This window comes from Acomys minous (assembly GCF_964271855.1).
Source record: "Acomys minous genome assembly, chromosome: 12".
In the NCBI taxonomy this organism is placed as follows: domain Eukaryota; kingdom Metazoa; phylum Chordata; class Mammalia; order Rodentia; family Muridae; genus Acomys; species Acomys minous.
In genome coordinates, this window is record NC_140493.1 from 40,000,847 (window position 1) to 40,289,204 (window position 288,358).

Genomic DNA, 288,358 nt, shown 5'->3' on the forward strand with positions numbered 1-288,358 from the left:
AATAGAGAAAGGTAGTCTCAGGTGTCCGCTGCAGCATTGCTTGCTTTCCGGTCCTCTCCCAATGAGTTGGGTGCAATGAGTCCAACTCGTGCTGCCTGTTGGAGCGCTGACTGATCTTGTTGGCTTTATCTTGTGCTGGTCTTGTGCAGGTCACCAAAACTTCAGCGAGTTCAAGGGTGCAATGGCCACATCATGAGCAGAGGACAGCGTTTCAAAGCACTCCTCCCCATAAACCTTTACAGCCAGCATTTCCTCCTTTCCATCCTCACCTGTCCTTGGTGGGATTTGGCCATCGAGACTTGCTGAGTGCACAGTCACCTATCTATACTTGCAAAACTATATGCACAAAACTCCACATCTTAAAAATGGATGTACTGATCTGACAGGAAGCTGCTTTTCCAGCTGAATCTCTCATTACTTCCTCTTCCTTGAGCCAAACACTACTCCCTCTGTCCCCGTGGTCCATCCCCATGGTCCTGTCACCACCTCCGTTTGTAGCATCATCGCTGTCAGCTTCTGTGCTTGTCTATTTTTTTCCTTTCTTCATTCTCAGGTGACCCTTGGAGATGCCTTCCAGGAGTGATGAATTCTTTCATGAAAACCTCCACCCTCTCTGTTGTACTCTAAACCCAGGCAGCCTGCCTTTACACAACCTGAGCGTCTCCTCCTTCAAGCTCATCTTTGCAGATAGCGTTGCATCCTGCGCACAGAATCCTCAATATGCTCACTGAATTTTTAAACTACGCAATCAATATTCAATCTTATGGCATGCTGGCATTTGAAAGGCAAAGAAGAGGAGTAATCTCGGGGAACTGTCATAATAGGACCTATCAGTGTTGTTGGGGGGGTCTAACAAGGTATGAAAATGGTTATTTGATTGCTCGAGAAAAAGCAACATAAAAATATCCAATGTCGTCTCCACGGTACGAATGATAGTTAAGAGCTCAGTGCGAGAGTCAGAGAATCCAGACTGAAATCTTGCCTGTGCCTCTCCAAAGATGCAATCTTTGGATCGATTAATGTCGTTGAGCCTCGATTTCATCCTTGGAAAAATTCAGAGAGTAATTGTAGCCATGTCCTAAAGCTGTTCATTTGCTTCAATAGATGGTGGGTGTAAAGAGTTTTGTGTAGTAGCTAGAACGCATTGTGAGAGCCAGGCTTCGGTTTTCCTGTCAGGGGGGAGAGATGTCGCGGGCTGTTTCCAAGAGTCAGAGGTAGTTCTTACACAACAGTCATGGCTGCTTAGGAAAAAGCAGATCGAGAGTATTAGGATTCGCTGTAGCTGTAGGCTCCCAAGTATACTATGGCTACATGAGACTGCGTTTACCTCAGACCTCGTCATTTCAGACCTAATAAAGGCCCTGCTTTTGGAACCTACTACCATGAAGATCTGCTCCCCATTTAGGAAGTCCCCAGGGGTTGGTAGGAACAAGGATGGAGCTCAGAAGAGGGAGGGCTCAGCTTTTTCTCTCTCACTTTTAGATGCTAGAATGAGTTGGGGGGTTAAATTTGTTGACCCATGTCAAAGTAACACTAGCTAGCCACTCCTTAGCATTTAGTGTGCTTGGCACTTTGCATGTTTAACCTCGCTTAATCTTCTTAGGGCTTGTAACGACTCCTTGTTATTTCTAGTTTATAGAGGAGGAGGAGGGGGGGGGATGGTGGTGATGGTGGTGGTGATGGCTGCTGACTGCTTTCGCAGACTTAGTGTTATCAGTTACTGTGCTAACCTTCATTGCTCCTCCACACCTCCAGTTATAACCCTATGGAGTAGGAACAATTTCAACCTTCATTTTCTGAATGAGGAGCTAGAAATACCAGTAGGTTGCGTGAACTCCCAAGGTCATTAGGCTAATAAATAATGGGGAGAACACAAACCTCCAGTTCCTATAGCTCCAGAGTTCAACTTTCTTCCCTGAAAAGCCCAGCCAAACTCAAGCGTGAACATCTTGACCTTCAAACTGAAAGACGCTGAGTTATTACAGCCTTGTCCTTGTGTGAGTTCCAAGGTCTCTTGAATTCAAAAGTCTATTTTTCCTCCTGATAACTCCAGCGGTGACATCCCTCTGTAAATTATCTGTCACCTGCCTAGCTTCTTGTTGTAATGCTTTATTAATCTCCAGTTTGAATTTTTCCCTTATCCTTATCCTATTTAACCATCTCAAATAATATCACCTATGAAATATTAGAAAAGATATCTTTGGGGAAATTTTTCAATGAGATAACACTAAATACAGAATTGATTAAGAGTAACCAAGCCGGCGTGTCCTCATCCGTCACCAAGCTATTGTTAGTTCTCCATTTTTCCTAATATGTTCTTAGGACCCTAGGTATGGACCAATTGTCTTATTGATCTTTCATTATTAAAAAAAAAAAGGCAACCAAAGCACGAAGGGCTGGTGGATTTCTGTCTTGTTTAGCTGCCATACTTGTTAGCAGTCCCTTGCCTGCCTAGCATGGTGCAGGCACCTTGGCCTCTGTTCTCCTCACTGGTCGTGTATTGACCCTCACTTCTGCTCCTTACATTCATGGTCATAATCATGGCAGCTCATCACAAGTGCGTTCGATGCCTTCAGTTTCTACTGTAGCCCTCCCTCCGCTATTTCAGACCACACATCCTCAGCCCTTGTCACCTATGATCCTTTCCTTGCCTCTGATATATTGATTCCACCACATTCCCATTGTCGATCAGACCTCTCGTGTTCTTCCTTCCCTTTGAACTCAGCTTGGGGTCCAAAGCCTTATAAGTTCCTCCCTTGACCCATCATTAGATCTTTTGCCCTCTTCTGACTCCATCCCACCCATTTGAAAGGGGACAGCTAGCTAAACTCAGATCTTACAAAACAGTACTGTTCTTAAGTACCAAAGCATGGCTGGAACCATCTCTGCCTACCATAACTTTCTGCAGCTCTTTAAGCCTTCATTAGAGACATTCTTTCAACCTTGTCTTTTCAACAAAATAAATCCTGGACTCTCTCTTGTTTCTCTAAGTACTTTAAGAGGGATAAAAGCATATTCCATCTTCAAAACAAGACAAACCTTCATATCCATAAGAGAAAAAGCCTCATTTTTTATGTTTTATTTCAGGACAGACTGTCTGGGAAAGAGGTGGTGACCCGCATTTCAACTTCTTTCTCTTCCGTTTATTCTTTAACTCACAGAGTAGGGCTTTCACCCCAACTACCTCACCAAACTGCAGTTATCAGACTATGAGCGAGGTCTCCATGGCCGTGTCAGCTTAATGGGGTTGAATTATATCGCTGACTTTCTGCTTCTCCAGTTCTCAGACACCACGGTTTTACACTTCATGGCCTCCACAATGGCATCACCAGTTCCCAATACACCCTTTCTTAAAGACTCGAAATGATTTTATTAGCAGTACTGGGGTGTTGGTTTGCACCTAGCGCCTCATCCATGGTAGATAGGTTTTTTTTATCACTGAGCTATGGTCCTAGCCCTTGTCCTTAAATATTGGCATATGTGCCATTGGTTCTGTTTCTCCAGAGAGTCCTAACTAATATACTTGCCAACACAATGTTTACTTTTATTTTATGATTTTTTTCCCATCAATAATGAACTACTCCCTCATTCTTCAAACTATTTTTTTTTCCTTCTGTGGAAACACTCTCCTGAGTTTCCTACTTTCTTATCTTATCGATCATTTCTTCTTCCAAGTCCTACATGAACAATCCCTGCTCACCCCCTGTATGTTCCCCATATACTTGTCGCTCTACTTCCTCTTTCACAATGAGTGACTTCTTAGTTGTAGCTGTTCCTGCCTGGCAGTGACCCCCCACATTCACTTCCAGAATCCTACCCAGGTTTGCGTCTTTAGCTGCTTGCTTCACTTCTAAACTTGGATATCCAGTAGCTGTGATAAAGCACCATGACCAAGGCAACCTATAAAAGAAAACATTCAATTAGGCTTGCACTTGCAGAGGCCTAGTCTATGGTGGTAGCACAAAGGCACAGTGACAATAAGAGCTTGGAAAGAGCTCACATCCCAAACAGTGAGTAGGAGGCAGAGAACACATTTGAGAACAGCATGATTCTTGAAACTTCAAAGCCTGACCCAAGTGGTATACTTCCTAAATCAAGGCCGTGAAGCCTAACCTTCTGCCAACTGGGGAACAAGTATTCAAATGCCTAAGACTTCTGTGAGGCACCTCATTCAAACCACCACATGGCATTAGTATCTACTCTAGTCCTTGGGTCAAGAGCAGGCAAATCTTATGAAGACTAAAAAGTAGATTTGTAATTGCCTAGGTGTGTTAGCTGAATGGTGGGGCCCTCTCTTCACAAAATATATAGCCATGATTTTTTTTAATTTATTCTTGTTACATCTCAATGGTTATCCCATCCCTTGTATCCTCCCATTCTTCCCTCCCTCTCATTTTCCCCTTATTCCCCTCCCCTATGACTGTTCCTGAGGGGGATTACCTCCCCCTGTATATGCTCATAGGGTATCAAGTCTCTTCTTGGTAGCCTGCTATCCTTCCTCTGAGTGCCACCAGGTCTCCCCCTCCAGGGGACATGGCCAAATATGAGGCACCAGAGTATGTGAGAAAGTCATATCCCACTCTCCACTCAACTGTGGAGAATGTTCTGCCCATTGGTTAGATCTGGGTAGGGGTTTAAAGTTTACCACCTGTACTGTCCTTGGCTGGTGCCTTAGCTTGAGCGGGACCCCTGGGTCCAAATCTGCCTATCAATAACGTTCTACTTGTAGGTTTCTAGGGCCCTCTGGATCCTTCTACTTTGCTATTCTCCCATGCTTCTCTCATCTAGAGTCTCAATAGGATATAGCTATGATTTTTTTAAAGTTTTATGTATTGTTTATACAGTATACTCTTCACATGTATGCCTGCATGCCAGAAGAGGGCACCAGATCTCATTATAGGTGGTTGTGAGCCACCATGTGATTGCTGGGAACTAAATTCAGGACCTTTGGCAAAACAGACAGTGCTCTTAACCTCTGAGCCATCTCTCCAGCCCCATGGCCATATATTAAGTTCCGGAGTCCACAAATGTTATCTTATTGGGGGAAGGGTCTTTAGGGCTGCAGTTGAAGCACTTCAACATTAGATCATCCCAGAGTATCCAGCTGGACTTTGAATTCACTGGCAAGTATCCTCACAAGGAGCACACAAGAGGGATGAACAGGGTGAGGGAGAGAGGACACAGAGAAGGACAGGTGGTAGAGCTAGACAACTACAACCCAGAATCTGAAAGAGGCAAAGAAGGCATCCCCCTGCAGCCTTCCCAAGAAAGCCCTGTTGACACTAGATGCCAGGCTCTGGTCTCCAAAACTGTGAAACAGCACATTTCTGTTGGTTTAAGCCACCAACAGTGTGGTCATTTCTCTTAGGAAAGCAAGAAGACGGGTTGGGGAGTGAGTGGGAAATGGAGAACGGTTGATAATAAGTAGGCTTTTCTTTTGAGTGATGTAATAGGCTAAAATTGTATCATGTAGATGGTTGCGCAACTTTGAAGGTATGCTAAACACACACACACACTGAATTAACACCAAATAAATGAGCTTTAAAGTATATAAATTATGTCAATAAAAAATGTTAATATATAACTCTAGGGGTTAACTTTTAACCTGTTAGAATGATTTTGAACTCTCCTCTGAGACATGCCTCATGTCTGACCCCCGTTCTCAGCTTCTATGGCCACTATCTTCACCACATCCATCGCTGTAGCCTATGCAATAAGAGCTGACCTATCCTGCCCCGATCCATTCAAACCTCCTTCAAATCCATATTCCTTTAAGAAAGCAAATGGCTTATTTTATTTTTTCTAAGTTGGAGTAAGTTTTAAGATAGGGATGTTCTATGTAGCTCCTACTGGCCTGGAAATCACTATGCAGCCCTGGAGTGCTGAGATTATGGTGCCTGGCAAAAATCATTATCTCAAAATAATCCTGAGTTCTACAGGTACTTGTGACCTTTGATGACCTCTGCTGGGATGCCCAGGCAGCTGTGACTTCCCTGGGAAGGAAGCATTTCCATACCATTTTAATTCTTCACAGCACACCTTTCTTATTCTTGTCTCTTGTGCTTTCAAAGTTCAGTTCTAGGAACAGAGGCGTGGCCCCTGGGAACAGAGGCGTGGCCTCTAAGAACAAGGGTGTGGCCTCTAGAAACAGAGGCGTGGACTCTAGGGACAGAGGCGTGGCCTCTGAGACTTGCAGAAATATCCCTTCTGTTTGGATCCAGTCCTCAGCACAAACTGGAACCAATAAGCGCTGTCCGCCGGGTCTCATCTCCCAGGGTTTGCATCTCTCCCTGAAGCTTTCACCTTGAAGCTCCGACTCTCTACCACAGTAGAATTCCAACTGCGCAGCACTAACCAGAACCGTGAAAGAATAGAAGAAAGCCAGAGACATGGTATAAGAAACAGCAACAACAGTTCAAATCCCAGCTACATCACTTACCCTTAGTGTGATTTCAAGCAGGTTGTTAAATGCTGAACCCTGTTTTCTAGGCTTCTCTTTTGCAGTCTTCAAAGGAATCTCTCCCACAGTTTAGTTGCACTGCCTTTTCTCTACTCTCCTAGGCTTAAGTATTTGCAAATTAAACTGACAAAGGCGTATTGACAAGGGAAAAGGAAAAAAAAATCCACGTAAGAAGAACATGGAGGGAGTGGTTCTCTCAAGAACAAAACAGGGTTTCCAGGACGAACAGACTGGTGTGGAGGGAATTCTGAAAGTGAGTTTCTAGGAGGTCAGAGGTGAGAGAAGGAAGGTGGTGGTCATGCTTAAGTGTGTGTGTGTGTGTGATTGTGTGTGTGTGTGTTGTATAAACCCCCTGGAGAGAGGATTTACAGCAACCACATTCTAGAATTTCTGCTTCTGGAGCGATAACAGAACCTGAGGGAGGTCTCTGTTTGCATTTGGCTGATTCTCAAACATCTTCAGTTAAAATAATCTTCATATCCGCTCCCGATGGCAAGCAGATGCCCTCGGTTGCAGGCAAAGGGTGCCCTTCCTTGGAGCGTGCTCTTTCTCACCTTCCCCTCCAGTGTTTTCTCACTGCTGCCCCAGTGCTTGAGCCAGGACCCAGGATTGTCTTTAAAACGTCTCCAGAAACTGGAGAAGCATGCTGCTGATTCCTCACAGCCAGGCCAGTCCCTACCCAGGTCCACTGCTGGCTGTCCTGCTGTCATTTCTCCAGTCCAAGGGGTCACCTCCCACTTGGACTGCAGCAGTACCTGGGGCTATTAATACTTTGCAGCGGTCAGAGTTTTCTGTAAAAGGCACTCTTTAAAATGCCAATCACTGCAAAAGATACATGACACACCTGAATAAAAACTTCGTTTTGAAGCTTACTTTGTACAATGAATATACTTTCTTTTTCTTTTTCTTTTTTTTTTTTTTAAGAATGTCATTCACTTCCTTCAAACTCCTTGGTGGCCTCTCCTACCCATATCCCGATGGGGCACTGTGGTGCCACACCTCACACAACCTTACACTGCTAGCTTCACTTGCCTCCCCTTGAGACCAGCTCCCGACACACTGGTATGCAGTCCTTCTGGAACCCTGTGGAAGCTTCCTCCTCCACTAGACACTGCCTCGAAGCCTCTCTTCTCTCTCCACACTCCTACTCCATCTACTGGGCTTGTTCCTACATGGTCTCAACCGACATATTTTTTTTTTTAATATTTTCCCTGACATTCTCCTTCCTCACACATGAGTAAAATTCCAATGATGTCATACATAGAAAGAAAGAGAGAGGGGGCAGGGCAAGGGGCTAGGGAGGGAGGGAGGGAGAGAACGTGCCCATCACTCTTTGAACCATGCGTTACTCTAGCTACAGCTGTACCTATGCTATATGAAGACTGAGTTTATCAAAAAACCATAAAAAGACTGTAACGATCACAGGTTTCTTGTTTTCCCCTCAGCTTTGTAATTAGAACAATCGAGTCTGTAAGAACCAATGTGGAGGCACAGCTATGACATTTCTGAGTTCCGTGTTATTTAATGCTGGTGTAAGTTGGATGTGACTTCTGAATTTCTTGTTTAATCCCACAGGTTTCTCATGAGCTCAGTGGAGAGGAGCATCATGGACACTACCTCAGCATCCTCGGGTCTTAGCAGTCACACTCCATGCTCACTGGGTTATTTTCCTAGTGAGTGAACGAGTCCACAGTCAGTGCAACAGTTAAAATGAAACACCCACCACCACCACCACCACCACCAGCAGCAGCAGCAGCAGCATCTGGACCATCCTAAACCTAGATCTGCAAATGCAAAACCTAGATTTGCAATATGCAAATCAGTAGAGGACATTTTAACGATAAGAAACACTGTAGGAATACCCAGAGAGGTACAAGGTAAATCTGTTTTTTTTCTTGTTAAAAAAGATTAGATTAAAAGCACCCAAAGGTCCCTTTCATTATAAATTCTGATTCTAGGATTCAATGCTAGGTGTTTGAAACAGCAGGTGTATAAATTTACAGAGAAGTAAACTGGGTACATATAAAAGAAGGATAATAACTTAACACTGACTTTCCCCAGGCCGCTAGCAAGGACTGCTCACTGTTTGTAGTGCCTCATGACTGCAATGGTCATCCTGATGGACCATCTTGTAGCCTAGAAACTGTTCTTTCAGACACTCAAGACAAGACTCAACATTCGTCTTCAGAAGCGGAAGCTTAAAACGGCAAGGCTAAGGCTAGAATAGAAAGAACCAGCTCTGGAGCCAGACCTGGGCTGAGTCCTGGCTCCCTGTGACCTCAGAGACATCGCTGACTTCCAAGGAGATTCAGTTCTGTCATATTTAGGTAAAATTTATAGGGTTGTTTTTAAGAGCCCTTAATTTCTAGTCCTGTAATCTAAGCTGCTGTACCTGGTTAAATACATATGAACCATGGCCCCATTGCTGCCAAATGCCTACTGCTCAGTGCAAAGAGCACTTAGAATAAAGCCCACTCTCCCTCCGATCATAATCTCTTACCTGACATCGCCCTGTCTGTTTGCTCCTCCCCCTAATCTCCACCCCAGCATCTACTTTCACCACGTGCCAGGTGTGGCAGTTTGAAAAAAAAGTGGCTCCCACAGGCCCAAAGGGAGTGACACTATTAAGAGGTGTGGCCTTTTGTAGTAGGTGTGGCTTTGTTGGAGCAGGTGTGTCACTAGGGGGTGGGCCTAGTGTTGCAATCTCTTCCTGCTGCCTGCTGATCCAGATAAAGAACTCTCAGCTGCCTCTCCAGCACCACGTCTGCCTGCATGCCGCCATGCTTCCTGACATGCTGGTAATGGACTAAACCTCTGAAGCCGTAAGCCAGCCCCAAATAAATACCTTCCTTTATAAGAGGTGCTGTGATCATGGTGTCTCTTCACAGCGATAAAACCCTGAGATACCAGGCATGTTACTGTACCCCATCCTGCTGCTGCTGCTGTTCCTTGCATCACTGTCTCCTTTTTATCATCCAGACTCCATGCAGATGTCACTTTGGGAGAGATATCTTTTCTGAATACTTACTCTGCAGTGCACATACATGTACACACACACACACACACACACACACACACACACACACACACCGTGCTATTCTCACTGTCATTTCACCTTTGTTTCATTTTCTCCACTGTATTTGTCAAGATCAAATGTTACCTTGTGCAATTATGTGATAACTTCTTATTTGAGAGACAGGTCGAGAATGCATGATGACCTGAGAGTGAGAACTCTGCCTAATCTGCCATTACACACCAGTACCTAGCCAGAACCAAAGCAGATTATAAACAAACAAACAAATAACTTACTTCTGACAAATTCAGAATCTCTCTCTGCATCTTTTTTTCTTCTTCACAATCAAGATAGTAATCTCCCAGACATGAAACCAATTTTGGAAAGATGAAAAAAGAAAAATACAAGCAGTCTGTTTAACTTTAAAGACAGTCATCTGAGTTGGGCTGAAGCTCAGGGGCACAGTGTGACGGCTTAGCACACACAAGCCTCTGGGTATAATTGCCAGCGCTGTAATAAAATAAACCCCAAAAGTAATGTTTTTAGGGAGCTAGAGATATGAATAGTGGTGGTAATGTGCTCCCCTCCCATACACAAGGCCATGAGTTCAAATCCTGGTACCGGAAAAGAAAAGCTAACAAAACAATACTCTCTAAAGCGAATGAACCGTGGCTTGCAATTGCATTTATCAAAAGAGATCCTATTCACCAAGTAGTCAAAACAACCTTTTCCAAGAAGCAGGCTGGGCTCCGCTGGCTGCACAGTTGAACTTATTTACATTCTAGTGCATTTTACTGCTATTTACTGGAGTTGGTTTTCTGGGTACGTCTCTGAATTTCATTTTATGGATTTAAATTTTTTCATCCCTTCAATTTACTAACTGCATAGAGAAAATTGTTCCCCCATCTACAAAATGAAGGCTAAGAAATCTACACCATAGGAGTGTCCTGAGAACTCAGCGACATCATTTATCAAAGAAGACACAGAGCACCTCTCCATAGTCGGCAGTCAAAAAGCATTCTCTATCTGCCTCCCCAAACCCTTATGAGTATGGCTCCTTAACGCATGCCAGCGTGCTAATAAGTGTATGACATAGTGACATTTTCCAGACCTAAGAAGAGTTGCTGACTCGTAATTATAACTACTTCTAAAAATACCTAAGACCCTTGCTTAATCTGACTTTGACCTTGACATACTTTAGCACTGACTATTTGGAAGCTTGCTTGCATTCTTGACTAACTGCTCTGGGTGAGCAGTTTACTCTGGCCACTTATAACATGGCACCTTTCCCTTTGAATAGCCTGTAGCACATGTGTTCTAATGTGATTTGTAATTGAGATCAACAGGAATAAAGACAAAAGGTGTCTCATTAGAAAGAAACCATGCACAATACCTCTTAATGATTAATAAAGCCATGCACTTAGTGAACTATATCCTACCAGAGTCTGAACTATCCCATGGTTAAGCAGAACAACCTTTGAAACCATCACCCTTTGGGTATCTTTTAGATACCAGAAAGTGGGACATAATGAGGAACCAGGTTATCCAGGCTCCAATGATCAGTGCATATAAATCAGTAAGTCCTTAAGTCCTACTTTATTATAAATTCTTTGAGAGCAAGCACCATGTATTGATTTTGTAAGTCACAATTATCTGAATATGTTAAAGTTTTTAATTTTATTAACCATGTGTGTGTGTGTGCTTGTGTGTGTGTCATCTGGCATGCTTGCTGGGAACTGACATCAGTTTCTCTATGAGAACAGTCTACTCTCTTAGCCACTGGGCCCTTTCTCCCACCCTATATCGGTATTAAATTAATGACTGTCTTCAAGGATTTTATGTTCATCAGCTTTCCGTTACTATAACAAATGCACGAGGTGATCATTTGTGACAAAAAGCTTCTTGTAACCCACAGTTTAAGTGACTCTAGTCCGTGATTGATTGGCCACCTTACTTTGGGCAACACAGCATATTATAGTAGGAGCATGGGAGGGAGCAAAACTCATTTCATGGCCAAGAGCAAAAGAGACAAAGGGGAAGGGGTTGGTGCCCCACAATCCCCTTCAAGGGCATGTCCCAATGACCAAAAGAATTACCACTGGGCTCCACTTTTTTTTTTTCAAGACAGGGTTTCTCTGTGTAGCCTTGGCAGTCCTGGACTTGCTTTGTAGACCAGGCTGGCTTCGATCTCACAAAGATCCCACTCTCTCTGCCTCTCCGAGTGCTGGGATGACAGGCATGTGCCACCATGCTCAACTCTAGGCTCCATCTCTAAAAGGCTGTACCTCTGATTGGCACCACCTTGGGGGCCATGCTTTTAACACAGGTGCCTTTAAGAGATGTTTAAGAACCAAACCAAAGTATTTGAATTAAAAATGAGATTTAGGAAAGCCCGAAACTACAAACTTTTTTTAATCAAAGATTTTCCATTTCTTAACATCTATTTCTATATAAAATATGTCTGTATCTATGTAGAAGTAATTGCATAAATAATTGAAGGATAACACATATTATATAAACTTGTAAGATATATTGAGTATATAATATATTATGTTTCTCAACTGGTCTACAAACTCTCATTGAGGCCTCAGTAAGTATAGTAGCCACCACTGAACAGATTACATATAAGGAAAGACTCCTCAGGATTGCCACAAAGCCCAATTTCCCTATGAAATGAACCTCTAACCCGAAACTACTAGTGAAACCCCCAAGCAAGGTGTAAGAGAATTAGCTTGCACTCATCTGGCTCCCAGAGAGCAATAGTGTTAAGCTTCTCCAAAGCTGGTATTTATGATTTCCAATGCATTTCCGTGACACTAGCATTTACAGGCCGAGATCTGTGATGTCTAGTGGATCCATGGAACGAGTTCTGCACAACTCCCTGAAAGCAGAGGCAACATCTAAGTGACATGTACATTTTCTATAGTAGGCCACTCCGAAAGGGCTCTGTGACCCAAGCAAGAGTTGAAGACAGTGACACTTACCTCTCCAATACACTTGGTAAGGGAAACAGTGCCGGTACCCTTAAAACCAGCTTCCTGCCCTGAGCTGGGTGCTGTATTGATCACCTTCTCCTGTTTAGTCTTTAATCCTGGTTCTTAACTCAGAGGTCCTAATGCCTGGAAATGTTCTAAGCAATAGCAGTGCCTTTTCTTCTACTGAGGTGACTCTCAGTGGGACACTGGGTAGGAAATAATCATGAGAAAGCCTTGGCCTTGATCAGAGGCTGGGACGTTCAGCTCCAACCTCAGGGAAGGGAGAAGGGCTGAGAGCTGAGTTCATTACAGATAATTCCTACAGGAGGAAGTTTCTGAATGGCTCTGGAGGATGGCATCCCTGAGGGCGTGGGAAGTCTGCACCCTTCCCCATATGCCTTGCCCTGTGCGAGGAGGGGACCATACTCACTCACATGCCTTCCATTAAAAGGGGGAAATGTGAGGAAATTGGTCTCCCCAAACTCTGTGAACTGTCCTAGAAAATCATGGACACTGATATGGAGCCCTGAGAATCCTACCTTGGAGTCACCTGGTGAGAACTACCATGGGCTGCAACTTGTGATTGCCATCTGAAGTGGGGGACCATGTTGTGGAAGCAAGCCTTCATCACACAGAATCACATAGGACAGAGAGATAGCGTAATAGCTGAGTTGGAGTGAACACCCTCTGGTTAGTGTCCACAGCACAGCCGCATGGTGATAAAGAGGCAGCCGCACGTCTTAGAAACCAGAAGTGTATAGAAGAGAAGTGTTTGCTCTTCTTATACAGAAAGAATGGATGAAACTCGAAGAGCTGGCAAGTCTACAAGTTCTATCCAAGGTACACAAGTGCTAGGATAAGGCACAGTCACTCTCTCAAGGAGCTCACACTTTTGCTGGGGTAGGGGTGTAGAAGTTGGGTTAAATGCATGAAATAAAGGGTAATGCTGTCTGCTGGAACTAGCCATCTCCTGAGTCCTTTCCCTAAGTGTCCACAGTGGGGACTCAATCAACATCTTCTTTAGACATTGTGTTGACGTTGGACGCCACGGGAATAAAAACAGAATTAATGGTCGATATGTGGCGGCATCCCCAGGCACGGTTAGAGAGAGGTTAGAATAATTAGGAAAGAAGCTTTGAAGGTGAGGTCGCACCAGAAACTGCAGGCAATGTGTTTTGTTGCAAAGCCAAGATGTTGCCAAGTGAAAGAGAACACTGAAAATAATGCCGATTGTTTTAGGGTTTCTATTGCTATGAAGAGACACCATGACCAGACCTTCCAGCTGCTGCACATGGTTGCGTGTCATTGCGGTCATCACAGCCCACCCCACCCCACCCCTGCTCCACCCCACCTCACCCCTGCTCCACCCCACCCCCACCCCTGCTCCACCCTCCCCCCCCATCCCCTTCTCCTGTCATCTCATAGGTCAGGGTCATGACCACTCTGAACTCTCCAAGATGTGTCTGCAACTCTTATAAAGGAAACCATCTGACTGGGACTGGCTTACAGTTTCAGAAGTTTTAGTCCACTGTCATCATGGCTGGGAGCATGGCAGCATCCAGGCAGCCATGGTACTGGAGGAGCTGAGAGGTCTATATTTGATCTGCAGGCAGCAGAGAAGGACTGTGTGCCACACTGGGCATAGCTTGAACAGAGGAGACCTCAAAGCCCCATCCCCACTGTCACCCCACTTCCTCCAACAAGGCCACACCTCCTAATAGTGCCACTTCCCAGGGACCAAGCATTGAAATTAATGAGTCTAGGGGGCCCATACCTATTCAAACCATCACACTGATCTTCTGATCTTAGTCACATTTATAGTGTGTGTGTGTGTGTGTGTGTGTGTGTGTGTGTGTGTGTGTGTGTATAAAAGGGGGAAAGAATGAGAGAGAGCCCTCTTTACATTCAAACTCCTTATGTAACAGGGAAAGCAATTTGCACAAAGTCACGTCCACATAGGAAGCGCTGCACCCAGGAATGCTCTCAGCTCTCTTGATCACACACTTAGGCTGCTATGCTGGAGAGGAGTGAGAAGAAAAGCCGGCCAAGCAAGATGGAGTCTGACTAGCAGGATGTTTGAGGGAAGGGGCTTGGGCATTAGAAAGCCAAAACACGGTAGTGCTGAGAATACAGCCCATAGTGTATAGGCTTGCCAGCAGGTACTTACAAGGCTTCAACTACAAGTTCAACTACAAGAAAAGTTAAGACAGTGCATGAATCAGGGGCCACCACAGAAAAGACATGAGACGGTGGTGGCTAGGTAATCAAGGGTTCACGTCACCAGGAAAGGACCATTCTACAGTCGATGAACTGCTAATGCTTCGGCAAGTGTGCACCATCAGAAGGCAGTGTAATCAATGAAGTTAACCTAGGCATGCGGCAACCTGGCCCAGAGCTTTGATGACAATGCAGCAGCCAACTCTCTGAGTTAAGTTTCAACCCCAGGACAGACCAGGGTACCTACTTAGCATATCAAAACAGGGCTGGCCTCCAGGTTTTCCCAGCATCCCTCAGTCCCTACCTGCTACAAAGTATGGCTGGCATACCCCTTCCCAGACCCTGAATCCTCTAGCTCAGGGGCTGGGTTGCACTTCCCTGAAATGGTCTTCTCTATATGATTCAGACATTTGTGTTACCCACCCCTTTTGCGCCTTCGGCCTCCTGGCCCTGTGTCAGTGTGGTCGTCACCCCCCACGTCCCCTCCTGCCCTGTCCTCTCACAGTTCAGGGTCGTGACCACTGTGGACTCTCCCAGATGTGTCTCCCTCAGACTGTGCTCTTCTTTTTATCCACCATAAACTCTCTCCTCCACTATACCTAGGAACAGCCATGTCCTTTCCTTTGTATCTCTTTTTTCCACTCAGTAGGTAGAGCAGGAAAGGGGCTGTGGTGATAACCTCGCATGCGTGGTGAGAACGGACTTTAGGGTTACGTGGGATGTTAGGATTAAAACAGTGAGGCTGGGATCCCTGGAGAGGAGGGATGGAGAAGCTTGGAGCTGGATATGGTATAATCAAGCTAAACAGATTCAAAAGGACACGGATCTGAGTTGACGACAGGAAGCTGGCAGGCTCTCCCCACCCCCACCAAGCTCCTGAAGAACATATCTTTTCATATATCTTTACATCTGTCTTTAGTGTGTATATGTGAGTGTATGCCACATATGTGCAGATCACCTTTTAACCACGTGAATGAATGTTCACCAAACTCCACAAGAAGTGTCCATGCGTGAAATACTAGTTTCATGTCATACACTTCCACGTGCTCCCCGCCAGATGCACTTGACAGAAAACATCTACTTCACTGATCATTTTTCAGCTCTTTGTTTTTAAGACAGGGTTTCTCTGTGTAGCCCTGGCTGCCCTGGAACTCGCTCTGCAGACCAGGCTGGCCTCGAACTAACAGAGCTCCATCTGCCTCTGCTTCCTAGGTGCTGGGATTCAAGGTGTGTGCCGTGACTACCCAGCTCATTTTCAACTCTTATGTATTTTTAAATGGCTGCATGCTTTTCCTTGGCAATAGTAATGGAGACTGGGCCATAGGCTCCTGTAGCGTATCCGAGGTAACCAAAGGGCAAGCATCAGTATCCATTGACAAGTACTAATATTTTGAAGGCAGAGCCATCTGGGCTCAGGGTGTTTTGTACACTGAGCAACAGATACTCTCACGGATTTAAAATAATAGGACTCCTCTGACATACCATTCAGCAGTTTCTTATAAAAGCAAGGCACATACATAGTGTAGGACGCCATAAAACCACTCTGAGCTACACACACTGAAGTTTGTAATATGTCGGTGTCAATTCAAGCAGGAATCTTGAAGGTTTGTCACAGTCTGAGTTTTTCACACTCCTGTCAAATCCAGGAGACTTCTGACACCCTGGGAAATTCCTCAGCACTCCTCCCAGTCACTACCTTAGTGCAGTGTTCTGGCTTCTAACCTCACCCAACAGTCTGTTCTAGAACTCCATGCAATTGGAACCTTGAATGTATGGTATTCTCTCACGTGGCTTTTTCGCTCCTTAAAATAGTCTCTGTTGTTTCCCCATGTCATTTGTCACTTACAGATATGTCATTGTGTGACTATACCTGCTCCTTCTGTTGAAGGACACTTAGATTGCTTCTGTGGACATGTCTCCTGAGCAAAGCATCAAAGTGGTCTTACAGCATCCTACACTATGCATCTGTCTTGCTTTATAAGAAACTGCCAAATGATGTGTTCGAGGCATCCTAGTATTCTAAATCTGTGCAGTGATATGAGCGTTCCCATCACTCCGTGTCCTTGCTCACATTTCCTAGTGTCAGTATTTTTTTTTAATTTTATCTATTCTAGTGACTGTGGGATCTTATGACTTCAATTTGTATTGCATGAAAAAAATTGAGTACATTTCCACACATCTTATCACTAATTTATACATCTTTCTGCAATATGACTATTTGGGTCTTTTAGTAAATTTTCGGTACCTCTGGTTGCTCATTTGTAGAGAACTTTATGTGATACAAGGGTCTTCTCTCAATCTGTGCTTTGTTTTGATTTTTTTTCATGGGGATTTAAATTTTCATGATGTTCAGTTGTTCTGGATTTTATGTTTGTTTGTTTTCTTTTATCACTAGTGCTTTTGTACTCTTCCTAAAATGTCTTTGTCCATACCAACTTACAAGGATCATTTTTTTAAGTTTCAGCTTTTATATTCAGACTGATGATTCATCTTGAATTATTTTCTCCCACATTATGTTAAATAGGGATCAAAGGTCTTGCTATCTATAAACACCAAACTGTTGAACTATTGAAAAGCCTTTTGCTCACTGAATTGCTGGTCTATTCATTAAATAATAATTAGCACTCGTAGATAGTATCACACACCTGTAACCCTAGCATTGTAAAGGTTTCCACAAGTTCAAGGTCAGCTTGAGCTAAATGGCAGGTTCTAGCTCTAGCTGTGTATGCACCTGTCCACCTCTGGACTCTTATCAAGTTTTCTATTCATTACCCGCTGGGCCCTCTTGGTCATCACAGCATCGTATCTTCTCAGTGCTCCTGAGCCTTACCTGGCCTTTGTGATGTTTTGCATCCTCTCATACTGTTCAGAACTAACTTCTCAATCACCAGCAATAGGCCCACCATGGGGGGGGGTTGACTGGGATTCACAAAATCCAAAGAAAAATTCAGAAGACACAGACACCTCCACAATATTTCACCTTCTAATTTATGGACACTCGCCCACTTACTTGGATCCTCACTAAGTTCTCGGCAATATTCTATGGCTTTTAGTGAGAAAGTCTTATCCAACACCCAAATAGATTTATCCCGAAATAGATTGAGTAGTTGAATTAATGTTTTAATCCAATTATAAATCATTTCAAAAATCAGATTCCAGTTATAAATTCTCTATACTTTCCCCTCTTTTAAAAATACTTGTGCTGGCTATTCCTTTAACACATGGAATGCCTCAGCCACTACATATGAAATTCCCAGCTCTAGAGCCCTCTTTAAATTTGAGACGTTTGTCTGTATTGCTTCATAAAGAGGGAGGTAGAAGGGAGGTGGCTCCCTGAACAGAGACACAGACTGGAACATTAACCCCAGGCCATGTTGTAGGTCAGCAGACGATCACATGCTTCCACATGGGAAGCCCTGGGCAATCCCCAGCGCTGAGAAAAGGGAACCACAATCTTTTATTAGACATAGATCCAGAAACTTTAAATATATGATTTAAAACAGGTTACACCTTAGTGTTTTGCCTGTTGCAATGATAAAAAAAAAATCAACTGAGAAGTTGAAGGGCTTGTTCCAGCTCACACCCCAGGGGTACAGTCATGGCGGGGAAGAGGAAACAGCAGATTGAGACAGATGGGGACAAAAAGAGGAGAAGGTTATGAATCAATGCATGTGTGTCAATGCATCAATGCTCAGCTGCCTTTCTCTGTTTTTATACAGTCATCCATTCTCTGCCTAGGGAATAGTGCTACCCACAGTGAGCAGGCCTTCCCACTCCAAATAAGGGCATCAAGATAATTCCCAAAGGCATGCCCAGAAGCCCATCTCCCAGGTGACGTCACTAGTCATGCCACCCAAAAAACACTAATTGTACATATAACGCAGTTCAGTATAGTACTTTAATACATGCATGTAGCATGACCGAGGACCTGGAATTGGGATTTTACTTACTCCATCACTTTAAAGTCTTCCTTGCTTCTCTGGTACTGTCATGTAAAAATGAAGGACATACCAGGTAGTTTCCATGTGGTTTTCTGGGCCTCCTTCCTGTAAGCTATTATGGCTCTTGGGGCTTCTTACTGATTCCAAGGACCAGAAAAGACCTTAATAATATTTTTTTAACTATCTGGGAAATACAAATAGAAACTACATTGAAATTCCTTCTCATCCCAGTCAGAATGGTTGTCATTAAGAAAACAAACAAACAAACAAAAAAACATCAAATGCTGGCAAGGATGAGGAGCACTGACACCCAGTGCTGGGTACATAAATTGGAGCAGCTGCTATGAAAATCAGTAAGAACTTCCATATAATCCCCAAAAGAAACAAAGCCTGTCTGCTGTACAGACAGCTATGCACCCAGCGTTGCCACAATCGCCAAGTGGGTCTCCAGCCTAGGAGCCCATCAATGAATGAGTGGATAAATAAAACGAGAGAGACACACAGACCGTCACATACACATTCCAAGCCAGATACAGAAGGTCAAGTTCCTCGTGTCTGCTCTTATTTGTGGAATGTAGGACATCCAGGAAGCACATGAAAAATATAAGAAGGACGATTGGGATGTAGAAAAGGAAAAGTAGTTTGGGGGAGGGAGAGAACAGTTATTAAAGGGGTGAATATTATCAAGGTGCCTTCTATGCATGTAGAAATGTCACAAGGAAACCCCAACATACATAATGATGTATTTTAACATTATATGCATGTGAGTTATTGTACTACCATATTTTGCATATTGTAAGCACACATAAAAAGAGATCTTTAAATAAAATGACTTCACATATTTGTTAAAGATCTGTTTCTAAGCAGCTGTTTACAAAGCTACAGCCACACAGCTTTGTAAATGCCTGCTTTTCTAATTCACTCTAGGAACAAACTTCTTCTTTAGGGAATCCTACCCCATTACCTTAGTGGGTCCTTGTTCGTGCCCTCCTGATACCATCAGTAATTATGGAATTACCCCCACTGAAGACAAGACACAGAATAATAATCAGTGGCACCCAGTGCAAAATAAAAATGCAGAGTCACTTAGTCAAAAATGATATTTTTTTTTCATGACAGCAACAGCAGAGAGCCAAACATAGCGCTGAGTGCATCTGAACCTGGGTCAGGCACAATTGCAGAGACTGCACAACCTTGAAGCCAGTGCTAACTCTGATGTTATCAACTAAAGCCACTGAGGACATAAGTTGCCCTGATGATCTATGTGCTCTCTAGATGCAGGTCAATGTCCCCCTGCACCCAGAATACAGAAGTGGCAAGTGAGTATGTGAACAGATGAAACATAAGAAACATCTCCCTAAGACCGGATGTCATTTCCTAAGATTGAAGCAACAATTTGCCACCAACTAAGTGCTTAAAGGAACAGAGTACATTTCCTCATAATCCCACAGGCATGAAGTCTAAAGTTAGCTTTAGCTTTTCTCAATGTCACGTTGCCATCTTCCCTCTTCAAGTATTTTTGTGGGTACAAGTCCACCAGCCATCAGATTTGTTTGTTTGTCTGTTTGTTTGTTTGAGACAGAGTTTCTCTGTGTAGCCTTGACTATCCTGGACTTGCTTTGTAGACCAGGCTGGCCTCAAACTCACAGCGATCCGCCTGCCGCTGCCTCCTGAGTGCTGGGATTAAAGGCGTGCGCCACCACTGCCTGGCGCCATCAGATTTAATAATCCATCTTAATCCAGTATAGCTTCATCCTGATTATCTCTGCAATGGCCAAATAAGGTCATGTGACTGTCTAGGCAGCCATGAGAGGGACCCCCTATTCATCCCAGTCCATCTGTTTGTATGGCATTCTTTAGAACGCGCCTGGAGTCATTTCTGCTTGTATATGCTTAACAAGTCATATGCATTGTACTGTGCTGTTATTGCCAACTAAACCCCAAAGGATACATAAACCCATACAAATTGTAGAAAGGCATGTATAATAAATGAAGTGTTACCTGGGGAACTAAAAATTCGGGGATGTGGTTCGGTAGCCAATATCAATCATGGCATCTTTGGAATGTGAAGAGCTCCAACCACAAAAGATTAATGGGAAAATGGGTGAAACTCAGAAACGAATATTTTACCCCTGAGCTGCGTGAATGGCTGTGAGCTGGTTGGTTACATATTCCCATTGGAGCACCAGCACCAATGGCTCGCTGCTCTCCGGTGCAGGCATGGAGCCTAGGTGGTTAGCATTTGCAGTAGTTGCCTGGTAAGGGTCAGAAGAGACTCCCTTTGTATATGGTTAGGAGCTTGGGATTCATGAAGTGTGTGTGTGTGTGTGTGTGTGTGTGTGTGTGTGTGTGTGTGTATTATGGTTTTGTTAAAGTATTCCCCCGTAGGATTGGAGAAGAGAGCTTAGGCAATCATGGATTTATATTTAACTCTCATTTGATAGTGAAACAAGAGGTCTGTGAAACTTTTACACTCTATAGGAGCAGAGCCAAGAGAGTCTCATAAACATACCTTGCTATCCTTTAACACAAGGAACAGACACGTAAAGACTGGCGTTAGGACATCTGATTGACCAAATGGAGTCCCTCTGCAAGCAGCCACCCCATCCTGGAGCAGCCTTCCACCTTGTCACCTCCCGCTGTTCTCGGCTGCTGCCCATGAAGACCAGTCCATTAAAATACCTGGATCCGCTCCTCCAAGTGCAAGTACAGGCACAGCTTCCTCCTATCCCCCTCCAAAACAATGTGCAGTGGGAACAAATGGCCCACTACTTTCCCCTCCAAGACCTGTTTCTCTGAAACAGTGACATGGGGCCACTCTGCTGCCCCCACACAGTTCATGCCCTTTGTTATGCTGAAGATAGAAACTCGGGCCCAGTTCTTGCCCAGCAGCCATGCTACTTGCTAGGCCAACTGCCCAGTTCCGTAAGCGCACTTTTACTTAGTTCTTGGTCATGATTTGGCCCATTTAGCTCACTTTCTACAACTGACTGATATGACCCAGGATTAGTTCATTTGGCATAAGTACAGTGAAATACCTGAGACAGGCTAACTCTATGAATAAAAGAGGCTTACTTGGAGTTTGGGAGGTTGAAAGTCTAAAGAGTGAGGACGCCCCTCAGTTGTATTATCTTATGGTGGCTAGAAATGGCAAAGATGTACAGAAACAAGACAAGAAGCCAGAGGAAGACAAAGATCTGAAAGTACTTTCCAAGGATGTCTTCACTTGACCTACGGACACTTCTCACCAGGGCCCCTCTCTTCAAAGTCCCACTTCCACACTGAAAACCAAGTCTCTGGCACATGAAACATTGAGGGAAAAAAAAGGCACACTGAAACCACAGCACCCTTTCTCCACAATCAAACCAATCCATTCACTGGTCCCAAACACCAATGCCTGATTTTAAATGTTTTCATTTTAAAACATCTGTTGTCCATCTTAGTTACTTTTCTATTGCCCTGTCAAAACACTATAGCCAAGGCAATTTATAAAAGAAAGTTTAATTGGAGGGCTCACCATTCCAGACCATCATGGTGGGGAGCACGGCAGCAGCCAGGCAGCCAGGCATGGTGTTGGAGCCATAGTGTAGAGCTTATGTGCGATACACAGGCATGAAGCAGAGGACACACACACACACACACACACACACACACACACACACACACAGGAGAGAGAGAGAGAGAGAGAGAGAGAGAGAGAGAGAGAGAGAGAGAGAGAGAGAGAGAGAGAGCTGGAAATGGCATGGGCTTCTGAAACCTCAAAGGCCTACCCCCAGCGACATACACTTCCTCCAACCAAGCCACATGGTAATCCTTCCCAACAGTTCATCAATTAGAGACTGAGCATTTAAATACATGAGCCTGTGGCGGCCATTCTTATTTGAACCACCACACTTTCGGAGCCTGCACTGGCTTCTTCTCTCCTATTATCAAGCTCTTCCCTTCCTCACATCCTTTGGTAACACAAGATATAATCTAGGTCACCTAAACTGTGCTTTAACAAATACAGTAGTATAGGCTTATATTTTTCACAAACCTACTTTATCTAGGACTCTTAAAGGCCTTTACTTCCCTTCCAACCTCCCAACCCCAGGTAGGAGAGAAAGAAAGTTAGAAAGAAAAAAAGGGGGATGTAGACCTCTTTACTTCTTCCATCTGGGTAGGGTCTTCAGTGTTTTTTTGGGGGGGGCAATACCAATCTCAGTCATCAGGATATCCAGCAGTCCAGGTGACCCGCAAAACAGCAAACACAGCAGGCCAACCTATCAGTTTCCTCGCACTGCCAAGTTTTCTCCTCTAGGCGGTTTTTTGGTTTTGTTTTGTTTTGTTTTTTTTAACCCCTCAGAGGCCTCAGAATTCAATTAACTCCAGCTGGCAAAGACCATGCCTCGCAGGAGGCAATTATCATCTACAGACAAACTAAAGCCCAAACCAAAACCCTACACTTGGAATTAAAACAAAAACATATTTACATAACATGACTGGGTTCACAAAAAAATCAAAACTTCCATTACACAGTAGACTGTTAGGTCCAAGCTGAAGAGATTTAGGTGCAATTTTGGTTAACTGTGGGTGATCTAAGAATATGCTTTGTAGATGTGCTCTCTCTGACCACTCTGATGGTGGAGATTGGGGGAGGGAAGGCTTCCAGAGAAGTTGCTTTGGTGACTGGAATTTCAAAAGCAGTTTGAAGCCACAGACACCCCTGGACTAGAAAGAGTACTTCAAACCTTTCATTTCTGCACTGTTAATTTCCTCATGCAGAACCTGGGACCTGAGACTCTAAGCTCAACATCACTAATTAGCTGATGCAGAAATTCATGCCCAAATAATTAAGAGATGTGCCCGGAGCTACAAAGTTATTAACTGGCAGGGCTGGCAACTACATCTTTCTCTGAGACCAGACTTGTCATAGATCCCATAATGACAAGCCCTATGGACCCTGCCCTGACTATATAATACCCAGCACAACTATATTAGGCTGGCATTATGCAAGATACCACTACATCTTTCTGGGCCTTGGTCTCATCAATAGACCAAGAATAAAACTCAACTCAGGGATGTCTTGCAAACTGTCTTAGCGTTTTATTGCTGTGAAGAGACACCATGACCAAGGCAATCTCATTATCATTCTGTCAAGAAACGTGGAAGCATGCAGGCAGACAATGCTGGAGGGACCGAGAGTTCTACGTCTTGATCTGCAGGATTGGATCTACAGGATCTACAGACTGGATTCCACACTGGGCGGAGCTTGAGCATAGAAGACCTCAAAGCCCATCCCCCACAGTGACGCACTTCCTCCAACAAGGCCACACCCCCTAATAGTGCCACTCCCTATCTCCTCCATGGACTCCGCCCTTCTGGTGCTCAGCACCACATAACATATTTATGGACTCATAAGGCATTTGGCCCTTGCACATTCCAATCAAAATGTCAAGTGAGTTTGCAGCTAGCTTGGGAATATTACTGAAAGTTGATCCTAAAGCAGAATAGCTACCAATAGCTTTAGCTACATGTGGGAGTGGTTGCAATCTCTTAAAGGCACCCCTGCTAACCCAAAACTAAATGTGCTCGTATTGTAACTTCACCTACAGCCAACAGCCTCTCCAGGGCTGCCTTACATAAATGGAAGTGGGCCAGAAAGGAATATGGACAGCCCACCATAGTGATCTTATCGGCTTTTGGTTAAGATATCTTATTTTGCAAAATTTATAGAGACATATGACCTTGTGAAGACACTGTGAATCACGCCCCACCCCCACCCCCCACCCCCCCACCCCCACCCACCCCCGCTGCCACTACACACACACAATTGGGAAGGGTCCATTCACATGAACTTCTCCAAAACGTAAATTTTAAGAAGGAGAAGAAGCAGGGCAGTGGTGGTTCACGCCTTTAGTCCCAGCACTTAGGAGGCAGAGGCAGGCAGATCTCTGTAAGTTCAAGACTAGCTTGGTCTATAGAGTGGTTCAAGGACAGCCAAGGCTACACTCGAGGAAGGGAGGAGGAGGAGGAAGAGGAGGAGGAGGAGGAAGAGCTCACTAGCAGATGCAGCCCCAAAGGTTTTTCTAAAGCAAACCCCATTGCATCTTAATTCGCCCAAGAAAGACCGTTAAAGTTCCGGAGAGCAAAACAGCCGGCTCTGAGAAGTCATTCATTGACAGTCACTGGCTCTAGCGATGCACTCCCTACTGCATGCACCATCTTAGCCAGGCACTATGTAGACCTTCAGAGGAGGAAGAAGCCGGGGCTCTTGTTCCTCATGAGGTCACTGTTCGGGAAGGATCTCTGACTCTGGCCCACGCTTGTGAAACACGAACAGAAAACTTGATAGAGTCTTAAGAAAGGTCCATGCGTTCCTGTAGATTTAACGGTGGAGGTAGATTTAACGGGGACAGAGAAAAGTGATAGAGAAAGTAAGGGCTATGCCTCAGGTAAGTTCAAAGATGAGGAGAGGTTAAGTGCAAGCAAAGATAGGCGTGCTCATCACCCTTCCGTCTCTTAGGACGCGATAGGCCATCCTCTTCAGCGATCCCCAAAGTTTCCATGTGAGGATTGGCTAGGTGCATAAATAGCATCTAGTAAGCAGAAGGAAGGTGGAGAGAATGTCCACAGAGCCCTGTGGCCAGAGATGAGGAAACTCTTTTGTAAGCATTTCTTTTGGGAAGGTCACCAGCCTTAGTGACACCTGCATGCCCCCCTAGTGGAACCTAGCTCTAAATAACAACATTAATCACCCAGAGAGATGTATTTTTTAAATGTATTCTTGGAAATAGCTACATTTACTCACCTGGGTAGTCTGTGCCGGTAAAATGCGTCTACTGGTGTCGAGTAAGGCCAGTGGAAAAGGTGTAATCCTTGTGGCGCCTTAGACATTTAAACCATCCAAGACTAGTCAGCTTTGATCTCTTCTGTGTTGGCCATTGCTGCCCTCTAGCGGCAATATTTTGAAAACACTCAGACTATGAAAGACTTTCCCTTCAGAACTTTCTTTTTTCCAGCCATTTGCTTATGTTTACATATGCATCCTTTTTTAAAAATAAATACTTTATGTCCAACTATGTGTGGTAGTGTTCATAAAATAATAGTGAAATAGAATAATAAGCAATCCAGCTCCATCCCCTAGCTCCTGGAAACAAACCAACCCACTTTAGGGAAAGTCATCCAGAATTAAATGAAAAGGCTTTCCACGGTGATATGGAATACGGGTTTGTCTTACTGGAGAGGGACAAGATAGGAGAAAGCAGTCCTGAGGAGGAACCCACTGCCTCAGGTCTGACAGATATGGTGGAATAACCGAGCAGAAATGCAGTTTTCTGAGCAGTAAGGCAAGCACAGAAGTGAGGTAGAAGGAAATGTGGTGTGTGTGTGTGTGTGTGTGTGTGTGTGTGTGTGTGTGTGTGTGTGTTGGAGACATGGGACAAAAGAAGGCCCCGTACTTGGGTCCATGCTAGGTCCCTAACCACTTCTGAATAGAGACTGTGGCGTGCTTAATAACTATAGAATAACCCAGGCCCCCTGCAGGGGTGTGGCCTACAGGGTAGCTCCAGCTTCATGTGGGTTCTGGGAGTGGGGGCCTCTCTGTCATAGACTCTGTTGCTGGATTTTCGATTACTTCCCCCTGGAGGGACTGCCTTGCCAGGCCACAGGGGAGGAGGGTGTGCTTGGTCCTGGTGTGATTTGATGAATTGGGGTGTGAGAGTGGGGGGGCTCTCCTCTTTTGAGGTGAGGGGGAGGAGAGTGGGAGAAAGGCAAGAAGGATGGGACTGGGAGGTGAGGAGGGATGGAGCTGCCACAGGGATGTGAAGTGAACAAAAACAAACAAAAACCATATACGCTTATTGCTGACCTTAAAAAAGTAAAAGGAATGACGCTTCAAAAACCTATAGAAAAAAAACCCTATAGAATATTTGTATTTAGGGGCCATGTGGAAATAAGCATTGTCAGAGATTGATCCCAGAGTCTGGTGCATACTAGACAGATACTCTACCACACCAGAATTGTTTTACCTGAGCATGAATTGAACTGATGCAGATAGAACATTCCACACAGCAAGAGCGGGAACAGACACTCCTGTCAAGTGCACATACAATGTTCTCCAGAACAGACCATAGTCTAACTATAAGAAAAGCCCCAATAAGACTAAAAGAGTCTATGCCATACAAAATATGTTCTCTGACCATGGTAGAGTAAAATTTTGAAATCAACAAAAATAAGAATTTTTTAAAACCCCAAGTATACGGAAATTAAGCCATGCAGTCTTAAGTAACCAGTGAGCCACAGAAGAGAAAGACACAGATCACCTGAGTTCTGGGCCATGAGCAGGGAAGCACTGCTCTCAAAGAGAGAGTTAGAAACAAGTTCCAGGTTGGAAAGAAAGAAACCAGTATTCAAACTAAAGTGTCAGGACAAGGCAAACTCTACCTCTTGATCAAGAGGGCGTGCTTAGAAGAGTGAACACATGAAGACAGGAGGTACATTTGGTTTTTATTCTAACTCAGGTGGTATCTGTGTCTGATCTCCAGTCTAGAGTCCAACCTCATAGTCTTAAGAGAACTAGCACATAGGAAGTAAAGAAAGCCAAAAGGAGTCAGTATTCCAAGAAGGAGTCACTGCTCCAGGATCTCACGTTCCTGGAACACAGTTGTGGACCTCTGTGTAAACAACAGTTTTACTGGGTGGGTGGAGAATTAAAAACATTTGCATAAAAGTCTAATAATTGAGGGAATAAAAAAGTTTGAATTTCTTGTCCTAAACACTTTTTCTAGTATTTGATAGAAAAGTCTCATATTCGATACTTCTTACTGAAGGAGCCAAATAAATGTGCTATGGTTATAGCCTTTGTGTATTAATTTTACTGTTACATTTACAGCATTGTAAATTGAGATGTCAGAAGGCAATCATGGCCTGGAAAGATGGTGCCATAGATAGAGGAGCTTGCAACCAAGTCTGACCACCTGGGTTTCTTCCTAAGCACACACACGGAAAGACACATACGGGGGGGGGGGGGGGAGAGAGGGAAGGAGGGGGAGGAGGAGGAAGAGGAGGAGGAGGAAGAGGAGGAGGAGGAAGAGGAGGAGGAGGAGGAGGAGGAGGAGGAGGAGGAGGAGGAGGAGGAGGAGGAGAGGGACTCGACAGTTCAGATAAGAGTGTATGGTGTTTTTGCAAAAGACCAGGATTTGCTTCTCTTCTTCTACCATGTAGGTCTGGGAATCCTGGGTCGTCCAGCTTGGTGGCAAACGCTCCCCTACCCTCTGAGCCATCTGCGATTAGACTTGCAATTCTCTCAAGGTGACTCAGGTAATCAATTTTTTTTTAGACAGAGATTGTCATTTTTGAGAGTTGGCAGGATTTACTCTACTTACATCCTTTATTTTCGAACATCTCCCCTTCCTTGAGTAACGAGGCAGCAGTGATGAAAATCTTTACAAGAAAGGGAATGAGGAAGCCATGTCAACAAAAAGGGTGGCTGTTGGTGTTAATTTATGAGAAGCACAAGATTATTGGCAGCCTTTCTGTAAATTGTCTTCCATTTCAAATTCACTTTTTAAAAAAATTTATGAGCAGCACTAAAGATAGTGTAGGGTATCTATTGTATTGTCTTGTATCATGGAGTATCGTATTGTATTGTGTATGTATTGTAGTGTAGTCTGGAGAGTATATCGACTCATTTCACGACTTCTGGTCATAGATATACTAATTCTCCTAAGTGGAAGCAAGTATTGGCCGACCATAACCACAACAAACATGGCGGCCGCGGCTTCACACAGAGATTCCGTTCGCTGAATGCAGCAACACATCTAGGCCCGCCTGTTTTGCGTCACTTCCGGCGCGCCACACCAATGTGTACATAGCTTTTCCGGTTGTAGCGGCGGACTTGGAAAGAGATACTAGGTTCAGAGCAGATTCTCGCCAACGGACACCGAAGCGATGCAGACGCTCGCAACATGGATAGAGAACGTGACAAGTCTGTCGTTGTCGCTGTTGTGACTGAGCTTCGGTTTACCCAAAGATACAGAGACTATCTCGAGAAGCAGAAACTCCTGGATAAACTGCACCGTGTGGAAAAGCTGCGGGAAGGCACGGTGGCGCTCCCGGTGCTGGCGGAATCCCTTTCTGAACAGCATCTGCAGGAGCTGAGGAATCGCGTGGCCCCAGGCAGCACCTGTGTGCTGACGCAGCTCCTGGATCCTCTTCCTTCCAAAAAGGCCCGGGTCTGTTCACCTGCTCAAAGACTGTGTCGTGAGGTGAGGCATTGGGTGGAGGACCGCGGAGTGACGTGGTCTGCTGAATTGGAGGCAGATTTGCCCCGATCTTGGCAACGGCATGGCGACCTAATGCTGCTTGGTGAGGACTGTTTCCAAGCCACGCAGTGGAAAAGTTTGCAACCAGGACTCTGGGAGACTGTTGCCTCCGCCTTTGGAGTTCAACGTTTGGCAAAACGAGGGCGGGTGTTACCCGATGGCATTCGAACTCCGTCAGTGACTCTGCTGCTGGGTGACCATGGCTGGGTAGAGCATGTGGATAATGGCATCCGGTATAAGTTTGATGTGACACAGTGTATGTTCTCCTTTGGAAACATCACTGAGAAACTTCGAGTGGCATCTCTATCCTGTGCTGGCGAAGTGCTGGTGGATCTCTATGCAGGGATTGGTTATTTTACGTTGCCCTTCCTAGTTCATGCTGGTGCTGCCTTCGTCCATGCCTGTGAATGGAATCCTCATGCTGTAGTTGCTCTGAGAAACAATTTGGAGATCAATGGAGTGGCAGACCGGTGCCAAATACACTTTGGAGACAACAGGAAACTGACGCTCTCAAACACTGCAGATAGGGTGAACCTGGGGCTGATTCCCAGCTCTGAAGAAGGCTGGCCCATTGCCTGTCAAGTGCTGCGCTGGGATGTCGGGGGTATTCTACATATCCACCAAAATGTGGAATCTCTCTCAGGGAAGAATCCCCAGCCACCTGGAAGTAGTAACATGGAAAAAGAGCACCTGCCTCATCCCCAGAGAAGTATCACTGATGCACAAGGAAGAGCAACTACTGGGGATTTCAGGGGGGAAATGCTGTCATCGGCCAGCAAACCGGAGTGGAAGAGATGGGCAGAATCTGCAGAAACTCGGATCGCCTCTCTTCTTCATCAAGTGCATGGGACACCGTGGAGGACACGAATCCTTCATATCCACGCAGTGAAATCTTATGCCCCCCACGTGGACCACATAGTCCTAGATCTGGAATGCCGCCCTGTTCTCTAGTTGCCCAGAAGGGGTTGAGTCAGTGACACAGTAGAGCCAACTGGCCTGTAGTGCTTCATCTGGGGCTGAGTTCTCACCCTTCTGTTTTCTGGAGATCTTTTTAACTGATTTGCGGTCTGAAAATGAACTCTAGACCAGTCCAAATAAAATTATCTTCTGTTGATCACATTGAGAATCTATTAATGTATCAGAAGAAAGTATCATGGCTCATTGAAATAGAAGCCAATTTGTGCAGTCGAATTCTGTATTTTTACCTTAGTTTTTGGTGGATTTATGGTTTTAATAGTCATTTTATCTTAGGTTTATTTTCACATAGATTTTCCCTTTAATTGCATCATGTGGCTTTTTCTAGTAAGTCATACACTGATTATTAGAGTGAAATACAGTACTGTTCCCCAGATCACTAGCTACATTGTGAGAAAGCCAAGATCAAACCAGGGAGACCAGTAAGGAAATTACCCATTTCTACAGAAGTTCTGTAGTTGTCCAGGCACAAAGTGGTGTGGTTTGCACCAACATATCAGCCATGGGGATTTGAAACAAAATAAGTTTGAAAAATAAATCAGAGCCAGGCATGGTGGCATATGCCTTTAATCCCAGCACTCAGGGATGCAGAGGCAGGCAGATCTTTGTGAGTTTGAGGCCAGCCTGGTCTACAAGAAAGGCAAAACACTGGTTTCCCCCAACATGTGGAGTCCAGCACAGCCAAGGCTACACAGAGAAACCCTGTCTCAAAAAAAAAAAAAAAATCAACAAAATCGGTGGGACCAAATAATGAACTCCAAATTGAAGCATTAATATAATGGTGCTTTGTTATAGAGATTAAATAACAGGAAGGGGCAATTAATGGCGCTACCTACAATCCTCTAGCATTCCTCAGTGAATGTCTGTGGGTGTGGCAGGGACTTACATAAGGTCTTTTTATTTTATGTTAAGGATGGTTAAGAAATACTTATCTGTCCCAGTGCCCGTAACCTCAGCACTTGGAAGGCGGAGGCAGGGTAATTGCTGTAAGTTCATGGTACAGAGTGAGACCTGTCTTAAAACCAAGGGTCACGTCTCTGAACTGTGGGGAATCTAAAGTTCTAGTCTTGGGCTTGTACAATAGCTGCCAGTTGATTAAAACTCTTACAATTTTTATAGACCCTAAACTTTATAGAGTTTGTCTTTTTTCCCTGGTCAAGAAGCTATAGGAAGAGCTGGAATGTAGTTCAGTGTAGACTACTTACTCATTCAATCCCCAGTGCCCTTCTCACACACACACAGATACACACATGCACATGCAAGCACACAGCATGAGAAGGTCTATAATCTATAGGTAGGAAACAGCCTGCAGTTTTCAAACCATCTGCTTATAAAATCAGAAGGCTTTCTGCTGTTCACTGCCATTTGCCACCGGGCTGCCTAAAAGTTGAGGATCACATAGAGAGCTCTGCTCTGGTGCACTTTGAAGCCCTGTGAGCTGGTCTGCTGGATGTAGGAGACAGACAAGTGTGTCTTTACTTCCTTACTTGTCTCGTTACATAACCCAGGCTTGCATGTGTTATATATGGCTGCTACTGTTTTCCCCCCTAGTAGCAATAAGGACTAGGTTGGTACCTTTTCCATTAAACACAAATATTAAGTATCTTCTATATGTAGGAGCCTCAGAAATATAAAGATCCATTAGGTTACCAAAAGGAAAAGAAAGAAAAACTCCTCTCACCAAGCTCACAACTTCCCAAGTCCTCAGTGGTGAAGTGCAGTAAATGCCACATGGAGTTCGCCACAGAGGCACAAAAGGGGGGGAAAAGTTCTACATAGAAGTAGTATTTGAATTGGCTCTTGAAAGGTGGGTCAAACTTTGGTGGGTGGGAGGAGGCAGAACTACGCCCAGAGTTTCAGTGCTCCAGAAGTAAGCCATTGCCATTAGCTTGTAGCAGGATATAGCGATGTGAATGTTGGAGACAGGCCTGTTGTGAGCAGTGTCTTGTACACAGTAAGCTCCTACAAAAGTGTTAACTATCCTGTGACCCCACTGCAGAAGCCTGCTTGTAACATGCTTTTCTTAGAGTGGCCTTCCTGTGTTTACTGAATTACTATAATTCCCCTTCTTTTGCTGGGCTCCTTTACACTCATGCACCAACAGCTTGTTGTGTTGGAACTAAAATGCCAAGGATGCCAACCTGAGGCTTGAGCGAGTACAAGGAAGATGAATCAAAGCAGCATTTGGGGACTGAGGAACTGCCTGTTGCTATATGCTGTGAACAGGCTGCTGGTGTCAGGTGTAGCTGGTGGAATTCAGTTCCCTGAGAGTTGTTCAATCCCTGAGTGTCATGCAGCCTGGGTTATATAACAAGATGGGGAAAGAAAGAAAGGCCTCTGGGAAGGCAAAGCACTGGCTTCCCACAGCATTCCTTACACCTGTAGTGGCCACGTCAAGCAGTGTTGGCACAGAGATGTAGCAGGCGTTCCAAAGAGGCTGGTGAGTTTCTACCCTGGAGATGTAGCGATGTAGCATCCAAGTATGGGATCACAGGGCTTTCCCAGCCCTGAAAAGTCCTTCTAATCTTTAATTTTGTCATTTATTAAGAAACAAAACAAAAACCCTGCAATCACCAACCCATTCTGTTTACTGTACAGTTGAGATTTGTTTTTCTTACAGGCAAGAAATGTTTCTTGTATTCTCGTGGGCTAAATATCAGTATGACATTTGACAGATAATAAATCAATAAGTAACAGCAGCATGCCAATACTCACACCTGAAATTGAGATCTCTGAAATCAAGCCTTTTGATTTGCTGTTAATGCTGCCACCTAATGGAGAAGTTATGGGAGTAAAAAAAAAAAAAAAATCCATCTTAAACTGTGTGCCTGGAAGACCTCTCACAAATCACTAAGAACCAGCAATGTACTGAACACTGGAACAAAGCAGAACCAACCCAGACTCCATGGCCTTATACACTAGTATAACGGTGATCAAATAATCACACAACACCCACATATAGCCTTTCATGTAATTCACATTCTAGCAAATCCTGGGAAGAAATGTTCTTGGGCAGCAGGAGCATATGATTAAAAGCACACACCTTTAATTCCAGCACTTGGGCAGTAGAGGCAGGTGGATCTCTGTGTGTTTGAGGCCAACCAAGATTATGTAGAAAGACCTTGATTTAAAAAACTATGTGATGATGGAGTTATAAGGAGTATAACTACAATTGAGAATAATGTACACAAGTGCACTGTGGAGGATTCTGAGGGTCTAAAACAAAGTCTGAGTGTATGGAGGGTGAAGAGTAAGGGGTGAAAGCTAGGTGATAATGTGGCAGAATGTGGCACGAGCCTACAATCTCAGTGCTTGGAAAGTGGAGGCAGGATGAGCAGGTGAAGGCAAGCCTTGATTACATGCACAGTGCTAAATAATTCCCTGTCTCCAGAACATCTAAATGGCAATGGGACGTTGTTGGTGAATCTTAAGGTGAAAATGTAACACACTTAATGTTCATTTTATAAATTCATTAAAACCTTAGTTTTCCTTTCCTTTTCTTTTTTCTTTTGTAGAATCTTTGTAATCTAGAGTGGTCTCAAATTTGTGATCCTCTAGCCTTCTGAGTTCTGGAATTATAAGTATGCACCACCTGGCTCCCTAGTGGTTTTAAATGTGCACACATCTGTAAACCCAGTGCTCCTGTGATGGATTGGGAGGTGAAAACAGAGGAATCCCAGGAAGATCAGCAACCAGCTACCCTGGCCTAGTAGGGACATTGAAAACCTGTCTCAAACAAGGTGGGAATCAAGGGTGACATCCTAACTTGTCCTCTGACCTTCACATAAGCTCTGTGGCACATGTGTGCCTTCACACACACACACACACACACACACACACACACACACACACACACACACACACACACACACACAGGACACACACCAGTACACTCACCCCCATGATTATGGTCCTTTCTCCATCTGGCCACATCTACCACAGTTGTCAGAAGGTGCTATACTATTAAAGTAGCCTTCACTAGCATATGATGGATTTTGTGCTAATTTATGCAAGTATGGATGATGAGGCCAACATTTGGGATGTATTTCTTCTTCCATTTTCTGGAAAAAGTTGAGTAAAATTGTTATTCTCCACACTGTAATGTTCTACCCTGTAAACTATAGTTGCTTTGGGATCCCAGCTGGTCAACCTGGATTCTCTAACTCCAGGCCACAGCTGGACATTTTCTCCAGGCAGTAGTAAACTGGAGTAGTTTTGACCTACCTGAATTGCTATCCATGTCTCACGGATTACTATTCTTCACGGTCTAGTACCAACATGTTAACGATTTGTGTCTGGTTTTTAAAACACTATTTAGATTATAGAAACTGTTTTGTAAATAAAAATTCCTAAGCTGGGTGTAGTGGTGCATGTCTGTAAACCCAGCACTCGGGAGGCAGAGGCAGGTGGATCTCTGTGAGTTCGAGGCCAGCCTGGTCTACAAAGTGAGTCCAGGACAGCCAAGGCTACACAGAGAAACTATGTCTCAGAAAACAAAACAATACCTTAATAATTAGTATTTAGGAAATTCACTCTAATAACACATACATATACTTTTGTTAAAACAAAAATCTGAACATAGAGCATGTAAGAATTTCGTACTTGACTCATTGAGTATGCTTATAAACGGAGCGGTATTTACAATGCATGGCATTTTTTCTGGTTAGATATAACCTGCAAGCTTACTTGATCATTGTTTACACACACTTTCAGTGACAAAACAGATGTCTCTGGGGTTTTTGCTGTTGTTCATTTTACACCCTGATTGTAGGCCCCTCCCTCGTCACCTCCCAGTCCCAGCCTCCCTCCCTCAATGTCCCTCCACCCTCCCCTAGTCCTCAGAAAGGGGGAGTCCTCCTCCCCTAACATCCGACCTCAGCCTATCATGTCTTATCTGGACTGTCTATGTCATCACCCACCTCTTACAGCCAGGGTGAAGTGATCAACGTGCGGGGACCAGAGTATGTGAGAAGTAGTCCCTACTCCCCATGTTACAGGACCTACAAGGAGACCGTGCTGCCTATCTACTACATCTGAGCAGAGAGAGGGTCTAGGTCCTCACCATGCATGGTCCTTGGTTGGTGCATCAGTCTCTGCAGCAATCCCTTTCTCCACCCGCATTTGTTGGCTCCATTGGTCTCCCTGTGGATCTCCTGTTCCCTCCAGGTCCCACTATTCCTCATCTCTTCCATAAGACTCCCTGTGCTCCACCCCAAGTTTGCCTGAGTCTTGGCATGTGCATCAATCCCTTGCTGGGTCTTTCAAAGGACCTCTACAGTAGCTCCCATCCTGTTCCTTCTCTTCAGCTGCTTCCAATGTCCATTCTACTTGCTCTTCTGAATGAGAATTAAGCATCCTCCCTAGTGTCATCCTTGTTATTTAGCTTCTTAGGTCTGTGTATTGTAGTGTGGTGACCCTGTATTATGTGGCTAGTATCCGCTTATGAGTGAGTACATACCATGCATGTCTTTCTGGGTCTGGGTTACCTCACTCAGGATGATCTCTTCTAGTTCCATCCACTTACCTGCAAATTTCAAGATTTCCTTGTTTTTAATAGCTGAATATTATTCCAATGTGTAAACGTACCACAGTTTCTTTATCCATTCTTCAGTTGAGAGACATCTAGGTTGTTTTCAGATTCTGGCTATTACGAATAAAGCTGCTATGAACATAGTTGAGCAAATATATGGTGGAGCAACTTTTGGGTATATGCCCAGGAGTGGTGTAGCTGGGTCTTCAGGTAGAACTATTCACAATTTTCTGAGAAAGTGCCACATTGATTTCCAAAGTGGTTACGCAAGTTTGCGCTACCACCAGCTCTCCACATCCTCTCCAGCATGTGCTGTCACTTGAGTTTTTTATCTTATCCATTCTGGTAGGTGCAAGATGGAATCTCAGAATTGTTTTGATTTGCATTTCCCTGATGACTAGGAATGTTAGGCATTTAAGTGTTTCTCAGCCATTCGATATTCCTTTGTTAGAATTCTGTACCCCATTTTTAATTGGATTATTTGCCTTGTTGGTACTTAATTTCTTGAGTTCTTTATATATTTTGGATATTAGCTTTCTGTTGGATATAGGATTGGTGAAGATCTTTCCCCAATCTGTAGCTGTTGTTTGTTCTGTTGACAGTGTCCTTTGCCTGAAAGAAGCTTTTCAGTTTCATGGGGTCTCATTTATTAATTGTTGATATTAGAGCCTGGGCTGTTGCTGTTCGTTCAGGAAGTTGTCTCCTGTGCCAATGAGCTCAAGGCTCTTCCCCTCTTTTTCTTCTAACAGATTTAGTGTGTCTGGTTTTATGTTGAGGTCTTTAATCCACATGGACTTTAGTTTTGTGGAGGGTGATAAATAAGGCTCTATTTTCATTTTTCTACATATAGACATCCAGTTAGACCAGCACCATTTGTTAAAGATGCTCTCTCTCTTTTCCATTGTATGGTTTTGGCTTCTTTGCCAAAAATCAAGTATCCATGAGTGTGTGGGTTTATTTCTGGGTCTTCAATTCCATTGATCCACCTGTCTGTTTCTATGCCAGTACCATACAGTTTTTATTACTGTTGCTCTACAGTACAGCTTGAGATCAGGGATGGAGATACTTCCAAAAGATCATTTATTGTATAGGATTGTCTTAGCTATTCGGGGGTTTTTAGTTTTTCCATATGAAGTTGAGAACTGTTCTTTCAAGGTCTGTAAAGAATTGTGTTAGCATTTTTATGGGAATTGCACTGAATCTGTAGATTGCTTTTGGTAAGATGGCCACTTTTACTGTTAATCCTACTAATCCATGACCATGGGAGATCTTTCCATTATCTTCTTTAAGTCTTTCACTTACTTGTTTAGAGTCACATCAAGATACTTTTATGGGTTTTGTGTGTGTGTGTGTGTGTGTGTGTGTGTGTGTGTGTGTGTGTGTGTGTGTCTATTATGAAGGATGTTGTTTCCCTAATTTCTTTCTCTGACGATCTGACTTTTGTATAAAGGACGTCGACTAATTTTTTTTAGTTGATTTTGTATTCAGCCACTTTGCTGAAAGTGTTTATCAGCTGTAGGAGTTCCTTGTAGAATTTTTGGTTTTCAGAGGTCAAAGCTTCCTTCGAGTCACAGGCAAACAGATAATAGTGAATGAACATGAGGCCAACAGTGAATTTCGCATGCCCACACATACCCTAGCATTAAGTAACCAAATAGAAACAGATTGGTAGAAGGCTGCCCTAATTTCTCTTTTATTAAAAGATCGAGGCTCACATAATTTAAAAACTAAAGTAGAGGTAACCAAGCCAATTATGAAAAGGAAAGATCGCAGCAGCCACACACTATGATGAAGTAGCCTCACAACTGCTTCTCAACAATTTCAAACGAGCCTGTAAGCCAAAGGAGACTAGAATGCCTAGCCTATATACACCAGCAGAAGCCACGAGGGCATGTGTGCAGCTAAGTCTTGAAGCTGCTGGACCAACGTTTGATTTTGTGCTGGAGACATCAGTGCACATGGCTAGTCTTGCCATAAAGTTATCTTAACTTCCCCACCCTCTAACCAATAAAGTCTGAAGATCTAGAGTGTGCCACAGATGGTATTGTGTTTACTGGGTCAGATAAATGAGAAACAGCAAATTTGTGTGTCAGAGAAAGGAGCTAATCCCAATAAGACCAGCAGTCTGCTGCATCAGTGAAAGATTTTTGGCCCCAGAAATTTGACTGATACTGTATCTTCTTCAGAATAAAAACCAACTGTTATATATTATCCACTCATTTCACCCCAAATTATTCTACCACCAAAGAGTATACTGAGCTCTGTATGTCTCTGTGGCAAGTGGAAACGTGGAAATCTTGGTTCTAATTCACAATGTGGATGACAAGGAGACTGACAGTTCTCAGTGGATTCCAGGGAACGTGAGGGTCTCTGGCATGTCCGATGCTGCAGTGTGGTTTAGCCCTGTTGTCTGGGGCATTGAATCCAGAAGACTCTGTGGCAAACACTATTTGTGATAAGGGTTCATGGAAGTTCATGGCAAACTCTAAAGGGAGAATCATAAGCGAATCACTATTGTTCCCACAGCAAGGTCAGACCATCTCTACAAGAGACAGACACACAGGCAAGAAAGCCAAGTTCTATGCATGGCAGTTGGGTGCATTTTGTGGACTTTCAGGACTATACAGGCAGCTTCCCATAATGAGCTGGGTTTTGTCAAACCTAAGTCAACTTGTCTCATCTGGAACTGATGACAGTGATCATCCAGGGTAGTTTCCATGGCTTCAAGAAACAAGAGGCATAGGAAGATGTTCAAACTCCAGTGTCCTATCTGTAAATCTTCCCAGTGTCCTTCCCTCAGTTCACAGTTACAGCCATTTGGGAGGGGCTGTATCCACTCCAAACACCATTATGTGGTACTGCGTTTCATGTAAATAGACTACTGTACTTTTAGGGATGGCAAGTAGATACAGAATTCCCACAATGATAGATGGAATAATAGCTTGGAGTAAGTTCATATCCTAATATCTGGAACCTATAATGTTATGATAAAGCAATGGTGTCAATATAGGGTAATTATCCTTGACGATCACTATACTTATTAAGAAAAGCAATGTGGTAGTGTGAGTGAGAGTGGCCTCCATTGGCTCATGTTTGGCTGAACTATTAGGAATTGTGGCCTTGTTTAAGGAGGCATATACGGAAATTTCAAAAGACCATGTCATTTCCAGTTAGCTCTCTCTCTGCCTCATGCTTGTAGCTAGATGTAAGCTCTCAGCTGCTGCTCCATCACCATGCCTGCCATGATGGTCATTATCTGGAAATGTGAGTCTAATAAACGTTTTCTTTTATAAGATGCCTTGGTCATGTTGTCTCTTTACAGCAATAAAACGTGATTAAGACACCCAGCCTTCGGGGTATGAAACAGCAGCAATGGGAAGCTAGCACATCCATCCCATCTCTCCTAGTAAGTCATGAGGAGAGCTGGCAATTCTCCTTCTAACCTTGTGGATCTAGAGGTCTTGATTCCTAACATAGAAACTAGTTCATCAAAATACGTAAAACAACAACAACAACAACAACAACAACAACAACAACAACAACAACAACCCTGTAAAGCTGCTGGGTTTCTTGGAGGCACTTCAGGTCTCTTGTGCCAAAAGACCCACAGGCAAAGAGAAGTCACATTCTAGTTGTGGTAACTACTTTAATTAGGAGGAAGCAGGGCTACTTCCATGCTGCAAGGGTATGCTGTATACCTACCACGTGCGTTAGCAGTCTCATGAGCCTTCCCTACCCAATGCCAGGAGTAAAACAGGCAGCTTCCAGAATGGCAGAAATATCTTCTCCATAAAAACTCATGAAAATGCTGTCCAAGACTGTCAAGGTGAGATTTTTATGAACTCTGGAGGTTACTGAAGACTTGCAGTAATCTGATGAAGCATTTATTCAAGAAATCAGTTCCATTATACTCCCTTGACCTCTAACACACTGTTAAAAAGTAGTGGGCAGCCTCAGCATATCCCTAAGAAGTTGCCCGTAGAGCTAATATTAATATATATATATATATGTTCTCTGTGTAGCCTTGGCTATCCTGGACTCACTTTGTAGACCAGGCTGGCCTCGAACTCACAGAGATCCACCTGCCTCTGCCTCCCTGAGTGCTAGATGAGCAAAGCTTCTAAAACTTTCCTTTGTCATCCCCATTCTGCTCAGGACAATTTATGCAAAGTCAGTTATATAGCAATGCAGTAGAGATATAGAAGTCAGACTTTAACAAATCATGGATTTCATTTCTTTAAGTTTCATATTAATTTATCCTATTTTCTTTATAACTTTAAGCACCTAAAGATTTATTATCATAGGCCTCAAGAAATGGGTGGAAGTTACAGAAGTTCTATACCCCCCACACACAACTAAAAAGTTGCATATTTTGGTGTTCCTAGAACTTAAAAAAAATTCTTAAGTAACATAAGTTTACCATTTATTAAAGAGATAATCAAGTTTTGTATACTAGTGAGATGTGTTTATTTTTACACAAAGAATTAAATTTTGATGGGCCAGTGAGATGTCTCAGTGGGCAAAGGCACTTGCCATCATGCCTGAGGGTACTGCAGGTCAAAACCTATCTTCAATATTTTTCTTAGACTGACACTCTGATTTTATAATTGTTAATACTGAGAATTCAGCTTTACACAAATACAGCATAAAACAGCAGAAGTGTGTCTAGAAGCATTTGAGAAATTGTTGAAATTCTGTCCTAATATTAAACCAAAATTTAGTGACTTTTTATGAGATACAAGTTAGCAACTCAAATTTTAAAACCAATCACTCCAACACAATCTAATCCAAAGACAAGTTCCAATTTGATGATACATGCTGAGGAATGACAGTAGGAAAAATGCTACTTGGGTTTTTTTTAAAATCTATTGTATTTAAGATAAAAGCTTTGCATGTCCAATAAAAAAGTAACATTCATATTCTCAAATCAGTCTCAGATATGAGTCCAGGTGTTTCAGGCAGTGTTTGAGGGTGCTGCACGGCATGTGCCACACAAAATGCACAGGTGTGTGCAGAACCAAGGTTGCAGTTAAGTCAGGTGACACACAAATGAGCCCTTCCAGAAACACCTGGGTTATACATTTGACTTTGAATTAATTTTTAGCCATTCCATGTCCAGAAATCTCTGACTGTTGCCAAAAAATTTCACAATCCCCTACCCTAGTTATGTAATTCCATGTGGGGTGGTGACCTACAGTTCAACAAGATTAACTCTAGAGTGTTTCACCATTAAATGGCACACTGTACTTCATTAGGCAAGATCCACTGTCCTATTATTAAATGACACACTGGACTTCATTAGGCGAGATCCACTGTCCTATTATTAAATGGCACACTGGACTTCATTAGGCGAGATCCACTGTCCTATTATTAAATGACACACTGGACTTCATTAGGCGAGATCCACTGTCCTATTATTCACTTGAGGTTAAAAAAAAATCCTTCCCTCATGAGTTGGATAACTGTATGTGGGGCTTTCCCTATATTTTTTGTTTGTAGTTTTTATGAGAAAGAGTTTCTCTGTGTAGCCATGGCTGTCCTGGAACTCACTCTGTAGACCAGGCTGGCTTCAAACTCAAGAGATCCACCTGCCTCTGCCTCCCAAGTGCTGGGATTAAAAGTGTGTACCACCACTGCCCGGCTTCCCTACATTTTTATTCTGTTCCATGGGTTAGTTTCCCTAGCCACACACCATACCATGTGTCTCCATTATTATAGCTTTACACTATGCCTTGACAACTTATGATAAAAAAAAAAAGTGCTTTCAACTTTATTCTTTAAAGTCTTAGCTATTGTTGACACTTTCCATTTTCTTATGAATTTTAAAGTTAGGTTGCCCACTTAAAAATAAATGAACTTACTCAGATTTATTTTTCTAAATTGAGAGTATTTTGAATCTAAAAGTTTGAAGTCTTTACAACATTGAAGTGTCTACTTCAAAATTTTTAGTCTACTTTGGGCAGCTGTGAAATGAGAAGTTGTAGTGGATCTAAACATGTTTTTCTTTTGATCCCAAGTGTGGGATAAGGAATAGACTTGTGAGAGATCAGGGGATATTTATCCACTAGAAGGCAACCACCTCATACAGGGGCTTGGTTTTTGCCAGTTGAAACACATCTTGGTACAAACTCTGAGAGGAGATATATATGTACATGTGTATATATGTATATACATACGTGTGTGTGTGTATACATATACATGCTCAGAACAGGAGGGGAGGCTTTTTGGGTCTTGGTGTTGTTTGGTTGTTCATTGCTCCACTTTGAGACATTCCTTGAGACACGCTCCAGAGAACATTTCAGGGTTCAGGGTTCCGGGTTCCAGGTTCTGGCTGCTGTTCCAGGTTCCAGAAGCAACTGCGGCTGAATTGCTGGTCTGCTGAAATCCTGCTGACTATGCCAGGGAATCGCTCCCAGGAACTGAGTCCAAAAAGGTCTACTTCTCCTGTTCCCATTAGCCTCTTTTCTCTCCTATCTCAAAGTAGGTTTGGAAAAGGTCAAAGCCTACAAGAGGTGATTATCAGAAGCTTGCCCTCTGTGATCCTGTTTATGGTGAAGGGTCCTATACGTCCTGCCTGTGGGTACTAGAAATATGTCAATAACAATGGACAACGTACATAAGCTTATACCACCTAGCAACAATACAGCTACCTTAGTTTATGCTGTGTTTGCACAACCATGACATTCCCTAGCAACATTTCTTATAATGTATGCTAGCATTATGGGATGCATGATGATTTAGTCATCTACTGTGAGCCTTGACACAATTTTAAAGCAACTTGCTGGGCGTAGTGGCGCACGCCTTTAATCCCAGCACTCGGGAGGCAGAGGCAGGTGGATCACTGTGAGTTTGAGGCCAGTCTGGTCTACAAAGCGAGTCCAGGACAGTCAAGGCTACACAGAGAAACCCTGTCTCAGAAAAAAAAAAAAGAATTTTAAAGCAACTTGTGCCTGTATTCTCCTCCTCAGAAGTATCTCAGCCCTCATTATGGTTGACCATGACCCTAGATTAGCATATTTTAATACATTGAATTCTACTTGATAGTTAGCATATATAACAAACTGAGACTCTTTACCATCCTCTTAAGCCATAAATGTAATATTGGAGTGTTAAAAGAGCATAGTAGCTCCAATGAATATTTTTTCCTGAAATGTATCCATGATATACCCTACCAAGTACTTATAGCATTTTCTCTTGTTTTATTCTCAATATTTTTGTGATGGTGGTGGTGGTCATTCCTGGCACATGCTATGGAAGTACTCTAACACACACACATACATACACACCCCCTATAAATTACCTTAAATTCAGTTTGTTTGTTGACAAAGGGTCTCACTATGTAGCTCCAACTGGCCTCAAACTCACAAAGATCTGCTTGCCTCGTAAGTGCTGGGATTAAAGGTTTGTGCCACCCCACACTGCTTTTTAAAATTGTAAAAATAAAACATAAAGCACACACCTTTAATCCCAGCACTGAGAGGCAGAGGCAGGTGAATATTTGAGTTTGAGGCCACGTTGCTGTTCAGAGTGAGTTCCTGGACAGCCAGGGCTGTACAGAGAAACCCTGTCTTACAAAGCAAAACAAAACAAAACAAAAAACAAAAAACAACCCCCTCAAAAACCCATAAAATTACTTACAGGAGATCACTCTTATGCTTTGGAAAAAGAAAAATATAAGCCACAAACTTGGTTCTGTCACTATTGGTATCCTGTGTCCTTCGACAAGTCAGCAAAGAACTGACCTAGATGGCGTGTGTAACAGTGTCACGTCTCATTCTCGTGGTCTTTTCTCTTCCCGGTGAGCGTGCTGAGAACTAGATGGGTAAAGCGCCCCCACAGGAGAGGGCTGGCCAGCTATGAAACCACACAGAGTGCTTGGCTAAGGCACCGAGGGAACAACCACATGGCAGGAAGCAGAGACTCAGCCTTCCCGCCAAACACCACTATAACTCCTGCTGTTGCTAACTACAAAAGGTCTGTGAGGATTTACAAAGCCAGGCAGTGTGAATACTTGCATTTTGATAGGCATATCTGAATTCTACTTTAAAGAGAAAAAAAATTAGGGTTAGAGAGTATTATTTTACAGCAACTCCCAAGGCCATAGAAGTTATAGTACACATCTTAACCCTCAATTCCCACTGCTCACACTAGCATTAGCATGTTCCATTTGAGGGAAATACATATGCCTTATTGCAAGGGGTAAGTTGGGGAGGATGCACAAATACTTGTTTCTTATTGTTCCCTCCTCTTAAGGAAACCAGGGTACACTAGTACATTTCCTTTTGACAGCCAAGACTCTCGAGTTTTTTCTTCATTTGGTAAGACTTGACTGATGAATATCCAGAGACAACAAGTTGGTGTAAGTTTTGCACATACTATTTTTAAAGTACCATTAATTCCAGAACTTGGGAGGCAGACACAAGCAGAACTTTACATAGAAAGAGTGTGAGGTGAGCCTGGCCTACATAGCCAGTTCTAGGCTAGCCTGAGCTTCTCAATGGGGTCCTGACCCCACCCCCACCCCACCCCTACCCCCAGCAAGCTATTAAGAGGCATTTGAATCATTAATGACAGATACAAGGCTTCTGAATCATTTATGGCACTGCTATCCTTGAACATTATTCTGTGTATACTGCTTGTGTGTCAGTGTGAATACTGGCATCACTGTTCCTGTCAAGATACATGTGTACTGGAGTTTGTACTTCACGATTATATTTTAATTCTCTATTTCTCTATGATAGCTTTCCTATCACATTTTTACTTTAGTGATTCTGGACCCTTTTCTCCATAATAGCATCACTCTGTTGACTTTAATTACACTTAGGGCATAATAAGAGAGGGCTGATTAGCTAATTTAATCCCTGAAGTTCAATACGTAATATTGTGTCATTCTTTCACTAAGTTTGCTTTCCTTTGGGAATGTTGTCATAACAAGGTTATTCCCCAACTATGCAGCTTGGGAAAATGACCCAGCGTCGCTACAGAGAAAAGATCTGGAAAGGCGGCAACCATATGATGGTATTACAATAAACCAGAGAAACAAGGGGGTCTTGAGTTAAGCTGGTGACAGTGGCGGTAGGAAGGAGATTGGGGTAAAACATTGTAAAGGCAAGATTCATATGATCCACTTATAGTATTGACCGTGGGTGCAAAGAAGAAACAGAACAACGTTTTGAGCTATAGGTGGCAGTGGGTTCAAACGCTGGGTTCGATTCTTACTAGCCTGGGACATACAGACCACATCTTAGTCCCTTTGGTCTTGCAATTCGTTTTATCTAAACCTCAATTTTATCCTCTGTAAAACAGGTAGATTAATATTCGTCATAATGGATGATGTAGAGGCTTCGGTAAAAGAACTGTGTAATTGATGGGCAGTTTGGTCTTCATGTGGGTCCCCTAGCAAGCCGAGCACGGGCTGTCTTGGCCACGGATGGACTCTGATACCTGCTTTTAGATCACTTCCGCCTAGCTGGGCTGCCTTGTTTGGCCTCTGTGGAAGATGACGCGCTCAGTCCTGATGTGACTGGATGTGTCTGGGTTGGGATGGAGGTGGAGGGCTCCCCTTTTCTGAGAAGGGGAAGGGAGGTTGGGAGGGTGGGGCCCGTCGAGAAGGATGGAGGGTGCTGCATTCGGGATGTAAAGTGAATAAATTAATTTCAAAAGAAAAAGCTGTGCGCCCCCTTCCCCAGTGCCTCGTATACAGATGGAAGTGGGGAAGGTGACCAAACCACAAGACTGCAAAAGGACAGGGTGGGGATGCAATCTTTCTTCTAAAAGCACCTTCACCCAAAGGGGTTCTGCTCAGTCTGATAACTTTACTTATAGACCTCCTCCCTGTGTGGGGGTGGGGAGGGCGGCCCTCCGTCTGGAGCCCTGCTGTAAACTAGCACCATGCACTTTTGAGCTAGGAGCCCAAGTCAACCAGGCTGCTTGTTTGCTACTTTACGTTCCTTATAAACTAAAACAGCTAGGTCTACAGATCAGTCTCTGACCTTACATTCTTCAGAGTAACGACAGCCAGGCCACACCAGTTCCACTGATAGGCAATAAAGTGCAGGAAAAGACTGGGCTCATCTGCTCAGATCAAGGATTATCCACATGCGCTTACCTCAAGGACGAGGATATAACCCCAAAACTCAGAGACGCCTGGGTTCTTGCTTTAAGTCAGGCTCCCGAGGCATTAACAAGATGTGCTCACGACTGTCCTCAGTTCTGTTCACAGGGACAGGAAGGGAGAAGTGTAAACAGATAGGAGTGTGCTCTCTTGGCAGTGCCCAGGACCTCAAGGCCAGTGCCAAGTCTGGCTATGATCGCCCTGTGCAACCTCGCAGGTTATTTGCCCTGCCATCCCTCAGATCTGGCCTCTGGGTGGGGGTTGGCAGGGAGGCAGGCAGGCAGGGAGGCGTCCTCCGCCTTCTCATCTCTCAAGCGGTAGGAAGCAAGTTCGCGGGGATACTCACTGGGCTCTAAGACACAGCTAATACTATCAGTCCACTGGACCCCAGCATCCCCAAGCCCAGTCCCCGCCACCGCCGTGGGGCAACCACTGAAGACGCGCGAGGGCGCGGCAGCCCAGCCCAAGCGGGCGGGAACCATGGCAACGCCCGAGGCTCGCCCCCGCCGCGCGTGCTGACGCTACGCGGCCGCGCCGGATTGTGACGCAGGCCGCCGCGCGGAGGGGGGGCCCGCGTTCTCGAGTGACCGCGGGCGCAGCCTCGGGGCCCTCGCAACGGCAGCAACGGCTGAGGCAGGCGGGGTCAAGATGGTGGCTCCGCTGGCGGGGGAGGCGCTGGAGGGAGGAGGAGCCAGACCCTAGCCGGCCGGAAACACCGACGCCCCGAGGCCTCCCGGGAGCCGCGGCCGCCGCCCCCTGCTCCACCGAGGGACGCGAGCGGGCGGCGGGGCGGGCCGGGACACAGGACAGGAGGCGGGCGGGGGAGGGGGGGAGGGGGCGGAGCCACTCTCCACAGCGCCCGCCCCCCGGCCGCGGCCCCGGGCCTCCCCCGAGCCGCCCTGCCCTGCCCGGCCCGCCCAGCCCCGGTGTGGCAGCGGCTCATGGCGGCGGTGGGGCCCCCGCAGCAGCAGGTGCGGATGGCCCAGCAGCAGGTCTGGGCGGCGCTGGAAGTGGCGCTCCGGGTGCCCTGCCTCTACATCATCGACGCCATCTTCAACTCGTACTACGATTCCAGCCAAAGCCGGTTCTGCATCGGGCTTCAGATCCTTCTCCGACTCCTCGGTAAGGACAGCGGGCTAGCCTGCTGTCCCTGGCGGACAGCAGCGGCTGGGCACCGGTGGCCCGCGGCTTGGGAACCGCGGTTTGCTTCTCCCCCAAAGAGCCTTCTTGGCGGGGTGCGGGGAACCTACGGTACCCGTGCCAGCGTTGACAGCGGAGTGGCTCTGGCGGGTCTGTGTGCTGTTCAGTTGGCACTTGGATGAGGAGAGGAGCAAGCACGGCTGTGTGAGCATGCGGCTCTCTGCCTGCTGTTTCTCTAGGGGGATGGCTGCTGGCTTACCGCGTCCTATGCGACAGCCCTGGAAAAAACATCTGCCCCTGTCTTGCCGTGTGTGACCTTGGATTTGAGCCAAAGCTTGAGCCCCTCCCTGTCTTCCCCTTTTTACCAGGCAGAGTCTGTTGTCACTTCTGTGTCTTGGAGTTCACAGGACCGTGAAGTGTTTGCGCTAAATGGGCATACAAGCCATGAGACAGAGCTTTGAATGTCAGACCTTGAAACCGTTTCCAAAGTCACCTCGAGGAAGGTTATATTTATAACGAACCCTAAAATCTTTCTGTGTTGAATGTGACTTATGAAAACTTGCCCTCAGGGTGATGAGACGTTTGCAAGAAACTTAGGAAAATCAGTCTTCATAAGAATTGAGTACTAAGAGCGTTTTATATTTCACTTTCTATTTCTCTCTACATCATCAGAGTGAGAAACATATAGTAAGAGGGTTTTTTTTTTCCCCAATGACAGTTTGACAGACTTTAGTTGATGAGGTAATTGTTTTACGCGGATTCTTGCTGTTGAGGTTTGGAGGGGAGTGGGGTAAGGCTGCTCGTGAAGTCCTTACCAGGACCGTCCGAAGTGCCAGCATCTGTTGCCTTATTCTCACAGAACAGGACTGTCAGTGAAGACGGAATTTTGTTCTTAGCAGTAACAATATTTTCCAGTTGTCTGCCATAAAGCATTTTCACAGGTATTACCTAATCTGTCAGTCACCCCTCAAAGGTCGGAAGTGTGTGTGTTTTGTTTTTCTTTTTTTCTTTTTTTTAACAAGTGAAGAAATGAGGTTGTAGACGTTTTAGGTGTTTGGAATTTGGTGCACAGCTGGTGAGTGTTTGCCAAAGTCTTAAAAGCCTTTCTGACATCAAGTTACTTTCTTCTTCCTCAGTGTTGAAATTCGGTACAGTGTTGGGGGTTGGTCTGGTGCTGTGTATTCAAATGCTAAGTACTGCCCCTAAGTGATGTTGTGTAAACCTTGCTCCCTAACTTTAAGTTGGTTGGTTAATAAAAATTAACTAGAAGCCTGGAACTGGGCAGATTAAAAAAAAAAAAAAAGTAGGCAGAGCTAGGTAAGATGGGGACCCTGCCTTGAACGAGAGAGAAGGAGGAGAGGAAGCCAGAGAGGAGGAAGTTGCCTTGGGGCAGTATGGACGCTGAGCAGGTGGCCATGAGGGCAGGCCTGATGGGACAGAAGCAGCCCAGGCAGGAGCAATTATGGCAACTTGCAGTGTGTAGCTAGGACATAGCAAAATAGCTTAGAGGGTTGGTATTTGCTCAGTTATGGTGCTTGAGGGCTTATTTAAATCTGAAAGGTCTCTGTCTCAATTATTTGGGAAGTAGCTGGGTAGAAAAGCCCTCTAAGTCTAATATCCATTCATAACAATGCAGAGCAGTGTATCAACCATCCCCGCCCATCTGAAAGTTTAAAAAAGGGGCTGGGGAGGAGTGATGTTCTGTGAGCACAGGACTTAGGAGTGATCTGCTGGGTACATGAGTTCAGCCATTCTACTGCCTCTAAAAGTTACCTCCACCATTCTCTGTGGTAAAAGTAGTGCTGGACATGAGAGGAGTCTGCACATTGATTTCAGAGATAATATGGCACTGCCTTGAGTGTCTTCATGACATAGTAACTAACTGCAGATTCCGGAAACCCTTTAGGGACTTGGTGTTTGAATGCAGTGCCTTGTTGGAGTACCCAGCAGGAAAGGATTTTTCTTAGTTAAGTCACTTATAGTAAGACTATTTAAGAAAGCATTTGTTTCCCCTGCCCATTCTTGATACTTTTTTTCTTCTTCACAGAAGCTTTGTTATTTGAGAACTTCAGTAAGAACTTCTGGTGATTTATTTAATGGTTCTGTGGTTTTGTGTTGTTTATAAAGATAGACAATAGTGGGATTGTCAACACAGAAACACAACTCTCACTTCAAATGGGATTAAGAGATACTTTATTCTGGAACCAACTATGAGTGACTATTGCCCACAAATACTGATTGCAGTTACCCCAAATCCATGTTCCAGTATGTTAACAGTTTGATGAAGGTGTTATAACACATGCAGTTTCATAAATCAGGGCACTTAAAAAAATCAATGGAAACATTAAAGGGGGGGGTTCAGAGCAAAGCTGAGATTCCTACTGTAGCCCCAGGATGCTATCTGATGGCATGCTGAGCCTTTGTTGTTGGGACCTAAGTAAGGCTTAAAGTTACTATATTCCAGACAGCAGATGAGTTACTCACTGGATGTTGGGTCTCACTCTCTGACTTAAGCAAGGAGTGACTATTTAAAGGCTAAAGATAGTTCAAGATGAATTGTAATTAGGCTCTGGACTTGCAACATTCCAACCTCTGCACAGTCATTAAAGTTCTAATAACTCAGCCTTGTAGAGGGTTCATTTGGAAAGTGCAGCTTCTTTTTGGGTGCTTCTGATCACAGCATCTTTATCATTGGAGTTTAGCACAGTTAATGAACTAGGATAATAAGCCTGTAAGACACTATTTGGCTGTTGATATACTAGCTGTTCATATGCTCACTTCTCACATATCTTAATATTTCCAAGGCTATACTTTGTTACAGATATTTCATCTTTTTGAAATCAGATAGTTATTTGAAAAATTTATCCCAGAATGTTGAGCCAGGTTTTATAAGAAATTAAAAATTGACCTCCAAATTTATCATCTAACAATTCCCTAAATTGTAGCAGAATAGTTGTGCAAGTTTTTTGTTTGTAAGAATAAAAAATGAAAAATCTTTCTGATTTAAAAAAACATCATCTTAAGAAAAAAAATCACCTTAAATGAAAGTAGTGACATGTGTGTATGAAAAGATCTGAGTGGAGACTCTTTGGGACTTATTATTGCAGCCTGTCCCTCAGTACTTGCCCAGCACACCCTTCTTAAACATTACTAATCTTATGTTAGTGTCCACAGCATCCACTTCCTCTAGCTACAGAGTGGCTTAGCAACTGCATTTTCATTTGATTTCAAAAGGTCAGAAAGCGAAGCTTTGCCTTTTAGAGGTATAAAGAAAACCATAACAATATGTACAATGTTTAGGAATACAAAACTATTCCTTTCTTCTTTTTTCTTTTTTTTTCCAAGACAGGGTTTTTCTATGTAGCCCTGGCTGTCCTGGAACTCACTCTGTAGATCAGGCTGCCTGAACTCACTTAGATCTGCCTGCCTCTGCCTCCCTAGTGCTGGGATTAAGGGTGTGCACCACCACTGCCTGACTATGTCTTAAGAAGTATTAAGATAGTAAATGAAACATCCCACAGCAGCATAATGCTGAATTAGCAAATTTAAATACAAAAGAGAAGATGCAAGCATAGGATCTTGTTTTAATAGCGTTACTCACACAGTGGTAATTCATTGAAGTGGCAAAGGGTTTTCTAAATATAAAAGAAAACTCAGAAATTACAACAGACAATAAGATAAGCTTGAGTATTTAAAAATTAAAAATTTATTTATTGTAAATCTTTTCTTTTTTAAATATATTTTATTAATTTATCCATATTACATCTCAATGGTTATCCCATCCCTTGTATCCTCCCATTCCTCCCTCCCTCCCATTTTCCCCTTACTCCCCTCCCCTATGACTGTGACTGAGGGGGACCTCCTCCCCCTGTAATGCTCTTAGGGTATCAAGTCTCTTCTTGGTAGCCTGCTATCCTTCCTCTGAGTGCTACCAGGCCTCCTCATCCAGGGGACGTGGTCAATTTTGGGGCACAGAGTTCGTGTGAAAATCTTTTCAAAATGACAAACTGAGAGGAAAATCTTTAAAAAGAAAGCTTATGCTGCCGTAGTAAAGTGGGCACTTTACAATAAACACATTCCAGGTGGCAGGAAAGAAATAGTTTCTAGTCTCATAATGAAATAAGTAGAGTTTATCTGTTAGGTTGGTGAAGAGTTGAAAGTATGATTTAAAAGTTATTTGACAAAGGTGTGCACCTATTTGAACAGGTAAATTTATATAGTTTGGAAAGCCATCATGATTGATTGATTGAGGCAGGGTCTCAGGTAGCCTAGGCTGCCTCCAAATTGAAGATGACTTTGAGCTTTTGATTCTCTTGCCTCTACCTCAGTACTGATGGGATTACAAGGTTGTACCACTGTAGCTGGTTTTATAAGATGCCACCGACTGAGCCCAGGCTGTCAAGTGTGCTGGGTGGGAAAGTATTCTTGCCACCTGAGCTATATCTCTAGCCTTCAAGTGACATATACTAAATACCTTTTGACTCCCAATTCTAGTTCTAAGGACTTAAGAGATTATAGTTAATCTATGAGCAGGGATATTCATTACAGCACTATTGAAAATAACAAAACAGCAAACTTAAGGCTTACTCTCAGTGTGTTCGTTGGCAGTCTGTTCTTTGTAAAGGAACGAGAATTTTCTTTGGTACTGAATGGGATCATAAGTTCAGCAGAAAAACCTCCACTGTGAGAAAGCAGAGTGAAGCAGAAGTAATTATGTCTGACAGAGGAATAGACCAAGGCTTCTCAGCAGTAGCTCTAGCGACATTTTTGGACAGCATAAACCTGGGGATGGGGCACTCTTCTCTATGAAGTACCTTTTTTTTTTTTTTTTTAGCATTCTTTGTTTTCTACTTACCTTCTGTCAGTAACACCCCATCCATGTAACACACACCTCAGTTGTCACAGCCAAATCTGTCCCTAGATTTTGCCAAATGTCCCCAAGGAGGGAGGAGTCTAATCCTGTGGAGATGGACAAATAGACTAGGAATATAAACTACAAAGCTCAGAAACAGACACCAGTACAAAAGAAACTTGATAGCTTTCAGAGGTAGAATTGAATCGAGGTCCATGGAAGTAAATAGCAAGTATGTAGTGATAAGTTACTTAGTATGGAAACATTATTGGCTCCCTTTTTCTTATCTGTATGAATAGTCATTTTGTAGAAAGGTTATAAATTGAGTTTTTAAGATTAAAAACTTTATAATAAAGCTTCATCTAAAAAAAAAAAAGACTGCATGTAACCCTGGACATTACTTATGACCATCAAGTAATTTATGCTCAGTATTTTTAATTGCACACAAGTAGGAAAAACTTCCCATTACTGTATTGTACTAGTCACTTGGCTGTGGCAGAACAACTGAGGTGAACTTGTAGGTAGAAAGACTTATTTTGACTCCTAGGTTCAGAGGGTTCAGTCTGTGACGCTTGGTTAACTGACTTGGGGCCTGTGGTGAAGCCAAACATCATGCCAAAGGTCAAGGTAGAGAAAGTTGCTTGTCTCATGGTAGACAGGAAGCACAAACAGGAAGGAGCCAAGGACAAGCTATACCTTTAAAGGCATGCCTTTCAGAATCCCTCCACTCCCACCCGCCAGCCCTGCAGTCCCACCTCCTCCACCCATCTGTGAATTCATGGTTTAACCATTTTTCTCACCATCTGCCAGGGACTAAATCTTCAATATAGCCTTTTGGGAAGACACTTGTCCAAACTGTAATAAATGGACAAAAGATAAAGTGGTATTCACAGAAGGACCCTGAATAGTCAGTAAAAAAAAGGATTTAAAAAAAAAAAAGGGAAGGATTCTTTAATCAGTCAGGAAAAAAAAAAGGTATAAGCTACAATTTGAGGGGATAATTACCCTCATTACACACTGTTCATAGGAACCCTTATAAGTACTAATATATGTCAATAATAATAATAATAAATCATGCTGGACTCTTACCTTATATTCACGAAACCAGTTTTAAATAAACCAATATTGAATGTAGAACTAGAGGAAATTTCCTCAGAAATATATAAAAGAAACTATAAAATATTGACATTAAATATTAAAAATTTCAAACCTCAAAGGGCACTGTCTACATGTCTCTATATGAGTGTGTGTTTAATCACTTGTCAGGATTTATGAGAAAGTAGGGTGATTCTACCTCTTTGGTACCAGGAAAACTGATGATAAAGAAAAATGGTATTTTTCTTTCTTTCTCCACATTTAGTCCAGAATGTTTCACCTCTAGTCAGCAGAATGTATGTATGGTTTCTCCCTACCAACAGCAAGTTCTGTGGCAGATTCTTCATGGTACCACTGCTTGTCCTTTAGTATAGTTCAGTGCTGGTAGCCAATTTTCTAGGATGAGAGGTCAGTCCCACAAGACGGCCCTCACTTGAGAAGCCAGTCCCAGGTTGTGTGGCCTGTGTTTCTAACATGTGCTATCATTCGGGCGTTCCCTGACGTACTCTTTGTGTTCTCTTAATAGCTAGAATGCAGACAGAATCTGGGGAAATGCTCCTATTTGTCCATTTATTACAAAGGTCATAGATGGAAGAGGTAGCTGTACAGGGACCGTGAGGACTGAGGAGTGTCTGTGCCCTGTCAGGTTTCCGGCCTCAGGAACTATAAATTGAGCTATCTGGAGCCACCAGAATTCAAGCATGCTGCGTTTTTGTAGCTTTGTTATGTGGGCACTGCTGGTTAAATTGTCAACCACTGACAGAGCTACTAAGCCTTTATCCTTTTCTTTCCTCAGAATAAGGAAGGGAGCAAAAGGGGTAGGAGTGGGCCCCAAACTTTGAGGCTCTGGTCCTGGTGGTGGTGGTTTCTATGACGATCTGTCTCCACCCTGAGGACACCCAGAAGCTCTAGGCTGTCATTCACTGCATTTCTCAACAAGATGTCTTGTCACTGTGCTTTTCAAAGCTGTAAATTTGGAATCTGGATGAGGACCACACAGATATTTCATATATAGATGGTAAAGACAGAGACCAGATGAACACCTCACCTCCTCAGAGCTGGGTACGGGCACATGTCTTTAGTCCCAACACTCTCAAAGCAGAGGTAGGCACATCTCTGTGAGTTCAAGGACAGCTATGGATCTGTAGAGGGACCTGTCCCCAAAAACCAAAACCACTACCTTTTTAGGGTTTGGCTTTTAAAATCCATGTTCACATATGTTAATGAGATCATACTTGTTAAAATTTAATTTCATGAATAAAACAACCCTTAGGATACCATTTTTGCTGTTTCATTTTACCTAAAATGAAAGTTTGATAAGTGTGTTGTCTTAAGATAGGGCCTCACACAACTTAGCTGGTCCTTACACCTCAGTTTTCTTCTGGGCTTGGATTATGGCGAAGTGCCGCAATACCAAGCTTAGAAAATGGTTCCCTGTGTGTAATTTATATGTCAAGTATACTAATAGATTAACATCATTTCACAATACTTTGTTTTTTCCTGAATTTAATTACTTAGGACTTCGTTTGAAATAAGGGAGGTTTTTTTGTTTGTTCTTCTTTTAACTGTGCTGCTTTGCCTATAGACTGCTTTCAAAGCTTTAAAGAGATCTGGGCATATGTAAATGTTACTTTATTTCCTTCTGAGTTTTAGTCCTAAGTTTACAGAAGAGTCAAGAAGGAATGGACTTTATGGGTTTGCACTTTGGTAGAGCACACCATTCATTTTAGTACTCTGGAGATGGAGGTCGGAGGGCACAGTTGAAGGCTTGTTTGGACTAGATACATAGCAAGTCCCTGTCTCAAAAACAAACAAGAGTTCATATAGTTCTGTGTAAAATACATGGGTTTACTCCCTCCTTTCTTGTTTTTACTTTTCTGGTTTTGGAAATCTAATTGAAAAAGCCCTCAACTCTGGTGAATTAAATTCAAATATGAATTCAAAGTGCCTGAGTGATTTTGATACTTGGCTCGTTTTCTGCCTTGAGAATTTTAAATACACTAATTACTGGAGTCTAGGACTGAAATTCCCAAGTTGTGGCTTAATTTGATTCTTTCTGTGTCCCAAGGTGGTGTTTTAAAAGAAAGCAAGTCCCTTGTAGGCGCTAATGAAAGCCACCCCTGGGTTTCCTTGAACCTTTAAGATGGATCCTAAGGAAAAACCTCATGTTTGGGCTGTAGGATGCAAAGAAACCTTGACAGTGCTTCCCAGAGATCACTAGAGAGGACATTTCCTTTGGAGACTTATTACCTGGGAAGTTGGGTTGTTTGTTTGTTTGTTTGTTTGGGTTTTTGTTGTTTTCTGTAAAGTGAGTGTTGATTCTCCCCTTATTCCATAAGAACATGGTTATAAAAGATCTGTCTATAGCCTTTGGGTAGGAATTACAAGTGTATATAACTTTTGGAGTGTTTACTAAGTATACACTGAGATGTAATTTTACTCAGGTTAGAGTAGTGTGAAGCTAGGGGTGGTGGTCTGTGGCAGAAATCCAGCATTTAGGAGGCCGAGGCAGGTACAGGCTTGGGGCAAGCGTGAGTGTATAGTGAGGTCCTGATTGTGGAGGGAGGGGAGGATCAGATTGCTTGTTAGGTCCAGACTAAGAGGTATGGCCTCTCTCCTGCTATTTCCCAGTTCATTCATTTGTTTGGTACATAGAGTGGATGGGACTCATTTCTGTACAACATTCCTAATAGCCAAGCCATCCCTCTACTTGTTGTATAAATAGGATGCGGAGAAAAGGTTATTAGGATAAAAAGAGACTGTAAAAGCCCAGCTGAGGTCATGAATAGTTCCTGGTGGGGATATACTGATATCCTACTCTGAATAGCAAGGTGACAGTCAGCATTTTAGTATCTGTCTTACTTTCTCTTTTTAAGTGGCATAAAACAGAACTCAACTTAGATTAGTTAGGTTTGGGATTTTCCATGTAGAGAAAGCAAGGTAGCATCTGGCCTCTTGCAGGCTGATGCAGTTCTTTTCTAGAAAAAGCTACTAAGGCTCCAAGCAGCCCCATCTTCTAAGGAAGCAGGCAGATCTTGCTGAGATTTCCAAATTTTCATTTGTCCTTTTTTTCTTTCCACAAAGGATTTGACATTTAGGCCCAGGATAACCCCTTAAAGGAACTAGCCATCATTCCAACCCTTTTAAAGTATGTCCAGGCTGTGAAGTATAGCATTCCTCTTGATGGCACACTGAAGGGAAAGCTCCTCAAGTCCTCATGGCTTCTTAGCTCTGTCTCTCCCTTTCCTAGGTTTCTGTTTTCAGGCTGTATTTTGTGATCATCTTTACAAGCATAATTAATGCATGTGGTACTGAAATATTGCCCTAATAAGTAAACCTTTCCTTCTGTAAAGCATTGTGGGATCTACTGACGTATAAGGCAAGGAAATACTGTGTAATAGGCTGATGCCTACATGGATAATTATAAATTTCAGTATCAGGTAGTATGTGCACTAGGTATGTCAAAATATTCTGTGGGTATGTTGAATGAACAGGCATTATCAAAAGGACCTCTAGGACAGATAGGATTTGAAAAGTCAAGGATGGAGAAGTGTGGGCTACCATTCTAAGGAATATAACTACAGACGTAATTATGGTAGAGAAAGGAGCATTTGGTATTAGTGGGAAGCAAAATTTGAGGGTGTGGAGCCCAGAGCATCATTAGAATAATGGTACCTTTATTGAAATTAGAAATCACAAGGAAATGCTGGTTCTGGAAAAGGCAGATGAGGTTTGCAATCACAGTTTAGGAGAACTAGGTGAGCAGTTTTATTTCACTCCTGTACTTTGAACCTAATGCAGTGCTGGGAGTTATGGTGATTTCACTTAAAAATATATCTGGAGAGATGGCTCAGAGGTTAAGAACACTGGCTGCTCTTCCAAAGGTCCTGAGTTCAATTCCCAGCAACCGCATGGTGGCTCACAACCATCTGTAATGAGATCTGGTGCCCTCTGTACATGCAGAAAACACTGTACACATAATAAATAAATAAATATTTTTGAAAAAAAATATATATCTATTTAGACCGAGTACCACAATGGCACTTGATAGGGACCACCAGACCATTTATAGTACTTAAACATGGAATAACGAGAGTGATGTTTATAACCATATTTTAAAATAGTGTGGTTTTTCTGAGTGTTCCTTTTGTTGTCTGAAGAAGTGATTCAGTAATATGTAGGAAAAGGGAACTTGGAGAGCAATTCAGAAACGTGAAGTAATGTACTGGGGCCCCGGGCGTGGGCACTTAGAGAACATGCATTTGTAAAGCAAAAGAGCCCGCTGAGCTCAGGTGGAAAGGGAGGAGGCACTAGGGGGGAGTGTGAGACTTCATCTTGGCCTACAACACTCAAGGAAAGGATTCCGAAACCAAGTAGGAACAAGCCTTTTATTGTAGTAATTTTCATTCTGAATGGTCTTATTTTAGTGGTATTACATTGATCTTTTTAATGACTATGAAATTATACAGGAAGTATTCTTTTGAGTTTAAAAACTTAACAAAAGGTACGTGCATATCATTATGAATTTATTCTAAAGATAATTTAGTAGTCGCATGCCCATGTGTGAAACACACACACACACACACACACACACGCATGCACGCACGCACAACATGACAAACAGAATTACTTTGGAAACCAGAAAATAGGGACTGGGTTTTAAAAATAATGTTTAGTTGGTCTGGCCTTTCGGGCTTCTCAAATCTTTATGACCCTTTAAGCTTAAGTTGTCTTGAGGTTTTACAACTACGAAAGTATCATAATGAAGGAAGTTGTAACTGCTAGTATGAAAATGTGCTTTTAAAAGGTTTCATTTGAATAATCTTTCCTCTTTTCCTTAGGTATAGTTGTGTCCAGTGTTGTTCTGATCTTGTCACAGCGATCACTTTTCAAGTTTTACATGTACAGCTCAGCCTTTCTATTAGCTGCGACTTCAGTGTTGCTGAATTACTATGCTGCTTTGCACATTGACTTCTATGGTGCCTACAACACGTCAGCTTTTGGACTTGAGCTGCTTCCTCGGAAAGGGCCCTCCCTGTGGATGACACTCCTCGTTCTGCAGCTCACCTTTGGAATTGGATATGCCACACTACTCCAGATTCAGTCCATCTACTCACAGTTAATTATTTTGAATATCTTGGTTCCTGTAATCGGCTTAATCACAGAGCTACCATTACACGTCAGAGAGACTTTAGTTTTCACATCTTCCTTGATTCTCATCCTAAATACAGTGCTTGTCTTGGCAGTAAAACTTAAGTGGTTTTATTATTCCACTCGGTATGTTTACTTGTTAGTGAGGCATATGTACCGAATTTATGGATTACAGTTACTGATGGAGGACACATGGAAGAGGATTCGCTTCCCAGATATACTTCGGGTCTTCTGGCTAACAAGAATTACAGCTCAGGCTACAGTGTTAATGTACATTTTAAGGATGGCAAATGAAACTGAGTCCTTCTTTATTTCTTGGGATGATTTCTGGGACCTCATCTGCAATCTAATAATTAGTGGGTGCGATTCTACACTAACTGTATTAGGCATGAGTGCTGTAATTTCTTCAATAGCCCATTATTTGGGCCTTGGAATATTGGCCTTTATTGGATCAACTGAAGAAGATGACAGGCGGCTTGGCTTTGTAGCCCCTGTCTTATTTTTCATTTTGGCTCTTCAGACTGGTTTAAGTGGGCTGAGACCTGAAGAGAGACTCATTCGCTTAAGTAGAAACATGTGCCTTTTACTAACTGCAGTCCTGCATTTCATCCATGGAATGACAGACCCCGTATTAATGTCTCTTAGTGCCTCCCATGTGTCATCTTTCCATAGACATTTTCCTGTACTGTTTGTCTCTGCTTGCCTGTTTATTCTTCCTGTTTTACTCAGTTATGTTCTTTGGCATCACTATGCACTAAACACGTGGTTGTTTGCAGTTACAGCCTTCTGTGTGGAACTCTGCTTGAAAGTAATAGTTTCTCTCACTGTTTATACGCTATTCATGATTGATGGCTACTATAATGTCCTCTGGGAAAAGCTTGATGATTATGTCTACTTTGTTCGCTCAACAGGCAATATTATCGAATTTATATTTGGAGTAGTAATGTTTGGGAATGGGGCCTATACCATGATGTTTGAGTCAGGAAGTAAAATCCGGGCTTGTATGATGTGCCTACATGCGTATTTTAACATCTACTTACAAGTAAAAAATGGCTGGAAGACATTCATGAACCGTAGAACTGCTGTTAAGAAAATCAATTCACTTCCTGAAATAAAAGGGAGCCACTTGCAAGAAATAGATGATGTATGTGCAATCTGCTATCATGAGTTTACAACATCTGCTCGTATTACACCTTGTAACCATTATTTCCATGCACTCTGCCTTCGGAAATGGCTGTACATTCAAGATACTTGTCCAATGTGCCATCAGAAAGTGTACATTGAAGATGATATCAAGGATAATTCAAATGTATCTAACAACAATGGATTTATTGCACCCAATGAAAATCAAAATCCAGAGGAAGCGTTAAGAGAAGAGGCTGCTGGATCTGACCGGGAATTGAATGAGGATGACAGTACAGACTGCGATGATGATGTTCAAAGAGAGAGAAACGAGGGGATTCAGCACACAGGCGCAGCAGCAGCAGCAGCAGCATTTAATGACGACACTGATTAAAGTAGCATTTACTAATCATTGAGGTATTTGTTTAAAATTCAGTTCATCCAAAACAGAGTACTATGCTTCACGTCAGTGTGTAGCCAAGCACAAAAACAGTATCGATGTTGCAACTGTGAATGATTTTCCGTTTACTGTGATGTGCTACTGTAAATATACCTCTTTAATTACTTCTGGTCTCTTTGGTGACCTATTTAAATTTGTGTACATTATTGTACATAGAATAAAGTGTTTTCACGTTTTTATGACAAAATTTGAACAAATAACTTTTTAATAGAGATAGTGATCATACGGTGCGTCCGTTGTGCCAAAGATTCCTCCATGAAATTAGAATATATCTAATGCTGGACTCTAGTTTTTTGTTAAAATGAGCTGGAAAATGAAAATGCAAAATAAAGGAACTTTGGTATAAAATTAAAGACAAGGAGATAAAATAATTTTAAAAAGAAAGAGTAAAATGTTTTCTAAAACTAAGGAAAGATAACTTGCTAGAAGCAACTGAAAAACTTGAAATCTGAGCTGCAACTTAGAACTGGGTTCAAAAGTCACAAGTCAGAGACTGTGAATTGAGAAATAGGCCTCTTGTCAACTAAACTTTGATATAAACCAAGATGTGCTAAGTTTTAGGTAGAAACCTCACTGTGCTTGCAGTGATGTCATAAAACTGTCCTTTCAGACTTGCAATGAGATCACACAATGAAAAGGTTGTCGTTGTTAACTAAGGCATTAAACAGCCTACTCAGTGCTGGTCTGCGAACTGCAATGTGCAGGGTTACCTCCTTTTAAAATAGCTGCAAAGACTTCCTTAATGAAGCTCACAATCTTACTGTGAAATTCCACATCATAAATAGAAAACACAAATCAAGTATCAGGAAAAAAATATTTTAATGGTGTTGTTATATAGCGTGTTGGCTAATTCCAGTGGATCTTCTTCTCTTACTGCTGACATTATCTCCAATATTTGACTAAAACAAAGCACAAAGGGATCAGTTTACTAAAACTATATTGTTTTAAAGTATATAATCACCTTTTCCTATGTAGGAGGCGATCTTATACTAGTAGCTCTTCTAAGGGAGTTTGTTATTCAAGTTGTCAGTAGTGTCAGCAGGAAAACATCACCAATTACTGGCAATTAGAAAGTTCTGGAACTAATTTAAATATAAAGAAAACAAAAAACCACGGTTATGTAATAGCACCACTAATGGAATTGTCCCAGTGGATATGAGTCCTTTAAAATGCTAGGTCATTGCACATTTGTACTGGATCATGAGCATCTTAAAAATGAAATGTATACTGCACATAATACAGGTTAAATAAGTACCTTTCTACTTTAGATTTATCTATATTTACTTGTTTTACTATTTACCATATAACTATAAATATATTCTATATATTGAAGTAAAAATCAATATGTATATACATACATATTGATTTGTATATGCATATACTTATTAATAAAATGGTATTAGGGAAATTAGGACCAAAACATCTGAAAGGCACTGCTTACTGAACTAGTCTTTAACAGACAGCCAGGAACAGTGTGTGCACACTAATACATGATGACAAGGGCAGAAGGTGTAGCTCTGGGAGGGGCTCTGGCTTTTTCCTCAGAGTAGAGAAAAGAGCCCAGAGGCCCCTCTTTGTTTCTTTGCCCAAACAACAGTAGTGGTTTTCTAGCAATATTATCTGTAGGTAGTTTTTATACATGGACAAAAAAGTTGTAGTTCAAATTAAATCTTTAAATATTCCTTGTCTTTTTGCTCCCTTTATGAATATCCTAACAAGACCAAAAATAAATAGGGATGGGGATTTACAATTAGCTGGAATTTTTAAAATTCTCAGTATGACACAAAAGCTTTGCTTGATACAGATACCAACAAAAGAAAACCTGTCAACACTGAAACATTGAAATGCAGTTTTGTGCTGTGAACTCAGACTGCACTCCTAAGGAGTACTGTTGTTGACAGAAAAGTGGCCAAGGGCACAGCTGCTCTGCTTAAGACTGGGCAGCAGAGCCATTTACTATTCAGATGAGTTAAAATCAATGATTCTTAATACAGCACTCTGTTTTAGCAAGCCAGTAATTCAGCAACCTGAGCAGCCCTTTTGTGTCCAGTGTGTTTTTCTGTAGCTCCAGGGACATAAACCTGCAGTTAGTTACTTTTAAGTATAGCATTCTAGGGGATTTAAATGCTTTTGCTTATTGTGGCACTTATAATTTTCTTCAGTTACTTTGTGTGTGTGTGTGTCTGTCTGTCTGTCTGTCTGTCTATGTGTACGAGTGCAGGGACCAGATTCCCCTGGAACTGGAGTTATAGGTGGTTGTGAGCCCCGCCCAGTATGTGGTGCTGGGAACACAGCTCCGGTTCTCTCCAAGTGCCCTGAGTCTCTGAGCCATCTCCCAGCGCCTATTGTGACACTGTTACACTAGGCACAGGCATTCAAGCCTTGTGGTATTGAAATGATGAGCAGTTACGTCTGAAAAAAATTGGACGTAGACATGTTGATTCAAGATTAACCCCAACACCTGGGAGATGGAACTAGGGGGATTAGGGATTCCATGGTCACCTGCTGCTGTATAGCAACCTCTAAGCTACTTGGGCTACATCAGACCCTGACTCCAACAAAAATCACTGTTCTTTTGCTTTAGTCTCTTTGGGTCATGATACAGTCTGCTCTATTAAAGCTAGCAAGGCCCCAAGGATCTGGTCTCACTTTGATGTCCCAGATTTCTCTTCCACTCACCTCATCATCCTACTTTCAGTACACTGAGTACATTGTTTCCCTGGCGCTGCCAGGCTTGTCTACAGGCTGCCTTTGCCCGAGGTGGCTGTCTTTACCTGACCTGACTCCAGGCATGTTTAATGAACAGCTGAACTTCCCTGTTAGTAAAGCGTGCTCCTTCAGGCAGACAGTTGCTAACTCGCAAGTCAGTCAGAGTGACACCTCTGAAACAGCTTACTGTCTTGGACTTGTCTTGTCTGCTCTGGGGAGCAGATGTCCCTTATCCAAAACTCATGCTGCAGTGATGCTATTAATCCCATGGGTGTGTGATCATAAGAACTGCTGCTTCTAGCTAGCCTCAGTAACTTGTACCTTTCCTGACATAGCAGGAGCCCTAAAATGTACTTCAAGAAATTTATAGCCTAAAGGAAAGAAAACCTATATACACATAGCTAAGATGGATAGCTCAGTGCTGTAGAAGTTGACAAGAATTGTCAGAGCAGATCTCTGTGAAATGTTGACACTTTGAGCTTGCAAATGCTGATTTTCCCAAGCTCTGTCACTTAGCTAACTGCAGGGCAGGCTGACACACAATTTCAGTTCTTAAGTCTGCAGTAACAACTCCTTGAAACTTTGTCTTGCAGATTTGCAGCTAAAGCCAACAGCTGCGAGTTTACAAAGCATCAAGGCAGTACATAAAACATACATTGGCACTACATCCTCCAAGTAGTGAGTGTATTTGCCAGGTGGCTAGCAGAACAACAGCTTCTTATCTTTATTGTCTCAGGCTCTCTAGTGTCTCCTTAGATTGTCAAAGAATTATGAGAAATAATGTCTTCTAAAAGAATCTCCAAATTCCTCCATTAAAAAAAAAAATCAAAAGTGGTATTTTAGCAAACAATATAAAAGTCCTTGCTTCAAGTTTTAAAGGATCAGTTCAAAACTCTTTGCTAAACCCAACATGTTAAAGAAAAGTCCATACATACATACGCGTGCATGTGTGTGTGTATATATATGTATATATGTGTGTGCTTTAATTGACTTCTCTGCATGCTGAATTTTAGATGTCATATTTATTACAAATTCCTTTCTTAAAGGCACATTTCAAGACATTAGTCTAACAAAAACAATCTGATACTAATCTTTATAATGTTAGAGGCAAGCCAACAGTGGGAAACTGCACTAAACCAATATAATCTAGATTGACTTTGGATAAGTGCCCATACAAGGATATAACCAACTTCCCCTGTTTGCTCTGAGATTCTCCTCAGCTGTCTACATACATCCTGTTCTGGATTACTATATTGGGGAGGGTGCAGGGGTCGTTGAGGAAGGGACATCCTACCACTTGCCATTTCACTGTGAGGCTTAATGACCCGTTGTTGCCTCCCTGCTTGCTGCTGTTGTCCGTATTTAACATGCAGATACCCCTTAACTGGAGGTCAGCCAACTGGTTATGAACAGTAGCAGAGAGTGTGCATTAGACAATTCTGTGGCAAGCTTACAGTGCTTTTCTTTCTCCTACAAAGTGACAAAGGACTAGCGTCACAGATTTCTCCCTGAGGAAGTAAAATCATTTGGATTTAAAGGATGGGAACCTAGGAGATGACAGGGCAGTGGAGGCACATGTCTTTCCAAACTACTATTCAAATGGTCTCTGACTTTGGGTCCAGTGCCAGTGGCTTCTCACTAACCGAAGTGCTAACTCACCTGAACCTGAGCCTGACTAGGATGTCGGGGCTCCCACTCTGCACCCCCTGCCCCACTACATGGCAGTTGTGGTTATCTCTAACAGCTGAAAAGTCCATTCAAGCAAAGCAACTTACATTATATGGCAGGGTTCATTTCTGTCTTTTAAGCAGTACCCATTTTCCCATTTCTTTTTGGTAGGAAATGAAGTTTTTATGTATTTTGACCCAGCATGTGTACTTTTAACTCCACACCAAGGCGCATCTAGAGTTGAGGGAAGGATAGAGAAAAGTGTTAAGGAATTTGCTTTTCTAAATCTTTTTCATGAACATCACACTAGTATATAGCCTGAAATCACAAGCCATTATCTAACTTCCAAAATGGCAAAAATTAATGCAACAGAAAAAAGTTCTAAGAAAAGCATAAAGTCCTAAGCTGCACTTTAAAGACTGATTTTTATATACTTTATTTCTTTACTAATATGGCTAGTGTATGATATGCTTTGGGAAGAAAAAACCTAAATGTACAAGAAGTATCACTGAGATGCTTTAATAGTTAGACTGTTCTGTGTACTCCTCCTGCATGTGAAAGTGTGGTTGTGAATACCTGTTTGTCTCCCAGTACTGGGATGCCAGGCAGAACGTTCTGACATTGAGTTGTTTCCCTGATATTTCTTTACGAGCAGCTTGCACATTATACAGACATTGTACTTTCAATAAAAATCATTTTTGTGACTGCCTAAGGAAATAAAATCAATTTCCCAAGAGTGGCTCAGTCTACAGAATTGAATAAAACAGCAATTTTTTGAGTTACAGGGGATAGGTTGAAGTCTGAGCTTTTAAACTTACTTTAAGAGCTAACATTCTCAAATCCTTATACTAAAGCATCTGATTTCAGTGGCTGCTGTTTGTTTTAGAAGGCTATAAACCTCTATGAAAGAGGTAAAAGAGTATCTGAAAACTTACATAAACTGCTTAGAGGATTCATTAAATATTCATAAACACAGACTCTAGTAATCACAAATTCTGTCATCTTTTATAAGTTTTGAGGCTTACCTAAACTGAGAATAAAAATAATCTGTGTAACTACTTTCCCATCAATAATAACCTCCAGAAATCTGTGGGGAAAAACATATATTGGGATTGAAACTAGTTGTCATATGTCCCCTAGTTTTTGTGAGGGGGGGGGGACACAGTATAATATGAAACTTGAAATTAGGGGAACATCTGCTTACCTGTCTCAATCATTAGTTTTTCACTAGGTATTGATTTCAGAACCTCCAAGTTAGCTTCAGTTTTCAGTGAGCTTGAAAACAGTATTTTAAAATGATATTTAGTGAATAATTTTTAAATATAAGACATCCTTAAAAGTTACAAAATCACAAAGGATTTTGTTCTTAATATACTTTAGAAAGTATACATTCTTAACCTTCACAGAACCCATATTGCAATCAACTTCAAATCAGCCTCTACTTTGTCTCTTTTGTAACATATAAAAATATTTTTAAATTATTTTTGCTTATGTGTGTACAGGCATGCATGCACGTTGTGTGTGGGTACCTGCAGAAGCCAGCGGAGTCAGGTCCTTTGGAAGGGCAGCAGGTGCTCTTAACCTCTGACCCACCCTGTCCAGCTTCTGATACTTCTTTAACGTGAAGGTTTGAGGTAGCAATCAAGTTAGAATGGGACATACTGATATTTATGCCTTTATGGGGATATCATTTTTCATACTTATCAGTTGAACATTTAATAAACTTTATATATTACCCTAAGTAAATTTTTTAAAAGTATCTGTGTAATTTAGAATGATCACAAGGCTGTAAACTTTACTTTTTAAACTTAATTTCAGTCACTGAAACAGACTATTCCTGTTTCCCTGTCCTCACTATAATAACAGACTTACATATTTGCACCCAGATTGCATGTGGCTAAACTCTACTCCTTGACTGTGGCCTTGGCCTCAAGACTTGCTTTGGGATAATGGGATGGCATGGCCATAAGTAGTGAACCTCCTGCGGTTAGCATGCAGTGTCTATGCAGTAGCACTGATGGTTACCTTTTCAGCTATGCCTATGGCATGGAGGTCCACCCTGTCCGCCAGCTCACCCAACACCCATGAGTGGGAATGTAAATGCCTTTAGCTCGTTTTGGAATGAATCAGCATTCAATGTGATGAGACATACTGTCCTTATATTTAAAAATACATACATAATCACAAATTCACTGGGAAGACATTTTACAACAATTTTAGGTTCATAGCTGAACTAAACAGGAAGCAGAAATCTCATAGACACCCCCTCACATCAGCACAGCCTCCTACCCACTAAGTCCCAGCACAGTGGTTACATGTGTTAGAACCAATAACCCCACCTGGCACTTGGCCGCATGCTGTAATGGCAGTCCCCTGCCTCACTCTCTGGGAATAGCATGTCTCTGACAAAGTAGTTCCACTGCCTACCAGTCGGACCTGCTTTGGCTGTTCATCCCCATTTTCTTGATCCTGTAACTGATCTTCTTACTGTCCCTTGATAATCGCCTCAACCAACATTTTTTGGTGAAATTAGTGGATGCCTGTTACCCCAACTCATTGTAGGAAAGCAAACATGAGTGCCAAGTGACCTAAATATTATAGGCCCAAAGAAAGAGACCCAAGAAACATTCCAGAACTAGGTACTCAGACTGCTGAGCTAGGGCAGGGGAGGGAACAGTAATGGTTTGAAAGGTCTGGGCAGAGAACTGCTAAGGTACACAGGTGACCTGTGACTCAGGATAGGTGAAGAAAACAACACAGCAGAGCAGGAACAGCACTGAAGAACACCCGCCCCTGTTATCTCACTCTGCTCCAGAACGCTTGCCATGTACGTTTACAAATTCCTACCCTACTTTTTTACCAAAGATCATGGGACACCCTTTAGAGAAAAAATCCAGAAAAACGTCTCTACAAAAGCACATGTGAGAATCAACTGTCCAGCTGTTACCTGAATGTGCCAGTTGATTGGCTCACCTGGCGCTTCCAAAAAGTTGTTTATTTGTGATAAGATTTCATGTAGCCCAGGCTGGCCTCAAACTTGCCTTGTAACTGCTGAGGCTAGTCTTTTAAGTGCTTACTTCAGCTTCTGGGTAGGCATGTGCCACTATGTCCAACTTTTTTTTTTTCCTTCCCTAAACATCAAAGGACTGCCTGACATTTGAAGAAAGTCCCCATCATAAGAGGCCAACCCCATGAGGGAAACAGAAGCAAGATAACAGCAACAGAACAGTTAGAAAATGACTTCCAACACTCCGTCTATCAAAACTATGGTATGTGAGAGAACCTTAGGGCTAGAAGTGAAAACAAGTATACTTCATTTTAAAATGTTGAAAATAAACCAAATTTTGGAAATTGATAAAGTAGAAATGGAAATTATAGGAACGATAATACCAGTTACCATTTCTGAGCTGTCTTCCTCACCCTCAAAAGAAAGAAAAAGGATATTCCTAGGAGTGCTTAAAAAAAAAATGTTGCCAGGCAAGGTGTTGCTGCAGCTGCACACCTATAATTCCAGCAGTTGGGGAAGCAGAGGCAGGTGGATCTCTGAGTTCAAGGCCAGCCTGGTCTACAGATCGAGGCCAGGACAGCCAAGGCTACACAGAGAAACCCTGTCTGTAAAGAGCCACTACCAGAGTAGCAGGATGAATGACCAAAATAATAAAGTCTCCAAATAGCAAAACACATTTTTGTGAGATCTCATATAAACTAGCCTAAATCGTATACAGGAAAGGCACCATAGGTCACAGGGAAAGGACTGGGGTGCTGAGTAGCAATCAGATGCCACCAGCACTGGACACTACCTCTGGAGAAACAAAAGTGGGTTCCCCCTTCCTTTCATTAACTGTCCAAGTATACTTTTAGGAATAAATAAATCCATTTCCAAACATGCAAAATTCTAAAAAGAATAAGTTACTTTTCATGCAAATTTTCTCGAAGCAGAGAATGTTTACCAAACCAGACATGACAGTGTGGTAGCTGACGTCTGTACTCCCAGCACTGGAAGGCTGAGGCAGGAGAGGTAGTGAGGCTCCTCCTCATCTATACGGTTCCCAGCCAGCCTGCTCTAAAGAGAGGCTGTCTCAGAACAACACTAAAGGAACAAACCCACAGCAGAATGCACAACTTGAGAAGTAAAAATACGGGCTTCTATCACAGACGAGAGAGGGGTTTGAGCAAATAGCAGGGCCTGGAACTAACTGAGTAGGCTTCCTGTGGAGAAAGCCAGATAAGGCATTTGTGTGGAGCTACAGGAAGTGCCAGGGAGCCTCAACTAGTGTTTTGAAACAGTGACTCACTATGTAGCCCAGGCCAGCTTCCAACTCAGGATCCCCCTGCTTCAGCCTCCTGGGTTAGGAGAGTACAGGCTTGTGACACTGCTGTGCTGGGCCAGTTACTCCAGGAAAACAGAGTGGCCCATGAAAAGTGAGCATCGTTCACCACGTGGGCAGCAGTGAATCCAGACACAGTGAAGCACATAAAACCCAGAGGCCTGAAACAATAATGGAAGGAAGAAGTGGGGGGTGTGTCTTAAGGACATGGACAACGGCAGGCACCTGAGCTGGTAATATATACATATTGCACAGCTGTACGGCAGTAAAGACCCAAGCACTTGCCTCTGCAACATTGCTGGAATGGAGGCTAACTGCTCCTGCATCTTTTAGTATGCTGGACTTAATCACTGTGTGTATGCTTGGCTGGCTCTCAGTTTATAAGCTTAACCAGTCCTTAGGGAAGAATCCGCTGAGATGAGTCTATAGGAACAAGCCATGCCACCATTCTGTTTCCCTAGGAGTTTATACCTAGTGCCACCAGCACTCACTGGAAGGGCCACACTGACGAGGGAAAAGAAGTCATATTTTATTCTGGACTGTATCTTCACTGACTAAGAAAACAACTGTAGAAAATGCTGACATAGCTGACAGCAAACAAGGCCAGGACCTTGCTGTACTGGCTGACTTGTGAGGTTGAAGTTTAGTGTGGAGTTACAGAGGAAAGGTCATCAAGCAGTGAGCCAGAGGACAGGTTCTCACACTTGGGGTAACTTTACACCTGTTTCCTAACTTCTGTGGCCTAAGAAATAAACAAATGACTGTCACAGAATACTCTTTCCCCATGGCCAGCATGTGTGCCTTACATAAAGCACTGTGAGCATGAATGTGCTACAACCATGAACTAACCTAAGAGCAATCTGGATAAAAAAAGTCAGTTGCTGACCTCAGCGCGGCTTGTTTCCATTATTAGAACGCAGCGTAATAGCATTAACAACCATAACAACAACCTACTATTTAAATTCTTACATAAGTAGTTACTAAAATTCTCAAAGATCAATACAAAACATACAAACGCTAATAAGCTCTAACAAGACAATTTAAGAAATCTGCTAATATAAAAATTAAGAAAATCTGAGAACGTACCAACCATTAAATCCTATATAAAGGTCCAAGTCAATCAAAGCAGCTGCTGCTTCCTTTGTACCATCAAATGAGTGTACCTAGGGATATATACATATAATTTTATTCTAATAATCTTAAAATCCACAATAGCATTGATATACTTCCTAAGCAAAACATATGTGTGTGTGTGAGAGAGAGAGAGAGAGAGGGAGGGAGGGAGAGGAGGGGGTGGGGGGGGAGATGTTCTGATTCACAGGGCTTTTAGTGTGGTAGCACTTAATATGTTTTTCTTTCAAACCAGACTTCATAATCCCAACCTGCCATTGTTTTTGGTGACACAAAGCAAGAAGTTAGTTGTTTAAGGTTTCTCTGTGGCTGCCTGAGGACATGTCTCTATGTCACCCTCCCTTGCAGACTCTCTCAGAAGGACACAGTAAAGGGCACCATATTCTTTTTTCTTTCTTTTTTTTTTTTTTTTAAAGTTTTTAAGTTTTAATTTATTCACTTTACATCCCAGTTGTAGTCCCTTCCCTCATCTCCTCCCAGTCGCGCCCTCCGTGGGAGCTATATACTTAACAGGAGGAGGAAAGGCCTGCACATCTTAACAGTTAAAATATTTTGAAAATTCCACCGCACTTCTCTATTTTAGAGGATCCTTCTGTTTTAGAAGAGAGATGGTTGATCATTAAGAGGTAAGTTCTAAGAAGCTCTATACAATGGTGAGAACATTGCTTTTAAAATGTCAGTTGTGAGCCTGGAAGGACGGTCAACAGTTAGGAGTGCTTGCTGCACACAACTCAAGTCACCTGAAACTCCAGCAGGGGATTTGATGCCCTCTTCTGGTCTCAATGAGTGAGTGAATGAGTGTGTGTGTGTGTGTGCAAGTGTGTGTGTGTGTGTGTGCAAGTGTGTGTGTGTGTGTGTGTGTGTAACAAAATAAAAGTGAAAAAAGGACAATTGTTAGGTTGTCCACATCAGTTAAACAGGAAAAAGGACTGCTGTCTTATTTTTTTAGGTGTATGTATATAATCAAAAGCAATAATAATAGTAACACTTCTTTACACATGAGGTCACATCACCACTGTCCAGGGATAACATGTTCTCAGCTATGTTATACAGCTGTCTGCAAGAGCTGCAACCCCAAGCAGAGGAAAGCCTTGAAAATATTCTAGGGTTAGCAAGGTGATTCACTGGGTGAAGGTGCTAAGCCCTCAGCACTTCCAGCGAACTGGAAAAAAAAAAACCAATATAAAGATGATTTAAATGTGATTTCCTATAAGCCAGTTTAGAGAACTAGTTATTAATGTTTTGTTTGGCAATTTCTTTTATTAAAGCCAAACATTTTGTTCGCCTTTGCTGTTCCTGGTATTAACTTTTTGAAATTACAGACTAATCCAAGTAAAGTCTTACTTAGAAATAAAGGAAATGAATGAGACATGGAGTCTAGAAATTACAATAAATGCCATCCATCAGTAATGCCCCAGGATATTAATTAAAACCTTTCTCAGCCCGGCGTGGTGCGCACACACCTTTAATCCCAGCACTCAGGAGGCAGAGACAGGCAGAGGCCAGCCTGGTCTACAGAGTGAGTCCAGGACAGCCAGGGCTACACAGAGAAACCCTGTCTCAAACAACAAAAGCAGAACAAACCTTTCTCAGTTCCTAAGTATATCTCCTAAAGTGAAAATTATAGAGCACAGTCAGTAAACCAGAGAAGACATGAAAGTAACACTAACGTGACAGCAATAGAAAACACACACCTATCACTAGTGCGGTGCAACACTAAGCAGAGGAAAGCCTTGAAAAATTCATGAGGGTCAGCAAGATGACTCAGTGGGTGAAGGTGCTAAGCTTTCGATTCCTGAGACCCACATGGTGGAAGGAGAAAGCCAACTTGTGCAAGTTGTCCTCTGACCTCCACACAAACACCATGGCACATATGTATACTTACACACACATATTAAATATGCTCAAAAGTACAAGTGCATTCCTTAAATTTTCAAAAAATAAAATATGTAGAAGTGTCCAAGCAAAGCAACATAAGTATTATAGTAAATGCTCAGAGTTAGGTCCTTTACCTTGACTGGAACAGTGGAACTATGATTTAAATACATAAATAAAAATGTAAATACCTAAATGACCCCAAAAGATGGTCACTGAACCTCTCTTGAAATTATATTTGAAATTTTGTATATATGAGCAACATTTTAAGGCAGATTATCTACTCAAGCCTATGGTCCAAACCAACTTGAAATCACTACCACAGATATCACAGCCAAGTGATAGTAGAGAATATTTATAGGAAATGTCTCGAGTAATGACTGAAATAAGCACACAAGAAACATTTAGGAGCAGAATACACATCATGGAGGATGAGCCTATCCATGAGAGTAAAAAGAGTGACTACCAGCTAGCAAGTTAGAAAAGAAAACTTGAAGGAAACAATGAAATATTTCAAGACATTATAAAAATTGGTTTATGTTTCCCTTAAACAGAACAGTAAAGGATGGCTCTCAGGAAAGGGATGCGGTAACAGAAGACAGAATACATTTGGCCCAGTTGGTGGTGGTGCTCACCTTTAATCCCAGCACGTGGAAGGCAGAGGCAGGTGGAGCTCTGTGAGTTTGAGGCCAGCCTGGTGTACAGAGTGAGTTGCAGAACAGCCAAGGCTACACAGAGAAAACAAACAACAAAAACTCCAAAAACAAAACAAACAAACAAAAAACTCCCAGAAATTCACATTTGCTTCTTGTAAGTAGAGTTTGGTACTCATTCTTATATGAGCAAAAGAAGTGTAACTAAAAGTGTTTTTGTTTGTACACCATTTGGCTCATAAATCTAACAGTAAATTTACGTGTCTTTCAACTAAAAGACTCAATAACTTTACTTTTGGTAACTGAATTAGCTGAAGCCAACCTTAGTAACAAAGACAGTTTTCTATATCCCATATTTAAACAATTATTTTATACTTACCACTCCACCCACACACCGATCTCTATTTCTTCTCATAATATCTGTAAATTAAAAAAAGAAAAAGGTCAGGCAAGTAGCCTAATTACTTCACAGTTTTAAGTTTATAATGATATTTCTATTTTTTACTCACCCAAGAACTCAGCATGTGAATTTCGGCAATGAAGAAACATGGGTAATTGTGTTTGTTCTGACAGTTCAAATTGTTTTTCAAAATATCTGCACAATACAAAATAATTTCCACACTAAAATTCTTATTTTAGCATGAGACACATCAAATAATTCTTAGCCAAAGGAATTTTGTTATCTGGAAATGGCACTATAATAGTGAATTGAGATATTAAAAACAGCAGGTTCTTTGTTGCCGGTTACCTTCTGGAGAGGGGTGCCTCATTGACAGGATCACAAACTTATTTTCATAGTGTGCACTGTCTTTCCATCTAAAATTGGTGCTCTGTGCCTTAAGTAAATCACCTTTTCAGAGTCTGCAAAAGTAATCTTGCTTCAGTTAAAGTGAGGACATTTTGAGGCTTGGAAGGAAAGATTAAGAATTACTAGTAGTGGAGGGTAAGCAGGCCACCCGGATGAGACCTGATGGGCTTGACCATGTGGTTGGGGAGGAGGCCCCCTTCTGTCACAGGCCTAGCGGAGGGGAAAAGGATGAAAGAGGGAGGGGGAGGGGAATGGGAGGAGACAAGTGAGGGGGAAACAATCGAAATGTAATCTGGATAAATTATTTACATTTTTTAAAAAAATATTAAAAAATAGAGCCGGGCGGTGGTGGCGCACGCCTTTAATCCCAGCACTTGGGAGGTAGAGGCAGGAGGATCGCTGTGAGTTCGAGGCCAGCCTGGTCTACAAAGTGAGTCCAGGACAGCCAAGGCTACACAGAGAAACCCTGTCTCGAAAAAAAAAAAAAACCAAAAAAAAAAAATATTAAAAAATAATTACTAGTCATGGGATGGGGACAGTGCCAAATGGGCAGAGTCCTTGGCCAGCATTCACAAAGCCTGAGGTTGAATCCCAAGCATCCATGAAAACAAGTATGGTAAATCGGGGACTAAAATTTGACCACCTGGGAGGTGGAGACAGATGATCAGAAATTTAAGGTGATCTTCAACTACCCAATTAATTTGAGGCTAGCTTGGGCCACAGGAAACCTGTTTCCAAAACAACCCCCAAGAATTATTACTAGCCACTAAAGTAGTAGTATATGTGCTAACATCTAGTGTGCTCTGTCACCATGTAAATGTGACCAAGCAGGTAGCTCCAGCTACACACCACAGACATTGGTGTCCATGTGCTCACCATGCACAACTCCATGGCCTAGCACTTGACCAAGTCACTATGGCATAGCGCCAAACAGTTCTATAAGAAAGGAGCTTTCTATCACAGAATAGGCAAAGGTATAATTCATTAAGAATAAGAAACACATATAATGTGCCCTGAGAGTTTTATAGTGTGTGTGTGTGTGTGTGTGTGTGTGTGTGTGTGTTGGGGAGGATCTAGAGAGGTGGCTCAGTGGTTAAAAGCACTGGCTACCTTTCCAGAGGACACAGGTTCACTTCCCAGCACTGACATGATGCCTCACAACCATCTGTAACTCCTGTTCCAGGGAATATGATGCCCTCATCTGGTCTTTGCTGGTGTTGCACACGTGTGTAGACAGATGCAGGGAAAACATTCATACACAGAAAAATAAATGTTTAAGAAGTCATGTGGGGCTGGGGAGCTGGCTCAGCAGGTAAGGCACTTGCTGCATGGGGATGAAAGGCTGACCCCTGAGTTAATTCCCAGAGCTCACACCAAAGTAGAGCTCAAGAACTAAGTCCACAAAGCTGCGGTCTGACCTCCACATGCAGGACTTGGCATACATGCTCCCTCACACAAATAATCTTGAGAAAGAAAATTTCCATGTGGCAAATCAAAACACTCTAACAGTACAAGCAGGATGACAAATATATATAATATCAAATAACTAGTGTCTTTAAAGGGAAAACAAATAAACCAACCACTGAATAACACGCTTCAGAGCAGGAACTGACAACTATCAAAGCCTTCTCTGTTTAGTTTACTTACAATTTTTTTCTGGTTCATAAATGAAAATCTTTATTGATTAACATCTGACCAATTTATCAAAGCTTTGATTTACTCTGGTTTAATCACTGCTTCTTACAGCTTGGGTCAACAGACAGAGCTTGAAAAGGTCATCGTCAGCAGCAGCTGTTACCAATAGGACTAAGGCGCTCCAAAACCCAGTGAGTGACCTCTCCCAGCTGGTGGACAGCCTGGATGGCCTCAACCCTTTTCCAGGGTCCCTTAAGTATCCTAAGGATCATTCTGCTTTAAAAAAAAAAAAAAAACCTACATAATATTAACATTTTAGAGTTCCAAGAAAAATGCCCAGAGCCTGCCTTGTCTGGCCTCAGCAGGAGAGGCAGCACTTAGTCCTGCTGCAACTTGATGTGCTAGGGTGGGTTGGTACCCATGGGGGGCCGCCCTTCTACTGGGGCATGGGGGTGGGTCTGGGAAGAGAGGAGGGAGGGGGCTGTGAACAGGCTGTAAAGTGGTTAAATAAATTAATGGAAAAAATAAGCAAACAGGTGGGTGGGGAAGGGGGAGAGAGAGACTGCCCAGAGCAAATTCCTCCTACACAAGAAGACAGAGCTCTAATAAGCAAAAGGAAGAAAGCGTCCAAGTTAGAAATACTGCTATGACTCAAGAGATAAATTCTCCATAACCCAGTCAGGCCTTTCCCTTGATTTTATTCTTTGCTCTGTCTTCTTGTTCTTTAACAAAGCACTTCTCGGGGCCGGAGAGATGGCTCGGAGGTTAAGAACACTGGCTGCTCTTGAGGAAGAGCAGTGTTTATTCAGTCTCCAGCACACACATGGTGGCTCACAACCATCTGTAACTGCGGCTACAGGGGATCTGGCACCCTCTTGTAACTTCCTTTTGCATATGCAAAGACATAATTTTTAAAGCATTTTTCAAAAACCCTCAGCAAAAGCCACAGCTGTATTTTTCATTAGAAGCCATAATTATTGAGTACTGAATCTGTCCAGGCATGGCACTATGGCTTTACCTGTCATCTACTGAAGAAAGATGGGCATTGGCAACCTCATGCTAACAGTGAGGACACTGAGATGTACAAAGACTAACAGCCCAGGCCAGGCCTGCTCACTGTGGACAGTACTCAGTAACCCATTACAAGTGCACCTACTCACTATTTCTCATACATGATACCTAGTATACATTTAAAACGAAAAAATGTTTTTATAAAACTACCAGATCATATAGTAGGTTAATGTTTCACAGGCTACAAAATTTACATCAAAGCCAGGGATGGTAGTACATGCCTTTAACTCCAGAACTCAGGAGGCAGAGGCAGGAGGATTTTGTTGAGTTTACATAGTGAGTTCCAGGTCAACCAGGGCAATAGGAAGACCTTGTCTCAAAAAAAAAAAAGAAAGAAAGAAAAAAGAAAGAAAGAAAAAAGAGAGGAAAAAAGAATGAAGGGACTGGAGAGGGCTTGGGAGGTGAAGTGCCATGCACCCGAGTTTGATATCCAGGAACATGAATGTAAAAGAGCCCCAGGTCCTAGTGAGGGACCCTGTCTCAAAATAAGATGGACAGCTCCCGAGGAGTGATATCCAGGATTGACATATGGTCTTCATATGCACACACACATGCATGTACACTTAGTAAGTATACTGAAACTGATGGACACACAACAGGTTAGCTGGTGCCAGGGGACAGCAAGGAGGTACATGGGTTCCCAGCTGTCTCCTTGACAATAATCCAAATGAGACTATTACTACTTTAGACATTTTCAAACCTCATTAAGAACTGTCAACTGATCTATCGTATCAGCGTTTTCACCTTAGTTTGTTCTTCGCTTATGCTGCCATCTTAGAAGACTTCCCAGATTCCACCTAAATGGCTGTCCTGCCCTCTCCTACCCATACACTTTTCATTTTTAGTGGTAGTGGTAGGAATTGAACACAAGTCCTCAAGTGCATGCACCTTCTTGACATTGCTTACTGGCCTACTACAATTATTTATGGACCCTCTTATCTATAAAGGCCAAAGAACCAAGCCTTACTCTTATCACATTCAAGAGGCACTCAGAGATCATTTACAGAATAGACCTAGGCCAGCTCTGCTATGGCCCTCGGACTTCTGATGTGTGCTACAGTATAATCTACACCCTGCTATACATGGCGATGGAAGTCATCTTCAGAGAAGTAAACAGAACTTACACTATCAACACTTTCATGGAACAAAATCTGAGTATTTAGGTTGCTTTTGAGAATCACTTTTAACTCTAGAAGAAAAGCCGCACAGGGAGGTCATCCTGGCCCAGGAGGACACTGCAGTGGGGGAATGGCCCGAGAAGCTGCTAAGAACAATGCGCATCTGTCCCAGGTGAATCTGTGAACTTTCCAGGTTCCGTGAACTGATTACCTGGTGTTCAAGAGACAGAGCTCGTAATGCCTCGAACTTTCCTGGCTGGTATAATGTGGAAAGTCCCTCAGGTGGCATCAGGTGGCATGGATGCACACTCCCCAATCAAATGACAAAATTTATTAATAGGTGATTTGATCCAGATTATCCTTCATGCATAAGAAACGACAATGACCCAAGGGTGGATGGTTTGTGCATAAACATACCTATTGCTGCCACCACCAAAAAGTCTGTATAGTATGTGTCCCTTTTATTTTACCATTTAAATAGAATCCAGTGGTTAATCAGTTGTAGATTCTTAAGTACATGCAAATATGTATGGACTTTGTTTCATTTTTGATAAATGCCAGGGATAACAAACAGACCTTGATATCTAACATTGTTCAATCAATGTTACTTTGGAAAAATAAAAATCATTCTTAGGAGTTTACAACCATTTTTAAAGTCAACAAATTTCCTTACTTGAGCTGAGTATCTCTGGGACAAAACTGAAGTCGGTCAAAATCTTTAAAAGATAAAGAATAATAATAATTCAGGATTTGAACATACCAAATAGTTGTTTTCAAAATAGTGTTAAGTGGCAAGGCCGGCACTCACCAAGCCCACACTGCCCTATGTTAGGAGGTGAGGCTGGCACTCACCAAGCCCACACTGCCCTATGTTAGGAGGCGAGGCTGGCACTCACCAAGCCCACACTGCCCTATGTTAGGAGGCGAGGCCGGCACTCACCAAGCCCACACTGCCCTATGTTAGGAGGCGAGGCTGGCACTCACCAAGCCCACACTGCTCTATGTTAGGAGGCGAGGCCGGCACTCACCAAGCCCACACTGCCCTATGTTAGGAGGCGAGGCCGGCACTCACCAAGCCCACACTGCCCTATGTTAGGAGGCGAGGCCGGCACTCACCAAGCCCACACTGCCCTATGTTAGGAGGCGAGGCAGGTACTTACCAAGCCCACACTCCCCTATGGCTACCACCTTGCCCTTGTTGTTCTCAGCGAGGCTCAGCAGTCCTGCTAGGTAATGATCGGGGCCGTTCTTTTCAAACTCATCGCACCTTGTGGGATGACACCCAACTGTACTGAAAAACATATCTAACAGAAAATTGCATTTTAATGTTAGTTTCAGTAACAGAAAATTGCATTTTAATGTTAGTTTCTGAATATTTTTCATGTTAATACTTAATATAGCAAAGTAATTTCAACTGATTTTTGGTGCTATAAACAATTCAAATGTCCTGAATATGTACATTAATCAAGCAACATTTTAAAAAATATGTTAAAAGTGGGATATGCATGTAAAAACTACCTTCATGTATTAATAAAATAGTTAACTCTTTCCAAAGATAGTCATTTATCAAGCATGTTAGGATGGAAGTAAAATGATTTTAAAATACCTGCTTTTATCTTTCATATTTACTGTTTCCATGACCATCACAATTCCTGTATTTAATACAACCACCACAGTGTAGCTGCCGTGAAGAGGTCAGCAGTGGGGAGTGGAGACAGTTAAACGTGTGCACTGCTTGTGCAGAGGACTAGAGTTTGGTTCCTGTGTCAGACAGCTCACAACTGCCTGTACTGCACTCCACAGAGATCTGACATCTTTCTCTCAGGTGTACAACTCTCTCTCTCTCTCTCTCTCTCTCTCTCTCTCACACACACACACACACACACACACACACACACACGGGATGGGGAGAGGCATACCATAAAAACAATTTAAAAATTTTTTAAAGGTTAATAGTAGGAGTGACTTAAAAAGTGGGAAAGGGGGATTTCTTTTCTAATAAAGAATGAAGCTTGAGCCAGGCGCCTTTAATCCCAGCACTCAGGAGGCAGAGACAGGCTGATCTCTGTGAGTTCGAGGCCAGCCTGGTCTACAAAGGGAGCCCAGGACAGTCAAGACTACACAGAGAAACACTGTCTCAAAAAACAAAAACAAAACAAAACAAAAAGATTTTAAATAAGTATGCTCATGTATGAGCATGAAGTGAGCACCTGAAGCACAGCATATTTTAATTTTGTTAGTGTATATGCTGGAGAGTATCCAAAAACGATGCGACATTCCCTGAGCTGTCCCTTGTGGGTGCTAGGAACTGAACTGGAGTCCTCTGCTAGAGTGTGCTGAGCTATCGCTCTAGCCTTATGATTGGCATATTATATTATTATTTAAATTCCTGGGGCCTTACACAAAGCCTGATTCAGAAAATAAATGTTCAGTAACAAGTTAAAAGATTTTAAATAAAAAATCATATCGAATGTTAAAATATGGACATAAAAGTTTTACATCAGAGTTACTTGACGATAACAATTACTTTATTCTTATTTACTGAAATGACACTCTTTGTTAAGTACTACAAGATTATACTAAACGTCTGATATACCAAAGAGTACTCTAAACTTGTCATCTTAAGCATGTTCCACTGAAATCAATCTATTTTCCTGCCATTTCTATAGTCAGGAGTCACTGTATTTGTACCTTAAACAGTTCTCAGAAAGCCTCCTTCATAATTAATTCACATTTGGTTTTGGTAAAAGTAATAAGAGGGTACCATTTGTTTGTGCCAACTGCAGTGCATCTTTACTGTCTTGTAGACTTCCACCTGTGATCATAAACTGAAATGGCAAGAAGGAAAGAAGCTGAACCCCACGAGACCGTCAGCAGCTGCTCCCCAAACACTTCCCATAGGGAAGAGCACCTCTATGGAGTGCTCCCTGACTCCTCTCCAAACACACCCTCCCACAGGAGTCTTGTGCTGAACAGTAACATGCATTCATGTTTGTCTCCATTAGAAACCTACTCCAAGTCTCTTGAGGACACAATTTATATGTCACAGAAGACAGACTAAAGACTGGCCAGGTCAGAATTCTGTTCACTGAAATCAATGCTCATGTAAATTAATAACTGAAAAGTTGATTAATTTAACAGGTCTCCAGGGATGGGCTGGGAACTCCAGGAGGTGAAAACGACTTCTGAGAGAATACCAATAGGCTTTTCATCTTTTTCAGTTTCATTCAGTCTCTAGTGTCCAGGGAGGTCAGCCAGATGCTACTTGGGGCACAGTATCCCAGCAGACATGCAAAGGCACCAGTCTTCCCGGGCAGTCAGACACTTGACAGAGTGCAGCATAATCCCTGGCTGCTAAGGTTTGTTTGGGAAGTGGGTGTCTTTCATTAAAATATACTGTTTATGTTAGAGTTTATCATGTTCTAAAATGACTTGCTATGTAAAATATTTCTGCTCTAATTCCTAAAATAACATATATAATGCATACAACCCACATAAAAGCTTTTTAGAGGGCAATACTAAAGAAAGCAGAGGGGTTCTAAATAAAAAACGGATACATTCATGTAGTGACAATGCTCTGTAAGAAATTCATCATGGCTCTTGGGCAATCAGCATAATTCAGAAATCCATTACAGTCACTTGATGGTCAGAATGCCATCTTTGCTAATCCGTCAGAACCCAGTGTCAAAGCCAAGGCAGCTCCATTTAAGGTGCTCCGTTTTCTAAAGGGTGATTTAAGGACACTGATTAGTTTTTTTTTTTAAACATGCTTTGAGGTCTCTCTACGCTAAAGTGAAGAGTTCATTGTAGGCACACACGAAGAGAATGCACACAAAACACAGGTGGAATTGCATGTGAGAAATAGGCACTGCCATACAGCGACATAACCTCTAGGTTGACCAGCCACCAAGCGTCTATGCAGGGAATATACAGGCACAGTTAAGAACTAGGGCTTAAGAAAAATTTATCAGGAGAACCATTCTCTACTAATCTTACCCAATTCTTGAAAACTAGACCAGCTGCTCACATACAGAACGTCAGTGCTGTTGTTCAATAGTTTCTAACCAAATGTATTTATGTCCTACACCTTCTCCAGATAGTCTAAGAAAGGAAGGGCAAGACCAGGCCGCGGGCTCCTCTCCCAGGGTACAATCTCCAGGCCCAGCAGTGGTGATGCCATCACATACATCATGAGGGCTTGGTCATACTCAGTATTTTCTTTTAACACTCACAACAATGCTCTTAAATACTTTTAAAACATTCATTTTTATGGATGAGAAAACTGAAATCTAGAATAGCTCAAGTTTCAAAGCTATGAAGGAGGAAGCTAGGGCTGGAAGCCACGTCTGTGATGGCAAAACCATTCTTCTAATTACCAGGGCATAACTGCTGGTGACAAACTCAGTAAGTTCAGGTGAAATCTGCCACTGTCCTACTGTCTCTGTCTCTCATTTACACATGTGTGTGCTCAGTTAGAAATGAGTAAACTCCGCTTGCTGACACAGGTAATTCAGGAGGCCGATACTTCAGCGCTTGCAGAAAACATCAAATACAAGTGACGACATGATAGAGTGAACATACGGTGCAAACTAAGTTCACAGAACTTTGGTCCTTTCTCATTACTTTTGAATAATCAATATAATCTTAGGGCTGGAAACTGCAGAATTTATTTAACTCGTATGTCACATTTTAGAACAGTGTGTTTAACTTAGAAGCAACAGTTACAAAGTGAACTGAAACTATGCTATGGAATATAACTATTTTTTGTATGTGCAGGCTTGTCTGCCATTTGTATAACTAATTTAGAGAAATACTTACTTGAAGAATATGACTTAGGCTAGTCAATGTTCAATTTCTTACTAGAACTCTAAAAACTTGTAAGAATTTTATTACTGTTAAAACTAAAGGGATTTTAGCTAGACATAATGGTGCCCACCTGTAATCCCAGCACCCGGGGGGGCAGAGGCAGGCTTGAGACCAGAGGCCAGCCTGGTCTACAAGCGACTTCAGGATAGCCAAGGCTACACAGAGAATCTCTGTCTTGAAACAAACAAACAAACAAAAAACAAAAAGCCTGAAGCATTTTCTCAGTTGTCTCATGGTACACCTACAGCTATGTGTGGTAGCACATGCGTGCTTTTGATGACTGTTTCCAACACATGCCAAGTGAAATTGTGACATTTATTGAAGGTTGTCTTTAAGACTAGCACTTGTTATGGGTTTATTTTTTTCTATCACATTTTGTGATGTGATGATATCCCTGAGGATTGTGCATCATAAATAGCAGTGAACAAAATAACTATTTCTATTAACTTGCTTATTTTACACATTGAAATAGACACTAAGGATGTGCTGTTGGCTCTTTCTCTTTGACTTTGCAGCATTTTAACTAAAATTTACAAACAAAGAATTCAACAATAACAAAATTCAGGTGTTACCTTTTTAACACCAATCTGGATAGCTCTCTCTATTACATCTTGTAGGTCATCTGTGTAAGAAAAATCACATATTAAGAAAACTTGGTAAGTGTATATATATGTGTGTGTGTTTGTGTATATGTATATATGTAAATATAGATATTATCTATAATTACACATCTATATTTTTATCTCTCCATAATCCAAAAATGCACAAAACAGTCATCTACTAAAACAGGCAAATCAGCGATTTACTTGTAACAGTAAAACTAGAGCTGCAAAACTTTGAAAAAATATATATAACAAGAAACTGAATAATTAATAGTTTTGTATTTTTGTTGATCAAAAAAAGAGAAAATAGTAGGAGTCAAGAGGTCCAAATTAAAGATGAACTAAATAAATAAATATGAACTCAATGACTACAAATCAAGTGATGTGCCTTGTATCGAAACTTGTATTGGTATGCGTATGTGTGTATCAGAAACTTGTATTCATTTGTGTGTGTGTGTGTGTGTGTGTGTGTGTGTGTGTGTGTGTGTGTGTGTATGCAGGTTATAATTGAGACTCTTACTGAACATAGAGCTCACTATTTCAGATAAAGACCCCAGGATCCACCTGTCTCTCTGACACACATGGCTGGGCACATGCTACTACTCTTAGCTTTAGCATGGGGGCTGAGGATCCAAACTCAGGATTTCATGCTTTTATACACTGAGCCATCTGCCCAACCCAGTGTTAGGGCCAGAAACAAATGGGCAGCAAAATAAAATACAAAAACCTGATTATTAATTTCACACTTATGTATCAGAATAAATATAAATAGAATTCAATTGAGAAAAAAAATCACCTTAGTTAATTTATACTGAATATAGACTATAAGCTGCAGAAGTAGTGAGAATTGACTACTGAATAATTCATATCATAAACACAAACATTTAGACATGCAACAGCAAAGCATGAAGTCTGAGCACTACAAAGGCAAGGAAAGCAGGATGTAATTTACTCAATAGCTAACTTTATTATATAAGCAACATAAAAATAGCATCCAAACGTCTAAATGAAGTAGAAGAGGTAAGTTTTAAAGTGAGACCTGGGAAATCATTTGGTTTTCTTCTTTCAAGCGACAGGAACATTGCCTGTGCTCAGGAATGCCACCCATCACCACCTAGAGAAGCTCGGTAAGGTCAGTTTGTGACATAGGTGACTAAGGTATGGAACTCTTTCATCCTCAAGCACAAAGGCAGCATTCCTGTTTGCACATACATAGAACACAGGCACTCTTCTTAGGCAGTGTGCACAGACACATCTATTGCAGACATTCTGCTTTTAAAATTTGGTGTCCACACCATTTCCTGCTTAGTCAGCTCTCATCTAACAAACAGGCTTATACATGACCTTGTGTGGGGGAGAGACAGCCAGTGATGCAGCACTTGTCTAAGCTCGTATCAGTGCCCGAGTGTATTTTAGGACTGGAGAGGAAATGAACTTACACGATAATACACCCCACTTGCTTCTGTGAAGCCTACATTTAATCATTACGATACAATTCTCTGTGCCACCTACACACTAGGTCTCTAAGTGGACACAGGTGGAAAAGGGAGAAGGGAAGGTGGGCAAAGACAGCAACACACCTTTCTTCTATTACACTATACTTTGTCGTTGGCTGAAAATGTTTCCTTTCCAAAAGATTTAATTTTTAATTGTGTGTGTGTGTGTGTGTGTGTGTGTGTGTGTATATGTGGGTATGTGCACATGAACGCACATGTCAGAAACCAGAAGAGGGTGTCAGTGGCTCTGGAGTTGGGTTATAGGCAGCTGCACAATGAAGGTATGGATGCTGGGACCTGAACTCAGGACCTTTGCAAGAGCAGTTAAAGTGCTCTTAACTACTGAGCTGTCTATAGCCCCTGGAAATGTTTCTTAAGAACTTGATAAACTGATGCTCACAGTAACTGTTGGGTTGCATGCCCTGTTGTTCAAAACAAATGGCTTGCCAATAGGGCTTGGCTGACTTAGGTTATTGTTCTATCTGACATGTAATGATGAGGGCTTTGCTTTGTTTTTGTTTTTGTTTTGTTTTGTTCTTGAAACAAGTTCTCGCTGTGTAGCTCAGGCTAGCCTCAAACTTGCTATTCTCCTTCCTCAACTTCTGAGTGCTGGGCTTTTAGACTTGCATCCAGCTACACAGAGTTCTTCAACATTTCAGTGTGAAGAGTGGATTATGCTTTTCAGCACCTCTTTGAGGCAGAACATTTGTCTTCATAGAAGCTACGTTAGTAAAAGAGACATTCACCTTGATGCTTCTGCACTCCCCTGTAAATTCCTCTGAACATAGGATCTGTTAGGTTGATACCAATATCTGTGGAAAACAAAAACAAAACAAATAATCATTAAACACTTTTTACTGAAACATCTCTAATAAAGCCTTTCATTCACAAATCCATTCATCCAAACAGAATCAACAGGCCACCCACAGGTCAGCAGCTACTATGATAGACCTGTGGGACACAGCGATGACTGCGATTTCTGCTTTTTTCTTTTTGTTTTTTTGTTTTTTTGGTTTTTTTGTTTTTGTTTTTTTGAGACAGGGTTTCTCTGTGTAGCCTTAGCTGTCCTAGACTCACTTTGTAGACCAGGCTGGCCCCAAACTCACAGCAATCCACCTGCCTCTGCCTGCTGGGATTAAAGGCTTGCGCTACCACACCCAGCTTGTGATTTCTGCTTTCTAAAGACTCATGGCAGAAGTAAATTTTTAGACATTCAGAAGTGAGTGGGGCAGACCCATTCACAGGCAGTTATGGAGACACTGTAGGGGATAGGAAAGTTCATTAAGGAACACCATATACACATACAAAATTTTCAATAAATATCTCGAGGTACTAAAAACATAAAATTAAAACCTCTGTTACTATGGGACATAGACCAGGAATTTCCACAGAGTTTGGTAGCTGGCTCAGACGAGGGTCCCAGAAAGAAATGTTGCAGAACGAGTTACAGCTGCCCAGTGTGGGGGTCTGAATGACGACGGTCCCAAGGTTCAGTTGGTGCATTTGTTTGGGAAGGATTAGGAGCTGTGTGCTTGTAGGAGAAGCACCTCTCACCAGTGGCAGCACTTAGGAAAGTGGGCCCTGCAGCACAGCGGAGCTGGCCCTGGTTGAGGGCCGTGTGGGTGAGCTGGCCACAAAGGTGTGAGTGTACGAGAGCTGACCCCACCACTTGTCTGCAGTACACACACCCTGTCCCTTCACCACCTCTGGCAGTCAGGCAAGCTGCCCACATGGCCATGAAAGTGGGAAAGCTACCCTTGGCTCCTTACTAGCTGCAGCACTTGGGAAAGTAGGCCCTACACCTCATCTGAGCAGCACATTAGGGCTGGCAGAGGTCGAGAGGGAATGGGTGAGCCAGCGCCTAGGGTAAGAGCAAAGGAGAGCGGGCTCCACCACTCACCTGCTGTAGGGTGGCATGGGTCCAGGGGTGATGTTCTCCCCACCTGACACCTGTGGTAGTCATGGGAGCTGGCACTGGGGTCTTGAAAACAGCTGACGTGGCCTTGCCCCTCACTGGCTACAGCACTCAGGAGAGCGGGCCCTGCACCTTGCCTGGACAACACAGTAGAGTTGGCCCTGATGGTGAAGGCTGGGTGAGGTAGGCCCAAGGTGAAAGTAGGAGAGCTGACCCTGCCAAGGGTGGTACTGGGTGGCCTAGCCAGAGCAGTGCTGGAGAGCTTGCCCAGTGGTACAGCTAGGGAGAGCTCAGCTACAACCCACGCCTAGATCCAGGGCTGAGGTGGCCAGTCCTAAAATCTGTATCAACTGTGAATGGTTGGGATGTGTGAAAGGGCCACAGGGAGAAGTCCAATACTGATGGTGTCACCGAGCCAGAGACCTCGACCTTGAACCAGATCAATGACTCACAAATGTGCATTTGTAAGTAAAGATGTGTGGACAAAGGGGTATACTGTGGGACACATTGACAAATACAGCCTCCACGATGAGATGTTTTCCATGCTCTGTGTGTGTGTGTGTGTGTGTGTGTGTGTGTGTGTGTGTATGTGTGTGTGTGTGTGTGTGTGTGTTTGTGGAGGAGGTTGCAGGAGCAAAGGGCTGATATGAGGGGATGGGGAGTTGAGTGGGACTGAGGTGCATGATGTGAAACTCACAAAGAATCAATAAAAAGGTTTTAAATTTATTTATTCACTTTATATCTCAATCGTAGCCCCCTCCTCTCTTCCTGGTTCCACTCTCCTACCCTCTTCCCCCATCTCTCCTAATAAAAAGTTTAAAAAAAATAACCCATACTACAGATACGGGGTAGGGTGGGGTGGGGTGGGGGTGAAGCCCATGCTAGCCTACTGCTCCAAAGCCATGCCTGCCTGTCTGCTGCCATGCTCCCCACCATGATTGGCCATGGACTCACTCTCTGGAACTGTGACGTTAATACGCTCTATCTTTTATAAGCTGCCGCAGTCATGGTGCCTTTCCACAGTGTCAGGAAAGCAATTAGACACCAAGCCTTCAGGGTATGAAACAGTTCTATAGAAAGGTAAAAGTTTTCCAGTTGCTGAAGATCACAGGAAAGGATTTAGCCAGAAAAGACAGATCAATTATAGCACACATTTAGATTAAAAATACTGAATTCAGCTGGGCACTGTGGCTGTAATCCCATCACTTGGGGAGGCAGAGGTAGGTGGATCTCTGTGAGTTTGAGGCCAGGCCAGTCTACAAAGTGAGTCTAGGACAGCCAAGGCTACACAGAGAAACCTTGTCTCAAAAAACCAAATCAAATAAAACCCTGAATTCAATGTGATATCTGATGATTTTTATCAAAGGGGCAGGCTTTGCATTGAAGACATTTCATTCAGGCATACTGAAAGCTGAGATCTGAAAGGGAGTGTCTCATTAGAACTGGCCAAGCTCATGGGCAGTGAAGACAGTCTGAAACGTGATTAAGGTGGAGATGGGGAGGGGAATAAGCTACTTCCTTTACTCACCAACTACTACACAGGAGGGCTAGCCTTGCCAAATGCTATTTGAGGAGTCAGGAAACACATATTACTTGTTCCGTACCCTAAGGGAATGCACAGTGTTCATGGAAACTACAAATATGATGTATTGCACATCAGCATACCAACAGAGATGGATGAGGTGATGAATTTGTAAGCTGGGAGGGCTACTATGGTACAAAGACCATCTAACACATAAATCTACATCACAAATACAACAGGCTGATGTGATGCTGGAGCTCACAAGAAATCACCTTCTAGTTCTTCAAATACGGAAAGAAAAGTAGATAAAGGAGACAAACTGAGAAAGAAGCAGGAGCAGAGTCCATTCTGCCTAAATAATTCTGCCCAAGGGTTTGGTCTATGGTTACTAGTCACCACCCAACACGGACAATTACAAAACAGCCTTTATCTCTTTTAGATGCTTCTAGCTCATTTCACTTTTTAACAGTGTTTTTAAAATCCGTTAAGGCATTTATTTGCGACAGCAAGGGAGCCTTTATTTCAGAGAGGTTATTGCCATGAGAGCTTTGTACTTAGGTTTGATTTTTAAGATTAGACTCAGTACTCTGACCAGGCTAACCTCAAACTTGTAAGGATCCTCCTGCCTGCCTGTGTGTACCATAACTGGGGTAGGAGGCATGGCCACCATACCTGGCTGTAATGAGGGTTCTTCAGAAGAGCAGAGAGATCAGGCTCAAGCTCCAAACAAGGCTAAATAAAGATTTAGAGCTAAGAGACAGTAGGTAAGTTTGTAAGAGGCTTAGCAGGTCTAAGGAAGAATCCTAACTAAACCTAACTTGACCCATCCTTCCTGAGCGGGGAGCCCAGTGACAGGAATACTGAGGGTAAGGAATGAGGAATCGAAGGTGATTTATACTGGGGCAGGGGAGGATTCTCACTAAGCCAACCCAGTAAACTGGAACTCTGAGCCAAGAACGCAATGCCAAGTCAAGAGGCTAATTCAAGGGCAGTCAGGCTCCGGTTTCTTCAACCAAGTCTTTGTCATCAGGAAAGTGATCAGAACTCTCCCAAACATAATGAAATCAAAAGCAAGTGAAACACATAAATAGTCCAACTCTAACTGAAAATAGAACTGAAGATTAACTGGAGGCTCAGCTCTTTACTCTTGTCCCAACCATAGACAGAGCAGATCGGATATTCTGCAATGCTTACCTACCCTGAGGCAGAGGGCAGAGGGCAGAGGGCTGACTTCAGGTGACTTACTTCCTCTCAGAGTTGTTCTCTGGGATCAGTCTGCTGGCTCTAGACCTGGTGTAGTTCAGGCTGTGGATCCAGTCCTGGCTCGGGCAAACCTTGAGTGCTAGTGCTCAGCCACCCACTTCTTCCCTTTTCCACAGGAATTGCCATGACTCACGGCCCACAGCCCTTAGCTTTCTGCTGTTATTAAAAGCAGCTCTTTTCTTGAGAAACAGGCTAAGGACAGCCTCTTCATGTCCTCACATCACCAAGTTTAATGGCAAAGGACTTGTGCCTCCCCACTCTCCGTGATCACATCAGGGTCCTCTACGACCTTCTCCAGCCTCCCACAGAGAACGCTCTCAGACAGAAGACACTTCCTCACCCGCCCACCAGAAACATCTGTGGGAAGACTACAATAATTCAGCACTCCAATACAGAGGAGGCAAAGAAAAGTTCAAATAAATTGATTAGAAAGTGTTTGATCCATGAACAAGTTCCAAGAAGTACAACAAAATGAAATGACTGGAACCACGCAATTATGGAACAAAAGTGAGCTTTGGAGTCAGAATCCTTGCCACTGTCAGTTACTAGCTGAGTGATCTTGGTTCCTAATGAGCCTCCATCATCATCTTGATGGATGAGAATTTTCCTCCTGGCAACAGAATATGACTCAAACCGAAGAATGAAGATGAAAACATTTTGCACATCAAAAGCCCTATAATAGGTAATTATTCCTATTACCACGCATAGTACAAACCATGACATGCCATCACCATATGGAGTCTGAGCTGTTAGCTGTATTGTCCTAGCGTCTTTAGTACTCAGTGCTCCCAATACAAAACTATGTTATCAAAGAGCCAACTTAGTCAAGTGGTTTGTCTCTTTTCCCCTCATGTGTATATATGTGCAGTGTGCATGGATGTGTGTATTTGTGTTCACATGCATGCTTGCAGGTAGATGAGCATGTATGTGTAGGCCTGACATTGATATTAAGAGTCTTTCTCTATTACTTTTCACTTCATTCATTGAGGCAAGGTCTCTCAATCGAACCCCAAATTTGCCCGTACAGCTAGTATCCGGCTAGCCTAGAAATCTTCTGTCTCTGCCTTCCAAGCTCCAAAATTATAGATGGGCCGCCATGCCCACCTAACATTTGGGTGAGTTTAGTGGACCTGAATTTTGGTTCCTCTTTAACCATTGAGCTATCTCTCCAGACTCCCCATCTATTGGGACCTCAAAAACAAAGGCAGTTAAAATCTTATTTATTTTGTTTGTTCCAAATGTGCTGTCCTATGATAAGGGAGCATTCTTATCAGAATTAAAAGCATTCTTATCAGTAAGTATGTGTATTGTCAAGTAAACTCAAAAGTAAACAAATAGTATATAAAAACCAACTTTTAGCCAGTTGAGGCAAAGATGTAAGTAGTTGAAGCCTGGGAAACCAAGTGAGAAGGGAAGAAGGACAAACACATGGCACCAGCAATTGCTATTTCCTTCTGACTTAAGAATTCAGATACTGGCGTGCCCTGCTGCCCAGGACAGTAATATCTCCATTTCGTTAGCTTTTAAAGATAGGGAAGGATTGATGAGTTTACATCTCAAAAACCAATCCACATGGGATGCTAGAGCAGAGGACCTAGAACTCCTCCCTAAAGCCACCGTCCTCTTGCTGATGGTGTTACTGTGAGACAGGACCTCACTGCATTACAGGCCTCTGCCTCTGCCCCAAAGGGTTAAAGTTGCAGGTGTGCATACGTAGCTTTGTTGCCTATTTTGTTTGTCCCAATACTAACAATAGTTGTACATTTTAAATTGTTTTTTTTAATCAACAGAATATTTTGCTACCTGTTGAAAATTATTAAAAAGAACAAGATTCAGGCACTGGAGTCACTGCCCTTCCGGAGTGCTCAGGTTGGCTTCCTACCATTCACACCCAATGGCTCACAACTGCCAGTGACTCTAGCTGTAGGGATCTGGCCCCCTCTTCTGGCCTTTCCAGGCACCTGCACACATGAACCCACTCTCATGTGGGTAAAATAAATCAATGAAGGATTTTTAAGTTCAAGATTCATTGTCCATACAATTTTATTGATGCATGGGCACACTGACTTATTTACATACCAAGACTTATTTTACATACTTTTAAATAACAAGGTGTAAAACAAGAAAAACATAAACTGCTTTCTATGCTATACTCTCACATCTACAACATTAAATATAATTTAAACTTTATTATAAAAATCATTGCAAATAAGAAAATTTCACACTTTTTAATATATATTATCATTTCACAAAATAAAGTTTCCTTGCCTCTTTTGTAAATCTGTATGAGCCCTTCTTTTTAGTTCTTTGGATATGAGATTAAGAACCTGGAAATACTTAGCCTAGACTCCAACAAACAGTAACAGCTACAGAGACAGTATGAAGTGGGGTCCTGTGCTTCTCCAGGACACACCGCTTCCAGCACCTCAGGACAAGCAACCCGGAACACCTAACCTCACCTCAGGTTTTCTCACGAGTTCAAAACAAAACAAAACAAAAAAACCTATTCACATTTTCTCTCACATTTGCTTTGTCTGGTAAAAGGGCTTGCCTCTCTAGTATGAAAATTAACTCACTACTACATTTTTCACAGTTGCACAGTCTTGGAAAATGCACAACCCTTAATACAATGTCTTGTGGGGAAATGTATTGCAAAAACTATCTCCCTGACCTTAGTGTATAACCTTAACCACTCTCCTGATCACATTTCTAAGTGCCTGGATCACGTCTCCTCCAGGATGTCTTTTAACTCTCAAATGGACCTAATCCAATAGACTTGAGTGGTCCACCCACCCACCTCCGCCACGCCAGCCAGTCACGCTTCCGTTTCAAATCTAGGTATTTCTCAACCTGTCATCTTTGGGTGTTCATTCTCCACAAGCCGACACAAACACTCAGTGCTAAATGCTGTGCACAGCTGTTCCGCTTCTCTCTTCCATCTTCTCTTTTCCTTGATTCAAACTATGAAATACTTCCACGCCTCTCCTTACTTGCTACAAAATCTGCATACTGATTATTGTCACCTCCCACCCTTAAGTAGCTGGAAATTCCAAAGACAAAGTCCCTGAGACTACACACGACATCCGGGAGGGCAAGATTCTTTTCATATAACTGGCACTCAAAGATTTACCGAAAAGCCTCCACGGCAACTCCACTCCGTACAGAGTGAAACTTAAGTACTAGAAACGTTTGGGTTCCAAGTTATCCTTCCAACCCTACCTCATACAATGTCCCCCTAGTCTTCCTAAGTACCATTTTGAATCCCTTCCGCACTCTCCGGCGGTTGAATGGATCGTGGTACCTGCCAGGTAAACCATCACTAGATAGCGATGCCAGCGAAGCTGAGAACAGGACTTTGCCACGTTCCTAGGATTCAATGCAAAGCCCACCAAAGTTATCTATGATATGAACGGATGCCTGAGTGCGCCAGCACCTTGAAGGCACTGTCCAGAGTGCCATGAAGAGGAGCGAGGGTTTGTCAACGACAAGAGAATAATATTGTGATTAGCTTGGGGCTCACGCTTTTTTTTGGGGGGGGGGTAGTGGGAGGACTCCGGGAGTAACCCATGCTAGGCAAGCTGTCTACCACTGACTCACACTCCATCATTTTCAGATGAATAAGACACAAATCACAATTATGCACAGCTCGTGAATTCTCACAAATGAACATGCACTCGGGAAGCTATCCCCGAGCAAGAACCAGATCACTCATTGCCGGTACTCCAGGCCTCCCAGCATCCTTTGTACCCTCGAAAGGCTAAGCCGCGAAGAGGGGTTTCCGGGACCCCCAGCAAGGCCCATGGCCAAGGAAAACTCGCCCTTACCCACGAACTTGAAGCGACTCATGACAGCGTAGCTGGCTCCTCCCAGGCAGAAGCGGAAGTGGCCTAGAGCACGTACCTCCTTCCGGCTCCGCCTCGCGACCGCCCGCTTCCGGGTTCCCGGCAGCCCCCGCGGCGGCCGCCGAAGGTGAGCTGGACGCTATGGCGTTCTGCCCTCCTCCGGCCTACCTGACCCACCAGCAGAAGGTTCTGCGGCTATATAAGCGCGCGCTGCGCCACCTCGAATCATGGTGTATCCACAGGTAGGGAGAGGGGACCCGAGGGCTCGGGGACGAAGGCCAAAAGGTCCTGTCAGCGGAGCCGCTCAAGGACTTGGGGACGCAGGGAAGGGAGCCCGCCCTTGAACCTGTGTCCTGGTGTAGTTAGTACTCGCTGCTGCTTCATCTGGTAGAGACGTTTGTGTAGGGCCGGACCAGGACCCAGCACCGAGGGTTGCATGAAGAAAAGAAATTTAAAAAATACCTAGAGCTGGCATTGTCACGGGTCCAACGCGAACGTTTTCATGGCTTTGTCGTCCCTGCGATTAACAGTAGTACACGATTTTTAATTTGCAGAGTAACTCTGAGATTAGTGATTATTTTAACCTTATTTTATAGGTGAGCAGGCTCAAAGTTGGCTCGTCCAAGACTGTTCTGCTTCTACGTGGCCAAGTTAGGATTAAAATTTAGGTTTTTGGTTTTTGACGCAAAAACATGAGTCTCCACGCTTCCCATCAGCCCTTCTCTACTTACCTTTATCCGCTGTACCCTTCTCATTACGTTTCACCTCCGACATAATTTTATGCCTTTAACCACTGTCATTAGTGTTAGTGTTAACAAAAACTTCCTTTGGTGGCATATGTTCGGGGAGACAGAGACACCCTCAGTTACATAATGAGTCTGAGACCAGCCTGGGCTGCTTAAGATCCTTTCTGCAAATAAACAACAAGGTAGTGTTAAAATGTGTAGACTTTCATGGCCTAAAAGAAATGCAAGGTGGGGAAACAACCCAAGTTGTGTAAATGCCAGACCTCCACAGTCTTATTCTAAAACCTAATTACTCGCACATGAAGGACTTGCAAAAAAAATGATGGGAAAACCAAGTAGCCCCGGAAGACCTTCAGACGGTTCCCTGAATCCAAGACTGCAAGTTTGTAGTTCTGCCCTTTTGTTAATGCAAGCAGGTGCGGTGTACAGTGTTGTACAGTTGTTAGCTTCTTTCCTAAGTTCTCCTCATTTGTTTGAGAGAATTTGCAATTCAGCTTCTTCTATTCTGGATGGCAAATAAATAACAGTTAGTCCTCTTTTGAGCTGCAGTCCCCATGGATCAGTGGTGTAAGTGACAGGTATACGCATAGATAACAATAATCAGTCTTAGAAAAAGAAGGTAAGCCTTCAAGAATTCGGGTCATACCATAATACGGCTGGGAGTATTAGGGTTCATGATCTTGGAGGGAATGTCATAGCTACCGTGACAGCACTGGCCCAACATATTTAAAATCTGACCTGCTTTCTCAGCCCTCCCCTGCATCCTTCCCTCTTAAAATAAAATGTAAAAAATGAATGTGGATATCACATGTGTGAAAGCCAGAGCACAACCTCAAGTGTCAGTCTTTGCCTTCCTCCTTGTTTGGGACAGGGCCTCTTGTATTTCACCACTGGCTGCGCCAGGCTGTCCGTCACTTTCTCTCATCTTGAGGAGGAGCCCCAGGACCTCTGGTGTGTGTGTGTTCCCACTGTCCAACTTGACTTAGGTTTGGGGACTCCAAATTCAGGGTACTAATGCTTGCACGGCACTTCACCTGCTGAGCCCCATCTCCCCAGCCCTCATTTGTCTTCTAGGCTGTTCTCAGGCTCCATCCGAAGGCTCTGCCGTGCTGTGTGTCCCGTGGATGTCCTCACTGTGGGCGTTTGAGTTAGCTGTTTTTCCAGTTGTTTGTGAGGTCATCTACTGCTCGTTAAGAGTTCATCCAAATTCTTTTAAACAGAGTTGTTGTTTTCACTTCCTTGTGCTGGTTTTATTCTCAAATCCCATCCTAGCCTAGCGATTCAGTAGCCTTAGACTTGTCCTTAAGGATTCCCTGGTTACCCCCTGCCTGTAACTCACATCCTGGTGCATCATACCTTATCACCGCTGCTTTTTGTAAGTTCCTTTCCAGTGTAATGCCTGTTATATATCATTGATACATATCAATATTGACATATTGAGCCAACCCCTTTGTGAAGTGTGCTTCTAGCTCATGGAATGTGTACGTCAGCCTTTACATTAAGTAACTTAGTTGTTTCATCAGTAGTTTAGAGAGGTTCACTCTCACGACTTGGGTGGTCTTGCTGGGTATTTTGTTTTGTTTTCCTGTGCTTTGTCTGTTATCGCAGCTCCCTGTTTTAGCCTCCTGCCATCTGTGACCTGAACTGTTGTCAAAGCCTCCTCGTGTCTGCTCACAGCTTATTCAGTGCCAGCCTGTTACTAACCCAAGGTTTGTGAGCAGGTGTGAAAACCAGCATTTACGGTCCACCTACATAATTTGAGCAGAATTCTTTAACTGGGTCACACCTCCCTTCTTAGTCATCTGTGCATCTCCAGGATTTGGCACAGCGTCTAGCACAAGGTGGGCACGCCTGTGGTAGTTATCAATGAACGCATATTGAATGAGCCTGCAAAAGCCGTCACCTTTCTTTCCCTTTCCTATTGCAAACCTCATCTCTTGGAGGAGAGAGGAAGAAGCCTAGGCTGTAGTTAATGCCTTGCGTCTGTTGCAGAGGAGAGGAAGGTGGCTAGGCTGTGCTAGCGCAGGGTCTTGTTGCTGCTGGAGGGCGACACAGGAAGCAGTCACAGTGACTTGGAGGTTGGTGCCAGAAAGCTGCTCACCTGCGATGTGTTGGTAGGATTGCTGCCCACTCGAGTGGATAGCCCTTCTGAGGTCCACAACTGTTCCGATTTAAGGGACAAGTACCGATACTTCGCTTGTCTGATGAGAGCCCGGTTTGAAGAACATAAGAATGAGAAGGACATGATAAAGGCTACCCAGCTGCTGAAGGAGGCGGAAGAAGAATTCTGGCAAAACCAGCATCCTCAGCCATATATCTTCCCGGACTCTCCCGGAGGCACCTCCTATGAGAGATATGAGTGCTACAAGGTAGGTGAGGGTACGTGGCAGCTGCTTTTCAGGAAGCCACTTTGTCCACACCCCTACCTCCACCTTACACGTGCCATTTGAGTAGTGGCTACATTTTCCCTGACAGCTGAACTGTTTTTTCTCTCTTTTCATAAATGCAGCTGTAAGGTTTGGCAGCATACTTTTGGCCAAGCACAGGAGTGTTCGGTACATCGCTCATTTGGGGAGCTTAAGGTTAGCCAGTTTGGATTCGTGCTGAGCATTGCTGAGATACTGGAGTAACGTTTCCATAACTCTTGGTGTTTAGGAAATGCAAGCCAGAGGAGTGATGCCAGCTCTCTTGGACTAGTATTTCAGCCATGTGCCCCTTTAAGGCATTCTCTCTTACCTCCCATCACTGCGTGCCCTCTGCTATTCATTGCTTGGAGTCAGAAACAGTCTGATGATAAGTTTTACACACAACACAGACACACACACGCGCATGCACTATATGTATGTGTTGATGTTGGTGGGTGTACTTGTAGAGGCCAGGGATCAATTTTAGGTGTGTCCTCAGTTGCTCATCACTGTATTTTTTGAGACAGGGTCTCTCACTGGACCCAGAGCCCATGGTTTTGGCTAGGGAGCCCCATCCCTGGGATTGCAGGTGCTCATCACCACGCCTGCATCCCCATGGCACCTGCGTCTCCATGGCACCTTTGTCCCCATGGCACTGGTACTGAACTCAGGTTCTCATGGTTGAGTGGTAAGCTCTTTACCAACTGAGCCGGCTCTCCAGCTGATAGCTGATGGTAAAAGCCCCTTGAGTTTTGTCTTCTGTTTCCTGAGTAGGCCATGGTATTTGTAAAGGTAGCCTGTGGAGTAATACACGGTTTTCTCTCTTGGCAGGTTCCAGAATGGTGCTTGGATTATTGGCATCCTTCTGAGAAAGCAATGTATCCTGATTACTTTTCCAAGAGAGAGCAGTGGAAGAAGCTGAGGATGGAGAGCTGGGATCGGGAGGTGCGTCTTGACAGTGCACCAGGGCATTTGGCTTGGTCAGCATGTGCATGGAGTTTCTCTCTGTGTGCTGAGGTCCACACTCCACCCATGACAGTTACTGTAGCCTCTTAGCTAGACTTTCGGTTTCTTGCTGTGTCACTTTCACATTGGCCATCTTCCAGATAAGTTGTCTCAGTGTTTTGAGCCTCTCTGGTCTCTAATTTTCTTTTCCCTCCAACCCCCTTCACTTACCTTTACTGTGCTATAAAACTCTTTATCTCTACCCTAGAGCCCTAGGCTTTCTCATTCAACTCAGGATGTTCAGAGTTTAGGTTTTAGCAGCTCTTGCTAGTGTGGATGATATGTTGGAGAAGACAGGAAGCTGGAGTCCCGCTTAGGGTTAGTGGAGTGGTTTTAGTGAACAGACAGCAGCTGTGTGGGCGGGAGTGGACATTCAGGATGTCCTCTGGAGGGCGCCCATTGGTTGTGGGGGATGGGTGAGGGACAAGCAGAAGTCAGTGGTTTCCATGTTCTAAGTTTTACTGTCTGGAGTTCAGTGCTGGTGTTGAGGTAGGGAAGACCCGTGTAAGGTGGAGGGACGTTCCCTGTGTCGGGGAGAGCCACTCAGAAGGTGAAGTTGAGAATCAGAAATCTGTGAAGTATAGATTCCACTTGGCAACATCAGGTGTAGGAATCTGGTCTAGAAATAGAAATTTATGAGTTTGTATTTAAAATTACACCAACAAATGAGATCCTTGAGAGGAAAATAGAAAAGATCCTCCCTCCATTATTTTGTGGATACATGTGTGTAAACGCATGCAAGCTAAAAGGTTTGAAGATGAGACTTGTGTAATAGCGTCTGCCTTTTCCGTATCCTGAGGGAAGTGGGTATGGAGGCTGTGGAGCATTTGGGTGAGCTTGCAGGAAAGTAGGCACGCTAAGTGATGGTGGTGGCCGCTCGACTCCGGGTGATTGGTTGTTAAGACATCGGTTGTTCTACTGTTTCCTTCTTAGCTCTACTGGACTCTTGGGTCCAGTTTGCCCATTGACCATTTCCCCAGCCAAGTAAGAGAAGGGGCCAGGCGGTGGTGGCACAGTCTTTAATCCCAGCACTCAGGAGGCAGAGGCAGGCGGATCTCTGAGTTTCAGGCCAGCCTGGTCTACAGAGTGAGTTCCAGGACAGCAAAGGCTACGCAGAGAAACCCTGCCTCAAAAAACAAAACAAAAAGAGAATTACAGGACACTTAAAGTAGCTCAAAAGGGAAGGAGCGTCACGACAGGTCTAAGCTGGATTTTAAAAAGGAAGTTGAGACAGAGGCTGAAGTGGAGAACTCCAAGTGCGGGAGGGTGTTTAGGTCAGTTTCTTCAGTCTCAGGGCATTTACGCAGATGGGCAGAGTGAGTACCTAAATATGGGTATCTCAGTTCCCCATGTGGAAGATGTACTGGTACTGGGAGATAAAGTCCAGGATGCTGGTATTAGCAGTCCTTGGCCAAGGTAGAGTAGATGGTCTCTGTGGCCAAGGGGCACCATGTTTTGTAAGAAGTATTCCAATGTATGAAGCTTAAAATGTTTTCATGGGGAGCAGCAGGCTTGTTCTGTCAGTGACCACTGAGGGCCTCTCCCGAGTTCCTCCCTTCTCTACTTGCTCCCATTTCCTGGATGTTAGCCAGTGCTGTGTATGGAGGAGCTCCTATACTTGTAGGTCCTTTCCCATATGACAGTGAGCTCGAGAATCCTAGGACAGAAATTGTTGGGCAGCGTCAGGCAGGATGGAGCCTACTTTTCGTGTGACTTCAACCTGGATGGTTGTCCTGGCGGCTCCCTAGAACTTGGTAATTTGCATCCCTAACACACCTGAGCTGGGCTTCGTGGTGCTTCTGCAGAACACTAAGACAGCAGCGGTTTCCGGGGACCAATCGGAGAGCATGACAAGTGGAATTAGGAAGACAGAGAGAAGGCAAATGCTCAGCTTTGTGGCACTGGACGTGAGACCACTGTGATTACAGGCCCAGCCAGGTCAAAACTGAGGAGCTGGAGGCCAGCCAGGTCTGGTTCCAGGCTAGTACACTCAGCCACCCAAAAACACTTGACTTCAAAACGCAGACCCTTGAAAGAGTTTTTCTGATTTGTAAAATCAGGTGTGGAAATAGTGCAGGCTTATGTGAAATAAACATTCTGATGCCGAGACTCTGGGTGGAAGGGACACATCACAGGCAGATGGGTCCTCATGGTTAGATTCTTGGGTAATCAATCATTCCCTCTTTGTTCCTTCTAGGTTAAGCAGCTGCAGGATGAAACACCACCTGATGGTGTTTTGACTGAAGCTTTGCCTCCTGCCAGAAAGGAAGGTGACTTGCCCCCACTGTGGTGGCATATTGTGACTAGACCTCGGGACCGGCCAGTGTAGACATGTACCTCACTGTCCTGCTTGCAAGTGAGAGAAGTTACAGAACACATTCACACTTGCCCTAATAAAAATAACTGAACATGGTCGGCTGAGACTGAAGTGTTCTTCCAGACCACTGTGGCGCCAACTGTTTGCCTGTAGTGTGTGTGTGTGTGTGTGTTTTTTTTTAATTACATGTAGAATCATATTGCTAGCACATGTGCTCAGTACGGAATAGGTGTGAGACTGTCAGGGCCAGGTTGGTTATCTGTGTGCATTGGGGCACACATGTGCAGGGCTAAGAACCATTCACGTGGTGCCATTGCTCACCTTCCATCTTTTATGCACTACTGTATCCAGTGCCATCTCCCTAGCCCAAGACTGAGATGAGGCTTAAGACGAAGGCTTAAACTAGTAAAAGGATGGAATAAACAGAAGAGAAAGAATGAGGATGTTAAAAGAAAGCCAAGAGATTTAAATGGTTTCTAAGTGACCTTCACATTTGCTGGGATTACAGGCATGTACTACCACCCCCAGCTCTCTTCCTCATTTTCTAAAGGTTTTACTGATGGGATTTTCATCTTTATGAAAAAAGCAACCGTCCTTAAGCAGCACAGAGGAAAGAGGCATGGAGCATTCTGAAGGGGGAACGCAGTTTGATGCTTGAGGGTCTAATACTGCCTGCAAAATTTGTGACACTTGGGATGCAGCTGTGCTTCCTCTGCAGAGCGGACTGTTTGCCATCAAAGGTAAGGCAGAGGAGGCTAGCAGTCAGCTGACTATCCTCAGGACCCACAGGTGTGAAGGGGAGAAAGGCCGCCCACACACTGTCCAGTGGCCTCCATTGTAAATACCTAGGCACACTCATACCAGCGGTTTAAAAGTGCACACCTGTTACCTCACCACTCGGGGAAATACAGCAGGTGGATCTCAAGGCTACCCAATCTGCAAAGAGTTTCAGTTCAGCCAGGGCTGCATAACTGAAAATCTGTCTTTAAAAGAAAAGAAACTATTAAACTATTAGCAAAAACTAGTTGCTTTAGGTTTTCTTAGTTTAGGCAACTGTAGCCCTTACATCTAACTGCCACAGCCTTACCTTCTTGAATGTTCTCTAAGCTCAGCTTGAGGCTCTGTCCACTTTCTAAAATTTTACTAAGACTTGAAGCAATCTGAATGAGACCTGAGGCCTTTGTTTCTTAGTGGCTCTTTATTTATAAGGTAGGCAGAAGCAACTGTTACAATGTAGAAGGGAGACACATTACACGCTGTTATCTATACAAGTTTAGAACAAAAACTGCACAGGGAGAGGTCAACTCTCAATACAAACTAGCAACTAAACCACAATAATTTACCTTTAGAAAGGGTTCGTTTTCAGCTGTGACACCGCTTTTACAGTATGCAAAAACACAAACAGAACTACTCAAGGTGTTTGTCACATTCTTTCTACATTGAATTTGGCAACAGTTTATATTAACTTTATTCGGATTATACTAACGTTTAAAAACTAAACAAGTGAAAAGCTGTACCAACGTACAGTTACATCCATTCCTTTCAAAGGTTTAAAATACCACTTGTATCTATTAGAATGACCTTGCAGCGATTTCTGCATTTGCAAAAACCATCTCAAGCATCATATGCACAATGCATCAGCTACTTTGAGTCATCAAGGTTGGTGGGCTAAACCACAGGCACTACTGTTTGCTTATAGTCTGTAAAAGGAGCTTGTTTTTCAAAGAAAAGAGCTTAATCATTTCTAATAATCATGCCTTTGCTTTAAAGCCATAACATAAAATGTCCTTTAAACAATCACAGCAGTGTTAAGTGTTAATATATAGAACAATGACTAGAGGAACGTTACTCTCACATCCAATGTGGTTATGTATTAAAGTGTAAGATTATGTCATCGGAGGCTGGAGCCACAGAGAGGCACACAGCACATAGGACGCACCAAGCTTCTTGTCCTACAAAGTCAACTGTGCACTTCCAGCGACTGTGCTGCTAAGGGCCTTGCCTTTCTAACAGCATCTTCCAATGTGATCTCTTGAAATCTAAAAATTTCTCTGTTGACTTTACAGATAGGCATTGTAACAAATTTAACTTCCACTAAAAAAGAAAAAAAGAAAGAAAAAGAAAAACCCATTAAAAAAAAAAAGACATTGCCTGAATAGAAGTCAGACTCCTCTTTGCTCCTGTGTTTAGAAGCCAGTCAAATGCCCTTATTTAAGGAAGAAAAGAAAAACAAGCCCCCAGATTGGTAAGCACATTGGCAAAATTGCTAGACTCCAAGCTGGTTACCCTTGATAAATCTGTTTGAGGTTTTTTTTTTTTTCTTCAAAATATCTGGGCTTTTAAATGTACCCAGCCTGCTGGGCACAGTTAAGTAAAAGGCATTTTCTATATCTAAGAATTCCCTGCTATCATTTTTTTAATGTTCCACGTTTCTGAATTGCCTTACCCCTTTGGATATATTTGGATTCAGTGGAAATGAGTATACGAGACGAGAAAGTAAATAGGGGACTATGTCTACCCGTGGCAGCAGCATGCGCAGGGTCGGATGTGAGTGCTGTGCGGGGTCAAGAGGAATGCCGGGAGAAAGGAAGTCCTTAAAAACCCTACAGAAACAAACACTGCAACCTAGTATGGCTTATTCAGATGCATTAACCATGAAGCTACTGGAAATTCAACCTACGTGGCTACTCTTAAATGTAACAGGATTGGCTATGTTGACAGTGTGCCCCTCCCCCAGCCCTCCCCCCAGTCCCAACACGGTCCACCGTGGCCAGGTGTACTTCTCTGCATATTGCTCAACTGCTACTCCTGCGTCTCTCATCCAGAACACGCTATATGTGAATGAGGGTTTTACCCCTTATCCCATATTTAATGTTTGCCCATTAAAAGAACTTGAATTTGCTTCTAAACCAGACGACTACACTGCAGCTACAAAAGCGTGAGGGAAGAAAAAAAGAACAACTAAGTATGTAATCCTTTTGTGAAATTATTCTGAGGTTCCCGGTCCCAACCCACCCACCCCCGTCCCCTTTTATGCATTTAAAATTTTACAAAGACTTGTAAAAAAGTTAAATGGAATTTGGCACCTTCAGAAAAATCAAAAGGGAAACTAAGATTAAAATATGCAGAAAGAAACTGTCAAATATTTACAAATTAAAAGATCAAGATTATGTCAATTACATGTTGCTTTTAATTCTTATCTAAAGGCGTTGAATACTTTGAAAAGAGCAGAATTCCGAATTGCCTACAAAATCTTTTGCTTGATTATAGACTGGAATGGATCAAGACAAATTAGGTTTTTATCAATTAAAGAGTTCATTCCCCACTGGCAGCATTTCCTGGGATCTATTGAGAACCTAAGAGAAGCGAGGTGCTGAGCGATCGTTGGTGGTGGTCTTCTTCAGCTTGACGCCCCTCCGGATGGCGTTCAGCATGTCTTCCCCCTGGGGAGTTTCTCTCGGGCTCAGGTCTGCGGGGTCATTCTCTGGAATCGGGCCTGGGGACACAGTGGCACTTGGGGGATCCCTCTCCTGGTCTTCAGCCTCGCTCTCTGGAATCGCCTGTCTGTGCTCCTCAAGTATACTGGGCTTTGGGCCTGGAAGTGGAGGGTTGACAGACGCTTGGCCACTCCACAAGGAAGAGGGTATATTGGTGACACCCTGGGGTCCCTCCCCCATAGATGGAGACTCGGGGCTGTGCTCACCCCGCTCCTCTGGCCCGTCTGGAGGGGATGGCAAGACCCCGGGGAGGTCTGGGACAGTTGGTGTCTTCACAGGAATCACTGGTGTCTTGATAGGAATAGGACCAGCTCCGATGGTCCCCCGGCGGACAGAGGGCTTGGTGGAAGGGGTCCGTCGGATGGTCGCAACCCCTGGTGTGACCATAGCAGGTCCTAGGGTGGTGGGAAGGCCAGCAGTTGAGGCTGGACGCTTAGCTTGGAACATCCGCCTGTAAGACTGGCTGATGTCACTGTTCCTTGGAATAGTGGAGGACTTGTCAAACTCCTGCTGCTCTGCTTCCTGGTCACCGCTCACAGAGAAATAATCGTAATCTGAAACTGAGGATAGGATTGGATTAGGTGGGTCTGAGTCCAGGGTGTGGCTCTTCCTTTCCCATGCATGGGACGTATACTAGGCAGAGCACACAGGGGCTCACCCACCCCCGCCCAGATGACGAACCGCTGCCTCAGTACCAATTCCCTACAAGATAGAGCCCTTTCTCTGTCCACTGATGTACCCTGGGTGCCCTCAACAGATAGGGAAGAGCCCCAGACCACTGAGCTGTAACAAAGCTGCCACCAACCACCTCTGGGAGAAATACAGCTGATGAAAGGAGATAAATTTTGTCCAATCCTCCGGTCCAGAACTAGACATGAGAAGACTCACACAGACCAGTGTTGGCTTTACCATCTCTCTGATAACTAACTGCTCAACTGAGGGCTAGATCTGAAAACAAAGTGCAGTGGCTCACGTGCTCACACCTGCTTTAAAATGGCAGCATGCATATCTCAGAGCAACAGGGGAGGGGAGGCTTACAGTAAGCACGGCACAGCTGTGTTTCTGAAGGCTGGAGGCTAAATAATTCTTTGATGCGGTGAGGGCTGGAGGGTGGCCACTTTAGAGGGGGTTAGTGTAAGTCCCAGCGTCTTACACTAAGTCCCTCCAGCCACCAGCAGTTCTGTAGTTCTGACTACTGAGATTATGTCCATGCTTTGCTGCATGTACCCGAGGCAGGGACGTTCCAGGTCCCAGGGTGATTCTAGCTGTCAGAGGTCTGCTTGGCCTGCCTTGTACACATGATGCTGAGGGAGAGAGGCACTGGCTACAGGAGATGGACTATGAAGAAAACTCTTAGAAGTGTCAGGCATTACCCGCTATCCATGGCATTTGCTCCACCATCTTCTGACTACAAACTCCAGACTGGAGAAGAGAGTATGTGACCCTGACCCAGGGGGCTGAGCCAATCTGTCTTTTCCTTGGATTGTTACGCATCTATTTTTATAGTGCTGGGGATCAGATGCAGGGCTTCACTCATGCCAGGCAGCTGTCTACTGTTATGTTAGCTACTTGACACAAGCCAGAGGGGATTTTCTTTTGTCTTGGTTTGGTTTGGTTTTATTTCATTTGGTTTGGTTTTCTCTACATAGCCTTGGCTGTCCTGGACTTGCTTTGTAGACGAGGTTGACCTGCAACTCACAGGATCTGCCTGCCTCTGCCTTCTGCGTGTTAGGATTAAAGCCACTATGCCTGGCTGCCAGAGTCATTTTTGATGAGGTAGCAAATGTCTCCACTAGATAGGCCTGTGGGGGCATTTTCTTGATTGATGATTGCTGTAGGAGTGCCTAGCTCACTGTGGGTGCTGTCACCCCTGTGAACCTGGGTGCTGTAAGAAAGCAGGCTTGGGCAGGAGTGGCTGGAGAGGTATCCCAACAGTTGGGGACTTTTGCTGTTCTTACAGAGCATCAGGGTTCAGTTCCCAGAAAAAAAAGAAAAAAAATAATAATTTAGGGACTGGACTCCATTCCTTACACAGGAGTTGTATGGATTCAATCAGGTTACTGAGCCTCAGTGTCCAAATTTGTAAAATGAGGATAAAATATGCTACCTGTGTATGATTGTGAAGATTAAGTGGAAAAAGACATGCTACGCACGAAGTGCCAAGCTAGCCTGAAGCTCTTATTAATGGCACGTGCCTCATTTCAGGCTGGGCAGCATCAGACACTGATGGTGTTCAGGTCACTTCCTACGCAGCAGCTAGTTACCAGTAAGCTACAGATCACCAGCCCCAAAGCACCCTCAGATGACAGAGTCACTCCAAAGCCCATCCGTAGCCAGGAGATACGCTGTGGTAGAACAGCCGCTGGCTCGCTGCCTCCTCACCTGGAGCCGCCCGGAAAGCCGGGCAGCAAGCTGGGCGCCTCGTACCTTGGGAGGGGATGGTATCCTCAGAGCAGCACGGGGTGGCGGTCTGAGTGCTGTAGCCACTGGAGCACTGCAGTGAGTCTCGGCTGCTGCTCTGTGTGTCCAGCTGGAGGCCCCGGGACAGGGCGAGTGCCAGCTCCTCACAGGCCTCCATCTCCTCACCAGGCTGCATGACACACAAGCCACCAGGGACATGAAAACTCAAGAGACCAGAGCCACCGCACACTTACCGCTCTCAGTGGGGGCCCAGATCACTCCTGTGAGCACACTGGTAGACTTTGGTGGCTACTTAGACCTGCACAGTTCTCATTGGGGAACTAGGGAGTTCTGCGTGTCTTACTCTCCTAGGGTCTTTTACACAATGGAGCTGGGGCTATCTGGACCCCCAAATGCTGGCCATGGTCCTGGTCCCCATCTTGGTCCAATTATGTGACAGCACCCCGCCTCCCCACCCCTCCACCAACCAGAAACAGAACAGGTATATCACCCTGGTGGCAGCTGACACAGTCATGCTCCTCGGCCTCTGCACCTCTTCAGGAGCTGTAGGTGGACCTCCTGTGGCGGTGGGCCCTCCCCCGTTGGAGTCCGGCTCACGTTTCTCTTTGCGGCGCTGGAGGGTGTTCACCAGCGGCTGGTCATAGGGTCCTGGCTTTGCCCAGTCCTGAGTAGAACAACGTGCTCAGGAGCCATGGCCCCCAACCCGGACGGAAGGCTGAAGCCACCACACCAGGCAGCTAGCTCTAGCAGAGGCTACCCCTGAGCCCTTCTGCCTGCCCACACTCACTGACGACCCCGCCGCGCCCTCCCCTACCACCACCACCCCGGCCCAGTACCACTCTTCTCCTCATCCCTGCCCAAAGATTAAACACTCTCAACAACCAGGCAGGTAGAAGCCACCTGATAGGTGAGCATTATATACTACAGCATCAGCCAGGAGAGAGAGAGAGAGAGAGAGAGCCATCTCAGGTAGCCAGGCCTGCCTGCCCAAAGAACCACTCTCGTAGAGCAACTGACTGACTTGGCCAAGTGGCCACCAGGGGGCACTAGAGCACCACCAGCCATCCCACAGCTGCCCAGTCCACTTCTGGGACAAGAAGGGCTCTAGGGATCTGCAGCAGGTATGGAGGATGCTGCTCAAACTGCCGGCAGTCCATGGGCTGACTGACCATCCTGGAGCCTCAATCGCCCTGGTGGAAAGCACTGAAAAGTCTGGGTTTTATATTGAAGCAAACACGTGTTTCAATATAAAACAATCAAAAGCAAAGTTCATATACTACTGAGCTACGGCAGAGTGATCGGACGCATGCTCCAGGCTGCAGTTCTGTTATGCCGCGGGACTGTCCTAAGGGGACAGGTTGGGCACATGGCCAAGGAGGATACTGCAGGTGGCCCGGGAGGGAATGAAGGCAGCAGGTGCCACACTCCCTGCAGTGTCCTTGATCTCCACTCTCCAGTGCTAAGGTTCCCTAAAGGAAGACTCGGGTTTCTGTTCCACGTGGGAAATTATCTCCAGTTGTTATTTTGGTGCCCCCACCCTGGGCGGGGGGGTGGGGGTAGGGGTAGGGGCGCCTCCTGAGGAAGAAGGTTGTGGGGAAGGCGGCAGAGTGTGAAAGTAAGGGTAGGGCTGAGGAGAGGACGGCAGAACAGAGGAGGGGTGAGCACAGAAGCGATGAAGGGAGGACTAGAGGGGGAGGAGGGAGGAGGGAGGAGGGGGAGAGACACAAACCTTCCAGCTAGGGATCTGAGATGACGGGAACATGCCGGGCCCAATGGTGTAATAATGAGCGTAGTCGGGAAGATGGAGAGAGGTGACCCGAGGGAGCAGGCGGGAGGCGGGCAGGCAGTGAGGGAATGGGCCTGCTCCCGCGGGCCCTGCATGGGACTCACTTGGTAAACTATAGTGAGAAAACCCATTAGACAACTGGAAATAAAAACAAACAAAAAAAGGGGGGAGGAGAAAAGGAAAAAAATTAATATAACAGGATGAGTATAGAGATACGAGATGGCACTGACACTGAGGGCAAGGGGGGAAACCTGAATATTTACAAATAAAGCCAACACTGGTTGGCTCTTCTGCCTGCGGATGACGGTCGGTGCAGGAGGAGAGCCAAGGGCGCAGAGAACGCATGGACTTGGCACCCAGTCGGTACCCAGTTTTGAGAATAGTTCAGAAACTGACCACTGCCCTTCATTGGCAATGCTCTCTTGGTGATTTTCAAAATTTTTTTAAACTAGTGAAGCATAATTTCATTGTGCGAGGGGTTGAGTCATCTTGTTATAAGATAGGGTATTTAGAGGTGTTTTCCAGCGGGTCTGTCCATTCTAGGTTTCCGAGTCATCACCCTGCTCAGGAGCAGATTCCGCATCAAGCTTAGGGGTAGGGGGTGTGGGGGGGGGGCGGGGTGCAAACTGAAAGACAAGAAAGCACATGGCCTCCAATACAGTGAGATGTCACATCCAACAGTCTGGTGGGATGTTGGGGGAAGAAAGACAGGAAGGATGAGCAGAGACACCTGTTCTGGGAAGGAAGCTTTCACATCTCCAAATTCCCCAAAGCCTTTCTTTCCTCTCCCTGGCTGAGCACACCGTTAGGCAGCCAGGCAGCCTTCCACCCTGTTCAGGCCCTGTCCCCAAAGAGGGCCCAGCTTTTGGAGCAGATCCTGAGTTTCCAGGTTCCTAGGCTCTGATGGCTGTGTGTGCAGCAGGTGGGGGGGGGGGGGTGCGGGGGGCGGTCAGGGGGAAAGGGCGGTCAGGAAAGGACAGCCCACCATGGCTGCTGCTGCTGCCACCACCCTGGTCATTCACCTTCTCTGTGGACACCCAGGCGCCCATGGTGGAGCCTGAGCTGACTGAGGTGGGGGAGCTGCACTCGCTCACTGACTGGCAGGTTTCCGATGCTTCTGAGGAGGCCGAGCTCGATGAGTTCTGAAGTAGGGAGGAGCCACACGAGGGGACCAACAGACCAGACCAGACCAAACCAAACCAAAGCGCGGGCCACCGGAAATCAGAATTAAAATAAAGGGAGAAGGACAAGGTGGGAAGGGCACAGACAGAGAGGGAGGACATACACACAGACGAGGGAGGGTGAGAGAAGCAGAGGGTAAGTTAAGGCTGAGTGTTCGTTCACACACACAGGTTTTAAGAAAGCTCTTGCAAAGCAATTATGAGACCTGGCCAAGCTCTGGCCCTGCTGACTATGGGGCCTGCAGACGTCAAGTGGCACCGTTGCCCAGCAGAGGAATACAGGCTCAACACACTGGGCCTCCCAGCAAGGCTCTGCTCTCTTGGGCATATGATAATATATGCAAGCTTGGGTCCCCAGGGAGGACCTCGTAGGCTCACAGGTACTGTACACTTCACAAAACTGTCCCTAGGCAGGGGGTGGCCGAATGATGACACCAACAGCTCTAATTCCTAGCTTCTTATTGGGTCCAGCAGTTTCTGTTCCGTATGGTGGGCCCCCCAAGTCTTGAAGACGCATTTGAGGCTCTCTGTATGGACTCTGAAGAGGGAAACCCTGTGACCGGTATGCATTTCCAGTGGCCAGTGCACTGCAGGAAGCTTCCAGAGAGGACCAGGTTGGGGGGACGTGTCCTAGTGCTGACGGTACTAAGTCCACATGTCTGTCAGTCTCCTGGCCCTAGTCTGGCTTTCTGACACTGCTGTACCGGGGACTCTGCCTTTCTATTCTTTGTTGGGCCTCGACTCTGTAGCCTGATGTGGTGGTTCCAACGAGAACGGGTCCCTTCGGCTTGGATGTTTGAATACTTGGTCTCCAGTTGGCGGGACTGTTTGGGAAGGATTGGGAAGTGTGCCCTTGCTGCAGGAGCTGTGTCACAGGGAACAGGCTTTGAGACTTCATGCCATTTGCCATTAGCCCTCTCTGCCTCAAGCCACCAACCTCCCAAGTTGCTCACTGCTACGTGCAACCCCTACCTCAGCCCCACTTTCACTAAATAAACTGGCCCTTTGGCACTATCGTTCGCTTCCAGAGGTGTGCCTGGGCCAACTGTCAAGGAGGCCAGATTCATGTTTCTACCCTCTTTGGCGGAAGCTTAGCTTCCCATCCTGCAAGGGCAAAGGACCAAATGCGTTATCAGTAGCTTGAACCCATAATGAGAAATTTAAAGCTTCGGATGGATGCTTTGCCTCTACCACTCCCCAGCTGTGGCCTGCGGATGTCAAACTCTTAGTCCAAGGTTCTTCTCCTTGAAAATGGGATGAACAGTTTCTAATGACACCAAGGCAGAGGTTGGAACCCTCCGGCTGGTGTGAGTCTTACAAGTTTCCCGTTACAGTAAGCAGTGGTGTTGGCTGAAAAAGAATCATTCTCCTTTAAGTTCTGCAGCCTCCTGTGGCTTGTTTTAACTACTGAGGCTTGGGAAGTAAGACAATGGTTGGTCATTCGCCTAGGAGAGACCCTGGGTTCCACACCCAGCACCAACAAAACATACAGAAAGGTGTGTGTGTGTGTGTGTGTGTGTGTGTGTGTGTGTGTGTGTGATTGGTTCATTGGTGTTCATTGAGGTTCATTGGTGTTCATGTCTTCCTCTACTGCCGTCCACCTTGTTTTTTCAAGGCAAGGTCTCTCACCAAGCCCAGCCACATTAACTTGCCAGCCCCGGAGATCCACCTGTCTCTCTAAGCTGACAGGCAGGTGCCACTTTACCTGATGGGTGCTGAAGATCGAGACTTGAGTCTTTGGTACTCTCAAGTACAGGTACCCTACTGACTGAGCTAGCTCCCTAGCCCCAGAAACTCGACTCTTGGGTACTAGCCAGACAGATACAGGCTTTCCGGATTTTAGAAACCCCCAATCTGCCACTTTTTGCTTCCAAGGGTATTACTGGGGGGTTGGGGGGTGAGGGGAGGGCAGAAAACATGCTTGGGCTATCAAGAGAAATATGAAAAGAGTGAAAGGCTTTGCTTTTGCAGGAAGTTACAGTATGTTAATTTTCAATCCATTAGAAACACACAGCTATAGACATTAGAATAGCCTTTAAGGAAGCAAAGAGTCTCACCTCCTGCCCACGTCAGCTTGGGAGCACAGCAGGCATGGTTTTAGTGGAGCACATAATAGGGACAGAGGCTCTGAGGGCCAAGCCAAAGCACCCCAGGCGAGAGAAGCATACTTCCGATGGCTAAAGAATGCTGAAGAAAGAGTTCTGAATCATGTGTGAGGTTCTGGACTTGCTAACCTTGGCTGAGGAACAGGGTCCTCTGGCCCAGCCTCCTCTCTCCCAGCAGGTGGCGCTGTGGGGCCCAATGGGTGGTGGCACCAACCATGTCCTGGCATTGGGTACACTGTGCTAATTAAGGAGTGTTGAGCCAGAGGTGACAAACCTGCCCTAGGTAACAGGGACCCTGAGGGACACATACACCAACACACATGAGACAGGCCCAATGCTTGGTGTGGTTCCCCGCCTGCTTTGGCAGCAGGAACACTGGGCTTGGCGGGTGCCACCCAAACTACAGGAGATGTAGAGACCACACATCTACCAGGATCAAAGAGCCAACAGAATCACCCACCGGGGCTACAGCGGCCGTTCTCACTGGCAGCATAACTGATGGTGAGGAACTGAGAGACCAGGGAATCACTATTGGGCGATAGGGTCTCCACCCCTGAGGAGAACCTGGGACGGTGTGACGAGGGTGTCCCCATAGTGGATCGCAGCATCACACCAGGGATCCCATGCCTGCCCCACTATGGGAGGTAGTTTAGAGGATTGGCATCTGCCTTGCCCCAGGTTAATTAAGGCTATTTCAAAACATATCAAGTGTCTGTGTCTTAACTGACTGCTAGCTGGGCCTACAGATAATACAGGCAATACAGATAATTTAAAAACCAACACTGGGTACCTGCGGGGATGCAGGAGAGAGGGCCCAGTCTCTCTGAGGCTACCTACCTACTTACATGTGATAGCTTGCCAAACCAACATGGTATTTTAACTAGCGCTGGACATTAAGGCAGGCTTCCAGCCCAACTTACAGGCGTCTCTCCCTTTGGGGGACTACCTTAAAAGATGAGGATTCGATGACCCATCAACGGTGGTCAGGGCACCCTGTGTGTGCCTGTTGCTCTCTGGGTCGAGGGCGGCATCCTTACCTGGTTGGCAGCCTCAGGTGGCATGGGAGAGGGTGACTTGGACTGGAAGGCGTCCTGGGATATGAACCCTGAGTCGTGGGAGGACACGCTGGACAGCCTCACCGGGGCCTGCTGCGCCAGGTTGGAGCTGCGGTAGCGGTAATGCGAGCTGGGAGAGTGCGAGTGGGAACCGCTGGACCGGGAGTCGCTGCTGTTGACACTGTTCAGGCTGCTGCAGGGGACAAGTGGAGGGGGAGGGGGAGGGGAGGGGAGGGGAGGGGAGGGGAGGGGAGGGGAGGGGAGGGGAGGGGAGGGGCCGACAGCAAGGGGCAGAGTGGGGAAACGCAAAAGAGAACGGAGTCAGCTCCTGGCCTGGAGAAGCAATACAAACCCAAGACATGTTCAAGGATTTGGAAGGACAGCCAGAGAGCTGGGTCCCAGGCATCTGAGGTACAATGTGACAGTCTTGGTATGCAAACCTTAAAAAGCCAACGAGGTCCAAATCTACTGTGCCATCTACCAGCAAACCTGGGGACAAACACTTGTGATGTAAGGAAAGAAGTGGGGGTGACCTCATCTGCCTGCAGTAGCCATGATCCTGGGGCATGTGGCATGCTCTCACATCCTAAACAGCACTGGCAGACACTCTGCGCTGGTTCCCTCCCAAGGTAGACCCCATCCACCTCAGCACACTGGGAAATCGACTTGGTGTGACTGAGTGCAAGCACTCTTCCTTCCTTCCTTTTTAAATTTTTATAAGGGGTGTGTGTGTGTGTGGGTGTGTGGGTGTGTGGGTGTGTATGAGTGTATGTATGAGTGTGCTCTATCTGCAACTACACCTGCAGGCCAGAAGAGGGCACCAGATCTCATTATAGATGGTTGTGAACCACCATGTGGTCACTGGGAATTGAACTCAGGACGTATGGAAGAGCAGCCAGTGCTCTTAACCGCTGAGCCACCTCTCCAGCCCTACCATCTATCTGATTAACAGAGCTGGTGAGTTGACTATTGGCTTTACTTCTTCGTGGATTTCCCTGTTTAACTGTCCGTGGGCCCGGGTGTGACGGCACAGGCAGCTTTCAATGAGGAGAATGACCGATGCTGAGCGGCTCCCTTCTAAGGTGAGCCAGTGAGTAGGAAGTAGACGGATGGCTCCCACCCTGGAGCCGCTCTGCATGCTCCTATGGAAACCAGAAAGCTGAGTAAAGTCCCTAGTCCAGGCAAGCAGAGCTAAAACATTTCGGGCGGTTACAGAAACACGTGGGGGGCTAGAGAGATGGCTCAGACCCCACCATGGGGTCGGGGGTGGGGAAGGGATAACACTGCTACAATTTCAGCCAAAAGATGGCATCTGGGGACTGAGAAGAAAGCTCATGGCAACTGCACTCGAGCCAGCTCCCATCAGTGCAACTGAACAAGGCGCTGTGTGGCTTGCTTTGCAGTAATGAGACCTGCTGAGCTACTGAAACAAAGAAAAGATTTTCCTCTGTCTCACAAAGCCACGCAGCCCATGAAAGGTGGCAAGACACCAAGCAGCATCTTGCGGGGAGACGTCAGGACGCAGTCTGTTGACTGGAACTGCCTGCCACAGACACACCAGACCATGGAGAGATGAAAGCCTAGCAGGATGCGAAGCGACCTCTCCCTACCATTCTGAGCTGACTGACCCCTGCTCCTTCCGCTCCAGGCTACCTCACAGCCATTTGGCTTTGCAGAGTCAAGGCAAACGACTGGCAGCAGACATTACTGTACCAAGGCAGGAAGTGACGTCTGATGATGCTTCCAACCTTTCAAGAACAGAGTAAACTCTTCCCTCTCAGCGGGCCAAGAAAGGCTGCCTTGTGAAACTACGTAGATCCCAGGACCCTTCCAAACGGTTCTGTATTTCCCCACGTGTGTTGGGGGTGGGGGGAGAGGAGTAGAGGAGACGATGGACACGGGATGTAAATACCAAACAAAACCTGCATGGGCTTTTTTGAAGCCTTGTGGCTTCTGTTACAGAGACTATGGATCAACTTTTTTTGGTTGTTGCTGTTGTTGTTGGTTTTGTTTATTGTCGAGACAGGGTTTCTCTGTGCAGCCTTGGCTGTCCTGGATTCCCTCTGTAGACCAGGCTGGCCTCGAACTCACAGAGATCTGCCTGGCCTTTGGTCGTATTCACACAAAGGCATCTTGGAAAGCACTATGAGATCTGAGGCTTCACTTACCTGCAGACACTTGACTTCCTGGACATGGTGGTGCTGGGAGAAGAGGGTGGCGTCTGATACGACCAGCTGTAGTCAGACCCTTTCAAGTCCAAGATCACCTGAAGGGACAGAGCATCTGGGTAAGGGACGGACGGAGGAGAAGGGCTTCACACACACACACACACACACACACACACACACACACACAGTGAAATCACAATGCTACCCTCACAGGTGTAGAATTAGAAGAGAAAAGGCATGTTTCAGCTGACGAGCCCCACTACTTGTCCCTCCATGTCACGGAGCTGAGACAAACAAAAGAACTAGAGTTAACGGAGGGGGGAGGGGGAGGGGGAAGAAGAAGTAGGTGGGGGAGGGGAGGGGGAGGTGGTGAGGGGAGCTAAAACAGGACTAGCATGAGATACCAGGAGGAAGAGATAATTACAACGGTGGATTAGCAGCTCCTCAAAGCTATTTTTACCATAGGCTAAAATCAGCAGGATTTTCAGCCTGCAGCTCCAGAAAGACAATAATGGTTTTGGGGCCCGCTGACCGCACTTTAACTACCTGATGTTCAGCAGTCACCTGTGCCCTGTTTGGCCAGGGCTAGAAGCACGAGGACCTCACAGAATCAAAAGTAACCCAATCGTATCACAATTATTTCTGTGTGTCTCCCTTGTGACAAAGAGCCATTGAGAATAAGGTCCACCTCTTGCTCATTTTAAGAGGCACTCCACGAACGTCTACTTATTGAGTCAACGCGTACTCGAGTCTAACAGAAAAATTTCATAGACAGAAAACCACAAAGCTTCCAAATGGATCTTTCTGAGCTGGCTGTCCATGCAGACAGTAAGAACGGCACGCAAAGGGCTGAGATCAGCATATGATTCATCAATTGTTCCCCCAACCATGCTCTGTCCACTTGACACAGTATTAATGTCACACACACTAAGTGAGTAAAGCACTGTAAAATATGTCATCTCGGCCCAGATGGGAAAGGCTCTCATAAACGACCCCATCAGCTCCACAGAGGATTGCAAATCGTGACAACAGACTAACATGATGCCAGCTTCCTTTGATAGCTCATGCCTGCAGAGTGGGTGAGCATAGGACCAGGTCGGTCATGGACCGCCTGACTCAAATCCTTGGCTCGTCACTTACTAAGAGTGGTGGCCTTGGCTAAGTGCCTTCGTCTCTCAGCGCCTCACCATCATTCCATACAAAACAGGCCTAATAGTAAAGGTGAACTAAGGTGGTTCATGTCGGGCTTTAGACTCAGGACAAGCGGCTGGGGTGCCTATTTAACAGAATCAAAGCAGACCTGGCCTCTGGATTCTCCCAGCATCCCTCAGTCCCTACCTGTCAGCCATACCCCTGCCCTCTGCCCGGAACTTTTCAGCCCAGGGGCTGGGCTTCCCCCTCCCCCAGAGGCTCTTCCCTACAGAATACAGACATTTTGGGGGTCTCTCTTTCTCTCCCTTCACCCAATAATATACCCTCTTTTCTTTCTTTCTCCCCCCTACCCCCAGCCCCCATCTCCCTGTCTGCATGGCGACTTCCCTGGCCTCATTCCCTGGGACCAGTGAACCCGCCTGAGAGCTTTCATACTCTTAATCCGGCTTGAATTGGCTGATTTCATGGGCAGAGAAGACCAGAAAGGATGTTAACAGAGCACAACCCAGCGGCTCGCCAGTGACTGGCACATGTGAGAATGCAAGAACGTGGTGACAGACGGGTAGAGTCTCAGATAGGGAGGATGCCACAAGGAGGACCAGAGCCCTGAACTCAGTATCTCTGACTTGTCCCTGACCATCTGGTCCACACTTCCTACCTGTTCACTTGAGGAGGGCAGCTTGTGAGGGTCCATGGTCAAGCTCTTCAGGTCTTCCGAGATGGTCTGAAGGTGGGTAATCTCCCCTAACATGGAAATCTCTTCCTCCTGGAGGGAAGCAATTTGTGCGCGTCACCGTGTGGAGTCCCTCCCTCTCTTGTTCCAACTACTTGTGTGTGGGTCGCTGCATGCATGACCTTTCAACCTTTCGCGAAAGGCGTCTGTGACAGGGATCTAAGCTGCAGGTGACACGTGCACTTTCTTTTTGCAAAGAGAAGGGGGAAAAGGTAGTAATGAAGTGACCTGTGTGCTGGGGACAGTGGAGGGACACAGAGCATCCTCAGAGTGCCTGGGCACTTCCAGGCCTACAGAGTTCCTGGTCTGCCCATAGCGGTTTCAGGGATCCTTCCATGGGCTCAGGTAGCCCTTGATGACTGATGACTTAGGGTTACTTGGGTGCAGATCTTCTTGACCAGTCCAAGTATGTTCAATAGAGTTAACTATCGCCCTTTCTTGCCCCCTGCCCCATCTTAGTAACTGGCAAGTGGGATGGCAGCAAGGACTACAAACTTTTCAGTCACCCTCCCAAGTGTCAGCAGGGACTGCAGGCCCCGGTACAGACCGAGGGAACAACTCAAATCTGAGAGTTCCGCTGGGGTGGAGCCTTCCGGCAGCCTCCACCAGGTATGGCTACTGCAAACCCAGTCGCAGCATGCACATGATTTACTTAGACATTAGGAGGGGGTTTATCCACTGAGGTGCTTCCTGGGGGCTTAGGACACAGATGCATGGGGTGCCGGGCTTAGAGTTTTAGATACTGTCTACTCTACAGTGCACCTCAGAATGTTCGTATCCAGTCGACTGGCGCTGCCGACCTGCAACTCCACTTTAAAAGCCTTTAAAAATATGTTTTTGTGTATTTGTTTGCTTGTTTTTTTTTTTCTGAGAGGTGGGAGTGTTGAGAACACATCTCACTCTGTAGCTGTAGGTAGCCTAGAACATACAATACAAGCCCGGCTTGCCTAAAATTCACAGCATTCCCCTTGTGTCATCTCCCCCAAAGCGCTGGGATTACGGGCTTGTGCTGCCGTGCCCAGGGACACTAAAGCTCCTTCAATCAGTGGGAAGAAACAGTAGGAGATGTGCTGCTAAGAACTGTGAGGCACGTTGCGTGGATGTGAGCAACTCAACTCCCCAAGGAGCATCTGGTGTGTGGACGCCATGGTGATTCCTGACAGCAGTAGGAGGCCCGGGGTGGGGGTGGGGGGGATGGGGGGGCTCCATGCTACATGGTCCAAACCTTCTAGAAGCTTCCATCAACTTACAATCACTGGCCGCAGCATAGAGACAAAGGTGCAGAACCGACCACGTTCTTCAATCAGCGCTCTGCGCACGGCCTGCTTTTCTGTCTCTTCCAACAGGAGATACTTATCACTGACGTCCTGGAGGGCGCTGTCCAACTGAGGCTGAATGTCACCTCTCCCTGTGAGCAGAGCAGAGGTCACAAGGTCAGCTGCTAGAACAATACTCCCTTTCTCTGAGGCCCTTACTAGAGGCGAAGACATCCCTTTTCCGGGACTTAAAAACACCGCTAAGTCATGGCTCTCAAAAGACTGAAAGCGGCTGCTGCTCTAGGAGCATCTATTTCCAATTTCTAACGTCTGAAGGGCTTATGTGTATGGCAGATTAGTGACCAAGGAGCATCCCTTGGGATGACTTCCTGGCTTGCATCCTTGCCTCATGCGACCCTGCAGAGGCCCTGTGCCAGCACACCCTCGGGACACACAGCAACAGCGTTCTTTTCTTTAGAGTCTGGAAGAGGCTTGGGATGAGGACCAAGGTGAGAGGCTAGGGATGTTTCCAAAAATGGATGCAGGCTGGCTTTGTCAGGTCCACCTCAATCAAAGAGCCTCTGTTCAGAGCAGAGGTTTCAGTCCCTGAAGACAAAGGTGGGTTATATTCAGCTCCTGGACCCGGGACCTGACAATCCTTGGCAGTGTGTCTAACTCCCTAGTGGAGGACTCTAATGCACTTCCTGTAGGAGGAGCATGGTAACCCGAGGTCTGTCCTCAGGTCTTTGCTGGTGACAAAATGAAGGACAAAGCTATACTCAGCAGACCCCTATTATTTACTTATTTGGCTACACCACCAGATCCTACTTAAACAGACAACATTTTACCATTTCAGACAAGGCAGTAAGAAATTAAACAACTGTGGGACGGGAATAGCTGTCTGTGTAAATAAAGCTTTATTAGAACACAGTCATCTCCACTCATTTACCTGCCAGCTGCATCTTCTCCAGCTGCCTATGTGGCCGGGAGACCAAGAATATTTGGCCTTCTGCTGCACTAGGAGATAAATGTGACAGGCAGGTACCAAGTGCAGAGGAGCAGATGGTGTGGTCCGACCCGTTGATGGGGACACCAGCTCTTAAGCCTCCATGCTGGGCTTTCGGCAAATAGGCTTTTGTACACCCAAGCCAGAGAAATGTCTAAGCTCCTTCAGGGCAACGGTTTGGCTTTTCCCTGACAGCCCTCAGGGTATCTATGTGTGCATACAGCAAGTGCTCCCTAAGTACTCGCTTCGTAATGGAAGTGGAAGAGGCTTTAGCGTTTATCCCAGCTGTTCATATTGATGAGGAGGTCAAAGCTTAAGAGAAGTTAAAGGTTTCATCCATGGTAGAGATCGGGGATACGGACCACACAGCCCAACTCCCTTAGCGCTCAGCCTAGCCTCTCCGTCCGTGCTCTCAGGCTGTTGTGAGGAGTTCAACTGCCGTGTAGGAAACTGTTGAACCAATTGTCATAGCTGCCTCCTTATGAACAACACGTAAAACAGCAGATGTACCGCATCACTTCGTGCAGAGGATGACAAGGTCGGGCAAGCCTGCCTCGGCTGTAAGACTATTGTCCTATACTTTCTCTCATAAGCCGATGAGGAAGCTGAATCTGGACCAATAAGCTTAACAGAACGTCATAAAACTCTAGAGTTAATAAAAGTCTTAGAGAAAAGCAGCCACATTTTAGTAAGGAAGAGCCATCTGTACAAGGAAGTCCTAAATTAGTGCATTATGGGAAAATCAGATACAGTCAAAGCCCACCCCTGAAAATGCTTTGGATCAACAGCTAGCTCAATACACAATTCTGTATATAAATAACCCTCACTAGCTCAAGAAAGTATGCAACACAAGGTATATATAATGTATATAACGTATAGGAGCTAAGAACGTATGTGGCCGCCACCCAACAGTCACCTTATGTATCAAACCTGCTTCGTGAGAAACTTCTAACAGTCTTGGGGTGACCCACTCACCCAGTCTTCCACTTAGTCACTCCCTATCCTTCCAGAATCTCCCACATCTTTAATTTCTTCATTCAGCATGAAAGGCACGAGCCACACACACAACCTCCTGAACTACTGGTCTTAACGGTGAAATGCCGAGCTGGGTGAACAGACCCATGCATGCTGAGTATGGCCATCACACAGCCCACTGCCAGCCAGGCTCTGGGGCTCGTGAACACTGGCTCTTCCGCTCTAGGCTGTAGGATGATGCAGCCCAGGGCAGGGATGCAGCGGCCCATCCCTAGTCTCTCAGTCTCCTCTATGCTGTCTTAATAACAAAACACATCAGAGCAGAATGTTCATACCTTGGGAGTGGGGGATGGGGGGGTGGGAGGAGCCGGAGCATGCTGGAAGAGAGTGCAGATCTGTATGTGGTTTTTGACCAAACACACTTGGGAATGTTCTGATTACAGGGGAAAAAATCTATTTTTAATATTTTAAAGATTCACTTATTTTAGTTGTATGTGTATGAGGATTTTGCCATACATGTGCAGTACCCATTTCTGCCAGAAGAGGGCTTCAGAACCCCTGGGAGCAGAGGTACTGTTACCGGTGACTGATGTGAGCTGCCTTGTGGGTGCTGGAAACAGAGCCCATGGCCTCTGCTGACCCATCTCTCCAGCTTCTAGAGAAGAAAACCTTTAAATAACAGACTAGGGATGGGGAGATGGTGCCGGGATTAAAGTGCTTGTCGCACAAGCCAGAAGATCAGTGTTCAAATCCCCAGTAGGCCACACCAATGGGGAGTGTGTTTACCAATCCACTTCTAGTCCCATCCTGAGAAAGTGGAGACAGGATCCCGGGCAAGCGGTCTAGTGGGACAAACCGAATGGACTAGAATGTTCTAGCTCTGCGATTGACCGAGGGCCCCTGCTTCAAAAGAGTAAGAGCAATTTTCAGAAAGAGTCCCGAAGTCAACCTCTAGTCTCTTCATACACATGTACCTGTATATATATGAAAATAAGAAAAAAGCCTATAATCCTAACATAAAACTGCCTCTTTACTTCCTGTCACAAGTTGTAATGCATGTGTCTACTTGTAATTACCAACAGCCTTTTGTTCCAGGTGTGTTGGTGTGGGCCTGAAATCCTAGCACTCATCAAGAGTCGAAGGCCAAAAGATGGTGAGTTTAAGTCAACCCGAGTTACATATTGAGACCTTATCTCAAAAGAAAAAAAAAAAAAAAAGAAGAAGAAAAAATATGCTTTAAAAATAATGTGTATATCTAAGAAAGCAAAGTGAGTATATGATCGAGTTGGTAAATATATATACATATATATTACTCTATGATTACAGTGAACCTATTTTAAATATGTATTATGTTATAATTAGAGGACTTTAAAATTATAGCATTCTAAAATAAGTATATAAGTATAAGCTGTGAAGATTGCTCTAATTATGGCTACAGCAGGAACATTTCTATTTAGGATGCATCATACCAAAACACAATGATTATTTCTTTAAATTCTCTAACACACCATATAATTATATTTATTTTATACACAATATATATTAAATATTTATATACATGTGTATACATACATATATATTATAAATTGTTTCAAGTCCCAGTTGGATATACTGATTTTAGAATACATCTTTGAGCTCCACAAATCCTGGACTTCACCACACCTGTCTCTTGGTATCCCCAGAACACTGGCTGTAGCACCACCACCACCTGTATATGCCTAAGTCCCTATGTCTGCAGTGATTAGACAGCCATTGTCCCACATACTTTATGTCACCTCTGGATCACATGTCATACCTGATACACAGTGCGTGTTGTAGCAATAGCTAGTACGTGTAGTGCTCTGAACAGGTATGGCCCCCATAGACTCCTGTGCTTGAATGGGCAGTGGCATTATTAGGAGGTGTGGCCTTGCTGGAGGAAGTGTGCCACTGTGGGGGCGGGGCTTTGAGGTCTCCTATGCTCAAGCTCCACCTAGCGTGGCAGAGTCTCCTGCAGCCTGCAGACCAAGGCAGACATTAGTAGGTTTTCCACAGGCAAACTGGAACGCTGTGGCCTGCAGGGAACCGCAGCCACCACTGCTGGGTTACTAGCTGGGCTCTACCTCCTCTGTCAGAAACCCACACCCACTGTGCCCTCCCAACCACAGCGCCTGATGACGTCAGGAACTCAACACTCTGGGCCAAAGCAGCCAGCCCACAAAGCCAGGCGGTCTGGTGTTACCTGGGACTGCCCATCCCCCACGCTGCAGCCCACAATGGACATAGGAAGCTCAGAGTAGCAAGGGGCCTTGAAGAAGAATAACCCAGGCCAGAGCAGCTGCTAGGTGCTAGCAAAAATGGCCAAGGGCCTTTTCTTTTTCCTGAGACAGATACTGAAGAAGCCACTAGAATCAATCCTACAGACTTGCCATCCGCCCTGACACATAAACGGTGAACTTTATCCTGACACTTACTCCTGACGCCTACGCTCTCAAAAAGAGAGCCACCCTTACCATCCTGTACAAGTCATCACCCGCTCCCCGTGCACTTTGACGGTAACAAGACGATGCGCCTAGAAATGAGAAGGAATGCTTACACGGGAGAGCCCACTTACAGCGTCTGTGATGGAAAACACCGAAATACTTTTAGATTAATAATCACCAAGCTCATATAAAAAGAAAGCTGAATTTTTTTAATGTGGTAAACGATTCGGTTTGCAGAGTAAGAAGTGGGAGACCCAAGCTGTTTACAAGCCACATCCTGTACGAAGTGTCTACCTCTGCCAAAGACGAGGCTACTGCCAGGCTCATCTGCCTGAAGGCACAGCCTTTGGATGGAACATGAGAAATACCAGATCACAGATCGGTTTCTGGGAAACATGTAATGGAAAGCTGAAAAACAGAACCCCAAACAACTCTTAAGATCCCCCCCATCCTCAAACGATGGCTTTCCCATCCTGTTCTCCAGTCAGACACCTCCTAGGAGAGCACCCCAAAATCCCAACAGGATGGTGACCCTAGGGCCTTCTGGAAGGCTGTACCACCCCCAAACATACAACTGGAAGTCTAAAAAAGATACTTAGGTATCTTAAGGGCAGGATGATAAATAAATCAAGCGGTGTTGATTGTCCTTGAAGTAACTAGAAAGTCACTCAGAACGCTGCAAGTAGCTGGCCCCACTGGTTCTGAGGGCACCAGCTCAGGATCGGGAAAAGGGGACGAGGTTAGGACTTCAAAGGCAGACCTTAGAACCCACTGATCACAACCTCCACTCTCTCAGCCTCAGGCCCAAACGCCCCAAGAAAGCTCACCATCCGCTGCCAATTATTCCCAAGGCCCGAGGCCAGGCGCAGATCATATTTGGTGCAGCCCAGCATCCTGAGTCCCCCCCCCCCGCCCCCCGAAACATCCTCTGTAGCCTCGATGTGTAGCTCATTAGTGCCCAGGCAACCTGCACCAGCACCAGGCAGATCTAATTGCTACAGCTTCCTCTAATGGTGTACTGTGACCGAGCCATCAGGCTGTACCCAGAAGTCCAAATTCTGCTAATTGGACAACGCCAGGGACTTTGAGTGACAGGCAAAACCCTCTCAGCTCCATGCAGGGCTTAGATAAAATGGATTGTCTCTACATCCGGGAACTTGAGGCCTCTGACAAGAGACTTGTAAAGAGCTGAGGGGAAACAGCAACTTCTTCCTTTATCCTTCTCAACAGGTTCCCCAAACCTTCTCTAAGCCTAAGCACTGAACCTCGACCACCTCTTCACGCCCATTTTCACTCTGACTTCAGAGCTGCCAGCCAGAAGGGCAGTCTGTTCTTCTAGGAGCCTCAGAGGGATGGAATGTGGTAGTAGCTTCATCCATGTTTCCCTGTAGACTCGTGAAACTGATGCAGGCTACAAGCCCTATTGATTGTCAAATGCCAGCTCCCAGGTGCCCACCCGAGAGGGAATGTGAAGTTGAGATACACAAGCCCTGCAACACACATCCCAGGCAAACTACAGCAGCGAAAAAGGACAGAAAATCTGAGTGTCTCTGAAACTGCACTGCACTCTTCTTGAAATGGGCGTAGGGTATTTGTGAGAACTGAAGGGAAAGAGAAAAAAAAAAAAAGAGCAAAAGCTTATAAAGCTCTAACAATCACCACCTACCCCTGGCCTCCACCAAGCTCACCTCTTGGAATGTTTTCATTCCAAATCACTGCTTGTTGAGCAAAGAGCAAATTGGGGACTGGGGTTCTCGCCCTACAAAGGTTGCCTTGAACAAAGCGTAAGCTCACTATCTCTGTCAGAAGAGCCCCATTTCACCAGCTGAGATACAGCAACATCATCAATAACAAAGGGGTAACAAGAACTGCTGCTTTCGCCTACTCGAGAGAAATTTTCCGTATTTTCAGACTCCGGGCAATGCCACGCATGCTTTCGATGTAGACGCGGCTAGCCCTTTTCTCTTCCCAGCCAATCTGGAGAGGTAAAGACGGCTTCTGAATGTGGCACGGGCACCGGTTTGCCGTGGCGAACTGGAGACAGGTAGGGAAGAGACAGCGGATGTGGGCCTGGCTTCCCTTGTGGTGAATGCTTACACTTCACCCTTATGAATGCACTTTAATTACCAAGAAGAGACTTGGTACCCTATGAGCATATACAGGGGGAGGGAATCCCCCTCAGGAACAGTCATAGGGGAGGGGAATAAGGGGGAAATGGGAGGGAGGGAAGAATGGGAGGATACAAGGGATGGGATAACCATTGAGATGTAACAAGAATAAATTAAGAAAAAGAAAAAAGAAAAAAATGAATGCACTTAAAAAAAAATCCCATACACAGCAAATGCAAAGCCTCTAGGCTCCCACTGCATTCAGAAGACTCAGTAGAAGATGCCAGAGTTGTAGGCTGTGAAAGATGGAGGAAGAGGACATTGTTTCTGCAATAATGACTAGAGAGCATTTGCATAAAAGCTCCTCTGCTCTATCTCAGGGCTCCCAAGAACTTTTATTATTATCACAAAGCACAGTAGGTGAAAAACTGCCTGATTTTAAAGACAGAGGTAGGGGAAACACACAGACTACCTACCTGGCAGGGGCTTAGCACTCATCCATGTCCTGCACTTTTAAGAGCTTTAGTGCAGGGACTGAAAGATGGCTCAGCAGTTAAGAGCACTGCCTGCTCTTCCAGAGGACCTGGGTTCGATTCCCAGCACTGACATGGCAGCTCACACCTGTCTGTAAACTACAGTTCCAGGGGATCTAATGCCCCCTTCTGGTCTCCATGGGTACCATACCCACACGTGGTGCACAGACGTACATGAAGGCAAAACACCAATGCACATAAAATAATAAAGTAATTGGAAAAAAAAAAACAACTTTAATTCAGGTGGGCGGGGCTGGCTCCATCCTTCTTCAGGCCCACACTATCTAAGCAGGCCTATGTATCATACAGCTTCCGGTTCAGGCTCACACATGCGCACACGTTCGCCAACGCTCGAAGCTACAGCATCACCGCAGACTTTTCAGTTACCTTTTTTTGCCTTCTTCTGCAGCTTCAATGTGTCGGAGGACTTCTTTTTTATCTCTTGGCGAGCTTTCTTATATTCTAAGAGAAAGCAGAATATTGAATCATTTTACCACTCTGCTCAATCCATATCCTAGAAAGCACAATCTCAGACACACCGCGAACAGCTATCTCCAAACGCACAGCGATAAAAGTCACAGTGACATTTCACAACAAAAAGGAGCTGTTTACGTGACAAGCAAGGAAACACACTGCAGCCTTTCCCTGTCCTGCCTACACCAAGAAAAGATGCCAGTGGGGACTGTTTCAGTTAATACACTCGAGCATGCGGGGACACACACACACACACACAGTGTATGTACTCCTGCAAATACTCTTGGTGGAGCAGGGAGCCTGTACAGGGAGTGCTGAGGTGTGGATCTACTCTTGGCGGCTTTCCGTTCTTGTCGGAATTTCCTCCCCCCTTCGAGGCCTCTCTGAAGGGCTCCCTCACTATCTAGCTCACCACTGCCCCGCATTCACTGCCCAGTGACAGGATGCCCTTCAAAGGGGACTCTGCTTTCTAATTCCTCAACCTATTGTGCTGACTACAGCACCATGGAACTTGCTCCCTCCCCCTCCCCCCAGCCTAACCCTCCCTGCGATGTCCACGCCCCCTAGGACAGTAATGGGCCTGGTCTCTTCCACACCCTGAGATGAGGGGTCGTGTAGCACATGAGGCCACTGACTGTAAAGTGGAGGAAGTACTGTCTCATTGTGCCTGGGGGGTTGGTACTCTGAGCCCCTGTGGCCTGTCAGGACAGAGGCCACCTCACAGACACTCGGAGACTGACAAAGGGTCTAAATTTGTCCTTGAGCCCAAGCTGTCTGTTTCATTGGGAATGGTGTTAAGGAAAAAGGGTGTTTGTCTGCATGTACTTGGGATGGGCAGGAAGGGAAATACTGGGTGTCAATCACGGGACTTTGCCTTACTGTAACAGGTCAAGCAGAACTCTGGCTACTCTCTCCCTATGATGGGGCTCAGAAAAACCGCCTGTAGACAAGCCTTACACATCAGTTTTCATGTCTTTTTCACAGTTAGCGCTGCCATGCCCCTAGTGAACAAATCAGACGTAAACTACCAATTCCCGTTCCACATGAAAGAAACAGCCAGACATTTCTACTTTCTTTCACCAGCTGAAACTGTGGCCGGACAGGTGAGAGCTCCGGAGGTGACAACCAAGGACCTGCTGAACACGCTGTGGTAAAATAAGTCCTCCTGCTTTGCCCACGTCCTTGATGGCGCGTGAGAAGCCGAACACTTAAGTACTGTTTCAAACACAGGAGCAAGACCACAGACTGCAAACGTGGTTCAGCAAATAAAACCATTTAGCTGCTCTTCCAGGGACCCAGGGTGAATTCCCAGCACCTACACGGCGGCTCGCAACGTTAACTCCTCCGTGCACACAGCCTTCATTATTTGACGTCATCATTGCTTCCAAATGCTCCACTCAAGCTCGCGGATGTCCTTCAGTAATATGGCTCAGGAAAAAAAAAAAAAAGAGTGCACATGCCCCCTAGAGCCTATTGCCAGCTGCAGAGGACAAGTACCTAAAGTCATTGAGATGCATCTCCATGTGTTCCGTGGCACCCATGAGCACACAGACACGGAACACAGGGGGGACCCAATGACTCTGGGTGCCTGAGCGAGAAGGATAAGTAATCTGGATGGATGCAAGTTCCCCGTGGCTATAGGCAGCACCCGGGCGTGTGGACTAATCTTCACTGTTGAGCCTAAAGTAAGCAAAAGCAGCTAACCCCTGGCACCAGAGAGCAGCCCTGCCTTGCCTCGGGAGCCGCTTTACACGGTGCGCCCACACTCCCCAAACACAGGCTGTCTCTTGTCGTGGGACCCCGTTAGTTCCTGTGTCAGTAGATAAGACACCCAGTAAGCAGAGAACCTCAGAATTAGCCTTCTGCTGTGGCACAACTTTGGAAGGCCGAGGCAGGAGAATCATTTGAGCTCAGGAGCTGCCTAGGCAATGCAGTGAGACCGCATCTCAAAACCAATCCACCAAAGAACCAGACTGATCTAACGCAGGCACGAGGTCTTACTATGCCACCATCCTATAGGCCTGTGTGACAGGAACACAACACGCCGTCACTGGGCAGTTATCTGCGCTCTTTCCTCCGCGGATAACATGCAGCTCCATCTCATGCCACGGAAAACAGTCCACGAAGACTTGCGTCCAACACAATACGTAAAGAGAACGGCCAGTAAAGGCAGGTGACCCGATGTCTGTCCATGTCGTGACGGTCCAGGCCTTCGGAATGTTCTGAAATGGTCTAAGTATGCGTGCTTGGCACTGAACCCACCACTGCAGTTCAAGTTAAATTTGGTGACCACAGAAATCACAGAGCACCTAGACAGTGCTCATGCCAGACAAACAGCCCCAGTCTTGCAGTGAGAACACTTGGGACCCCACATCCCCTGAAGCTGAAAAGCCTACAAGACAAAGGAAAGACAGAAAGGGCTCTGAGCTAGGTTGGTGACTCAGAAAAGCCAGTGGCACCAGGCCTGTGGCACCTGCCACAGCAACGGCCACGGCTGCCATGCTCTGGGCCTCTTGCTGTACCTTTTGCGTGGTCCTTGTCCAGCTGGTTGGCTACTTTCTTCCACTCCTCCATCTGTTCTTGCAGTGGGTTTATCAGGCAATCAATCAAAGCACTTTGGCCAAAAGATAAAGGAAAGGAAAGATTAAACAGCTACTTCCTGCTCTCAAGATGCATGTTGGGCACGGTGGGTGTGGTAGCACTCCCTGTAACCAATTCTAGGACCTCAGGGATGAAACTCAAGGATCCGCAGTTTGAGGGCAGCCTAAATTACATGGCAAGATGCTACAATGCTACAGTGGATTTACACTTAGTGGTCGAATCATTTCCTTGAACCAAGTAAGGGCAGCATAATGAACCACCACTGCCTCAGAAGTTGCAGCTTCAGAAAGGCCTTGGTCTCAAGATGACTTCTGACGACTATTAAGGAGTTATAAGTATAAGCTGGGGTGATGGCACTTGCCTTGACACCATTGGTCCCAGCAACTGAGATGCAGAGGCAGGTGGATCTCTGTGAGTTCCCAGGCCAACCTGGTCCACACAGTGAGTTCCAGGCCAGCCAGAGATATCTAGTGAGACCCTGTCTCAAAAAAGCAAGTTAAAATAAAATATAAAACCCACCACCATTGGTTTTACAATTAAGCTTAGTCGTTTAGGGGTTAAGATGTTTTGTAGGTCTAGAGAGATGTTTTAAGTTGATAGAGATGAGATATTACAGATATTGATTTATATTCAGAATTTTAGACTCACCAAGATAGGAAAGATGTTGTCTTCAAGGTTGCCAAATACAAATAGCCAAAACTCTACGAATGTAACAGTCATATAATTCCTGATTGTTTCATGGCTCTTCTTGCTATAGGTAATTTATTGTATATATGTGTAATAATATGTATATGTAAAAAAACTGTGATAGTCTATGATGGGACACTATCTAAGGATTATGACAATAAGATTCTCAGTCTCTCTGTGGACTGTGGTTATGGATTAAAGTCATTTTTATGTAAAAATTAGTTAATTACTTAATTAATAAAACATAGCAAAACAAAAGTAAAAAAAGAAAAGAGAAAAAAGAATCATAAATGATCTTACAGACAAAAAGAAGATTGTAACAAACACTGAATAGTCAGGTATTTGAAGCATAATGGAATTTATATGATAAATTTGGATTATATTGGGTTTAAATTAGATGGTTTAAACCATATTTTAAATCAAAATATAGCATTAAACAAGTTATAGGGAACATATCGCACATGACATGTTTTGAAAAGACCAGGGGGAAAAAAACCACCCACCACCAAAAAGGACAAGACATGCCTAGCTGGAGTAACACCCCCTCCCATCTGCTGTGCTGTCTTCCAGCCACATTAAAAGCCAGGCTGCAGAAACCTAGGGTCATCCCTCTGGACATACAGTAGGAACCAGCAAGAGGCAGAGCCACCACAGCTTAGCTTTGAGCCTTCTAAACTCAGGGGATGGGAAAAGCGTTACTATCTTTTTAACCCCAAGGTGCCGGCTGGCACTCGGGACCTGAAGCCATAAAGACAGTAACCGCACAACCCGGACACGGAAAAAGATGGAAGCGAGCCGGAACATTCTCAAGCTGCAAGTGCCAGTTTGTAATCGATGGTGGGAAAGAAAAGCCAGGTTGCACCCTAGTACTCTGTGCAGCGCCTCCAAGAGAATGGCAGGGCGATTATGATGATCTGCTCAGGACATAAGGGCCATCTGTATTTGACTGGTGACTCCAAGTCCCCGAGCCAGCCACTGCCATTTCACCCTACGCTGCATGTCTGATAACAGACACTGCTCCCTTTTGGTGGTTCTGCAGTCAGCACGTGGGCAGTGGGGCAGGCATATCTGACTCCTTCCAGGACGTTCCTGTGGGGAGGGGACCTCAGCAGTGTGTACCATCTCCACAACTGGTGGTCGATAAGACCAGTGTGTGAGGGTGGGGGTGGGGGGGAGACACATGAGTGCTCGGAAGGCAAGTGCAGGCCCCTGAGGGCAGGGCTGGCTCTTCACTGCGACCCCAGCACTAGCCCCATCCCTAGCACACAGCAGATACCCAGCTTATTCAGTGAATGAGCAGTAGGGGAAAGAGCAGGTTGACAGGTTATAGGGACCGAAGTAGTACTGGCAGACGGGTGCCAGAAAGCGAGGAATGCCACGCTACTGCGCCCCTGGCCTCGCCCTCTGGAATAGGGGCGGAGGATGCTCCTCACCTGGAGAACTGCCTCAGCTTGGCCTCGATGCTTCTGTGCCGCATGCACATTCTGGTGAGTGCTGAGCCGATCTCCCGGGTACCACCTGGGAAAGCAAAGCGGGACCAGTTGAGGGACGGTGGACGAGCAGGAATCCAAGACCAAACACAGGCCAGGTGTCATGGCAGCCAAGTCACTGCCTTCAGAACTTCTCATTGCGCGTGCATGTGTATACAAATGCACAGACATAAATCTACATGATGTGGCATGTTTGCATATCACCAGAATTAAGGTTACTCTTACTGTAATCCTATGTAGCCAGGTGGTGGTGCAAGCCTTGAATTCCAGCACTCGGGAGGCAGAGATAGGCAGATCGCTGTGAGTTCAAGGCCAGCCTGGTCTACAAAGTTAGTCCAGGGCAGTCAAGGCTACACAGAGAAACCCTGTCTCAAACAAAACAAAACAAAAACAACAAAAATCCTATGTAACTGTTTCTAAGCTAAGCTTCCCTGTTCATTTTGTACTGTTGGTTGTGAGACAGAGATCAAGGCTGGTGACCTGAATTCAACACATGGTAGAAGGAGGGAAAGGACTCTTGGAAATTGCCCCCCCCCCTCTCTCTCACACACACACACACACACACACACACAAATATACTTCTCATAAAAGATAACCAACGTAGTATCTGACCAGGAAAGATTGAAGAGCCCCATCCAGCCCAGACAATCCCCAGGCTTGTCTTGGGATAGTTAAGGGCCACGCCAGCCCATTGTTTCAGGGTACGAGTAATTATTCAGTAAAACTACAGCGAAGTGAAGTCACGGAATATTTTTAATTGGACACTGGTGACCGAGGTCTCAGAGTTCAGCAAATGAGGAGGAGGCTAAGGCCTGGTTTGATTTTCCCCGAGATGCTTGCCGTCGCGTCCCTTCAGGCGCACCCTTCCTAAGTAAGATCAGTTCTGAAGCTCCGTTCCTCCCCGCTGCTGGAAAGTTTCTCGAGTCAGTATTTACTGGGATGTGTGGAGAACAAATTGCAGCCTCAGATCAGAACTGCATACGGACCCCGGAAGGCACAGTCAAAACCGTTAGGAAAGCACAAACGTGTAGCTTGTGAAACTGGGGAAAGTATCAAATAAAACAGTGTTTCCTAACCAACAAAACCCTCCAGAGAAAGCCACAGGAATTTATGGCAGGTTTAACCAAGGCACCAGGCTTATGAAAACACACGGCATTGTATGTGTTACATGTTCTTTTGTCCTCTCTGTGTTACATATTTTTTTGTTCTCTCTGCAGAATGTTTGTCTGCTGGTTCAGTTCCCCTTGTTTTCCATTTTATTTTCCAAACTAAGAGCTCTCTATAAGCAGGTAACAATAAAACAGTGGCTACCAAAGAGTAATGGTGCAGCTGGGCATGGTGGCACAAGCCGTTTGCTCTCAAGGAGGATAAGGCAAGTGGTCTATTGTGAGTTCATAGACAGCTGACACTACCCCTACATGAACAAACGAAGGAACGAACGAACGAACGAGCGAGCGAGCCAATGAATGAACAATAAGTAGCATTCCTACCTGGGAAGCGGAAGCCAGCAGATCCTGTGAGCTATGGGCCAGCCTGTCTTAAAAAAAATTAGTATTTCTATATACCTTTTTGTCCCCAAAAGGCTACTTTTTCAGGGGCCTCACCCAGTCTTCTTAGTTGGAGCCTCTGGTAATAATACTATGGACACTTGTTGTGGGGCTGTCCTGTGTACTGTCAGCTAGCAAGCCCTTGGTCTGGACACACTCAGAGCCAGACTTAGTACTGAAAATACGGTCAGGTTTTCCCTGAAGAATAAAACTCACACTTTTCTGCTAACCAGCACTGTAAAAGCTCCGGCAGGAAGCAAATGTAATCTCGAGGCTGGCCTGGCATCTAACGGGTGCCTCTGGGGACTGAGGATGTAGGTCAGTTAAACAAGTACTTGCCTAGAATATTATGAAGACTTTGGGCTCCATGAAACTGCCATAGTGGCACACACCTATGTAGCCCTAGCACTCCAGGGATGGAGGCTGGAGAATCAAAAATTCGAAGTCATTTTCAACTATATACCAAGTTCAAGGCCAGCGTGGGATACAGGAGACGCTGCATCATCTTCGCCACTGCCCACCCCCATCAACCGCCCCTAAAAAAAACCCATTCTACAAAGTGGTTTGCATTTCCAGGAACCACCACTAGACGGCGCTATTCTCACAGGCTCCACCTGTCTTCCCATCTGCTGGTTTTTCAGAATTTTTACTGCTCGTGAACAAAGGTGCAGAATGAGGAACGTTTTATCCCCAGAAAAAAGATCCTTTCCCTGAGCCTTCATTTGATTAAAGTTAATAACGTGGCCACACAAGGATATTGGCTCACTAACTCACCACTCTAAGGAAGGCTTTCCTGGGGGAAACCAGCCCTAAAAATAACATACTCTTGGACCCAGCAACCCTAATACTAAGAATTTAACCCAAGGAAATAATTAAGAAAAATGGCGAATCCTTACCTATGAGGACAATGATTGAAATGTTTACAACATCAAAAAATCCCATTATAAAAAAAAAAATCCCATTAAAAAAAAATCCCACTATAATGATCCAGTTAAATGAACCATAGGGCACAGACACAACGGAATACAACACAGCTATTTAAAAATAGAATTATGTGTCACTTGGGTGCTGCTTAGAATTTCTAAGTGCTGGCCTAAGTACTTTCCACATATTAAATCATCCGATCCTCACGATATTCTCAAGTGTGTTGATAACGTTGCCATGCCTGTTTCACAGACAGAAAGAAGTACTTTAAGCAGGATGTTCAAGATTACAGGCCGAGTCTTCAAGGTTGGTGCACTCAGGCACTGTCAGCTACGTGACAACATCATGCGGATAGAGACATGGAAAGGAACAGAGCCTGGGGAACCCAAAGTCTTTGGCTACCGACTAGCATTGGTGGTGAGGGTTTGTTCCACCAGCTCTCAGAGTTGGTTTCTTGACTCTAGGATTGTAATTGGTGCCTGGATGACTAGACTCTGACATTCAGGGCTAACCTACACTCCATTTCCTTGAGGTAAAATTAGGTGCTGGAAGTCCCCCCCCCCACACACACACACACTCCGCTCCATTTTTCTGCCCTGTTAGTTCAGTGCCTTCCTGATGCTTTGCATACATTTATTTCACCCCCAGGGCCTTCCGGAAGCAGCAGCTTCTGAACATAATGCCTGTGCCCACCACTGTGCCTCAGCACAGGAAGCCCCAGAGAGGCAGGAAATGAAGAAACATAAGAAACCATCCTACTGGCAGCACATCTCCCTCTCCCCGCCCCCTCCTCTGTAACTGGCACAGGGGCGGGAGGCAGATGACATTCCTTGTGAACCCCAGAACCCACTGTTGCCGATCCCGGCATTATGGGTCACCCTAAAAATAGATCTATCTGTGTAAGTGCTTAGCAACAACTGATGCTTTCCTGGCTTTTGCTGAGACCAAAAAAAAAAAAAAAAAAAAAAAAAAAACTCAGCAGGTTTGAATTGGAGGAAACTGGCTGGAGCTACAGAGACAGAGGCGACATCTGGAAGGGGGCCAGGCTGACAATGGAGTATTTATGGAATCACAAGTGGCTACTTTAGGCACCTGGCCACCTTCAAGGGTGGACAAGACATTACTCTTTGAACAAGGGATTATTTATCATTGGAGACTAGACCAACAATTGATTTGGTTTTTTTTATTCCCTAAGAAAGTGTGTGTGTGTGTGTGTGTGTGTGTGTGTGTGTGTGTGTGTGTGTGTGTACACACAATCCAGGAGTTCACAAGTTAGGCTAGAAAGCTGGCTGGCCGGTGAGGCGCAGGGATCCTCCCATCTTCCTGTCCTCGGCACTGGGATGCAGGTACATGCCATCATACCCAGCATTTCTCCATGGGTTCTGGGGCCTGAACTCTGGGGTCCACACTTGCCTGGCAAGCACTTCACTGGCTTCATGAATATGTTTATTACAAAATGTTGAAATTAGACATGAGATGAATAATCTTAGAAAAGGCCTAGATGACTCTGGTGTCAATCTGGAACATACTAGTTTGCCATAAAGTAACAAATTCGGTGTCTTCCAACAAAGACTGTCATCCTATGGTTCTGGGGGTTAGGCGACCACAATGGCCATCACTGGGCTAGCCTCGGGCGCTAGCAGAGTTGTGTTTGCTCTGGAGACCCATTTCCTGCCCTTACCGCCTTCTCAAGGTTGCCTGTGTTCTTTGCCCCAAGGAGTCACTTTCCCCTTTTAGAGCCAGAGGTGAGGGAGACACGGTCACCTGTGCCTCGCCTCTCTCTTTCCCCTCCTTTCTTACAGGAAGCCTTGTCATTATCTTGGGCCCAATTATAGGACAATCTTCCTGTCACGAAATCCTTAATGGAATCAGACCTGCATATTTTCCAATATTCACAGGTGCTGGGGATTCGGGCACAAACATTGTTAGAATGCATTACTACATCTATCAAAGACAGGTAAGCGTTGTGAAGGGTACATCTTGGGGTCCCCAGAGTGGACTCTCCTGTCCACGCTTAAAGTGTCTAGTCTAAGTCCTTTCTTCTCAGCAATGGCTGATTCAAGGATGAGAAAGAAATGCAGAAAGAAAGGCTGTAGAGATCTAAAGGAAACCTGTAAGAGCCAAACAAGGACACAGAGCATGCAGCCACTGCAGTCAATGCACCATGGCTCTCTGGGGCTGCTCCTCTTGGCGTGCGGTTCCTCTGCCTACAGCAGTGATTACACAGCTCAGCCTTGGCTACTCTTCTCCAGCCAGCTACGTGCTAAGCCTGCCTTCCCTCTGAACCTGCGCTCCATTTTTTTACTAGGGCATACGTACATACCTTTATTTGTAAAGCCACTTTGATTTGGCTCTATGTCTTAGAAATGAGGGAATGAAACAGAGTCCTGAAAAATTCTATATGGCCCAAACCTCAGCTCTTCCTATGTGGCACATTGGGGCCTTCTCCCGTAACAGGCAAATATGTACCGAAACGTCACAAAATAAGCCTATGATGATGGACAGTGGGGGGAGGGGGGGGATGAAGAACCTGTGGACTATGGAAGAATTAATGTTTTACACATGAAGGCTCATAGACTCCACAAGTGCTTGCTGAGTATGGTATTAGCTTCCTCTGGCTGCATAACAAAAAGGCACCAAGACTGCTGGCTTCCAACAACCAGAATACAATCCTCACAGTGCTGGAGGTAACATTTGAGCTCAAGGTATTAGCAGGGCCAAGCGCTCTCTGCAGCCCAGCAACCCACAAGGGAAACCTCTTCTCTGGCTCTTTCTTGTCCTGGTGGCTCTGGCCACCCCTGGATGACTGACAGTAAGTAGCATAACTCCAAGTCTCTGCCTCCGGGGACAGCCAGCCCTGCTGCTCCTCAGGCACCCCGTGAGACATATGTACAGCATTGCACCCCTCCTCTGTACAATTGTGAACTTCTCTCTCCTTTTAACGATGCCCGTGTTCTTGGATGAGGGCTCACCCCGACGGTCCACTGCTGTAGTGACTCAAATGTCTAAAGAGCCCTCATTCATGTGCAGTAATGACCAGGAACCTTGCCACATTTTGAGGGGCAGGGGTCCCCAAAGCAGCCCTGAACAAGGATCTACCCTAGAGAGAAAGGATGAAGAGACGGATGCTGAGGGTAAGTGCTCACACTGGAGTTATGCATAAAGTGGTACAAAGTGGGAAAGGGGGTATGAAAGAAACGGCAGAGTCTTATTCAGGATGTGGAATGAAGACCAGGGACACAGGAGAAACAAAAACAAAAACAAATAATGCCAGGTATGAGCGATGTGCATCCAAGGCAAGTCCTGACGAAACCGGTCACTGTGCAGAGGAAAGGAAGTGAACTGAAACCTGGAATTGGGGCCTTGGCTCAGTCAGAAAGTGGGTGCTGTACAAGCAGGAGGACCCAAGTTTGATCCCCAGAATCTATGCCAGAAGTGACACGTGCCTGTAAGCGACACAGGGCTCGGGAGGCAGAGTCAGGGTTCTGAGGTCAGTGGCTAGCCAGTTTAGGCAACCAATGAACACTAAGCTCAGTAAAAGACCCTATCTCTGATTAATTAATTAACTAATTAATTAATTAATGGAAAAGAGAGAAGCCATTATTGATCTCTGGTCTCCACATAGTTTTACAAGCATGTTTACACATAGCACAGATGTATGTGTGTGCATGCACGCAAACACAGAGTAGCCCAGGGCACAAATACATACTCACACACAAATACACTCTCTCTTTCTCTCTCTCTCTCTCACATACACACACACACACAGGACCAGGGCACATTCGCAGCAACCCTAGGAGGAAGGCACTGTCCTTGCACCTCAGCAGCGCCTGCTAATAGGCCACCCAGCAGCTAAGCTATAGAATAGTCAAGGCCCAAACCCCGCTTTGTTTGACTGATCTCAGAAGGCTTCTTCCTGCTATGACAAGCTGCAGACATCCCCAACTGTGGACAAAGAGGAGCATTTAACATCACAGACAGAATACAAATTGTTTACAGCTACTTCTCAGAGGGTGGGAAGGAAACCGAGGACAAAGGCCACGGAGCCACTGTTCCTTCCTCCAAACAGTAGCCCATGTGGCTAAGGCCACTAGAAAGGTGGTGTCTATCAAGTGGCATTGTTGCATCCCTCCGAGCTGCCTTATTTGCAGGCGCCTCCATCTCCCAGCACAGCAGGAGCTGCACGGGCAGGAGGACTGGGCCTGCAGTGTGGGCAGGTGGCTGGCGAGGACTGAAACCCATTTTTGTCAGGCTGGATTCTGCAGTGGGGCAGGGAAAAGCTGAGGAGCAGAAAGAATTAGGAACTGCTCTGGCCAAAGCGTGAGGGCACAGTAAGTTACTGTGTGTTTTGCCTTTCCTGCCAGAGGCTCATGATATGGGAAGGCCAATTAGGAGCCTGCTAGACAGGAGACCAGTGTCTGGAACCTCCCAGGAGCAGAGCTGGGGATAGGGCAGTTCCTCAGAGCATAATCTCTCCCCTGTGGCCTGGATTATTATTTACCGTTCAGAACAGCCTCCCACTCCTTTTTGAAGACAGGATCTCCTTAGACTCAAACTTGCTAAGTTATCAAGGATGACCTTCAACTCCTAACCCTTTCACGTCCACTTCCTACACGCTGGGATTACAGGCATGTGTGAATACACTTCAGTGTGGGAACCACGCTCAGAGCCTTCATGCATACTAGGCCACCCCATACTATTTTTTTCCCCCAAGATTTATTTATTTATTTATTATTTGTATACTAGTCAGCCTGCATGTGAGCCAGCATACCAGAAGAGGGCACCAGATCTCATCATAGATGGTTGTGAGCTACCATGTGGTTCCTGGGAATTGAACTCAGGTCCTCTGGAGGAGCAGTCAGTGCTCTTAACCTTTGAGCCATCAATCCATGCCCCCAAATGGTCATTCTTATGCCCTAAGCACCAGGGGGTGTTCATAGCATCCTGGGCCTGTCCATGAGATGCCTGCAGCCCTTGCCCATCTCCTCCTTGAAAACCAGAAATGTCCCTCCCACCATCTCTCATCACCAGGCCACGAAAGCCAGTACCCCAGCAGTCTCACCAGCTACAAGAGCACACAAGTGACAGGTCACTTGCTTTCTGAAAAGAAGCAAACAACCCACTTGCCAATAAAGAAACATTAACTTAAAAACACATGGCTGGCATTCTCTACAAAATATCAGGAAAAGCCAAATAATTGTGAAAGAGTAACAGGAGTACATGGTGGGCAGGGTCTAAGTCAGCAGAGACCCACCCTCCCTCCATGAAGTTGGACAAGATCTATTTAGGGCCCAAAAACTTGGGAGTGGGCGGGGGATAAGAAAGAGGTTTTAGGTTGCAGGTGGGTGGTAGCGGCACATGCCTTTAACCCCAGCACTTGAAAGGCAGAGACAGGTGGGTCTCTGTGAGTTCAAGGCCAGCCTAGTCTACAGAGCAAGTTCCAGGACAGCCAGGGCTACACACAGAAACCCTGTCTCAAAAAAATAAATGAAAGGGGGAAAAGGGGCCATACGAGGGCTACCTTAGCAGACCTAACACAGCGGGGGCACTACATGGGGACCATCACTGCATACGGCACAGGGAACTCACCCGTCACCCAGGCAGGATCCTTCCTTGGCGACGTACTTCAAAAGATCTAAGTGAGGTAGGGTGCCTGGTACATGGCTATCGCACACGCCAAATACACCAGGCCGGAGTGCGAGGCCGCCTGTGGCATACCTCACCAGAAATCTTCCCCCAAATCTGTTTCACCCACACAGAAGTCCACTGACCTCCAGGAGCCTGGGGGTTTCTTCGAGGCTCCTCCATCCGGCCCTGTGGCCACGGGGTGTCCACAGAACTCTTCACAGTGCTAGATCCCCACTCTGGGCACTAATTGCCCCACATATCCTAGCTAAACTGGGAGAAAAACCAGAGAAGAAGGAAGCGCTTCAGAGCCCCTCCCTCCCATTAGGCGGGCATATGGCATTGGTAAGGGTCTGGCTTGTTTCAACTTAAATGCTGACAATTGTATTCTTTTAAAAATAAAGCAAAAAGCAGTATGCTGCCTACTGCTGTTTCAATGTTATTTTGACTCTCTCACATTCTAATATCAGCTATAATTTCTAATCTGTGTCTCTTGCAAAACATCTTGAATAGAGCCAGGCGGTGGTGGTTCACGTCTTTAATCCCAGCACTTGGGAGGCAGAGGCAGAGGCAGGTGGATCATTATGAGTTCGAGGTCAGCCTGGCCTATAAAGCGAGTCCAGGACAGCCAAGGCCACACAGAGAAACCCTGTCTCGAACTTCCCCCCCCCCAAAAAAATCTTGAATAACCTAAACTTCTACAACTTTCCTGTGTGTGTCTGTGTGTGTGTGTGTCTGTGTGTGTGTGCGCACGTGTGCGCGCGCGCGCGCGCAACTGAACCCTGGGCCCTCATGCATCGTTTTCAAGCCCTCTGCCACTGAGCTCCATCCTTAGCCCTAACTAACCCCCTTTAACCATTGCCTTGTCCATACTTTAATGACAATTGTTTCTGAAAGGAACTTGCTTTAAGCATATCTTTCTAAACGCTCCACTTATTTTGTAGAAGAAAGAAATCTTGATCTTTACACTGTATTCCCAAGCATTCCCAAGACTTCTGTACCTTCCATGTCAGTTACTGAGCAACTGGCAACGTTCAGGTTTGGGAGTTCGGGACTCTTTGTTACGCCTGTGGGAGAAGCTGAGGCACACTAGCCAAGTCCCCAAGCTTCGAGGGCAGAAAGGGCAGCGATGGTGTATTTTATAGAGAAAATAAGGTGAACTAGCTACACTGGGGGCCAATTATACAGGGCTCTGCTACAACAATAAACGCCAAGTCCTTGAAACGGGGAAGACCGGGCAATTGGCTCCAGTCAGGCTGCTGAGTGTCCACCACAAGGCAGTGGCCTACCTGTGAGTAACCTATCTCCTCTGGCATGTCATACAGGGCTTGAAGCTCCTTCTCTAAGGAACTGAGAAGCCCAGACAAGGAAAGGAGGTGGACATCACAGGGCTTGTTTCTGTGAAAGCCAGAATCATTCTTTCATGCCACACATCTGTGGTACCCCCTGGAAAAGATGCCCTGAGAGCCATGCATCCACAGAGATTGCCTGGCAGCATCCAGAGCTACCGTGGTCAATCTGCTTTAGCCTTCTAAACAGGCAGGTGGCTGCCCTCAGCTAGCCAGCTTTGCAAGAATCCCGGCCCTTTTATCTCCTTGGCTGTTCACATTTTTATATTGCAAAGCGCCAAACCATTACATCACCAGCTTCCCTCCAGCCAAGAAGGAAAAGGAAAAGCTCCTACTGAAATAAAATGCTGAGACTGCCGTGGGACACATGAGCCGTTCGGGCCCAGCAAACTGTAATATTTTGAAAATACACACACACACACACACACACACACACACACACACACACACACACACTCCCAGAGAGCACCAGAGATTCAAGATGTCAGGTGTCTCGTCACCTTGGCAGCAACTAAAGGCCAGTGCTACACCACAGAGGCTGTCTCAGCGTGCATCAGCTGCCACTCTGGCTGGGCAGGCAGGGCATGGCTGGGTGTACCATCTGCCACCCGAGGGGATGCCTGGAGGCCAGCTCTTGCCTCGGCTGAAACATGTCTGAGCGCGCACGCGTGCGCGCACACACACACACACACACACACACACACACACGTGTATACATAAACTCATTTGAAGAGCGAGCATCAGATTTGACCATGAAGTTGGGTGCTCTTCCCCTTCCCCCACTCCCATCCCCCCCCACCCCCCGTTTCCTGACCCCTTTCTGGTGTCTTTTGCCATACATCGAGTGAAAGGTTTTCATAGAGAGAGTTAAGGGTGCCACAGAATGGCATCTGTGAGCCTGAACTCGAGCAGCAAAAAGACTGAGTACAAGGGACAAAAATCTAAAGGTGGCAGAATGACTAGACACAGAAAAACGGCTTCCAAACAACAGTCTATAAGGGCGGCTGTGGTGCTCTACACAAGGAGCCCAGCCGGACCTCAGCTGGTGGTAGGCACACTTGCTGCCAGAGGCTGTATAAAGCACCAGTGATGTCCTCCAAACCAGGCTGGATAACCCCTCTCCCCGGCGGAAGCCAGAGCAACCGTGAGACGGCATTAGGAAATGTACCTTAATCCAAATTACTATGCTATGATGTGAATTCCCCGCTCAGACAACGAATATCTCATCCCCACAGGTTGACAGTGATGGATTTTCATGGTGACTCTGAAGCCAGAAGGTGCCATGCAGCAACAGACTGGCAGCTGCTTGCCACCTCAGCACCACACTCCTGCCCAAGGTTGTGTGGCAGCGCCCGGTCGTTCCAGAGAACCTCTTCCTTCCCTGCAGTTTCTCTTACGTGGGGAAACTGCTCCGTGCTCTCCAGAGGCCGTTCCCTGGTTTCCTATCAGGGGACCAGGGTTTTCACCATTAAAGGTCAGTGTGTGCACTCGTGACTTTAAGAGCAACTGAGTAATGAGCTATGTTTCTTTGGGATTCAGCTGCCACTATATTTTTTATCCCAGCGATGGATAGGTGCAAACCTGGGCAAAGATGGATCAGCCCTTGGTTCCGGGGAGGAGAAAGAAAGGAAGAGGCAGCTTCGAGTACAGATCTTGCGCCCTCTACCTTAGACTGCAGGCTCCTCACAGCAGCCACGCGTCAGTCTCTGCAGCGTACCCAGTGCCCAGATCAGCCCCCACGGTAGCTTTAAAGCCACTCAAGCTATGACTCCAGAACGTTCCTGCAACAGCCAGTGAGTCTGATGCTGAGGAAATGAGGACAGAAGACTCAGGAGTGTGTCTTTAACTTACAGAGAAAGGTTCCTTAGGTCAAAACTTTAAAAAAAGAGGAAAAAAAAAAAACTTAAAACAGGTTTTCAAAAATAAATCATTACAGCCCCTCACACAGGAACTGCCACTTCCTGTTGACCACAATGGGGCTCCTAAGGAACTGTTTCAGTTTTCAAGGAGAGACACATGTGGAATTTCCCGTTTTTTATTTAAAAAAAAAAAAAACCTGTTATTCAGCAACTGTACATAGCTGAGTGTGGATGAGGAAGCCAGCTGGTGACTAAGGGACAGCTAACACTGTGCAGCCAGCACATGCTAGGAAGGGGCAGCGCCTGTTTCTTGAAGGTACCATTGTGCCCCCACACAGGCTGGAAGATCCTACAAGCTGTTGTCAGATGACAATTTTTGAGCTGTCCCCCCCCCCACCCCCACCCCCGGCCCACTTCTGTGACTCCTACTTCACAACTTTTCAGAAAACAAAACCACACAGTCCCACCACCATCTGGTGCCTTCAGACCAACAAGCACGAGATTTTGGCATGTGTGGCACTGGCAGCCACAAAGACTGATATTCCGCTTTCTCTGTTGCTGTCTAAAAGCAAAGCGAGGATGGTTATTACGGAAATACGGAGCCATGGACAAGCTCACACCATGGGAAACCAGGACAGAAGCAAGCATGGCCATACAAGGGGCTGCGTCCTCAGCTGCAAATCCTGTGAGGAGGTCACCCAGCAAGTGCTGTAGGCTCCCTGACATCTGCTACCACGAACCCCTCAATGTCATGCATGGTCAGCCTCTGCCACATGGGCACAGAAAGGAGCTAGCTCCTCTTGGAGCCAGGCGAGGGAGACTTGAGGACGCCAGCTCAGCCAGCGCAGCAGATGTGGCCTGATGCAGGAACCACATGTCGTTTTCTTAGTTGCCAGAACGTTAACTGTCGGGGAGGCACACAGTAGCCAGCTCTGCGTTTCTCTCCCAAGTAGCCTTCACGGCACGTCAGAGCAGATAAGTCATTTAGAAGGTAGCCGGAAGATGTATGATCCAAAGGAGAATTTGGGATCAGCGAAGAGCTCACACGTTGACACCCTGTGACAACATGGGCCCCTGAAACCTCCAATGCCTAGGATCATGTCACATTCATGTGCTCCTGGCTAAAAGCAACCTTGCTTGTTTAAGGAGCCTCTGTTACATCCCTGACCTAGGCAGAGTATGTAAACCTTTGTCATCTCTCACCTAGCTTACTAGAATTACTGTCTATTGGGTGCTTGCGATGTGACAGTCTACTGTCAGTAGAGCAGATGGCTGGGTTGGTAGGAATGCATGTGCAAGCACAGAGGTCCTGAGTCTGACTCCCTGCTGCACACACTTTAAATAGCCAGGCACGATGGTGTATGTCTGTAGCCCCAGCATCGGAGCATACAAAGGAGTAGGTGCCCGGGACTCTCTGGCAAGTCAACCCAGCCAACGCAGCGAGCTTCAGGCTCAGTAAGAGACCTTGTCTCAAAAACCTCAGCAGAGAACAAGAGATGTAGGTACCCAGTGCCCCCCTCCAAGCGTACCAAAGTGACATGCACATACACACACATGAAATAATATTAATACAAATCTCACTGTACTCCTTTGTGGCCACCACCTGCTTTTACCAATGCTGACAGGCAGGTACAAAGACTGGCCCTCACCATACAGCACAGGAAGTATGCACGATGCACAGGCAAGTGAAAGCATTGTGCAGTGTCCTCAACAGCCCGCCCCCTCTGTCCTCCCTTCCAACACCAGGGCTTAAAACCGGTTTCAGTTTCCTGTTCCAACAAGAGTCTTAAGGTCAAAAGGGAATTTTAAAAAGAAAAAAAAAAAAAAGCTAGCCTGAGAAATTATTTTTAAAACCTCTTTGACACCCATGACCCATGCTAACCATCGCATTCCATCTTTTGCCTTTAGGATGGTATCAGACTTGGATGAGTGTGTGTGCGCGCATGCACACACACACACACACACACACACACACGTATCCATATATATATCCCATCTGAAGTTACTATATCAGAGAGTTTATTATTACTTAAAAACATAATCTGGAGCCTGCACTCAGGATGCAAAGGCAGATGAATTTCTGTGAATTCAAGGCTAGCCTGGGCTTGACAGTAAGTTTCAGACTAAGGAGGACTGCATACTGAGACTGTCTCTCGATGATGATGATGATGACGATGATGATGGTGGCGGTGGCAGCAACAGCAGTGGCAACAACGACGATGATGAAGATGACAACAGTGACAGCACTTAGGAGCTATCTAGACTGCTAGGCCCTAAGAGAACTACTGACCTTACGACCTGAGGTCAGTACCCAGCACCCATACCTAGTGGCTCACAACCGCCTGCCACTCTAGTTCCAGGGTCCTCTGGCCTCCACGGTGACCTGCACACATGTGCACAGACACAGGCACACGCATGCCCACACTTGTGAAGACATAAATAAGAGTAATAAAAATAAAAACCCTTTAAAATGTACTGGTTCGGTGAATAAGATCTTACAAAGTTTAAGGTGGGTCCGCCACACAAGTTAGAAAAACTCAGTCCTCAGTCCCTAAAGCGTCTCCCGACCGGATTGATTCCCGTGAACACTGAGCAGGTAGAGGCTGGTCCTTTCCAGGAGTCACACTGCCCTCCTCTTCCGCCTCTCCGTCTGCTTGCATCCTTCCCCCCACATCCACTCAGAGACCTGTTCTCCTAACAGGATGCAAACCAGGAGAACAGCTATCGGGGAATGATTTAAAGCCTGCTATTGCTCGGCCATCAATTAATTACAGGACAGGAAGCTGCCAGAAGCACTGAGATTGAGGGTAGACAGGCTGGCCTGGAGTTCTGAGAGGAAGCACACCAACCAGGCTAACAGTAAGGCCTGTGCTGCCTTGTCAAGGTCATGGCCTGACCCCCACCCCCGAGACCAGTTGGGTCTAATTTATGACCACTGTGTGGTGTGTGGTGGCTGCCAACAGCTGTACTGTCAGGGAGTCTTACTGCTTCCTGCCTCTGCCCTGGGGAAAGATCAGAGTCTTTGCAAAACAAAACAAAAGCCAAAAAACAAACAAATAAAAAAACCTCACCTACCTGGACTAATTATTTGTTAATTTATGTTAAACAGAGACGAAAGCTAGGATGACAAACCAGTTTCATGTTAATTATTATCAGGTAGAAATGGCTGCATCTGGAGGACCCAATGACAAACGGAGGTGTAGGTGGCTGGCGTAGGGTCTGCACAAATGCAGAAACAGCGCAAGGCTGCTTCCCCTGGGCTGACAGCCCTAGCCCCAAAGTCACAGAACAGTATTAAAGACTTCTACGTGCATAGAGACTGCCACTCCTCAGCAGTCAGGCTGGCGAGGGCATGAGGGTCAGTGTTCCTAACCAGCTCCCTTGTGACGGCGACCATAACCACACTGTGATGGGAAGGGGCTGAGCATTTCATCAGCCGATGTGCTCTGCCAATTCTGGGAACGCTGGATATGGGAAGACCAAGGGAGGCAGGATTTCGAGACCCTAAGGATATAAGCCCTGGCTCTGAGAGCAAAGGTCACTGAAAATGTGCACACCTAATAGCTAACCTCATTACAAATACTTGACACGGGCTACCCTGCCTGCCTTTTAATTAAAGGTAAGTATTTACACACCTACTAAGAGCAAAGTGTTACAAAAGAGTAACAGTTCTTCCTAAAAGAACATGCACAGCGAAAGAAGGAAAGAAGGAAAGAAAGAAAGAAAGAAAGAAAGAAAGAAAGAAAGAAAGAAAGAAAGAAAAAGAAAAATGAGGGCAACACAACACAGAGAATCTGATCTTTTAGAGACACGAGGCTGACAGACTTCTAAGTGACCCCCCAAAGGACACGGACTTCAAAGTCATCCCCCCACCCCCCAAAAAAGATAGAACCAGGGCCATTAAAATGTTTCCAATAAGTAACCAGACATTATTTTTTTTAGAAGATAATTAGCAACAACCTCAGGAAGAAGTGTCAAGCCCCCTTCTATGCTATTAGAAAGCCTGCTTGGGAGTAGATCTGTTACCATGACAACAAATGCTTGCCAGTGCATAAGGAGGGACCAGGAGGACCGACCAAATGCTATTTAACAGTGAGCCTGCCAGTTCCTGTAGCCACTTTGTAAAGAATCTTCCACATCTAGGGTTGGAGCAGCTAGAGGCTGGGTGAGGCTGCCTTAGAGTGACTTCAGAATTTCTTCTTCAGCATCCTTGACAGGTGTTCCAGGCTTGGTTGCTTGGGACAAAAGGGAGGTGACAAGATCCAGAAGGGTATGGGGAGCTCCAGAGCTCAGTGGCCAGCCTGAGTAGCCAAGACTGTAAGTTCCTGATTCAGAGGAAGACCCTACTCTCAAAAATACGGTGGAAAGCAATACAGGAAGACACTTGACATCAGCCTCTGGCCTCCACACATACATACATGCACAGGTAGGTGTACATGCATGTAGGTGCAAGAGCACACACGTGTGCACATGCAAACACAAGGAGAGATAGACACACAGACAGAGACAGAGCGGAAGGCCTAGTCTCCAGGTCTCAGATACACCACACCACTGGTTTCTAGCTATGCACGCCACTGAGAACTTCACAACTACTCTAAAGAGAAAGTGAACCAAACAGAAAGGTGCATGGGAAGACAATGCAATAATTGTGTCCTTTACATCTATATGCAGCAGAGCACATGTTATGTGCACACGGCTACAGAGACCCAGCAGCACAGAGCTTATAGCACGACCATCACCTTTGCAGAGTTCTCACAGTTGGCATTTGTGGTAGCCATTCGGCCTTAAAGAAGGAGGCCGAAGCTACTGAGAAGGCCGTCAAGAGAAGAACATTCTGTTGGGGAAACAGGCTGTTCACTAAGAGGTAAATTCTATTCTGTGTGTTCTGGGCATCATGATCCAAGCGGTCAGATCCACAGACTCAGGAAGGAGCCTAATGGACACCAGGGCCTGGGGCGCCAGGACAGGGGAGCAGAGTTTTGGTTCTGCGAGATGAAATGGTCTGGCGATGTGAGGCTCACCACCACGCATACAGCTTGTACTGGGGGCTGAGGAATGGCTGATACGTAAGTTTAACCAGATGTGCATCTGCAGTTAAAAATTAAATGTTAAAGCCTTCAAGAATCCCAGTGAAGTCAACACAGCTTTGGTCTCTACTCTTGCGACGGCTATGAAAGACAAGCAGAGGGACGAGGAACATTCTCCCTCCCTCCCCAGCCTGGTCAGCCCTGGAACCTGATATCCAGAGTCCCAGGAGGGTCTAGTGACACTGGTCCTTCTCCGGTGTTCCTGATGCTCGGGCAGGCTGGGCCCAGGGCCCCAACACTAGGCCCCTTCTACCCTCCCTGGACTCCCACCCCCCTTTGCCACTAGCAAAACTGATAGCATCAAGGTCCTATGTCCCCTCAGCCCCACACTGTACAGCTGATCTGCTGACTTCCACCATGAAACTGTGGCAGAGTCTGTGATGGTGTGCACTGCTCGGCTGTGAGTGCTGGAGGGGACAGTGACTCAGTGCTGGAGGGGACAGTGGCCCAGTGCTGGAGGGGGGACAGTGGCCCAGTGCTGGAGGGGGGACAGTGGCCCAGTGCTGGAGGGGGGACAGTGGCCCAGTGCTGGAGGGGGGACAGTGGCCCAGTGCTGGAGGGGGGCACTGGCACAGTGCTGGAGGGGGGACAGTGGCCCAGTGCTGGAGGGGGGCACTGGCCCAGTGCTGGAGGGGGGACAGTGGCCCAGTGCTGGAGGGGGGACAGTGGCCCAGTGCTGGAGGGGACAGTGGCCCAGTGCTGGAGGAGGGCACTGGCCCAGTGCTGGAGGGGGGACAGTGGCCCAGTGCTGGAGGGGGGACAGTGGCCCAGTGCTGGAGGGGGGACAGTGGCCCAGTGCTGGAGGGGGGCACTGGCTCAGTGCTGGAGGGAGGGGGCACTGGCTCAGTGCTGGAGGGAGGGGGTGCTGGCTCAGTGCTGGAGAGGGACACAGGCTCAGTGCTGGAGGGGGGCGCTGGCTCAGTGCTGGAGGGAGGGGGGCGCTGGCTCAGTGCTGGAGGGGGACACCAGCTCAGTGCTGGAGGTGGACACGGGCTCAGTGCTGGAGGGGGACACTGGCTCAGTGATGGAGGGAGGGGGGCGCTGGCTCAGTGCTGGAGGGGGACACCAGCTCAGTGCTGGAGGTGGACACGGGCTCAGTGCTGGAGGTGGACACGGGCTCAGTGCTGGAGGGGGACACTGGCTCAGTGATGGAGGGGGGCTCTGGCTCAGTGCTGGAGGGGGACACTGGCTCAGTGATGGAGGGGGGCTCTGGCTCAGTGCTGGAGGGGGACACCGGCTCAGTGCTGAAGCGGCACTGGCTCAGTGCTGGAGGGGAACACCGGCTCAGTGTTGGAGGGGGACACGGGCTCAGTGCTGGAGCAGGCACTGGCTTGGGCTCGGCTCACTGTGCTCCTTGCTACCGGTGCTTCTGTGGCTTTTGTCAGTCTTCTGCTCCAGGTAGTAAAAACATCCCACCTGCTTTACTCTACGCCGCCGGAGCTCAGCCCACCAATATGTTCAGTGCATTCTGACGTCCTGCCCTTGGCTGGGTGCTGTGACTAGATCTCAGCATGCCAGTGCTGGCCATGGAAGGGACAGAAGCCAATGTGGCCACCCCTGACATCAGTCTACAGTCTAGGTGCAATGAAGCACCCTACAACCATGGTTCTCAACCTTCCTAATGCTGCAACCCCTCAACACAGCCTCCCATGTTGCGATGGGGCACGTGCGCACGTGCATACACACACACGCACACGTGTACACACACCACAAAATTTATTTCATTGCTACTTCATAACTGTAATTTTGCTACTGTTATGAATCATAATGTAAATATCTGATGTGCAGGACGTCTGTGTGAGGGTCCTTCGTCCTGTCCCCCTCAGAGGGGTCACCCTCCGCCACAGGTTAAGAGCCACTCTATAATGTCATGGGAATTAAGATGGAGGAGGGGATCACAGGCACACAGAGAGGAACAAGACGGTCTGAGCTCCCTGCCATCCTTCCACAGGGCCTTTCTGAGCACGGAGGGAGGGATTTCTGCCATTACAACTTAGCATCAGTGATAAGATCAGGGATAGAACTAAGCCCTTCTCAGTTCACTCCTTGAGCAAGGATGCACTTAGCTGCTGAAAAGGAAATCATGATTGCTTTGTCATTTCAAATTCTGCAATCCTTTATGAGAACAGGGATCGGTTAGCAAACAATCAGATTAACCAGCAGAAATCCACGCCTAAGGTCGAGCATTTCGGCTGACCTCTGGTCCAGAGCAAATCCTAACATTTCCCAATCGGGATTATGTAACCAAGCAGCTGAGCAACAGCTGGAAAGGCTGTCTGCTCAGAGTGAGGGCCGGCGGGGTGGTTGGCTCAGCCTCAAGGGACAGGTCGGGCTCCACAGGCACAGTGAGGCACTTTCCACAGTCATTACCAAAATACCAGGGGCAAGAGAGTTATCTTCAGGCAAGCTGGCAGCCAGTGAAGGAAGCCAAGAGCAGTTTCAAGCACACAGTCTGCCTCTTTTCTTCCACCCTACAAATCATGTCCCCACCAAAGAGCCAAAAGGTCCCAGAGATATGGCATTCCAAAGCCTTGGAAGTAAATAATCACTCGCTCGTTAAATTCATTAACCTTGATCACCCTGGCCAGCCAATTATGAAAGACCTACAACCCACTCTTAGGGTGGACCCATGGCAGCTCGGAAAGTTCTGGAAAAGTCATCTGCGTACTGCAGAAGGGACCTCACCTAAATCTTTAAGAGAGTAATGCTTTCAGCATGCTCTGGTCTGGGGCACTCCAAAGAGAGGGGAGAGGCGGGGCTCCGCAGGGCCTCTGATACCCAACCCTTAACCCCAAGCCACTCAAGATCCCAGGATGCAGCCATTTGGCAAGGAGGGAGTAAGGGACTTGGAATCAGATGTCTGACAAACAACCAGATAGGTGGAAAAGCCAAAGACAGGTAATACAGACTGCAAACCCGCCTGACCGGAGAAGAAGGTCCTCCCAGCTACGCTATGCTTACTGTCCCTGCTGCACCCTATGGGCAAGCAATCTAGAAGACACACTAGCTCGGTGTGTGTGGTAAGTCATACATGGGGCGAATGTTCCACTTTAGAAGGAAGACAACCAGGTAGAGACAGTACTGTGGGCCTGAATGGTCTCCCAGCCTATGTAAAGTACCCCTTCTACACAGACCAGACCTGAATCCTTCCTAGAATAGCATTCTTGACAGTTTTAAGCTGCCCTAGTCACACAGTTAACTTAGGAAAGAGGCAGGCTTTCAACAGGGTCCTGTGTTTCCAAAGTCCATGGGTCGGACCCCCTGCTGGCTAAGGTAAGTCAGTGAAGGTGCTGCTGGCCTCTCTGGAGGCAGTGCAGAACTGGCCTGTGTGTACCCTATCACCCTCCATGTACCCGCTTTCCAAACAGCAAAGTGCACCCAACACATTCGCCTTTCATGTTACTTCTGGTGTGCATTTATGCCATGAGTCAACACCGGCCACGTGCCTCTTAACATTATCACACGACTGGTTTCCACGGTGCGGTGTTTTCATGGCCTACAACTGACCAAAGTAAGATGTGGGCAGCTGGCAAAGGAGACGTGGCTGAGTTGCTACAAAGTCACACCGGCCTTTCCTGCACCGTGGGTGATGATTACGAGGACTAGGAATCCAAAGCTATTTTTTTTCCACCTAAAACTGATGCCAAGTCCAGGGCTCTTCACGTGTGCCTTGTCAACAGGGGCAGCTCTCTGTTAACAAAGCTGCCTGCTTGTGCGCAGTGAGGCAAACACAAGAGGAGCCCTCACAGCCACGAGACAAGAAAGGAGAAGACGAACAGGAAGACCATCTGTTAACAGGCTCACTGACATACGGTTCGGAAGGACAAAGGGGATAGATACCACGTCAGACAGCCTTGATGATGTCTGCACACCTTCCGTGGCACTCGGCAGTAATGGTACGTGGCAGCTTAGGGTATGACAGCTGGGAGACCTGAAAGACAATGAAGTGCCTTGCTACAAATGATGCCGACGGACGTTTGCAAAGTTTGCTGTTCTCGGTTTTTTCTTTGTACATGCTTAACAGGGGTAATAGTCGTGAGGGGTAGATTTCACCCCAATTTCATGGAGTTGGCATCTACTAAAGTTAGAAGGCAACAGCAACAGGGCAGAGCTGTAAAATGTTCTTCTAAACTGTCGCCTGTGTCTTTGCTGGAAACATAGTTGCCATGAACTGCCAACACGTGCTACAGGTGACAGCATCCTGTCAGTTTCCCAAATGCTGTGTCTCTTGCTTGCCATCACTGCCCCTTCCCCAGAAGAGGTTGGTCCTCTTTCCTAGCTTGCAAGCCCTTCCAGGGCCTTGTGGGGTGCCGCCCTGACTGAGCGGCACCCCTGAATTCTACAGAGGCCTGATTGTATCTCTGTGCCCCAAGACACCCAAGGGCTGTCCTACTGCCTCCATCTCTTTTCTCTGCTGCTAGGATGAAGCTCCATGCAGGCGGGGCTCCCCGTTCTTCGTACAGTGCCTGGCACGGAACAGCACTCAGAAAATATTTGCTGAGCACTGGGGAAAAAAGAAGGAACAAAATCACTAGGAGGGATGGGGGAAGGGTCCCTGAGGGCAAGGGCATGCCACAAGTTTACACGAAATAGACTCGGTTTGTCCTTTTAGGCTTGTTTGCCCTTTGGTAGCTTTTGAAATCGCTTGCTGACTGGATGATAGAATCACCCATTCCGACTCCCAGAACAGAGGGCCCCAGGTCACGCGGCTTCACAGCCACAACTCACAGGAACCATGTATCTGGTCCAGGATGAATCACACACATACTGACACTCTGTCATCTTGGAAGGCGCTTCCCCTTGAAGGGACATAAGCTTTGGGCTTGTTTTCCAGAAGGACTGCAGGACACAGATGACAGCAGCACTTTCATCACCCTGCCCCAGTGTCCCCCAGCCCTCACCTCCAACAGGTGCAGAGATGCTTAGGGTTGGTGGCTCCTAGCTCCAAGATGGTCTCTGTTGTCTTTGACAAACACAAAGTTGTGCCCCTCTGAAAAATCTGAGGTACTCAGAGAGGGTAATAAACTAAATTCCCAAGAAAGTTGAGAAAGGTCATTACACTCAATGGTGACTCATTCCCAGTCTTTGGCCCACATGAACCCCATAAAGGCACACACACACCCCAGCCTCAATTCCGCCCTCCTGAAACACAGGCCCAATGGTTCTGAGGGGAGTGCGGGCCGGTCACCTAAAAAGCTAACAGTCTCAATCTATGTGCTGCCCAGAGAAACTGAGCAAGATTCCTCAACTGAATCTGAGGAAGAGTTGGTGAGGATGGCTCCACTGTTAACAGCACTGTCAGACCGAGAGAAAAAGACACAGAATTTTACAAAGACTTTTGGTTCTTCCTGTGTGGAAAAATAAAAATTTAAAGCGGAGTATGTAAAGCCTTGAAGTTCAAACATAAATAAATGAAAGCAGGATACTGAAATTCCATCGCTCCCCTGAGCTCTGACAGATCAAGGAATTCTAGCCAGAACGGCCTAAGGCAGTTGGGTGGTTCAAGATCCATTGTAGACCTAGGTCCAGCCCTCCTAAGGTCTTTCTGGGGGAATCAAGACTCTGGAGGGCCTGGGGGCGGAAGGCAGGCTCCCTCTGCCGTGAAACCCCCCACCAGCCGGGTTTCTTCCACCAGCAAATCCTTTCCACTCCCACCCCCACCCAAACCCACAAAGCAAGGGAAACAATAAAGCCATAGCCATCCCTGGGACTCTGGCCTTTAAATGTTTAACCGGGGATCTACCTAAGTGCTGGATAAAAAAAAGGCAGGTGATTAGTTTCCACGTGAGTCACAATATCCCCTCAGTGAAACCGTTCAATTAAATATTTAATGCCTGAGGTCCCGCTGAGATGTCACACGGACACAGCATGATGAGCCCTGGCTGGGGCTTTGAGCAAAGTTATAAGACGACCTTCCCCCCATGTCTCAAAGACGAAGAACAGCTTTGGCAGGACAGGTCTTTATGAGCCCTCCCCCCAAAAGAAGCCAGGCCTGATGGGAATGGCAGCAACTGTCAACTTTGGGACTGTTCTGGTCCCTTTTCTATGAAAGGCCCTGACTGTCCCTGGAGGGGTCAGAAAGATTCTCAAGTACATTTGGACAGTGGGCATCGGGCCTGGACCAGTCTTGTTCTCTTGGGTAACATGCTACTAGGTACTAGCTCTCCGCTCAGCTAAGATGACCCTCCTTACCCAGCACGCACACGTAGCTATGGGGGATGCTGGACAGGTTAGTTGGCATAACTGTAAATAATCATCTCATTATATCTAGCAAAGCTTTCTGCTGTACACTTGGGGGGGGGGGTGTGGTCACACCTGTATCTGTTTGGCTGAGGCAGCCTCTCCCTGTAGCCAAGGCTAGTCTTGAACTTGCTGAAGTTCTTGATTCACCCTCCTCAGTGATGGGATTACTGAGCAAGGACTACCATGCCCAGATCACTTTAGTTATTTCTTTCTTTCAAAAACAACAGCCCTCAACTTGAGAAAAGAAAACAGAGGAGCCTGTGGCAAGGTCGGGGGACTGAGAACCTTCCTCTACTAAGGAGTGAGAACAATCCAACCTCCTTGGCCTTTACCAATCTTTCCAGGAGGCTCAGCACTTCGAGTGACAGCGAATCCCCAGAATTAGATTATTCAAAACCCCCTCGGAAGAGCTGCAATAACAACGTTGGAATCCCCACACTCCTTAACGGGGCTGCTTCAAAATATGCTCACCCTGATGCAAACACTGAACTCCAACTTTATTTGTTGTCATGGGAACTCCCACAACCGTTCATCTTCTTACAGAGATCCCATGTAATGCAACAGCGTGTGCTCACATTCGCGCACACACATTAAACCTGCCTTGCTTCCCAGATGGTTCCCATTAATGTACTGATCAATCACCTTTGCAAGCAGCCGCATGGAAAGGCTGATGTGATGGGAAAATGCTGCATTTTCTGCTTAGTAAACATAAATAAATCTGATTTCTTAAAATAGTTCCGTGCTGTGATTGTCTCCCTAAGACCTCTCGTCTGCAAACTGAACATTTGTTGAATCTACAGATGGGCACAAGTGATGAAAACACAAGAGACTCAACTACTCACATTCGGCTTCAAAACAAACAAAACAAAACTTAACAAATAGCATCTAATATTCAAAGCACCCCCAAAACAGGGGCATCGTGCACTTCGGGGTGAAAGTGGAAAGGGTTGCCAATAGTCTGTGTATTGAAGGTATTGGCCATTATTTCCTGTGGGGAGACGGAAATGAGCTGGTTATGCCAGCTGGAAACTAGTTTATCTGCCATGTATATTGATCCGTGCACATACTCAAGGAGGCCTGTCACTGTCGCATGCAGGATTTGTATAAGGCAAAAGAAAAGGACTGACCCTGCTCTGAAATTAAGAGGCAACAGGCCTCTCTCTCTATTTTCTCTACTCAAGGGCTGTTGTTTTTGAAAGAAAGAAACAACTAAAGTGGGCATGATAGTCCTTGCTCAATAATCCCACTCACCAGAGCAAAGTAGGTGAAGAGGAGGCATATACACACTATTCATCTTGTACCGTGAAAGTGCTCTACACCAAACAGAGTTCAGAAGGCAGCAGGATGCAGTGTGTTTGAGCAGGGCATGGGAGGCCCCAAAAACTCACAGCGCAGGCTGGGAAAGGAAAAACAGGGGAAGGCGTGGATTGGGTAGAAAAAGAGCAGGTGACTAGAAAGGGTCTGGATGCAGGTAAAATAGCAGAGACAAAGAAAAGGAAAGGTGAGGTGGGACCTTGGGAATGTAACTTAGGCAGTGCAGTAGCTGCAGAGTGATGAAACAGAGGGAGCAAGGGAGAGAGAGGCAAACCTGCACCGGGACCTCCATCAGGGAGTGCCCCGCCCCCCAAACAGATGCAAAAATCTGGAGGCGGCAGCTGGAGCTGGCTGCATCTCAGAGGCCATTAGGACAGCCAAGTATCCCCCAAATGGTGCCAGCCACATGGACGGCACTGACATAAATGCCTGTTCAGATGAATGGGGAGCAGCAGAAAGCGTTGGAAATAGGTGCCTTAGGAGGGGGACTTGCCCAGAGCAGGGAGTACGGGCAGGAATGAATCAGGACTCTCTACAAGGCTGTTGCCACTTCCACATTCAAATAGCAGAAGTCTGGCAAGTCCCTGAGAAAGTCTCCCGACACTCACTGTAGCTATTTCACAGATAATGTTCCACTCCCCATGCCTCTGTTTTTTCCTAGCGACAGACAGTCTCTGGCAATTGAAACAACACACAGCCCTGAGTCTGTCGGGGTTTGAGTGCTTGGATCTCTGATCTAAAAAACGTCACTCTATCCTTTTCAGGGAAATGGCTCTCTAGGCAGGGCACTGGGCTCTGGAGCCTGGAAGGAGAGTGGAGGAGATGACGTCATTCGAAGAGCCCTCATCACTGTCCAGCAGCGCCACTCTTGCCCTGGGTCCACCTCTTGATAGCTGTACAACGCTGGCTTTTTCTGAGCCTCGGTGGGCTCATAGGTAAAGTGGAGCTCTCAGCCTACTGTGCATACTGTGAGGAAGACGCGCCTGAACTACTCCCCAGGGGCAAAAGCTGTCCATGAGGGAAGTGTCACAAGCTTGAAGCCTTCCCACCCATGCTTTGACAGGCTCACTGGATAGGCTCACTCTTGAAGGCAAAATGAGTGCACAGTTGAGAACGTAAGGATTATAAAACTTGAGACAAGACGAGCTTCCTGCGGACTGACTGACTTCCAGTCCTTTGACCAAGGGTGGCTTCTTTGGCAAAGTCCAAACGATGCATAGCGTCAGCTAACACGGTAACTCTACCTACCCGACCCCATTCCCAAAGAGTCTAGGACCTGACAGAAAAGGCCAACCAAGGCAACCCTGCACAAAACCTGCGGCCCTAAGGGCTGCTGTGAAAGAGACCCGATGCGCCTGCCCTGAGCACAGGTGCGCCTTCTTCACAGGCATCCAGTGACCTTCACGCCCTTGAAAACAGGATGCGAGGCACAGCTGCAGAGCCGTGGAGCGGCGCACCCACCTTTAGACTGGCATCCTCACCATTTACACAGCCATATTTTCACCCAGGAAATGGAGACATCAGAATTAGCATCCAGGCATCAGCGCCTTACCTCCTGTTGGGGGCGGGGGGTGTGAAGTCTTGCTCTGGTGAGACATGAACTGCCTGCCGTCTACCACCTTATAGAGCATCAGCAACAAAACAAGTTCAAGTCCAGTAAGGTCCAAAGTGGGGAGCCAGTGTTGTTTACTAGGCTTCCTTACAGAGCATAGATGAGAAGTTACTTACAGGAATGTAGGTCACCCCAAAACAGCTGCACTACCAGAAAGCGTTACCCCAGTTCCTCCCTACAGCTGTGCCCCGTCTCCATCACCCTTCCATGTATACTACACACGCCCCACGACTGCATAGCCACGTGTATCGAGTGCAGAATCACATCAGCTGGGTTGGGAGGCCCACTAGGGAGATGCTGGAATTTCAGATGGGGCTCCAATGACCCACACCAGCTCCTCCCTCTACGAGGGAAGGTCGGCAGTCAACAGCCCGGATCTCGGGAACGTCTTGCAAAGTCAACAGAGCTCCTCTCAAGATTGCTCTCTATACATGTCCTACCTCCCACATCCTGGTTGGCTCTAGGGGCAGCCAAGCAGCCAGCGACTTCATCTTAAGTGTGCTGAGCATCATCTACTGTAAGCAGGAGGAAGTCAGAGTCTGAGCGAAACAGCAGAAGGGAGGATGGAATTCAGAAAGGGAACAGGCCAGGGCCAGGTCACTTAACCAACACTCCATAGTGGAAGGGGTGATAGTAATAAAAATGAACGCATGAACAAGACAAAAAAAGACCACAGCAGATACAAAGAGCTGGGGGTCAGGCGTGGGAGTCTTTATTTTTACATGGTGGTGGGGTGGGGTGGCCACGGTGTAAATGCGGAGGTCAGAGAACAACTTAAAAGCGTAGGTTTTTTTCATACCGCACAGGTTTCAGGAATCGAACTCAGGTCATCAGGCTTGGCAGCACGCACTTCTAACTCCTGAGCCGTCTCACCAGCCCCGGGTACAGGGGTCACGACATTGAACATGCTAAGGTCTCATTAGCTCTTTTGGGAATGGTCTACCTGCGCGCACACTATAGGGCACTGGTTACGGTTCTGCCAGAATGTTGGGCTGAAGGAAGGAAGGATCCCACAGCCAAGGCTGCCCCGGTCCTAAGCACCCTGTGAAACACAAACAATCTCAACCACAGAGCAGCAGGTGGAAATGGGGGGGGGGGGGGTGAAGCAGCGCTCTGGTTTGGCAGGAGGCGGCCTGTGGGAGGAGACAGGGAAATCTCCTGCTGTCTGGGATGGCAAAGAGCAGAGGAGGAACCATCAGAGGCTTGTGCAAACTCTGTGCAAGGATCCCCTGGCTACAGACTTCACACTCTGTGTGTCACCCTAACCTCTGCAGCGGCAGAGAGGGCAAGGCAGAAGGACCACATCTCCATGGCGACAGCCCCAGGCGGAGGCATGCTGACCCAGCTCAAAGCAAGGTCTCCCTAGGCGGCGGGCAGGGCGCTGTGACTCCTGAGCCAGTATGTCTGACCCTGGCCAGCACAGCCTGCATACGAGGAGGGCTGGAGACATGGTGTGATACTGCTTCCCTGGGGGTAGGGGGGCACCCCGCAAAGGGGTGTCCTGCCCACACTGCCATCTATTAAGAAGCATCCGTGTGGCCCATGTCAAGGTGCATACGGAAACCTTTCCAGGACCTGCAGAGGCTCCCTCCAGTGATCAAAGGAGAAAGTGAAGCCATCTTGTTTTCCCCTATGACACTGAGCATGAGGCTCTGACACAGTTATCTCTGGAGCCCAATGCTGCCTGCAGACTGAGAAGCACAGCGCGTTAATCAAAACGGCTCATCTATGTAGCACTAAAAGGATGACGGTTGGCTGGGAGAACACGGGTTGGGCTGTGACATTAGCAAAGTCCGTTCTTAGGCACTGGTTTTCCAAGATACAGCGAAGTTTCTGCTGCACAAAGCAGGAGCAGAAGGCTTATGCAGGACAGGTCCTCAGTGCAAGGTCACAGAGGGGTCATGGGTTAGGGTCAGGGCTAAAAGCAGGAGCCACACAGAGCCACAGGTGAGGAGGAGGAAGAGTGATGGGGACCCAGGGCAAGTAGATGAGGACACCAGGATGTAGTCACTGAGAAGGGAAAGGGGGGGCTGAAGAAAAGAGGAGGGGGGTTGAGATCAGCAGCTCATTGGAGTCGGGGTTAGTCTTAGGATAACCGAGAGAGGTGACTCAAGAGCCCAAAGCTGGGGTGCCAGTGTGAGGTGTCTGAACCTCCACAGGCCGCTGGGAGGCCGGCAAGCCCTCGGGCTGGAAAAAGAGCTATGGCTGTTTACTAGGAGAAGCAGTGGCGGTGGTGGGGAGAAAGGAGGATGCCTAGACCAGGCATGGGATCCAAGGGGGGGGGGGTCAGGGGGGCTGCTTCCCATCCTCTGAGACATGCGAGTTCCGGGATAGCTACAACCCCTGGACTTCTCACTCCCCATCACAGTCCCCAGGACACAGCACAAATTATCTCTTCCAATTAAGCCACCGCCACAGGATGCTAAATCTGATGGCACACACCAGCAGCAGGCGGCTTCCTAACCCCAGTCGGCATTTGTGGCCTTATTAGTAGGAAGGCTCCTTTCGCGCTCCCCAGCGGCTCGCCTGCAGATGAGGGGCTGGGGGGCGGGAGTGGGGGCTCACAGGCCATTGTGGTAGCTATTCTGAGAACAGGCAGGAAGGTAACAACAACGAAGTGTATGGAGGCCAGGCTGTGGTATGCTCACCTTCAAGCCCACTGTCCTTAAGGAGAAGGCTTTGGGGGCGCCGAAGTCAGCCGTACCGCGGGTGACAGCAGTGGCCTAACATCAGGCGCGCAGTCGTTTTATCAGCTAAGTAAGGGCGGCTGCTAACCACCAAAGGCATGTGATGAGCCACACGGGGGGAGAGGTCACGCTGTAGACGGTAGATACAGAACTTCGAGCCCATGGGGTACTGGTGACTCTCTTGCTATTGACAGACACTTGTCTTACAGACTCCTAAATTATCTACAGCGGGCGGCAGCTCTACCACCAGACCCCAGCTCACTCCCACCCCTTACCCTACCCTCCCGTTGTGTGTGGTTTCAACTATGGAGGCCAACAGTGACCCCAAAGCATTGTTCTAGAACAGGGACAGAGGGAGCAAATGAAAGTTCATGTAATGTTTAATGCAGTGTATTAATACTACTTTATTAAGAGCAGCTGAACTCTTACTGTGCCTAACATGCAAATTAAACTTTATCATAGGTATGCATGTATGGGAAAGAATAGACAGTTCAGTGTTTCTCTGTGGTTTCTGTGTCTTGGCATGAATAGGGGGAAGGGTCACCAAGAGGGTCATGGGACAAGGAAGGAAATGAGCTAATAATGCGAGTTCATATAAACAATCCTGTGCCTCGTGGTGATTATTTTGGTCAATGACAGGCCAAAACTGTGATGATGGAGACACCATAACCATTTTAGTTTGTGTAAGTGCATGCTAATGTTTACACAGTGACCACCCAACTAACAACACGGTTCTATACACACCCTGAGGCAATGCTGGCCACTCAAAAGCCAGGCCCAGACTGAGGCATGGTATGCGTGGTCATTTGTTTTCATTCTTTTAACGACCCTGTGCGTGGGGAGTAGGTACCAGTGTGATAGCCCTCATATGTAAGTAGAAACCATGATTGGAGACCAAATCATTTAAAGCTCATAGCTGTGAACGTATAGGGCTGGGTATTGAGCTAAGGGCCCTGACCACTGGCTGGAGCTGGGTATAGCAGATGCCCTGCCTCCACCTCCACCAGATCCAAGATACCAGTTATGGAGGCAGTAGAGTGCCCCCAAGTGGCTTCCAGGCCTCTAGGAGACTGACTGACTGGGCAGATACTCAACACACAGTAGGCCATGGCCTGTCTTTACCTGACCAGAAAACAAGGTGTTGTTTTCTTGCCCCAGACGCCTCGAGCAAGGCCTCCCCCTGAGCTCTAGAGGAGCACGGCTCTTCCCTTATTAGTTAATACTCATTATTTTAATTGCAATCTTTTAAGTGCACCTTATGCACATTACGCAGTCCTGAACAGAGCCCACTGGCCCGGGGGCTGCGGCTGCTGACTCACTCACCCTTCAGAGTCGGGAGTCAGTGAGGACAGACGTGGGAAGGCCAAGCTACATGCACCAGGCCCCCGCTCACTCAGTTCTGCCCGAGGCTCCCTTAAGGGCTCCATCTGCGGCCTGGAATAAGAGTCCTCTTTTAAAATCGTTCCCTGTTCGTCTCACAAATAGTAACCAGGTGGAGGAAGGCACCCTGCACCTCCCGGGGAAGGCTACTGACAGGACCAACCTGGAGGAGGCCTTCTTCCAAAAGGGCTGTGGACCCCACCCCCCACCCCCGCAGATTCTGGTCTAACCGACCTGAGGCGGGGGAGTTGAGTGAAGGTCACTTGCCCTCTCAACAAGCCATCTGTCAGCAGAGTCATCAAGAGGTGACTCTGGGCCTGAGTTTATTCCTCCAGCTATCAACCATGTGAGGACAAAGCTCACACGGTGGGGCTGGTGCAGAAACAGGAAGAGAGTTCGAATTCTTACAGGAGAAGAGAGGGAGCAGAGGACGAGAGGCCACTGGTGTTTCCTCTTTATTCTTATCAATCTTCTTCTCACAGCAGCTCTGAGAGAGGATGTGGGACAATGGTGCCCTTGGCTTGGGAACCCAGAGAGATCCAGCCGGAAAAAGCAAACTATATATGAGGTGTAGCAAACCTCTGCATGTCAGGGAAATGGGGGTGAGGGTGGGATGGCGGGGGTGGCCTGCAAGCCAAGAAGGCCCCTCCAGACCTCTGCGTTCTAGAGTTATAACAAGACCCAGCGTGCTCACAAGCACCTGAAATGGAACTGGTGCCACAGCAAGAACACAGGCTTCGGAACACTGTGGTTCCAGACCCGGCAAGTACACAGCGTACTAGGCTATGTGACCCAGGTAGTTAGGTAGCCCTGACCTGTGTAGCTGCTGTTTACAAGGACGGAAGGCAACGCATACCCAGCTCGAAATCTGACAGGAAAGGGTAGAGCAGGAGGCGTGGCTGTCAGCACTCAGAGCCAGAGCCCAGACAGCCAATCCCCACCCCTCATTTCTTGCCTAATCATGGAAACCTTTGGCTTTGGTGTTCTAGAACTTGCTTGGTGTGTCGGAATGCTCAGCTGCCCACCAACGTGTTCCTGAGTCAAGCAGAACCGCCAAAGCAAAGCTCCTAACCCGTGCCTAGAGGCAAAAGTACACTTGAGCAAGAAGGGAAAAAAAAAAAAAAGACCGAGGGTGGTGTAAACATTTCATCAGCCCACACTCCAAGGTCTTACCCTTGCTTCTAAAGTACATGCGCACACACGTGGTGCGTCAAGAAGTGAGCTGTGGGGGGAGGGGTACCCTTGACCAGACTGTGTCTCCAGTGACACGAAATGTCCTTTACTCTCCACAGAGTCAGCAAACACAGCAAGCTGCTTTCATAACAGGGCTCTGCCAGACCTGAGGAGCACGCACCTAGCCAGGCATACGGAAGCCCCGGTACCTGTGCAGGGGCCACATGAGGTCCTGCTGGCACGCCAAGTCCTTCTACTGACCTTGCTGTTCCTCTAAGTTCCCAGATGTGGGTGACAGGCGCACTGCACACGTGACCTCACACCGTGGTCAGCTAGCTCTACCCTGCATCTCATCCCGAGGCTGAGTGTGCACTGGCTTCGCGCTTTACTCCAAAGCCACCATTGAGGTTCTTGTTGGGAAAGCCCTCAGCCTACCAGCTCCCGGCTATCCACAACCGGAGCCATTTTCAGCCCAAGGAGTCCCCTGTCAACTTCCCCCAAGGACTCTACTTCATCATGCCTTCGGGTGGCTCTCTCCTGGGCACAGAGTGAACGCCACAGCCCTCTCTCAAAGCAAGGGTGGCAAAACTACGGCTCCCTCCACTGCCCAGCCATGAGGCCAGATCTCAAGTTGCAGCTACGGGGACATCGGGACTGAGTCCTAGAATGTACTGTGGTTGTGGGGATTTTACTTTTAATGAAAAAAAAAAAACCAGAACAGGAAAAATGTAATGAGAAAATCTCCTGACATCCTTTAAAAAAAAAAAAATTTATGTAGTGTGTGTGTGTGCACGCGCGCGCGCTCACGCATGCACATATATTTATGTGTCCCATGTGTATGACTGGTATCCTCAAAAGACAGAGGGCAGTGGATCCCCTGGAACTGAAACTGAAGTTACATGTGCTAGACACAGAACCAGGATAAACTAACTGTTGAGCTGTCTCTCCAGCACGCTGAGCCTGCTTTTTAATGACACATACGCTAGCTACCATTCCCCTTACCAGCTTCATTTGAAAAAGGAGGACAGCTGAGTCCCGCCATCCTCACAGACCTAGCCACATCAGCCTGCGACTCCTGAGAGAGAAGAGGCACTCAGGGACACCCCCCCACTTGAGGATCTTGAGTCTGGCCCTTTAGACCACTTGGCCATCTTGAGGACCCTCAAACTCTAGATTTCTTCGACTAAATGGTTTCCTCTAGACTTGGTCATTGGTGTTGATGGTCAAAACCTTCTGAAAACTCCGGCTCATCTCCCATTTATTCTACCAAGCAAGGATGGAAAATACGAAGAGATAAGCTTCTTATGTTGCTGACCTGCTAGTCCCCCCCATCACTGGCACCTTAATGACAATGTTCGGGGTGCTCAGTTGATGGGGTGCTCAGTTGGTAGCGTGCTGGCCTAGTATACGTGAAGCTCTGTGCTTACTCTATAGCACCACACGGTCAGGCACGAAACCATGTGTAGAAGTGCATGCCTATAATCCCAGTGCTGGGAGATGCGAGTGGGAGGATCAGAAGTACGAAGTTAGCCTCCCCGACTAAACAGGGAGTTCAAGACCAGTCTGAGCTGGTCCTGCGCGCCCACTCCCCGCCTCTAGTAATAGTAGCATCCACACTTATCTTTTTAAGTAACGTAAGAATAGTGATCTCCACATCCTTGGACAGCATGGAATGGCTCTGTCACCCACACTGGTCAAGGACTTGGCTTTAATTCCTGATTCTAGAAGGGGAGATTCATGTCACATCAGTGGGCGAAAACTCATGTCACAACAAATGGTTTCAACGCCATTTAAATGTCTGGTGATGGCTCTAGAAGAAAGTACACAGCGGGTCTAGGGGTGGCCGCAGGAGTGGGTAGAGCCGGCTCTCCACAGGTAACTGATACAAACATTTCTTTCACGCTCCGAGCTGTGGTCCAGGCCGGAGTTTATCTGTGATGATGAAAATCCACCAGATGACAAATGAGCAAAGCAGGAAGCTTTCTTCAGGCCAGTAAGGAAGACAATCTACAGATCTGACCTTATTCAAAATGAGAGAAGTACCCACTCTCCCTGTTTCTCAATGCCTCCTTTCTTCGTCCTCGAAAATCACACCACACAAAGATTTACAGAGACGTTGAGAACGTCAATCTATTACCACAGACACCCATGTTATCTGCCATCCTAGCAGAGGCAAGGTAAGAGCCCCTGGGCTGATTTTTATGACTGGAGCAGCAAACCCTCAAAGTTCTTGACCTAAATCTTTTTTTTTAACCCTTCCTGTTGCTTTTTAAAAATAAAAACAAACAAACAACAACAACAAAAATACTTGGAAAAAAGCAAAAACTCTGTGGCCCTCAGAATTCATTAGATGGACAAAACACACCACTTGGGGTTCCACCCAAGGCTTTCTAGCTATCAACCTGACAGAATCCCCATCACATTAAAGGTGGAGAAATGGTTCAATCTTCTGACTTCAATAGAAAGGAGCTGATTTTAAAGATTCCTAGGGAACTTCTTGGTTTGTGCCCTCCGACCCTCTCTCCTCACCTCTTCCATAAGCTGAATGCCTCCCCCAAAGCCTGGCACAGGGAGGTGCTCACTTCCACTTATATGCCCTGTGAACGCCACTCTTTCCTCTCACTTTCTCCTGTAAGTAACCCTCACTTTGTGGCTAAAAAGGGGGAACATCACAAAGGAGAAGAACAGACAAATGAGGCAGAAACTGCAGACAACCTGGGAAAATAAACTCTTATAGTAAACAGTGCATGCACAGCCTGCTGGTGTGACCCACCTCTCAGGCAGCATGTCAACATTTGGTCATAGAGCCTTAGGCATGGTCACATGCATTTTACAGACTTGGGATTTCTTTGGCACCAAAGTTGGCTATACATTATATATAAATGGGGGGGGGGGGGTGGGTCTTGTCAGGCTTAAAGTAACCCAGCCACATGCCTACATGGGTCTGTTCCTGCAAGCCCTTAGCCCATCACCTAAAGCAATGAAAGTCTTGACATAAGTTACCTGTTCTAATTAGAGTGGCTCTCTCCCCAGGGTCACGCCAAGTGGCTGCAGGACAAGAAGAGTGGCTAGTGTCTTCTTCTCACTATCAGAGTGTCCTCTGTCAGTTATTACTGTCTCTGATGCAACTAACAGCTCGACTTCTCCATGGAGTTGTCCTATTTCATGGCTGCCTGGCTTCTCATTTCATCAGGCTGCGCTCCTGCTTTCTAGCTGGCCACTAAACAAAACAGTGAGAAAGGTTAACGTTCCCGGGAGTCTCGCCTGGGCCAAAGAAAATGCCCAGATGTGGACACGGAGCATCGGGGTGAGTCCAAGGATGGTCTCTACTACCCAGCTAACATTCCAAGATGCAAAGGCAACAAGAGCAGCTTACCACCCAACTCAGGCTGCTGGTAAAAGTCCAAGGGTGAGTCTGACAGTGTGTGAGCGTGTCTGTGTGTACACAAACAAGTGTGTATAGACCATGTGCATGCAGAATCTGAGGAGTTCAGAAGAGGGGGTTCAGATTCTATGAAACTATAGTTACAAGTGGTTATGAACTGCCACTGTGACTCTGGGGAAGTGGCCCCAGGTCCTCTGGAGATGCGGCATGTGCTCCAATCAATTGAGCACTATTTCTAGTCCCTTAGACATGCTGTGAGAATCCATACACTAGGAAGATGTGACAGTGACTAGTGGCAGGAGTTTAGCTACAAGTTTTCAAAACACGGGGAACACAACAGGGTCTTTCTGACAGCTGTGACAAACGAGGCTTTATTTGCCTACAAGCCTGGCTGTCCCTCAGTCATGGTCATTGTGGCCTCATGAGTCCACTGAGGACACAGAATCAGCTGCCTAGTCAGAGCCTCAGCAGACCTGACCTCAAAGTCACTATGTAAGGGAAGATGGCTTTGAACTCCTGATTTTCTTGCCTCCACTGACATAGTCTGAAAGTTACTTTGCAAACTTGAGAAAACACCCGAGGGCCCATTGTTGCTGGCTGGGGCTGGCTAGGGAGTTATTTTCCTCATCATGACCTTGCACAATGGCCTTAAATCCCTGTAAAGGAACAAAAGGTCAGCACTTGTCATAGGCAGAAGCCCACAGCAACTGCCTCTCTCTCTGGATGATACCGCCTCTGCCTTTCAGGATGATGTGATTTAGGATGCAGGAGTGTAAAGCGAACTAAGCGGGGACTGCCCCTGCATCAGTGAAACAGCAGAGGGAAGAATTAACTTTTAGCCTACTGCTGTCCTCCTCCCCTTCCATGTTCATGATTCATGTCCCAAGCACCTGGGGAGTTAGACCATCGGGAAATCTGGCCCTGTCTAGGGAGGAGGAGGAAGCGGTGGGCTGGGGCCAGCTGTGTTTGGCTCTCTTCCAAAGAGGCGTCCTTCTCCTCCAAAACTAAGGTTAGGCCATGACAGCATTATCTTTCAGTGAACTTGTGTGTCAATTTAACTCCATTCTATGAGCGGGAGATGGTAGGAATCAAGAAAGTCTTTGGCAGTGGCCTTGAAGGGAGAGAGCTGACTAGGGCGGGGGTGGGGATGACCCCCAAAAAGGCCCTTCCCCAGTAGGAAGGGGAAGGAAGCACAGCATGGGGGACCGGGAGGGCAGCTGGTGGTGGCCGTGGCATCTGTCACCAGAACTGTGAACCCTTGAAGAAATGCAGGAGGGCAGGAGTGTGGGTTGCTTGCAAAACCCTGGCCTTGGCTCAACTACCAAGGGAAACAGGTGGCCAGTCAATGTCCCTTCATGCCCTAGAAGAGATGAGATTTATGTCCCATTGAAGTCTTAGCCAGCACAGCATGCTTGGGGGGGTGGGTCTCTTAGGGAGTGAGCCACAGCCCAGGACTAGTGGGCTGCCTTGCAGAGGTACATTTGGGGTGAACACACACTTCCGTTCTTCCATTCTGTGCAGACTATAAACCCTGCTGACATGGGACTATGAGAATAACGGAGGCTGAGCCTACACCTACCCTAAGAACACACGGTCTTGTAGGTGCGCTCGCCAAGGGTAAATGGGGGAGGCAGGCACGTTCCTGCTGGGACTAGGAATGCTCCGTTAGACCGTGGAAGCATACAGGTAGGAGGAGTCTCTCCCTCTCCGTAAGGTTCTGCCAATCCCCAGGTCTTTTCAGGTCAGAAGAGCATGATTTTGCTGATGGGCTCTTTAAGCTGGCGAAAGGCGCCTCTTGCAGAAGTCTAGCAAATATGTTGGGCAGTTACTACGCCTTCACCTCACCATAGAGAATCAGGGGCACTTCAAGTTACTTGATGACAAAGGGCTTCGGGTTTTGACCTTGCTACTTGGATGTTTAGGAGCCCTCAGTGAAGGCAAATGCTAAGAAGGGCCACACAAATGCCACCAACACCCTACTTCTGAATTAATAATGCTGAGCGTGGCTTCAAAGGAACCCCTAATCATCAAAAAATAAGCTTGGAAGGAGAAAAGTCACATCTGATACAGGAAGAGGCATCTGTTTCCCAATCTCCCTCAGAGAGAGCCACACCCTCAGGTCCTCAGGCCAAGAGATGGGGAGATGGGGGGGGGGGGGAGAAGGTAGGGTGGGGAGGGAGGAAACGGGATCAGCAGACCTGCTTCCCCACAGCTCCTGACGCCCCTGTTCCCTGGAGCCCTTAAAGAACAGGCAGGGCCACAGAGCTCATTACTACCATCCAAGCGTGAAGCCAACGGAGCTCTTCCAGTAGCCCAGTTAATAACCTGAGGGTCCTCTGAGGACCGCCCATCCCTGTCAAGGGTCATGCCACAGGAGGGGGACAGAACCCAGAGGTCACAGGAACTACAAGCAGAGAAGGCAGGCGGCTTTTCCTTATCACGAATCATTATAACACTACAGGGCAAACAAATGACAAATGCATATTTTGGAAATGCACAAGATTCACTCCCCAAGTGGCAAAAGAAAATTTAATTAACCAAGAAAGCTAATTTGATTTGATAAAAAAGCTGAACTCTCAAGTATTTACTATACATTTTTAATCACACACACACACACACACACACACACACACACACACACACTGTGCTTTTTTTTTTTTTTAAATGCATAAGGAGCTAGGTTTAAAGGCAAGCAGGCAAGTCTTGGACCACCTGCTTTAATGAAGGTGTGGAATGGAGGAGTGTAAACAAAGCTCCTGGAAGGAACACAGGCTGTCAGATGCGCCAGTACCCATTTGCTTACATCCCTATTGTATATACTGTTACAAGTGTTACTGCCTGCTCGTGCACTCGGATCTTAGAAGTCTAACCTAAGGTATCTGTGTGTGCATGTGCACACATGTGATTGCATTCATACATAAGTGAAGGTCAGAAAACATCTGAACGACGTGTAGTCTGTCCTCCCCTATTGTGCAGGTCTTAACTCAGTCACCGTCTTGGTGGCTGGCGTCACATTGACCTGATTTGTTTACTTACTCACTCACTTACTTATTTTTGCTGTTTCTTGCCCCCCAAGTGAAAACACTCAGTGCTGTTAAAGATAAACACTATAATGACAGACCGATATAACAAGTCAGTGACAAGTGGCTGCCATTTACTGGGCATCTAACTACATAAAAAGGATGATTCCTGGGCTGGGACGGTAACTCTAAGTGTTTCTCATGCAAGCATGAGAACCCTAGTCTGATCCTCAACACCCACATTTTTTAAAACCCAGGCACGGTAGTTTTCATATGTATTATCAGTGCTGAGGGAGGGGTGACAGGAGGGTGACTGGGACTCCCTGACCAGCCAGCTTGGCTAACCTGGGCAACCTCATGACTCAGAGAAACATTGTCTCAAAAAAAAAAAAAAAGCAAGGTGCACAGGTCTTCAGGAACAACGCCTAAGACTGACTTCTGGCCTCTCACCTACACAAACACCTGAATGTGTGCCTACACACACAGGTAGGTGCACTGGCATACATGCAAATGTGATTTTTTTTAAATGTCTGGGATTTTTATTTAATGTGGATAGTAGCTTGGCATGCATGTCTGTACACTCCATGCGTGCGGTGCCTGCAGAGGCTGGCTGGAAGGGGGTGTTAGGTCCCCTGAGCCTGGATTACAGGTGGCTGTTAAGCCACTCTGTGAGTGCTGGAAATTAAACCAGGATCCTCTGCAAGAGCAGTCAGGGCTCTTAACAGCTGAACCATCTGAGCCCGAATCTGTTTTGGGGGGTTTGTTTTCTCAAGTCCATTCGTGCACACTGGTTTAGCGGCTGGAGCTGCGGTGCTGGCTGGGAGCATTCCACTCCCACGGAGCGCTGCAAATCCCTTGGGTCCCTCAGCTGAGAGGCAGTTCAAGTGCAGGCAGAGCCCAGCTCATTCTTGTCACCCCACCCCTCCGCCTACTTCCCACCGGACATCTGAGTTGAGGCTGGCTCACTCTAGCTCAACAGAAAACAGCCTGTCGGTTAGATGATGATTTTAAGCCCAAACCCGGAAGGACTCACAATAGTATCTCTGCACAGTAAACAATTTACTTGACCGTAAATCTTTTAACGATTTACCCTGACAGGGCCACTCATCCCTCAGCCATGGAATCGGAAGTGCAAGACCTTTCTTGTGAGGACGGGTCTTCTGACTAAGCTCTGTGATCTTTCCAAGTGAAACCGCACCCTACAAGGCCAATTTCCAGTTCCTTCTGGGAGAGTCTCTCCAGGTGGTCACCCTCGGCCTCCCCAGCTGTCTATACCAAGCCTCAGCCACACCTAAAAGCCAACTGGCTTTTTAGAATCTCTACAAACCACGTAGTTAAGCTTTCAGAAAACATCTCTTCACAGTCAATGTCTCATAGAACATAATTACCCAAGGAAGCTCATGGCCTAAACAAGCTGACAGGGACTACAGTAGGCACCGGAATTCATCTGCCGGAACAGATGTAGCAGGTTATGGGGACCGAGGCCGTTATTTTGGTCTTCCTCTTAGTACCACCGGTAAGCACTTCTGAGCAAACAGGAGGTTTGGGCGACATTAAAACAGGCAGGATTTAAGAAGCCCAAGAGTTAGATTAAAGTGTAGAGAAGGCGCATGGCCCAGGCCCCAATAAACAGCAAGCTTCAGCTGTGTGCATTGGGGTTACTTCTCCATTGGGACCCAGCAACATGCAGAAAGGATGGATGGATGGGTGGATGGGTGGATGGAGGATGGACGAATGGATGTTTTTTAATAGACAGAAAGAGTAATGGTGTAGCAGAAGTGAATCCTCAGTCAAGTAACTTACTCAAAGCCTGTTTCCTTATCTGTGAAATGGGAGCATAGGATCCAGTGTCAGACAGCTGTGAGGACGGCAGATATTTTACAGATTTATATAATCCTACATACGGTAAACTCTTCAGCCATAGTAGCTGCTCTTCCAAGGCTTCTGTACTGGGGTGTGGGGGGAGAGGCTTCTGTATTGGGGGGTGTGGGGTGGAGGGGAAGATCACATATCTTTCATTTATAAAAATGGCCGAAACAAAAAAAATTAACACCTAGTGTTAATGAGATACCTCTCCACTTGGTAGGAGGGTGGCTGGCCAGAACTTCTCTGGGAAAACTGGGCGTGTGAGAGCAACAGCCCTTAAAATGCTGTCTCCTACTTAAATGCCACCTGAGGAGCTTGTTCTGCCCAGAAACTAAGTGATGCAAACAGCTCACAGGAATGCTGCCCTCCTGATAAAACTGTGATACTGGAAACAAGAGCTAGCTAAGGTGGGGACAACAACTACGCAATGATCACATTCCTGTGAGTTAATGTATCTGTAGCCACAGAAAACTATTTGCATCATGATCAGGGTGTGGTGGCACACACCTTTAATCCCAGCACTTGGGAAGCAGAGGCAGGCAGATCGCTGAGTTCGAGGCTAGCCTGGTCTGTAAAGCTAGCCTAAGACTGCCAAGATAACACAGAGAAACCCTGTGTCAAAAATCTAAAAAATAAATAAATAAACAAACAAACAAACAACTCCAGCTCTCCAGAGGCTAAAGCAGGAAGATTGTGAGTTCAAGGCTAGCCAGGTAAACTTTCATGTTGTCCTATTTCAAAAACATAAAAGCTACAATTTTTACCCTAAATTACGAAGTTCAGGTGGTTACCAATATTCTTAAAATATTACACACTCACATGGTTAAATTGTATGTGTTTGTATATGAATAGAAAAATACAAGCCATGGTTGGTACTTCCAGACAGGGAAGCTACGGGTGAACGATGTTTTTTTAAATGACACAGGAGTAATCGTTTTGTGGTTTGCGAATTTGTAATGATGAATCTGTTTACTTTGAAATCAGAGAAAAGGTTATAATTGAAAAGTTGGCTAGACCCAGTGGCGCATGCTTATAATTCCAGCTACTGGAGAGGCTGAAGTAGAAGGAGAGCAAGCTCAAGACCAACCAGGGCTCTGTCAAGTTCAAGGTCAGGCTGGGCAACTTGTCAGGGTCGGATTTCAATAGGAGAAGAGGGAGTCTCTCAGGTGCAGCCCTGCAGCGCCTGTGAAGCCCTGGGCTCAGTCTTTAGTACCACAGAAAAAACATTTATGGGATGAACATGAAGTTGAAATGAAGACGACCAAGGAACAGCTCTACACAGATAGATGCTCGCAAGTCCACTTCTACAAAACCCACCTTCCCATCAGTGAACTCTGCCATACACAAAGGAAGGACAGACCAGAGTACCCTTAGGCCCACAGCTGGCATTACACTAAGCCCGCAGCAATTTCCTTAAGATGTGGCACAAGAGCACTGCTCATTTTCATGTCCCAACATTTGCATTAAAAAGGCTGCCCAAACCCCAAACCACATTTAAATGCGTGAACAGCATGGGATCCTGTAGCCCTTTCGTTTCCCTGGCAACCTTATCTCAGTCTCCTTTCATCTTGGCCTCAGATGAAAGAGTCTAGGTGCTCCAAAGTCCCTGAAATCAACTGGCAGCTGCAGAGGAGCAGCCCCTGCAGAAAACTAGCTAACTGAGAAACAAGTTCTAGTAAATTTGCTCACACCAACTTCATTCCACCTGAGAGTATAGAAGGCTGCATCCTAACACATTTGCCACTGGAGTTCTGAACCATCTGACTTTCATATTCCCAAGTCTTAATTTTAGCATCATATAAACATAGTTAATCTTTTTCATTGATAAAAGGAAATTACACAGAAGATTACTATTTTCCTAACTAGCATCAATGCCTAAATATTTACCTGCTCTTTTCCACCTCAGGTCCCTTGAACAGCAGGTGGGGATGGGGGCAGATGGGACCTTAATGTTAATGGGTGAACATCAAGCCACAAAAATGGCAACTTTGATGTCTGCGTGCTATGGACTGAATAGAAGCAAATCAGTAGACAGGGCCAGGGGCCATCAGGTGAAGGTGCTTGCTATGTGGTCCCGGTGACCCAAGTTTGAACCCCAGAACACACCTAAAGATAGGAGAAAACTTTACAAAGATTTTTGCCCACTGACCCACCCCCCATCCACACATTGTGGCACATGTGCCCATGCACATATATACACAAATAATACAAATACATTTAAAAAGAAATACATAGGACGGGCATAGTGGCAGACAGAACTATGTAAGTTTGACGCTAGCCTGGTCATAGAAAATTCCGGGCATCTTGGTGCTACATTGTGAGACCCTCTCTGAATCAGTAGTCCTTAGCAGACAATTTCCAAGGGATGCAGAGACTTAAGTCGCCCGTTCCTGATACACTCACACAAGGACTCAGAACTTTCTGCGGTGCTTATGCCGACCCCTTAAGTCAGTTGTCTAAGACAATGTCTGACTACAGAAGATGGATGGGGTTTGTCTGACATGCCGTGCATCTAAACATCATTGAGCCATAAACGTAACGGAAGCTTATCATATACATGTGGCAGGGGCAGGCCTAAAGAGCTCAAGGGGAAAAGGAACATTGGCCCAGGTGAATGGGTCCAAACCGCAGGTTTCAGTGTCTAGACCAAAACAGGGAATTCTGAGGCCTGCCTGAGCTGCAGAATTAGTTCAAAGTGCTCTGTTTATAGCTAGGGATATAAATACAGAGGCAGACACGCAGACACACAGACCACAGACAGACATATAGACGGGCCTCCATCTTTACCTAGCATGAACAAGGCCTTGAGTTTGACTCTCAAGATCAAGGAAGGAAAGAAGGAGGGAGGAAGAGGAGGGAAAAGAAGGGAAGGAAAGAAGGAAGTTAAGTTTTTCTTTGTATTTTGTCCTCTTTGTGGCAAGGGGCCAATACCTACCTAAGCCAGGCTCAGGGGTTTTCTTTAAACTAGGTGCCCTTTTGCCATCTCACTGTGAGTCAATGACCTATCCTAATACACTAGCCCTGGCAGCCGTATCTCTTCGCCTCCTCCCTGGTACCCACACCCCACCCCTCCTTCCCTGACATTTGCACACCAAAGCCATGCAGTGTTTTCCCTGCCTTCACATTACACTTCCCTGTGTCAAGGCAACTGGCTCTGAAAAGCAAATCTCGAGGGAGGCAGGGCAGGGTTTGGTGCCCTTTCCACGGTGAATGAAACTGAGGCTCAAAAAGGGGGCATGGCCCCGCAGCAGGAGTCAGCACGGACTTACGCACAGCCTCCTGGCTATCCCTAAGGGCCAGTGAGTAAGGACCCCACAGTTAGTACAGGTACACGTTAACACTGCATAAACCCAGATTCAAATTTCAACTCTTCAATCTAGGGATGGTTGACCCAGCACCTGGCTTTTTCTTTCTGCCCAAATCAGTCACCAATGAAACAGGAATCATCCTCCATTTCTTCCTCCTCCTCCTCGGACTGTCGTGAAGCTTAAATGAGGTAAATGATTTCAAGTGCTTACAACAGACCTGGGCACAAATTTGCTGTTTATTAAGTGTTGGGTTCTGCTATTTGTGAAGCAAATCTACCTGACTGACATACCTTCTCCTCCACACAGTCACCTCACAGTCACCTCATAAACATAGATTACAGCCATTTATAAAATTATGACCTAAGAAAGGCCAGCTCCTAGGATGTCAGCGTGGAGGCCTCAGCTAGCAACAGCCTTTTTCTAAAGGACATCTGGCTTCAGCTGATAATATGCCAGAGCAAACTGACGGTGGTGGCCAAGCGTGGAAGTCTAAAGGAGAGCTGGAGCACTGCATGCCCACTCGGAGAGGGGTTCTTGCTTATTCAGAGACAGGGCCAGCCTGTTCTCCCTTTGTCCAGCCACCAACTACAGTTCATGTGGCCACTTTTGGGCATAGATTTCTGGATCTGGGAATGTGTTATATTTAAAACATTTCCCCCCAGAGTCTTGTCATCTAAATAAAGGCAGTGGGCCGTTCTGGAATGCAGAGAGCCCTTCCCTCAAACCACAAACAGATAGATAAGGGCTCTGGGAGAAAAACAGCCATCTCAGCAACTGAGTTCCTGCTGGTCACACAGGCCCAACGGACAATCTGCAGAAAGCCCCGCCCCTTCCTTAAAAAAGATCCCTAAGGCAGGAAAGGAACCTAGTAGCTTGTATGACACAGATCTGCCACCGGGTCCCCATGAGACGGCCTTCCATACCTCTCCCACAGACTCCTAGACTCCATCAGAAATGGAGAAGCTAGCCAGGGGCCACGTACCCAACGCTGTCCTTTTCTTTGTCCTGCAAGGGTGTTTGTTCGCTCTCAGCTTGAAATCCCAGTCCACAGGCCACCTACCCCGGGTGCCACTTTCTGCCTAGATTCACCTGCTTCAAGCAACCCGGTTCAGCAACCTCCTCCTAGTCACCCATGTCACTAACTCTTTCACAGTTAGATGGGATACAGTGACCCATCCCCCCAGCTTCACAGCTCACACAGGAATGCCATCTATGCATGGACAATGTCTCAGAAAGACAATGTTGGTGTTGGCAAGCCACAGTGCAAATCATGCTAGTGTGCATTAAAAAAAAAAAAGTAAAAGTAATGTTAGGGCTGGGGGCAGAAGCAAGTGAATCTCCATGAGTTTGATGCTGTCCTGGTCTACATAGTAAGAGCCTACCTTTAAAAAAAAAAAAAAAAAAGTAGGAGAGGCTCTGGGAGGTGCAGGAAGAGGGTGAAATCATGATCAAAATATATTACATAAAAGCAATTTTTCAATAAAGAAAAAGACTGATCATCCTATTATATTAACTTATATTTTAAATAGGAAGTATTTCAGTAATATAATTCACCAATTCCAATATATCCACAGTATAATCATGTCAGTATAAAACCAGCATAAACTTTATTAATGACATGTCTTAATTCTGCCATTTATGTTGAGTCTGTGGAGTTCCCCTTCTTTTCCACTCGAAGACGGATTTTAATTAAAAGCAAACACGTTTTGAGCTGTAAAGAGCCATGGCTATAGAATTGGGCAAGGTCTTCTATGTCACGACTAGAAATGCCCACAAAACATTTGGTTTCTCCCTACAAAGCTGGCATCTTAGCGCGCGCACACAAAGATACCGCCTAGCAACAGATGGCCACTCTCTGTTGTCAGAGCTCGTTGGATAAGAACTATTGTGGACAGCAGCGGAGCTCTGCCTCACTCACGTTCATGTCTGAGATCTGGGGGAGTTTGGCATAGCCTCCCTGCTCAATGTAAAACGCCCCTTCCTGGCCCTACCCAAGTGAAGAGGGATAGCTGGAGAAAACAAACGGAAAGTGCTCACGGCATCTTCGTAGGAAACAAAGTAAAAATCAGCATTATTTCTCAACTTCAGAGGCCTTGAAGACACAATGACCTCCCCCCCCCCTTTATTCCTAGCAGACACTTAGAAGACCGTAAACGGAGCCTGTCTTCAAGCATGGCCACTAAAAACACTTCCAAAAAGGGGGGGCTACCACTGAGACAACCTCAACACACCTATCCGAAGCACGTCAAGTTCTTCTCCCTGGATACCTCACTCACACGTGGCTTCACGGTGGCTTCATCTGGACCACCTCAATTCTGAGTTATTCTCTGTAGAGAAGTAACTTGTAAAAAGACCTGACTGACTGACTGAAACCCAAGATGTATTTAACTGCCCCAGACACATAGGGCTGCCTGGATCTGCAATGCCCTGGAGAAGCCATACTGCTCTCTTCGTAGCTTTTGCTTAGCCTGAGAACGCCTGCCCAGCTTCATCACAGAGGTGCAGAGTATGCGGTCCTTTTTGTGAGGGCACTGGAGGAGGCCTACACTCACCAGCTGCAACACAGAACTCCTGCTCAAAGGGTGCTGCGGTCTCAGCTGACTAGCTGTCCCACCCTCCACCGCCGCCACGGCCACCAGGAGCAGCCAGGCATCCTTGGTGGCAGGAAAGGGCCTCTCCTACCACAGAACTGCAGCTTCTAGGGTTGCTTACACTCGGGGGCAGGTCCTGTCAGAGGATGCTTACAGAAACATCTTTCTACAGCCCCACGAGAGAGCAGCGGGCTGTGTCACCACCAACCTATCAGCTGCTAGCAAACTTCCTCAAGCCTCAACTCCAGAGCAGGGTGGACAGAAGTGTCCTGCGGACAGTCGTTGAGAAGATCCGGAAGTGAAAGTGTGTGTGTGTGTGTGTGTGTGTGTGTTTGTTTTACATACAAGCAAATGTGCAGTGGTCCACGTGTTGGATGCCCAGTCTTTTGCATGGCAACATGAAAGGTGTTAGGCGCTTTAAAGGTTAGACCCTGTAGGTGATGCTGTCCCTCAAAAGGATTGGGATGAAGGCAGCATTCACCTGGATCTCATGAGAACAAGCTCTTACAGGTGGCTGGGCCCACCCCAGGCTTCCTGTCTGGCACGTATAAATGCTCCTGTCACGGTATATCATCTGCCAAGATCTCACTAGAGCTGAACTGAACTTGACTTCCAGGGAGCTATGAACTAAATAAAGCTTATATTTTCTATCAAGTTACGGAGCCTTGACTGCTTCGTTACAGTACCGGAAGATAAGTCAACGTGGCAACGCTGCTGCGACAGCCGGCTGGACAAGGGGGACGGCACCTCTGGGTCCCTGAGCTTCAGACTTCCCTTAGCTGGCTTTGAACATCTGGCTAGTATCAGAGGTCTACACTTTGCTTTAAACTACCGCTGCCACGTCTGAAAATCGGGACAGCGAAAGGGCAGTCGCCACTGAACCTGGGTAACGATGATAGTCACTGAGCAATGGCAGATGACAGTCTCCTTCTGTGTGTGCTTAAAACTTTCCATAATCAAGTCTGAGGCACTGAAGCCACAAAAATGAGAACAAATATTTTTCCTTCTTCTCAGTACATGTGTTGTTAAAGGCAGCAGTGTCAGCACTACTTAGTCACAGCTGGACTTGGTGTGACAGAAATTGCTTTCTCCTGCACTCAGCAGCTATGGGGTACAACCCAAAGACCCAGTAGCCACATGGTGCTGAGGAGCAGCCTCAGGTTCCCTTACATACCCATCACAAGCAAGGGCAGGCGCACAAAGTGCTTTCCTGAATTCATACTGGCCTCTCTTCACAAGGCATGAGACTTCCAGCTTCCTTTTCTTTCTTTCTTTCTTTTTGGTTTGTCGAGACAAGGTCTCTCTGTGTAGCCCAGACTATCCTGGAACTCACTTTGTAGACCAGGCTGGCCTTGAACTTACAGAGATCTGCCTGCCTCTCCTTCCCAAGTGCTGGAACTAAAGGCACACACCACCAACAGCTGGTTCATTTTCTTTAAAAAAAAAAAAAAAAAAAATATATATATATATATATATATATATATATATATATATATATATATATATATATCTGATTTAGAGAATTCCATACACACTGGCAACATATCCCAATCACATTTACCATCACCCTCAATCTCCTTCAATCAGTCCTCCCAAATCCCCCACCTAAGCCCCACTCCTTCATGTCTTTTTTTTTTTTTTTAAATAACCCACAGAGTTCAATCAGTGCTGTCCATAGACTCACAGGTGGGTCCACTCATTATCATGTGGTCAAGTACCAGAAACCACACGCCTAGAGAAAACGATCACCATCAACTGTCAATAGCTCCTTGGCTAGGGGTAGTGGCTTGTGAGCCCCTCCTCGTCCATGCTGGAATGGCAACTGGCCTGTTCTTGTGCAGGCAACGGTCCTGTCAAAACACACACACACACACACACACACACACACCAGAAGATATTGTTTGCCCCTGTCCTCCCCAACCTCCGACTGTGACCATCTTTCCGCCTCTTCTTCCATGATGTTCCCTAAGCCTGGGGAAGGAGGATGTGTGTACTGTAGACGCCTCACAGCTGGGGACTCCACAGACAATGCTTCTCTTCCCTTCGACCCGTTTTGAGTCTCTACATTAATCACTAGCCACTGCACAAAAGAAGACTGTCTAATGAGGACTAACGGCAGCCCACCTTCTACCCAGCAGGTGACCCACTTCAGGGTATTGACAACAAGCTTTATGGATGGGTCCCTCTCCAGCTGTTGTGGTCTGGAGGTCTGTGTCTCTTTTAAACTCACATGCTGAAATTCTAACCTCCAATGTTATGGTCTTTGATCTCTGCCTGTGTAGGATCAGAGTCAGTATAAGAAAAGACACGAGAAAGACAACCTCTCCCCACCTTGTAAGGATACAGCAAAGCCAAGGTCTGCAAGCCAGGAAGTGGGGTCTCACCAGCTGCCTCCTGGTAGCATCTTCTTAGACTTACAGCTTCTCCAACTTTGAGAAATGATCTTTTTTTTTTTTAATTACTGCAACTTAAACCAGTACAGCATCTTTGCATTATTTCAAATGAACGTGAACAGACCCCTGCAACTTTGAACTTCATTAAGCATTACACTAACACCCTACCAAGGGGGTACCCTGATGAGCAAGTGCCCTTGGCAAGAATTTAACACTATTAAGATTCTGAGATACACCCAGATCGCACAGACCATCTGAGATGTAAGGGGCAGCTCCCAATTAAAATCAGCTTCCTGTTCCTTCCAACCTTAACAGCAGTTAAAATAATAATGGCTGAACAGTACGGACCATGCCGATAACGAAGAGCTCCAATTCTGCGAAGGTTCAGAGTCTGTGTGTGAACGCTTAAGATTTCCCCGTGAATTTCTCCTGATTGCCACAGTTTGTACCTTGTGAATGGTTTGTGTACGCGCGTGTACACGTGCCTTGCTCTACAGCATCTGGAAAGTCACCCTTTAAGCAAAATGAAGTACCTGCATTGCAACAGGCTTTTTCCAGAAAAGCTACCCGAAGTATGGGGAGGGTCTTGGCCCATTTCTGACGTGATTAAAGACAGGGCTACGATGGGGCTTATATAGGCAAGTAGCGCATCTATTGCAATTGCATCAGCTCCACTGGCTAAAATCCACAGGAATCCTGGGAGGAAAAGAGTCTAGGTTAGGTTGTTGTTGTGCCCACAGCCTCGCTTTCATCCCGGATTCCCTTTCTCTATCTGGGTAACATAAGACATTAATGAAATGGAATGGCTATCATTATGATGACCAACAAAGTCGCCTTCAGACCAGGAGAGCTGTCCTGAACATGCTAAAATAAAGAGGCCACACAGGAGTACAGACATGCATACCCAATGGTGAGCAAAATCCCTCTTCCTGTCCTCTACCTTACAGTGGCCTTGTGATGTTTTTTTCCATGGAATCTGAACCGCCTGACTATCAGAGCAGGCCTCTGTCTACACACACTCCAAGGCCCCACCCCCAAATCACGGCAGCTGGAGGGTGTCAAAGTCACACAGCTGTCCCCAAAACATCTTTAGGCTTCAAGACAATACACATATATACACAGAAGGCTTCTCTGGCTCTGAGCTCAGCTGTGGGGGACAGCACCCGGCAGCCCAGAGTTAGGTTTCAGCGCTACACAATCATCTGAGTGACTTGGCATCAGTTAGGCCACAGAAGCAGGAGTCCAGGAAAGGCAGCATTTGAACCCAAAAGAGAGGTGACAGGAAATCACTGACACGTGGCATAGTGTATATTTATTTGGGAATTGAGAAAGATATGTACATAGATACGCATGTGTACGTACGTGTTCACACACACACACACACACACACACACACACACACACACACACACACACCCTAGGACTGGGTGAAAACAAAATCAAAGCAGTATGTCAGCCAAAGCTTCCCACACAACACAGATCACTCACCCACTGCTCCAACTGAAAAGGAAGTTGTTGGGTTGTAGCTAACTCCTCCTCCCACTTGCCTCCCATCCTGTGCTAAATTTGAGTCTCTGACTTAGTGGAGGAATCTACACAGCCACAATAACTCTATGAAGCATGTTCAAAAAGCCTACGATATGGAGGTTCTAAAATTCTGAACGTGGGCTGGCTCTACACTCGCTTGGCGGAGAGCGCTCCCTCCCCCTTCCCATTCCTTACAAGTGTAGGGCTTTCTGCGGCTGTCTCCTCATTGAAGCAACAGCATTGGGGGTGGGGGGGGAGTGGTGGTGATGTAGGCTGCACACTGACTTCCCGAAGGCACAGTGTATACACACTCATACACACTGGATCACTAACTATAGGTATGTGCCACTGGTCCTAGCCTCCCTGAGCTCAACCCAGCAAATGCTACATTAGCTCCTCTGCGTATGTGGCTTCTCATCCTCCTACAAACAGAGGCTCTGGGAGTATTTCCTTTGGGTACTTTGCCCCTTTGTCATTTCAAAGCCCTCTTTAAATAAATGGCTGGGTACATGTGCAGCTCAACTGATATTGGGGAGGGTAAGATGCTGTCCTGTTTTTCAAGAAGGACAAAAACGCGCACAGAAAGTTAATTTGAAAAACACAGAGATGGAACCAGGGTACCATGGAAATAGGGGGATGAGGAGCCTGGGAGACCTTGTTATTATTGGTGGTGGTGGTTGTTTTTGTTGTTGTTTTTGGACACAAGGGTTTCTCTGTGTAGCCTTGGCTGTCCTGGAATTCGCTCTGTAGATCAGGCTGGCCTCGAACTCATAGAGGTCCACCTGCCTTTGCCTCCGAAGTGCTGGGATTAAAGGCATTTGTCATCACTACCCAGCTCTGAGAAGCCTTTTTGAGAGCTGGAACCCAGACTTAGTGTGTACAAAGCTAATGAAGACTGGACAACTTTGGATGCTAGCACAAAAAACAAGTCCCCACCGGTATCTACGTGCAGCTGAGAAGTACAGCCAAACAAGGCACAAAAGTAACCAGGAGCTGGAGTGACAAGGAGCTCACTGTGATGAGCAGGTGCAGTGCAGGTGGGGACCGCAGGTGGGGACCTCAGGAGAGGCCAACTGAACTGGAAAGCCTAAGACAGCCAGCACCTGTGGGGCCATGCCCTCTAGAGACCCTGGTGCCACCCAGCCTCGCTGGCCTTTTCCCAGGAATGGTTCTGTGACTTAAGCGCCACAGACATAGGCTCAACCAGTCATCACAGGGGCTGCCAAGTCGCTGGCCCTAATTAAGGTTGCCTGAGACACAGGCGTGTCCACCTCCTTCCAGCAAGACCTGCCTCTAGATAAAGGCCTCTCTCGACCACAAATGCCAGAGGCTGGGTTCTCCAAGTAGCTCTCCACTGCCCTTTAATTTGGAGGTACCCGGACAGTCTCATCTGAACCCAGCCATTTAAGATGGCCAAAGGTCTCTCTAATCGTTGGGAATACACAGATCGGGATTGAGGAACACACACAGGGTTAGAGGCGACACTACAACCAGCCCTTCATTTCCCCTCAGGTTTGGAAAAGGCATATAACCACTGGGTTGTGCTCTGACTGGAAGTGCACATACTCACAACCCCTAGGGCTCCATGGAATTACAGGCAGTCAGGACCTTGGCTTTTCAAGAGACCCACCTCCTCTGAAATCCATAAAATCTGCAGTGGGCACTCTTTCAAGTTTAAGGCCATTAGTCACTGAGCCCAGAGGCCTGCCTCCTTCCCTAAGTAATCACCATCACCCAAGGTACTGAGTGGCTGCCATGTAGCACATGTCTGGAGCTGCTCACCACCGCCCCGACAAACAGTTGTTCCCAAGAACCCTAACAAAGGCTTCAGCAATCCTAGAAATGAATCCAGACAACCTTCTCTCTCTCTCTCTCTCTCTCTCTCTCTCTCTCTCTCTCTCTCTCTCTCTCTCTCTCTCTCTCTCACACACACACACACACACACACACACACACACACCCTCTGAGACACACCATAATTTAGGTGACAGGATCTTTTTTTCCCTCAGTGCCACATAAAACAAAGGGGATTTGAGGAAACTAGTATTTTGACAGCCCCACCTCACAGGCAGGGACACTTAGCCTTCATGCCAATGGTGACACCAGGGGAATTGGCTCATGTGTCTAGGGTGGAGAAATGGCTTTCAACATCGTGAGCAAAAATTAGACCTGGAGTGTCTAAGGCATTTCTGTCTCTGGGGTTCTCCAAAGATGTCTCTGCTTGTTTCAATAACCTCTGCAGGGGCTAATTCTATGCCCACCACCATCCCATCCTACCCCACCCCACCATACCCCCATTTACTTAATTAATTAAACTTGCCTTCTCCCCTTTTTCCATCTCTACAGACACTAGTTCACGGTGTTATCCAAAACTCAGTCACACCACGGCGTCTTGGCCTGTTGCTTACTTTATCTCCATTCCCTTTGGGCAGCCTCCTCCAGGAAGCCGCCTGTGGCTGGCTAACGGCTACTGATGGTATGAAGTACGGTGGTGAAAATGCAGCCTGTGCCGACCCACCGCAGCGGGACAGTCTGTCCTACAAGCCAGCCTTGCGCTTCCATGATTCAACCTGCCAAATCACAGGACCTGCTTCCAGGAGCATTTGTGCACCTCTAGAGATGGCACACACAGAATGCTCATTGGCACCTAGCACCCAGTAAACGTTCAATAAACGTAAACTACTTTTATGTTCCCGCTGCATTTTAACAACGTGCTTATCTGTGTTCATCCTGCTCTCGGCCTGGGTACTGGATCATACTCCCTGGCATATCATCTGAGCCATCTCTCCAGCCTCCTCACCAGAGCGAAGATAACAAGAATGATGACTGCTGCCGCTGCCGATGATGATGATGATGGCGGTGGTGATGATGATGATGATGGCGGTGGTGATGATGATGGTGGCGGTGGTGGTGGTGATGGTGCTGGTGGTGTGGGATGAAGGGATAAAAGAATGTGTGGCTGTGTTCATCACACATGGAAGGAAGGCATCATTCTCCGGGACTCCATACAGCTCTATTTATAAATGCTAAATAGATGTTCTCATAACGTGCTGTACAAGTACAACCAGAGAGGGCACTGAAGAAAACTACAGATGGAAGGAGAGAGACAAAAGAACAAAGACAAGGAAACGGCACAAGCACAACCAGGTAGACTGAAGTACACAGCCATCCTAGGGATGGTTCCCCACAGGGTTAAGTGGTCTAGCAAGGGAAGAATGGTCCAGCATGGGAGAAACAGTGGAGGATGAATGGTCTGGAACAATCTAGAACAGAAAGAATGGTCTATGGTCTGGTCCTAGTTGGCAAGGGATGCTTGTAGAGGGGTGAGGTCCAGAGATGTGAGTTGATTCTGGTGTTCTCTGAGGACAAGGGTTGATGTCTCACGTATTTCTGTAAGAACACCAGGAATGAGAATAAAAGGAAAAATCCAGTAAGAGACTAAAACAGGAACAAAGACAGGAGGCAAACTAGGACCCAGTGAAGCTCGAATCAATAGTAAGAAACACTCAGGTGGAGTGACCAGTCAGATGCTGCTGCAGAGCACAGAAGAACGGCAGCATGAAGGGGTGAGCAAATCCCTCCATGAGGATTCAGCAACACACACACACACACACCTAGTTCACTCCTAACTCAACCTTAGCTAGACAGCAAGGGCAAGCCTGGGCTCATCTAGACCTGTAGATAGTAGCAATCAACACAACAGACTTAGAGGAGGGAGTCAGCAAGCCTGAGACAAGATGAGCACAGAAGCAAAAACCCCAGTTTAAATCCCAGCCCTTTGCAAGGCTAAAGACATGGAGACCCACTGATTTGTGGGTGCACAGCTTCCAATTTGGGAGATGAAAAGGTTCTGGCTGGTGGCGGTTGCGTAACAACGTGAGTTTATATGAACGCATCTGCGTGAGCAGGTGTGTGCTCATAGTGGGCAGATGACAGAGCCGGATCCCCTGGAGCTTTGTGAACCTCCCAAGTTGGTGCTGGGAATCAAACTCAGGTCCTCTGGAAGACCAGCAAACACTCAACCTCTGAGCTATCTCTACAGGCCCCCTGAATGAAGACAATGACATTCAGTAGTCCACTTAGAAAATGGTTTAAGCAGTGTATTTCATATGATATACAAATGAGGGAAAGAAGTTTAAGTGCCCATAATTAGCAAGGCTGTGAGCTTCAAAGCACCAAGCGAGGACCTGTCTGGGGGCGTTGGGAGGTGGGGACCACACAAAGACTCCAGGGCATTCACCTCCACTGCAAGATTCTAAATCCAAGATGGTAGTGAGACTGCAATATCTGAGGCGCCTCAGGAAAACAGCTACACGTGACCCCATCTGAGAAGGAAGGCAGCGCTTGTATCCGTCTTTGTTTTCTTATAGGCACACACACAGAAAAAAAAAACCCACATGCTCCAACTTGTCACACATGTTTTATCCTAGCTCACAACCAAGAAATGGCTTCCTGAAAGTTGAGCCTGGAGGCAGGGGTTGCTGCCAGATTAGCCTGGTCCACAGACGCAAAGCTGGCCCTCCACACTCAGCTCACGGGTACTGCAGGAGCCGGGCCCTTCATCTCCATTTTTAAGCTGCCCTTTCTCTTTCGTGCCCCTACAGTGGGTCTGCTGATGGGTTTTTCCCTCTCGTAGGACCGCAGCCAGCTAAAAACAAACAGACGAGGAGGCCATTTTGTTTCGAAATGGCAAACAGACCTATAAGGTTTTAGCGTCACGCACATCCTGACACTGTCTAATAGCATGCCAGGCTTGATGATAAGAGAATGGAAAAATCAATACCACTGGATGTGACCGGAAAACAAACGAAAAGGTATACACAGGAATGCTAAGATGGAGGCCTCAGTGTATCTGAGACCAACGCATATAGCTGTTCCAAAAAATAACCTTCTCCGTTCTTAGCAGGATCCCACCCAACCGTAAGCAAACTCCATAAAGCTTATCTATCAGGTCTGGCTTGCTTCGTCCCTGAGATGTGTAGGAGACCCTGTTTGTTTGCGACGCACGGGCCCTCTCCCAAACATCCACGTGCCTTCAGTGACAAACGAGCACTGAGCTCCTGATTTAGACAGATAATCTGACTGTGTCTGGCTTTGAAACCCTTCATTGCCTAGTCAGTTTCCCGCCGCTGGTTTTCCTTATGTCTGTTTGAAATGTTAGGTGGCGAGAGGGAGCCTCTCAGTAAACAACAGGAGGAAAACAAGGGTTGACACCCACAACACACTGAGAGTGCCGTCCTCGGCAGATCGTGATTGCACCACACAATTAGAAGGAGGTTTCGTCCCCACAGCTTTGGGTTCTACTTTCTCTATAAATACTTACTCATTTTCTAATTAAACAAACAATTAGTAGAAAGCACAGCCTGAGAAACTGCGTAGGCGGCAGCCTCTTGCTAAGGAAGGTATCATGGTAAGTGATGCCAAGCAAGGGGTGAATCAAATGCACCAGGATCCTAGCGCTTGTGCAAACTGAGATCCATACTGCCCAGCACATAGTATACCTCTGTCTCCAAACCTGAAATGCACACTCCTAAGAGCTGGCTCTGCAACGCAGTCAAGGTGGTTTGGTTTGGTTTGGTTTTTAATGTTATTTGTTTTATAAGGACTCAGAAACAACAAGCTACGTGTTCTAGTTGGTTTCCGGCGAGGCTCAGCGACCTTGTCAATGCACACTCAAAGGCTCAAGAGACACAAAGCAAGCGGTGACCTTCACAGATCATGAGCTAAAATCTCCTGACTCGATGTGACTAAACAAAGTTAGTGTTTACTCTTCAGGGCTTAGAAGTGGTGAAAGAAAAGAAATGGCTGTAACACGTAAGACTCCCTAGACTCGGTTAAAGGCAGCCGGTACCAGCATCTTGCTCCAAGTATTTGCAGAACACTATGTGCAGGGCACATGCAGTGTTTACATTCATTAGTTATGAAGGTTTAAATGAGAAGTGTCCTCCATAGGTCAGATATTTGAACACATGTCCGAGGATGCTATGGAACCTTTAGGAAGTAATCACCCTGATGGAGGAAGTACATCACTAGGGGCTGGGCTTTGAGAGTATATAGGCCCACCCCACTTCCAGTGGGCTCTCTGCTTTCTACGTTCCGTTGAGAACTGACCGCCCAGCTTCCTGCTGCCCTACTACTGATAATTCTGCTGTCACACCTCTCTACTATGATGTACCTTTTATTTTTGGTGTTTTGTGGTTTTTTTTGAGAAGGGGTTTCTCTGTGCAGCCTTGGCTGTCCTGGACTCACTTCATAGACCAGGCTGGCCTCGAACTCATAGAGATGCACCTGCCTCTGCCTCCCTGAGTCCTGGGCTTACTGGCGTGCGCCACCGCGCTGGCTTATGATGTACTCTTCTTGTTTGGAAATCTTAAGCCAAAATAAACATTTTTATCTATAAGTTGCTTTGGGCCACGGCATGTTATCACAGCAATAGAAAAATAACTGATAAACTAATTTAAAACTTGCGTCGATTTGCTCATTTGCTCGGTGATTATTTACTGAGCACCAGTTACTATGGAGATAAATAACAATGAGTGTAGTCTCCTGGAGCTTCTAAGCCACAGGGAGGTAAGTGGTGAGAATAAAGTACAAAAGATAGGTTAGAGACAGAGAAGGGAGCAACAGGGTTACAGAGGGACCACGGCAGGGATGCCCTGGCTGGGACTGCTGGAGAGAGGCTTTCCAAGCTGGAGCCGGAACCACCCGCAGGTCTGGAGAGCAACACCTCCAGCAGAGGGAAGAGCAAGCGCTCTCATTCTGGGATGGGCAGAGGTAAACACAGCGAACAGGAGGTGGCAACGGTGATGGGGGTGGGGACATGGGCAGCTCCCGGGAGCTTGTAGGGAGTGGTGAGAGTTCTACCTCTCTCCTACCTAAGATGGAGTTCCACAAGTCCACAAAGCAGCTAGTAGCTAAAACACAAATGACTGTATGAGCTCGGCAAGTTCGTATGCTTCAGAGAGCCCTTGAGAGGCCGGCACCGTGATCAACACCATGTGTAGGGTACCCAGACCGTACCAGGAGCTCTCACTGTGTCCTTTTAAGATATTTGCACAGGAAACAGCAAAGCCATAAGAACTCCTCTATCTTAATTACTAAGAAAGCAATTCTTCCAGTCTCTAAGGTTAAGGAGGAAAAGTCTAGAGTCTAGAAGTAACTTAGTGACCTTCTCTCTCTCTCTCTCTCTCTCTCTCTCTCTCTCTCTCTCTCTCTCTCTCTAGACTCCGAAGCAACACTTTAAAATGGCTTAGGACCTGGACACATGAGTGCCCGAAGGCCTGATCATCCAAGAAAAGCCAAGGTGCCTTACTATAAAGTATGAGACACGGGCCTCCCTAAGTCCTGCTGCCACTCTAGGGTGGCCTCTGTTCTAGTCCGCCATGCTTGGTGAGGTTCTTCCTAATTATTGCTCTCTACGTAACATTCCTGAGCTAGAAGCTCTCTCCAGAACCAAAGGTCCGCCTGACCTGACCATGGCGCCTGCAAGTGCACCCAGTCCCCTTCGCTCCTCTCTCCCTGGTCCTAGCCACCAGGTCTCACTTCACCAATGTCAAGCTGGCCACCCACTACACCTTGAAGACTTCCCACTGGGCTATCCTATGTCCTTCTACCCAAATCCACGTGGTGCTGGGTGCCAGAAACCACCTTGTTTCTTGCCCCCAAACCTCTGCTCACCAGGCGCAGATGTGCCCTCCCCCTATGCCCCCCAGCCCACCCCACCCCACGTCTCCATAGATGAAGGTCACTTTGCAGAAGAGGACCAAAGTGGAGACATTGTTCTGAGGTTGCTCATTCAAACTAGATTCACAGAGGTAGAAGAACAGCTGAAATGTCCTAAAGAAAAGTTTAAGAACAGGCCTAGCCGGGCGTGGTGGCGCATGCCTTTAATCCCAGCACTTGGGAGGCAGAGGCCGGTGGATCGCTGTGAGTTCGAGGCCAGCCTGGTCTACAAAGTGAGTCCAGGACAGCCAAGGCTACACAGAGAGACCCTGTCTCGAAAAACCAAAAATAAATAAATAAAAAATAAAAAAGAACAGGCCTAGTAGGGCAGTCAAATCATCTCTTACTACCCTGAGGTCCATTTCCCTTATGACCTATTACGTCAGGCAGCAGAAGGACAGACAAGTTCAGGTGTTCTGGCAATAGACAAGGAGAGGCCTAGCCAGTACAACAACACACTAAGGGCACACATTTCCAGGCCTAGGAGGCCAGAGCTCTGTCAAAGTTTGAAAAGAAATCACCGAGCTGCAATCTTTGGAGAGTCATCTGGGATACTCGCATTGTAATTCTCTCCAAGGACAGTAGTGAGTGTGGGGTGTCCCTTCTTGCACTAAGAGTGACGTGAACTAGGACAGTCCCAGTCACTGAGGAATACAATGGTGGTGGTAATAATAATAATAATAATAATAATAATAATAATAATAATAATAATAACAACAACAACAACAACAACAACAACAACAACAATACAGAGCAGGAAGAAGGGCACAATGGAAGATTGCTGCCTTCTGCTTATTGCCAGGAAAGACACCGGGCTGGCCTCTGCTTCCTTTTCTATTTAGCTAGACTCAGAGAACAGAACTGGAGCACTTGGCTCTGAGCCAAGCAAGCCAACATTTCCTCAGGGTTACCTTCAGCTCGGAAAGGAAGTTTCTGTGCATCGTATCCACTTGTCTGGCCTTGGTAAGGTGAATTATGTGTAAGTGGCACCGAAACACGTAATGACAGTGTGGAAGGGACAAAGGCGGGAAAGCCATGCGAATAGAAGGACAAGAGGAGACCACACAAAGCGTCTCCGAAGTGGCCCTCCATGAAAGCAATCGTTCTCAGAAGTGCTGTGCCTGAAGCAGAGCTGGGCACGCGCATGAACCAGATGTGGGCCCACCAGGGAAACCAGACACCCAGGCCTGGACTCCAAAATCCTATGTGAAAGTCCCCAAGGGGGTGAGGGAGAGAGGACTGATCTAGTCTCGGTGCTATTTTAAGCACTATGACTTCATCCTGTTTGCTGAGGCAGACAGATGGGCCCCATCAATTCATGTCACTACAGGGGAGGGAGACCCAGACTGGAAGCCGTGCCTTTTCTCCTGCCTCCTGTTAGGGCATCCTGAACCTGGGGCCCTGGCGTTGGGACAGGAAACACTGTTTCTTTTCTTTTTATTTCTTGTCCTCCCCGTACACCCTGACCCCAACACCTAAGGGTATTTGACAAGTATTGCATTTCATGGAAGCAACCACCGGGCCTAGCCAAACAATGGCCCCAGGGAAACTGCTGCCCAAAGCCAGGAAGCCTTTCTGCTGTGGTCAGCGCCACCCAACCATGACCTCCTCTCCCCTCTAAACACAGAGGCTCCTCTTCATAAAAGGGTAGAAGAGACCCCTGGGCCACATGTCACTCTGGGGCACAGGACTTGCTCCCACCCCCTTTTCAAGAACTCAACAGACCCCAACTGTGCATGACTGACACACGTGTGCACTAAGCCTCTGCCAGGCACTTCCCAGTCTTATTTTAAAACTCCCCACCACCCCACGACGTAAGAGCACTATCATTCTTGCTTCTAATCCCAACAGAGGGAAGCAAGTCAGGCAGGTGGGACAACAGCCAAGCTGAGAAAACACTGCTGGTAAGACTCACAGCCTGGAGCTGGGCGGTGGTGGCGCACGCCTTTAATTCCTGCACTCGGGAGGGAGAGGCAGGTGGATCGCTGTGAGTTCGAGGCCAGCCTGGTCTACAAAGTGAGTCTAGGACAGCAAAGCTATACCGAGAAACCCTGTTTCGAAAAACAAAAACAAACAAAAAAGACTTGAAGCAAGCGTGCCCTCAGGACCTCAGGATGGAGTCAAGTGCTTTGGCCTCCTCTGAAGGGAAGGTGTTGGGGGGAGGGAGGAACCAAGCCAAACTTCCACTTCTTCACAGCTTCACCTGTGATGGGACGAACTCCATTCCCCGTGATCCCTGCTCCAGTCCCTGGTGTGTATACAACTGTGTCTGGTGCTCCTTCCATTGCAAGGGTGGAGACCAGCTGTGTCGAAGACTGACAAGGCCAGAGTATAGCATGTGTGTGGGGTCACTTGGGCTGACTGCAAGTACACGGAATGGTTTAATAAGGTCAGTGCCACTTAGGACCTTCAGAGGACCTTGGTTCGGCCTCTAAGGAACTCCAAAACGTCTTCACTGACTCATTTTGCGGTTGAGTCTCCATTTTGCCCTCCCCCAGGCTCCAACAACCACTTCCTAGCTCTCTGTCTACCTATTTAGAATGTTCCACATAAGGTGACCTGCATGACGAGGGTGCCTGAGTTCAAGGGGCTTTTGAGATTCATCTAAGTTGTGACCTGCATAAGCACCTCATTCTTTTTAAGGCTGGACAATATTCTATAATCTAGACAGCACCGCCAGCTCCCGCACTCACCCAGTGACGGCAGGGTGGCTAGCTTCCATCTTTTGACTACTATGCACAGCACACTGTGAGCGCTCCCGTGGCAGGCTCTAACTTTCAAAGCACGTTTGCATTTGATTCTAACACTTATGTAAACGCTGGTGCTATGGATGGTATTTGAGGGCATGTTGCCTTCCTCATTAGCCTATTGGGTTTCAATATTGGGTTCCCTTTTAAAGGGAAAAATGGCAAAGAATTTCCACGGTAGAGTCAGACACAAAGGAATGAAAAGGTGACTGCCAATTATTAGACTTAAAAAAGAAAACTACTCACAGCTGAGAACGTATGGCAGAGCTTTTACAAAGCTGGACGTTATTCCAGATGTGCATGGCAAATGCAAAGGTGGTGCCATGAATGGTCAAATTAAAAAAAAATAATAAAGACACTGTAGGAATGTGGGGGGTGGGGTACAGGAGAGGGAGGACAAAGGTCTCATCCCTGGCACTTTCCTTCACTGCTGCTCGGTGACCTCAGGGTACCCTGGCTGCTCTTGCGCGGAAGCCAGCTTTCCAGCACCATCCAGGTGCTCAGCTGGCTCAAAACTCTCCGAGCAGACACCCGGCAAGCCTCTGCGACGATTGTAAACATCTTGGTAACCGTCTGAAGAATAACACACTCACTATCAAACCCCCACCAACGGAAAGGGCCAGTACTATCACCAACATCGTCAATGTCTGGCTTCTGAGACCACTCCTCACCACAACAAAGAGAACCAACCAATCCTCTCTACACAGGGAGAGCCTTAAGTCGTCAAGAAAAAAAGTCCCAGTTCCCTCAGCTCCTTTGCCTGTCTAAAGTCTGGGTTTCGGATTTGGCATGAAGTGAATTCAACCACAATGGGCGTGTCAAGGGGGCAAAACGGCAACCTCACTCTGGGAAACAAGCCTTTGGGGGATCCAGGCCCTGGGCGGCAGCCAGCACAGTGCCAAACGCACGCTGATTAAAGAACCAGGCCGCCACATGTCACTTCAAATATTCTTCACCGTACACATAGTAGAGTCGGGCAGATGAACATTCTCATACTGTGCTCCCTATGGGTGCAAAGGCAAAAAAGAAAAAAAAGAAAAGACTATTGACAATTGTAAAGGTACTAGGGGGTGTGAAGGGGGAAGGGAGAGAGAGATCACAGCAGACTAAGGAACAACGTGGAACTCTTCTCCTTAAGGGCAAGGTAAACATCTGGTGTTAATTTTGTTCCTTTGTTTCCTCCAATCAAGGCTCTCAACTTAAGAATAAACAAATTGGGAGAGGGCATACTACTTAAAAGACAGGTTCATTCCACCATTTCAATTTACTCAACACAGGGAAAGAAATGACTTATTTTCCATCTCTCCTTCCGCCTCCAAGTTACTCCACTTGAAATGAAATCAGGAGAATTTTCCCAGAAAAGGCCATTTTAGTCTCTGCCAGAACAACTCAGCTAGGTCAAGGTACAGTGGTGACCACAGATAAGCCCTGGGTGGACCAGTCGGGTGCATTCCCAGAAATGGGCACACAGTTCAACTTAAATCCCATGTCATTTTTGCCCGTCACAAAGTATCGCAGTTTTCGTACTCAAGGACCTGAAAATCTTTCTCAGCTTGTGGGCAAGCGGCAAGCTGGTTTTATGGGGTTCGCATGGCCCTGCTTTACATGGCTGGCGCTGATGTGTTTTAGGATACAGTTTATCTAGGGTTCTTCTTGTTTAGAGGGGAGGGATATTTAGAGGTCTGGGTAAACCAAAAGAGAACCAGGCGAGGGCAAACCGGTCACATCACAGCAGAGACAACACTGATCACATGCACAGGCTGGCTTAAAATTTAGTTACCTGTGCAATTTGGTCAGCAGGTACTCTCTAGCCGCTGCACCTGTTCCGTACTGGCCCTGAAATGTGAACAGCGTTTCAAGCCAAACCATGCTCCTCCACACATTCCTAAAGAAAAGAAACTGGGAAGAGACGTAAGCAGGGACAACTTGCTTTGCTACTGAAACATTGAGCCTTTCCCGCCCTGATGCAGGGATTATCTTTGACAGGCCTGGTGCTGCTCTTAAGGCTCTCAAGAAGTGGATGGAAAATGTGAACTGCCTGACTTCATGTTATTTCCATATGACTGGAGCCCAGTGTTTAGCATTAGGGCATTTTTCTTTTAAGTAAAAAGCAAAGTTTAACTGGGGTGGTGGTGGCGGCACCGGCAATAATTTGCAATAAATAAATTTGACAGTAAGCCAATAAAAAGCAAAGAGTGACGCTAAACCCTCATTCAAGGAATTACAAGCAGAAACAAAGCCTTCTGACAGTTTGCAGCATGCTACACTCGCAGACTGTGCATTCCTAAGATCCAGAAATCAAAAATCAAACACATAAAATGCCACAAAGTATGAAACCCTTTGATCTGTGGCCTGACATAAGTGAAAAACTCCACAGCATGGGCCTTCATCTCATGAACACAATCATAGACTCAACCTGTACATATACATATACATGTGTGTGTACACGCGCATGCACATCCACACACATACGAGCCCTTGGACTCTAAACTCTGTATGTAGAAAATCGTCAAAAGCTGGCTTCTGGCACCCTGGTAAGAAATACAACAATGTAGCTCCCTCGGCCGCCCACCAAAGCCCAGGTGGAGGCCACAAGCAGGACACCCTAGGACAACATGGCCTTCCATTACAAGAAAACCAACATGCTATATTAGTTGGCCTTTTCAATCAGCAAAGCCTGCAGGGAACAGGGGATTCGAAACACCACAAACTACCTTACAGACAGCCAGACAGTAGGCAAGTGCGCACATTGAGGGCCCAGACACTGGGTTAAAGGCCCAGTACATCAGCCCCTGGTGGTGTGGTGTGACTATGTTGTGTGACCACACATGAGAAGAGTCAAGCAGGTCGTGGAAGCTGTCATTACTCTCACGCCATCACCGAACAAACAGTAAGGCTCAAGGTTCTCCGAGAAGCCAAATCCGGGGCCTTGGGATTCTTGAATACTTGCCATCTAACTAGGTGCACCTGTGCAAGACACAGCTGGACACTGGTTTGCACCCCACCCAGAACTTGAAGACACAAATGTATCTCATGAATGGAAACAGAGGGGAAAAAAAAAGAAAAGGGTTTTTTTCCTCTACATAAACTATTTGCATTCTCTTTAGCATCTTTTTTTTTTTAAGTATGTGATGCCACTGCCATGAAAAATAATCTCTAAACCGTCTTTGTCGAGCATCAGAATGAGACAGCTGGTTGCTGGCAGGAGGAAATGTTCAATCTTGTCACTTCCAAAAGGAATTCATATTCATAATTAATGACGCTTTTGTCCGTGCCAGAAGGAAAACTTGAAGGCTCGACTATGCTTAAGTAAATTCTCCTCAAGCCAACTGCAATACCATTTTATAAATTATAGAGCAGAGGAAAAGAACAACATTGTGTCAGCTGTGAACAAGACAAAAAGAGACCAGAGAGAGAGAGAGAGAGAGAGAGAGAGAGAGAGAGAGATGAACAAAGCAAAGCAGCCATGAGTTAAGAACAAAACTGGGCTAGTAACATTAATCCCTGGAAAAATAAAATGCTGGACTTTCATTCTTCCCATGAAATAAGCATTAATTGAAAACTGCCATCCTATAGGGTATGTGTGCCCACCACTACAGTGCCTTAAAGAGTCTGTTCCTTATGCCTCAGTGTGCCAGAAAGAAGCAGAATGGTAATGATCTGCCCGACGAAAGAGATTGAAGAATGAACAGGCACATAAACTACAGAAGGAGATTCCAGGGGCTGGCGAGATTCCTGGGTGGCTAAGAGCCCTGACTGCTCTTCCAGAGGACCCTAGTTCAATTCCTACCAACCACGTGGAGGCTCACAGTCATCTGTAACTCCAATCCCAGAGGACCTGATGCTCTCTTCTGATCCCTACAGGCACCAGGTGACACGAGGTGGTGCACAGACACATGCAAACAAAATATCCACATGGAAAAATAATCAAGTTTTATTCTGTTTTAAATAAAAAACAAAGAACACCTTTAATCCCAGCACTCAGGAGGCAGAGGCAGGAGAATCGCTGTGAGTTCGAGGCCAGTCTGTTCTACAAAGCAAGTCCAAAACAGACAGGGTTACACAGAGAAATGTGTGGTTCAAGAGATGGCTTGGCAGTTAAGAGCACTGGGCACTGGCTGCTTCTTCCAAAGGACCCAGGTTCGATTCCCAGCACCCACATGGTGGCTCAGGCACCAGGCACACATGTAGAACACAAACATACATACAGGCAAAATATCCATGCACAATGAATCAAGTAACAATAATTTTTTAAAAAAATACTTAAGAGTCATTTTATGGAGCTTTGGAAACAGGATTAGTAAACTCTTAAATAAACTTGAGTGAAATGTTAGGAAGAAGTTTCCCTAATGATAATACCCCCAGTATACAGCCCTTAGATGGGCAAAAAGAGTGAACGTAAATGCAAAACCCACTTCATTTGCTCAGGAAAGTCTAAAACAAAGTACAGATGAAAATACCAAAAGGAAACCTGGTATTCCTTATGTTCATTAAGAAACACAAAACTGCCCTAGAAGCTGGGCAAATGGCAGGGAAAGAAATGACCACTTTATGGCATGAGCTTTCATCTGTGATAAGATACACGTGACAGCATTGATCTTTTAACATCCTGAAGGGTACCAGACTGTCGTATGATGTGCTCTCATGAGGTTGTGTAAACATTACCTTTACCCAGCCCCACGGTGTTTGCCATTTTGGTGAGTTCAGGGTTTCATTAGAGGTGATGAAATGCCTCATGACTGAGGGCAGGGTTACACCCACGGCACAGGTATTTCGGCTAAGTAATACTGAGCTGTTTACCTTAAAATGGTTAATTTTATATAATATTAGTTCACTTAAATTTAAAAGAGAAAAACAATTATGTCACTATTTTTTTTTTAAAGTGTACTACTGTTTTGCCTGCATGTGTGTCTGTGTGAGAGTGTCAGATCTTGGAGTTAGAGACAGTTGCGAGCTGCCATGTGGGTGCTGGGAATTGAACCCGGGTCCTCTATAACAGCAGTCAGTGCTCCTAACCACTGAGCCATCTCTCCAGCCCTATGTCACTATTCTTTAATAGATGAGTTCTCATCTTGAAGAGGCTCTAGGGCTACTTACAGTACCAATGACATCAGGACCCGTGATGTGACAGAGAAGCCTACATTCTGGTGGAGCTGGGGGGGGGGGGGAACCTCTTAGACCCTTTAGGGGGGAAGGGCTCCTAGAGGTGGGACAGCCTAAGGAAAACCCAGAGAGGAGGCTGAGAGTACAAAGGAGGAAAGCTGAGGCATATGTTGCCGCACAGAGGGAGACCAGAACACAGTCAGTACTTGAGGGAGCCAAACACAAACTCCAGATTCACATCACCGTGCAAGACCGACATCTGACCACAAATGCCATTAACTAGATAGCTATCACACTCACAATATGTAAATATTTATTTATGGTAACTATAATCTGTATATTACTAACTAGAATGATCATAAACATCTCAGTAATCTAGCCCACAGAATCCAGGGGTTGGGGGATGTAAAACAGGAACTGCCATGCACACACAAGGCAGAGAAGAGCCAGGGCAAGAGGGGTAGAGTGGGATCACACAGGCATCTCCAAGAGACCCAAAGAGCCTATGGTCTGACAGTGGGCAGTGATCCCAGAAGTCACGTGACATAAAGACACCAATCTCCAGTTAAGAGTCGTCCAAGCCTGACCAGTTACGAAACTTTCACATTCATGACCGTATTTGAGTTCCACCATCACCTTGATAAACAGGCATGGCCAACTTGCCGGTCATCTCATGGACAACAGAGCTTAGGCCTGTCGGAATGGACCAGCCACCCATGGCCACCTAGTGAGGAAGGAGAAAACGCCTGGAGCAGTGGCCACCAGGCTGTGTTAGGAAGGCGGCTCCACAGCCTGAGGATGCCAAGCACTCGGTCTTAAGTTACTTTTCAATTGCTGTGACAAGACACCATGGCCAAGGCAACTTATAAAACAGAGTGTTTAATTGAGCTTGTGGTTTCAAAGGGTTAGAGGCCATGATGAGGGAGCAAGGGTGTGGCAGCAGAGCCACTGAGGGCTCCCAGCTTGATCCACAACCACGAGGTACAGAGAAGGGGCACTAGGAATGGCCTTTTGAAACCTCAAAGCCACCCCCAGTGACACATAACCTACGGCAAGGCCACACCTCTTAGTCCTTCCCAAACAGTCCCATTAACAGGGAACCAAGTGTTCAAATGTACGGCCGGCTCTTGTCATTGGAACCACCACATACGTTCTTCATCCTCTGTCACTGCTATCACCTCCTTCATCTTTTTACATGTTAGAGCCAAGCGGGTGTTTTTAGTGTGATGTGGAATTTTCACTGTGCTGGGTTCTCAGATATAATATTGCCTGAGCTGTCAAATCTTTAAAATTGTAACTTAGCTGAGTACAAATGAAAACCCTGCCGTTAAGGCCAGCAAGATTGCTCAGCAGGTTGTCCCAAGCGGGACAACCTGAGTTTGCTCCCCCCCCCTGCCCCCCCCAGGCCCACATGATTGGAAGGAGAGACCCGATTCCCCTAAGTTGCCCTCTGACCTAAACACACACTCGGTGGCATGCTCCCCCTCAAAAAAAAATTAAACAAATAAAAATGTAAACAAGAAAAACCAAAAAACCAGACCTAGCACAATGACCCAAACTGTCTGCAAGTGGTTTGCAAAAGGCATAGACTCTCCTCCATTAAACAGCCCGGCAACAACACTTAAAAGGTCCTGTTTAGTGGTTTTCAACAAGCGGTGGTTTTCACTCCCAAGAGACACTTGACACTGTTACCTTTTCTTATTTATCAACCTGAAAGAAGGAAAAGGCAGAGGTGCCCCCGGAGCATCCTGTGACACACAGGGGAGCCCATCACAAGCAATGACCTCGCTACCTGCAGTCACCAGTGCTGAGGTTAAGACACTCTGGTCTAAATTCTAATTAAGTGGATCCGTATAACTACTCCTCGAAGGGTGAAAAGAACATAGGGCCAAAATACTCCCCCAGACCCAGACACTCCAGGCTGTGTAGCTTTACAACTATGTGGCCACATTGTCTGAACCACGACCAAGCCAGCCTCCTTATCTGCAAATTAGGTTCCTGCAGGCTGAGCTGGTAGGAATCTTCCAGGTTCAAGACCCAGCAGGCATCCATCCAAACTAGGATGGAGACAAAAATCGTTCTTCTTCAAAATCATTAGCAGGATTCAGTGGATGTGCAAAGGTATCTGGGGGCTCAGGGTCACTGTCATCTTCCACGCAGTCGTCCTCCCCCCACAAACGCACCTGGATCCAGGGTCCAGCAGAGCTCCCACCCCTGGGAGGTCAGGGGTTGTGTTTACACAGCCCATTATTCCCTCCAGTTCCAGTACGGAACAGCCTACACTTGGGTTTAAACTGTATCATCCAAATGAAGTACCGCTCTCGTAATTAGCATCCGCCTCTCCACAGCACAGATGGAGATCACGTGACAAAAAATCACAGATCAAAGGCTGGGATCCTGGTACAAGAAGAGCCTGGGCTCTGGGTATGGTTCTGAGCGGTTGGGGGTGGGGGTCAGGTGGCCACATCCTTTGTCTGCCACCAAGAAGCCCTTCTGGCACAGAGTGAGGCAGAAGCAGCTGGAGTGAGCAGGTCAGTGCCAGGGGTCAGAGCGCAGTACAGGGAGAGGGGACATTAGGGTCCCTTCCACAATCCTTTAAGATCAGGTATTCCTGACTATTTAGGAAACTGTCCCACTCCAATTCAAAGGATTGGGTTAACAGTGTGTGTGAGTGTGTGTGTGTGTGTGTGTGTGTGTGTGTGTGTGTGTGTGTGTGTGTTAAGAGTTTCTTCTAGCCTAAGCAGAACAGTGGGTTTGGTTTTTTGTTTGTTTTCCATCTATTTTGTAACCTCTACCTTCCCCCTTCCCTCTATTTTAAAGGGAGGAAGAAGCACCATTGTACTGAACTGTGAAATGCACTTCAATGGAGCTCTAAAGCGGAAGTACCATCCAGTGGCTGGATATTAGTTTCCATGGTAACCTAGGTCTCTAGGCCTTGGCACACACAGCAGGATATCTGCAGATTTCCAGAACCATGTCTTTTACTAGACTGAAGACTTCCACCATGAGTGTAAACATTTGGGAATCCTCTCTCTCTCTCTCTCTCTCTCTCTCTCTCTCTCTCTCTCTCTCTTTCTCCGTGTGTGTGTGTGTGTGTGTGTGTGTGTATTCTAAGGTAACACAAGCATACAAATGAAACTAATCTTACTGTTAATAAGCTTATGTCAACTATTAACAACTGAATAAAAAAATAAGCAAAAACTGTCTTCCTCTCCCGAAAAAAGCTAAAAGAAAACAAACATAGCTTCCATACAAACGGATCAGAATAGAAGCAGAAAACTGCTTTGTAACACCAGATGACAAAGAATTCCTTATAAACAGGGAGGGGGGCGGGGTCCTAAGTAACAATCCATGGAAAACACAGGACAGACTTCTTTCCACAGCCCTGGTCACTTCCTACTTGCACATCCTCACCGTGAAACCAACCAGGCAAAGCAAACAGCTCCTCAGTGATTGCAGCAGTGAGAAGATGAAGCCAAGAGCTGCCCACCATCTCCACTTCTGCCCTAGTGGGCCCAGGGCAAGTGACTTCACTGCTAAGACTTGGCTTCGCCTACAAAAGTATGCACTGGACACTACCTGGAGTACGAATATGAAGGCTTGAAGGGCTGTGGCTGTAGCTCAGGCGGGAGGGTGTTTGCCCGGCATGCAGTAAGCCCTGAGAGTGCATGAGTTAGAGACATCTCAGGAAGTAGAGGGCCAAACTTGGCTGCAAGGCAAGAAGATTGAGGCCAGCCTCGGACCTACATGAGACCTTATCTCTGGGGCTGGACAGATGGCTCAGTGGTTTAGAGCACCGCCTGCTCTTCCAAAGGTCCTGAGTTCAATTCCCAGCAACCACACGGTGGCTCACAACCATCTATAATGTGATCTGATGCCCTCTTCTGCAGATAAAGTGCTCATATACAATAAATAATAAATAAATGTTTTTTTAAAAAGAGACCCTATCTCTAGAGACGAGAAAGAGTTGGGGGAGGAAGAAGGGAAAGGGGGAAGGAGGAAGAGGAGGAGGAGGGGAGGAGGAATCAAGGAAGGACAGAGAGAGGTGGGAGAAGGGGGGATGGAAGAGCAGAGAAGCTTAAAACACGCAACCTCTCCAGCTAAGTTTTACTTCAAGCTATCCAAAATTAGAACATTACAATGAAAATTCTTCAAAGATCAGTAGAGTATATAATAAGGCCCTGGGTTCAATTTTAAAAAAAAAAAAATGGGAGGCTGGGTGGATGGCTCAGCGTTTAAAAGCATTTGTTGCTCTTGCAGAGGACGTGGGTTCGATTCCCAGCCCCCACCCAGTGGCTCACAGGCATCTGTAACTCCAGTTCCAAGGGACATGCCCTCTTCTGAGCCCCACAGGCACTGAGCATGCATATGGTGCACATAGTCTTAAAAATATTTTTAAAAAAAAATCATGGGCTGGTAAGATGGCTCAGGCGGTAAACAAGTTTGCTGCCAAGCCCGACCACCTGCAGTTTGCTCCCTGGGACCCACATGGTGTTAAGAAGAAAGCCACTGAACAGCCACAAGCTGTCCACTGAACTCCACTTGTGCACCGCGGCATGACCCTCCCGTACCATACACACATCCACAAACACAATGTATAACAGAAAACTTTAAGTTGCCAAATTTCCTTATACGCAGCCGAAGAATTTACTCCAGGTTCTTGGCGAGAAAGGAGCTTTTGAGTAGTCATTACCTATTTCATGCATTACTTCCAAAACCCCCTTTCTCCTACAGTAAAAGAACCTGCACATGTTAGGTGGATATGACACCGCAAGTGTTTTTCACATTTGCACCTTTCCTTGAGCGGGAACTTTAGAAAGTAAGGCAAGAAGGCAATGCACTGTGGCAGAACAGAGTCACACTAGAAAGATGCTGGTATGACGACAAGTTTACCTCCCAAATTGTTATTTTTACCTGAGATGGGCATGGGTAGATCAAGTCAAGCTCATCCCTCTGTGACTAATCACTTTTTAAAAAAATAAAAATAAAAAATCACTACCCCACAGAAAATGCCTTTAGTCGGTGTGAGCTACAGCGAGCAGTCTCTCATTAACCAGCATTTCAGCAACAGAGGTTACAAAGGTTTGTGAGTGTGGTGGTGGGTGGTTCAGAGGGAAAGCACGTTAGTGAGCTGAGATATAAAGGGTGGGATGGGGGCTGGAGAGATGGCTCAGTGGTTAAGAGTGCTGCCTGCTCTTCCAGAGGTCCTGGGTTCAATCCCAGCAACCACACGGTGGCTCACAACCATCTATAATGTGATCTAACACCCTCTTCTGCAGATAAAGCACTCATATGCAATAAATAAAATAAATAAATCTTAAGAAAGAAAGGAAGAAAGAAAGAAAAAAGAAAAGGGTGGGGTGGAAGGCAAGGCAGTGGTTTCTGTTTAAAGCCAAGCTCCTGGCATTGGGGGGGGGGGGGGGGGAGAGGGGGCTGGGAGCTCAAAGGGGTCGCCAGTTGAGTAAACTGTTTCATTATGTAAACTACCTAACACAGATAACCACAGCGCACAGACAGAATCAGCCGCCCAGAAAGACACACATCCTATCTAAGTTCAGGCTTTCCTTTCACCTGGATACACACACTCAGGGAGATGGGAAACAGCAGGAACCAGAACACAAGCCTGGCTGCCATCCATCACACGTGAGAGTGAGATTGCACGTGAGTTCCTTCCAGAATTACAGGCCGTTACTCTCCCTAGCGCGGTTTCAGGAAGACACGCTTCAAAGCCAAACACCAACCAGGCAGACGCTGGTTAACCACGACAGACGTTGTGTCTCTGTCAACTGTTACTTCCCAACCAAGGGGCCATAATAAAGACCACGTGTGAACAAGACCAGGTGCTGCTGTCAGCCACCCGTTTAGTGTCAGAGGAGGGTAAGAGGGATGTCACCTGACTGCCAGAAGTGTACTGTTCACTGCTTTCCAGAATACACACATTTACCCTTCAGAATAATCAAACACGTAATTAAACACCTCCGACCTCATTAGCCACAGATGGCTGAACAAAATTTAAGATTCATATATATAAAAGCATTAGAAAAGTAGTTTTGCTATTTCTAGCCTTTGCGTATATTGTGATTTCTAAGAAGAATGCCAAACACGTCATCTCCTACTGTCCAGACTCAATGCCAACTCTGAATTTCATAGACTGTAAACCAAAAAGAAGGAAAAAAAGGGGGGGCAGCTTTCTATTCACAGGCCATATCTTAAAGTTGTGTGTCCTAAGACAAAAGTACATGACTTAATATAGTGTGCTGACGAGTCAAAATGGCTCCAGGAATCGTGGAAAACATTAAATCCAGGAAGGCAACAGGACAGTGAACCTGTAGGGATGACACGAGCCTGGTACCATGGCAGACTGCAATCTCAGCTCGAAAACGTTTAGATACGAGGCTTACAAGCTGGGGGACTTATCTTGAATCTGCGTTTACTTATTAACAGCCATAGGTTTTAGTTGTTATTATAAACAGCAACAACCGGCACAAGATCTTTATACATTCTTTATAGAGAGGCATTCTTTACTCACACTTTATATAAAATTGAAACTATAGCAATACATACTATAGAAACATGTATGTGAACGTGTATAAATACGTGTGTGTGTGTGTGTGTGTGTGTGTGTGTGTGTGTGTGTGTGAACACACGCATAAAGTAAGGATGGCATGAGGGTGGTCAGACAAAGGTTCATGAAGCCACTGTAACTCTCTCCCAAGTCGGGACAGCACAAGCTGTGGGCACAGGGAAGACTGGCTGGAGACACAAGCTGGCTGACCCGGAAGAGGTTTGCGGTCAGCATTTTAGACAAGACTCTAAGTCCAAGTCCAAAGCTCCAGTTCTTTCACCTAACAACTGACAGGTCATATTAACAGGACTTCGCTATAAAGCCCAATCAATGACAACAGGCCGTTTGTTTGTTATGACCCAGGGCCAAAGTCACTCTTCCCGGTCCATGAAGCCACGGTAGCTACGAATAGCCAACATACACCGATGTGAAGGCATGCCTGCCTCCCATCCAGCTACCACTAGGAGAAGTGACCACGGGGCATTTCTACAGAGCTCAGTATCGTGGATGTACACTGTCAGCTTCCCTAGTCTAGACAAATCATCTCACTGAAACCAGCCTCCTCTGGGTCATGGAAATCCTCTTCCTGTCCCTAGAGGCTGGGCCTTCCTCGCTTACTGCATCTGCAAGCACTGAGGGCCACTTCTTTCTTCCATACCCTCTGCACTGTATGCCTGTGCCCAGTTTACAGTGACTGAATGGAATACTTGGAGCCAGAAGTATTTGCGGTTGCTCATTTTCCCCCCCAAGCTTAGGAGATGGGACCCCAAGTCTAAATACGATACTCGGTTGTTTCATATACACCCTATCTATACATGGTCTCAAAGCAATGTTATATCGTATTTTTAATAATCTTGAACATGACATAAATTTTTGTAGTGTGGAATTTCCCACTGTGGTATCATATTCACTCAAAAAGGTTTTAGGGCACTTTGGGTTTCAGATTCACAAAACAGCAATAGATGCTCAGCCTGTATTTTAAGGGAGTAAAACTATATCCCTCAACACATGAGTGGACACACTTTAAAAGGGGGGAAAGCCAACCCTGGGGGCACACATCTTTAATCCCAGCATTTGGGAGGCAGAGGCAGGCAGATCTGAGCTTGAGGCAGGCTGCCTGGTCTACAGAGTGAGTTTCAGGACAGCCAGAACTACACCGAGAAACCCTAGCTTGAAAAACAAAACAAAAAACAAACGAACAAAACTAGTCCTCAGACATGCTGTCAACATATTAAACGGTCTCTCTCTCTCTCTCTCTCTCTCTCTCTCTCTCTCTCTCTCTCTCTCTCTCTCTCTCTCTCACACACACACACACACACACACACAATCTCTACCATTGAAGACTAAGAAGCCAGCATCCTCACGTCAGCCACTATGGTGACATAGGTCCATCGCATCCTAAAACAGAGGACTGCGATTTAAAGCAAAGCTGCACAAACAAGCAAACAAAAAACAAGAGAGAAAAAATGCTTTGACTTTGCTCGGCCCATTTCCTCTTTCACTAGATACTACATGAAAATTCTTACTTTTTACAGCTTTGTTCTTCTACCTCACACCCACATACAGTATACAGCACTGAAACATTTCAAAGCAAAGCTACTGGAGAGCAAGGCACGCTCAAGATTTCCTGAGTATAGCTCATGAATCAAAACTGAGAGGTCACGTTTAAAACAGGAAAACCAAACTCAACAGTTTTTTCCATAGCATCTTCAATCTAATGGACACACACACATGCACACGCACGTGCACACTCCTCTTCCCTCCCATTAGAGACTGCAGCCACTAAGCTGACCATCCCTCTGTGAGCAAACTGTGAAGTGCATCATGTCAAAACTCTGAACATACCAACAACCAATCCCTAGATACCCATGATGCCCCACAGTCTAGGAAACAAAGCTCCAGAGCCTGAAACAAGACACTTAACGACTGCAAGGAAAACAGACCAGTTTCTCCTCAGCTTCTTAGGACATGTTTTACATTAAATTCCTTCCTGTATTTTCACGCTACATCTTAAGCCTTGGCTGGAATATGATCATCTGGAAAGAAAAAAACCAGTAAGCTAACCTTGAGTTTGTTGACAGGCTAAGTGAGGCTCCTAAGGAGAAGCTGGCATCAAACCTGCTTCTTAACTACTCTGGAATTCTTTCTTGTGCCTGAAAATAACCACAGATAAAGAAGTGGCCCAAAGGCTGGAGAAATGGCTCAGCACAGACTGCTCTTCCAGAGGACCCTGGTTCAAATCTCAGCACCCACATGGCAGCTCACAACTGTCTATAACTCCAGGATCTGACACTTTCACATAGGCAGGCAAAACATCAATGTACATAAAATAAAGGAAAATAAATTGAAGAGGAGGAGGAGGAGGAGAACAGAGCTAGCTTCCAGCAGTGTCCATGGGTTGAGCTACAGGTTGTTGGAAGGCAGTTTTAAACCTTTTGTATTTAACGAATGAATGTGATCCATCCCTTTAAGTTAGTATTTCAAGACTATTTTTTTTTTAATATGTAACTCTAGCCCTACAAGAAAGACTTTATAGTTTTTAATTTTTAAAAAAGGGTTTTTTTTCCCCCAGCTTGAGGCTGAAGTGCTTTGTAGGTAGCAATCATATGGCTCCATTTACATGAAAGAAAGTTCTAGAGTCAAATACTAAAGTCTTCAGAAGTTACAGGCTACTGACAGCCTCAAACAATATGGTTAAAGTAAAACTCTGGAGCAAACAAGAGCAGCCTGGCTGGAGTTTGGAAATTTCCCCAGCATCATCTGCCCAACAAGGGAAGAGTCCCTCCCCTCCCAGAACCAGCCAAATGCAGGTGGCCACCTTCCCACCCAACCCCTGTGCCATGACTGCCTCCCTGGGGGCAGGGGACTTCCTGCTATGGTTAAACATGAAGACACACTGGAACCCTCAAAGAGGGGTCACCAGAATTCAAATTCTGAACTCTCAAGTGCACTCTGTCCAGATGTGCCAGCTCCTGTGCCCCGAGGAATCCAGCCTCCTCAGCAGGATCCACCAAGGCCCGCGAGTGGGGGAGCTGTTGTGTGCAGTCGCTTGTTTGTTCAACTATGTTAGCAGCTCATAAGTGATCATCTGGGACTTGGGGCTCCCCAAGAATCAGGCTGGAGCTTTTCCAGCCTGTGGGAGCAGTGGTGACAGCAAGGCTCCAACACCAACATGTGCCCTTGAGGCCCTACGTGTTCCTGAAAGAGACAAAGGGTTCATAGGCAGTGGGACTCGAATGGCTCATGGGAGAGCCTCAACACATACAGAGGCCCAGGGGGAGCCTGGAAGATCGCGCATGTACAAGCACAGGCATTTAACAAAACACACACCATAAAACTGCGCACCGTCTAGGGGAGCAGCCTTGCTTTACTAACCCTAAGCCACAAACATTTTCCTCCCTGCCTTGAAGGCCCAGGCTCACCGATCTTGGCCCAGGCTCTGCCTGTCCCCACCACACACAACTCCAACTGCTAAGGGAGTCCCTCAACCCAAACCAACCCAAATGCCCATCTCTGGCACCCACTTTTCTTTTCTTGCCTTCACCCCACATTTTCTTCTGATTGATCTGGCTTCCTCTACACCTTTCGCCCCCGAGTCAAAGTAGAAGTTACAGAGATAAGTTAGAAGAGGAAATTGACACCATCCAACTTCATCCATACTTAACCAACTTAACAAGACTCACGCGGCATTTCACATCAGAGGAAGAAAAGGTTTGTTGGTCTCATCTTGGGACAGCCCCCCCCCGACCCCCAGCTCTTTTGAGAGTGAGGAAGTTAAAACTTGGGGTCACACAGTTAGAATAGCCAGCAGTCCATCCCAGATATCCTGGGCTCCCCACCAGGTGATGCTACTCTGCTTTTGCATGGGTTGGGGTTTTTAGTGCCTTTGAGATGAAGTCACTTTAAAACCAAACATAAGCACGTGCTAAGGCCAGAAGTTCCCTACATAAGAAATCCTAACGTACGGGTTAACGTCCAGGCCCTGGGAGGGCTCCAGCTCGCTGCACACATGACCTGCGCCAGTGTCCGTGCTCTGCCTGTGTTGACTCTATCCCATGGAGGTTTCATCTCAGGGTGTGGTGAGATCAAAAGGACTCTGGGTCCTCCTACTCAGTCTTACTTATTATCCAGTTGACCATGATCCAAAAACATTAAATGGAAAATTCTAGCAACAAACAATTCCTAAGTTTTAAACAGCTTTTTATTGGAGTATCCTTGTTGTAATTGTTCTCATTATTAGCTGTTGTGCTGGATTTACACAGTGAACATTATCACAATATATATGTATGCATACATGCATGATTGCATGTATTTATACATGTATATGAGAAAGCATACACACCAGGCAATCAATGTATGTATGATGTATGTGTGCATTATGTATGCATGCATGCATGCACGTATATATGTATATGAGAAAGCATACACACCAGACATTCAATGTATGTATGTATGATGTATGTGTGTAGTATGTATGTAGTATATATGTATTATGTATGTATGTATGCATGCATGCATATGAGAAAGCATACACACCAAGCATCCCATGTGGGTCTTGTAAAGGATCTCCAATAATAAAGAAGGGACAACGCCATCTGTAAACTACTCAGAACAGAGTCCAAACCACGGGACATAGTCAAAGGACGTTAGCAATCAGGACTTTCAATGTTAAGGCCATGCTCACTTTTAAACATGATCTAGTCTGCCTGGAGCCCACTTCTTTCCTTCTGAGAACCTTGAGCTCATTTGAATAGGCTTAGTACATCATCACCTGCACATCCCCAAGGTTGAGCAGGTTGGGTTTTCAAAAAATGTGGAAGTAATTACAGAGGCACAAAAACATGCAAAACTGAAAGCCATGCAGCACTGTGCTCTTCAAAGGCCCTTGCTGACCTAAGCAAACTGTGTTGTGGCCACAAAGGGCCAGCGCTGACGGAGAGGCTGCTCGCAGCAGGCACCGGACCAGACGTCCCTACAGGTGTACAGATCTCACCAGCTCATGGCCCTCCACTGCAGCACACTTAGAAGCCTGTTTATCTGCCCCTTTTCTTCAGTTTTTAAGTAACTAAGACAAATGCATACTCACCAACTCAAAGATTTCTCAACTCCAGAGACAGCCATAAAATCTGAGATGGTGTGCATAGCTATGCCTACAAACTAATTTTTGTGACCAGTGAATCCAAAGAGAGTATGTTTTTATATTTTACATAAATGAGATAATTGCAAAGTATAAGCTAAACATACAGAATTATGCCTAGCACTGAAAAACTCATTCCATATTTCATTATTAGAAATACAAGATCAAAATAGAGTTCAGTTTCAATATTCTACAAAAGTCTATTATGAATAGACTGATTTTATCCTCATAGTAAATACTTATAAAAAAAATTCTAAGTAAAATTTGCTAATAAATCTTGCTAAAGATTTCATGAAAATGACAAAAATCTTTCAGCGCTATTTCCTTTGGGAAATGACACAAAATTTCTGGACAATATTCTGGAACCAGAAACCTAGTTAAAATTATCTTGAAATTCTGGATGCTGGCCCAGTGGGGATGTGCTTTTACAGTTAACTTCTGCAAGTGGCCGCAGGTGTGTGGAAGCACAGAGGCGCTCCAGGGAAATACACGGCTGAAAATACAGAGGACAGGCCAATCGGCAGTGGCACAGGCCTGGGAAGCAGAGGCAGGTGGAACTCTGTGAGTACGAGGCCAGCCTGGTCTACAGAGTGAGTTCCGGGACAGCCAGGGCTACACAGAGAAACCTTATCTTGAAACAAACAAAAAACAAAGAAAAATAGAAAAGACAAAAATCAGGTGCTGATAGAGATGTGGGGAGACGGAGCTCTTCCTGTTATGCAGGGACATAAACTAGTACAGTCACTTGGAGGACCGCAGAGGTTCCTGAAAAATTAAAAATAGAGCTAGCACGTGATCCAGCAAAGCCTGAGTAATATTTAAAGGTAGGGAAATGGCATGTGGAAGACTACAGTAACACTGTTCTCAACAGCCAAGAAATGAAGACTGTCAACCAATGAATAAAGAAACCACGGAGCAGGTATCCAGCGGGACCCTAAAAGGAAAACTCTGACCAGATAGAAATGGAAATCGCCAGGAGCAGAAGCATCACGTGATCTTACTACCGTGGAATCCAAAAAGTTGGTCTTGGAGAAACTGCACCCGGAATGGTGGTTACTGGAGGCTGGGGGCGGGGAGCAAGGAAGGAAGATGTGGAAAGGGTAATGGTTCTAAGACAGACAGGAATACAGCTCTGTGGTACACCTGCATATGGTGGCAGGAGATGGCACAGACTCTGCTCCTCAAAACACTGAAGAAGGAAAGAGGGAGAAAGGATGAGAAGGAGAGAAGAAGGGAGGACAACGAGGAAACAGGAAGAGAGGGAAGCAGTAGTAATTCACTTTTCCCAGCTTCTAACTGGGGAGATTTTAAAATACATCTAAAGCCTGGGGGGGGGGGCAGCGCCATGGCGGAAGAGGGCGGGGAATGGACACAACGACACTAGACTAGGACACTTTTCCAGCACAGCAAATAGTACTGACCCCCCTGTGAGCAGCCTTCCACAGACCCAGCCTTCCCTTGGTGATGCACATAACAGACAGCTCAGCTGAGAGACAACACTGTGGCAGAAGCCCGAGGACGTGAGTTTGGATCCCAGCTACCACACACAAGCTGAGTGCAGCGGCAGGCTCCTGTGAGCAGCCTGGAGCTGGAGCACGGGCAGAGACAGGATCCCAGGAGCTCATGCTCCACAAAGCCTGGATGAGATCCAGGGTCAGTGAGGGGACCTCAAAAAGTAAGGTGGAGAGGGATGGAGGAAGACACCTGACATCGACCTCCAACCTTCACGCTGTACCCCTACACGCACAGCCATACACATGAGTATGTCCACGCATACTACACACCCACAAAAATAAGATGGGGAGCAGCAGAGAAATAGGTAACGGAGGAAGACAACCAGCATTTACCTCTGGCTACTGCGCTCACGTGTATGCATGCACTCACGTGTATGCATGCCCATGCGAGCGCACACACGCGCGCGCGCACGCACACACACACACACACACACACACGCATACACTACACACAAAAACCAGACATTAACTTCGGCACAGAGTGTAATAGCAAATGCCTGGGGGTAATACAAATACAGCCTCAGAATAATAATCTATCCTGGCACCAGAACTCTATTTGTCTACTAGAAAGAACAAGGTGGGTCCACGGGTGCTGGCAAGGAAAGGTAAGGGTGCCGCGGTGTGGAGTAGGAACATCGTATCACCAGATCAATGTTTCCCAGAAACGGTCATCCAAAAACACCCATGCAGAACTACGTACAAACTGAAATGAAGCTGGGGGGGTAAAAGAAGTGTTTACAAAGGACACTAAACCCAATCTCTAAGAGGAGAGAGGCTCATAGTGGTTTTCAGATTTTTTTTTTTCCCTATAAAGAGTACTTTTTTTGCCGGGCGTGGTGGCGCACGCCTTTAATCCCAGCACTCGGGAGGCAGAGGCAGGCGGATCGCTGTGAGTTCGAGGCCAGCCTGGTCTACAAAGTGAGTCCAGGATGGCCAAGGCTACACAGAGAAACCCTGTCTCGGAAGGAAAAAAAAAGTACTTTTTGTTTATTTTTTTAATATTTTTTCAGGATTTATTTATTATGTATATAATGCTTGCCTGCATGCCAGAAAAGGGCATTAGATCACATTGTAGATGGTTATGAGCCACCATGTGGTTGCTGGGAATTGAGCTCAGGACCTCTGGAGGAGGAGTCAGTGCTCTTAACCTCTGAGCCATCTCTCCAGCCCTTGTTTTGTTTTTTGAGACAAGGCTTCTCTGTGTAGCCTTGGCTGTCCTGGTCTCCCTTTATACACCAGGCTGGCCTCGAACTCACAAAAATCCGCCTGCTCTGCTTCCAGAGTACTGGGATTAAAGGTGTGCACCACCACACCTGGTAAGAGTACATTCTTTAAGTTTCCTTTTTTTTTAAACTAAAAATTACATTGTTGACATAAGAAGTACTTCCAAGTCTCTCTTATCATCACCATGGAAACAGCTCCTGTCAGCCATTTATTCTTTAAGGCATACAGGTTCCCACATCCAATGGAAGAAAGCAACCATGCACTTGCATTCTAAACAAACCATGCTGCCAAAACGACCTGAAACCACATGGCTTACAGATATGTCACCAGGAGTCTGTTCACAGTGACGGCCAGGCCTGCAGCCACAGACACCATCCCACCAAAGCCCGGCTCTACCCCATACCTCCACAAAGCACCTCTTCCTGTTTCTTTTCCAACAAACAATTGCTGGTTTTCCCTCGCCTGGAAGCTTGAGAATTTCCAGGCCCTTCAACTTCCCACCAAGATGCACCCTGCCAGCAGCCTCTTCAGAAACTCGAGTTCTTACCACAGGAAGTCACAGACAATCAGGGTCACCGTTCCAGTCACTTTTATGATCCACCCAGTAATTTAACAGTAAAATCTAAAAACATACTCTGACTCTAGGGCCTCAGGAACGCAATCCCACGCTGGGCACGAGGGCTCACACCTGTAACCCCAGCACCCAGAAAGGAGAAGCAGGAGGATCAGAAGTTCAAGGTCATCCTCAGCTACAAAATGGGCTTCCGGCAGCCTTGGCTACTTAAGACTGTGTCTCAAAAAGAGGGCTCAGTGGCTAATAACACCTGCAGCCCAAAATGAAGATTTGAGTTTGATCCCTGAACCCACATGCTAGAAATGAGAGAAGCAACTCCTGCAGGCTGTCTTCTGGCTTCCACCATGCACGTCATAGCACACACACACACACACACACACACACAGCAAACACTGTATGCATGACTGACAGTTACAGAAAGATATTACAATGGCTGACAATTCCAGACATGGCTGAGGGGAGAAGAAAATACACTGTGGATGGGCACCCATGTTTCACAGCAGCAAACACTGGTTTGCAATGTTTTGGGGTTTTTTGTTTTGTTGTTGTTGTTGTTGTTGTTGTTGGTTTTTTGGGGGGGGTTGAGGTTTTCTTGTTTTGGTTTGGTTTTTCGTTTTTCAAGACAGGGTTTCTCTGTGTAGCCCTGAATGTCTTGGACTCGCTTTTGTAGACCAGGCTGGCCTCGAACTCACAGCAACTCGCCTGCCTCTGCCTTCCAAGTGCTGGGATTAAAGGCAATGCTAAGGTCTACAGGCCAAAGTTGCCCAAGTTTCTACAACAGGTACATATAAGTTAGGTAAGAATTTCAAAGATGTTTAAAAATTATACAGGTTATGGCCCACACCACACAGACAAACTCGATGCTGATGTCACTGTCATATTTCCGTGGGAACTTTATGCAATACTGTTGGCATCTCAGAAAGGAGGAGAAATAACACCTCTCCTGGGAACGCATCCCTGAGTCCCTGTGCTGGGTTAATTGCTCATTTTCCTATACTCCCCTGGCACTCTACGCCTCAGCTTTTACCGTACCACACATATTATTTCTGCGCTGACATTCTTTATTTACACATCTCGGTGTCCCTACTCAAATCAAACTGTGTGCTCTTTGGGGACAAGGGGGAACCATATTGATATGCCTGTGGTCTCATGACAGTCCTGCAATAAAAGGTGTTGGGAGTTTTCAATCTACGTGTATATTTAATTAAGTGCCTACAGCTAATGGTTGTGGCCCACTGAAGGAACTGGGAACAACCGCCACATCGTCCTAAACACCCAGAGTTCCCATTGTCACCGAGACGGTGAGGGAGCCAGGTACACAGCTATGCATGCAACCCGGGAACCCAGAATGACCTGGCAAGGGAGAGACAGAAGAGGGTGGCTGCATGGGGATGAGAGGCCCTTGCATGAAGGTAGGCCTAAAAGTATCCACGTTCTCCTCCTGGTGCCTATCACACATTACGAATAACCCTGGTATTCTCTGAAACCATCACATCTTTTTCAAAAGGTTTCACCTTCTGATGACTGCATTTATAGACATATTCTAAACATGAACTAGGCTCTGACCGCTCTGTCTTGTGGGGTGCCGTCAGGACTCTATCAGTCACTTGTTCACGTGGTCAGAAGCAGAAGAGCAGGGACACGGGGACGGAGACAGCAAACGGGATGCCGTGCCTGTTATAAAAGGACTCCTTGTCTAAGGAGAACCCAGGACAGCAGCCGTGTAATCACCTCAGTACTTCCCCTTCCACAAGGAACGTGAGAGAGCACAGGGCCACCTGTGCTGGTGGGGACACAGCAGAGCCAGAGGTGCAGCTTGAGGCTCTATACTGAGTATGTCACTCGAGTAGCCCCGCCCACAGCAGGCCACCTCAGGAGGGAACAGCGGCTCCTCTCCTTTCTTGTCTAGTTGTCCCATGTGCTTTACTAATCTGTGAAACTAGTTACAACTTCTAATGTGTGCAGCCCCACGGAGTTATAAATACATGCAAACTGTGAGTCAGCCAGGCTCTGATAGCTCCAGCCGTATCTCCCCGAGAAGCCGCCCAGGGGGAGAGCCCACGCGCTGGAAGGCGGCCTCCCATCTGCTCACCACGTGTGTTGGTGGCCATGTCAGCCACTTTCTGAAAGGCGTCCAAGAAGGCAGCTGCTGCTACTACTGTCGTCCTAAAATGCAAACAGATAACAAAAGCATGAGGAGTGTCTCACTGGCAAATCCATCATGGCTCTTGAGCTAAAACCGCTGCTCCACAGGGAACAGGACCTTCCAGAGAAATAACCCAGCAGTTGATAGTGGTTTTCCCCCCCTAACACTCAATCCCAATAATGGCCGGACTGTGTAAACTGCCAAGCAAAATTCTGCAAGGAAATAAAAGGGAGATGCTTCTACCTCCGAAGAAGAAAGTATCATTTAAAGTATAGATAGCACAGGTGACATCTGCTTTAGAATTGGAAACTAATATATGTACACGTGAACTGGCAGGAAACTAAATCTTGGACAGCAGAAAAAGCAAAGCTGAGACCACAAGTCGAAAGAGATTTCAGAGACCACTAGTTCATACCAGCACTGTGACACCACAGCGATGTCCCAGCCCTGTGACTCAAGGCCCAGCTTAACCCCATGCAGCACTGGGTGCTGGCTAGGTACAGCTCTCCTCCTAAATCCCAACTATCATGAGCCTAAGATAGCGGGTTTTTGGTTCTGTTTATTTTTTTCATTTGCTTTGTTTTGTTCAGCCTCGGGATGCTCTTTCAACTGCATCTTCTGAAGTCCTAAAAGCAACAATGGGAAAAATTAGGGCTCATTTCATGCCTTAGGAATTTTCCTTAATTCTGACCCATGCCCTTAAGAGCTACCAGATGGATGCACTGGGCACTCCGTGGCCTACAACATCATCATCTGTGGAAACAACCAGCATCCTACTCTGTGACAAGCCAACAAAAGCCCCCTATCACGCAAGGACTTCAAACCAAACTCAAAGACTGATGCATTCTTCGAGTGTTTATTACATGACTCCAGTCTCTACTGAGCTTCCTGAGAAAGCAAAGTCACTACAGGAAGAGTAAGGACTGGGAACAGTTCAGAATGTAGAAACAGAAATGGTCTGTCTTGAACACAGCAACAGTGTCCACGGAACAAAAGGTTCTGAGTACTCGTGAGTCCCTCGGGGCAAAACTTGAAGAAAAAAAAAAAAAACAAGGCCTAAGAGTTACAAGTGGATCAAGAATACATTCTGCTCAACTTTGAAGACCAGTCTCAGCCAGGCGTGACACACGCCTTTAACCCCAGCACTCGGGAGGCAGAGGCAAGCAGATCACTGTGAGTTCGAGACCACCCTGGTCTACAAAGTGAGTCCAGGACAGCCAAGGCTACATAGAGAAGCCTTGTCTCAAAAAAAAAAAAGCAAAATAAAAATACAAATAAAAAATAAAGACCAGTCTCTCAGTGTCAGTCTGTCTCTTTCTTTTTTTCTTTTTCTTTCTCTCTATCTCTGTCTGTTTCTCTCTCTCTCTCTCTCTCTCTCTCTCTCTCTCTCTCACACACACACACACACACAGACAAACACACACACACACACACACACACACACACACACACCTATTTGAAACACATTTTTAAAGTGTTGACATCAAATGCAAACACTGGAAAAGTTATCTTTATCAAACATCCTGGGGCCTCTAAGTAGCTCATTCTGACTTACGATTAGTATCTGACAAGCCGGCTTGATGTATTTATTCTCATTCAACTCAATGCCAATCAACCCCATTTTAAGAGCCAGCTGCAGACAAGCCTTGTCCATTTCAGTCACTGGAGTGCTAACTGCAAATAAGGAGGCTGGTTAATTTTGAGGGATGGAGAGGCTTTAAGTGACGGTCGCACTGCGCTTTCTGACATCACGCAGGATGCCATGGCCCTTTCTTTGAGCACAGGGTATATAAGAAACCACCAAGGGCTAAAAGAATGGGTGCTTCAAGCTTAAATACTCCAAGACAGACGTGCTGCCTCTGCGGGGTGACTGCAGCCTTTCTCCAGGCACAAACTTAAGCTGATAAAGAAATGAACTCTGGCCTCAGAAGACCTAGAGGCCAAGGGGGGGGGGGGGGGGGGGGCGGCGGCTGAGGGGGAGGGGAAATGGGACAAGCGCTACGGAGTCTTCCTTGAGTTTCCGTGTTCAAGACAGGCAATGAGCTCATTACCTCAAGCTCCACCTTTCTCGGCAGCAAAAGAGAAAGGGGACAGGCATTCACCAGGCCCCTTCCTAAAGCCCATCAAACAGTCAGAGGCTGGGCAAGAAAAGGGAGGGGGAAATTTAAATGCTTTAGTTCAGGAGGAGACCTCCAACAAGAGAAATGCTAACCTGTGTAAAATAAGAGCAGCGGATGAGACAGGGCCAAGGCAGCTCCATGCCGGGAAGGCTGACGAAGCCTTCAGATGAAGACCCACATAATGGCCCGGTGAGCTCGGGAAGAGGGGAGATGGTCAGGGACCGACAATTGGAGAAGGTGCATACCCAAGGTCCAATGCCTCCTGGTGGGGGGAAGGGTCACATACAAGGCTGCAAATCTCCTCCACAACAAAAGCTGAAGGAAGCCCGTGTGCTCCTGCCGACGGCTCTTGAGCAGCAGCCTCTGGTACGCACTGGCAGAATGTCACGTCACCCTCCCTCACCTGTCTCTTTCCTAGAGCACTTGTATGTACTGCTCTATTGCGCCAGCCTCTCATCCATGCCCCATCCATCTCAAGCCAACCAGTCACCCCCCACCCCTCAACAGTCATGTTCCAGTGTCCCATGCTTCCTGGGGCTTCCGCTCATCGAAGCCCACACTGACTTCAAACGGATGGAGCCGCAACGTGTGGGCATTTCGTCTAAGGTAGCAAACGGTTAACGTCACGGGCACACTGGGAAACAGACGCCTGAGCGGCTTTCCGAGGCGGCGTTGCTTTCACAACCGTAAAATGTACTTCTAGAAGTGTAAGTGCCTTTCTCCTTTAGTAAAGGCAGAAGTGTGCAGCCATCGTCACAATCCAACTTCAGGGCATCCCCGCCACCTTAGAAAGCCCCCTCTCACCCATCTGTAGCCAGCTGCCTTTTAAAACCCCTGGCCCCGCCTATCACTGCTAAGACTGGCTCTTTCTAGACAATTCACGTAGCTGGAATTGCGTACCGGTCCAAGCTGAGAGTTAAACTCTGTATGTGGAGAGAACACACAGATGGATGAGGAAGAACCTGGACTCTGGAACCAGGCTGCTCTCTCTTGTTTACATCTCTTTTCTGTCACCTACTGACTGGCATCTCAATGACCACGCTGTCACCTGTGCCTCAGCTTCCTCATTAGGAAAAGCGGGCTGAAAACGGTTCCTAACCCTGTGGGGTTGAGATTCCTGACAAGTTCACATCTACCTGGCGCACAGTGGGCGCCACATAAATATTATCCGTTATTACTCAATATAATCAACTCTGAACATTCCTGTGGCAGGAGGCAGAGCAGAAGTGAGTCTGATTTCACACATTCGACTGGGGGTTTAAGGAGGGGGGAAGGGGGCAGGACACTATGAATTGCTAGTGCTCTGAGCAGAGCCTGGGGCATGCTTCTCTACCTGTGACGCTTCTAAATTTAACCGAGACGTGTGTGCTGATCCACCTCCCCCATGTCTCACCTTCCCCCTTAGGATCCGTGTGTCTACTTACCGAAGCTGGGATTGCAGCTTTCCGGCTTTGCTTATGAAATCTTCCCAAACTGGATAGCTCCCCTACAACAGAACAAAGCCAGTAATCAGTCACACTGTGATGAGCCAAACACCCAATTCCAACCATGCAAGGAACAGCCTGCAGATGTGACCTTCCTTTGTAGTGTCCTTTGATATGCACAACACAGACAGGGCGCTGGCTCTGGCTCTGGCTGAGGAAGCGTTTCAGATGTGTCTTGTCTGTATCATCTTGCAAATAACCACAGACACTGACCAGAACTAGTTTTTGCAGAATCTAACACCATACTGGGAGTCAGTATCATGTACACGGTCAGTCCAAATTTTAATAACACAGAACATGCCAGGTGGTGGTGGCTCACACACCTTTTGTCCCAGCACTTGGGAGGCAGAGGCAGGCGGGTCTCTGTCAGTTCGAGGCCATCCATCCTGGTCTACAGAGTGAGTTCCAGGACAGCCAGAGCCACATAGAGAAACCCTGCCTTGAAAAAACAAACCGACCAACCCCAAGGCACTCAAGGCTCTGCCCTGGGTCACCACCTGTGCACACGACATGGCTCTGTCTATTCTCCTCTGTGTCCCACACAGCACAAGGAGGGAGCCAGGTGACCGAAGCCTCTCCTTCAGACAGGTGGCTATCAGGAAGTAATATCAGCCTATCAGAAACCCAAGGCTGCAAAATATGCTAAATATAGCCACCCAGCTGATGTTTAGCCCCAGCATCTATGTACACTATGGCAACAGGTGGTTCCCAGGCAAACTTCAGCCAGCATGGGACTCGCCTCACTCCTGGCTGCCTATGGCCAGCCATCTGTCCTTACTGTTCACACGGCTCCAGTTCTAACCTCCCACAAGCCCCTTCCTTCCTCTGTACTGAACTCTGTTGAAGTCCAACCCCACTTCTCCAAGGGACCCCACAGCACAGCCCTCCAATGTCCTAAAGGCAGCACGAATCTCCTCCTGCTGTGTACAGTACTAAGTAGGTGCAGTTCTGACCAGGGCAAACCGGCATGCAGCCTGCCACCTCCCTCCCCACACACATTGCACACGCCTTTAACCCCAGCACTCGGGAGGCAGAGGCAGGCGGATTGCTGTGAGTTCGAGGTCAGCCTGGTCTACAAAGTGAGTCCTGGACAGCCAGGGATACACACAGAGAAACCCTGTCTCAAAAAAAAAAATTTAAAAAAACAAAACAAACAAAAACAAGGGCTCAGTGGTTAAGGGCAGAGACTGTTCTGACTGTTCTTTCAAGAGGACCGGAGTTCAAGTCCCAGCACCCACATGGCAGCTCACCACTGTCTGTAACTCCAAGATCTGACATTCTCACATAAACATAGATGTAGGCAAGACACCAAAGCACATAAAATAAAGGTAAATAAATTAAAAAACAAAACACACACATACTGAGATGAAGCAGCATCCAACCAAGAGGTGACTCCAAACAAACCCAGTAAAGGTAAACCATGGGTGAGGGTATGCGGTATGTCACTGAATCGTTCACCCGGGGAGAACAGTCACAGAACGGAATACAACCTGTAGGCATCTTCACAACGTAAAAATATTATTATGCCACCTCTAGCTTTTACTGCTAAGAGGAGAAAGGGAGAAAAAAAAAACAGAATTAAACTAATATTGCACCTTTCATTACAGACACCAAGCCATGACTGTCTAACACCGCAGCTGAGTGAGCTGATGCTGTAACCTTCCTCATGGCTGCCACGGGCCACTTCTCCTATCCGTGCTGCCGTCTCTCGGCCTTGGCATTCCCAGGACTCTGGGTGTGTGGATCTCTGTCTGTTGTAGCTCTGCCTTGAACATCACAGGTCAGCAAGCAGTATGTCTGGCCTCTGCCCACTACAGAGATCCCAGAAGCCTCCAACGCTTTGTTATGACAAATGAAATTATGCCCTGCAGAGGCAAAATCACCCCTGGTGAGGAACCAGTGCCTTAAGGAACAGGAGAAAACCTATTTCTTTAGGTAAAGAAACAGCTATTGGCAGTCTAGCCGTTTGTTCAGCTATTTCTTCAGGCACTTCCTTCCAATACTTAAAAGGAAAAAAATATTTTTTTTAATTTTGAAACTTACATGCATGAGTTAACACATTGCTAAAAAGTACCTATTTATATATTTCTCTAGCCATCAATTCTGCCTAAAAATGTGCATAGAGGTTACATGGAAAGCTATCTTATTAAAATGGGTTATTTCTGGGAGCTAAGATTTGGACCAATATATTGCTTCTTTTTCTTCTTTGTACTTTTCCTCTACGGTATGTTGTTTTGTTTTGTTTTTATAAGGGTCATGCATCACTTTAATGAAAACAATAAAGTCATTACATTAAAAATATTTAAGACCAAATTAGAGGTTCTGGCAACAATTACACCATGAATTTCCTACCAGCCCGCCCTAGTCCTGCAGTCTGTTTTGCATATGCTGCCAACTCACACCCAGCTGCTTGACAGTGGTACATCTGGGACCCGCATGGTCTCTTCTCTGTCATTTGCTCCCACAAAACGCTAAGCTGCGCCAGGGCTCCTGGTCAAGGCCCTTTGGCAGCTGCATCTGAGTCACACTGACCAACATCCAGACACAGTTCTTGATACGTGGCTGTTTATGCTATGCTTGAGCTCGTGAGGGTGTCTTCAACCCAACAACAGAACTGAGCACTAACAAACGAGCACGTCACGGCAGCACATGATTATAATCACAGCACTTTGGAGTTAAAGGCCAGCCTTGGATACTTAGCAAATTCAAGGCTAGCCTGAACAAAAGATGATGTCAGAGAAAGAGAGAGAGAGAGAGAGAGAGAGAGAGAGAGAGAGAGAGAGAGAGAGAGAGATATGGGGGGGGGGGCGCCAAGGGACTGGAAAGATAGCAAGCAAGCAGAACGACCCAAATTGGACTCCTCAGAACCCACATAAAAATTCAGGGCACGGTAGTACGTGCTTGGAATACCAGCACTGAAGAGGCAGAAACAGGCAGATCCCCAGGGCTTGTGGGCCAGCCAATCTAGCCTAATCAGTGAGTGCCCAAGCAATGAGAGACCCTGCCTCCAAATAAGGCAGATAGCATTCCTGGGGATGGCACCTTAGGATGTCCTGTGGTCCACCTACACACACACACACACACACACACACACACACACACACACACACGCACGCAGGCACAAATTCAAGCAAGCAAGCAAGAGACAGTGAGAGGGAGGGAGGGAGGGGTGGGGGAAAGATACACAGAAAGACAGAAACCAATCTACCTTGAGGGTGCTCAGGCCACCACTGCAGGCTCATCAAGATACCATAGAGATCTATTTCAAACCTCTGTATTCACTATTTCTCTATCAAGTCTGTAGAGAAATATTCTGCTCAGTAACTAAAGTTCAGGGCAACTCAGAGTCCTCTGGCAGGCCACCAGAGACCTGCCCAGACAGAGGTACCTTCTGAGAGTGCTGAGTAGAGAGCACTCTGTGCTGAGTGAGGCTCACTACTGTCAGTCTAGCCAGAGCCTCTCTCTCGTCCCCACAAGACCTGATAAGAAGCTTCTGGACAAACCTGAGGCCGTTTAGAGATGTGCCAGCCTGCTTCTAGCTGGAGGTACCACTGGCATCTATCCTATAAAGCAGGCAGTGAGAATAGGCATTTTCCCGCCCAAGCACCCAGTCGGTTAAGATATATCCAGTTGAATCAGGCTGGGTGTGGTTGTTTACACCTATAACCCCAACACCTGGAAAATAATAAGGAGTGTTGGGACATTAAAGCCAGCCTTAGGGCCGGGCATGGTGGCACACGCCTTTAATCCCAGCACTTGGGAGGCCGAGGCAGGCAGATCAATGTGAGTTCGAGGCCAGCCTGGTCTACAAATCGAGTCCAGGACAGCCAAGGCTACACAGAGAAACCCTGTCTTGAAAAATTAAAAAAAAAAAAAAAAAGCCAGCCTTGGCCACACTGTGACTTCGAGTTCACCCTGAGCCACCCTACTCAATGACAACATGCTGGGTTAGCCAGAGGCATGGGTCCATCACTTAAGCTCTAGGCACAGGCAGGACAGTCATTTACTAAGGGAGGTCACTGGACCCTTTAGGGCCCACTTCCCTATAATGACAATAATTAAAAACAATCCGGTCACATCGCTGCCTTTTGGTTAAGACCAGGTGCAGGACATATTTCACCGCCCTTAGGAGGAGCACCACTTACTAAGACTGTGGCAGAGGAATAGGGAAGAGAAACCTGGGGACCGCCTAGATGGAACCTTCCTACTTAATTCTCCCATTTGCTGCAGCGCTGTCTGCACGGAGCCACAGTTAACTCACAGGGTTGATTTTGGGGATAGATGAGACCACACGGATACTGAGGAGCCCTCTGCACTCCTGGGCTTACGGCAGCAGTGCTGTTCATGGTGGCTAACACACAGCAGCAGCAACACTGTCCATCAACTGATGGTGAGTCACACCGAGTATCTGCACCATGGGATACTGCTTGTCCTGTCACTGCGACAACCCAGATGAGACTACAGTATTATTAGATGAAATAAACCAGATACGGAATTACAAAACTCACTTGCTCTTCCTGATATGGGACCTAAAACATCTGTTCCAGTGGTGGGAGGAAGAGATGTGGGCGGGGTTGGTCAAGGATATTTACTTATAATTAGATAGGAGGGAAAGAGAGCTAGAAGGCAGTTATGGGGTTTCCAGGAGCTGCACTTGGGGAGAAACAGGGAATGAGGGCTGACAGGGAGTTTCTCTCTTGGGTGATGAGAGTGCTTAAAAAAAAAAGTGTGGTAAGAATTGTGCAACTCTAAGAACATGCTTCAAATCAAAGGCCTGTGGCCTTTCAACAGGCACACTGTATGAAACCTAAGCGGGATCTCGGAAAAGCTGTACCAATAAATAAAATAAGGTCACACTTAAAGAGAAGCAACGCAGTGACTGGCACACAGTACCTGTTTGAGGAGATGGATCCTGGCATTTGCAAGCACTGACATCTCCTGCAGGATGCTCACAGGGAGCCACATGGCAAGCCGGCTGTACAGGCTGGGATTCCCTCATTCCTAGTCCCAGCTGTAGAACCAGCCAAGGTAGGAGGCAAAAGGTGGCTCAAGATATACTAGCCTTCCTTGAGAAGAACAGACCAAGGCAGCTAGGTCTACAGTGTCATCCGTTTTGTCTGCTGATCCTGAACAGACAATGAGGTACTAACTAAGCCAAAACAGAGATCAGTGTGCCTGAGAACTGCAACAGCTCGAACCACTAACAAAAATCCCTTGGAGGGGCAGCGGAGGCAAGTACAGCTCGATGGTATAAAGTACACTTGACATGTGTGAGGCCCTGGGTTCCATTCCCAGGGCTTCCAGAAAAACAAAAAGAAAGAAAAAAAATGCCCCTACCTGGAATCTTACTGCAATTCTTCCCAAATTAGAAAAGAAAAGAAAGAAAGGGGGGAGAGGAGTGTCCCCCTTTCTCATCAAAGGATACAGCCCTCAAATTCCCACCCACCAACGCCCACCCAGCCACAAGAAGGCTGCCAAAGGCAGCATTCTCCTGTCTCCCATTTAAAGCTATTAGAGGATCTATCAGTGTCAAACCCACCCGTTTTAGGCAACCTGTAATTTAATGGAGTCTTTAAAAAAAAAAAATCCTTAGAACATAAAACAAAAACCTGATTGTTGAAAAATGAAAAAAAAAGTGTAAATGTTATTATAACTGGAAAAAGGGTGAAACCAGGTTGTACCATAATTTTTTTTTATGTTTCTTTCAAGGGAAAAAAAAAAGTTTCCACCCACCTGAAAAGGGACTTACTACAAAAGCCAAAGGCTTGGAGGAGGATGTGTGCAGGGAAGAAGTTAACAGTAGAAAGATGGAAAGACAATTTGTTAAAAAGCCCCAGGATGAGGCAGGGGCAGGGGCGGTGGAATGAAGGCGTGACAGGCTTGATGAAGATGGTGCTCCGGCTTCAGGAATCCCTGGATGCACCCAGACGCCTTCGGAAAGCGATGCCTGGCCAGGCCTGCATTCACTCTGCACCAACTAGGGGCAGGAAGATGATCCCCGGGGTTCATGTGTTTTCGCAGGTGTCCTGGGCACAGTGGAAAAAAATCCTGAGGAATGACTCCCAGGGTGGTGGGAAGGCCGCGCACGCACGCGCCCACAGGCTATGGCGATCTTCTGAGAACACCTCGGAGGTTTCAGAACTTTACAAACACACCACAATCGAAGAGAAACAAGACTCCACCCCACACCCGTTTCTGCTTCATCCAGAGTCACAGGCAAAAACAGACCCTCTCCTGCCAGGAGGCACTCGAGGCCTTGCAGAAGGGGACGGGGGGGGGGGGGGGGGGGGGGGGCACAGGGGAGAGGGGGTTAGAAGCCTAGACTGGTGAACTCAGATCACAGGGGAGTTAGAGAAGGAGGAAGCATGCTGCTTATGAAAAGAAGAGAAAACATGGTTCTTCATCAAAACACACGGGACAGGAGAGAGGGGTCTTCCCTGGTCACATGACTTCATACAATGACGACAAACACTAACCAATGGCTCTCCTCTTCAAAACTCCAGGGTGGAGGATATGGGGCTTGATAACTGTGCAAACTTCAGTCACTGACGAACACAAGTGTTGCTTCTTCCAGAACATTCTCTGCATCACCTCCTTATGCCCTCCACTTCTGAATTAGCTGTGCCCATTCCCTTGGCCTAGTACATCATGTGATTCATGTATGAGCCACAAGCCAGGGTGTCTCTCTTCTGAACCCTGAGACAAGGACTTTGCTGGTACAGTGACTGACGAGGAAGTGGTAGATACAACCGAGAGCCCAGAGGACACGGGGGTGCCACAACTGTTCTGAACAGGAGCAAAACTGGGCAGGGTGGACAAGGCTGTTGAGGCCAACCTTCAAGGGCAAAGTCCAGAGACCAACCACAAACGGGACAGCAGAGGGAGCCAGCCAGGGTGACCTTCATTCAAAGGACAGGTGACATTAATCCCAAGCTGGCCAGGTGATATGCAAATGTGGCTCATGGGTCATATACCTGACAGCAGCCTGCGCCCTTTAGGAAAGAAGAGAGAAGAAAGTTCTATTCTTTCTTTTTTAGGGAGAAGGCTTCCTAAATCTCTTTCCCCTTCAAGAACTTAAGCCACTAACTAAATCTGTAAACTGCCTTCTCCTCATCGACCCTCAAGGCCTCCCCTCGTCCCAAGACAGGAGCCGAGCATTCACCCAGGGACAGCAGCAAGCAAGGCACACACGTCAGGCAACAGACACTCCGGTTTGGCGTGGCCTCGCTTGAGTTTGTTCCATATTAATAAACAAGGGATGGCTTCCCACACTTGGTGCGGCACAAACTGCGGAACTCCTCAGGCTCCTCAGGCTGGTTACTGCTGCTCCATAAATAATGTAGCAACTGCTCCTCCTATACTGGCCCCCCTGTGACAGCCGAGATCAAGGGACAGCTGAGGGAATTCGATAGCACGTCACCATTCAAGGGACACGAAGGGCTTGAGGAAACTGTGGCTAGAAAACCCACAACATAAGAGGAGCCAGGGGAGCTAGGGAGGACTCCAGAGGAGAATTCAACTGTAAAGAAAATCAGAATTAGCAGGGACGGGCTGTAGGGAACTGCGTTCCGGCTCAGAGACCTTTGTCCTAGAAGGAGCCAGATAGAGGCTGTTTCACTAGAGGTTACAGCTAAGACAATTCAAGGCGGGTAGGACCCAATAGGTCTTACCTTTGGACCTTTGGAGAGGATCACTAGTGACAGCCAGCCATATCAGCACTTTCTAAACAGTTGCTAGGCACCAGGAATCTATCTGTATCCAAACCTCTCAAGCATTAACTGATGTACCTGACCCTGGAGATTTGGCAAAAATGCAGAGTTTGCTTTCCTTGCTCTGAGCCGGGGACCTGGGAGGTGGCATGTATAATCTGAGCGCTGCTGACTGCCACGTACACTCCCGGAGGAGTCTGTCCTAAATCCAGTCTCATTACACGTCCACAGCAAGGCCTGCGCTACCACTATTTTGTACATGAGGAAAGTGAGGCACAGAAAGGTTAAAAAAAAAAAAAAAAGATCTGATGCCAGATCTTTCTGAAAGCAGAAACGACCATTTCTGGGGAGTCTAAGCAGCCTGGGGAACAGATCCAGCCTCAGGCCCCAGTCCAGTGTGACAGAAGGGCATAGCCAGCCATTAGGTCCTGCTTTAGATGTGTGTGTGTCCTGCAGGAGCCAAGGCAGAACAGAGGCACAGCTCTGGAGACACCCCAACACCTGCACAGAATGCAGAGGCCTGGGGAGATCTGTGCATCACTCTAGAAATGCTCGGTTCAGCTGCGGAAAAGCCAGCAAACAAAAGGCAAGCCCTTTGTGTAGAGAAAAGCCGGAGTCAAATGGAAACACAGGGCTGCCGTCCACTGTATCAATGCTGAGCGATTTTATCTTGTCTTCGGATTTGCCATGGGCACTGGGATGGGTCTCTGCAGCATCTCTAGGCTGGCCATCACTCAGAGCATCAGGCTCATTTAAGTCTTCCTTGGGCGAGCTCAGCCTCCGAGGAGACACAAAGCAAAGAAGCACGGAGGGGGATCTGGCCCTTCTGACCCAAGCTTAGCATCTCTGGGTTCAGGAATGCATGCAGCTTCCAGAAGTGGGTGTACATAATTAGGGCCAGGGCCCAGGAATGCCTGCCAGAGCTCTGTCTTCCCAAACTAAACTTCCCCGCCCTGGCCTACAAGATGCCGGGTCTCCGCAGAGTCTCTCAGATGAAAGGCACTCGGTGAACCCATCCATCATAAATACCAGTCCTGGGCTTTTATTTTCTGATTGGGACTTGCCTAATCCACTAATTATCCCTGTCCATCAGGTGGATGACAGCCGGGGGATAATCAGTGGTTGTCTCCTTGCCCGCCCACCCTCGCACGCTTGCCCAAGTGCACCAGCAATGTGTAGGCCTGTGAAAAGGAAGGCACACCCACAAAAGGTGGCCCCCATCCAGCTGCCCCCTCACAGACTGCCTCCCTCTCTGACTAAATCAAGGGCGCTGAGCTTCCTCTTTTACCCACACTGCCAGGTCAGATGCCCAGGATGTTTTCTAACATATGTGTATGTCTCCACTTAACAATTAAAGCAACAAGCAAATGTGTCAGCTCTATCTTCAAATTTGCTTTGGTTTTAAGTTCTTTACCAGAAAGCAAGCTACCTAGCTATCTATCATGAGCTATCCAACGAGGTTAACACTAGGGACTGAGAGTTACTTAAATTTAAATAAAAAGGAAATAAAAGCTAACAATCAGTCCCCCGCTCCCACTTGCCATATTTCATTGTCAACAGTACTGGGGAGACCTAGAACAGCTTTCACTGGAAACTTCCATCAGGCAGCCTTGGCCAGACCAGGCCACGTATCTGTACTCTGCCTCACAACTGCAAAGAGCGCTCGGGATCTGATTTGGTTGTTTTCTTTTTGAGACAGGCTGGGCTAACCTGGAACTTGTTTTCAGGACTAGGCTAGTGAACCTGTGATGCTTCTGGCTTGACCTCTTGAGTGCTGGGATTACAGTGCATTGTGGGTCTTCTTTTTTCCACCCTTTGCAGCATGTGTGTTTCCATGTTCCAGATTTCTCTGTAAACAGAACTCCTCTTTCTCTCCTTTTCTATTCTCCAAACTTACCTGTGTGCATGAGCACGCGCGCACGCACAGACACACACACACACACACACCCCTAGGTTTTCACTTCCCTGGTATTTTTTCAATTATTATTTGAGATAGTCCCTCCCACCAGAGGAAAGGTAAGCAGGCAGGCAGTCACCTTATACTGCCTGAGAAAGTTTCAAAGGGGCCACTCACCTTGTCACCTAAGCGTCCAAATGGACCCAAGAGCAACATTACAGTAGTAACCCAGTATGTGTAGACATTACCAAAGGGAACCCAAAGGGCTTCATGGCAACCTAGGGTAGCATGTGCGTATGAACATATTTAACATGCCCTTTCCATAAAAATACGATACAGAAAGAGTAAATGACTTGTGCCAAGTCAGAGGGCCTGCCCTCGCTCCCACGTTATTGCATTAATAAGTGCTGCTAGGTCTCCTGGTTGGTTCTTCAGACAGTGAAATCGGTTCGTCAGCTCTCCTGGCTGACTGTCCACGTCAGGAAACATGAGAGCTCATTATCTACGCACCCAGCGCAGCCTTTCACTGCTCTTACCTACTACGGCTCCCATGAAATATTTGTGCACAGTTAGGCCTTCCCAGGAAAATGCCTGCCCCATGGAACCTTCACTGTGCAAAGTCCAGAGCCGTTGCTCTGTTCCTGTCTGTCAACATCCACGACACGACAAGCAAAAACACACCATAACCCTTGTGACCCATAAAGTTCAAAGTCTGGACCCCACCAACTTCACACCCACACATGCATGCTTAGCCACCTCTTTCCTGCACGCACCCTGACTATTTCACACCCACACGTGCATGCATACCCACCTCTCTCCTGCACGCACCCTCTCTGACTTGTCTCCACCAACTCCAAAATGACTTTGACCTTCGAGATGTTGCTTCCCTCACTAGCTCCCATTCATGTTCTCCCAACCCTCCCGGAGGTTGTGCACGGGCACAAACCCACCCCGGGGTCTAGCCCTGGCCACACTGCTGAATCAGCTTCCATTTGTGGCAAAGGCCACACCTCATTCATCACCCAACTCCTATTCCAAACTGCCGGGAGAGATGCCCTGGTGCACCACAGAAGACGCCGTGCTGATTTCTATAGTGAGCACACACGTGCATGTGTGCACATGCGCTTCCCCTGGCTATACATCATTCATAAAGGGGCAGAGTCTGAGCGTGACTAGAGTCCGGCTGGCCCAACTTCAGATCTGTTCACTGAGTGACCTTAGAGGCTAGTGACCTCATCACTTGGTGCCACTCTGTCTCCATCTGTAAATGATGCTAATGGCTAGTTCCTGTCCCCAGAGGACGGTTATGAGGCTGTGTGAACCAATACAAGCGCTCGAAGGGGTGAGCAGCACAAAGAGCTACGCTCTGCTTTAGTGAGTTGGCATATGATGGCAGCCTTCCTGAGGGCCTACCATGCAAGGGCACCAAGTGAGGGGCCAGCTGGGCAGAGACAAGAGGGCAACATGCTAAAAAGCTCAGTCTCGTCCGAAGGCTGGGGTGGAAACCATTGATTCCCAAGGCTGCTGAGGACAGCATTCTCCAAGCTGCAAAGACTGGAGGGCAACTGGTGGGAGCTTCCCAAACGGGGTAATGCTTCCCCTGGCTCTCAAAGAGGAAACATATTCTCCTGGCAAAGAGGGAAAGAAAGCAGAAAGACAAGTATTTTCCCAAAGACAGTTAGCATGACTCAATATGTTAACCTGCAATATATTCCAGACAAACCCACGGTGGAAGGAAACATGCAGAGAGAGACAGACAGGCAGGCAGGCAGAGACAGAGAAAGAGAGAGAGACAGAGACAGGCAGACAGACAGACAGACAGACAGACAGACAGACAGAGACAGACAGAGAGACAGAGACAGAGAGACAGACAGACAGAGACCAAGACTCCTGCTTCCTCTGGCGTTGAGTGCCCCTTCTGCTAACCCCTATTGCAATCCCTACAAGACCTTCCAGAGACTCAGCAAGGGTTTGCTAAGAGGGCAAATTCCTGAGCCTCACCCCAGATCAGCAAAGAATTTACGGGTGGGCCTAGGAATCTGCATGTGAAGACACTCTTGCTTTCTCAGAACTACCCAGACAGCAAGACCGGAGGACCACAGCAAGAGATAAGACAGCACGTCCTAAGCACGCCTAAGCCCTGAGGAACTGGGACCTCAGCAACCCTAATGTCCACGTCCAGCTTCTTTCTAAACAATCTGGAAGATGAGCGCCCACACACAGGAATGTAAGCAGAGACATGCTCTGACAGACGTTCTGCCCCAGGTTCCAGAAGCATCAAGAAGTGCATTCCTTCAGGCCGCAGATAACCCCTTCCAGGAAGACCACAAAGCTGCAAAAATGTACGCACTGCAGTGTTGCTTCCAACAGTGAAAAGCTGGCCTAACCCACACATAGGTCAGACACTAGCTCCCCACCTCAGGACCTTTGTACAAACCGAATCACTCTACCGTGGACCATCAGTTGTTATGCCAAGTCCCCTTCATGAGACTCCGCCTCACTACTCTTGAAGACATACTCTTCTGGTTGTGCCACTGAGTGGACTTCTTTTACCGTATTAGAGAACGGGGCTAGAGAAGACAGTTCGGTGGTTAAAAGCACTTGCTGCCCTTGCAGAAGGCCCAGGTTCAAACCCCAGCACCCACATAGGGGTTCACACCTGTTCGTTAACTCCAGTCCCGTGGGATCCAATGCCCTCTTCTGGCCTCCCAAGGCACCAGGCATACAAAATACCCATCCAGATAAGATAAATAATAATAAAAGATAAAAATAGAGGTTTAAAATTTTTCTTAAGGACTGATGCCACTTCTATATCCCGTATCTGCCACCCCACTCCATTAGACAGGAGGTCCCACAAAAGCAGGAAGTTATGTCTATTTTGTTCGCTGCTGCTCTATACCCCCAGCTTCAAGCTGGATCCGGCACATAGTAGGTCCTCAACTGTGTCCCCAGTCCAATTTACTTCAGACATAAAAACCAAAGACATGTGGCTGACATGGAAACCGGCATAGCTTATGCAACCCCTCACATGAGAAAGGGAAGACTGGAGGAAAAGGAAAAGGAAGACGGTCCCTTTAACTGTCTGGGCCCTTGTGAGCCTGAGTTCGTAACCCACTTTATAATCGGTGCTTATGGGTAAACACTTAATTGAAGTTTCTAGGTTTTCTTCCATCAGTTTTATATAACTCCTATAATCTTTTAGAAGTAATCCCTCATGAAATGTTCTCAAAACATTTGCTTTTTTTTTTTTTTAAGGAAAAAACCTGCCTCCTCAGTGACTTAATTAGGGTGTCTCCAATTAAGGCCAGCACCATCAAACAGGCCAAATTCCCCAGGAACCAGCTTCCACGGAACTGTGGGTCTCCTGGTTTCAGAATGACCTCAGTCCTCCCACCAACGGCTGTGGCTGAGGGGTGGGGGGTGGGGGAGGTCGGTTGGCCATGGGCTACTCCTGGCTAGGGCTCCTCACTACCTGCTTCCTATTGGGGTGTCTGATGCAATTATTCAGGCCCAAGATCACATCCTGCTGTGGCGTTGGCTTTGAAGGTTCAGTAAACAGTCACTTCAAAACAAAGGGCGACCATTAAACCCAACTCAAAGACTTCCTTAATGGCAGCATGCTCAGCTGTAAGGAGCCTGGCTTCAGAATGCAATCCCGGTCTCCCTGGAAACTAATCCGCCGCATTGCCAGCCCCTAACTGCAAGGGGCTCTCAGGTCCTGGATGGCTCCCAGTGTTCTGGAGCATGTGTCCTGAAGTGGCCACACTGGACTCCATAGCCTTCCTCCAACCTCTCTGCTGATAAGGTGGAGGCACCAACAGATGGGTCAATACTTTCAGGCCAACTATCCGATCCTGTCCCTCCTGAGACCCCTGGGGGCTTCTTGCGTGTGCAGGATGCTGTGCATATATGTATGTGGGGACACATGCCCATGAACATGAACAGGCCAGAGGAGAATTTGGGGTGCCCAACTCTCTCCCCCTCCAATAGTGCTGGGGTTATGAAATCACGCAGACATGCCCAGTATTATGATGTTAGGGATTTGAACTCTGGTCCTCATGTTTGCCCAGCAAGCAGTCTCACTTCATCCCACTATCCCCTCACCCCAGCCCAGAGGCAAATCTCGATTCTGTGTGTGATACATTCAGAATCCTGACAGCATAGATGAAACCATGGGATGGATGAGGTGCATCCACCGGAGAACATGGAAGGAAAAGTCCACACTGTGAGAGACGTGTGTGGCACACAGAGCACAGTCCTGGAGCTCTACTCTGTGTGTCACACGGCCTGGGCTTAACTTGGGGCTCCACCCCTCACCTGCTATACATATGGCTAGACCTCTCTGCACCTCTGCTCCCCATTCTGTGGCATGGTAGACACAGCAGTCTCAACCCAACTGGGTTTAAGTGTCAAACACTCAGTGCCTGGTAGTTCCAACCAAAGAAAACACTTATTGTACAAGTAAAATGAAACTCAGTTGTCAGTTAGGTGTCACCCAGACCAAAGGCCTTCTGTGAAATCTCCTCCCACCCCAAGTAGAAATCAGAGGTACTCCTCAACAGCCCCACAAACTCTTGTGTTGACTTCTGGCAGTGTAACGACAGTAAAGGCTCATGTCTTGCCTTCGACCCTTGTAAACAAGGTCAAGACAAGGCCGGTAGCAGGCTTGTCCGTGCGTCCATCTCTCCCACCCGGCCACGCCCAGCATTCCCCAAGCACATAGGCAGACTGCAGAATGTACCTCCTGAGTTCTTGAAAGTTCTCTGTATGTTGATAGTTGAAACACAAATACGGATTGTAATAGCAAACTCAAGAGAGATCTTGTGCTTTTCCAAACACGAGTGCTACTCCCAGCAAGGAACTTTTGATTGAAAAAAGTGTGTGTGTGTGTGTGTGTGTGTGTGTGTGTGTGTGTGTGTGTAGATACTTGAGACAAGGCTTGTTGCCGAATGCCAGAGTTTTAATTTAGATTTGCATAGGCTTCCCCTAATCCAAAAGCCTCAAGCCTAAAATGTGGAGAAATCTGCAATTCAGAGTGTCACCACACTGATGTCCAGTAAAGTTTCAGAATTTGAACTTGCAGACTGCAGATGCTTCAAACAGACTGAGGAAGCTTGGACAGACATGAAGAACATTCATCTGATACATTTACAGCTGCTTTCTCTTTCAGTCCTTGAGGTAAATATTGGTGCCTACCCCACCTCCCCCCATTATGTAGATTAAAAAAAAAAAATCAAGGCTCAGGAAAAGTAATTTGCCTGAAACAATGAGCCCAAGAAACAGGCAGAACCAGGCTTTAAAGTTCAAGGAAAAAACACTTTTTTGTTGTTTTTGGCTTTGTTGTTTTTCTGGATAGCGTTCCTTTGTGTGTTAGCTGCCCTGGAACTCGCTCTATAGACCAGGCTGGCCTCGAATTCACAAAGCTCCACCTGCATCTGCCTCCCAAGAGCTGGAATTACACACATGCACCATCACCACCGAGAAAGGCCACTTTTTGAACTAGTTAACTATTTGGTAGAATAGGAAGGATGCCCCCTCGGAGTGGCCTGAGGACCCCTCCCTGTGGCGCCTGGAAGAATGAAACGACTTCAACAGGCACAGGTGAGGCAGGAACATGAGGAGCCAAGGTGTGTCTAAGGAAGCCGGAGTCCAAGTGAGAAAAGCCCTGGGTCCACATGGGCCAATCAGCTGGGGCCAAGGGACAGGGGACCTGGTGGCCAGCCAAGCTCAGGCCAAAGAGCAGCTTTGGGCAGACAGGCAGGGAGAAGCTCAAATAGAGAGGTTTGGGGGGGGGGGCCCAGAGGCGCCACTGTATCCAACACTGGAAACAGGGCCAGAGGACACTGAGAGACAAGTGATGCTCACCCATAAAGCCAAGGATGCCACAGAACACGACAGCTTTACAACCCAACTCTTCCCTCCCCTCTCCTGTCTTTGGAATCTCTGAAAGGCTTTTTTTCCTCCCAGTCCACCCTCCTCATGAAGGCGGGGGCTTGCAAGGACAGAAAGAGAATGAGGCAGACCTGCTGGGCCAGAGCACTAAACTGAACTCCGGGCTACTTCACTTGACAAGAAAGAAAAACCAAAACCTTTTGTTTGGTTGCTTGCTTTGTTCTGTTTTCGAGACAGGATTTTCTCTGTGTTAGCCCTGGCTGTCCTGGAACTCAACTTTGTAGACCAGGCTGGCCTCGAACTCATAGAGATCTGCTTGCCTCTGCCTCCCGGGTGCTGGGATTACAGGCGTGTGCCACCGTGCCTGGCTTAAAACCAAAAACCTTTAGCTTCCCCATCTCCGTAAGTTCTGCTACGGCTCTAATACTGCTCAAAAAAAGGGGAGACAGTGTTTGCCTGAAGGAGCAGAGAGATATTTGTGACCTAGATCTTAATGCCCTTGGCAATCTATAGGGTACTGCAGCTAACAGCTGACGTGTGTGCGCCAGGCAGACGGGAACCTTCCTTCCGCAGGCACCAGCGCAGCTGAGAATCTTCATGAGCAAAGTAAACGACAGGTAGATCATCACCCCTACTTCACAGAAGCGCAAACTGGGACTCCTGAGACTGAGAAACTTGGCCCCAAGGTGTCCCTTGGCTCCCTGTGTTCTTGGTGAGCAGGGCTCCAAAGGTCATATCGTGACCGGTGAAAGGTAGGAAGAAAGGTGAGCAGGAAGCTGCGCTGTAAGGCAAGGAAAGGACGTGGTGTGTTTGAGATCTTTGCTGGTCAGTGCGACAGCCCCTAGCCACTCACGGCTACTTAAACTCAAACAACTGAAAGAATAAATTTGTTAAACGTTATGCACTTTTATGTGTGGGTTTCTTTTTTGGTTTTGTTTTGTTTTAAGATAGAGTCTCATACCATCTAGACAGACTACAAAGTTTCTATGTAGTTAAGAATGACCCTGAACGTCTTGTCCGCCTGCCTCCACCTCCCAAATACCAGGATTACAGTACTTGTAACTACCATGCTTGACTAAAGAGGCGCAGAATTTTAAAACCCAGTTCCTCGGCCACGCCAACAATGTGTGTCCAGTAGCTAATATACCTAAACCTAACAACCTCCATACTGCAGAAGAGCATGCGGGACAGGCATCTTACAGATCAGTAAAACACTGCAAAGGATCCTAGATACGCCTTTGTTGAGTTTTATTGGAATTATTTAGCATTCCACTCATTTTCCTTTTTAATGGTGGTGAGATACACACAGCAAAGCATACCATTTGACTATCTTGACGACTGAATTAGGTGATGTCAAGATGATTCACATCCTTGTGCAAGCACCTAAATGGGTTCTTCTTACACCTGGGCGAGATCACAAACTCACAGTGAGAGGGGAAGCCCAATGGCTCAGAGATGCTCGATCCTGGTGACGTGCCACCCAAAAACACTGACTCAAGAGACTCTGTGAGCAGGACCCAGGCTTCGTGTCTCCCAAGGGCACTCAATGGGCCTTTTCTGTAACCCTGCCCTGCCACCCAAAGGACACACATGCCCAGACCTCCTACTCTGGTCAGACCCACTACCCTGGCGCGCCCCCCCCCCAAAGAGCCCTATCATGTGGCATGTGGCAGGAAGAGAGCCCCAGACAGTATCTACTGCTCCCCTCCGTCTCTCTCAGGAGCTACTGGCATTGAACAAGCCAGTATATCTACTCCTGGCTACTCTTTGAGGCAAAGACATCAAATAAAAAGACACACAGCTCAAAAGGCACTCAACTGATTTTCCCCCAACTTAAGACAGGAAAAGAAAAGCCTCTTTAAGACTAAGACCAAGGCCGTGTATACCAGGAATTCGTGCAGGAAGGTGGTTTTCTAGGGAATCCATCTAAACACGTTCTCCGGGGCTCTACCAGCTCAGCCCAAACTGGAAGGACCCAGGGCATTAATTAAACACAGAAAGCTCTTTTACAGGCGTGTTCCAGGGCTGGACACAGAATGAGTTTGAGGTAAGGAGTTCGCTCTGAGCCGAGTCATGTGAACTTTGGGTGAACCTGGCTAATTCATATGATTATGAGAGTGTGCAGTGCGGCCTCAGACACCTCAACTGCAGATCCAAGCCTGGTCAGTGAGGAGATCCCATGAGCTCTGTGCCTGGACAAGGGCAAAAGCATTGAAGGTGGCCCGCAAGAAACTGGCCCCCAATGTTTTCCCCGGCCTGCACATACCCAGAGACCCAGGAGGAAAGGGACCTTGCCACTATACTCGATGAATAATGAGCCCCTTTTATGTGTCAGGTGGTGTGCCAGTGTACCTCATACAAGCAAGCCTCGTAACCGCACAGTGTGCGCAGCCACTTCTAACCACCATGGGCTGATGCGGAGAAGGATGGGTGACCCCCAAGGCCTTCCAAGGGGGCTTAGAGGTGGGAACAGATGTCATAGACATCAGGACAGACTCTGTACTGGGGCTGGCTTGGTGGTGCGGCGGCCGGGCTTGTTTTGTTTTCGTGGCACATACTCAGATGAAACCTGCAGCATTCTGCATCTAATTTAAGGGAGAGCCTCGGCAATCTAATACAATAGGCTTCCTGAATGCCCCGCCAATTAATTTACTGTTTGTCTCTCCATTTGCTATTTAATAAGGCAGTATCAGCAGTGCAAATCTGCAAATCTGAATTTAACTGCTTAAGGCATCGGCCAGTTCCCGTTAAGGGGCCCCAAATGTGTCCTCCCCGGTGTTCTGAAATGGCTAAATCCAAAAGCCTGACCTTTGGTTTCTGTTTGGTCTGAGGAAAGGCATTTCTTTATTTTTCACAGAGGTGTGGGTTTGGTGGGAAAGCGTCCTCAAGGCGATTCCAAGAAGTAATGGGGAACTCAAAATGATCTCATTTTTCCATTTCCCAATGGGAACCTCTACATGGTCTCATCACAGAAGGAAGCCTGCCAGCTCTCGCCCATCCTTGCAAAGATGGAAGCAGCTTACAAACAGATGACAAAGCATCTGACGGGTCAAGAGTCTCAACCTTTTTACTCTCCCGAGCATTTTACCAACCTTAAGTGAGCCGGCCAAACTGATTGTATCATTTTGGTTTTTTCCTTTTTCTCCTTACAGCCCAAGATGAGATAGAGGTCAAAGGGCAAGCAGGCAGCCAGCAGCTAGGAAGACAGGGTGTATGTACAACATGCCATGCCTATACTGAAAAGTGTTCGCTGTTTACATTTTGGTACAAATGGGTGCTGGAGAAGCTGTATTTCAACCGCTAACTGTTGTAGCAGGGTTTGGTGGTCCAACACAGCTGATAATAAAATACCACAGAGATGAACACACACTGTGCTAGAAAGGTGACACCTTCCATGCAAGGTGTGACCCGGGGACAGCTCCTGCCTCTTCCTGGGCCTTTATGGATTATAGGGTTCCAAAGCTTAAAGGTTCAGGACACCCAGCAACAAGTTCTAAACAATTTTATTTAACAGGATATAAGAGGGTTTTCCCACAGAAGTTAAGCCCACAAAGTGACATATATCCAAAGGAAGACAAGAATCACACCCCCAACCTCCCCCAAAAGAGTGGTCTCCGGAGAAGAGACCCCAAGGCTCCGAATGAGGCGCCCTCTCTGGGTAGCTCTTGCTGCCAATTTTATGACATCTTTACTTTGCCTTCTCCCACAGGCCCAAAGCGAGGAAGCTGTAAAACCCTGGCCAAACACAACCATTTGCCAAGAGAAAAGCCAACATGAGGCCCATCTGTCCTTTACAGGGCTCAGCTTGTCCTGCCTTTGTGTGGCCGTCAGCCTCTACTCAGGGCGGCCCATTTCTCTCCCAGTACCTGGTCGCTTGACTGCCTTTTCACTGCCTTAACTACAAAAACCTTTTTTTTTTTTTTTTAAATTTTTGAAGTGTTTTGAAAGGGAAGCCCAAGAAGACTGCCGCCCTGACCAAGCCACAGCCCCTTCCTTCATCACTTGCAGCCATATTGTACTGCACAAGGGGGCGAGGGCAGGGCCTAGCAAAAGGCCCTCTTCATAGGGGGCCCCAGTAAAGACCTGGGAAGTGAACCCTTCTTACTACAGGGCCCCCACAACAGCTAATGAGGTAGCCCCGACTGAGGTCACTGCACAGCATCAGACCGGCTACCCACACATTGTCACCTCACGATGAGTGACGGGAAATGTCTCCGGCGTGACTCTGAGGCACTGAAAGGTTCCTGTGGAATTCAAGATGTCCGTTTCAGCTGCTCTAATTTTAGAAAGGACTTCAGACAGGGGGTACCGGTGGCAAGCAGAGATGGGGGCCGTTGGTAGACCTGAACAAGGCCCCTATTCTGCTCCGCACAGGTGCCTGTAACAGGACACCCCTGTCTACGGTGACACACGGAATGGCTCATTCAGGTGCAGTTGGCTATTTTTTGGCTTAGCCATATTACATAAACCTGCACCCAGGGCAAAGTTCTACCTGCAGAGGGTCCAGCTCAGCTCCCGGTGTTTGAGCGACAAAGAACAAGGAAAAAACTGATTTTCGCATCCGACTTTTTTTTTTAATAAAAGTTAATTATTAAAAGAAGACTGCGCTGTCCCCAGGGTGAGATATTCTTCAAGTTTGGCTCATAAAGTCTCTGGAACTTAGGAAGCACGGAAACGTGGTCAAATTCTGGTTTAATGATTCAAAACAAACAACAGTAATCTGTTTATCTTACTATGAGCCAATTCTGCCCAGAACTTGGATAGGAATTAAAATACAAAACAAACAAACAAACAAACAAAAAAGAATAAAACAAAAAACCACTCTAAGACGTCCTTGATAGTCAACAGTCACCTCCAGACCAGGGTCCCCCCAGATCAACCAATCATACACCCTTCCTAGAAGCAACATGAAAGGCTCACGGTGCCCCCACCCTTTCCTTTTGGGACCAACTCACACCAGGCAGCTTTAAGGGTGCTTTACGCCCGATCCTAGGGCAAACAGCCAGTAAGTGATTTTGCACACCTGCCATTCATTAGTGACCACCTCCACAGCAGGGTGGCAGGAAGGGGAAAACAGAGGTTTCCTCTCATCAAGGAATCGATAAGTTTTCCAGCAGCTGCTGTTTCCTTCCCTTGGAGCTCGGTCCCAATGGAAGCAAAGTGGGGGATTCTTCCTCAGCCTACCCCCTGAAACGGAAAAGCACGCCCCTGACAACCCGGGGCTCAGTCCCACGGAGAGAGAGGGGGCTGGCTCTGCAGGAAGCACAAGCGGTTCTGTGTCTTCAGCTTCTTTGCTTTAGAAGATGGATGGCACTAAGGCATGGAAATTATTCCACAGTGTTATCTTTTTATTTTCTCCGAAGAGGAAATGGACTCCCTTCCTGCCTTGCTGTACATTATAAAGTCTCAAATGCTACTCAAAAAAAATAAAAAATGTTTAGCCTTTTTCTCACCAGTTCAACATAACTTAAAAAAAAAAAATCACCTAAAAACACTACCAAGATGGCAACCCAAATGGCTTCTCCCTCAAAACCAACAGAAAGGGGACTGAAAATATGATAAGCTGGTCATGAGTTTAAAGATGAGAAAGACAAGGTCATCAGAACGCCAGCTGGCATTAAAAGCTGACTTTCTTACTGATGACTCCGCATACCCATATATCATATGCTGCTTATCTCATGGAGCCCAGTTTAATCTTGTTACTTCTCTTTTGAAGTGTCATTGCTGTCCAATCCATAAAGAAGAAAACTCCATGGAAACACTTAGCAATCCCCTTACACGTAAGCAACCTTAGAATTCAGACAACCTGCCCTGTTCTCCCGCAAAGAGTCTAAAATTCTCCAGAATCCAAAGCACAGTGTAATCTTCCGCTGTACCTTGACTCTAAAACATTTTTAGTGTCATGTGAAAACAAAAACACAAAATCTACCAAACTCCAAGAGAAAGAAACTGGAGTCAACACTGAAGGAACAGTGTGTAAGAGGTCTTCCAACTCAAGTCTTGGGGAAGCCACCTTAAACAGTGACAAACGGCAGAGCTCACACCGGCCAGCCAGATGGCAGGTAGCAGGGCCAATCCTTGGGGAAGGATTCCCTTCTGAAGGGCTTTGGGTTCAAACCATCTTCTGGGAAGAACTGAGCTCTGGTTCTAGATTTAAAAAAAAAAAAGCCAAGGTAGAGAAAACTGCAGGTGTGAACACTCTTCGACCGAAGTCACTATCAGTTGGAAACATTATCTCCCCAAAAAACAAAAACAACACACACACACAGAGAGAGCTTTACCAAACCTCTAACACCCCCAGGGCACATCACAGCATACAGTATGTGCCTCAAACCAAATCTTGCTTTGACTATAATAAAAGTGGGTGAAATTGTAACAATAAACACCAGCCTCCAAGGAAGGGCATCAATCTTTGTTCAAAAGAACACCTCGCCAATTCAGTGTGGGCTGAGGGCGAAGGAATGAAAGGGGCCGTCTTTGACGAGACTAAATCCATCTAATTCCAAGGGGGCCTGGATTAGAGGCATTCCTGGGCGAGCAGGCTCTGGCTACAGATTAGGCTACAAGGATTTCTGACAAAAGGCACGAGCTAGGTAGGATTGCAAAAAGAGACTTTGCAGCAGGATCAGGCACCCTGGCAAAGTTCCCCCCTAGGCGAGGTGGCCGTTGGTTCTAAAAGGAAGAGGCAAGCGTGACAGTTCAACATTCTTCCCCCAAAGTCCACGTCGAAGGCCCAAGGCCTCTCCAAACGTTACACTTCATCAGACAAAAGCTTCCCCCAGGCGCCAGGCAGAGGCTGGAGAGGGGCTGTCCACACCCACTCTCCAGCGCAGCTTTCCAAACCTGCCCACTCTTTTGGAAGCCGAGCTTTTAATTAAACACCACCTCCCCGGATCTGTTGAGGCAGACTTGGGGCTGGCCTCGAGCCAAAGAGAAGCTCCCTAAATACACTTGGAAAATAAAAAATCCCCCCCCCACCGCCCCCAGTACCCACCTCCAGGCAGCTCCTCGAGCTGCTTCTATTTTATTAGGGTGAGTAACCTAAATCCCGGTGTACCTCAGTGCACCAGAAAACCCACATTCGAGGATCAGGTATCTCTAGTCCCACCCTTTGCAGGAAAAGGATAGGGTGTTGTTCCCCGCCCCCAACACACACACGCGCGCGCTTACACGCACACACACAATCCTTCCGAAAGAGAGTGGGGTGTGGGTGTGTGTTTGAGGGAGCCTGGTGCAGTTGTTTGGAAAACCTCAACCTTGCCTTCCCGCTGTGAGGCTCTCAGCCTCAGGGTCCCTGAAGGACTACCCTGGGAACTTCTGTGCGGTGCCCCAGGGGAGGGTGCGGGAAGGCAAGGCACACCCTCAGCAGCTCTGGAGCACGCTAATTAATAACTAATTTGTTCAGATTGCCCTACTCCAGGTAGAACTGAAAGCGAAGCTTGTAACAACCCTGCCACCCAATCTCCTAGGCCTGAGGACTCTTTCCTGCAGGCAGGCAGGACCCCCCACTCCCGCCCCACTACCCCACCCCAGACACAGGGAGTCAGGTGTCCGCCCGGGCGTCCAGCCTCAACGGGTGGCAGACACTCAGTCCAAGAACAGACAATGGAAAACTTGGAACTAGGGCCCTGGTCCCCAAAAGGAACAAGATGGTGTCGCCCCCTGGGATAATGAACGCAGGGGTTGGCAAGTGGCATCAGACTCTCCTCCACTACCCCCCGGGGAAGTCGCCTGCCCAGTGACCCAGCACAGCCGGAGCAGCGCGGCGGGTGAGCAGGTGACACCCGGGTCGCCTGAGCTCCCGCAGGTGGCCAGCGGCCACAGCGCAAGCAAGGGTCAGGCCGGCCGCGGTGGAGGGGAAGCCCCACAGCGAGGTCAGAACAGCCGCGCCCCCAGCGTCCTACCTTCATGTCGCTGATGATGGTCTGGAAGAGGCCTCCAAGCGCGCTGCATTCCTTCTCGATCACAGCCTCCATTTTCCCGGCGCGGCGGGGACAGGACAAGCTCTCGGGGCGGCTGCACTGCGCACGGGGCCGGGCTCGCTCAGCCCGGGAGCTGTTTCACCCTGAGAGCGACCAGCCTCCGGCTCGCTGCGGGTTTTGCAGAGAGCACGCGGTGCTCGTAATCCACCGCGCTCTGCGCCCCCAAGTCACAATCCGAAACGCCCAGCCGCTCCGGAGGGCGAGTCGCCTACGTGCGGCGCTCGGCTCCTGGCCTCAAAAATGCCCGGAGAAGACTGACAATCAAGCCACCACGGGTGCCCACGACGGAAACGGCAAAGCCCATCTTGGTGCAGAGAAAACCGCCCGCTGACTCGAGGCCAGCGCCATTTAAGAAAGAAAAAAAAAAGATATTTCGCCCCCAAATATAATTTTTTTCTGAAACTGAAAAATAAAAGAACGAAATTGGCAGCAGCAGACGAGGTCAGCTCGCAGCGCCGGGATCTGTTGCTCTCAGACGCGGCCGCCGCCTCCTTTTTACTCCTGCGCGCCCGGCCCCGCGCTCGCTCTGGCGGAGCTCCCGGGGACGTAGCAAGGAGCGCACGCGCGCTCGCGGCCGTGAGACGGGCGCGGGAGCGCGAGGAAGGCGCGCGCTCGCGGCGGTCCGTGCGTGCGCCGCCCGAGGGCGGGGCTGGGAGCGCGCGCGGGCGGAGAGGCGTGTTGGGGCGCCTGCTACAGGGAGGTGCTGGCTTTGGGGTAGGCGATCCCGGTGTGGGTCTCCCCGAGGTTCAGAGTTTCTCGTGCAGGGGGGTCTCAGGGTGGGGAGGGCGAGTCAGCACCCAGCCGCCCACAATGGCCGCTCACGTGTGGGGAGGCCGGGCTGCACCGCCGGCCCCGCCCCTCGAGAAACCTGCAAGGTCGGCGCGTTGAGCGCAGCGCCCCGCACCTGGTGAGCGCCCTGCGGGGCGGGAAAGCTGCTGCCGCCTCGACTGCAGCCTTAGGAGGAGACGCCTCTTCGATGATGTCAGGGCTGCAACGCCGAGTCACGGTTGCAGAGAGCCAGCTACAAGATTAAGGAGAGTTCGAGAAAAGAGTAGCCTGCAGTGGGATGCTGAGTTCGATTAAGTTTCAGGACGCTAGATTGATCTGCTGTGGCAGAGTAAACGCAAAGGGCATCAGGGTTCCTATTGCCTATTCATCTTGTCTGAAGAGACCCCCGGCTTCGTGTGGCTTGAATGCTGATGGTTTTCGAGCCAGTGTGGCCATAAGCACAGAAAGCCCCCTTGAGAGGTTTGACACAAGGCACCAGAGACTGTGGTGGGCTTAATGAGTGTATCCCTAGCTCCATTGCCTAACCCCACAGCCAGCAGCACTCAAACTGATCTCCCCAGTGTCTGGAGGGGGGATCAAATGGGCAACGTGTAAACGAACTTAAAGCATCTAACTGAACTTTGACCCTTCAGTGCTTGAAGAACGAGAGTAAATGGAGCCGTGTCGAGCTTGCCCAAAACAAACAAACAAACAAAAAGTGTGAGTCAAATGCTGTAGTCCCATTAGCTCATTCTTTAAACACTGCCTGATCAGAAGAATGTATGGAACTCTGCATAGAATGCTGATGTTTTCATTTTCCTTCGGGCCACTCTGCTCAGCCCAGCTGCCCTACGGTATCTCGCTGACATCAGGATAGGCCAAACCCTCTGTAAGCCACCGGGTCTCTTAGGCAACCCTGCTGCATCCGGTCCCCAGGGACATTGAGTTGCAAATACCTCCTCCTCGCCTTGTAGATGTTAGCGCTCAGCACGTGGCTTGCTCCCCGGAATTGTCATCCTTTTCATGCTAATGCCACTGGTGGTATGTAATGACCCAGGTGCTGACTGGAGAGCTAGACTGCCTGGGTCGAGCTCCAGTTTACAACTTAGGAACCCTGTGGCCTTGAATTAAGTCACCTAAGCCCTCGGGGCCTCGGTTTCCTCATCCTTAACCAGGACTGATGGCGTGGCACTTACCTGATCAGCTATTCTAAGCCTTGCATGAGCTAATAAATGAAAACACTTAAAAGTGGCGTTTGATATATGGGAAGTGAACACTCAGGAAATCCTTAATAAAAGTGGAAGGCCAGGCCAAGGCTCAAGTACAATCTGGCTGCAGAGCACCTATTGCAAGCCTCCAGTGTTGGCATGCTGTCCCCGTCTTGAGAGGGCCTACCCTGTGCGTTCTGCTCTTTACGCAATTCATCTAATGGAAGGCCCTTGTTATACTGTTGGAAGAAGTTGGACCTGGCTTTCTGCCAAACTCCAGCGATTAAAGGTCTCTGTCTTAACCCAAATACCCCTCAACTGCGCCCTGCCCCTTCTTGGTACAACCTTAGCAGTGTCTGTTATAAAGCACACACTCCTTAGCCCCTTCCCTAGGCTTCTACCAGGTGCAGTACTGACTTAGCTGTCTTCCCTTCAGACCAACACATCCAAAAGCTGCTGGGAAGCTTTCCCAGATGGGATTACAGATAGACACCTCCATCAGACTATTCAGATTTACAGGGTGCCCAAGGGGGGGGGGGGGAGGACCCAGGCTCTTGCTTCCTCTGTGCTAGGCAAACACCGTGCCAAATGAGAGTTTTACATACCCAGCCTCACATTTTGTGTTGTTTGGGTGGTTGGTTTTTGTTTTTGGGTTTTTGAGACAGGGTTTTACTCTGAAGCCACGTTAGCCTGGAACTGTTGCCAGATCATCTGCTTCTGGCTTCCAAGAGCTGGGGTTTGGCAGTTTTAGATAGTACTGTGGCTGCTCTGTAAAGGGGTGTTGGAGAAGGGGAAATGACAGTGGTCAGGGTAGCTTTTACTACACTAGATTCTTCTATCTGCGAGCATCTTTCTTTCTCCCTTCAGGCAATAAGTGTTTGCTTCTTGGTTGTTCTTTGGTGGTGGTGGTGATGGTGGTGGTGGTGGTGGTGGTGGTGATGATGGTGGTAATGGTGGTGGTGATGGTGGTGGTGATGGTGGTGGTGATGGTGGTGGTGGTGGTGGTGGTGATGGTGGTGGTAATGGTGGTGGTGGTGGTGGTGATGGTGGTGATGGTGGTGGTGGTGATGGTGGTGGTGGTGGTGGTGATGGTGGTGGTGGTGATGGTGGTGGTGGTGATGGTGGTGGTGGTGGTGGTGATGGTGGTGATGGTGGTGGTGGTGATGGTGGTGGTGGTGATGGTGGTGGTGGTGATGGTGGTGGTGGTGGTGGTGATGGTGGTGGTGATGGTGGTGATGGTGGTGGTGGTGGTGGTGGTGGTGATGGTGGTAATGGTGGTGGTGGTGGTGGTGGTGATGGTGGTGGTGATGGTGGTAATGGTGGTGATGGTGGTGGTGGTGGTGGTGATGGTGGTGGTGGTGGTGGTGGTGGTGGTAATGGTGGTGATGGTGGTGGTAGTGATGATGGTGGTGGTGGTGATGATGGTGGTGGATAGTGGTAGTGGTGGTGATGGTGGTGGTGGTGGTGATGGTGGTGATGGTGGTAATGGTGGTGGTGGTGGTGTGTATGCATGTGGATAGAAGAGGACAATCTCAGGTATCTTTCTTCAGGCTATATACTTTTTTTCTTTTCTTTCTTTCTTTTCTTTTTTTTTTTTTTTTTCTTTTTTTAGGCATGATCTCTCAGAGGCCTAGAACTATCCAAGTAAGCTAGGCTGACTGGCTAAGCCAGCGAACCCCAGAGATCTGCCTATCTCTGCTTCCTCAGTGCTGGGATTCCAAACATATAGACTAACAGCATTTTTCCATGTGTGCTCTAGGGATCTAACTCAGGTTCTCCTGCCTGCAAAGTAAGCACTTTTACTGACAGAACTGTCTTTCCAGCCCAGCTCTTTCTTGTTATCTTTTTCTAAAGCCATTGTATTTTTTCAGTGCTAGGAATTGAACCCAGACCCTTATACAGTATAACTGTTTGTAATGACCCCTAAGAAAAGGAAATCCAGCCAGGCCGAGGTGGCACAAGCCAGAGGCAGGTGGATCTCTGAGTTCTAGGCCAGCCTGGTCTACAGAGAAAGAGTTCTAGGACAGCCAAGGCTACACTGAGAGAAAGAGAGAGAGAGAGAGAGAGAGAGAGAGAGAGAGAGAATTCCCAGGAACCAACCTGAGGAATTTCAGCTCTGATCAAGAGCGCACATGGCTCAGAATGCACACTCTCTTTCTAATTCTTGACCTCTGACCTCTGGCCACTGGGCTATGTGATCTGTCGAAGCCAGCCTGTTTCCCCCAGAGCTCTCCACTCACTGGCTGTTCAGGAACTGGCCTGGGCATCCACACCTAATGCTTAATAGCCATATACATGTGGGTTTGCTTCCCAGCCTTGATCCTCAGCCCTGGCCCTCCACAAGGGTCTGCCCAGCTGATCTGCTGCCCAGCTGGTATATTGGAAGCTACTGAGAGAACTTTAAGCCACCCAAGATGGGACTCTCCTGCTAGGAATCTGATTTAAGTGGTCTGGACTGTGACTGATCCTTAGACCTTTTTAAAAGCTCCCCAGGGTATTCTAGTAGGTGGTGAAGTTAAGAAACCTGACCTAATGGGACATGTACCCATGCCTATGACTAAACTAAGTAGGAACTAGGCTCTGGATGTTTGTTTGTTTTGTTTTGTTTGTTTTGCTTTAAGACAGGGTTTCTCTATGTGTAGCCCTGACTGTCCTGGAACTCACTTTGTAGACCAGGCTAGCCTCAAACTCACAGAGAGATCTGCCAGCCTCTGTCTCCCAAGTGCTAGGATTAAAGGAATACACCATCACTACCCAGCTTTTTTTTTTCCATTTTGACATAATTTTAGATTTATAGAAATGCTGCAAAAATAGTGCTAAAAGCATTCCATTTACCCTCCATTAGCTTCTCCTGAGGCTGCTCTGCTGTGGTCCTTGCTTCATGTCTGGGGAGGCTTTAAAAGCCCTTCAGTGATGCTAAACTGCTGCAGGTTGCCCTCTTTGAGGCTCCCAGATTGCAGTGAGACTCAAGGCAGAGTGCAAGGCCCTGACTGGTGGGAAGGGTCTTTGCATTAGTGGCAGTTTGTGTAAGCCTGGTGTGGTGGCAAACTCCTTTAATCTCAGTTCTCAGGAGGCAGAGGCAGACAGATCTCCTAGTTCAAGGTCAGGCCTACACGAAGAAACCCTGTCTCCAAAATAACAACAACAACTCAAAGACAGTAGCCTGAAAATTACACAGTTGGATTAGATTTGGGCTGGCTCTTGAGCGCTCTCTCCTACCCCAGTGTGTGTTAGAGGCCTGCAGATAATGTCAGGTGTATTTCCTCAGGTGCCATCCATCTTGAGATGCTTTGTTTATTGAGGTTTGTTGTTGTCGTTGTTGTTGTTGTTTATGAGTGTCTGCATATACGTATATGTGACAAAACTTTTCCAGGAAGACACAATACACACATCTACTCTCCCTAAATAGGAAGCCCATGACAAACCAAAGTACAGATACCACCAAAGTCCAATTTGGTGAACAAATGACTTTTATGAGGGTTACTTATAGCCATGTGGGTAAGGAGTTATTTACAGAGCAGAAATAACTCAAAGGCAACTGTGTTACCAAAGCCCACCCCAGCATAGTGACTGACAGCCCACTGCATGCCTGCTGGGAGCTCAACAGGTTGGAATGGGGTCGAACTTTCCAGGTTCCTCAGTTGGTCTAAACCTCTTCCAGGCAGCCTGGCTGGTTTCTGCTTCTTCCAGGCTGTAGTAGGTCTTATGTCACAGTCTTGCAATTTAGCTCTTTTGGTGTGAGAGAGTATTTCAACTTTTTGTTCGGTTTGGTTTGGTTTGGTTTGGTTTTCGTGACAGGGTTTATTTGTATAGCACTGGCTCTCCTGGACTCTCTTTGTAGACCAGGGTGGCCTGAAACTCTCAACTTTTAATGCTTATTCCAGCAGAGAGCAGCCTGGTGAATCTAGTCAGTTTCAGGGACTTCCTGGAGCTATTTTTGAGTTGTTTACCTTCCTGTTTTAAGCAGCTTCTTTGTAGGATGGAATATTTCAAAAGCAAGGAAATTGTCACACAACACCACTGTGTGTGGGGTGTGTGTGTGTGTGTGCGTGTGTGTGTAGTGCTCCTGAAAGCCAGAAGAGGACACAAAATTGGAGTTACAGAAATTGCAAACTGCCATGTAGGTGTTGGTAACCAAACCTGGGTCCTCTGTAAGAGCAGCAAGAGCTCTTAACTGCTGAGCTAGCTCTCCATCCGTATACTTTTTTTTTTTTTTTGATGCTGGGCCTTTCATTGGCCTTTCTCTTACCAAATAAGCTCTTTTAGGCAGCCAGTAAGCCCCAGGAATCCACCTGTTGTGTCTTCCTAGCACCAGGGTTACAAGCATGTGTCACCTGGCATTTTTCACATGGGTTCTGACTATCAAACTTGAGTCCCTGTGCAAAGCACTTTACCTACTAAGCTAACTCCCCAGCCCTCAGTAACTCAGTGTCCACACCTTTAAAATCAAGATAATAGGGCAGACAGAGTGGTGTATGCCTTTAGTCCCAGCACTTGGGAGGCAAGGGTAGGCAGATCTCTATTAGTTGAAGGCCAGCCTGGCCTACAGACTGAGTTCTAGAGCAGCCATATCTATATAGTTAAGACCTTGTCTCAAAAAAAAAAAAAAATCAAAGCACAACAAACAACAAAATAGAATGGAATAAAATAAAGATAATAGACATGTTGGATGAGCACTGAATGGAATACCATAGACTTGGAACAATGTCTACTCATTAAAGACTGGCTGGCAAGATGGCTCAGTGGGTAAGGTCACTGGCTTCCAAGCCTTATGACCTGAGTTTGATCCCTGGGTCCAACATAGTCAAGGGAGAGAGGCAACTGCTGCACACACACACATACACACAAGGAATGAATAAAACAAAGATTATATGGTCACTGTTGCTCACTTAAAAGTTGGTTTAAGCTTACCATGAATGCCCTATAAGAAGAATTCTTTATGATCCAACAGCCACTGAATCACTTGGCTGGGGAGTTCCAAGTATATAAAAGGCTTGAGTTAGAAACAGACTTGTTTTGAAACAAAATTAGCAAAAACCAGTTCAAAATATCTCTCACAATGACTCACCCTAAGAGATGTTTTGCATGTGTTTTGCGGATGGTGGCCTAGGAACTGCCCCAATCTAACATGGGTGTTTAACCTGGATGTCCAGAATGTGTCAGTGAGGCAGAAAGCTAACTTGAAGAGGGTGACAGATTAGTGGCAGGCTGAAGTAACACCGCAACATCAACAGACCCACAAGGCCATGCTTGAGCATTGGGCGGAGGCCTACTTCTAGAGACAGCTGCCCCAGGGCCAAATATAGGCAGAAATGTGCTCATCAATGTCATATTACAGAAGCTAAAACTTAACACCTTGATGTAATATTTTTCCAATTTTTAAATATATATATATATATAAGCTTTCTCAACTCAAAAACATTCATCATAGGAGTAAAGTGTGCGGTGTTGGCTCACAGAGACCTATGGGGAGAATATACATTTTTCTGGGACTTTCAAAAAAAAGAGGCTGTATCTAAGGGTTCTAAGTCTCCAGGACATTTGTTTGTTAGCTGATGGGATGAGGAGAGTTCTATTCATACCCCTCACGTTTCTTAAGCACTTACTGTGTGCCAAGCCACATCTGCTCCTATGGTGCTTTGCTTTCAGGCTTGTGCAACTTTTTGACTTTGTAATATGATGTTGTCATATACAAAGTTCATGCAAAAGATCTTTACAATCCAGTTACAAAAAAACAGAACAAAACAAAATAACCTACACAAACAAGCAAACAAACCAGGTGTGGTGTAGTGCCCGCCTTTAATCCCAGCACTGGGGCAAGCAGATCTCTGAGTTTGAAGCCAGCCTATTCTACATAGTAAGTTCCAGGACAGCCAGGTCTGTTACACAGAGAGACCCTGTCTCAAAGAACAAACAAAAAAACTTGACTTTGATCCCAGCACTTAGGAGGCAGAGACAGGCAGATCTCTGTGAGTTCGAGGCCAGCCTTGTCTACAAAGTGAGTTCAAAAAGAAAGACAGAAAGACAGCTGATGCAGACAGACACCTGATGGTCTTGGCTGAGTTGAGACAAAAAGCATCACATGAGAATCTGCAACCAGAAGCCTCAAAACAGCTGTGTTTGCACTATAAATTCGCCTTCTCTTGCATGGACTCAAAATAACCAAGATTTAAATTAATGTGACAATTTGTTACTGGCCTAAAGTAAGCAAATGAGGAACAGTTCTGGGGCTTGGGGTAAAGCTCAGTGGGTGGAATGATTGCCTGGCATGCACTGAGCCCGAGGTTCAGCCCTCAAGAGCCAAAAGACTAGGCACAACGGTGAGGCGGGAAGATCAGAAGTCCAAGGTTATCCTTGACTATGTCATGGGATTGAGGCCAGCTGGAGAAACTGAAACTCTATCACACACACAGAAAGAAAGAAAGAAAGAAAGAAAGAAAGAAAGAAAGAAAGAAAGAAAGAAAGAAAGAAAAAGAAAAAACAAAATGGGGAGGGGCAGGAATCTTACCTAAAAGGTATTCACTCTCATTCAAGTTTTTTTTAAGACTTAATTATTTTTTTTAATTTAATTTTAAAAATTATTTATTTATTTATTTATTTATGTATACAATGTTCTGCCTGCATGTAACACCTACAGGCCAGAAAACAGCACCAGATCTCATTATAGATGGTTGTGAGCCATCATGTGGTTGCTGGGAATTGAACTCATGACCTTTGAAAGAGCAGACAGTGCTCTTAAGCATTGAGCCATCTCTCCAGCCCTCATTCAAGTTCTCTTAAGAGCACCACAGACAAACCCCCTGAAATGAGTTCACAACTAAAAATTATGAGACATAGAATCAAAGAGTAAACCCACAGGATCAGGAAATGGTGGAGCAACTTGATTGAAGGGGATTTAAAATAGTTCACCTGGGCTGGTGAGATGGCTCATTAGGTAAAGGCACTTGTCAGCAGGCCTGACAACATGAGTCCAGTCCCCGGGACCCACACAGGGGAGAATCAATTCCTAAAAGTGACCGGTACATACAATGAAATGTGCACTGCCTGCCCCATTACTCTAAATAAATAAGTGAAATTCATTAAAAATGATCAATGATTCACCTACCAAGGAAGATAAATGTTTAAGGTACTATGAAAAAGAGATGTGCATTATGAAAAAACAAATCAAAAAAATGAATGTTTTGAGATAAAGAATGGAGCCGCTGGCTCAGTTCTATAGGCGAGCCAGAGAGCTGATGAGACACAGCTACAGAACCAGGCGAGGTGGGGCACACCTGTAATCCCAGCAATTGGATCTCCGTGAGCTCATGGCCAGCCTGGCCTACAGAGCGAGGACAGCCAAGGCTACACAGAGAAACCCTGTCTCCAATACAGAACAAAACAAAACAAATAAGCAAACAAAAAAACCCCCACAGCAACAGAGAGATTTTTGACCAGAAAGAAACCAAACAGAAGTAAATAGAAAACAGGAGGGAGAAAGAAGGGGCGACAAGGGAAGACATTGTAGGGGTGACTATCTCAGTCGAGTCTGACCAAGAATTTCCCAGAAGGGACGAAGCACTCGGCCCTTCAGTTTCTGGAAGTACAACAGGTTCTGAACGAGAAAAGCCAAATGAATATGTCTCCCGATAGTGAAAGTTATAAATTGCACTAGAGGCACAAAGTAGGAACGGAATGAATGGTTGTGACGATAAGGTGGAAAGTGTGGGTGCTTGCTGCTGGGACACAAGTGTGGGTGCTTGCTGCTGGGACACAAGTGTGAGTGCTTGCTGCTGGGACACAGCAGTCCTGCTCTTGGCTTGAGATTGGGGCAAAGAATGCCTCCCCGAGACTTACTGGAATACTTCATTATCAGGATTTGATGTAACTGACACCCCTAAGGAGAGTTGGTGCAATGGCTTTTTGGATGTGATCTAGCTGTGTCACTGTGTGACTTCCTTTCAAAGTGTCTTCGGGCTGTTCGTTTGAAGTCTGGTATCAGGGTGGTACCACCAGGAAACAGATGGCTGACTCAAACTGGGTCATGGAGGAAGTTCAAGAAAGAAACTGCTTGTGAGAATATGAGCAGGTTTAAGGGACGCCACAGGACCATGCTTTCCCAGGGGCCATTGGTGGTTAGAAGGTACCACCATGCTTGGCCGACAAGGCAAGGAGACCGGGAGCTTGGACTCCCCAGAAGCAGCTACTGGGCCTGCAGCCCTCCACAGAACCATACCACTGGCCCCATGGAATTTGCCCAAGCGTTTCCCCTCTTCTCCTTCTCAAATGTATGGCAGTTTGGACGATAAATGGCTTAATCACTTGGGCATCTTTTGCTGTCATCCATATGGAAGAACTTCCTGAGAAATGAAGCTGTGCAAAGAAAACGCATTGTAAACTAGGGAGGCGGAGAATATTGTCTGGGTATCTCCAGCGGTAAGTTAGTTTTCTTTTCTTATGTAAGTTTTATAATTCTCATCCTATAAACTTCATCCCTTTCAATCCCACAATTCAACTATTTTTTTTTCATATTCGCAGCATTGTACAACCGCTGCCACAACCAAAATTAGAACAGTTTCGTCATTCCTCCTCCTGACCTTCTGCCTAGTAGCCCGCTCCCGTTTGTTCCAATTTCTCAGCCCCTAGGCCTAAGCAACCCGTTGATGTACTTTCAGTCTCTATGATTCCTATCCAGATGCTATATCGATGAATCATACACTGTGTGGCTGCTTTCTCTTACCATCGTGCTGTCCGAGTTCATCCACGTTGTAGCAAATGGCTGTACACTTCATTTATTCCTGGGTATTTGTACGTGTGCTTGCCTGCTCGTCTGTCTGTGCACTACATGCGTGCAAGTGCCCGCAGAGGCCGGAAGAGGGCGTTGGAACCCCTGGAACTGAAGCTATAAGATCACGCGGGTGCTGGTAACCTGAACCTGGGTCCTCGGACAGCCTGCTCGGGACTAAGGTTAAACGGACAGAGTCACTTAGATTTGTACGCGAGTGCTGCGGCGCCAGGCACTTTACCAACTGAGCTAGCACCTCAGCACCTGGATGCGCGGTTTCTACTTCTCCTGGACGTGTGTCCACGGTGGAGTTGTTGAGTCATAAGGAAAAACCCACGTGTAACCTTTTGGAGACTGGCCAGGCTGCTATTTAGTAATTTTTCTTACTCCACATAACTCACAAGCTTCTGCACCGTGAAATTACTGTTGAAACTATTGTCAAACAACTTGTAACAGTTGACACCAGCTTTATCAAAAGATCTCTCTCTGCTCTGCTAATCCCAGCTGGTCACTGGAGGCGCGTAGTCACCTCTCCATTAACTAACCTTCCACCCATTTCAAATTGTTAATTGATTCTTTCAGCAACGTAACTTTTTTTGTTGAGGTGGTTGGTCCTGGGGGAGAAACCAGAGGCCTCTCACATGCTGGGCTAGCACTCTGCCGTTGAACTAGATATATCCTAATTCTTCCTTTTAAATTTTGCTCTTTTGTTTTGTTTTGTTTTGTTTTTTGAGACCCCTCTGTAGCCCTGGCTGTCCTGGAACTCACTCTGTAGAGCTGACCTTGAACTCAGAGATCCACCTGCCCCTGCCTCCCAAATGCTGGGATTAAAGGCTTGGGTCATCACCTCCTGGCTTAAGTTTAAATTCTGCTTAATTTTTATTTTGCGACTCTCGCTAAGAGTCTCGCTAAGTTAACCAGTTTGGCCTTGGACACACACAGTAGCTGAAGCTGCCCTTGAACTCGCAGCCTTCCTTCCTCAGCTTCCCATGTAACTTAGATCACGGGTAGATGCCACCAGGCCCGGCCAAACACCGTCATTCATTTTAGAAGGTGTCACTGATAGCTGTTCAAGACTCCCAGATCAATAGGCTTCTCCAGGAGTCATCCGTGCTCTGACTATACACATACAAGTCTGACTGTGGTCATTTGTGTTCTGGTGACACAACATCACTCTCTGGCTATAAACAGTGCGGCTTGGGGTTTTTTTCTTGACCACTCCCCCAAGGGGGGCGGGTCAGAAAGACTGCAGTTTCAAGCGGCTTTACCTGGATCCAGAGCAGACTACTATCCCTTAGCTTTTTAGCTTGCCTTTGAAATTAACAATAGAAATAATGACAGCTGCATGCTGGAGTTGAGTGGGTGTGGGCTTGAGTTCAAATTCTGTTGATTACACCTTTCACCCAAGTCCCTGAGCAAATGACTTGGCCTGCTTGTGACATCACTGGGAAATCAGAAAGGCCAACTGGTTACCTGGGGGAAGGCACCTCTTATCTGGGGTGGTGCACTTGTTTGGGGCAGCAGGGTGAATTTAGGACTTTGGACGGGGAGACATTTTCTTAATTGTTTCAAAGCAGCCCTGCCCTGTTTACTTTTAATAATGGGCTTGTTTGCTTTTAATAAGAGCCAGACCTGCTCTCCTATTTGGTCCAGCTGGGGAGCAAATGGATGCTTATGAGCTGCATAATCTTTGCAGCCATCCGTGGCCACAGGCAACAAGTGCAAACAGGTGTAGGTGGGACCCATTTTGTCTGCAGTGGGTAATGATGCCTGACGGAGAGCCTACCCAGCGACTTCAAAGGTAATGGCGACCGTGGCCCAACTAAGGCAAATGCCAGTCCCAGGCTCTCTGTCTCCAAGGCAGGAAGGAGCAAGACTAAGCAGTTATCTCCCAGCTGAAGCAGTGAGGTACCCACTGCAGTGACAAGTGAGTCAATGGCAGGGTTGGCCCCATCCAGGTGATGTCACAGGTGCCTTTTGTATTTTGATGGTCCCCAGGAGTTTTTCAGGTTCTCCCTCCGTGTGGTCTGTGTTAGATATGCAGATGTGCATATCTGGTCATCTGTCTTGTCTGTGTGTGTGTGAGTGTGTGTGTTTGAGTGTTTGTGTGTATATATGTGTGTGTGGTGTGTACATGTTAATGCGTGTGCTTATGTATGTGTTTATGTGCGTGAGTGCGTGCGTGCGTGTGTGTGTGTGTGTGTGTGTGTGTGTGTGTGTGTGCGCGTGTGTGTGTGTTGACTGAGTTTCAGAGGCAGCTGGAATGGAGGTTAGGGCAGGCATGAGGCTGCTTGCTCCAGGGAGTGAAAGGAAGGAAGGAAGTCTTCCTGGAGGACGCCTACTACAGCAGCATGTCTTCCAGCCCTGACCTTGATGGATGTGCAAATCCACAGAGCCTGGAGATCCCCCAAACACTGGACAAATCAGACTGACCTTGATCCACTCATTTTCTCCAACTGTGCTCCCTACTGAGCACTTCCTCCCTCAGCCCCAAACTTTTACAAGTATTTTATCCCTACAGCTAATTTAGCCTAACCCTGTTGAAGAAGGAGAGGCCTCCTTCACTCTCATACCCTCTATACCGATGTGTATTTTTAAATAAATTCATACCCAATCTGAATATGAAATCATATTTTCACAAAGTATTTCCCTAATTTTAATTTTTCTGAAAGGGAGCTTATTTCTCCACATGGCCACTGCTTTCCTGGCCTTACCAGCCAGAACTAAATACTTGAAATACACTTTCAATCCAGAGTTGAAATCTTTCTTCCCTCACTAAAGTGAATTTTACATAAGGCCTACACTATGCAACTCCAGATTGAAAATGTATATACATGTGGAAAAACAACAACCCAGCTGGGCATGGTTGGGCACATGTTTAACCTCAGCACTTGGAAGGCAGAGGCAGGTGGATCCCAGTGAGTTCAAGGCCAGCCTGGTCTACAAAGCAAGTTCAGGACAGCCAGGGCTACACAGAGAAACCCTGTCTCAAAAAAAAAAAAAGAAAAAAAGAAAAGAAAAAAAAAAGAAAGAAAGAAAAAGGAAAAAGACAACAACCCACAAATAAGCCCATATTGGATATACATAGGCTTTCCTCCTATGTCCCAAGTTAATATGGCCCAATAATTATTTCCATAGCACCTATACTGCAAGTCACCATAGGTGCTTTTAGCCTATGGTAATGTGTGCAAACAGTGGACTGTTTTACATAGCAGACTTGAACGACCTTGGATTTAGGCATTTATAGACATCCACAGACAGCAAAGTAAGACTGTACTCTTTTAGTGACTGGGTCTGTATAGCCGCTGTCATGGGCGCTATCCTTAAAACAAGTTCAAACACTCAATTATAAAAATTCACATTTTGAAAAAGCAGTTCTATCAGGGGACCCATTCATAAAAATGGAACGATCTTTTATCAAGTAATTTCCCCCAGGGTCTTTTAAATAGCCATCTCCCCGTTTTGATTCAATTTGTGGGAGGCCCATGTAGCCGTGGGACTGGCCCATCCCATTGTGTAAGGGAAGGGAACTGTGGCCGGGAGCTGGATCACCGTTTGGCACTCTCGTCTCCTGACTTGCTACTAATTCATTTTGCCATTAATCGCGCTTTCCCCTGAGGCCATTTGATCTGTGTTGTGTGTGGGTGGGGGTGGGGGGTGGGTTGCCCAGGGCAGTCCCTCCAGATGATGGCTTTCAATAAGCGTGCAATCCAAAAGGGACATTGTCCTTATGACAAAGATGATTAATTGAATAACTCACTTGAAAATTGTGTGCCTCTTTAAAGTTTTGGAAGCCGATCCAGGAAGAACCCCTCCACCCCCACCCCTTGCCGTAGCCTGTCGAGAACAATGCCAGCAAGGGGGAAAAAAATTAAAGTGCATTCCATGAACGGATTCCTTAAAATGCTGGACTCCAGGCAATAACATGTCTGTACTCCTCATAACACCCTCATTTGAATAATGCTGCGCTGTTTCTGAAGCGTTTTCACAGAGTCTGTCGGAGGTCTCCTAGTGACCCACGAGGCTGGCTGGAGAAGAGCTGTCTTGGATTCACGTTGCAGGGAGAGATGTGCAGGCTCTGAGCAGTTGCCCTTCCAAGCGCATCCGGTGAGCTACAGACAGCAAAGGTGTCTTTTAGACTTCCGACTTCAAATCTCTCTCCCCTCCCTCCCTCTCTCCTTCTCTGTCCCCCTCCCTCTTTCTCTCTCTCTCCCTTCCCCCTCTCTTATGTCGCCCAGGCTAATCTCAAACTTACTCTGTAGCCGAAGAGGATGGCCTTGAACTTGTGATCCTCCTGCCTCTACCTCCCAATGCTAGAATTACACACTTCCATACCTCTTCCCATTTATCCAGCCAGCTGAAGACTCTTTCCCACCTGGCAACCTGTGAAATTAGGCTCAAAGGAATTCGACACAGACGGCTACTGCAAAAGGCATCAAAGTACCCGGATTGAGGACAGCATATATGGCTGGCGTCGCGCCACCGCCTACATGTTACAGGGAATTCCAGGCGTGCCCACTTCACGGCTGGTCTCCCATACTGGGGTGGGCTTTTCAGTGAAACAGCTTAAGAAGTCACTATCCTTTATAAGTAACCCCAATAAGCTTACTGCTTTACCAAGCCAGACTTGGATGGTGTCATTCCTGGGCTCTGTCACTACACTCTATATCTGGGCTGAACGGAAACAGGCTCCTCAGGGAAAGTAATGGGATACTCCTAATGCTCCTCTGGAACTTTCTACCCTCTGTGAGGCACTTAGCCCAATTACTCGTGAAGGTGAGACTTCCTGGCCATAGTTGGGGTACAGTGCACTATGAGCCAATGGGACACTGGCTCTCTAGGAAGAGGAGGGGATCCCTGAGCAAGGATATCCTGTCTCTCCCTGTGATGTCCTGTGTCACCTTGGGACTCTGTAGCATACTCATTTAATTCAGTTCCTTGTGTTGTGGTGAACCCCCCCAACCATAAAATTATTTCATTGCTATTTCACAACTGTAATTTTGCTACTGTTACGCATCATAATGAAAGCATCTGATATGCAGGATATTTGATGTATGACCCTTGGGAAATGTCACTTGATTCCCAAAGGGGTCGGGTCCTACAAGTTGAGAACTATTGGCTTAAATGATTCTAATGTTATCATATGTACAAAACCCAATGACCTCACAAAAGCAACCTTCTCTGTGACACATTTACACATTAATTCAATTGTTTCTTTTTATTCGTTTGTTGTTGTTTTCTATTTTTGTGTGTGTGTGTGTTTTGTTTTTTGTTGTTGCTTTGTTTTATTTTGTTTTGTTTTGTTTTTTGAGACAGGGTTTCTCTGTATAGCATTGGCTGTCCTGGACTCGATTTGGAGATCTGGCTGGCCTTGAACTCACAGATCTACCTGTCTCTGCTTCCCAAGTGCTGGGATTAAAGGTGTGTGCCACCGCCACCACCCGACTGAATTCAATTATTCTTACTCGTATATGTTAGCGTTACATTAAATAAACAAGATTTTAAATGGAGAAAGAGCCCGTCGCGTATCCGAAGCACAAGTGAACACCGCCATGGCAGTGTTAAATTGCGAAGGGCAGACTATGTGCTGGGCACTCTACCAACTGGGATAAGCTATTTCTAGGAAAGGAATAACCTGGTGGGGCTTGGAATCAAGCTAGATGGGTTAGCGAAAGGCTGATGGGACTTTTCAAGGGAACTGGACGCAGGCTCCATTTTGTCCAGAACCTTTCCTCTCTTATCTCTGCATCCTCTCTGCCACTAAGCTCTCCAGTCCCCACAGCCTGTGGTCTGAGGGATGGGAGCAGGCCAGACTTGCCAGAGGGAGATAAGAGCCTGTCACCCTCTGGCGTCCACCCGCTCGCTCATCCAGGACCAGCCGCCTTGCACTTCTCTGCAAGGATGTGCTCCTCGAGTGAGCCTTCCCAGAGAGAGAAAAGATGTTCGGAAGGTTACTGTTTTCCCTCCACTTCCTGCTGACACAGAGAAGCAGCTGGGAATTCCTAAATAGAATGCTAAAAATGCCACTTAATCCCATGTCTCTAGGCTTACTCCACTATGCTTGCGAGCAGTTCTGACCCGTTAGTGTTTGTGTTCAGTAAGATGCAAAGTCCTGCACAAAAGCTCCTAGAGACACACTGTGGGAGACAAAATAGCGACTGGTTCGTGGGTCACTCAGCTGGTGAGTCCAGTCGCTGTCAGAGGCTTAGGTACGATCCTCGCTTTCAATGGACATCTAGGTTAGCAGTGGGGATCTCCGGAGACGTGATGGTGGGACACTGAGGAACACAGCTACCCATCATCCTCTGGGCACATGAGACCTCACGGTCATACGGAGCTAGCAGTCTTCGTTACCTGACGCCCCTTTCCCTCTTCACTGTATTTCAGTTTGTAAGCAACGGAGGCTTAGAAAGTATCGTTCAGAAGCAGGCTTAGACCCTCAGGAAAATTATGCATAGATGATACGAAACCAAAGCAGAACTCTGGGATTCATTCAGGTATCGGGATGGTGAGCTCTATGTACAGATTTGGAGAGAGATGTTGATGTTGAGTAAAGGGTACCCCCCCTCCCCTCCCCCCGCCCAGGATCTGGCTTGGCCTCATCTGATCATTGGAAGGCTTGGCGAGAACAAAAATATTGGTCTGTTGGGGTGAGAAGCAAACTGACTGTACCCACGGTATGCTAGAGATTTGCCGGGTCTCTAGTGTGCCATCCACACTCCATCCAGGTTTAGACTTGGGAGCCCCCAGCTTCTAGAATTACATAAGCCAATTCCTTACAGGAAAGATATCCCATTGGTCTCGTTTCCCTGGATAACTTCAATATAGGTATTTTCCTATCTGCCCTCTTTACCCATCACGTCTCCATTTGGGATTCTGTAAAGCCTTGCCAAACGATCATTGCACCCCCCCCCAACTTACTAAATATAGTTCTAGCATTTGACACAAGAGGAAGCCAACCATCCAGTGGTTTAGCATATTATTCGGCTCCCACCGTTGGGCCTGTTAGGCGAGCCAAGCCAATAATAATTATGAAGGCTGTGTGGAACCATCGGGGTATTTTAAAATTTAATGATGGAGGGGGGCAAAAATGTACATGTAAACACAGCTCTAACTGTGTGAGGTGTGTGCACTATCACAGGTAATCGACACAGGGATGAGATAAAACGGAAACATTCATACTGAGACAACGAAAGTACTTAGCCCTTTATGTAACAGTTGCATGCTAGATGTCTCCTGTGTGCCAGGCACAGCTCTAATCACTGTGAAGGAGCAATTGTGAAATTAGTTTTTCTTTTTAAAGATCTGCTGGCTACCCACCAGGATAGCTATAATCAAGACAACAGGCAATAACAAATATTGACAAGGATGCAGGAAGCTGGAATGCTCGTGTGTTGGAGGTGGAAACAAAGATGCTACAGTCTTTGGAAAACCACTTGGCAGTTTCTCAAAGGGCTGAGCACAGGATGACTACATGATATACTCAATGGCTCTGTGCTCAGATCATAGCAGTATTAGCTAGTGACACCACCATTAATGTGAAAGATGCAGCACATCATTTGGAAGAATTCACGAAATCAATTACCGATGACAGTTATCCCAATAGGCAGCACAAGCAGTCCCAGCGTTTCTTCTACGCCCTGAAGAACTGAACACATAGAAATTCACATATAGATGTTTATATAGGTGTTATCTGTAATAGCAAAAAACATCCACCAGCGGATGAATGAACAAACTATTAACTGCCTACGGCAGAATATAATCCGGCCGTTAAAAGGACTAAACATTAGTTCATCCTACTACCCAGATCAACCCTGGAAACAGGAAAGGAGCCAAACACAATACGTCAGGTAGGCTAGGATTCCACATATACACACTGCCCAGAAAAGGAAAATCTAGAGACATAAAGTAACTTCATAATTGCTTGGAGCAGGAGAGTAGGGTGAGGGTGAGTTGTTAGAGGTGGGGGGTGGGGAGAAGGCCATGGGAAATGACTGTGGGTGGGCGCTCTTTCTTCTTGAGGAAGCATGAAAATACTCTGAGTTTGACGGTGATGGTTGCAGGACTCAGGGACTATAAACTACTGAATTGTTCTCTGTAGAGGGTGAATTTCATGGTGGTAAATTACGTGGCATTAAGGCTGTTATTAAATATTACCTAATGCTGTTGTCATGTTGCTTTTGTAAATAAAATGCATGATGAATGTTTTCTTTTATAAACGGTCCGCCCTTTCGTTAAGGAGATCGTGTCTGGTTCCTTAAAGGCGACCACATGCTTTCAGTTTACTTCAAGAAGATTCTGAGGAAACAGTCTCAGCAGTTGCTTGGTGCAGGCAAGAGATAGCAAAAGAAAGAGTGGACCCCAGCCACCTTGCCCAAGCCAGACTGTAAGACCACAGTGAGCCTTCACTGTACTTCAGTCAACCCGGACCAGGCCCATGAGAAAGTAAACAACTCAAATTGAGGGATTCATACGTGAGTTAGCTTTTCACCACAGAACAGCTGGAGCAACGACTTAGAAGGAAAAAGCCTGCCTTTGGCTCATAGTTTTAGAGATCTCAGTCTGTTGCCTGTAGGCCTGAGGTAAGGTAAAATACGTCATGGCAGAAGGGTGTGTCCAAGAGGAACTGATAGTCTCATGGTGGAGGCTGGGAGGAGCCAGTACCACACCCTCACTGGCACCCTTCCCCCCAGAGAGGTCGCTGCTGGGTATCCACCAGGGAAGACTAACTCAGACACAGGTTCAAGCCAATAGAAAGTCTTTAATAGCTGGCCGGTGACTACACTGGGTGTTTGGGATCCCAGTTTAGTTCCAAATTGTTCTCAGGATGAGCTTTAAACACAAAAACCGTATCCTGGGTTGACATATTTCAGTTAGCAAGAACAGCTAGCCAACAGCCGAACGACAGAAGCCAAAAAGCAAGGCTAGTGCATTTAGAGACTTTCCTAGAAAAAGGGACTTTGATAGAACAATTATTTGTTTTTATTTTGGCAGGTGGTATCGGGTGGATGTAAACATGTTTTTGTTCTGATCCCAAGTGTGGGATGTGGAACAGACTTGTGTGAGGGCGTGCAGTCTTTGTCTGCTGGAAACAGACTTGTGGGAGGACATGTGGTGTTTGTCTACTGGTGGAGGAACTGCCTCCTTTGGGAGCATGATCTTTGCCAGCTAATAAACATCCTAGTACAGATTCTGAGATGATATATATATATATATATATCTGCCCCAAACCAGAGGCTTTTTTGGTTTGGAGATCAATTCCTATCGTCTGGCTGTTCATCGCTCAGCTTTGAGACTCTCCTAGAAAGAAACGCTCCAGAGAACGCTTCGAGGCTCCAGGTTCCAGCTGCTGCTCTGGGCTGCAGCTGCTGCGGTTGCAGTCACCTTTGCTAAATTGCTGGTTAGCTGTTTAACAGACCAGCTGAAATCCTGACAATGAAGAGTGGAGTCGCTCCGAGGAACTGAATCTGAAAAAGTCTAATTCTCTTGTTCCCACTTAACCCCTTCTCTCTCCTATCTTGGGCAGGTGGGTTGGAAGGGAGGTATAAGCATTAAAGAACCCAAAACTAAGTAGGTTTTTAAAAAGTTCAAAGTCTGTAGTGGGGCTGCCTATCTGCTGAGTTTTATAACCTGAACGGCACTTCCGTCATGGAGTCTGTTGTGCCAAGGCCTGGGGTGCCTCTTGCATGATTCCACCTTTAGCTTTCCACTGCCTCCCAATAATGCCATCAAATTGTGAATCCATCCGTGGTGTAACCCATCGCTGTCAGAATCCTCATGATCAAATCACTCCCCCTAAGTCCCATCTCTGTACATGACATCGGGAACTCTTTAACACATGAGCCTTTTGGAGAGATACTTTAACACCCAAACCGTAACAGCTAGCAGATGCCCTCAGTAAACTGGGCGTAAGATTAAGCATGAATAACCACACAAATGGCTAAATTTTTTTGAACACCTAGTATGCATATAAAGCCTGAGATGGGTCTTTTTCATTAAAAATCTTTTTGACGGCCTACGAGAGGCCAAGTCACTTGCTGAAGGTCAGAAAGCTATGATGGCAGAGAGAGGTACAGCGCCTGTCTGAGAATCCTGCTGCCTCGTTGCCTCTACGATCTCTGGTCTGCTTGGCTGAAAGAAAGAAAGAAAGTGTGCCTGTGTGTTTGAGAGGTACATTGCTTTGGATTTAAGTTTGTGCCTCAATGGAATTGTGCTTCAAATAGATTCCAATGGGTCCTATATGAGAACGTAGGAGCCTGCGTCCAAGTCCAAATCAAGCCACACCTCTCTCTGGTCTTCTCAGTGTTTCTGTCAACACAGCTCTGTCCTGCCCTTCTCATCTCTCTGGGATCTTGTCATTACTAGCCCCGGGCTGGCCTGCAGTAAGAGCAAAGCCCACCACCATGACGACAAAAGCTCGGCAGCTGATCTCCATCTGGAATGTCCCTGTAGTTCTTATGTGCCTCTGTCTCATGCACAAGGTCAGATGCCATCGGCCTCCACTTTCTGCAGATCAGAGATAAGAGAACCGTGAGTCACTTGTCCGATCTCATCATGGTGGGATGGACCCAGGACTCTACAGTGGCTCTTCCACTCAAGGACCTGGGCTGCTTGGCAGCGGTGTCGTTTGTGTATGGACACAGGCATGGGCACCTCGTCACACTGAGTCCTGTAGCTTGCCTAGATGTCAATCGTACAGTACCACCCAACAGAGGCTCTACAGTAGTGGTTCTCAACCTTCCTAATGCAGTTTAAGACAGTTTATACCCTAATGCGGTTAAAACCCTTTGATACAGTTCCTCATGTTGTGGTGAACCCCTCTGCCCCCCCCACACTACACCATGAAATTATTTTCATTGCTACTTCATAACTGTAATTTTGCTACTGCTATGAATTATAACTATCTGTGATTTCTGGTGATCTTAGGTGACTCCCATGAACAGGCTGACCCCACAAAAGGGTCACAACCCACAGGCTGAGAACCACGGCTCTACAGTGACCATCCACTGAATGGACAGATGGCTCCTGTCAACTCATGCAGGATCTGCTATCGACTCCCAAGCGCCTGGGAGGCTACCCCTAGTCTCCTGATGGCATTCACCCAGGGTCATGGGCTGAGAAAGGCTACAGATGACGTAGGGCTATCGTTTACTCTGCTCCATCTTGCTTTTGCTCAGTTTTGCCTGATGCCTAAAGTTGTTTTTTAAAGGGTTTGGATGTGCTGTGGGATGAAAAGGAAACTTTGTTTTACTTGGTTCTGGGATATAGAGAGGGTGGGGGGAGAGAGAGAGGGAGGGAGATGGGAAGGAGGGGGAGAGAGGGAGGGAGAGAGGGAGGGAGGGAGAAGAGAGAGAGAGATGGGAAGGGGGGAGAGAGAGAGGGAGGGACAGAGAGGGGGAGAGAGGGAGGAAGGGAGAAGAAAGAGAGATGGGGAGGAGGGAGAGAGAGGGGGGAGAGAGGGAGGGAGGGAGAACAGAGAGAGGGGGGGGAGGAGGGAGGGAGAAGAGAGAGGGGGGTTATTTGCTTCTTGTCCACCCCACATCTAGATACACAACGGGCTCTTCTTGTACTTCATTTGGGCTGTTTTTCCTGGTTATCCCCAATAAAGGCCCCTCCCCTTCAAGACTTCCCAACAGCCATCACATTTAGGTCCTCTTCACTTTGCCCTTCCACTAGAGGTCACCCACTTCTCCCTGACACCGTTCTCAGGATGCCCCGCCCTGCCCCCCTAGCAGCTCTATGGAACCCAGTTCCCACGCCGAATGCCGTGGGATCCAGCTCTACTGCTGGCAGTTGTTTTTTGGGTCGTTCATTTTCCTGATTGGCAGTAATAGCTTTTGCAGGCCTCTCCTGGGATGTGGACTATTTTGTATTTGTGAGCTGTCATTCCAGAAAAGACCATCAGGTTCCAAGTGCCCCATGCCCACTTTTCTGTTAAAGACAACTGACAGTGTCAAGGCTTCCTCCACCAGATAGTATGACCAATAGTGTGACCTTGAGAACGTCCTTGTGACTCAGGGCGTTCACATGGGACTCCACTGAGGTGGACTGGGTGAACGAATGTGAGGGGAATTTCAACCGATTCTAGGGAATCTGTCTGCTTTCAGCTTAAAGGAATAATAAGAAGCAAATGGAACTGTGCAGGGACAAAGCTAAGAAAGAGGAAAGGAAGTGTGAAGGCTGAAGGGCAGAGGATTTGCTCTCCCAGAGCAGTGACTGAGCATCTGCCCAAAGCCCATACTCTGCTGCATCATGGTCCTGATTTGCAGCATATGCAAGCAGAGAAGTTTCTAGAAGTATAACTTGAACTCCTACTTTGTAGCAGGGCAATCTTCCACTATCTCTGCTTCAAGAATTTTTTTGGAGGGGAGGGACAGAATTTGTTTATTTTTTAAAACTCCATGCCCTAGCTTGCTTTCTATCGCTGTGATAAAACACCATGACCAGAAGCAACTTGGGGAGGAAAGGATTTATTTGGCTTACATGTCCCAGGTCACAGTTCATCACTGATGGAAGTTGGAGCAGGAACTCAAATAGGGCAGGAACCTAGAGACAGGAACTGAAGCAGAGACAATAGAAGAATGCTGCTTACCAGCCTACTGTCCATGGCTTTTACCTGATTTTTTTTTTAACCTGATAGTTTTATACAACCCAGGATCATCCTCTCAGGGATAGCAGGTTGAGCCCTGCCATAATCATCATTAATGGAGAAAACACCCCACAGGCCAGGCTTACCCTACAGGTCAATCTGTTTTTTGTTTTTTTTTTTTTTGTTTTTTGTTTTTTTTGAGACAAGGTTTCTCTGTGTAGCCTTGACTGTCCTGGACTCACTTTGTAGACCAGGCTGGCCTCGAACTCACAGCGATCCGCCTGCCTCTGCCTCCCGAGTGCTGGGATTAAAGGCGTGCGCCACCACGCCCGGCCTACAGGTCAATCTGATGGAGAAAATTTTCTCACTTGAGGTTCCCTTTTCCAGGATGACCAGGACTTTTGTCAAGTTGACAAAAAGCTAACCAAACATTCCAGATAGGGAACCATCAATAGATTTCTTTTCTTTTTTTTTTACTTAGGAGGATTGTGAGTGGCTTAAAAGCAGACCCATCAAAAGCTCAGAGTCCCTCATTCCACACCTCCTGGGATCTCATGTAGTTGAGTGGGTGCAGGAAAGAGAGAGTGGATGAAATCTTAGGTGGGAAGCACCGACTCCTCCCACAAGGTCATGTTAGTAGCCCCGATCCTGTGATGGCCTCACATGTGTAATCATAGCCTTTCTATTTTCAAGACTGTAATAGCCGCGTTTCAAGATGGTAACAGCCGCGTCAGCCCAGAGGACAGTGTCCCACAACGGTGGCCCAGAACATGGCTACAGAACGTTATTACTGATTTCTCTTGTACATTGGGGAACCAAACACTCCATGAGCCCAGATGACTTGGCCAATGACATACTGCTAAATGACATTATTCAACTTGAAGATAGGCCAGGCCTCTTGACCTGCTGCTTTGCTTGCTGTTGCTTTTGGGATTCTCTCAGCTCCTGCCTCTTGGTGGCCACTCACTAAAACTCCTTTTAAGTGACAATGTGGCATCCACCCTGGGATCATGGAGTCTCCATGGCAGAAGATCTTCATGATACAAGATGCCCCTAAAAAAAAAAAAGAAGAGCAGACGGTGGACAGGCTATAAGGAAGAAAGGGGGACAAGAGACATGAGTCACCCTGGGTGCTTAACCATGAGGTGCCTGAGGAGGCCTCCAGGGTGTTTGTTTGTTTCCATGGCTCCCCACCCACTGGCAGTGTTCATTTCCTCTGTGGTGGTGCATACTCTGGCCATTCCTTTCAAATATTTGCTGAGTGTTTCCACGGGCTGATAGACAGTTAAGATTAGGCTCCTCCGCACGGAATGATGGCAACACACCCTGTGAACAAAGACGAAATTCCACTTTTCTCCCGCATGAAAGTCTATAGGTGGCCAGGCGGGAGACACGGGTCAGCTTCCTGGTGCAGCCAGGGACTCAGGCTCCTCTCACGGTGTCTCCTATAAGTTCCCCTCCTGGTCTAGGATGGCTTGCGGGAGGCCTTAGAAAGAGGATGGAGGGAAGAGGGAGGCTTTCCCCAGGTAATAGCTTCTCTCATGCAGACTTCTGAGGTATCCCAAATCATTCTGACACCCGCATCCTGTTTGCTACCATTCATTCACGTGTCTGTATCTGGCAACAGAGGTTCCTGGGGGTGATGGTTTGAATGAGAAATATCCTCCATACACCTGCAGATTTGACTACTTGGTCCCTGGTTAGTGGTGCTGTTTGGGGGAGGCTGTGGAATGTTCAGGATGTGGATACTGGGGGGACAGGGGGGGGATACTGACCTGCTGACAGTTTGTAACCTCATCTCACTTCCATTTTATTTTGATTCTCGTGTGTGGTTGGAAATGTGATCAGCAGCTACCCGTGGCCACGTTCTCCTAGATAAACTCTTGTTTCTAAAGTTGCTTTTGGTCGTGGCATTTTCTCACAATAGAAAAGTATCTGGGGCAGTGGTGGCACACGCCTTTGATCCCAGCACTCAGGGGGCAGAGGCAGGTGGATCTCTGTGAGTTCAAGGCTAGCCTGGACTACAGAGCAACTTCCAGGACAGCCAAGGCTACACAAAGAAACCCTTTCTCAAAAATAAATAAATAAATAAATAAATAAATTTGTGTTTGGGAGATTAGAAACATCTAAAAATAAGGACTTAGTGATGTAAGAATGTTTATTATAACATTGAACTATGGTCCATAGGCCAAATGTGATCTGCTAGGTGGTTTGTTGATAAAGTTTTATTAGTACAAAACTGAGCTTGTTCATTTATATATCTTCTATGACCTTTCTTTAAATTATAACTAATGATGTTTGGTCTATGGAGACTAAACGACTTATTATCTGACACAGCAAAGGTCTACTATCTTCTAGAATAGACAAGCAGCAAATTATACTTTGCATGTGTTGCCCACTGCCAGGAGTTGAGCTCAACACAAAGGCCTCTCAGCAGCTTATTCGTCCAGGGCACCTGACAAGCGAGCAGTTGCTAATTATCATTTTGTGTGATGAGCAGAATCAAGGTGTGGTATTCAAGGGGCTCTGAGGCCACATAGGCAGACTGTGCAGGGACCTTTCCAGAGGAGCTTAAACGGTGAACGCACACCCTGTATGCATAGCACTTAACAGACTAAGGCGCGAAGAATGTCGTGTGCCAGAGGCCAGCGTGGACTACATAGTAAGTGCCCGGCTAGACTGGACTACAAAATAAGAGTCTGTCTCCAAACAAAAACAAAATAAAACAAAGAAACAAAACAGCAGCAAAAATTCATATTATTATGTCTTCATCCCGCTGTGCGTCACAGTCACCCATGAGTCTCCCTTAAGGATAGGGGTGCTCTGGCCTCCCCTAAGCCCCATGCTAATGGGGTGGGGGAGGGGTGGGTAGGAACTATGTCTCTGGCGGCTGTCCAAACAGCAGTGACTTATCTGTTCTATCCGTAGCATCTGTGCTCCCGATAAACCCACTCCTGAGACCCTCAGCCCACAGAGCCAGGATATGGAGTGGGTGGAGTCGGGGGAGTAGAGCACTGAGGTCTAATTTCAGGCTTCAGAGTCAACAGATAACAGCAGGGCCTTTGGATGGACATTCCAGCCCACCCCCTTCCTGTCTTGCAGAAGCCGGGTCACATTACATATCTTTGGCGAGCCTCCTTTGTGTCCCTTATCAAAACGAGATGAACGTCACCAGCCAGGCCAAAGCTTCTGCATCTCACAACCATTACCATTTCAGGCTGGGTGATATTTGGCTTGGGGTGGGGCTCCCCTGTCACCACAGGGTGTCCATCATGGGAGGCCTCTACCTGGTAGATGCCAGGTCTTGACAACCTATACTGCCTCCGACATTTTCATCTGCTCCTAGGAGTCACCTATGCTTAAGAACCAATGAAGAGTTGGGCGTGGTGGTGTACGCCTTTAATCTCAGCACTTGGGAGGCAGAGGCAGGCAGATCACTGTGAATTTGAGGGCAGCCTGGTCTACAAAGCGAGTTCAGGACAATCAGAGCTACACAGAGAAACCCTGTCTTGAAAAACACAACCAAACAACAAAGCCAAAACCAAACAACAACAACAACAACAAAACCAGAGAGAGAGAGAGACAGAGAGAGACAGAGAACCAATGAGCTGGTTAGTGTGTAAGGACGAAGCAAGGCACTGTGTATGTGATATAAGTATTTAGTAAGTGTGGTAACTATTGTCACTATCTTATTTATGCTCTGAAAACACTTACTGAGAGAAAGTGTAGACTCCTTGAGGAAGAACAAGACCTTACAGAAACTATTTCTGATTTCAGTCTGGCAAACACAGCAAAGGAATTCTTGGTCACTATAAACAGCCTCTTCTGTGAACCCCACCTGTTGTGAATGCACACAGTGCTAGGAATGCCGTTTGGGATATTCTCAAGCAAGCTGTAGGGAACATCTGTTGTTTTGTTGCCCACTTCCTGTAGCCTGATTCAGCTCTGGAGAAGCCGCCTACCTTACTTCCAACTGTGTGTTTTACCTAACGCTGACCCTTATGTTGGTGAGTCACAAGAGTAAGGCCCAAGTCACCTGGGGGGAAGTCCTTGTGTCTGGTGACAGGGTAGTCAGGGAAAAGCCACAGAGCAGGAGCAAGAGCCTGCCTTGAAAAACCTCGGGGTGCTTTCTTTGGTTAATGTAATAATGGTGTCATTGGTCTTTCTAGACTTGAATGTGAGACGCTGTAAGATCCGGACTGAGTAAGAAGAGAGATCACCACGTGATGGGCCGCAGAGCAGAGCTGAGCTGAGATAGAAATTGGATTCCGACGGTTTCTCTGACCTTCAGCTGTGGCTTGAAGCTCAACCTATTCTCTGACCAATCCTGTTATAAGTTACTAAATGCCACTGTTTGCTTACATACGTATGGGGTATGGACTGGATTTTCTGTTTTATTAAACCAGAAGATCTCACCCATATCCCAAAAGTAAAACACTTTAGCTAGGCACAATGGGACATAGCTGTTATGGCAATGCCTGGGAGGCGAAACCAGGAGGATCAGGGATCTGTAGCCATACCCAGTTACACAGCCAACTTCCAGGCCAACTTGGACTACATCATAGCTTGTCTCAAACAGATGCTCTAATGTGCATAGCCTTACGTGGGTTCTGGGGATCCGTGATACCCAGCAAGTGCTTTACTCACTGAGCCATTTCCGGCTTATTGGGCAACCATTTTTCTTCCTAACGAACGTGCAGAGACCAAATCAAGCACCTTTATAATTTCCATTCCTATAGCGTTACATTTAAGGAGACTGTTTTGATTGTCTAACGGTTGTTTTGAGAGTGTGCTACATAGCTCAGGCTGGCCTTGTACTTGTTGTGTAGACAAGGATGACCTTGAACCCTTGGAGTGCTGAGTGCTAGGGTTACAGGACACTTTATTAAGCCCAGTTTTATTTTCTTTTTCAATTCAGTTCCACTTGTTTCTTCACAGAGGTCAAAGGGACGGACTTCACGTGTCTGAACTGTAATTTCTCTACTAGGCATGTCCTAGACAAGTGACTTACATCTTTTATTCCTCCTCTGTAGACTGGGGAGGGGTCCCGGGGTCACTCACTAATGTGGAACATTGTTCTCCGAGCATGGCAAGCCATTATCACTTTAATCAGAACATATGTGACTCTCCGAATAAGATCCTCCTGGAGTTGATGTTTCTTCAAAGGAGGAGAGGTGCAGAGGGCCATTAGACCCTCACCTGAGGCTCCACCAGCTCTTCCCTACACCCCCCCATCCCAGCTGCACACGATCTCCATGGTGCTAAAGCACATAGAGCATGGTTCTCAATCTGTGGGTCCCGACCTCTTTGGAGTTGCATATCAGCCTTCCCGCACATCATATATTTACCTTACGATTCACAACAGTAGCAAAAAATCACACTTAATAAAGTGGCAACAAAATAATTTTATGTTTGGGGGTCACCACAACATGAGGAACTGTATTAAAAGGTCACAGCATGAGGAAGGTTGAGAACCACTGACGTATACTGCAAGATTAACTCAAAGGGTATGGGAAATGACTTGATTTGGGCAGCCCTGGGGAGAGGGGCTGCCATCCATACTGGGCTCAGACTTCTGGGGGAGGCAGCCACTTTGCAGTCATCTATGCTCCTATGGGTAAGATTATAATAAGTTCATCGCTTCTCCAAGCTAGCTATGGGTTGAATAGTTATGCCGGCCTGTCGCTGGGGCAACAGACAACTTGTTCGTGCCTCCCCAGGGACAATGTGTGCACTGCCCACCTTCTAAAAGTTTCAGAAAAGTCAACATAATGATGCTGTCAGTGAGAGCCCAGCTACAGACCCAGCTCATGGGATATGCTTGCCAATTACCACCATGGAATTGTGTCTTCCTACACTGTCTTCCTACACTGGCTGTAAGAGTCTCTGTGTATACAGGTGTTTTCTGTGTTATTGAGCACCTATAGTACACAGTTTTAGCAAGGATTTGAATAGTCACCTAGTTTTGCAGTTTCCTTAGATTCTCACAGTCCATCCTCAAAGGCAACCTGTGAGAAGTCAACCCTTTGTCCCACTGCCCTTGAGAGAAGGCCAAACCCCTCACTTGGGGAGATGGGGATCCAGGTCTAGGTGAGATGGCTCAGTGGCTTAGTGTGTTTGCTGACCAGGCGTGAGGACCTGAGTTGGGATACCCGGAACCCGTGTAAAAAAGCTGTGTGTGGCTTCACAGGTGCTTGCAATTCCAGCACTGAACCAGGCAGGGACAGGAGCCACCTGCTTAGCTCCAGGAGATATTGTTGAAGGAAGCAAAGGGAAGTCATGGAGCAGGGTGCTTGATTTCCTCCTTTGGCCTCTGTGCGTGCGTGGCACATACATCACATATCCACATGTGCCTGCATGGCACATACGACACATATCCACATGTGCATGCGTGGTACACACGTCACATATTCACATGTGCATGTACATATCTCTCTCTCTCTCTCTCTCTCTCTCTCTCTCTCACACACACACACACACACACACACACACACATACACACACACACACACACACACAGAAGAATAAGAAGGAGGAGGGATCCAAGTTCATGTCTACACAGCATTGATGCTTATTTTTACCCCAAATGCCCATGAGGACCTCTCATTGGAACCAGGGACACAAGCAGAAGTATAGGTTCCTGGGCCATGTATTAGACATGTTAGTTAGATCATAACTTCTGGCTCAGTGCCCTCCAGGGGCTCTTAAATACACTCAGTTAAAACAGTAAGATTTACTTATTTATTTTCTATATCCGAGTGTTCTCCTGCGTGTATGTATACGTACCACATGCATGCCCGCTGCCTGCGGAGGCCAGAAGATGATATCAGATCCCTTGGAACTAAAGTCACAGACAGTTATAAGCCACCATTGGGGTACTGGGGGCTCAAGTTGGGTCCTCTGCGAGAGCAGCAAGTGCTCTTAAGCACTGAGCCATCTCCCAGTTCTGCCCACTCACATTTAAAGCCTGCGTTGGAGCTGGGCACGGTGGAGCGTTCCTAGAATCCCAGCTCTCGGGAGACAGAGGCAAGAGGGTCATGAACTGAGGCCAGCCTGAGCTATATAGGGAGATCTTGTCTCAAAAAAAGCCAAAGTCACTTCCCCATCTAGGCTCAAATGAGGTGGGTATATTTGCCCTTTCAAAATCCAGCCATTCATTTCTTTTTTTTTTTTCCTATGCTCTATTTATTTGTTTGCTTGTCTCACCGGATAGCCCAGGCTAGGCTTGAATTCATTATATACCCCAGACTGTTTTATACTTACAGTAATTGCCTGTCTCCACTTTGACTGAGTGCGCGTGTGCTCTCTCTCTCTCTCTCTCTCTCTCTCTCTCTCACACACACACACACACACACACACACACACACACACACGCACATCTTGAGTTTATTTAAGCAGTCCATTCCAACAGAGACTGTGGACTGTGTGCTACAACGCCTCCTATCTGCTGCGGGTCTATCTCAGAGTATCACACATGGTCAGCTTTGCAACACTCGTTTGCACGGAGCCTGTGGTGCACCGGGCCTGCGGAAGTAGGCTAGGAGGCTGTCCCGGAGTCACCTCATCCCTGAATAACTGAACACGCAAAGGTGCCCGGCAGTTCTCATTTTGTTTCCTCCAGAGAATTCTCCAAAATAGATCACCTAAGTGTCCCACTCTAAAAACTTCCATCGTGTCCCTTCAGCCCGGAAGCATAAAGCAAGGCTAAGTAGTCCTTGGGGGGCCACCCCACCAGTGGGTCCAGGAAGTTTCCCCCTCCAAGGCCCAGGTGATTCTGTTGGCCAGTCTCTTCTGTTCAGTATTGTGGGGTATTCACCAGAGAAGACTGCTTGGACATGAGTTTAAGCCAATACAGAGTCTTTGTTAGCCTGTGGGCTGCTACATTGGGTGTTCAGGATCCCACCTGCAGCACTGAGCCTTTCTCAGGGTGAGCTTTTAAAGCACGAAAGCTACGTTCTGGCTTGACATACTCCAGTTAACAAGAACCGTGGGCTAGAAGCAGAACTGCAGAAGCTAAAAAGCAGGGTTAGTGCAGTTAGAGCCTTTCCCAGTGCTTTATGGACTTTGATGGATGAGAGCTTTGTTTTAGTTTTGGCAGGTGGTGCTGTCTACTTGCTGAGTTTTACAGCCGGGAAATGGTACTTCTGTCATGGAGTCAGTTGTACTGAGGTCAGGAGCCACTTGCTGACTTAACTGTTGTTTCCATCCACACACTCTTGTAGGTTTTCCTTGGCTGTCATCTTTCTTTTCTGGGTCATGAGTAGAAGAAGCCCGTGACAGAGTCAGCCATTGCTCCTCAGCCTCCTTTATTGACTCACCAATCTTCACATCTGCTGGGTACAAACATCAACCAGGAACTCAGCTGAGGACCAGAACACTGGAAAATTACTTGAGATTATGGTTCCTCTCCTTGAGAACCATGGAGCATACCTTTCCATGTTGCTTTTGGCGAATATTTCCAAAGCCTGTTGTTTTAGCAATGGTGACCTTGTTTTAGAATGGAAAGGGAGTTTAAGGAGATGAACTGTTGGAGCCCTTTCTCCATGGCAAGCCCTGTCTCAGGGAGGATTTCTATTGCTGAGAAGAAACATGATGACCACTGCAACTCTGATAAAAGGAAAGCATTTAACTGGGCCTGGCTTCCGGTTCAGAGGTTTGGTCCGTCGTCATCACGGCAGGAAGCATGGCGGCCCGCAGGCAGATGTGGCAGCGGAGAGTTCTACCTCCGGATGGTTTGGCAGGCCGTAGGAATAAAGTGACACTGGGCGTGGCTGGAACGTCTGAAATCTCAAACCTTGCCTCCAGTGACAAACATCCTCCAGCAAGGCCACGCCTCCAAGAAGGCCACTCTCTATGAGTCTATGGGGGTCATTTTCAATTGGACCACAACAGTCCTCTAACGATCATTGTGTGTGCACCATCTAATACCCCCCCCCTCCCGCGCAGCCTCACAGAGGACTATCATCTCCATTTTCACGACGCAAAAGACAAGTCAAGCAGCTGATTTAGGCTGCTGCCAGTGCTGGTCTGGAGTGTGACCTTGGAGGAGGCCCATCTAGTCTCTTTGGATGCTTCAGTGCATCCCACAAGAAGGGCCAGAAGTGCAGGGAAATGAACTGCAAGGGAGGAAGAAAACCTGAGAAACGAGAGCCAAGGGAGAAGGTGGTTTTTGTCTTTGTTGACTCTGGACATAGGGAGTTTGAGAGTATATTGTTTATCAAAGTGTGGTCCTTGCCAGAGTGGGACTGTCCTAATCTGAAAGACGGCGTTTTCCCGAGGAGCCATACATTCTCAGGGTTGAGAGGGATTCTGGTGTGCCATAATCCATGCAAAGATGTCAGTGCTTTTCCTGTCTCCTTGCCATGTGCTCACCTGTTGTGGCATACCTGTAAGGGTGGGGACTTCTGAGATGCCTTATGACATTTGCTATAAACACATGTAGATAACTAGATTTTGCCTGACCAATGTCCCCTCTTCCTTTGGGTAGCAATGTTCTATGTGTTCCTGGGGGAATCGTCTGTCCCTGTTTTAGTGAGAAAATTAGATATGATCCCAAGCTTGTCCAATTAGTCTGTGTCTCTTGGGGACCTGAGTCGAGAGCCAGCTGACCCAGAATAGGAAAGGCAGAGCCAAATAGTAGCAAAAACTGACTGCCTATTAGGCCAGCAGGCACCTCAGGGACCCCTGTGGCCTTGCTCAGCTACTCCTTAGTTCTGAGAGAAGCCACATTGCTTCCGTGCAATTCCTTTGTGATTTGTTCTGTGTACTAACCAGGCTGCCACGGAACCTTCCCCCATCAATTTCGGTTGGTTTTATTTCTTCATCACAGAAGGAATTTATATTTGTGGCTTAAAAGATATTTCCAAGTGACACCCAAGGGTAATTTCCCATGGTAACTCTCCCTGGCCCCACTTCCCCAGAGCCACTGCCCTATGCTTCTCAGATCTGTTGAGAAACTTCTATCCCATTTATGACGAGCTCTGACCATCGGGTAATTCTCTCTTTGGCTCAGTTGAATCCTGATCTGTGGTTTCCATCCTGGTTCCCTTTCAGAGCTTGGGACTCACAGAACAGATGTCAGCAGACAGCTGTGTAGTGAGTCAATAGTAGTCAGACCATGTTCCCTTACTTTTATGTGTTGGAGTATTGCCTGCGTGAACACATGCACCACGTGTGTGTGGTGATTTTGGAGGACAAAAGAGGGCATCTAGCCCCCTGAAACTGGAGTTACTGATGGTTTTCTGCTTCCATGTGGGTACTGGAGACAGAACCCAGATCCTCTAGAAGAGCCACAAAGGCTTTGAACCATGGAACCGTCTCCTTAACCCTACATACTATTTATAATTAAAAACAAATATTTTATGTGTGTGGCTACTTTGTCTGCATTGTGTCTGTGTACCATATTGCCCGGTTCTTGTGGCGTCTAGAAGAGGTCATTAGATTCCCTGATACTGGAATAGCAGATCTTTGTGAGCCATCACATGAGCGTTGGAAATCAAACCCAGGTCTTCTGGAAAAACAGCCTCTTAACTGCTGAGCCACCTCTCTAGCTTCCCACGCATTAATTTTATGATGAAAAAAATTTAAGTGAAAAAAATATATATATCATTGAGGCCTCATGAAAGGATCCAGAGCACAAATCTGAAATTAAGGAATTTTCTAAAAATATAGCACTGTCTGGATAGTCACAGATCAAGCATATGGCTAGGATCTAAGCAAGTACTAGGCATGTAATGCACAGCATGGTGACATGTTTAGTGACTGCCACTTGCTGTAAAGAGATTCTTTTGAAAAAATAATACTTTTAGACTGGGCATAGTGGCACACATCTTTAATCCTAGCACTTAGGAAGCAGAGGTAGATGGATCTCTGTGAGTTTGAGGCCAGCCTGGTTTACAAAGTGAGTTTCAGATAAGCTGTGGCTGTTTCGCTGTTACACAGAGAAACCTTGTCTCAAATACATCATCATCATCATCATCATCATCATCATCATCATCATAATAATAATTTTATTAATTCTTTGAGAAGTTTATACAATGTGTTTTGATCATATTCATCTCTTTCCCAACTCCTTCCAGACCCATCTCCGCCTTTCTATCTCCTGACTTTATAACCTCTCCATTTCTTTTAAAACCCATTGAAGACAGGAATGTGGTGGCACACGCCTTTAATTCCAGCACTCAGGAGGCAGAGGCAGATGGACTGCTGTGAGTTCAAGGCCAGCCTGGTCTACAAAGCAAGTCTAGACAACCAAGGCTACACAGAGGGGAAAAAAACCCATTGGGTCCAATTTGTTCTATCCATATACTCTCCCACCTGAGGCTGGCCCAGAGTGTGATTGACCTACCGAAAGCCACACCCTTAAAGGAAACTGACTCACCTCTTCACAGTAGCTAGGGATGGGGCCTTGTGTCCACCTTTGTGGCCCACTCCCAAACCTCCATGCTGAGATTTTTTTTTTTTTTTTTTTTTGAGACAAGGTCTCTCTGTGTTAGCCTTAGCTGTCCTGGACTCACTTTGTAGACCAGGCTGGCCTCGAACTCACAGCGATCCGCCTGCCTCTGCCTCCAGAGTGCTGGGATTACAGGCATGCGCCACCACGCCCGGCCATGCTGAGATTTTATAGAGTTTGTGTTTGTGATGGCCCTTCATAGACTGTCACAATTGCTGTGAGCCCATACGTACCCTGTTGTGTCTGGAAAACACAGTTTCGTCATAGTCACCCACCACTTCTACCTCTTACACTCTGAACCCTCTTCTTAGCTGGCCTCCGAGCCTTGGGTGGAGGGTGTATTACAAATGTCCTGTTCAAGACAGATCACTTCACAGTCCCTTCTTTTCCGTACCTTCACCAGTTGAGGGTCTCCGTGTTACTCACCATCTACTGCAAAAGGAAGCTTCTCTGATGAGGGGTGAGAGACGCCCCATCTACGTGTACAAGTCACTGGAGTCAGTTTAATACCATGTTCATTTAGCAGAGCTATAGGAGTGAGGTGATCTGTATGATTCCCACTACAAAGCAAACAGGTGGCCAAGGGAGGTGATGTCATGTTCATTAAGCTGATTATGGTAATCATTTCACAATGAAAACACAAGTCAAAACGTCACGTAAGACCCTTGAATATATACAGCTGTTACTGTCAATTATACCTCATGAAGCAGGAAAACATTACAACACTTGGAAATGTCAATGTTACCTGATTCACGCATCCCTCCCTAAGTCAAATCCATATACTGGCGTGTCAGTCAAATCACAGTGTGTGCTGTGAACTGTCGGGCTCCCTGTGGATGCTGAGGGCTACTGGGGCTCCAGCGTGGGTGGGGTTGGGTATCTGCCTCAGGGTTGTAAACACCAGCACCTCAGGCCCAGGTAAGTGACCTAGGGGAAGGTAGCAGCGAGAGCTTCGATGAGCTAGCTGCGCATTCCCCAGCCAATTACTGCCATGTGCCGTGCAGCACCCCTTCATTTCCAAGAGAAGTGAGAAATTTAGATAGAACATAACTTTTTACTTTAAAATATTATTTTAAGTTTTAATTCTGTGTAGGTCTTTGCATCTGTGGGTGGGTTTGGGCATGTACATTGAGTCCAGGTGCCCAAGGAGACCACGAGTGGTCAGACCCCTGGAGTGGGAGTTACAGGTGATTTTGAGCCACCTGATACGGGTACTAGGAGCCATCTCTCTATCTATCTAGTTCCTAATTTTTTAAATAATAAAAATTAATGTAAGGTTTCTGAAATAAGCTGTAGGGCAAACACCACGATGTGGGTGGTCCTGTCCAGCTTTGAACTCTTGTTTCCGGTGTCTGATGGTTAGCTGGTAGGGAACCTTAAAAAGGATTGTAGGAAGTGTCCTAGTTAGCATTACTATTGCTGCAATGAGACAGTGGGACCAAAAGCAAATAGGAGAGGAAAGGGTTTATTTGGCTTCCACATCATAGTCCATCACTGAAGGAAGTCAGCGACAGGGACTTGGAGGCAGGAGCTGATGCAGAGGTCACAGAGGGGTGCTGCTTACTGGCTTGCACCCCATCACTTGCTCAGACTGCTTTTCGACCCCCCCACCCCGCCCCTCCTAGCCTGCTTTCTTATAGAGCTCAAGACCATGGATTAATCCCACCCCACCCCCACCACACACAATGAGCTGGACCCTCCCGCATCAATCACTAATAAGAAGGTGATACAGGCCCTGTCAACAGCCCCATCTCATGGAGGTGTTTTCTCAATTGGGGTTCACCTCTCAGGCTGTGTCTAGTTGACATAAAATTAGCCAGCACAGGAGGGGGGTGGGGGAAGACAGTGCAGAAAAAGAAATGCTTTTCTGTGTGGAATGTGGATATTTGAAGAAAAGAAAAGAAAAATAAATGCTGTGAGTGGTGAGCAAGAAGCATCAGGCACTGTCCTGACTATATATAGTTTGTATCCCAATTGTCCACGTGGTAGACTTGGTTTCAAGAGTGGCACTGTTGGGAGATGGCGCCTTTGAGAGACGGGACCCTTAAGTGGGAAGCTGTCATGGCTGATCTCCATTGTCACCTTGGCTGGGCTTTTAACCACCTTGCCTAGGTGTGAGAACATTTCCATAGAGCAGTCAAGCCTTACACTGAATGCGTGCAGCACCACTCCATGAGACTGAATGAAAAAGAGAAACAGAACTGAGCTCCACAGTAAAAGTATTGTCCCTGCAGCAAATCATAGTTTTGTTTACATGACACTCTTGTGCAGTTTTATTGCGTATACAGTTGGCAACACACATGTAACGATGCTGCACAAAGGCTGGTGTCTTACAGGCAGTGGGCATGGGCTCCAGACCCAGTTCTATCACTCCCAGCTGGTGTGACCTTGAGCAACCTTAAGAGGTTTCTCTTAGCATTCCTTATTTGTAAAGCGAGAATGGCTCGAAGATTCTATCAGAAATGAAGAGAGAAGCGCCTTTTAAAGCTCCGGGCTTCATTACTCTCAGGGCTGCAGATGAGGCCCGGCTGTGGCCCAAGGGAGCCGTCCTGGTCTCTGCCTCGGAAGGGAATGCGCTGTAGCTGATGCTCTGAGGTGGATAATGGCCTCAACACATTCTGAGACAGGAACACAGACTGTACAGTCGTTTCTCTAGCAAAACGTATTTTTATTGAGGTGGGATTTAGAGACACGACTTGATAAGGCTTCCTCAGAAAATCTCCTCCAACGCTTCTCACAGTCTCTGCGGCTCAGCCTGATTCTTTCTCTGGTCTCCCAGCCTTTTCTCTCCTTTTGGGAGCAGAGTCATATTCCTGAAAATAAAACAAACAAACAAAAACCAACCACCCCAAAGCCCGTTCTAACGAAAACTGAGTGGGCAAACTGGTGCCCACAGAGGCACGAGGGTATGTTTTTCAAATCGTGCCTCCTCCATATTGATTCCTTGCTTGCATCTTGGCGGGACCTACTCATCTTTCTAGGTATGGAGTTGCTGTGGTGCACACAGGGCCTTGTTACCACCTGCTGTGTGGTAGTGAGAGGGGACTGGCTGTGTTGATGAAGGAATGAACACAGGAGCAGATAAATGAATCCTTGAGTAGGTTAGTGAACCGTGAGTGGGTAATAGGATGGATCAATAAATGCCTGACTAGAAGGAAGAATGGAAGCGTAAATAACTAATGAAAAAGCGAATGGATGAACCAACAAATAGACACATGAACAGAGGCACTAGAGCCACAGTTTGAATAAGGCCGATTCAGCAGGCAGGAAGTTAAACAAATGCAAGGGAGGAGGCAAATTAAAACCAGGGCCCTGTGGTGCCAGCTGGCTTTGCTTCCCTGCTGGGACCTGAATGAGTGTCACCTCCTTCTTACTGCCTCCTCCTCCTCCTCCTCCTCCTCCTCCTCCTCCTCCTCCTCCTCCCCCCACCCCTGCCTCTGCCTGCCTAGGTGACTATGAAGGCTATTCTTGATTGCCATGTTGATGGGATTTGGAATTTTCCAGGAGACAGCCCTGCATACGTCTGTGAGAGTGTTTCCAGACAGGTTTGACTAAAATGGGAAGCCATACCTTGAATGTTGACGGCACCCTTGACATGGGCTACGGCCCTGGACTGACTGAAAAGGAGAGAACAAATGAAGCAGCAATATTTGTCACCCTCCGACTCCCGACTCTGCATGTGACATGGCCAGCTGCCTCAATCCTCTGCAACCAGGACTTCTCCACCACGCTGGCCCATCTGTAGGACTATGAGCCAGAGTAAGCCCGTTCTCCCTTAAGTTGCGTCTGTCCGAGCATTTTATCACAGCAACAGGAAATGAAACTAAGACAAGAATGAAAAGATGAACAGCAGATGTTAAGGTACAAATGACTAATGCACAGCTGAGTGGGGAGCTCAAATTTCATTTGTCTGGAGGATGTTTTTTGAGTCTTACACAAGACAGAATAAAACCTTTTTTTTTTTCCTTTTCTTTTGAGACAGGGTCTCTCTGTTTAGGCCTGGCTGACCTGGAACTCTCAGTGTTCTGCCTGCCTGTGTCTCCCAAGTGCTGGGATTCCAGGCATGTGCCACAATGCCTGGCAGAATAAAACATTTTGAACTTGTAGATTTGATGTTAGTGTTACTTGGTTTTCATTAATTGTCATTTGATGACAAAATACTTGAGAAAACAACTTAAAGCACAAAAGCACTATCTATCTGTCTATCTATTATCTATTATCTATCTATCTGTCATCTATATATCTATGTATGTATGCATGTGTCTATCTATCTATCATCTATCTATTATCTATCTGTCTGTCTATCTATCATCTCTGTATCTGTCACAATCAATCAATCTATCTATCATTTATGTATCTACCTATGTATGTATGTATTATCTATCTATCTATTTATCTATCATCTATGTATGTATGCATGTATCTATCTAGTATGTATGTATGTATGTATGTATGTATGTATGTATGTATGTATGTATCTATCTATCTATCTATCTATCTACCTATCCATCTATTGGCTCAAATTTCAGAGGTTTTTGTCCATGACTACTGACTTTGTGGCTTCTGAGGCTGTGTGTACCGAGGCAGAGCATCATGACAGGGAACATGTAGTAGAACAAGGTGGCTCACCTCATGACAAGCAGAAAACAGGAAGAAGGAGGAACCAGACACAAGACACATCTTTGGAAGCTGCACCTCCAGCGGCTACTCCCCGACCTCCTGATAGCACATTCTGTGTGACCGTCAGTGGGTTAGCCGCTCATTCCTAATAGCACTCCCAGGTGGAGACCAGACTCTGGACACACAAGTCTACTCTAAACTGTGACAGTGTCCCCGTGGGTCTAGTCAATAAATCTCCTTCTGCTCCGTCTTTCCACTGGTGGTTAGAGCATGTGTGTGAAGATCTATCTCCTCCCTACTGGAAGACAGGATGTTCACCATCTCTTTTAGCATCTCACCCCCTCCCTCCTTCCCGCCTCTCCCCCCCCCCCACACACACACACACATCAGGGCAGAGCCCAGCACTTTGTGAGTCCACAGAATTACTGTTTGGATTTGGAGAGTGCAAGCATTACACATGGGGATTTTCTGTGGACAAGGGAGGTTTGTTCAAGTGTTTTTATTGCGCTAACTTGATGGGTTGCATCACATGCTTCCTGCTCTTGTAAAGTTTTACAGCATGCAAGCCAGAGCTAATAGCTTTAATTACTTAACTAAAGGCTTCACGTCTTCCTTGTAAAGGCTCTCGGAACTTTTACATCTTACAGCTTCCACACACTTTGTTTACCTACAATAGTCAGGGTTTGGGCTGATATTACACTCAAGTATTTTGATTCTTCCTCTAATGAACCAGAAATAGCAAAGACAGAATGTCAGATAGTCTCTCACTGCTCATTGGTCGGCAGATGGCTGTGGTCGTTTGAAAGAGAATGCCCACCTATAGGCTCATGTGGTTGGTTACTTGGTTCCCAATTAGTGGACTGTTTGGGAAGGATAAAGGGATGTGTCTCTGGGGTGGGTTTTGGGCTTTTAAACCCACACCATTCCTGGTTAGCTCTCTCAGTCTCATGGTTGTGTTTCTAGATGTGAGCTCTCAGCACTGCTCCAGCACCATGCCTCCCTTCCTGCTTGCTGCCATGTTACCTGCCATGACAGTCATGTACTCTAACTCTCTGAAACTATAAGGCCCAAATAAACTCTTTCTTCTGTAATTTGGCTTTGACTTGGCATCTTATCACAGCAATAGGAAAGTAACTAAGACAGTGGCCAAAACTCTTTCAACTTCAGTTTTCTCATCTGCAAAATGGGAAGAAGAATTTAATGAGAAGGTCCGGTGGGAGTCTTAATATTAACACACATAAAGGGGATTGTGATTTCTAACAAAGGAGCGAGAGAGTAGATTTCAACAACTCAGATCTCTCTGTGTTTTTAGAGCTATGATGAAAGGCTCTGTAGGAAGACAGAAGGCTTGGAGCTGGGCTATCAGACAGCAAGCATAGATCATCACTTTCACCAAGTGGATATCTAAGTAGTTTCTAATATTTTTGTTATTAGTTGATTCGTCTAGTGCCAAGTAAATGAAATTATAAGTATCAATAGCAAAAACCAAAGATAACTAGGTGGGAAATTTGCAAATAAAGTTCCATAATTGTGTTCTGGGTCAGAAATGGGCAAACATTACTTTCTTTTTTTTTTTTTTTTTTTTTTTTTTTTTTTGGTTTTTCGAGTCAGGGTCTCTTTGTAGCCTTGGCTGTTCTGGACTCACTTTGTAGACCAGGCTGGCCTCGAACTCACAGCGATCCGCCCAACTCTGCCTCCCGAGTGCTGGGATTAAAGGCGTGCGCCACCACGCCCGGCCGGCAAACATTACTTTCAATGGTACAAATGGTGGCTGTTCTATAAGCCTCGTCTTCTCTGACACAAGGCCATAAGAAGACTATGTGGCAGTGTTCCAGGAAAATATCTGTAAAAACAAACGCTCTTTAGGTTTGGCCTGTGACCACAGTTTCCCAGCCCCTGTTTGAGATGAACCCAGTTTCCTGATACCGGTACATGGCAAAGAAACTGCCCACTGACTTCTCAATGTTAAGCTAGATTATAGGAGAAAAGATTAACATTTATCAGGTCCTGCCTAGAGACAAGGCTGCTTATGCCCTCCACACATACAATTATTTCGTTCTGTGAAGGAAACATTAGTCAAACCCCACTGTACATTTGAAAAAACATATATGACCAAGCTGGCAACCTCAGGCAGGCTGGGCCTACTTTAAATGCCAAACTCTGTCTACTTTACACTATAATTGTGTGTGTGTGTGTGTGTGTGTGTGTGTGTGTGTGTGTGTGTGTGCATGTATGAGTGTAGTGCAGGCATGACTGTGACACAACATGTGCATGGAGTCCAGAGGACAAAATCAGGTGCTGGTCCTTGCTTCCACCTTGAGACAGGGGCTCCTTTATTGTTCGCCTCCGCTTACAGCAGGCTGCTGGCCTGTGAGCTCCCAAGGATTCTCTGCCTCTCTACCTCTCCTTAGGAACCCTGGGGTTTCAGGTGCACATTGCTGTGTCGGGCTTTACATGGGCTCTGGAGATCCAATCTTAGGTCCCTATGCTTGTGCAGGAAGCTCCTTTCTCACGGAGCTGTCCACCCAGTCCTAGGTCGATCTTTTTTAGCATTATGTTCAGCCTATTAATCTGTAGTGTAATTGTTGATATGCTTGGAGTGAGACCTACTATTTTGGCACAATCATACATAATGATGGGTTGATCAAAAGCCAACCACATGTATCAAATTGGCCCCATAACACTGCGTTGCCTAGCGATGCTCTAGCTGTGTAACTCTGTGTAAGAACTCTGATGTTCAGATACTAGTGAAGCTGCCTGAGATGACGTATTTCTCAGACACGCCCTAACCACACAATTCTCAGAATGTGTTTCTGTTGCTTAGCAATGCACAAATGGTCTTCTGTGCGTCTCATCTTTAAGTTAATTAATGTATTGTTCCTGGGCTCTGCCATGTTGCTTTCTTCTGGGTACATCCAATGTTCCTCACCACCACCTCATTATTATCCTCCTTTTCTCCATCTCAGATAAAAGGCCACGACATGACGATCAGTTATCACCTTCCTAAAGAGGTATTCAGGCATTTCCCACTAATCGTAAATTCTAGTGCCACAGACACAGTGAACACTTGCTTGTGTACTCTGTGTCCTCTGCCCTTCAGACACGCAGCTGCCGTTGATTGGGGCTTGTAATGCAGCCCTTTTATCCAGGCAGGGGGCCGAGGAAGGAGCATTGCAAGTTTAAGCTTGCTTGGGCCACACAGGGGGTTCAAGGCCAGCTTAAGCAACTTTGAGAATGTCTCAAAATTAAAAAAAAAAAAAAAGAATGGGGATGTACCTCTGTGGTAGAGCACTTACCTAATATGCACTAAGCCCCATGTTCACTGCCTAGCACCTTAAACAAACAAAACAAACAAACAAAACCCCAAAGATTAAGACTCAGGATGCGGAGGCAAGTGGATCTCTGAGTTTCACACCAGTCTAGAGAGTGAGTTCCAGGACAGCCAGGGCTACACAGAGAAACACTGTCACAGGGTGTGTGTGTGGGGGGGGGGGAGGTAGACTGCTTAACTATAAACAACCAATTTGCAAATCTCTTTGAAGGGGCATAGTTTAAATCTATATATGTACTGTATGAGAGAAGAATAAATAAAATAAAATAAGATAAAAATCTATATACAGCATTTTAGCTATCTATGCATTTTATTGGCATTTTAGTAGTGTCTCTAAGGATAAAATATACACCTTTAACTTTTTCTGGTGCATTCGATATCATACATTTTATGTACAATGTAGGAATTTCATGTTTATCTAAATCCACATTTACTCCTTCACATTCTTTGCTGTCAATTGTAAGGTATCAATTCAAATGATAAACCAACAAAATTATATTTAATACAATATGTTATATATTATAATACAATATTATATTATATATGTAATTTAGCACTTCTATTTTAAAGAAATTAACAGAAAAAAATAACCATTTACATTTACCTACCAATTTATCATTTCTTGTCCTGTTTTATTCCTTCCTGAAGACAAGCTTCAGTTTTGCATTTTAAAATTTATTGTACTTCTGGTCTTTTGACAACAAATTCAGTTAAAGTAAAATTTTAGCTGCATGTGGAATTCTGGACTGGCAGGGTTCCTTTTCTTCCCTTTCAGCACTTTCAAGATGTTATTTTATTTTGCAGTTTACTTTTTGATGAAAATGCAGGAGTTACTCAAACTAATGTTGCTTAATTTCAGTTTTATTAATAGAAATTTTTCCATAAAAATTTTAAATTTTGTTTTAGTTTTCAGCAGTCTGGCAGATTTCACTGTTTAGCAGTTTTCTTCCGGAGTGCTTATCAAGTTCCTTGAATCTGTAAATTATGCCTTCCAGCAAACCACAGAATGTTGGCCTCAGCTAGGGTATTTTTCACTCTCATTTCCTGGCTCTGGGTCTTCCACTCTACACATATGAGGCTGAAAGAGATCTCTGTTCATTGTATTTCTTCGACTCTTTCCCTCTTTTTCAGATTTGACAATCTTATTAATCTATTTTCAATTCATCTAGTTAGTTTTGCATTTTGGAAGTTTTGTTTTTGCCCAATAATTGATTTTTTTTTCTGTTGTTTTTATTTTTCTTCTGGGAACTCTTATTCCTTGTATGTCTTTGAATATGGTTTCCTTAAATCTTTGTCTACCAACTTCTCCATAGACTGTCTTTCCCTATCAAACACTCTTTCGATAGGATAACCTTTCTATAGCTAGTGTGCATGCCCCTTTGAACAGTATGCTGTAGAAATTCTGAGTTCTGTTATATTACACTTGGTGCTATCAACATCTTACAGCAAGTGCTTGGCTACTTATACTTAACTAAAAACTCTCTCAGGTGGTCGGCAGGAGTTCAAATTCCTTTTAGTTTTAGCTGGGTTATTGGGATCCTTCATTGTATGTCAGCCATGGTTATCTATATTGTAGCCTCCTATTATTATTTTTCTTCACTTTACATCTTGCTCATAGCCCTATCCCCCCTCTCCTCTCAGTCCCATCCTCCCTTCCCTCTCCCCCTCCTCTAGTCTTCAGAAAAGGGGGGACCCTCTTCCCATCCACCCCTGCTCACCACGTCCCATCAGCACCGAGAGCCTCCTGTAATTTAAGTCACAAACACTGCAGGCTGTCTAAGAGACTTAGCTGCTTTATGTTGGACGCTCCAGACTGGGACTTAGTTTGAGGCCAAAAAGTCAAAAACGTGAAACAGCTGTGTACCGGCTACTTTCATGTCAACCTGACATTAGCTAAAGTTATCAGAGAGGAGGGAACCTCAGTTCAGAAAACAAAACAAGAACCACCTCCATAAGACAGGGCTGTAGGAGAGCCTGAAGCCCATCGTGGGGGGGGGGTGCCATCCCTGGGCTCGTGGTCCTGGGTTCTATAAGAAGGCTGAGGAAGCCATGAGGAACAGGTCAGCAAGCAGCGCCCCCCCTCCATGGCCTCTGCATCAGCTCCTGCCTCCAGGCTCCTTCCGCTTTTGAGTTCCTGGCCTGACTTCCTTCAGTGATGAGCAGCCATAATGGAAGCGGAAGCCAAATTAACCCTTTCCTCTCTGCGTTGCTTTGGTCATGGAGTTTCATCACAGCATAGAAACTCCGATCAACATGGTAGCCACAGTGTTTCCTTTTTCTGCACATTAGATCCTCTCCAGTAACTGACTGCTTGCTTTACTTCACTCTGCTGTCCTCATCCCTTGTGTAGTTGTAGATGCTTTTGCCACTTCTTTTGTGGTTAACTTATAGGCATATTTATGCACTCCTTATTTCTCTTTTAAAGATTTTTATTATTTTTTTATTTTATGTGCATGAGCGCTTTGTCTATTAGTATGTATGTGTGTGTACACTGTGTACCTGGTGGAACTGGAATTACAGTTGTAAGCTACCCCGTGGGTGCTGGGAACTGAAACCAGGTCTTCTGCAGGAGCAGCAAGTATCTCTCCAGCCCCGTGGTACTTGGACTATAAAGTTGACTTTCAGGCTGGCGAGATGGCTTCGTGGGCTTAGTGGGGCTTGCCTCCAAACCCGGGGGCCCGAGTTTGATCCCCAGGGCCCATATGGTAGAAGGAGAGAAGCCGACTTGAAAGTTGTCTTTCCACATGTGTTGCATGGCAGGAGTGCGCTGTGTGTGTGCGTGTGTGTGCGTGTGTGTGTGTGTGTGTGTGTGTGTGTGCGCGCAGCGCGCGAGCGTGCGCGCACTCGCGCAGGGGTTGCAGATGTATGTGGAGGTGCTTGTGAGTGCTTGCACACATACACACATATTCATGCACGCAAAAATTTAAAAATAGAAGAGGGTACACTCTCATATAAATCAGCTTCATTACTTCTCAGCAAACACAAGGCCTTGGTTCTTAAACCCCGCCCCCTCTCCTTCCTGTCCTGTTCACAACACTATCCATACCCCAAAGCAGAAACAAACCGAACATTCAGGCTGTTTCATCGAGGTGGTGAAGACGGGGGTGGGGGGTGGGGTGGGGTGGGGTGGGGTGGGGGGAACGGACGACATAGTATAACTTTATCTGCAGATTTTGCTTTTTCAATAATAAGCATATATTGCACCAAAATAAAGACCAAAGGAAAGAAAGAACATGTGCCTTGCAGACCCTCCTTCCGCTTGGCTGCTTGGCAGAGCGATTCTCATCTCCCACGGGGCAGCTTGGGCCAATCAGAATGTGAGCTGGATGGTGAGCTACCAGGAAACCCGGCAGATGGTGAACGATGCACAGGCACTGCTTAGGCAGGTCGGAGAGAAAGTTCAGTGCAGGCGAGGATGGCTTACTGGTTCCTCTGCCTCACGAGCTCATTGCAATGGACCTCACTGGCCAGGATGATCTGCAGCTCAGAACTGATGCTCTACAGTAACTGCTTGAACCAGAATCCTCCCCCCTTCCTTACTGAGTCCTGCCAGCGGGGCTAGACACAGACAGGAGTATTAGGCACAGATCTACGGTAGCCTCTTGCTCCCCACACTGCCTTATTATTGTTTCTGGCCTTTTGTCCAAGTGATGGGTGGGTCGCGCTCAAAGCCTCAGACCTTTGCTGCATGCCTCTGATTCCTGAGTCCAGGCCCATTAAATTCTAGCTGCCTGAGGCCTCATTTATGCAGACTCTACAGTCTGCTAGGCAGATCAAGTGAAAGCAGTGCTTTGCCTTCCTCTAATGCTTTTGAACTGATTCTACCCAGATTTTCCTTTTGTGGCTCCCAACAAGGGTACACCAGAATTGATGCTTTGTTTCCTATCACAAGGCTAATAGAAGAACCTGCTTGTGTATCTCTTTTCCTGACTTTATAGTTTTAACACAAAAATGAATCATTTAAAATCTCTTTTATCTATTATATTTGTAAGTTCAGGGCACAAAATCAAAGGCATGAGGTCCTCAAAAATGGTTCCTGTATTTTGCTGCTTCCATGTAAAGTGGTGCATATGAGACACTCAGTAATTGAATGATGACCCAGGATTTGGCCAGTCTTGGCATCCTCGCTGCAGGATGTTACTCTCTATAAAACCCGAGATGATGCATCTTGACACTCAAAGCAAGCCTAGCACCTCTCTCCTTATTCGTTATATTAAAATATTTCTCTTTCAATCAAACAATCACATTTTAAACAAATACTATGATTAAAGAGCATTTTTAAGGAATTAAAAAAATTATGGTCTATTTAGATACACATTCTGTCTTTCCTCGTCTGTATCATTGCTGTCGTCTCTTACAGGCACAAGAATGATAAATAGTTATGATAAAGGGCTGTCCACGCCTTGCGCACGCTCATTTGTTCTTCCCCACAGACTCTGGGGTAAGTTCCATTAATAGCTTCCTTCGGAGACCCAGAAGCTAAGGGTTTGACATGAAGCAAATGGCTTTTCCAGAATCGTGCAGTCAGAGAATGAAAAATCTCATCTCAAGCCTCAGCTCACACTCACTCGTTTCTCTTGCCCTCCTTGGTTGGTTTACTACAGAAACTGTGTGCCATTCTTGTTAGATTGATTCCTGTGAGTGAGCGTTTCGCCTGCCATGTATGGATGTGTGACACACACGTGCCTGGTACCTGCCGAGGTCAGAAGAGAGCATTGATCTCCAGGAGCTCTGGTTACAGGGACTTGTGAGCCACACTATGTGGTCAAGGGGGTTGAACCAGGTCTTCTGCAAGAGCAGTAAGTGCTCTAAACCACTGAACTATCTATCCCGCTCCACGGACATTCACCTACTGAATTTAGGTCAAGAGTAAATTTTTCGTGATTTGCCTTCGAGCTCATCCAAATCCAGTGCCTATTTATTAAATATTGACTGTGTAAGATGTAACAGTGTAGAAGACATAAGTATGCCGGGACGGCAGTTCTTTCTCTTTGGACTTTCTTTCCATGTGCTTGTGTGCACGCACGTGCAAAGCGCGCGTGTCGGGGGGTGTACAGATGTGTGTGTGGAGGTACCTGTGAGTGGCAGCTAGAGACCCGGCTTGTCTTTTAAGACAAACTGGTCTGATTAGGCAAGACTGGTTGGCCAGTGAGCCCTAGAGATCTACCTGTCTCTGCCTCTCCAGTTTGGGATTCCAAGCATGTGCCACCATGTCTGGTATTTTTATGTTCTGGAGCTTGAGCTAAAGGGCTCGTGCTTGTAAGGCAAGCAATCTGCCAACTAAGCCATCTCCCCAGTTTCCAGTCAGAACGTTCTACTCTAGAAATAGTATAGAACATAATAATAGTAATGGAAATAGAACATTGGATACACACTATAATATGAGACAAAATAAAATGAGGAAGAAATAGTGGGTTTTTTTTTCCAAGACAGGGTTTCTCTGTGTGGCCTGGTCACTCTGTAGACCAGGCTGGCCTCAAAGTTACAGAGAGATCCACCTACCTGTCTCTGCCTCCCAAGTGCTAGAATTATAGGAATGCGCCACCACGCCCAGCAAGAAACAGGTTTTGACACTTTCCTATGTTAGGAGCTGTGAACACACTATGCGATTTAGTTCAACATTATTTCTCTTTGTTTATTTGTTTGCTTTTTAGAGAAAGGCTGCAGAACAGCAGTTCTCAACCTGTGGGTTGCGACCCCTTTGGGGGGGTCTCATATCAGATATTTACATTATGATTCATAACAGCAGCAAAAAAAAAATAACTTTATGGTTGGGGGGGGTCAGTACAACGTGAGGAACTGTATTAAAAGGTCACAGCATTAGGGAGGCTGGAGTGGGGGGGGTCTGTGTCCTTAATTATATGTCCACAGTGCACATGTGAAAAGTGGAAGGCTCCTGATGCGTTACTGAGGGTTCTCAGAGAAACAGGCCAACAGGTTACACGTAGTCAGAGACTTACTATGAGAATAGATCACACGCTTATGAAGGAAGGGAAGCCCCGTGATCTGTTACCTTAAGCTATTGACGTAAGCCTGGAGGCTGAAAACCAGAGAACACAGTCAAGTTTGAGTGTGACATGAAGGGGGCAGAGGCAGGAGGATCTGTGAGCGTGAGGCCAGCCCGGTTGACACATAGAATTCTAGGACAGCCAGGACTTCATAGAGTAGCCCTATCTCATAAAAAACAAACAAACAAACAAACAAACAAACAAACAAAAAGTTTCAGTCTAAGTTCAATGGCCAGAGAGCCAGGGGCAGGGGTGCTTCTGGGCAGCAGAAGAAGAAAGCAGATTTCCTAGGACACACGTTGAAGAAATCTTCCCTCTGCCGCCTTTGTTCTAGACCTCTGTAGATTGGATGGTGCCTACTCATGCTACTGGGGGATTCAAATGAGCATCTTAGCCAGGTGTGGTGTACACTTCCGTAATCCCACCCTTTAGGAAATGGAGATGGGTTCAGGAGCTCAAGGCCAACCTCAGCTCCTTAAGGAGTTCAAAGGCTGGTATTGGCTATGTGAGTCCCTGCTTTAACAAATAAGCAAACCTGTCTAGAGATGCTCTAATGGATACATCTACAAATTATGTTTTGGCAACCGTCTGGGCACAATCCAATCAAGCTGATACCTAAAGTTAGTCTTTATACCAAGAAACCATGGCTTGATTCTTAGCCCTTAATGTCTGCTTTGGGAACAAATGGAGGTTTAAAGATTTATTTTATTGTTTGAATTCTGTGATTGTGTGTGTATCTGTATCTGGGTATGTACATAAAAGGACGGGTCCTCGAGAAAGCTAGAAGCATTAAGTTCCTGCGGAGCTGGAGTTTTGAGCACTTGTGATCTACCAACAGAGCTTCTGGGAGCTGAACTTGGTCTCTAAACAGAAGCTAAAATTAAAAAAAAAATGGTGAGTTGTTTAAATTTTAGTGGATGAGAAAGGGCATGTTTGAAGGAGAGTTAGCATCTGGAGTAATTGAAAGGTGGAGGATGGATGTAAGGATCAAGTAGAGAGGGTACTTTGCTGGCCGAGGTCTAGCTGCGTGGTAGAATGCATACCTTGCATGCCCAAGGCACCAAGTTCAATCACCAGCACAAGGAAATATAGACATTAAGGACTAGGGAGATGGCTTAGTGGTTAAGAGCACTTCTTCTTTTCCAGAGGACAAGAGTTCAGTCCCCTGTACGTACATCAGGCAGCTCATGTATGTATACCTAAATGATAATATCTTAAAAAAGAGAGAAAGGACGCATTTAAAAAAATAATTTATTTACTTTCTTTTTTATTTTATGTGCATTAGTATGAATGTGTCAGAGTCATTGGGGCTGGAACTACAGACAGGTGTGAGCTGCCGTGTGGGTGCTGGGAATTGAACCCAGATCCTTTGGAGGAACACTCAGTGTTCGAAACCACGGAGCCAGCCCTAAAGGGGAGCATTATAATGGTGGGGTTGAGACAGGACTCTGTTCTGGTTGCACAGTAACAAAGAATCTGTTGAGCAGAAGAGGAGATGAGAGCCGAAGATGTAGGAGCATGCATGAGAAGATGGCGCGGGGCCTCCATGGCCGACGTGAGACAGTGCGGGTGGATGTGGGGCAGGCATGTGCTGGAGCAAGCTCTGCACTGGAGGAAGATTAACTTTACGAGCTTTGGGTTGACTCATGGCCAGTGTCACAGCTGATATGCAGCTTCTGGCTGGACCCTGGGCCCCAAATGCTTTTTCTAAGCTTCCTTCTGTCCTGAACAGTGGGGGGGAGGGGAAGAAAAGAAAAGGAAACCTGAAGGGAAAAAAAAATCCATACTCAACATTTCTGTTTCTTTCCTCCCATAAGAGTGCTTTACTTTAAAGGACAAGGAAACAGCTTTCCTCGGAAAGGTAGTTAATGAATACACTTTTAAAACATTTCAAGGAGGAGCTGGAGAGCTGGCTCAGTGGTTAAGGGCACTGGCTACTCTTCCAGAGCACCCGAGTTCAATTCCCAGCGCCCACATGGCAGCTCACAACTGTCTGTAACTACAGTTCCAGCAGATCTGACACTCTCATACGGATATGCATGCAGACAAAACACCAATGCACATAAAATAAAAATACAAGAATAAATAAATCATTTTTTTTCTTCAAGTTTCAAAGAGGTAACTCAGTGGACAAAGGCAGCTCTCACCAAACCCGATGGTCTAAGTTCAACCCTGAGCCCCACATAGTGAAAGGAGAAAACCAATTCTAGTAAATTGTCCTCTGACCTCCACATGCCCACCATAGTATGCTTGCACACACATATGCACATGCATGTGCACACACACACACACACACACATACACAAATAAACTTAACACTGCTAATAACAGAAAAATACTAATTAAAACTAAATGGCTCTGTATCAAATTAGTGATCATTTCAAGGTTGATGGCACTGGTTGCTGTGTGGATGGGGCAGCGCAGACAACAGCAGGTCGTGCTCAGAGAAGCGCTAACCGCTGAACGCTGTCCAGGCGCTATCAGAACTAGAGGAAGTCACTGAAGACTAACACAGAGATTCGTAGCAGAAATGTCACTATATGAATTATTTAGAATAGTTACAAGTTTGGGAAAAAATAATGATGTTGCCCCTTAGAGAAAGGGTTGAGGAAAATGGTACTTGGCCATATGATGTAATATTTTTTTTAAGAATTAAAAAATGTAGTTTATTGGGCTCTTAGACAAGTAGACAGAAGGCCCGCAACACTGAGGCTTGCTCACCATCAAGGCTGAAAGATGTTCCCGTTGACGCTCAGCTCATCAAGACGCTTTCTTTTGTTTCTTCTTCTCATTTTCTTCTTTTTCTTTTTCAATATCAGCAACATACTTCTTAATTTCTTCAGGATTTAGAATCTTGAGGGGTTGATGCCGCCTCATGACAGCAAGCTCAATGTTCTTG

At 46.4% G+C, this 288,358-nt stretch overlaps 5 protein-coding genes, 1 long non-coding RNA gene and 1 pseudogene across 23 annotated transcripts in view; 3 read left to right on the forward strand and 4 right to left on the reverse strand.

Annotated features, from left to right (window-relative positions):
* Positions 1 to 380: 380 nt before the first annotated feature.
* LOC311579826 lies at positions 381 to 46,001 on the reverse strand. The gene is made up of 4 exons (XR_014773257.1): positions 45,876 to 46,001; positions 45,524 to 45,627; positions 3,818 to 3,900; positions 381 to 1,238 (listed from the first exon to the last, which is right to left on the reverse strand). It is a non-coding gene; the product is annotated as an uncharacterized lncRNA (long non-coding RNA).
* On the forward strand, positions 28,436 to 30,029 carry TRMT12 (tRNA methyltransferase 12 homolog). Its single transcript, XM_084750689.1, has one exon. The coding sequence runs from the start codon at positions 28,554 to 28,556 to the stop codon at positions 29,859 to 29,861; it is 1,308 nt and encodes a 435-aa protein (XP_084606815.1). The 5' UTR covers positions 28,436 to 28,553; the 3' UTR covers positions 29,862 to 30,029.
* Positions 46,002 to 46,146: 145 nt separating the features above from the next.
* Positions 46,147 to 81,771, forward strand: RNF139 (ring finger protein 139). 6 transcript variants are annotated; one of them, XR_014773255.1, is made up of 6 exons: positions 46,147 to 46,651; positions 57,458 to 59,306; positions 66,871 to 66,995; positions 74,268 to 74,347; positions 79,153 to 79,417; positions 79,567 to 81,771. XR_014773255.1 is itself a non-coding variant. In XM_084750700.1 (3 exons), the coding sequence occupies exons 1-2, from the start codon at positions 46,471 to 46,473 to the stop codon at positions 59,281 to 59,283; spliced, it is 2,007 nt and encodes a 668-aa protein (XP_084606826.1). In that variant the 5' UTR covers positions 46,147 to 46,470; the 3' UTR covers positions 59,284 to 59,306; positions 79,153 to 81,770. The 6 variants fall into 6 exon arrangements, 3 of the variants coding, with proteins under 3 accessions (XP_084606826.1, XP_084606827.1, XP_084606825.1); XR_014773254.1 differs by having other exon boundaries at positions 79,153 to 81,771; XR_014773256.1 differs by lacking the exon at positions 66,871 to 66,995 and having other exon boundaries at positions 79,153 to 81,771.
* Positions 60,150 to 91,928, reverse strand: TATDN1 (TatD DNase domain containing 1). Of its 4 annotated transcripts, XM_084750702.1 has the most exons (12): positions 91,834 to 91,928; positions 84,056 to 84,121; positions 81,784 to 81,833; positions 79,110 to 79,173; positions 77,506 to 77,649; positions 77,019 to 77,061; positions 72,223 to 72,308; positions 72,093 to 72,133; positions 69,141 to 69,217; positions 64,931 to 65,001; positions 63,834 to 63,960; positions 60,150 to 60,248 (listed from the first exon to the last, which is right to left on the reverse strand). In XM_084750702.1, the coding sequence occupies exons 1-12, from the start codon at positions 91,853 to 91,855 to the stop codon at positions 60,152 to 60,154; spliced, it is 888 nt and encodes a 295-aa protein (XP_084606828.1). In that variant the 5' UTR covers positions 91,856 to 91,928; the 3' UTR covers positions 60,150 to 60,151. The 4 variants fall into 4 exon arrangements, with proteins under 4 accessions (XP_084606828.1, XP_084606829.1, XP_084606830.1 ...); XM_084750703.1 differs by lacking the exons at positions 79,110 to 79,173; positions 91,834 to 91,928; XM_084750704.1 differs by lacking the exons at positions 77,506 to 77,649; positions 79,110 to 79,173; positions 81,784 to 81,833; positions 84,056 to 84,121; positions 91,834 to 91,928 and adding an exon at positions 77,154 to 77,499.
* Positions 91,929 to 91,932: 4 nt separating this feature from the next.
* Positions 91,933 to 98,420, forward strand: NDUFB9 (NADH:ubiquinone oxidoreductase subunit B9). The gene is made up of 4 exons (XM_084750707.1): positions 91,933 to 92,093; positions 94,774 to 94,966; positions 95,834 to 95,947; positions 98,205 to 98,420. The coding sequence occupies exons 1-4, from the start codon at positions 91,993 to 91,995 to the stop codon at positions 98,334 to 98,336; spliced, it is 540 nt and encodes a 179-aa protein (XP_084606833.1). The 5' UTR covers positions 91,933 to 91,992; the 3' UTR covers positions 98,337 to 98,420.
* A 1,083-nt stretch (positions 98,421 to 99,503) lies between these two features.
* MTSS1 (MTSS I-BAR domain containing 1) lies at positions 99,504 to 237,491 on the reverse strand. 9 transcript variants are annotated; one of them, XM_084750692.1, is made up of 16 exons: positions 236,642 to 237,490; positions 213,180 to 213,241; positions 209,582 to 209,655; positions 127,958 to 128,042; positions 125,759 to 125,850; positions 123,150 to 123,224; positions 115,673 to 115,830; positions 114,348 to 114,455; positions 112,538 to 112,635; positions 110,352 to 110,562; positions 107,051 to 107,170; positions 105,972 to 106,166; positions 104,733 to 104,906; positions 104,204 to 104,411; positions 102,028 to 102,381; positions 99,504 to 101,919 (listed from the first exon to the last, which is right to left on the reverse strand). In XM_084750692.1, exons 1-16 carry the CDS (start codon positions 236,711 to 236,713, stop codon positions 101,681 to 101,683), a joined length of 2,325 nt encoding a protein of 774 aa, XP_084606818.1. In that variant the 5' UTR covers positions 236,714 to 237,490; the 3' UTR covers positions 99,504 to 101,680. The 9 variants fall into 9 exon arrangements, with proteins under 9 accessions (XP_084606818.1, XP_084606816.1, XP_084606817.1 ...); XM_084750690.1 differs by having other exon boundaries at positions 99,504 to 102,381; positions 236,642 to 237,491; XM_084750691.1 differs by having other exon boundaries at positions 99,504 to 102,381; positions 104,249 to 104,411; positions 236,642 to 237,488.
* Positions 237,492 to 288,098: 50,607 nt separating this feature from the next.
* The window catches only part of LOC311579132 (proteasome subunit alpha type-7-like), an 857-nt pseudogene continuing 597 nt past the window's right edge, over positions 288,099 to 288,358 (reverse strand). The window contains exon 1 of the transcript in view: positions 288,099 to 288,358. This exon is cut by the window's right edge and continues 597 nt beyond it. The product of the transcript in view is annotated as a proteasome subunit alpha type-7-like (transcript).

What these genes read in the sequence shown, in the direction of transcription:
- TRMT12 (XM_084750689.1), top strand. Translation starts at nt 28,554, where the DNA reads ATGGATAGAGAACGTGACAAGTCTGTCGTTGTCGCTGTTGTGACTGAG.
- RNF139 (XM_084750700.1), top strand. Translation starts at nt 46,471, where the DNA reads ATGGCGGCGGTGGGGCCCCCGCAGCAGCAGGTGCGGATGGCCCAGCAG. An exon ending in GATCCTTCTCCGACTCCTCG is followed by an intron (nt 46,652 to 57,457) that starts GTAAGGACAGCG and finishes TCTTTTCCTTAG; the next exon opens with GTATAGTTGTGTCCAGTGTT.
- TATDN1 (XM_084750702.1), bottom strand. Translation starts at nt 91,855, where the DNA reads ATGAGTCGCTTCAAGTTCGTGG. An exon ending in TCCAGATTGGTGTTAAAAAG is followed by an intron (nt 79,174 to 81,783) that starts GTAACACCTGAA and finishes TTGCCATTTCAG; the next exon opens with TTTATGATCACAGGTGGAAG. An exon ending in AAAACTAATGATTGAGACAG is followed by an intron (nt 63,961 to 64,930) that starts GTAAGCAGATGT and finishes CCTCAACTCTAG; the next exon opens with ATGCGCCTTGGTGTGGAGTT.
- NDUFB9 (XM_084750707.1), top strand. Translation starts at nt 91,993, where the DNA reads ATGGCGTTCTGCCCTCCTCCGGCCTACCTGACCCACCAGCAGAAGGTT. An exon ending in GAATCATGGTGTATCCACAG is followed by an intron (nt 92,094 to 94,773) that starts GTAGGGAGAGGG and finishes TTCCGATTTAAG; the next exon opens with GGACAAGTACCGATACTTCG. An exon ending in AGAGATATGAGTGCTACAAG is followed by an intron (nt 94,967 to 95,833) that starts GTAGGTGAGGGT and finishes CTCTCTTGGCAG; the next exon opens with GTTCCAGAATGGTGCTTGGA.
- MTSS1 (XM_084750690.1), bottom strand. Translation starts at nt 236,713, where the DNA reads ATGGAGGCTGTGATCGAGAAGGAATGCAGCGCGCTTGGAGGCCTCTTC. An exon ending in TGCCCTCCTCAAGTGAACAG is followed by an intron (nt 112,636 to 114,347) that starts GTAGGAAGTGTG and finishes CTGTCCCTTCAG; the next exon opens with GTGATCTTGGACTTGAAAGG. An exon ending in GGCTTTCCGGGCGGCTCCAG is followed by an intron (nt 102,382 to 104,203) that starts GTGAGGAGGCAG and finishes TCCTATCCTCAG; the next exon opens with TTTCAGATTACGATTATTTC.